Source organism: Rhinolophus sinicus, linkage group LG15 (genome assembly GCF_036562045.2).
Source record: "Rhinolophus sinicus isolate RSC01 linkage group LG15, ASM3656204v1, whole genome shotgun sequence".
NCBI lineage: Eukaryota > Metazoa > Chordata > Mammalia > Chiroptera > Rhinolophidae > Rhinolophus > Rhinolophus sinicus.
The window spans coordinates 23385722-23660546 of NC_133764.1; the positions used below are offsets into that span (position 1 = coordinate 23385722).

The 274825-nt window shown below is 48.6% G+C and overlaps 7 protein-coding genes and 1 long non-coding RNA gene across 23 annotated transcripts; 3 read left to right on the top strand and 5 right to left on the bottom strand.

Annotated features, from left to right (window-relative positions):
- Window positions 1–127804: 127804 nt before the first annotated feature.
- Window positions 127805–133993, bottom strand: MRM1 (mitochondrial rRNA methyltransferase 1). 3 transcript variants are annotated; one of them, XM_074320940.1, is made up of 6 exons: window positions 133103–133993; window positions 132845–132938; window positions 131028–131160; window positions 130809–130928; window positions 130453–130606; window positions 127805–129856 (listed from the first exon to the last, which is right to left on the bottom strand). In XM_074320940.1, the coding sequence occupies exons 1-6, from the start codon at window positions 133654–133656 to the stop codon at window positions 129661–129663; spliced, it is 1251 nt and encodes a 416-aa protein (XP_074177041.1). In that variant the 5' UTR covers window positions 133657–133993; the 3' UTR covers window positions 127805–129660. The 3 variants fall into 3 exon arrangements, with proteins under 3 accessions (XP_074177041.1, XP_019588067.2, XP_074177042.1); XM_074320941.1 differs by having other exon boundaries at window positions 129720–129856; window positions 130400–130606; XM_019732508.2 differs by having other exon boundaries at window positions 129715–130606.
- Window positions 133989–144914, top strand: LOC141569019 (uncharacterized). Of its 2 annotated transcripts, none has more exons than XR_012492417.1 (3): window positions 133989–134358; window positions 134506–134692; window positions 143763–144914. It is a non-coding gene; the product is annotated as an uncharacterized LOC141569019 (long non-coding RNA). The 2 variants fall into 2 exon arrangements; XR_012492416.1 differs by lacking the exon at window positions 143763–144914 and adding an exon at window positions 142534–142661.
- Window positions 134694–142740, bottom strand: DHRS11 (dehydrogenase/reductase 11). 3 transcript variants are annotated; one of them, XM_019732511.2, is made up of 7 exons: window positions 142594–142740; window positions 139747–139956; window positions 137282–137376; window positions 136486–136615; window positions 135746–135838; window positions 135464–135529; window positions 134694–135338 (listed from the first exon to the last, which is right to left on the bottom strand). In XM_019732511.2, the coding sequence occupies exons 1-7, from the start codon at window positions 142738–142740 to the stop codon at window positions 135297–135299; spliced, it is 783 nt and encodes a 260-aa protein (XP_019588070.2). In that variant the 3' UTR covers window positions 134694–135296. The 3 variants fall into 3 exon arrangements, with proteins under 3 accessions (XP_019588070.2, XP_019588069.2, XP_019588071.2); XM_019732510.2 differs by having other exon boundaries at window positions 137282–137421; XM_019732512.2 differs by lacking the exon at window positions 135746–135838 and having other exon boundaries at window positions 137282–137421.
- A 415-nt stretch (window positions 144915–145329) lies between the features above and the next one.
- GGNBP2 (gametogenetin binding protein 2) lies at window positions 145330–173609 on the bottom strand. Of its 3 annotated transcripts, none has more exons than XM_019732507.2 (14): window positions 173414–173609; window positions 172711–172900; window positions 166055–166135; window positions 164488–164741; window positions 162245–162343; window positions 157797–157910; window positions 152896–153099; window positions 151625–151799; window positions 150327–150521; window positions 148155–148302; window positions 147658–147783; window positions 147427–147575; window positions 146622–146870; window positions 145330–145571 (listed from the first exon to the last, which is right to left on the bottom strand). In XM_019732507.2, the coding sequence occupies exons 2-14, from the start codon at window positions 172801–172803 to the stop codon at window positions 145368–145370; spliced, it is 2091 nt and encodes a 696-aa protein (XP_019588066.1). In that variant the 5' UTR covers window positions 172804–172900; window positions 173414–173609; the 3' UTR covers window positions 145330–145367. The 3 variants fall into 3 exon arrangements, with proteins under 3 accessions (XP_019588066.1, XP_019588065.1, XP_074177036.1); XM_019732506.2 differs by having other exon boundaries at window positions 152890–153099; XM_074320935.1 differs by lacking the exon at window positions 173414–173609 and adding an exon at window positions 173201–173292.
- Window positions 173610–177952: 4343 nt separating this feature from the next.
- Window positions 177953–182374, bottom strand: PIGW (phosphatidylinositol glycan anchor biosynthesis class W). Of its 6 annotated transcripts, XM_074320937.1 has the most exons (3): window positions 181335–181451; window positions 180606–180694; window positions 177953–179932 (listed from the first exon to the last, which is right to left on the bottom strand). In XM_074320937.1, exons 2-3 carry the CDS (start codon window positions 180606–180608, stop codon window positions 178409–178411), a joined length of 1527 nt encoding a protein of 508 aa, XP_074177038.1. In that variant the 5' UTR covers window positions 180609–180694; window positions 181335–181451; the 3' UTR covers window positions 177953–178408. The 6 variants fall into 6 exon arrangements, with proteins under 6 accessions (XP_074177038.1, XP_074177040.1, XP_074177037.1 ...); XM_074320939.1 differs by lacking the exons at window positions 180606–180694; window positions 181335–181451 and adding an exon at window positions 182249–182374; XM_074320936.1 differs by lacking the exons at window positions 180606–180694; window positions 181335–181451 and adding an exon at window positions 181631–181754.
- MYO19 (myosin XIX) lies at window positions 181559–213336 on the top strand. 2 transcript variants are annotated; one of them, XM_074320932.1, is made up of 26 exons: window positions 181559–181698; window positions 182411–182548; window positions 183732–183883; window positions 186928–187066; window positions 187404–187552; window positions 189088–189201; window positions 194707–194839; window positions 195483–195552; window positions 196075–196177; window positions 196801–196897; window positions 197037–197113; window positions 198470–198560; window positions 199010–199181; window positions 200851–200924; window positions 201666–201787; window positions 201987–202100; window positions 202346–202522; window positions 202877–203029; window positions 204076–204183; window positions 205116–205186; window positions 206935–207035; window positions 208745–208911; window positions 209012–209141; window positions 210761–210846; window positions 211285–211587; window positions 212503–213336. In XM_074320932.1, exons 3-26 carry the CDS (start codon window positions 183872–183874, stop codon window positions 212629–212631), a joined length of 2892 nt encoding a protein of 963 aa, XP_074177033.1. In that variant the 5' UTR covers window positions 181559–181698; window positions 182411–182548; window positions 183732–183871; the 3' UTR covers window positions 212632–213336. The 2 variants fall into 2 exon arrangements, with proteins under 2 accessions (XP_074177033.1, XP_074177035.1); XM_074320934.1 differs by lacking the exons at window positions 209012–209141; window positions 210761–210846; window positions 211285–211587; window positions 212503–213336 and adding an exon at window positions 208124–208231 and having other exon boundaries at window positions 208745–208882.
- On the bottom strand, window positions 213206–236717 carry ZNHIT3 (zinc finger HIT-type containing 3). The gene is made up of 9 exons (XM_074320942.1): window positions 236648–236717; window positions 228201–228302; window positions 225361–225588; window positions 223726–223838; window positions 219397–219614; window positions 219267–219298; window positions 217175–217261; window positions 216071–216154; window positions 213206–213759 (listed from the first exon to the last, which is right to left on the bottom strand). Exons 5-9 carry the CDS (start codon window positions 219480–219482, stop codon window positions 213578–213580), a joined length of 471 nt encoding a protein of 156 aa, XP_074177043.1. The 5' UTR covers window positions 219483–219614; window positions 223726–223838; window positions 225361–225588; window positions 228201–228302; window positions 236648–236717; the 3' UTR covers window positions 213206–213577.
- A 14095-nt stretch (window positions 236718–250812) lies between these two features.
- Window positions 250813–260109, top strand: CA4 (carbonic anhydrase 4). 3 transcript variants are annotated; one of them, XM_019732613.2, is made up of 8 exons: window positions 250813–250858; window positions 256123–256173; window positions 257039–257194; window positions 257855–258000; window positions 258119–258217; window positions 258482–258545; window positions 258715–258881; window positions 259794–260109. In XM_019732613.2, exons 1-8 carry the CDS (start codon window positions 250828–250830, stop codon window positions 259986–259988), a joined length of 909 nt encoding a protein of 302 aa, XP_019588172.2. In that variant the 5' UTR covers window positions 250813–250827; the 3' UTR covers window positions 259989–260109. The 3 variants fall into 3 exon arrangements, with proteins under 3 accessions (XP_019588172.2, XP_074175734.1, XP_019588171.2); XM_074319633.1 differs by lacking the exon at window positions 250813–250858 and adding an exon at window positions 250937–251222; XM_019732612.2 differs by lacking the exon at window positions 250813–250858 and having other exon boundaries at window positions 256044–256173.
- The last annotated feature ends 14716 nt before the right edge of the window (window positions 260110–274825 follow it).

A 274825-nucleotide genomic window follows, 5' to 3' on the forward strand; every position in this document is an offset into this window, starting at 1 on the left:
ATTGGTAAAAAAAAAAAAAAAAAAAGCAACATCTGTGAAGTGCAATAAAGCAAAATGCAATAAAACAAAGTATGCTTGTATGTCCAAGTGCTTTGTGAAAGCAAAAGCACCCTACACAAGTCTGCAAATGTCACAAATGGATTCCCAGAGTCACCTGTGAAGAAGCAACGGTAAGACTAGAACTCAGAGCTTTGGACTCTCTGCCCAGGCTCTCCATTGCCCAACACTTTTCAAAAGAGAGAGAGCGCCAGCCAAAACCCATGGGCCGGGGGTTCGGGAAAAGAGACTTATTCACTCATCCATTCACCTACTTATTCATTCAACTATGAGCCAGACACTGTGCCAGGCATTGGGCAAGCAGCTGTAACCCAAATGTGGTCTATCCATACAATGGACTATTATTCAGCCATGAAAAGGAATGAAAGTCTGACACATGCTACAACATATGTGGACCTTGAGAACATTATGCTAAGTAAAATAAGCCAGACACAGAAGGACAACTATTGTAAGATTCCACTTCTATGAGGTACCTGAACAGACAAATCCAGAGACAGAGAGTAGAACAGGGGTTACCAAGAGTTGTGGGGAGGAGGGAATGGGGAGTTATTGTTCAATGACCACAGAGTTTATGTTGGGATGATGAAAAACAGAGGATATAGATAGTGGTATGGTTATACAACACTGCAAATGTCTTTCATGCCACGGAAGTGTACACTTACAAATGATTAAAACTATAAATCATATGTTACCACAGTAAACAATCAAAACAGAAGTCCCTACCCTCGTAGAGCTTAGATCCTAATGGAAGGAGACAGACAATAAATAAGAAGGAATAAGTAAATAAACAAGACAAAATAAGTAAAATGTATTCTATGAAAGATGGTGGCAAGTGCTATGGAAAGACATCACGCCAGAGAAAGGAAGAGGGAGGGTCAGGGGTGGGGCTACAGTAGGAAATAGGGGAGTCAGGGAAGTCCTTCCTGCAAAGATGCGAAGGAGGTGAGGCAGTATGTGGACATCTTGGGAAGAGGACAGGCCCAGAAGACAAAGGCCCTGAGGTGGGAACGGGTTGGTGGTCACAGGGTGCAGCAAGCGGACCACTGTGGAGTGAGAGGAAGGGAGAGGGGTGGGCGGGGAGCTGGGGCCTGACCAGATCAGACATGCACAGCTGGAGTTCTCATCACGCACTTAGCCCGCATCTGGGAGGACCAGCCATGCCCCAGCACCTACCAAGCACCCACTCCCAGACTCACCCCTCACATCCCCTTCCACCTCTCAATTCCACAGCCCACTCTTCAAACCTCCCTATCTCCCCCCTGTACCTTGACACCCCCTGAACCTCCCCTGGACTCACTGCAGCAACATGCAGACATTCTAGCTCCCACCTACACAGCCCTCAGCCCAGCCCCGGGTTCTTCCACAATCTTTCTCCTGACTTCTCAGCCACATGCACCAAAGCTCAGACACAGGAAAAGGCCCAGCTCCTTGACCAGATGTTTCTTAATTCTGTTTCAACAGGAAGAGGGAGACCTGCGTCCATCCCATCAAACGTACTTGACATTCTGGGAGGTGGGAGGGAAGTGTGTGTGTGTGTGTGTGTGTGTGTGTGTCTCCCTCGGAAGGTCCCATGCAAGGTTCACACTCCAGAAGAAATGCCTACCCTGGACCTCAGTGGGGCAGAAGAGAGAAGATTGGAGAATGTAAGCTGTTGGCAGCAGCGACCTGAGCATATACTGTAGAGGAGAAAACCACCAGTTTGCTTCCAACACACTCAGAAGCACCCTGTCCCAGCAGCCTTCTGGCCTCATCGTCCTCCACATGGGTCTCTGGCTGCTGCTCTTTTCCCCGACAATCCACTATCAATCCAGCAGCCAGAGGGACCTCATTAAGCCTAAATCAGATCATGTCCCTTCCCTAGTCAAACGCTGCTATGGCTCCCCACTTCCCTCAGAATCAACGTCCTTGCAGGGACCCACCAGGACCACCCTATCTGTCTCCCTTGCCCTCTCCTCTCTGACCTCACCTCCTACCACATTCTTCATCTCTCATTCCACTGGCCTCACTGGCCTCCTTCCCTTTCCTTGAATATACCAGACCCAATCCCGCCTCAAGGCTTTTGCACGAGCTGTTCCCTCTGCCCAGAAGTCTCCTCCCCCAGAATTCTGCATGGCTCACCTAGATCAGGTCCTTGCTTAGATATCACCTCCTCAGGGAGGCCCTCCTAGACTATCCTATTACAAATTGAACCCATTCCCACAACACCTTCTCTGCCTCCTTCGTTTTCTCAATAGTACTTATCACCACTTGATGCTGTTTACTGTCTCACTCCCTCCACCAGCATGGTAGCTCCGTAAAGGCAGGCGTTTTTGTCTTTGTTCACTTCTTATCTCCAGTGCTTAGAACAGTACCTTGTCCCTCGTCAATCCTCTGTCAAATGAATGAATAAATCTACCAGGAACTACAGTGAGGGGGACGCTCCCAGGGAGGGGGCAAGCAGAAGAGAAAAAAAAGAAATCTGACATTTGTTTTAGCCTCACTGTGAGCTGAGTACTTCACACTCAGAAGGCTAATGCTGAGAGAGGTGAAGGAATTTGCCCAGGGTCACACAGCTTGGAGACGGGAAAGTGAGGTATGTCTGCTTCAAAACCTGCTTAATTTATCCGGTGCTATCGCCAAAGTGTTGGCATCCTGAGCTCCTGAACATGGTGTCCTTCTTGTTCTGCCACAATGCTATTTCTGCAGTTCCCCCTTTCCCCTCCCCACAGAAGGCAACAATAGCCCTCCTCCCTTCCCCTGCACGCATGCGAACACACACACACACACACACACACACACACACACACACACACCTTACTTTCTCATTGATAAGTGCAGGAGCTTCATTAGAAGATCACGTAGATCCCTCCGGGCCTGCTCTGAGCACCAGACACTTGCCTTCTTCAGGCTGGAGGAACACCCCACCCCACCCGGCACCGGGCTCCCACGAGTGTCTGTCTCACTCTGAGCCTGCGCATCTGCTCACGTTTGCGTCCTCAAGGGCGGAGCTGGGCTCGCAGACCTCTCGGAAGAGATGGCCTGAAGGAGGAGAGATGGGAAGTGGGCTGGGCTGGGCTTGGGTTGCCACAGAGCACGAGGTCAATGAAGCCTCGTTAAACGAGTGAATGAAGTGAATACACCTGAAAACCACAGGCCTCAGCCAGGTTCCGCGTGGAGTCAGTGGGCTGGTCATTTGCCGCTTCTGAGTGGCCCTCCCTTCTTGGCCACACCCACTTTTCCAGCCCTTGGATGCCCCAGCCTAGGACAAAGCCCACAGCGGTTTTGATCCCCCAGTCTTTTTCCTTTAGGTTGTGGTTCAGTCTCCTCGACTGTCAAATGTGGCTGTTGTAAAGCACTCGCCTAATGCCTGGCTACGGTAAACTCTCACTAGAGGACGTTAGTGATGGAGAGGGTGATGGAATGAAGCTGGGGGAGGGATCCCCAAGTAGACCCACCCTCTGCCTCTCTTTCCAGACCTCGCAAGCTCAGCAGAAAGGACAGAAATGGAGGCTTTGACGTGGAAATCAAACGAGTCCAAACAGTAAGGCCATATGAAGAGGAAGGCTGGAGACGAGAACAGACGTTTGTTGAGTAACTATTATGTACTGAGTTATATCCTTTGACCCTCACTGTGCTCTGGGCCCCTGATGCCGTTGCCTGCGTCCTACTGAATACCCTGTGCACCTCTGTCACAGGTCACACCGTATTTCCCTTTGTCTTTCCTGCTGTGAACATCTGGGAGGAAGGGCTGGAATTATCCCTGTTTGTGTCCCAGTGCCTTGTATGCATGAAGATAGGGTGGTTTTGTCCCTGTGTCCTAGATCAGAACATAAAGACATAGGACAGTAAGTAACTTCCCCAGGTCCGGCAGCAGTGCTATAGCCAGGATTGGGGACGGGGGTCTACTAAGGAGGACAGAGCTGGGGGAGGGCAAGATTCCTAGTTGGACATTGGGGATGAAGAGTGTAGCCTTATCGCCCCTTCGTGATGCAACAGCAGCACAATCACTGCCACCATTATTGAGCACTTTCTGTTTACCACCATTAGTAAGCACACTAAGAGTTTTGTACACGTTAGTCTCATTTCATCCTCCCAGCCAGCCAGGGAGGTAGGTCCCATTACTAGCCCCCATTTTATAGGTGAGAACACTGAGGCTCATAAAGCAAGGTGACCTACCCTGTTTTGGAGACTTTAGGATAGGTATCGGCCACCCCGCCTCTCCTAGAATGCTCCACTTCCCACAGTCTCATATTTGAGACTCATCGATTGATTATTGATGGATGCATTTGTGGTCTGGCTCTGGGGCCTCTCAGTCAGGCCCTGAGCAAGGACAGAAATGAGGGTAGAGGCGGGGGTCCTCCAACCCCAGGAAAGGCCCTCAGGCTGTCCTCACCCCAGCATGCCTGCTTCTGGCATCCACCACTGCCAACTCAACCCACCTTCCCTCCGCCTCTGGATTTAAAGGCACAGTGACAATTAATCACCTGATGACATGGAGGGCAGGCTGCAGAGGAGTTAATTAATTAGGGAAATTTCTCCCAGCCCTTTGAAGGTGAAATGTATGGGGAGGGGACAGGGCCAGGGACAGTTATTATTCAAGCTGAACAGGCTGACTCTAAGAGAAGACTCCAAGAACAAGGGTGGAGACCTCACCAAAGTAGCATAAAGCATGCTCAAGACCGCCCTCCTCAGCCCAGCTCTAGGCCTCAAGCCACAGCGGGTGGGGTCCCCCTCCTTAGGCAATGGGCTGGGGCATCCCTAGAGGAAGAAGGGCCTCTGGGAACTAACTAGGATAAGAAGGGCAAAGCTGTTACCTGCACCCCCTCACCAGATAAAAGCAGCCAATGATACTGCATATGCCAAAGCCCCTAGGAATGATTTGGGTGTCATTCGCACAGCTTTGGTGTTCCAAACATACAGATAACTGGCAGGGGACTCTATCAGACCAGATCAGGCTCAGGGAGGGAAGTCAGGGAGGGTGGTGGTCTGGTCACAGGAGTGGAGGGAGGGGTGGGTCTTCAGACCCTTTCCCCTCCAACATTTGGCCTTAAAGGGTTGATACCTTGTGCTTGTGTGGACTCTGTGCTATCTGCCAGGCTGGGGGGCTGCCACCAGAGGCAGGGAGGAGCTGGCCCTAGAGAGCCCATTGTCACCCACAGATGGAACAGGCAGTTGACTTAGTCATGAGATTAAGAAGAGCAAGAAGACCCCTCCCCACAACCATACACCAAATGTCATCTCTATAGCATCAGGACTTGGAGGCTAAAGAGACATTGAGATGACAGACGCTTAAGACCTGGTCCCTACCTCGAAGGCACATGCAGACCATTGACAGATAAGGCAAAGTTCTGAGCCAACGTGTGGTAGCTGCAAAGCCCCACGGGAGCACAAAGGAGGCCATGATTTATAATGATCGGGGGATCAGGAAAGATTCAAGGAGGTGGTATCACCAGGGGTGAACACCTGAAAAGAAAGCTGAACTATCAAGAGGCCGAGGGTACAGCCTGAGCAAAGGAATGGACGTGGCAGCTTGCACAGTGCATTTGGGGAAGGGTGAGATGGTGAGCAGGGTGGCCACAGTCTAGAGTGGAGGGACAGGGGGCATAGGGAGGGTTGGAAATGAGGCCAGAGAATCAAGGTGGGCCTGGTGGCAGAGGGCCTTCCATGCTGGGACTGCACATGATTCAAACATGGTGGGAAATCATTGGGGGTTTTAAGGCAGGGCTTGCCAGGAATGGACCACTCTGGGCTTTAGAAAGAGCACTTTGGCAGCTGGGGGACAAAAGGTCATTGGAGAGGAGTGAGGCAAGATATGGGAAACCAGTGAAGAGGCAGGTTTCATGGTCCAGGAGAGAGATGATGATGGCTTCGGCCAGGAGATAGAGCAGAGGGGAAGGGAACTATGGTTGTGTCCACCTACTGTGTACTGGGCACTGTACTGGACTTTTCATTCCTCCTCTCCCTTCTTAGAATTTTTATTATGCCCAGGGTTTGGGGGCAACTCCGGGACTAATTAAGCTGGGATGAGCAGGTTTTGCACACCGAGCAGGAGTCTTTGCTCCATTCTCTCCTCTCCCCTTGACGTCTCCTTCCCACCCCGCAGGGGGGTTCAGGGGCCCGGGAACATTGCCCATGCCCAACTCAGGAACCCCCATGGAAAAAAGCAATGCCACACAGCCCACATTTCCCGCCCCCACTCCCCCATCTCTGCCCCCTCCAATCATTTGTATGACAGGAAGAGAACCTAATCCCGAATCTGAAAAACTATGTGATGGAGGATTTACAGTATTAGAAGGCAAACAGTGGCAGGTGTAATTAGGAGAAAAATTTGTCATGCTCTCGACTTGGAGAAGAGAAGGGAAGGTCTGGCATCCCAATCTCCCCGGTGTTTACCCAGCGTGCGCACACACGCAGGGGAGCGGGCGCTGGCCACGGGCAGATTAATATTTGATGCAAGGAAGAGAAATGCATGCTGTTCATGTTTATTTAGGATATTGTGAAATACAGTGAAATTTGCAATTTTATTGGATTGGAGGGGACGGTGTTTTGGAGAAGTCTTAAGCTGCATGGTAGGACACGCACATCTCTCTGGAGCATAGAGGCAACCAGCTTTGGTGGTGAGCCCTCCTTACCCCCCTTCCCAAATCCAAACTTCTAGTTCCATTCCTCTCCTGAAATGAGAGAGGATTGGCCTCATGGGTATAAGTGGAATAAGACAGAAATCTCAGCTGGGCCTCTTAATTTGGAGTTTAGTGGCATGAGGCTGGCACAAAGAGACGCTATCTCTGGGGAGTGCTTGTCAATTACAGGAGGTCTGGAAGCCATGGTTGGGCAGCTTTAGGCATTGGTGATATTGACTGGCTGTGGGGGGCGGGAGTTGCTGGCAGGGGTGTGGGGAAAGTGTAGAGTGAGATAAAGAGCTGTTCTCTTTGTATTCAAGAAACTAGTTGATAGAGCCTTAGAAGGCACGAATCTGACCTTCCTCCCCCAGTCAAGGGCTCAATTCTCCCATTTCCTTTCCCCAAGTGGTCATCTAACTATACTTCCACATTTCCAGTGTTGGGGAACACCTTCCATTGTTGGACACTGTCTGATGGAAAACTTTTTCTTAGAAACAGCTACATGGTTTCCAAGCTTCATGATTAGGTTTGGGGGTAGCAGGGAGGCAAGGATTAGGTCATATGGCATGCTCTCATTTGTGTCAAAATAAAGAATCTAGATGATGATCGATTAGATAGATGATGATAGATGATAGAGATAAATAGATAGATAGATGATAGATATAGATGATAGATGATAAATATAGATATAGGTATAAGTATAGGTAGAGGTATAGATACAGATATAGATACAGATATAGATATGTGATAGACAGACATGATACACAGTAAATTTCTTAAAGAAAACAAAAGTTGGTAATGGCAATTATTTCTATAAAGGGAAAATCGATGGATATGAAACTGGGGAGTCTGGGGAGGGAGGGAGACCAACTTTTCACTGTATACCTTTTAACCAATTTGAATTTTTCATCATGTGCCTGTAGTACTTTTCTCAATAAAAATACTATTTACTTTAAAAGATATTTTCTACTCAAAGAACAGGAATAAAGAGAAAACAGTACGGTGTGAAAAAGAAATAGGATGAGATTTAGGGGAGTAGATGAGACAAAGGACGACAAGGAAACTAAAAATGCAATAGCAGAATTCACACACATCACATCACATCACATCACATCACATCACATCACATCACATCACATCACAACACATTGATCATTATATTGAACCAAAGTCTGTCTCCTTGGAGCTTCCATCCACTTTCCCACTGTGCTAGTTCTACCAACTGGGTCACACAGAGAAAGAAGACCCTTTCCTCTGCCCCATGGCAGCCCTTCAGGTATTTGAAGACAGAATGAAATTCCACGAGAACCATGTCTGGCATTATAAATATCTGAGCTGGATCGACTGGATCCTGACCCCAGCAAGACTTCTCTCCTCCACCCAATATGGCCACTCCTTTTCTCAAGGATGTGCTCCCATAAGGCTCCCAAGATCACTGGTCTTGCCCGCAAGGCTAGTGCCCCATTAGGCTGGGAGCTCGGAGCAGGGCTGAGCCTCCTCCAGTTGGGGGCCGTCTCTGCAGTTTTCTCACACTCTCTGACCTGGACAGAATCCCAACCTACTTTAGCAACAAACTGTAGACATCTGGAGCTTGATGGCCTCAGAGACTATCCAATTCCCATACTTTAAAAATTGGTAAACGGAGGACCAGGACGAAACAGAGACTGGCCTGAGATCATGGAAGCAAGATCTGTCTTGTGTGAACAAAACTTCTCACCGTGTGAACACTCTGGAACTCCACCGGGATGGAACCTTGGGCAAGGCCAGTGGGAGAAGCAGAAGCAATGCCAGGCAGCCTAGTGTTGGAAGTGGCTCTGTTTCCAGTATAGATTGCAACAAAACCCAACGAACTGTGCGAGCCAGACAGCACATGAGGTTAATTCAGGCTTGCGGAGAAGAGGCCAGGCGGGCGTCAGCATGCAGCAGTAAGAGGAGGAATATGACTGTGCTGATGCTTGCCAGTGCCTATCTGTGTGTGTGCGGTGTGTGTGTGTGCACACATGAACCCGTGTGGGTGGTGTCTGTGTGAATGTCCACACAGGTGTGTGTCTATGTGAGTGGAGGGATTGTGTGTGTGTGTACATGTGAGTATCGGAGAACATGTGTGCCTACAACCCTCAAGGGGTGAATGTGTGTGTGCGTGTGTGGCTCTCTACGTCTGCGACAGCCCTCAGCGCACAGACTTGCTGCATTTGTTCACAAGGCTGCCTCCTCCCCTGAACAGTGACCTGAGATTTTGTCTTTTATTTTAAATTTCAATATTCCCAGGGCCAAGTACAGTCCATGGCATATAGTAGGTGCTCAATCAACGTTTGCTGGACTGAACTGGATTAAATTGAATTCAACTGAACTGAATTGGATTTTCCTGATGAGTCTCTATGCATACGAGCCTGCACCAGAGAGGAAATGAATGTGTGCCACGTGGATGAATGCTCGTGGATTGTCTGTGCGTGCGTGTCTGGGGCAATTCTCTACATTTGCATGTGAGTCTGTCCGCATGTTGTGAGCATGTGCTGTCACGAGTGAATTCAAACCACAAGGACAGAACATGCACACGTGTGTGTGCATACGAGTGTGTGTGTGTGCACTTGCGAGCTCCCAGAGCCTTCCCATGCGTGCAGAAAGCCCAGTGACTCCTCGGTTTCAGTGGAGCCAGGTTTCTCCCTGGTAAACCTGGAGCAGCTAAAATTAGTATGAAAATGGTAGTGTTCGGTTAAAAGGAAGGGGGGTGGGAAGAGATGAGGGTGCCCGTGAGTGCTATTTTATTTCTCAGTGAGAGGATAAAGTGATTTTTCCTACATAATTTTTGATGTAGAGGCTAAATTAGGCCAGAGAAGAGGGACAAAGCAACTTTCGCCCTCATTAGTATTCTGGCCGCGTTGGCCCAGCCACGGCAGTTATGTATTTTTGCAAGTATGCATATAATTTATTGTGGAGAACACAATTTACATGGTAGTCGATGCCTGTTTTATAGCCTCACAAATAGATGTATGAACTCAAGCATATAATGGCCCAACCAGCAGGCGCAAATACGTTCTAAATCTTCTAAATGTGCTTCACAAAAATGTAACTGAGGAATATAAAACAGATCAATTCTTGCATGTTATATATTGGTTTTTGATTTACAAATCTAATCTGGGACATTTCTTCAGAAATGAGGGGATTTTTCCCCCCTCCTCTTCTTCCACCAACTTCTTCGTGCACAGACCTTGCCTGCTGGTCAGGTGCCTGCAGGCACTGCCAGCTCCAAGACACGCATGTGTGCCCACGTGTGGTGCATGCTCTCACCCGGCTGCCTGTACGTGCACTTGGAGGTATGTGGGAAGACGCAGACTTTGGGTGGAAGGGACAGTGTGGTCTTTGCTCCATCAGTGTGACTTCCCCCATTTTAATCTGAAAATTTGGGGAAGAGAGCTGATAAGAAGACCCCAGGGGTGTGTGGCATCTCTCAGATCTGGTCCCTTGGGCTCCTGCCTACGTGGCCTACTTTCTCCAGGACCCAGACTGGCTTTATGAATGACTGGAACAGAAAAAGAAAGTGAGGGTGTTAGCAATGAAAATTAAATGAACACTCACTGAGTTCCATCTTTAGTTTGTATTTTATTGAAAATAGTTTAATCAAGTTATCTTTATGTACATGGCTTTTATTTTAAAAAGTTCATTCTATCAGTCGTGGAATGGACACATAAACTGTGGTTTATTCATAAAATAGAATACAACACAGCAAAGAAAATGAACAAACTACTGGCTGCAACAACATGGGTGAATCTCACACACACATAATGTTAAATGCAAGAAGCCAGACCCCAAGAAAACCTGCTGCATGGTTTGATTTATATAAAGTCCAAAGCATGAACTAAACCAAATTATAGTGTTTAGAGATGGCAAAACTATCAAGAAAAGCAAGGAAGCACGTTCCATAAATATCAGGATGGTGGTTATCTTTGGGGAAGAGGGATTTGCTGAGGGTACGAGGGGGGCATTTGGGCAGCTGTTCTAATTCTTGCCTGGCTGGTGGTTCCATGGGTGTTCCATTGGCAATAATTGCTGAGCTGAGTACTTCTCTTCATATTAATTTTTCTGTACATGTATTGCATTTTACAATAATAACATTTACAAAAACAGCATGTGAGGGCTTATAATGAAAAGCAAATACCCCTCTTCCCCATCCTGCTCCCTGAAGGCAAGTCCTGGTAACCAGTTCTGGTTGTTCTCTTCACATCTCTAGAAACGTTGTGGAGCTTCTTTGGAACCTCTATATCAATGACATTTTATAATCCTTTTTATTTCTGTAAGGCCAGTAGTAATGTCTCCATTTCAACTCCTGATTTTAATAATTTGAGTCTTCTTTTTTTTTCATGGTCATTCTAGCTAAAGTTTTGTCAATTTTGTTGATCTTTTCAGAGGACTGACTTTTGGTTTTGGTGATTTTTCTCTATTTTTTTATTCCCTATTTCATTAGTCTCCATTCTACTCTTTATTGTTTCCTTCCTTCTGTTGGCTTTGGGTTTCATTTGCTCTTCTTTTTCTAGTAAGGTGGAAGGTTAGGTTATTAATTTGAGCTCTTTCTCCTATTTTAATGTAGGTGTTTACAGCTATAAATTTCCCTCTGAACACTGCTTTTGCTGCATCTCATAAATTTTAACATATTGCATTTTTGTTTTCATTTGTCTCAGAGTAGTTTCTAATTTCCTTGTTAGTTCTTCTTTGACCCATTGGTTATTTAGGAGTGTGTTATTTAATTTCCACATATTTGAGAATTTTCCAAATTCCTTCTGTTCTTGATTTTTAATTTGATTCCACTGTTGTCAGAGAATATACTTTGCATGTTTTCAATCTTTTTAAACTAATTGAGACTTGTTTTACAGCCTAAGATATGGTCTTTCTTGGAGAATGTTCCATGAGCACTTGAGAATGTACATTCTGTGAAATATTCTGTTAGATGACTATTAAAAATAGTGTCTGTTATGCCTAGCTGGTTTACAGTGTTTTCCAAGTCTTCTATTTCCTTGTTGATCTTCTATCTACCGTGTTTCCCCGAAAAAAAGACCTAACTGGAAAATAAGCCCTGGCGTGATTTTTCAGGATGACATCACATGAACATAAGCCCTAATGTATCTTTTGGTGCAAAAATTAATATAAGACCCGGTCTTATTTTGGGGGGGAAACACAATAATTGTTCTATCCATTATATCAATGGGATTTTGTATCTCTTGTACATGGCACTTCTAATGAGCAAGTCACAGCCCCAGTTTCAGGGGCCTACAATCCAGGAAGAAGGGGGAGCTTCAATTCTACTGACCTGGGCCACCCCATCCCTGCTCTCCAGTACAGGATATTCTCTCACCCCCACACTGTTCTGTAGCTTAGGATTTTGGACAGCTGTGAATCCCCCCATCAGCCTCAAAATCCCCCACATTCCCAGTGTTATAAACTCTGGCAGAAGCAAAGAGAACTGGAAGAGGTCTTTGAGACCATGTAGAGGTCAATGCCCTCCTGGTACAGATGGGGAAATTGAGGCCCAGGGAGGGGAAGGATCTTGTTCTAGGTCTCTTGGAGCCAGGCCTACTGGTGTCCCATCACCTGCTCAGCCCACAGCAATATAACTGACCCACTGGTTGTCAAGAAAAAGGGACCTGCTGAAGTCATCCTGTGTGTCATTTGCATTTGTAGTGTGGGGTGGTGGAGAGCAGGGGCAGGATTAGAGAGGCTGAGAGGAGCTGTGATGAGTGGATATCCCAGTGCATTTAGAAGACCTATGCTTCCAACACAACCTCTCTACTCTGAGCTAGAGGACCTTGGGCAAGTCATTCTCTCGACTTCAGTTTCCTCTGAAAGCATCATGATCATTGCCATCATTTACCAAGTCCCCACCATGAACCTGGTACTGTACATATACAATTTCATTCAGTCCTCCCAACAGCCTTGAAAGAAGTAAGTACCTTTGGCATAGAAGGAAACTGAGGGCCCATAAAGCAAAATAACTCCCCCAAAGCCACAGGCATTCACCCATCACTTTCTTGTGGCTCCAAAGCTATAGCATAGAGCCTCCCTTGCCACATGGCCTCCATTTACCCTTGGAGCATGGGTCTACATAGTTCATGGCAGATTTGAAGTGAGACAAAGAATCAGATGATATTCACCACTGGAATTACTGTTCATTTTGTTAGATGTGTTCATGGCATGGTCAGTTATCAGTGAGAGAGACATACTGAAGTATTTCTGGATGCGATGGCCTGCTATCGGGGATTTGCTTTTAACTATCTCAGCAAAAAAAGAAGGGGTGGGGCAGATGAAACAAGATCAGCAAAGCTGATAATTATAACTGAGTGATGGGTACTTGGGATTCATAAACTGTTCTCTCTAGTTTTGAATGCTTGAAATTTTTTCATAATAAAACGTTAACAAAATCCCTCAGGGGTTCTGACTCCAGGTAGACCTGTCTAGGAGAGTTGATGGTTCTCAGATAAACTGGCCACTACTCAGGGATGAGTCCCACACCCTCAGTGTCCCCAGGGTCAGCAAGGGTCTGGTCTTCTGGTGGACGTGGCTGTGTTGTCTGGAAAGCAGGTGTGGCTGTGTGACCACATGCATTTTTCTTCCTGCCCAGGCCACCTGCCAGCAGGCATGTGAGGAGCTCCTACTCCTGAGACCCACTGTTCCCTGGTAAGATGGAAACAGTTATTTATCTCTCTTGACCCAGGAAAGCCTGCCTAAGGGCAGTGGAAGAAAGGAGGCCTTTGCTTTAAACAACAGAGAGGGTAGATGGGGTGGCCCTTCATTCCCCTTCCCAGACAAACACACCCCAGCTGGGGGTCTCCACCTGCCAGGAAGGGGAGGGGTTGGAAGGCTCAAGCTGGACTTCCAGGCCTGTATTCACAGCCTGCATCCCCATGGCAACAAGCCAGTTAGAGGGTCCTTAGCACAGCCCTCTGGTCTTCCCCCCCACCCCAGAGGGGCAGTGTTGGCTACTCTGCCCTTCTCCCCACTTTTAGCTCTCAGGCCTTCCAAGGTGACCCCCTACCCCAACCCCCACAGACCATCTTCATGGTGTACAGAGCCCAGGAGACAAAGGTCCCCCATCCCTGGCCACACACACACACACACACACCCACACACACACCCTTCTCTCTCTCTCATGTACACACTTCTCTCTCTCTCTCTCTCTCTCTCTCTCTCTCACACACACACACACACCCTGCCTGGCTGCTCCCCTCAACCTGCTCATATCTGAACAAAGCCTACTCTAGGTTCAGTGGGAAGAAGGAGGCAAACATTTGCTCCTATATTCATACGCACACTCACATACTCACACACAGTCACACAGACATTCTCTCAGTCATATACAGCCTGGCAGGTGTGTACAGCCAGATCTCCACCTCTCCCCCACCCCCAGCACACACAGAGTAGCTCCAGTCTGGGAAGGGTCTGGCTCTGCTGTCAGGTATAATCACACCAGTATGGCAAGCCCACCTCTACCACATGGCAATAGGTCAGTTGCTAATCCTCTTTTAGCCTCAATTTCCTCATCTCTACATTGGGAATAATTAGATCAACTACCTATGCCAGTTGTAAAGGTTAGATTTGATCATAAGAATATAATAGGTGCTCAATAAATGCTTCCTCCTTCTTCCCATTGAATCTGGGGCAGGCTCTGTCTCTGGAACATTGTGCTGGGTTCTGGTTGGTTAGGTTTTGGAGTTGGACAGCCTGGAGGGTGCCTCTGGGGTCTGCCACCAACCAGCTGCCTGATCTAAGCTGTCATGTGATCTCTCAGAACCTCAGTCTCCTCATTTCTGGGTATCTGTGAGGATTACATAGATTAACACAGCATTTAGTACAGTGTTTGGTATGGTGCTGCTGTTGTTGTAGCAACAACAACAGCAACAACAACAAAACCATGCTGCTTGATGATAGCAAAGACTGCCAGAATAGAGAACATACTGTGTTCCCAGCTTTCTACTGATGCATGAGCCCAGCTAGTCCCCACAAAGTCTATGAGAGAGATAAACTTATCATCCCCATTTCACAGATGGGAAAATTGAGATAGGGAAGCACTAAGAAACTCCGCCAGGACACAGAGATAGAAAGTGGTAGCACGGGGATTGGAACCCAGGCAGCTCGATTCTGCTCGAACTGCTGGTCCAGGAAGTGGTGTCACTGGAATTATTAGAGAGAGGTCATGGATCAGAAACCTGCTCTGCTTGAAGGCCAGATCTCCTCACCTAGCAAAAGAGAGATGTGAGATTCGGAGAGAGGAAGCTCCCTACTGAGGTCACCCCTGTCCCGTCCTGTGCCTGACACCACCACCTCAATCTCCTGTCCCCTAGAGTGGGTCTCCTGGGTTGGAGGCTGCAGAGAATTGGGGCATCTGCAGCTGGCTGGGTGGGGGGTAGGGACTGGGGAGCCTGAGTCAAGCTCTGGTTGAAAGAGATGCCTGAAGGGAGATCCAAGATGGCAGAGTAGATAAACACTGTGCCTGCTTCCTTCCATGAACAAATTAAAATTACAGCTAAATTATAGAAAAATTAACCTGGAGAACCATCTGAAGTCTGGCAGAACAGAAGTTTTATAACTAAGGATATGAAAAAGAAGCCACGTCGAGATTGGTAGGAGGGGCAGAGATGGGGAACTGGCTATCCCCAAACCTCCATGTGGCAGTTGAAAAACAGGAGGTATATCTCAGCCACAGAGGTTCCCCCCAGAGAAGGGATGGACCCCAGCCCCACACCAGCCTCCCCAGCCCAGAGTACTGGTGCTGGGAAGAGGAGCCCCCACAACACCTGGCAGTAAAAAACAATGGGGATTCCAACCATCCGGTGGGACGGAAGGTGTTGGGAAACCCAGGCATCCTCTTAAAGGGCTCACATACAGACTCTCTCACTCCCAGGCACTCACCATGGGCTCTAGCAGGGAGACAGTAACTCGGGGGGTGTAGGAGGCATGTGGGGGTTAGACTGAGTTGTGTTGCTTCAGGTTGAGAGCTGGAGGATAGTCGCCATTTCCCTGTGAGGAGGTCTTCCTCCTGTGCAGCTGGCAGGTGGGCACCATCTTTCCTGTGTTGAGCCCACCTCCACAGACCAAATCTGAATCTGATTAGTCTGGTGAGCTCCACATCACCATTCTGCTGACTCACTGGGACCCTGCCCCACCCAACTCCCCCAACACTGGAGTCACTTTCTCCAAGAGCAGCCAGCCCCACTCGTATCTCACTCTTTCTTGGAAAACTATCACAGTGAGAGACCCCAGCTGGGTGGCAACTGGCCTCGGTGTGCTCTGAGATTTTTGCTAAGTAGCTTCAGGCTCAGCACTGGCACCAAACCAGAATTTACATTAACTTGGTGACCACAACTTTTCCCACTCTAGTGACTCCCTGAGATCCTACCTCACCCAACTTGTGTACCGTGCAAGGCTTTATCAGTGGCTGAACCTTAAAGGATCTGGCAAGCGGCAGCAGGCCTTGGAGTATCATGGCTTTTTGCAGAGCTACCCCAGGCCTGGTACTGGTGGCTGACATCCTCGGTTCACAGCATGGTCTCCCCCACACACCTTCAGGGTTAGCACAGGCAGCCAACAACCACGGATCACTCTGTAGCTCTTACCAGGTAGTCCTCAGCCAGTCACAGGCAGTGGGTGACCTGGGCCTGCACCGGAGCCCCTTGCAAGAGGCCCCACAACAAAGATACTTGGAGGTTGGCTTTAGACCACAGGAGAACATCACCCAATTAGCCCCACAAGTGGCAAACACAAAGGATGGTCTCAATAGGAACCAGAGCCTACTGGGGTGAATACCACTCAGTGAGGTAACCCCCCACACACAGCAGCCTGTAAGCTGTGAATGTGGCCAAATCTCACAGACAATCAGCCTGAGGGTCAATCCCACCAACTGACATGCCAATAGCAACCAAGGCTCAACTATAACAGGAGGGCACACAAAACCCACACAAGGGACACAACTGGAGCATCCAGTGCAAGTGACCAGGGAGACTGTGCCGCTGGGCCCCACAGGGCACCTACTACATAAAGGCACTTGGCCAAGACTGGGCGACATAGCAGATCTACCTAATACATAGAAACAAACAGAGAGGCAGCCAAAATGAGGAAACAAAGAAATACATCGCAAATGAAAGAACAGGAGAAAACTCCAGAAAGAGAACTAAAAAAAATGGAGGCAAGTAAGAGACAGAGTTCAAAACAATGGTTACAAGGATGCTCAAGGAACTTAGTGAGAACTTCAATAGAGATAGCAAGCATAAAAAGGACTTCCTATGTCAGAAGTGAAGAATACTATAATTGAAATGAAGAATGCACTAGAAGGAATCACCAGCAGACTAGAAGCAGAGGATCAAATCAGTGATTTGGAAGACAAGGTAGCAGAGAACACTCAATCAGAACAGCAAAAAAGAAAAAAGAATAAAAAAAAATGAGGATAGTTTAAGAGATCTCTGGGATAACATCTAGCATAACAACATTCACATCATAGGGATAACAGAAGGAGAAGAGAGAAAGACAGGGATTGAGAACCTATTTGAAAAAAACAATGATTGAAAACTTTCCTAACCTGGCAAAGGAATATAAGTCCAGGAAGCACAGAGAGTCCCAAACAAGATGAACCCAAACATGCCCACAACAAGATACATTATAATTAGAATGGCAAAGGTTAAAGACAAAGAGAGAATCCTAAAAGCTGCAAGAGAAAGGCAACTAGTAACTTATAAGGGAGTTCCCATAAGACTGTCAGCTGATTTTTCAACAGAAATTTTGCAGGCCAGAAGGGATTGACACGAAATATTCAACATGATGAAAAGTGAGCACCTACAACCAAGATTACTCTACCCAGCAAAGCTATCATTTAAAATTGAAAGACAGATAAAGAGCTTTCCAGGCAAGAAAAAGCTAAAGGAGTTCATCACCGCCAAACCAATATTATAAGGAATATTAGAGGGACTTCTTTAAGATGAAAAACAAAGCAAAATTATGAAAAATAAATGTCAATAGCTACATATCTATCAACAATTACTTTCAATGTAAATAGATTAAATGCTCCACTCAAAAGACAGGAGCGCTGAATGGATAAGAAAACGAGACCCTTACATATACTGCCTACAAGAGACTCACTTCAGATTGAAAGACACACACAGATGGAAAGTAAAGGCACGGAAAAAAATATTTCACGAAAATGGAAATTAAAAAAAAAAAGTTGGAGTAGCAATACTTATACTAGACAAAATTGACTTTAAAACAAAGGCTATGTAACAAGAGACAAAGAAGGACCCAGTAATCCCACTTCAAGGTATTTATTTGAAGAAACCCAAAACGCTACTTCGAGGGGACGTATGCATCTGTACATTCATTGCAGCACTGTTTACAACGGCCAAGATGTGGAGGCAGCCTGGGTGTCTGTCAATGGAAGAATGGATAAAGAAGAGATGGTACATATATACAATGGAATATTGCTCAGCCATGGAACGGAATGGGTTCTTGCCAGCTGTGGCAGCATGGATGGACCTGGGCGGTATTGTGCTGAGTGGAGTGTCAGATAGCGAAAGACAGATGCAATGTGATTTCGCTTACATTGGAATCTAAAAAACAAAATACCAGGGGTACCAAAAAAATGTATACACATTTTAAGAGATGAAGCACTTTGGTCAACATTGCTCAAGCATTAGTTTGCTGTAATCAGAAGTGTCTGGACGCTGATGGTAACCACTTTGAACACCTCTTATAATTGCAGAAGTCAAATATGACTTGTATCCCTCTTTTGTTATTGGTATATATTAGTACAGATTTTTCATTTCTTAAAATGTTTATACATTTTTTGGCACCCTCTTTAAACAAACAAAACAGACACAAATTCATAAATACAGAGAATATATTGATTGTTGCCAGATGGGAGGGAGGTTGGGGTGAGTGAAAAAGAGGAAGGGATTAAAAAGTACAAATTGGTTGTTACACAGTAGTCATGGGGATGAAGGGTATAGCATAAGGAATCTAGTCAATAATATTGTAATAAGTATGTATGGTGTCAGATGGGTACTAGATTTGTTGGGGTGATAGATGGGAGGGGGTTGGGTGCAGGGTGAAAAAGGTGAAGGGATTAAGAGGTACAAACTGATAGTTACAAAATAGACATGAGGATGTAAAGTAAAGCACAGGGAATATAGTCAATAAAATGGTAATTACTATGTATAGTGCCAGGTGAGTATTAGACTATTCAGGGGCATCACTTCTTAAATTACATAAATGTCTAACCACTATGCTGTACACCTGAAATTCACATAAAATAATATTGCATGTCAACTGTAATTGAAAATTTAAAAAGGGGGGAAGGTGAAGGGGAATAACAGGTCCAAATTTCCAGGTATAAAGCAAGTAAGTCATGAGGATGTAATGCACAGCATGGGGAATATAGTCAGTAATGTGATAGCATAGTACGGTGTCAGATGGGTGCTGGACTTTCGGTGATCACTTCTTTAGGTATAGAAATGTTGAATAACTATGGTGCACCCCTGAAACTATTATATGTTAGCTATATTTTAATAAAAATCTAAAACAAAGAGATGCCGGAATCAGCTATAAGTCCCCCCAACCATCTTTCTTTCATCCTTTCCTCCTTCCTTCCTGTTCCCTACACAGTTTGACTGAGTTTCAGTTCCTTGTCAGCCATCTCTCCTGCTCACCCAGACCGCCCTACCCTGCCCCACCCACCAAGCTGGACAGCACATGGTGGGATTTCTCCGCTTCTGCAAACTCCTTCAGCCTGGCAGCCTCTGCAACCGCTTGGCTTCCCCACATGTAAAATGGGGGTCCTGTGCCCTCATTCACAGGGCTGTTATAAGAAGTACTTCCGAGAACTTGGAAAAGCCCATAGCCAAATGCCTGCATGCGATGAGCACTCAAGAAATGCGCTTATGTCTGCTATTCTTATTACCAGGTCTCAGCCGCACCCCAAGCCCCTGGCAGATCCCCGCACTCCTCTCCCACCCCTTTCCCTCAGGCTTGCCCCTGAGTCCCAGGCTCACTCATTTCTTCCCTCCTCCAGTGATACGGTGGGTTCTGAGAGCCTATTGGGGGCTGGGCCCTCTTCAATGTTCAATAGGGCCCTGCCATCAGAGGACCCCACACTTGGCAGAGAGAGAAGTGAGCATTGAAGCAAGCAAGGGAGACCACCCGCACACAGAGAAATGTGGAGACAACCAGCTCTGGGGGGTCCTCATCATGGGATGCACATAGAAGCTGGGATTCCCATGCCCAGGGTGGACCCTGGCAATTAACCTAGAATTTCTGGGGTGGAGCCCTGGCGTGCGTATAGCAGCCAAAGACTGAGATTCACTGCTGGAATAAAAGATGCCCCACAGGCAGGAGCAGAGATGTTCAGGGCTCCCAAGGAAGATCATGGAGGGACAAGCCTCTGGGGACACAATCTGCCCCAGGACAGCCACTCACCCACCCACATGCAAGAAAAGGGGAAAGGAAGGAATAATGGGAGGGGGGAAGAGGAGGTAGGGCACAGGGATGGGCAAAATGGGGAAGGGTGGGGCCTCAGCAGAGCCAAGCACCTTGCGTTAATTTCAGTGTCACCAAGTTAATTTCATTGACACCAAGGCAGCTCCTCCCAGTGTCCTTGTCCTCCACTTGCTTAAGGAAGTAGCTGCTGAAATGGCATCCTGATGGGGTTGGAGTGGACCAGTGTCTCATAGAACCTCTGGTCACAGTCTGGGTTATGGAGAGGAAGCAGAGCACAAAACCACCCCACCATAACCTACCATCACCTTGTTCAACTCCCCCATACAGATGGGGAAACTGAGGCCCAGAGAAGGGCATGCTGGGAGTCACCAGCATCTGGGTGGCAACACTGCTTTTGAGATTTCTCTGCACAGTTCCTGGGTTCAGGGGCAAGGATGGGCAATGCCTGCTCATTCTAAGATACTGCCAAAAAAATCATGCTGGAGGCAGGCGAACCAAGATATTGAGAAAGGGTTATATTCGTCTCCTAGGACTGCCATGTCAAATTACCACAAATGTGGTGATTTAAAACAACAGAAATGCATTCTCTCACAGTTCTAGGGTTCACAAGTCTGAAATCAAGGTGTTGGCAGAGTTCTTTCCCTCTGGAGGCTCTGAAGGAGCCTCTGTGCCTCTCTCCTGCCTCCTGATGGCTGCCGGCAGCCCTTGGCTTGTAGCTGCATCTCTCCAGTCTCTGCCTCTGTCTCTACATGGCCTTCTCTGTGACTCCTTATGTCTCAAACCTCTTTCTTCTTTCTCTTTTAATGACACAAGTCATTGGATTTAGGGCTGACTCTAAATCCAGGATCATCTCAAGATCCTTAAACTAATTACATCTACAAAGATTGTATTTCCAAGTAAGGTCACATTCACAGGTACTGAGGTTGAGGTTTTGGACACATCTTTTTGGGGGAACACAATGCAACCCATTACAGGGACTCTGTAAAAGAGGGGAGAGTAGTAGCATCCCCAGAGTGACCCTCTCAGCTCTGGTCTATCCTCCTCGCCCCGCCAGCCCAGAGTGTGTCCTCCTTTACTCATTTCTATAACTGAGTAACCTGAGATCAGTGTTGGCCGCCTGCCAGCAGGGACCGAGCCCAAGACCGGGTGTATATTGGAGAACCAAGTCCTGGAAGGAACAGGACATTGTTTGTGGCTTCTCATGTGCTGCGGACTATGCTTGGTGCTGGGGAGGAGCCAAAAGGGGAGCTCAGTTCCTGTTTTAGGGGCCCTCAGGGTTTCATGGGGGAGCCAGACTCCCGCACAGGGAGGCCTGGGAGTGCCTGGCTGAGGCAGACCCAACGCTGTGTTATGCAGTGCCGCAGAGAATGGCTGGGGCTGCCAGGGGACACGGAGAAGATAAGGGAAGGTCAGGAGGTGATGATAAGGTTTAGCCTTAGAGGATGTGAAGGACTTCAAAGGAGAGAAGTGGAGAGGAGCTTCCAACCTGAGCCCCAAGTGTATGATTGTGGGGGTTCGTGCAAGGAGGGTCCTCCTCTGAAGCTCCCCAGGCTGGGCCGCTGGAGACTCTCACCACCCCTGCTGTCCCTGGCTGTGTCCTCTGCTGACCCCCTCCACCAGTTGCTGAGCTCCTGAGAACAGATGCGAGGCATTTCATCAGAGCAGCCCCAGGACAGGGCTGGCACACAGTAGGTGCTCAACACATTTTTAGGCTAAGTGACTAAATGGACAAAGGACTACTTTAGAAGGGAGCCGCTAAGTGGAAGGCCCCTGAGAACCTTGAGGTGGGTAACCACCCACCCACCTCACCTTTAGCAAATGCCAATATATTACCATCAATGATTGACTCTTGGGGTTCTGTATGTACCAACACACACACACACACACACACACACACACACACACACACACACACACACCTCCATCCCTCAAGGATTTGAGACAACTTGCACAAAACACACAACAGAGTAAAATAAGATTTAAATAAGTGGAGATGAAATTGAGACCAAGGAAAAATGTGGGTAGAGATATCAGCATGGGCACCACCCAGGGGTACCTACTGTATGCGGGACACAGATTGGTGATTCCAGTTGCTCAAGGGAAAAGGAGGCCTGGTGAGAGAGGAGACTGGGCATTTTTGAATTACAGAGTTCTAGGTTTGGAAAAGCTCTTAAAAGTACCTGAATTTCATCTCCTACACAAAGCAGAATGCCCTCTCCTTCATTCATTCACTTATCCATTTGTTTCTTCAGCTATCCTTATTGAGCACCTATTGTGCGCCTGCTAAGAAGCACTAATAGGAGAGTCAGCCGGGACAGAATTGCAGGGATGTATTACTGCTCCATCAATCTCTGCACTTTATAAACTGCTCTCCAAAGGTTTCTCTCTGGTGACTCCTTGCCATGACCCTGTAGGGGATCGGACCCAGATGTAGAGGCTGGGACCCAGCCTGCCAGGACCTCTTAGTAAGAGAGTGGAGCCCAGGTCCAACCCAGCTTTTCTGAGAGGGGAAAGGAATTGATGCCAGCCATCCTAATAGGCCTTTTCATGTATTATATTTCATTTGCTGTATCATAATGCAGTGTGATATAGGGCTAGGTACTCAGCTTCTCTGTGCCTCCCGAACCTCATTTGTAAAGTGGAGAGCATTAAAAATTAGAAGACCTAATGTGCCTTCTAATTTTTAATGCTCTCTACTTTAAACGTTGGTTTTGACAAACGTACCATGGTTACATAAGACGTTAACATTAGGGGAAACTGGGTAAGGGGGTTATAGGAACTGTCTGTACTATCTTTGCAATTTTTCTGTAAATCTAAAATTATTCAAAAATAAAAGTTTATTATAAAAAACAGAAAGCTAAAAGACCACCACATGAGTTTACTGGGAGGAAGACTTACTGAGCAGGTTTTAAGTCTTGGTGATTATGACTTAATACCCACAAAATATTGTGGTGGAGGTTTAGTATTCCCACTTTATTAGTTGTATGCTTCCCACCTCAGACTGGCCTCAGGGAAGTTCAGTGACTGGCCTAAGTTCATACAGGCAATATTAGGCGACATCTGGATTCGAACGCAGGCTTGAAACGCTCCAAAGACCACACTCGTTCTACTAGAGTCTTCTCCCTCTAATATTTTAGAACATTTAGTAACAAGGAAATGACTGCGTCACCAGGAGCCGTTCTGCTAGTTAGGAACTGATCGTTACAATGATGAACGATCAAATGTGCTCCCGTGGGGCTCCTATCAGGTGATTCTCATCTCCGCCCTGTGCTCCAGCCAGCCCCGGGGTGAATTAAGCAGAGTCCACATTCTAGGCTGAGGCCAAATGTCCTTGGCTTCTCCCAAAGCATTGCCAGGAACTCATTGCTCAGGCCTCGATTCGAAGGCCAAATGGATGTCCACCTCCCCCCAATCCCGGTCCCATGAGCTGACCCATCTTATCTGAACATGGTCCCACTTTATCTTAGGTGAGGGGCTTAGAAAGGGCTTCAGGCTCTGGGTACAGCCCCTCAGAGCTCAGCCATTCTCTTCCCAGGGATCTGGGCAGCGTGGTGCCGTTCATGCAACCCGGGAGTAAGGTAATAGGTTTTGAGCAGCCTCCTCTCGCTGCCTGAAGGGGACGGAGAGAACAGGGCTCAGACCATGGGGGTGTTCCCAATTCAGAAGACACAGCGGTCAGTCCTGGCAACTCTGCGCAGTGGTGGCGTCACGGGCAGTCCTTTAATTTTCCTAGGCCTCAGTTTCCTCATCTGTAACACAGGGAGACTAATAACAATACTTCCTGTCTCTACCTACCTCTCAAGCAGAGTCTCAGATGAGATAGGATTCCTCAGCTCTGACCCCCCCACCCCCACCCCAGTCCCTTATACTTCTCTATGGCATAGCACATCCCACATGGGACTGTAACACCAATTTTCTTCTATCGCTTCTCCCCAGAAGTCTCTGATTTCCTCTGGGGCAGCAACTGTGATTTGTTCGCCTGTAGGTCCCCAGAGCCTAATAAATTAACACTAGAAAACACATATATAGCACTTCCTCTGGGCCAGTATTGACTCTGTGGGGTAGATACTATGATTATCCCTATTTTATGGAGGAGGAAGCTGAGACACAGAGAAGTATCCAGAACTGTACCTGGCACATAAAAATTATCTAATATCTGTTTTTGTTAAAGAGATGGAAGGGTGGCTATGTGAATTAATAAGTGGATGGATGGATGGGTGGATAAGTATTTGGGTAGATGGATGGGTGTATGAAAGGATGGATGGGTGCATATGGGTGGGCAAATGGATTGGTAAATGGGTGAGTGGGTAGGGTTGGGTGGGCCTGTGGAACAATGATGAGTGGGTGGATGGACGGATGGATGAGTGGATGGATGGATGGATGGATGGATGGATGGATGGATGGATGGTGGATGTATGGATGAGTCAGTGAATGGAAGAATGAGTGAGTGGATAGGAGGATGAGTGGACAAGTGCATGGGTAGCAGTTCAGAAAGTGCTGTTATCAAGCCCTAAGAGGGGGGCAACAACCTTGCAACTATTTAAAGGATGGAGGCATTTAGGAAAAGCAAAGGTAACCTCCTCACCATAACAGTGGGAAGATACTGGAAGCAGGAGTCTCCTCACCCCAGACCCTTGGGCAGGCCAATGTCACCAAGGTCTGAGAATTTCTCCCTCCCCACCCCTGACACCGCCCCTGGGCAGCCCCCCATGCCTGTGGTTGAAAGGTTGGCAGAGGCAGCGGGTGGGCGGGTGGCTTGTTCCCTCATTGTCTGCGGTAACCTTCCTCCAGGCTGCTTGTTCTGTGTAATGTTACACTTGTCTTCCCGCAACACTTGGATACCCGAGCCAATTTTGTCATGCAAATGAATTCAGCCCATTGTAAATCCCATGGAGGAGCCAGTCTCAGAGCCAGGGGGGCAGGGCTGTGCTGAGAGCACCTTGGGCTTCTCTGCTGCCCCCTTTACTGCCACCAAGGAAGGGGGTTACAGACCTTTGTTGTGGGCCGTTGGCCCTTCCCTCCAAGGATCCCTGACCATTAGAGCCAGAACAGTCTTTAGAGATGGATCAGCTCCGATTATAGGTTAATAATCTGAGGCCCAGAGAGGGCCAGTGACTTGACACAGACACACAGCTAGTTAGCCAGGACTCAGTCAAGTCTCCTGATTGTCAGCCAGAATTCTCCCAATAGGTTGAGGCTGCCCCTTGCCATCTTTCTTATTCAGAGCCCACTGGCCACCAGGATGGGCTGAACCCATGAAGCTACCTGGAGCCTCAAGGAGGATGAGTCCTGAAGGTGACCTCTGCCTGAGAAGGGCTAGGACAGAGGTACCAGGGTACACTGGCCCCAACCAGAATGCTGGCAAGGGCGCAGGATGGGACGAGAGGAAGGGAAAACTGGCATTTGTCTCAAGGTTGCAACACTCCCGGTGCTTTACACCACCCTCAGTTAATTCTTGCAGTAATTCTGTAAGATAGATGTTGTCTCCACTTTAAAGATTAGAAAACTGAGGCCAGAGAAATGACATGCCGGACCCGCAAGGCCACACAGCTTGAAGTGGAGAATTGATTCTCAGTCCACAAGATTCAGCTATTCCTGAGTCTATGTCCTTTCCACTCCACATTCTGCCACTCCTACCAAACTCTGCCATTAGCAATCAGCCCCTCACTGAGCTGGCGACAGCTGAAGAGGGTGGGGTTGATGAGGCTAGTGGTCACTGGCAGAGCCTGACTTTCCAGGACTTGAGGGTTTCAAGCTATTTGAAGGCTCCCAGTGATTCACTGCAGGAAGCCCCGTCTCCTTCCCCTGATGTTTAAGGCCCTTCCCAACCTGCTCCCACCCCATCCGCACACCCAGCTCCTGTCTCAACATCCATCCTGTGCTCCTTGTGTACGGGTCTTTGTACTGGCTATTCCCTCTGCTTAGAATGCCTGGCCCCACTGCATCCACCTTCTGATCTTCCATGTTTGATTCAATTGTCCCCTTGACCCTCTTTCCCCATCCTGGAGAGTGTTAGTTTCTCCCTCCCCTGTACTCCTGTAGTTCTCTCACTCATACCTATTATATTGCTTGTTTGTAGGCATGTATATTAAGTGTCAGTCTTCCCCACCAGTCCTAGAGCACCAGAGGGGTGTGTTACTACCCAACACTGTGGCTAGGGTATGGTGGGAGCCCGATAATATAAGGTGAAAGGAAAAAAAGAAGGGAGGGAGGAAGTGAAGGATGAAGGGACAGAAAGAGGGAGGGAGGGAAAGTGGGAGGGAGGAAGGAAGGAAGGAATAATAGAAGGAAGAAAAGAAGGGAGGGAGGAATTGGGAACCAGTTGGTCCTGGGGGAAGCTATGAGGCAGAGGCAGAATGGATAAATCCTGGACTTTGAATCAGAGAGTCCTGGATTCAAATCCCAGTCTGATTTACTAGCTGTGTAACCCTGAGCCTGTTACTTCATCTCTCTACGTCTCAGTTTTCTCTCCTGTAAACTGAGGATGGTAAGGCCTTCCTCTTAGGTGGTTGTGACTAGAAGATGAGTGTGAAACTCATGATATGTAGGAAGTACTTGACAGATACTGGGTCCCTTACCCTACCTCCTGCCCAGTTTTGGACTCTGGCCAAGTGCCCAGGAAGGATGAGTGGGGCCGTGCTGGTCTCGATCATATGACAGGAAAGGCTGTGTCTGGTGGCTCCCTACTGTCCACTGCAGACACTGTGGCAAGTGACCCACAGTCTGCCCCTGTGTATGCCTCCATGTCTGTCTGGGGCCCCTCTTCCGGCCCTGATTCATCTCTCCCCCTACACCCACCCACCCCAACCACTAAATCCCTGTGCTGATGGAGCCTCACCATTCTGGCTGAAGCCAAACCAAATGTAGATCAATTAACTGCTAAAAGCATCCACATTCCTGAGCCTGGTCCGGGTCTGCTGTGCAAGCTGCCGACTGGAACAGTCTCAGATGTGGGCTCAGGGCCCCTGGGGCCTATGGCATGGCCATGGGTCCCCTCTGTCCCTCATGGCTGCAAGCATAAGTGCTCTCTCCTGCCTGGCCAGACAGAAGGCAAGAGTCCCCAAGAACTGAGAAACCCAGTGCTTTGTCCAGCTCTGTTTAGGACCTGCTGTGTGTGCCCTGAGCCAGTGCCTTCCTTCTCTGGGCCTCAATTTCTCGTCAGCCAACTAAGCGGGATGGACTCAGGAAACACCAAGGCCTCACGTTTATGGGAGCAGGAGACAAGGATAAAGCTTTCACTTATAGCTTAGACACCTCTCCTCAGAGCCCCCACCCTGGGCCAGATGAAGAAGGAAGCACTGAGCTGTACAGAAGACTCTTAGAGTCCCCAGAGGAATAGTAATTATAAGGAGAGTAACAGGTTTACTGAGCACTTAGCATGTCCAGGCATTGTGCTAACAAACCTTAAATAAATGATCTCATCAGTCTTACAACCACCCTACGAAGTACACATGATTATCCCATTTCACAGATGGGAGAAGGGCCAGAGAAGAATCCTCACCCCAAGCTGCCCAGAGCCCAGGCCTGCTGGCCCCAGCCTCCGCCATTACTATATGGCTCAGTCCAGCCTGAATTTAGGGCTTGAGGACATTGTAAGTCCCTCTGCCCCAAAGTGCCCACTCCCCTTTGCCTGCTTTTGGGGGTGTGGGGGGCTGAGGGGGACTGAGGCAGGTAGGTAGAAGGAAGGTGGTTCCATGGTAGAGGGAAGGAGGGAGGAGGATGGTCATCGGGTTTACACACAAAAGGAGCTCGCTGCATTCCATGGGCGCCTGGCTCCTCACGGGCACTCCACAAGGATGTGCTAGAGAAGGGGAGGGTGGGAGGGAGAGACCTACAGGTCCTGGGTGTTAAGAGGACGTGAACGCTCCACATCTCCACGTGGACACTGGTCTGGGTAATGGGAGGCTCGGCTCCCTCAATGACTCCACATGTGAAGCATGAACAGAGGTGAAGACCCCAGAATCGGAAGAACCTACTGCTCTGCCCTCCCTCACCAGCGGCCTCAGGCACACCCCTCCTTTCTCGGGACCTCATCCGTGCAATGTGGCAATTGAACCAAAGACCTGCCTTCACCCCGCACCCACAAACCCCTGCAGCTCAGCAAGCCCTGCTCACAGCCCTGCTGACAAACTGGGGCCCTGATTCCAGAGCCCTCCTTGGCCACTCATCGGGGGCCCGGGGTCCACTGGGCTGCCCACAGTCGTGACGCCGCCTTTCGCTTTTGCTGGCATAATGTATGCCCCGAGCTGCCGCCCCAGTCACTCAATCCCAGCTGGTCTGCGGAGGCAGAGATAGCCCTTAATGAGAAGAGCCCTGGCTTTATCTGCTTTCTACTTCAGCCATTATCTCCCCCAGTCTATAGACACGCAGTTACCTCTGACAATAATGCTCAGAGGCAACAAATGCTGATGAGTTTTCTATGCAGTCCGCACAATAAGTCTATCAAAACAACCTCGGAAAATTATGAACCCCCGTGACAGACAAATACAACCAGCTTCGTTGTGAATTTAGAGCCCCCAACGCTACGATTCTTTTAATTCTTCAGGCCTCCCTTATCTCTGCTGTTCCTCTTCTGGTGGGGAGATAACAGTAATTCTTCTCTGTGCTGGGTTTTCTTTTTTTCTCTCTCCCTCCTCCCCTCCTTGCTTTTTTTTTTTCCACCCACTGAGTGAGATGTTTTCCGTGTCTTTCTGCTTGCTAAAGATAAAGGGTTAAAGACCAACTTATGTTGGGTGCTGGGGAAGGGGGAGGGGGCACGGGAGAGGGGAAAAAAAGTAATCAGCATTCAAGAGATTGCTATCGGAGAAACCGCGCAGAGAACAGTAATTTTGCTGGCTTCGGCGAGGGCTCTCTCCACTCCCCCCCACCCTTTTTTATGAATGCACATAATGCCTGGAGTGTTGGGGGCAGATAAAAGAATTAGCAGCAGCCAGGGGGACGGAGGCCTGGAGAACAGGGGAGAATTAGAATGTCTATCTTTGTCTCTTCCGGCTCATCCAGCCAGCCGAGGCTCCCGGCTCGTAAACAATTTAATCTTTTTGCTACAGTTAAAATACAAAGACAGCAAGCCTCCTTCTTCCAAATGGAAAAGGGAGGAGGAGGAGGACAGAAAGAGGAGGACTGGGGGAATCTGGCATGGGGGCTGGATGAGGGAGAGGCAGATAGGAAAGGGCTGACGCCACAAACTTTTCGGGTACCAGCTTAACCCCTTGGGCTTGAGACTTCAGAACTCCCCACCCCGCCCCCCACCCGTGCTGCCCTCACTGGGGACACAGCCTAGTACTGGTTTGGTCCAGCCCACCTCCAGGGTTGGGGGCTCAGCCATGGGTGGGGGAAGGGGGAGGCTTGCATCTACCAAGGGTCCCTGGGCTCTGTCTGCCTGGGCAGTGGCAGCTGTTGGCTCCCATACTTCTTCCCTTGGTCTTCCCACAGTCAAGGTCTTTCCTTATTCCTCCTCCACTTCCTGCGTCTCCTCCCCCTGGCTCCTTCTTCTGGTCTCTAGTGAGGGAACTCTCAGATCATGCAAAATGAGCATGCCTTCTCTTGCCCACAAGGCTGCAAGCTCCGAGGGTAGGGACTACTGCGCCACTGTGCTCCCTACACAGGGCAAAGATGGGGCTCTCTGCCTAGAATGGGGGTTCCAGTCCTCCACCTCCTACTTAAGACTAGTGATGGAGAGAGGCTGAGATGGGAGGTAAGGTCTCCTGCCCTTTCACACCGACGTGCACACGAGCATGCACACACAGTGGGAGAACAGAGTCTAGGAAAGAGCACAGCCTAGAAGGAAGAGAAGCCCTTCTGAAAGGACAGATCATTACACGGGACCTGAAAGTAAGGCAGAAAAAAGAAGCCTTGTGAGGGGCCCTCGAGATAGGTTACAGGAGGTGGGACCCCCTCACCCCTCCCAGGAGGCCAGTGTCCCATGTGACTGACCAGCTGGGTACCCTCCAGACAATCCAAACAGCTGGCACTCCAAGTTCTCACCATACCTCCATACTGTGGCCACTTTTAGCTATTCCAGGTGGATCCTTGTCACAAGGAACATGAAAAGCCCAGTTTTCACAGGGTCAAGTTGGAAGCTGGTTGCTCCTTCTCTGCCCTTGTCTCTCCTGTGGAGCACTTATCCCAGTGTACTGGCACTGAATTTCCTGCCTTTCTCATGTTTGAGAGCTCCTAAAGCGCCAGGGCCAGGTCTTTGTCGGCCCTGGGCGCCCGAGCCCAACACAGTGCCTGGCCAAACTGGGTGAATACTTGCTGAGAGGTTGGGTGGATGAAGAGATGAGTGAATGAAGTCAACTAAAACTGGGGGCAGAGGGTGAGGGGCGGGGGAGCCTCTTCAGGCACCAGACACACTTTTGAAGAGAGGCCATTCAGGAAAAGGATGGGGGTGTGATCCAGAAAGCTGGTCTTCCTTCTCCAGGCCCCACCAGCGGAGCCACTCAGTGAATGGCGGAAACCAAAGCAGTGAGGTGCATCCTTGCTGGAGCTCAGTTACATTAACAGTGAATCCCCCAACCCACTGGCTGAAGGCCTTTCCCAGGAAGGCATGGGGAAAAGCACTGAACCTGGGGTCAGGGATCTGAGTGCACCTCCCAGCTCTACCTTTTATTGGCTGTATAAACGTGAGTAGGTCAGCCTCTCTGATCCTTGGTCCTCGTCTGTAAAATGGAAATAATAATGAACTCTACTTCACAGGATTGGGTTAGCACCTAATATAGTAGGGACCCAACATGTGCAGGTCACATCTAAGTGGAAGCAGCAGTGCCTTGTGATAACAAGCATAGCAGACACAGTAAACCAAGGATGCTGAAAAGACAAACTCATCTCAAAGCTCCACAGAGCAGCTTTCATTTATTAGTATTACTTTTTTTTTTTTTCAGTTACTCATCCTACCTCTGCCCTTTAATCCTTGGGAGATTGAGGCTTGGCTGAGCCATGATGTGGGGGTTAAAGCAGCTTTCTCCAGCTCCTATGTCCCCTCCCAAGGCTGGGGAGGGGAGACTCCAGGAGGTAGAATAACCTGCTCCAGGGTCCACAGCTTTGCAGATAAACTCTAGGCTCCTTGTTTTGCCTTTTGGTCCCTTCATGTTTTTGACCCAAGCTAAGTTCTCCCTCTAGTCCCAGCACAAGCTCCACTTAAATATTTGTCCTTCCTCACCCTGAATCCACGGTTACCCTGAAAATGACCCCAGTGTAGCTGAGGAGACATGGGAGTAGAACATAGGGTATAAACGTCGGTTATTATTTGAACGACATTCAAATAATAATGTTGTATTTATAGCTGAAAACCAGATAAGTTATTTTTCAAATGTACATTAAATATATATAATTTTGGTTATGTCCTAAGCCAGAGCCTCCCAAATTGTCCACATGTCAGAATCACTTGAGTAGCTTTAAAAAAAAATTAGATTCTAAGCCCAAACATAGAGATTCTAAATCAATCTATGTGTGTGGCAGGGGTGAGGAGGGTGGATTTGGGGGGTGGGAAAGTGGATTTCTTAAAGAACCACAGTGATTCAGTTGAGGAACTGAATTCGGGATCTGCTGTCTTTAGCCACAAAGAAATAGATTTCATTTTATTCACTAATTCAGCAAACACTTTTTCTGAGTCCCTGCTCTCTATCTTCGTGTGTGTTGGGGTAGTGGGGAATAAAAAGAACCCAAAACCCCACAAGGCACGAGAAAGCGATGTCTAACCCACCAACAGAGATTTCCCCACTCCCCAGCCTCAATCCAAAACGTGAGCCAACATCGATTTCTCCCCTTCTGATATCTGTAGGGTTTAGTGCTCTTTCTCATCTTAGGAACAGCGCAGAAATATATACTAAGTAAGGATCTACTAAGTGTCAAGCGCTGCATTAGGGATTTAACTCTACATAGGATTGCATTTAATTTTCAAAAAACCGTGTGTGGTGGCTGTTATTTCTTGCATATGACTCATTAGGAAACAGGCACAAAGAGGCTGAGGAAGTCACGTAAGTTCAAAAAGCTAGCATGGGGCAGGGTCATCCTCCCTACCCCCACCCCCAAAATTGTGTGCAGGGTTGTGGAATTGTATTTTTTTGTTATGAATCACAGTGCCTAGCATTCAATCATTCAGTCATCAACTCAGAAAACTGATAAACCACCCACTGTGTGCCAGACACTTAACTGTGAGGGATAAGTAAGTCCCTGACCTCAAGGAGTGCAGAGTTTAGGATGGGAACTTGGGCAACTGCACAAATAATTCAGAGGCAAGGTATGAGTGCCTCCCAGGAGAGAGGCAGGAGCGAGTGATCAATGTTCAGTGGAGAGAGGTTCCTTCCAACTTCAGGGACTCAGAATGCCAGAAATCCAGAGGTCCTTGGCAAACATTGAGGTCTTATTTCATCAGAGAGGTGAAGCACTTCACCCAAGGTCACACAGCTGGTGTGCCATAAATACATGATGAATCGAATGAAATTATTCACTAACTCCAATTACATCTTAACCACTAATAACTTGGCTCCAGCTCCCCTAATGGGATTTCCTTCTTGGACATCAGCCTTCCCTTCCCCCTTCCTACTGACATCGGCCAATTAGAGAAGGGCAGGTGCTGTGATTGGGGTCACGGTGAAAGGAAGAGATGGAAAGGACCCCCAGCCAAGGCTGAGGAGGAGGTGATCAGTTTCAGGTGCTCACAGCCTCCTGTGAGGAAGAGTCTGAGAGCTCACCCACATGGAGAGAGAGGCAGATTTGGAAGTCCAGTTCCCTCAACCTGAATGCCCAGGGAAGACACCTGTTTTGCACACAGCACCCTTTACACTCCATATCAGAGCCAGCAGGCATGGGGAGAGATGTGGGGTTACATACAGAGAGACATTCAGGCACACCACCAGACCTGAAGACAGACATAGACAAGGAAAAATACCCTAAGAAATGCACATACACCTGAGAATAAGTCAGGTATTGCTATCCACAGAGCCACAAACGCTTCTGAGAGAGTCACAGGGACCCAGAAACATACAAACACAAAGAGATTCTGGGGCCGAGTCAGACATCCACTCATTTATTCCACAGAAATGGATTAAGCACCTACTATGTGCAGGCACAGGGAGATAAAAGACAGCCTTTGCTGTCACAGAGCTCATGGTCTGGTGAGAGAGAGCAAGCATGGAAATGGCAATTATAATACAGTGAGCAAAAAACACAAAGATGAAAAGAAGCCCCAAGAAGCACAAAAAAGAGCCAGAGAAAAAGGCACAAAGAAACTCAGAGGTGCTGAGAAAGAAGAAGGCAGAAGCAGAGACACCCAGGAGTGCTTGGAGAGAGAGCAAGAGAAGGGAACCCACAGATGTGCATGCATGTACACACATGCACACATATGCCAACCCCTCTGCTGTGCAGGAGTACAGAAGAAGGCCCCTTCCCAGGAGCCCCTCCTAGCAGACCCCAAGCTTTCTCCTGCGAGAATGTGGGAGTGGGGCTTGGGGATGGCCAAGCTTTCTCCTTGAGGGGCACAGCAGGCTCAGGTGGGGAAAAGCCAGGACCTAATAAAGGCAAACAACGTCTGCAGATGATGGAGATGACAGCTGCTGGGGCTGCTTCCCATCCCCCAAATGTGCAGGGAGCCAAGGCCAAGAACCCAGCTCTGGCAGATTCTTGGTGCTAACGATGCCTGGGTCGGCATCCCCCTGCCCCAAACCAAGAGCCCTTCAGGTGGCCCAGTATAGAGTAAGGGTCTCTCCTGACCTTAATAAAATCTCCAGTCACCTAATATGAAACCATGCAGTCCTGAGAGCTAACATTCTTTGGATCTGACTTAAATCCCTGCTACTGTATGTAGCTGAGGTCCAATTCCAGGGGTAGAGTGTTCTCCATAGGAGCTCAAGGCCACAGAGCAGCAGGTGTTGCCCAGGACGCCTGCTTCATTCTCATCACCTGCTCAGGAGCCTGGCCCACTGGGAGTCACCTAAAGTAGCACCCCCTCAGAGACCTTCTAGGCCCAGCTCCAGGAGACAGAGGAAAAGAGTCCAGGTGGGGAAACCTGCCCAAGATTTTGCAGAGGTGGATTTGGAAAAGGGTCCTGACTCCTCAAAGCACACCCTTTCCCCCCACAGCACCTGGCCACTGCTTACTAGTAGGAGCCAGGCCCCTGAGGGACGTGAACACAAGAGAACACGGCCCACACACAGGGGACTGGAAAGGGTTTGGGTACTGCCTTGGGGAAGAGAAGGGACGGCATGAGCCTGCCCAAGGCAGCAGACACAGCCCCATCCAAGCCCTACACGCCCCCCTGACAGGAAGGGTCAGACACCCAACGAGTCACCGGCCCCCTCCCACCACCTGAGCCCTTGATAACCTACTTTTCCTCAGACACCTTCCTTACACCATGTTTCCGTCCATTCATCAAAGATCTGCTGAGGGCCTCCTCCCTGGGATGTGGCAAACGGCAAAACCCTTAAGGAGCTGGTAGGTGGTCAAGAGAGGGGTGAGGGAGGCCGACAAGGGACAGATGACCCCACGAAAGGCTCCATCGGGACCCACAAGGCTCGACGCGAGGAAGACGCCTAGAGGCGCAGGGACTTATTGACACCTCCGCCCCTCCTCCCTGGCCTTGGGCATCCTCAGCCGGGTCCACCCAGCCCTTCCGACGCTCGGTTTTCCCGTGCCCCCAGCGGGGCCTGGCCCTCTCCGAGCCCGAGCCTGACCCCGGCTCCACGCCGCTCGACCTCGCGGGTCCTCTCTGCGCCTGGCGGGCCCCTGGGCTCGGCAGGAGCCTGCCGAGAACGCGGGCGCGCCGCCGCTCCCGGGGGCGCGCAAGTGGAGTTGGCGGAGGGGAGTGGGACATGGGCCTCCCGAAGCTGTGCACGGCGCACAGGGCCCGCCCCCGGGATGTTAAGTGCAGGGCCCAGACTTAAGTAGCAATTAAGGCTGCCTGGGAAGAAAGAGAAGGCCAAACGGCCTGTTTATTTCCCTCCCTCCACTATCCCCATCACACACACCGTCTAGTTGGAAGAAGAGAGGGAAAGAATAAGAAAGGGGAAGAAAAAAAAACAAAAAAAAACACCAAACTAAACCTCACTGCAATTAGGAGAGCCGGCTAGGGAAAAAAGATATGTATTAAATGGATGTTTCTGCACAAAAACCCCAGGCTGACAACATCTCTGGCCTTGTAAGGGGGAAATGACCGTGCCTCGGTGTTTACATAGCCGAAATCAGGGGGAATTATGCTGTCATACTGACAACTGTAGGAGGACAATTTTAAAATTACACCGTTCAACACCTTTAATGATTTGTAACAGAAGAGGTGTGGCTACTCCTATTAAATGTGTTGCCAAATCAATAAAAGGGATAATTGGAGTTGTTAGAGCAAATTATAGCAGCATCTCTTCTGTTGCTGTACAATGTTCCCTTGTAAACTGCTATTACAGGCAGCACCGTATTTCTCTCTTATTTGGCCGCTTTGTAATGAGTTGGCATTTTGCAGCATAATAGTTCCACTTTCTTTTATGGAGCTCTCACTTTAACTTTTTCTCCTTTGTGCAGCCTATAATTTCCTCGCCCTCCCTGCCTCCCCGCCTGTTTTCAGAGGTGGCCGCACTGCCTGTCAGCAGCCTCTGGGTGATAAACTATATTATTTCACATTATTTTCAGGCCTTTTCAATTGGCAGTCGGATGGGGTTGAGGGGTAGATGGGTCTGAGGGGATGGGGATGGGGAAGAGGGGGGGAGAGAGGAGACAGGGCCAGGAGGAAAACGAAAAATTCACAGAAATCGAAAGGAAAGGGAATGAGGGGCACAAGGCTGACCTCGTTCCCAGGGGCAGGAGCCTGGCCCTTTAAACACAGGACTTGCCAGAGGGTTCTGAGCTGACCAGAGACTCTGGCTGGTGGCTTAGCTATTGGAGTGTGCAGTGCCCTGCCAGACCCCAGCTTCACCCTCAGCACCTCTGCCTCTCCCTGCTCCTAAAAACAAACTGAAAAATAGCTCAGGACTAAGGAGCTATTGTTTCTGCTTACTCCCTCACCCACCACCTACACCTACGATAGAGAGAAGTACCCAGAGCTTAGGCCAGGCCACAGGAAGCGTGTGGGAGCTGCACCCCTGGAACCACCTTGGGACTGCCAGGTGGATGAGTCTTAGAGGATGGATGAGACATTCTCATTGCACACAAAGCCTGAAGCCACTGGGAATTCTGAAGCGCCATGGTCATGGCAGAGGCAGGGAGACAGAGATCGTCACAGGCTTGTCCCTAGGGATGGATCAGGAGTCCAGAAGCCTGGCCCCAGACCTGAATGTGCCTCCTCACCTCACCCACACGCAGACCTTGGCCTCTGACTGGAAAGGACAGCGTCCCCAGGCAGCTCGGGACCAACCTTGCTGTATGTACCGTTCAGTTCCTGAGACAGCGATAAAAATCCCAGACAAACCTCACTTAGTCAGTCCCAGCGTTGGGCTACAGGACAATCAATCTGAATTACTGAGAGGCCTCAATGAGAGACAATTGGAAAAGAAACGCCACTTTATTACTTCCACGGAGCTGCCATTCCTGGAACCCATCTGCTGCCAAGCAGTGCAGCAGCAAGACCTGCTCGGATGAGCAGATAAGAGTTGATGGTGAGCAAATAAGATCCATTTGCAATGAGCAGCATCAATTTGCTTGCCAACAATGAGCAAAGTCCTAATTCTCTTTGGTAGATTCCTGTGGCCTTTGGAGTGTCCTCTTATTTCCATCTTTCATGGTTCAAGCTAACTTTTTTCCCAAGAGGGCAAATGAAAGTTGACTTGCCTAGGTGCAACCGGAGGACGTTGTAGATTAGTGAGGTTTGGGTGAATATGGTTTAGTCTGTGACAGATTTCCAGGTACCAGTCACCAGCTTCCTAATTTTAGCAATAATCAGTCCCATAAAATCCTAGCAAAATGAAAACACGTGGACAGTCCCATAGCATCTGCTTTTAGCAAGGGCAGACATTTTTCTTTGTATAGGTCTATACTAACAATGCTTCAATTCAAGCAATAGTTAACTGTCAACCCAATCAATGTTAATGGTCTCTGGTATTCCAGGCACTGTACTGAGCGCTGGGGATCCAAGAGTGAACAAAACAGACACCATCGCTGCCCTCCAGGAGCTGACATTCTAGTGAAAGCTGATAATAACAACAATAATCATAACATAGTAATCATTGCACTAGAATTCTGCAAAACTGATGGAAAAGTACTTTGTCTCAGCAAAGGCAATGCAGTAACGGCAGTGGGAGGGCACTGAGTAGTCAGGAAGCCTGATTTTTAGCCCCAAGTCTCCACCTTTCCTTTCAGAGCCTCAGCTTCTTTGTAAATTAAGGGCATGTTTCTTCATTCAACACACATTTATTGAGGACTTACTATATGTTGGGTATTCCATTAAGCACTGGAGACACAATAACAAGCAAAACAAGTGTAAGCCTTGCTGCTATGAAGCTTACAGTCTGGTAGCATAGACAGACATCAATCAAATAGTCACTTCAGTATATAATTACAGAATGTGATAAATGCTGGGAAAGAGAAAGACCTGAGCTTATTTGTAACAGCCCAAAACTGGAAACAACCCAAATGCCCAAAAAAGGCCAGAGTGGCTGGAGTGCCAGGGGGAAAATGGTCTAAGATGAAGCCAGAGAGGTGGGCAAGCGTCCTGGGCAGGTGGGGACAGGTCAAGGATTGGCCCTTGATCCAAAGGGCAAGAGAAAGCCACAGATGGGTTTTAAGCAGGAGAGTAACAGGAAGTAACTTACTGTTAGGAATACCACTAGCTGCAGATATACTGAGCAGACAGGATTGGAGGGGCCCAGAGTAAAAACAAGAAGGTCAGTTAGGAAACTTTCCCAGTGGTCTGTGAAAGTGTTAACAGTGGCCTGCAACTGACAAATGAAAAGTTGCTCAACATCATTAGTCATTAGAGAAACACAAAGTACAACCACCATGAGATTCTACTACATATACCCAACAGAATAGCTAAAACTTTAAAAGACTGATGATACCATGTGTTGGTGGGAATGTGAAGCAACTGGAACTCTCATATATTGCTGGTGGGAATGTAAATTAGTACAACCACGTTGGAGATACTATCTGGTAATATTTATTAAAGTTATATATGAGCGTGCCCTATGACCCACAATAAGGCCCAGCAAAAGACATGAGCTTTAATCCTAATCGCTGAAAGGTAGAAACAACCCAAATGTCTAACAACCGCAGAATGGGCAAATAAATTGTGGTTTACCCACACAATGGAACATTATACAGCAATAAAAAAGAACCATTTACTGACACGCACATGGATGAATCTTACAACAGAAGTGAGGACAAACTGTATGTTTCTATTTATATGAAGTTCAAAAACAGGCAAATGAAATCTATATGAACAGTGGCCGCAATAAGTGTTATCCTTGGGAGGGAGGAGAAGGGAGCCCACTGTAAAACTGGGAATATTCCATACCTCGATTTGGGGGGTGGTTACACTAGTGTAAAAATACATAGAACTGTATGTTTAGGGTTTGCTCACTTTACTAAATATGTTATACCTCAAAAAGCTTAAAAAAATGAACAGTGGCTTGGACTAGGAAGGTTGCAGAGGTGACAGAGGAATGTAGACAGAATAGATATTTAAAAGGTGAAATAATGCCTGCCTAGTTTGCCTTACCAGTGTCCTGAGGATTGAATGAGATAATGTACTCGAAAGGTTATCACCCCAGTGGCTTTCTTGCTGTGAAATTTCCAACTAAAACAAAAAGAATTCCAGGCTCAGAGTTAATTTGTTCTGAATAGCCCCACAACGAACACCAATCTCCCCACACCTCAGGAGAAAAGCATAAGTATTTGCCTGAAATATGGGATATCAGTCTTTATAGAAGGTTTAGGTTCAACTAGGAGGCCCCGTGTCAGCCTCGGAACGGACTAGGCTGGGAGACACACGGCCTTCCTAATAGTAGAGAGGCCACTTGCTTTCCAGCTGCTGCACAACCCCTAGTGGCTGCCCTCAAGTCCCTTCTGATCCTAATTGCATTGAATCCCACCATTTTCATGGATAATGGGACTTGCATAGGTGACATGGGGTTGCAGCTAAGACTGGAAGAGGCTGCTGCCTCTTCCAGTGAAATAGGATGAGGAATCCTTAGAGAAAGCCATGGGGAGCTTCCTAAGTGCCCTCCCCACAACCGTGCAAGGTAGGCATTTCTAACAGATGAGGGCATCAGAGTTCAAGAGGGGGCAAGGGGTTGCCCAGCCCAAGCTGGTAAGAACAGAGTTGAAACTTGAACCCGACCTTCCAGCTCTGGTCCACTGCCCTGCCGACCCACTAGTGCTGTCCCTCCTTCCCCCACAGACACAGCCCTGATGGCATCACTATGGCAAAGCCACATTCACTGTCCTTGACAGGCACAGGCTCCAATGTAAAGGGTCACTGGCAAGTAACTTCATTCAGCAGACCCCCTCCCCACTTTTCTAAACCCTGGGGAGCCATTTCATGGCTCACTCATCTTGAAGGTCCCCCAGGGAGCAGTGCTGCTCGAAGGAGACGGTCCACTGGGGCAGTAAGGATGCGTACACGGGCAACTAGTCATATCTGCTCTGAAAGTTTTTCAGGCCAAGATCCTTCTGTCATAGTCAGTGGTGTGGGATTGTGGGTCTAAATCAAGTTCCTGTCTGTGAGCATGAGGAGTACAAAGAGATCCATCCTGAGGGGGAAAACCTGGGTTTCCTGCAAGGGGGGGCCATCAGTCCACCTGCACACACAGGCGGGGAGACCGTCCAGGTGCAAAGAACACTTATCAGTCTCCTCAACTTTTGGCTTAGGGTGTCATCCCCTCTCCTGCGTTCCGAAGCCTGAGGACCTCCCTGCCTTCAGTGGGTGATTTGAAATTCCAGGCTTCCTTTTGTATCCTCAGAGGACAGTGCAGCCTTGGGAATGTATTTCTCCAGCCCAGAGCAAGTGCCCAGATAATGGCATGGTAGTAAAGGTCTCAGTCCGAAGACTCAAAGGGTAAGATAACACTTTATTTTTCATTAATGCAACTTAATTTCCATTCCGAGTCCTCATTCCACTGAGAGTGGGAAAAAAATGTAGTCTCAGTCATTTCTGGATTTTCTCGAGTTCCTGCCCTTTCCCTAGGCTTACTTCTAACTTTCAGGGGGGTTTATGTAGTGCTGAGGCCGAGAGTAGGGATACCATATGATCCACTATGTTATCTGTTCAGCCAGGCACCCCCTAAGAGGACCCTCTCTCTTGCCCAACTACCGCGGTCAGTTCTCAGCTCTTCCAGGCCATGATGGAAGACACAGTAATGATTCTGCACCTCTCATCTGGGCGTGGGATTCTCTGTGAAGCCATCTAGATGCCAGCTGTCTAGACCCACCTGTCAGCCACGCCCTCTTGGCTCTCAGGGGTCTGCCTAGGCTCAGGCCTCATCCTCAGGTCCAGCAAAGCCTAAACTATCAACCTGGAAATGTAATTCATTCCCCCGAGGGCTTGTAACCCAATGTATTTCCCTTTTTGCCCTGGTTGCCAAGAAGCTACTGCCAACTGTGTAATTGTGGGTAGGTTTAGGTTACTTAGCTACTCTGAGTCTCAGTTTCTTTGTCCAAAAATGGGGGATAATTAGTCCAATAGAAAGTGAGCAAAGAACATGGATGGATAATTCATAGAATACAAATGGCCGAGAGGTGTACAAAATAGGTTTAACCTCACTCAAAAGACAGGGAAGATTAAGACAATAATGAGATACATTTGCCTCCTAATTGAAAAGTTTTTAATTATAAAGTGTGCACTTAAATGTATGTCTCCTATGTGGTCAGTGGGGATGTAAATCGATATAACCGTTCCAGAAAGCAATTTGGTAATATGGATCAAAAATCTTTAAAAATTTATACCCTTTGACCCAGTAATTCCACTTCAAGGAATCTATCCTAAGGAAATAATCAGAGATGTGGACAGAGATTTATGTACAAAGATGTTCACTGTAGCATTATTTATAATAGTGAAAAGTGGAAGCAAACTATATATCCAGCAATTAGAATAATGGTTAAATAAATTTTGACACATCAATTTGATCAATATTGAGCAAACATAAAAACTGTGTTTAAAATATTTAATAGCACAGGAAAATATGCCCTCTATAATGTCAAGTGGGAAAAAAGTACAAGACCGAATATACAATGCCATGATAAGAGTGGAGGTAGGAAGCACATACATTTGCATAGAAAAAAAAAAGAGTGGCAAAAGTATACCAATACACTGGGTGCCAAGTATTAGCTCAGGGTGGAGGGATTATGTGTGATATCTATTTTCTTTATTATTGTCTGTGTTTTCTAATGGTCTTCATTTAGCATGTATTACTTTTATACTCAGAAAATTAATATAAAAACCGTAAACCCTCAATCCAATCAAAAAAACAGATAAAACATATACATAGATGAGATGTGAAAAGGGCAAAGAAGAGTGAAAAAATAGAATATAAATATAAAGGTTCCCCAATCTCAGTAGTAATCAGGGAAATTAAAACAACCAAGAGATGCTTTTTCATACACTGGCTTAGCAAAACTGGGGGGAATGTATAATAGCCCTTAATGGCAAGGATATAAGGTAATGGGGGTCCTCTCATACGCTTTGGAGGACGGCATACAGCCTTTTTGGAGGACAGTTTGGCAACAGCTATAAAAATGTTAAATGCACATTCTGTTCCATTCAGCAATTCCACTTCTAGATATTGAGCACATGTGCATAAAAGGCCTTATTAGAATGTTCAGGGAAGCATTGCTCATTGCATTCAATACCCCAAATTGGAAACAACCCACATGTCCATCAAGGGGAGAATTATGGTGAATCCATTCTGTGGAATATTAGGTAGAAGTTAAAAGAATGAAATAGATCTATGTATACCGACATCTAATGAGAAATAAAAGAATAGCAAGCTACAGAATGATCACATTCATGGGGGGGGAAATTCTACCTCATAGCTCTGGAAAATTCTACTTCAGTTCTTTGAGGGGTTGGGGAAGGGAGGAGGTAGAATGTGATTGGGTTGGAGGGAGGCAACGGGGGGCTTCTCTCTTTGATTCCATAAGCTTCTCTCTCAGTATTAAGAGCTTTGGGTCAGCAGCTCAAGGTCTGGAAATGGACTGCGTGGGCTTAAATCCTGGCTCCCCCACTTATTGTGTGACTTTGGGCAAGTTGCTTCACCTCCTCAAAACCTAAGTTTCCTCATCTGTAAAATCGGGATAATCACAGTACTCACCTCACTAAGTTCTTGAGAAAACAACATGAAGTGATGTAGACAAAGCATTTAGAAGAGTGCCTGGCATACAGTCGGCCCTCGAATGTTAACTACCATTCTCAGCTACATTATGATCAGAGACATGGCACTTAAAATACTTTCATTAAACACTTGTGCAAAGATCGACCTTGTGAAAGGGTCAACAAATGTGTGTACACCTGAATGAGAATGAGGGTCCCAAACTGGGGAGGGAGCTGTGAAAATGCAGGAACCGGGCACACAGCAGGTGACCAGCTTCACCTCGGGAGCCAGCCTATCTTGATGCCAATCCAGAATCTTCCACTTGCTAGTTGTGCAAGTTCTCTGCCCCTTAATTTCTCTGCCCCTCAGTTTCCTCATCTACAGCCCAATGGGTAATAACAGTGCCTATCTTCTGAGGTTATGAGGATAAAATGAGTTTGCGTGGCATAACGTTCTTGGAATAGTGCCTGACCAAGAGTGAGCGTTAACTATCGTGGTCGCTGTTGACCGTTTTATCAGCAGCACAGTAATACTTGTAGTACCACAACTACTACTGTTACTAAATGTCTTATCTCCCCCAAGTGGCCTCCAGACTCCTCCATGGCAGCAGCGACATCTCATCTTGGGAGCCTCTCACCAGTGCCTGACAGATAGGAGGCACTTATGTATTTGCAAGATTGCTATCACTGCTTTCATTTGATGTATCATTTTTAAAACAGCAAGAGGCAGCCTGAGGGAATGGGTAGGGTGGCCTTGAATCCCAATCCTGGTTCTTACACCTGGGTGACCTCCGGAGGCTGTGTCATTGACTGAATCTCCCTGATCCGTAGGCTTCTCACAGTGAGATGGTTTGATAATATTCTATCCCTCAGGAGGTCACGGAGAAAAATAAAGGAGGCAATGCATGTAACACCCCGGCCCTCAGGAGGTACCCAATAATGTTGGCTCCTGAATATTACTACCTGTGCTGGCTTAGCAGAGATGACAAAGGCAAGTAGGTATACTAAACCTGGGTGGGTGTTTGGACCATAATTAGATATCACTGCAACCTGTTCAGTCTGTCACCATTCAGCCCAAGTGCATAAGAGGAAATAGCCACTTGGAATACAGAATGTGTAAACCTGTGAAGGGGTAGTGACTTCATAGAGGCTGGGATGTACAAAACATCCCAGGGTAGGAGTGGGTAGGAGTGGCTAGAATCTAAATAATAATAAATAACAATAACAACAACAATAGCAATCACGTCTGTGCCAGGCACTGAGCTAAGCACCTTACATGTATTAACTTCTTTTTTCTTTTTTTTTTAACTTCTTTATTCTTTACAACATCCCTCTACAACCATAAGGTTTCATTCTCAATATAATTACCCCCAATTTATAGATGGGAAAACTGAGTCTGAAAGCAGTGAGGAAACTCTCCTAAGGTGACAGAGCAGGAAGTGGTAAAACAAGGACCTGAACCAGGGCCTCTCTGTTTCTAGGACTCGAACTCTAAACTTTTCCCCTTGGAGGGAACACACACACACACACACACACACACACACACACACACACACTGGCCTCGGTGCTACCCATGGGCAGGATGCAGGGGTGGGTCTGCAGGACCTCAGAAGTATTCACCCTCGCTTTGTCTTCCCTAGTGGATGAAAACAGGGCATCACACAGCACATCTAGGCAGAGCTGAGGACCTGAACCCCAGCATCTGGGTTCCTGGTTCAACAGGAGAAGCCCTGGCTCTGCCTCAACACACAAAATTGTCCACAACAATAATAAAATTTTAAAAATAATGTCTACACTTCTGTGAATGAGTAAACATTTTTACAGTATAATATATATTTAAAAAACAAAAATAAAGGCTCCAGAGGGTTGGGGAGCCAGGCATCAGGTGTTCGGGGATCACAGACTAGTAAAAACAGAGAATACCCAGCTGTGCTGCCCTCTTGGGGCCAACAGATGGTGAGGCAGAGGCCGGAGGCCAGGGACAGAGAGCTCCCAGTTTAGTCAAGGTTGCAGCCTTCACCCTCCTAAGACCTGGTGCAAACACAGGCCCAGGGAGCACGTTGGTTTGGGAACCCTGGACACCTCTCACCCAGGCAGCGATGGGCTGTCTGGTCGTCTGACAGTTTTTCTTTCTTGCAGAGTAGACAAGGTCTCAGCTCTAGACATGAGGACAGCTAGTGTCATGACAGAGAAACTGTGGCCAGTGGGACCCATTCCTTGATCCCCTTATTTAATCGCCAGAAGCTGTGCTTCGTGAATGGATAAGGGGTCTATGTGAAAATTTGATGCATGAGAGCAGGAGGAACAACGCAGAACTGAGTGACAAAGCCATCCCGCATGTGTGCACAAGCCCACATGGCAGTGTGCAAGCACCCATCTGAGAGATGCAAAGGGAAGCCCGCCAGGCACTCCCCATGTAACCTTACAGGTTGTTTCCAGGCCCAGGATCCTGCCTTTTGGTTTCAGAGCGTGAGAAGGAGTCAAATGGCAAAACTGTGCCTGCATTCAAGTGTGCACGATGCAGTGAGGGAGAGCTCAGAAGTGTCACTAGGGGTGTGTGTCATTTGTCGATGGAGCCAGCCAGGAGAGGCCACTGCTCCTTTCCTACCTAATCAAACCTCCTGGCATTGACAGAGGTGAATTGGGGGTGGAGAGATCTGCCTCACCATTATCTCTGCTCTTGTGGCACCTTCTCCTCCCTCCCCTCCTCCCTCTCTCCCTCCCGCTCCCTCCCTCCCTCCATCCCAGCTTTGCTCCCGCCTATGAAAAATCAGCAAATAAAAAGTTACATTAACCCCACCCTGACCTCACCGACATAATACACTGCAGGCTGATGCGCTGCCTTTGGAGGCTCGCTGAGAACCTGTCACTCTCCAATGTCCCGAGCACAGCCTGGGGAGCATTTACCGGATAATTAATATATTAAATGCATGAAAAATAGTTACACAGACTTCCCCTCCCCACCCAGGGAAGGGGGTGGGATGCAAAAAAGACAGATTCAGGCTGTATACCATCAATATAAAAGCATCCCCCGAATAGCCGTCATAAAAACTGTTCATAATTTTATAGCTTCATTCCTGTTGGAGCACCATAAAGGCAAGTCATATTTTTTACACTCAGGATGCCCCATAAAAAAAAAAAAAAAAGAAAGAAAGAAAAAAAAGAGAGCAAGTGAGAAAACGAGAACTTGGCAGGAGGCTCTTTTACTCTCACCTGAGGGTGAGGGACAAGAGGGCATCTGTTTGTCCTCACTGACCCCCTTCTTCCACCCTTTCTTTGACCCAGCCGTGAATTCTGATGAGTCCATCAGAATAATTATTAATGGGATGACTTTATTACTTTTTATTTGCCCTTTCTTCCCTTTTGCTGATTCCATATTTGCCTTTTATATAGATGGAGGCAAGGGTGGAAGTGGCATATGTCTCTGTTCCAGGTCCTCCAACCCCTTCGCCTTTCTTCTGAGAGGCTAGGATATGAGCAATGAAATGATGTGGGTCTGGTTGGACTACCTGAATCTGTTAAGGTTCAGGTGCAGTAAGGAGCAGGGCCCATGAACGTGTCTTTTGTAGGAGGTGGCAAGGGCCCCAAACCAGATGGTGGAGAGAGAGGAAGGAGAAAGGGCTATGTGTAGTGCCCTGATTTCCTGGCCAAGTGTAGGCATGAGACGAGCCCCTGAGGGCTCCTGGAAGAAGTGGTGTGTTCTACTCAGAACTCTCATAAGGCACTCAGGCAGGCAGCTCTGGATTGGGGGAGGGGAGTTCTTGCAATCAGATACAGACCCAGGTATGACCCTGTCCAGGAGGTGATGGGGGCAGCCAGAGCTCAGAAGGAGGTTGTCCCTTTCCTCATCAGCCCTGCAGTGTCCCAAGAAGACATGAATAGTAAGAAACCCCTTCGCAGCAACACCCCTAAATACACACACACACACACACACACACACACACACACACGCCCTCAGAGAGACCTGTCACGCTCCCACTGACCCCAAAAGGAAGTCTTCACCCGCTTCCTAATCCTGGAGTGGTGTCTCCCCTCTTCGCAGGGTGAGGCACGGGCCCAGCAGCAACACAGGAGGGAGACGCTGACACTCACTCCTGATGCCTCTGTGAGGAGCTGCGGACGCATGGGGGAGACAGACACTCACGGAGAGACACGCAAGGGAGGCGCCCTATGCCTCCCACACACCCTGGCCACCTGTCCCTGAAACTCGGGGTCCTTGTGCACACAGACACATACAGAAGGCTTGGGTAGCTGGATGCTGTGCCCGTGCCAGGGCGGAGCTGTAGTGTGCCCCAGGTGTGTGCCGCTGGCCGTGGTGCTGAAAAAGGAGATTTCCAGGCGCTGAGCTTCCAGCCTGGCCTTTCCGGTCCAGCTTGGCACACCCAGCTTTCCCGGGTATCTGCCACTTTAGTGGGCTTGGGTTGCTTTCTTTCCAGCTAAGCTGAACGGTGTGTGCCTCCCTTTCTTTGGGGTTTCTACAGTTTGCCTGCCTGTACTCACCCTGCCATCCTTGTCAGGGTCAAAGCTGCCCCAGAGTGGGTACTATGTCCCCTCAATAAGACTGAGGCATCTGTCACTACAGAAAAGGCTTTTGCCAGATCATACTGGCACTCCCTCAGGTCTGTCTCCCCCCGCAGCCTGGGTGATCCTTGAGAACAGCCTCTGGTATCTCCAAGAGCCTTTTTTAGGCTATTACTCTCATCAGACTGAAATCTCTCCAAGACATACTTTGTCTCTCCCATTAGATTTTACTATGCCAGGGGCTATATATCTCTCACCAGATTTAGAGTTCCCCTCGAGCAAAACTTTGTCTCCACCATCAAATTGGGAGGCTCCCTAAGAATAGAAGCTGTGTCTCTTCTGTCAGGCTGTGATCTCTTCAAGAGTACAGACTCAGTTTCCCCAACCAGATTAGAAGCTCTTTACCCTAAACAGAAACTGGGTTTCTCCCACTGGACTGGAATACCTCCCACACCACGGGCTGGCACTCTCTCATAAGACTGGGGCTTCCCCACAAATGGCACTATGATTCTTCCATAAGGCTGCGAACCCCTCAGGGACAGGAGTTCCACCACCAAACCAGAAGCCTCTCTCAGATCAAAGGTTGGGTCTCTATCATAAGACTAGAAACCCCAAGAATAGGGACTATGACTTTTTCATAGAAGTCCGGGGGCCCCCTCAAGGGAGAGGAAGCTCCCACACATACTGTAGGCTCCCCCAGGGCAAGAGGTGTGTATCCTTTGTTCAGCCCTGCAGGAAGTGCTTATTTCCTGCTATGGTTGAGTGTGACTACAATCTGTGAATTGGACAAAGAGACTAACATTATCAGCCACCTCCATGTGCCAGCCATGGCCCTAGGCCCTGCGTACCCATTATCTCATGGCCCCACCACCATCCTGCATGGCAGATATCCTTATTCCCTTTCCACACATGAGATGAGACTGACACCCAGGAGTCCAGCACCGACTCCCTCACTCCCAATCCTGCCTCCTCCTGTCCTTCCCCTCCTCCACACTCCTGCCAAACCCTGCTGATCCATTCCCGTAAAACCAGCCAATGGACACACTCAGGGCCATAAACTCGGGGCTTGAAAGAAATCAGGCTTCAAGCAAAGAAGAAGCTGTATACCAAGGGACATTCTTCCCTCTCCTTGAGTATTCAGGGCTAGTGGAGTGGGGGCTGGGCCTGCAGGTAACCCGGGGACTCACATTCTCTCTAGAAGCGCCTATTAGCTCTGTGATTCTGCATGCACTGGGAAGGGGGGAGGTAAATGGAGAAAAGGAGGGTCACGGGGGCACTCTTTGCAAATCACCTTTTCTGATTTCACTTTTTTTCCCCTAAATGAAAACCTGTGCCCTCCTCCTTCTCTTCCTCCTCCTCATACCCAACAGTGTCTCAACATTTTGAAGTGAGAGCAGCTGTTAGCATCTCTGTATCATACATTGTTTTCTCTGTGTGTGTGTGAGCGTGCGTATGTTTAACAAAAATAGGTCTACCTCCTCTTCTAGACCAGAACTAAAAATAGAGGTGACGGGGGGAGGGAGGGATAAGCATTCTCCTCCCCAAAAGGAAAAGCATCAACTAATTTGAAAAATATTTAAGAAACTCTGGGTCGTCATCCACTCGCCTCTCCCTGCTCCATAATTACACTGCAGTGCCTGATATTTTCATGGGACATTAAACCAGGAGTCAGGTGATGGGTTCCTTCCGTCTACGCCTATCCGTTAGCCGCCAGGCCCCCGCGGACCTTGACATTATTAATAGTCCTATTCATTAAGTATTACTCTTGTAGAATGAGTAGCATAATATTGGCCTGGAGATAGGAACAGGCAGAAGGAATAAGTCAAATTAATTTTCCGGAGCAAACGCCCCGGTTCTGTAAATGACATTCTGTACTGTTAGCATTTTAAATGTGGCACAAATGGCAGGAGACACAATTTGAAAGCAAAATACTAGAAGACATGGCTCAGGGTGGAACGTGGCAGCAGGAAAATCTAAGAGCATCAGGGACCTGGGGGTGGGAGGGTCTGGCCTGCGTAGTGATGGGAAGAGGAGGATTTTTTTTAATGGGCATTTATTTAAAATGCAGTTGAGGGAGGAGGAAGGCAGGAGGGCTGGTAGTGAGGTCTCTGTGTGTAACAGGGTGTGAGTGTGTGGAGGAGTATCTTGTGGAATAGGAAGGAGGAATCAATCACAGTTTTCCTTCCCCTCTCCGTTCCCTCCAAGGGGATGGTCTAGAGGGGCAGCTGAGGGCTTTCTGCCACTTATGCCCCCAGTGGGATGCTTTTCACCCCTTCCAGCTGATCTGACCAGGCCTAGGGAAAGCTAACTCATGCATTCTGACTTAATGTGAGGTTTGATAGATAACAACATTCACTCATCCATTCAATCCTCCATCCATCTGTTCAATAATACATGCTAATTCTGGGAGAAACCCTGTATTCGGTTTTTAGAGAGTGGGGCACACATAGATTGGTTAGGCAAGGTACCATAGCCTCCAAAAACTTAGAGTCCAGTGGTTGAGCCAGGAGGAGCCCAGGTAACTGTGGTCCAGTGCCGTTTGTAATAAAGACAATGAGGGAGGGAAAGATAAAAGCTATAGTGTGCTCAAGAGAGAGCCCATTCCATTAAAGGACAATTGCTAGAAGTGATGGCACTTAATCTGGGCTTTGAAGGGCGAACAGAATTTGTATACAAAACTTGGAGAAGGGCAGTGCAGATGAAGGAGGCAGGATGGACCAAGACTGGAGGTATCTAGGCAACATGAATAAAGGACAGTGGATGTTGTCCAGGACAGAAGGCTTGGAAAGGTTCATCATTAGCCACTCAATCAGGAAGGGCACTCTTGGAAAGTCCTGTATGTCAGGCATCCACAAGTACAGGAGCTATCCTGAGACAATGGCGCCTTCCCTGCAGTCCACACTCCTACTTCATTTTCCCCAAGACACAAGGGCAGGTGCTTGCTGGGAGCAGGGAACCACACTGTGGATTGCAGCCCATGCCTTGGATGGTTTCTGTGCCTGTACCACTGAATCCAAGTCAGTGGCTAAGCAAACCAGCAGCCTTGTTGGAAATAAGGTTGGGCCTCAACAAAGTTAGGCTGCAGGCAAGTAAAAAAGATGCATGTCCACTCATGCACCCCCACTCTTCCCACCAGGAAGCCAGAAGCAGGGCTCTTTTCTATTCAATATTCACTTACCAGTGGGATTTTTTGAGTCCAGCATTCATCACCACCTACTTAGGTGCTCTCAAGTATTTCAAATATCCCAGGAGGACAAGCAGAGCCTACATCCTGGCAACCTGCCTGGAACTGGGTTTCTACATCACTATGTTCCTGTCTTCCTCGTTCCATTCTCATCCAAGTTTCAGAAGGCTTTTTTCTTTTTCTCTTTGGCAAAGGCAATAACTGAACTTATCCAGATCCTGACTAGGACCTGAGATCATTTGGAACTTGAGGAGACAAAATCTCTTAGGTACAGACTATAGAATCCATCCTTCGGGAATTTGAATAGCAGATATAAATACACAAATAACTTAATGCATTGCAATCTATCATGGGCCACATTTAAAACATTAAATCAACAACAGCCATCACTTGTCTAGTAATCACTATACTCCAGACACTGTTCTAAAGAACTTTTACATATATTAACTCATTTAATCCTTACATCAACCTTAGAAGGTCAGTACTGTAATTATCTCCATTTTGTAGATGAGAAAACGGAAGCACATAGGGGTTAACTTGCCCGAAGTTACACCAGTAATAAGTGGCAGGGTCAGGATTTAAATCCAAGCAGCTTGGCTCCAGAGTCCACACTCTTGATGCCAATAAGTCAGCCTAGGAGACTCATAGCCAGCGAGGTAGTCTGGCAGGTTCTTGGGATCAGAAAACCCACATGTGTTAGCATCTCAGACAGGGCTGAGTGACCAAACAAAGAATCCCTCTTCCCCAAGTCCAGAGGAGGAGATGCTACGTATTTTAGGTCTGCCTGGTCTGTGTTTGGCTTTTGCATGTCTGGGGCAGAGAGTTGCAGAGAGCCAGTGTGGGGACAGAGTCCCAGAGTGCAGTTTCCAGTCTCTTGGCCTCACGAGGAAATGTGCTGGCTCAGGTAGTAAATGGCCATCAACTGTGATTGCATGGCCATCAGCTGTGGCTAGTTGGCCGTCAGCTGTAACCAGTGAGCCATTGGCCACTAATATAACTGCTGTGGCTATGCTAGCAGAAAATGGGGGCTAGCAAGAAGATGGGGGCTGGCAAGAAGATGGTGGCTGAGATAGCAAGAGTGGATTTCAGTTTCCACGACAGATTGCAGTTAGCAAGTCGGTCGGTTGGCAGAAAAGCGGACAGCAGGTAGCACGTCGGGTGACTCCAGCCTCCAGTGAGACTAGAGTGGTATGACTCCCCTACCTATGGCCCCGTGGGTGTTCCTTTTTGGCCTTACCATATCCTGCGTTCGTATGTGGGGAGCGGGAGCTAAGACCCCACAGGCCGCCCCGCATAACAGCCAGGATGCTGACCCTTCATAGTCACTGGTTCTGGCACTGGCCCTGTTCATGCTACCATGAAAAAAGAAGGGGTGCAATGGGAAGAGTATTGGGTTGAAAGCTAAGAGCCTGGTCCATCCCTATGGATCTTGGAGAAGTCATGGCCTCTCCGAGCCTCAACTCCTCATCTGTGAAATGTGCTTACACGAGGTGCTTTCCAAAGTGGCTTCCAGCTCTGACACTCCACTGATGTGATTTTCAACTTTTGGGTGCACGTTGGAATCACCTGGGCAGCTTTTCTAAAAACACCAACATTTGGGCCACATTCCCAGGGCCAATTGAGTCAGAACCTCTTGAAATATAACCCCAAGACAGTGGTGTTCTCAAAGCCTCCCCGGGTGATTCTAATGTGCATTCATGATCTATAGAGCCCAGGTACATTGAAGAACTGAGGCTGTGCTCTCATTCTAGCCTAATCAGAGATATTAGAAACTGGTGACCAGTGCCACAGTTGGAGGGTTGTGGGCAAGTAGTTTACAGGTAAAGAGACCATCCCAGTGGACCCAAGAGTCCCAGAGTAGCCACGGGACTTACAGAGAAGCAGCCTCTCAAAAATGGATTAGAATCAAACCATGTTCCTGTAGACAAGTCTCCAAGCTGGGAACCACAGGAGGTCTCTCACACAGGACAGTGTGTTTGGCTCACACTTCTTACTCCTAGTATTCCAGACCCTTCATGGCTAGCATCTCGCCCCATTTTTGAAAGTGTCTTCTTCCATACACTCCTCTCAGAGAACTGGGGTTCCCACCTCCCTCCAGATCCCTTTAGGACACTACATCTTTTGGGGAGCAAGTTAGGAAAGAGGACCTCTTTCACCCAATGCCAAAGGATCCCCTTCTCCCCCACACAGAATTGAATAAATACATTTAGCACCGCCTCCGCCTTTTTTCCCCAATTTAGTATTGTTTAATATGCATTTAATCAGGCCATTCGGTATTACAGCGGCTATGTAGCGTGACTCCCCCCGCAGGCACCGGGGGAGGGCGTTATAGGCCATTAGGCTAAAGTAATATGTATGAGGAGTCACTTTTCCCCAGGGTGCAGTAACTATTTTTGCTCCCCAGTCGTCCCCATTAAATCATTAAACCTCATGACTATACTTTCTGAACTCTACCATGATCTTTAAAAAGCCAAGCATTAAAGGGCAGCTGTCACCCTCCACCGCCCAGGCCTCGGCCGCTTTTATGTATTCACAGCATTAAGTCCTTTGTCAGTCTATACATCATTGGGGGTGGGGGTGCGGGGCTGGGGAGTCGTTACAGCGCTTGAGGAGTCGACATCCGGGCCCCAGCTTTCCCCTGGGGAAGGTCCAAGGGGTCCGGTGATGGGTCCCTCCTCGAGAGAAAGCTGGCTGGCAAGAAAACAGAGCTGATTGGCGAGAACCCAAGAGCCTGGGAACTGTCCGTGGTGCTGAAGTCCTGTCCCACAGACATGCTCTCTAACTAGACTTGACTTTCTCAACTGACAAGAGTTGTTTCATAACCAAATATTTCCTGGGGCGGGGGGAAATCCTTAGTTTTTCCCTCTATAGCGAGTATGATACTGCCCAAGGAAAGTTGTACGGAAATATCTGTAGATTAGGATTTGGAAAGCTGCTAACCGGCACAAACTGGACAGGCCTGAGCATCAGTTTTCTTCAGAGGCAAACTGTGTTCATAATGCCAATAGCACAGGATTGTTAGACTTAAATGATATTATGTTCATTGAAGTTATTTGAAAACCATAAACACTGCACATGTAGTAATATATATTAATGGGTTCATGGTTAATATTAATTGATACTCAGTTTGTTTTTATTATTCAGTACATTTTTTCTAGGGTTACTCACTATTTATTATTGTTGTTGTTGATGGGGGTCACTCAAGAACCATTTCCCAGGAACTTCCTTCTCCCCTGGGAAATCTCCCCTGATAGGTATGCAAAAGACGACTACCATCAGTAGAAAAAGAGAGGTTGTAGGTCTTTATTTTGTTTACATCCTGTGAACTGAAGAGGAGAGGACCCTTGAGTCTCTTCTCCCAAAACCCTGTCCAACCCTATTTCCAACCCCCGTGCCAATGTTCACCCCTGAGATAGAGTTGCTTTTCTCACTCTGCATCCCCTTGCCAGCCTCACCATCAAAAGCTGGGCAGGGAAGGGTTAAGCATCTCAGCAACCCCCAACAGGGTCCTCCTCACGGGCTGGGGAACAATGGAGCCATCAGTCTATATTTGACCTTTGCTCCCGCAGCGTTTATGACTTATTCCTCTCCTCCGCAGCCTGCTGTGATTCAGCCTTCAATCTCCCACGCCTTGCCAGAGCAGAGCTAGCCCTCCCCCAATGTCCTCCCCAGCCTCTTAGGCCTCACTCCTTCCCCCCTTTCTCTTCCTGCCTCACCTCTACCAGATTCCTCCGGGTCTCATTCCCCATTCTCTTGTATCGTCCCCTTCCCTGTATTCCCTCTTCATGCTCTCCACCCCCACTTCCATTTCTCTCTCCCTTTCTTTCTTTTTGCCTTTTCTTTTCCTTCTTCCCTCTCTCCTCAGTTTTCTCCTCTCCTTACCATACTAATTTAGCAGTTGGCATGCCAGATTTGGGTGAGGACTCTTGAAAAACCTCAGCTTGCTCTCTTCTCTCCCTCTAGCACTCTCAAACCTACACACTCCTCTCCCATCCCCCACCCCCTGACACCATTGTATCCAAAAGTGATGAGATGGCAGAATGAATGTGTGTGAAATGGGGACGGTGCTGCACACATTCATGGGATGAATGTCTCAGTGGATGGGGGCAATATCTCCAGATCCAGGAGATAAGAGCACACTGGCCTGAGTATCAAAAAGAACCAGATTCCAGTCCCAGCTCATCCACCTACTAACTGAGTGACCTTGGGCAAGCCATTTATCCTCTTTGAGCTTCTTCCTGCCAGGCAAAATGGGAGTTAACAATGCCCGCCTTGTCTTGGCTTGCAAGGTTGTTGTAAGGATCAAGAAATATAAAGAGTATAAAACTGTGTTGTAAACTGTAGAGGGCTGTATAAATACAAGGATGGGGGGTTGTATTATTTTTTTTCCTGGAGTCTCATCTGGCTGCCTGCCCCCATCTCCACTGCTGCTGTAGGATGAAGGAAGCAATAATCCCACACACCTATACACCACCATCCAATTTAAAAAGCACTTTGACAGCCTTTTCACTTTTAAAACAGCCTTATGGATGAAAGACATATCATCAGCCCCATTTTATAGATATGGGCATTAAGGCTTAAGCAGGTTTGAAGTGACTTGTCCAATGTCATAACACTAGTAGGCAATAAAGCCAAGACTCAAGCCTAAGTTTTTAGCTTCCAAGTTTAGTGCTCTTCCCACCATCCCCTATGGCTTCTCACTTGCCCTCATGTCCCCCAGGCTGGAGGGCACCTGTCTCACCAGCCTGTGACCCACCTTGCACTGCCTGTTTATATGCCCACTTCCCCAGCAATGGTGAGTTCCTTGAAAGGAGAGGACAGGGCTGGTGGGCACTTAGTGAAATTGCCAAGTGAACGAACGAACGAATGAATGAATGAATGAATGAGTGTCCCCCCCCCACCCTATCACAGTGTTGTCCCTGGGTACAAGGGTATGTCCTAGAAGGTAAACTGCAACTTGGTCCTCTTCACAACTCCAGAGGGCTGCTGCATCGCCATAGAGCAGGCTCTGGTCTAGGGCATGAGAATCTCTCTGGGGGAGGGGTGCAGCCCACCACCCCCCCACACACATTGCTCAGCCCCTGCCCCCAGCTCTGTGACAGCAGCCTCTGTAATGAATGACTCTGCAGTGGGGCCCAGCAAAAGGACAGGAGGGCATGAGACAAATCATAGCTGCCAGGCGCTAATCTTCCCCTGGGAAAGTCACCTCCACCCCCCTCATCCATCACTGGGCACTGGGCTGCCACCATATCCCCCCACATACACACCCAAGACAACTGCCCAGGCCTCGTGGATGTGTGCAAGAGTGCACGAAAGGCGGGTTGCAGCGTACACATGGGAACATCTGCGCACAGGCAAAATAGGCCGTTAGGTCTCCACACAAGGTCCCTGCCTTGGATCTCTGCACCCCCGGAAAAAAGTAAAGTTGGATGATTCCAAATAAACCCACTGAGCCATACATTTGTTTAATTGCCTAAGAAATGTTTGTTGAGAATCTAGTTCAAGTAAAGCAATGTGGTGCCGAGGGTACAGCAATGAATAGAATAGGGTCTAGTCCTGAAGGCGTTCATGGCCCAGCTGGGGAGCAGAAACAGGCCAAGGGAGCTTGGGGAAGAAAGGGACACAGATGTGCGAAAGAAAGAAGATGGAGACTCAGGAAGAGATTTCTCCCAGCCCAGGGACAGCTTTGTGAAGGAGGACCTTGAAGGGTGGGTGGAGTTTGCAGGGACAGGAAGAAAGCAGTCCCGGAGTAGGGAATAGGGTGAGCCAGAGCAGAGTGTGGGAGGCAACGTGTGCATACAAGAGCGGGCAGTAAGTTGTGTATGAAGAGGGACGAGGAAAGATGAGACTGAGACCTGTCTACTGAATGCTACATGTTCCCCATGCCCACCCATTCCCAAAACACACATACAAAGAATCCCAGCATCGTGAAAGAGAGGAGCAGGTCCAACTCCTGCCATAGATCAATGTCGTGGAGATGTGTCCAGTCACATGTACATCTTGTCCCAGAGAAGAGGCTATGGAGGTACAGACCGATACCCATAAGCCATGTCACTGGAGAGCCACTCTGTGCACACAGCCACCCTCCTGGCCAGCATTCACTGAGCACGATTCTGTGAGATTCATAGGCATTACCTCCTACTAGAATGTAAGCCTATGGGGCACCAATGTCTTACTCACTGCTGTGTCACCAGGGCTCAGAATAGTGTTTGGTACATCGGAGGGATTCAACAAGCTTTCATTGAATGAATGATTGATTTCATGGCCTCACTTAATAAGGTTGTTATGCTATAAGATACCACTTCATTTTACAGAAGAGAAAACTCAGTCTTGGGAAGATTCAGTAACTTGTCCACTGGTCATGCAACTAGGAAGTGCAGGATCCTAGGTGCACACCCAGCTCTGTCACCAGTGCAAGCGCTCTGCCCGCCATGCTACGGAGCAGCAGACTTGAATCTGACTCTTCCATCTCTGCAGTTGTGCTTATGCTTCAAGGAAGCATAATTCGAACCTACCCTCTCAGAATCTGCATAATCATGAACTATTGGTAGCAAGGAACTAATACCTACATTTATACATTTCTATAGTTATACACACTCAGTTGGCCCACTTTAAGAAAGCCCAGTACAAATAAAAACATAATTTCCAAAGTAGATAAATCAAGAAGGGCTCATTTGCTTTACAGAAAAATTCTTTGCACTATAAAAAAGAGGAATCATTGACGGGTTTTTAAAGTAGAACTTTTCTGGGCACTGCAGTGCTTACCTGAAGGGGATGAGAGGGTAGCGTGAGGGTGCTGCCGTTGTGGGTCACCGGCTGTTTACCAGGCACTTTACTACCCTGTAGAAGAGACATTTTTATCCCCATTTTAGAGATAAGGAAAATGGAGGTCAGGTTCAACACATTCACTCATTTCTGCTCTATGCTGGGAACCAACGCAGGCCCCAGGTAATCCCCGGGTAAACCCCTCGTTGGCCCCCACAGTGCTTGCGTTCTAATGGGGAGAGATAGATAACAAACAAGAAAATGAGTAAGTGAACAAATTTCAGGAAAATGTCATGTCATGTTAAGTGTTATGAAGGAAGCACACAGGGTGACAAGGGAGAGCTGGGGTGTCTAATGCAGATATGGAGGCATTAGGGCACCCCCTGGGCTCCTCAGCTAGAAAGTGGCGGACTTCATCTCTGGCTCCTCAGCCCTAGTACAGGGAAGGAAGGCAGGAAGGCAGGGAGGCAGGAAGGGTGGAAGAGCGAGAAAGAGGAAAGGAGAAATGAAGGAAAGGAGGGAGTGAGGAAGGAGGGAGGGGGGAAGGTGGGAAGGAGGGAAGGATGAAAGGAATGGAGGGAGAGAGGATGGGAGGGAAGGAAGGAGGGAGGGAGGGAAGGGAGGGAAGGGAAGGAAGGAGGGAGGGAAGCATTCAACTGCTCTTTCTACCACACTGCCTTGGCAGAAATCCAGGGGGAAGAGAAGCGAAACGTATTAGAAGCCATTGTCCATTGCAGACCCATCTGAAGTTAGCTCTGAGGCCCTGGCACCAATTCTCGGAGAAAACAGGAAGGCGATTTGTACGACTTCAGTTCGGCCAGCTTGGTGGGAGCACTGCAGCAAGGAGGAGCGAGCGCGTGTGCGGACAGGGTGACGCGGGCTGAGGACGGTGAGGCTCAGTGAGGGAGTCGGAGCCAGAACAGCCAGACTCAACTTCTGGCTCAGCTACTTCAGGGCAGGTACCTGCAGAGGGGATATTCCACCTCTTTGCCCTCCAGTCTCCTGGCCTGTACCATGGGGACAACGCTGGTACCCCCCTCCTAGGGTTGTGGGGAGGGTGACCTGGATCAGGGTGCACCACTGCCTGACACAGAGAGGGAACCCAAAGGGGTTAGCATTCAGCATGACAGAGGAGTCAGAGTAACTGCAGATGCAGACGGAGAAAGAGGGCAGAACTAGAGAAAAAGTGAAGGGAAGAGACAGAGGGGACAGAGAAAGTACATGTGCACATAGTTACAGGGTTTCCCTTCAACTGCCCCAAAGCTTAATAGATTTCTAAATGGGCTTATTATCACTACCTATGAATTCTTTTATAGGACCTAATTATAAAACACCAAACTAGCTAATTAGGTTTCCCGAGCTTGCCTTGACATAGGTGCAAACAGCCTCTCTGGATGGTAGTCCTGGCAAAGCCTGCAGAGCAGGATCCACGGGTGGGCGGGGAACGGTCTGGAGCCCACAATTAGGCCTGTAATCCAAGGCCCCCTCCTGCCACTGCCAGGCTTCCAGAGATGCTCACTGCCTGACCTTTCTCATCTGGTCGGGGGGACAGAGGGCCTGCAGAACAGTGTCCAGCTTCGCTCAGGCCCCTCTGGCCTTGGTCCTGAGGATGAGCTAAGTGGGTGTCCCCAGAATCCAGAGTAGGAGGGGCCGCATGGAGGTGGAGTGGTCAAGAAATCAGGCCCTGGGCATCCCACCATTCCTCTCTGAACAGAACAGCCCAGGGCAGGGGCCACAGAGATGCTGCACTTGTCTTACACATCATTGGAGAAAGAGGGGCACCTGGGGGGTGTCAAATGGCAGTTGACTACATTCACCGCCGTTAGATTAGAAGACCCATGGGGGTGAGGGTCCGAGTTCTCAAGTGCTGGGACGGCACTACAGAAACCTGTCTCCACTGCTGTTCCAAAGTGGGTTCCTCAGACAAATAACGTCAGCATTACCTGGAAAATTGTTAGAAATGCAAATTCCCAGACACCACCCAGGGGTGGGGCGGAGCAAACCATGTTCTAATGAGCCTCCCCGGAGATTCTGAGGCAGCTCCAGTTTGAGAAAGCCCTGCTCTCCTGTATCCAGGAGGAGGCTATTAATCAATGCAGCTGCCAATGGCGGTGCTGCTGGCTGAGGGGGGTGTGTGGAGAGGCTTGTTTCTTAAATTAAACTAAATGATGGCCATTAAGGGAGCATCCCCTGCACATAATTAACCCCCCTTTTGTTAAAAGGGGCAGGTGAGAATTGGACAGTTAATGATCCTCACCGTCTGCCGCACCTCGTCCCTCTACCACCCTCATCTTCTGCAGGATCTTTCTCTTTGCTACCCCCCCACTCACATCTGATTCTGTGTGGTGGCCCCACCAGAGTCTGAGATGTGTGAGCTAGAGAGTGCTGCCTTCCCCAAGTGCCACACCACCATCCTCACCTCCAAGTCAGCCATCCCTCCTGCCAACTCTACCCTGCTCCCCCTGATTCCTCTGCAACCATCCAGGGTCTCCACGCTCTTCTTCCACTAGACCATTTCCACTTTGACTAGCTTGACATACTACACATACCATGTTTCCCCCAAAATAGGACCTCACCGGAAAATAAGCCCTAGCATGATTTTTCAGGATGCTCGTGATCTAAACTAAGCCCTATGTCCGCGAAGGTAAGACCAGGTCTTCTATTAATTTTTGCTCCAAAAGACGCATTAGGGCTTATTTTATATTACGAGCATCCTGAAAAATCATGCTAGGGCTTATTTTCTGGTTAGGTCCTATTTTGGGGGAAACACGGTATGAGTAGAATTTTGCTTACTGTTTAAACCACAGGTGCCATGACTTTAGGAGGTGTGGAAACCCAAAGCCCAGGCCTTTCCAGCTCTAACTAACTAAGGCAAACCAAAGTCCTGGGGCTCCAGACAGGCGGATTGGCCATCCTTTCCTAGCTGTGTGACCCCAGACAAGTCCACTCACCTCTCTGAGCCTCATTTTCACAGCTCTCAGATGTGGGTGATGCCACCTATCTCTTAAGGTCATGGTGAGGATGAACAGAAACTCTACATGGAAAGCACATAGGCAGTACCTGTTACACATTAGGGCTGGGGACACATCCCCCTCCCCACTGCCTCCTGTGGGTTCCAGATGGGCTCAAATGGGGCTCATTCTCATTGATCCAGAGACCTGTCTCTGGGTTGTACCAGCCCACCCACCTCATGCCATTAATAAATCCTGGAGTCCAGGTGCCAGGCCAAGTTCAATGCAGTTCAACAAACCTCTCGTGGGCACCTGTTGTGTGCCAGGCACTCTGACAATATAGATGCAGACAGAACAAGCAAGGACTCTGTTCTCTTAAGGCTGATGGGAAAGACACATCGCTAATGCCTCCTTAAGCAGGGGTAAAAGGTGAGGGAGGAGGCAGAGTGATGCCAGAAAATAGGGTAGCTTTGGAGACAGACCTGGGTTCAAATCTTGGCTTCATCCCTAAGTAACCAGCTAACCTTGCCAAATTACTTCTCTGCGTCCTCTTTTCCTCCTTTATAAGATGGGGGAAAAAATAACTTCAAAGGATGAGGCTTACAGAGGTTGTGGGGAAGAACCCGGCACATGTGGAAGCTCAGAAAGCGATGTTGTTATTATTATTAAGGCAGTGGGCTTCCTTGTCCTCCAGGCGCCCACCCCACCTCTGGAGGGTCAGGGTCTGAACCATTTGGGTGGCCCCAGGCTTTGGGGTTAACCAGATGATCCTTTAATACACAAAAGAAATCCCAAACAGCTTAACCTCAGCTGAGGCACAGAGGGCCCCGCCACCCAGCAAATGCTGGCCCCAAATCCTGTGCTCCATTATTGCGTCTGAAAATCCGTTAAAATTTCACACAATTTCCTGCACAGCAGTGCGCTTCATAATGCTGGGAGCCAAGCCGGCCCAGTAATTGGGACTGGAGTGGGGCAGAGTCCAAAGCAATTAATCCAGCCTCCTTCCTTGTTTGCGCCAGGATAAGCCTGACGGGGTGGAGAGTAATTGGAAAGGAGCGGCCTCCATCCCCAACTCCAAATTAATATTTTCCTGTCCTGATTTAATTCCGCCTGGGAACAGTGACACAGAGACACACCATGTCAAGCGCTAAGTAATCCGCCACGAGCCACCTGAGGAGGAGGAAAGGACTTTTCCTTTTCTTTGCAGTTGGTGGGGGGTAGACGAGGATGGCGGCTGACAAGACAGAACCTCAGAAGTTGGAGGGCCTTCCGATGACATCTGTAGTCTGACTTCCCTCTCAATGCAGGCGCACACCACAAAGGAGGGGGGAAATCAGGGACCTGAGTTCAGATTCCGACTTTACCACATAGATGTGTGACCCTGGGCAAGTGGTTTAACCCCACTGTGCCTCAGTTTCCTCTGTAAAATGAGGATCATATGTACCATGAAAGATTGTCAAGGATTCATTACAATAAATATAAGGCCCTTAGTCCCTAGTGGGTAACTGTAAATAGTAGCTATTTTTCCTGTCATTCTAGGTTTTTATGAACAGGAGCCAAGCACAATGCTAGACACTGAGAATACAAAGGGAAATAAAACATGGGCCCCAACCCTTCAGGAGCTTGCATTCTAGTCCCGTATATCCAGGTCTGGTACATAATAGGTGTTTAATATATGCCTGGTACACAATAGGTGTTTAATATATGCCTGGTACACAAAAGGTGTTTAATATATGCTAGCTCCCTGCATTCTACCAAGGGCATCCTTGGGCAGGTAATCATTCAACCTCTGCTTGATCACTTTTAATCATTCCATTGTTGATGCATTTGCCTATGTGTCCACCTCTTCTTAAGCTCCTAGCTGCCTCACTGTCACCCCATCCTACTAGATTTAGCTCCACTCTAGAGCCACCTGGAGAGAGGGGTCCAGGCACAGGAGTTGGGATTCAGGAACCTGCGGATTTCTGCTGAAGAGCTCCCTGTCCCGCCTGGGCCCTTCCCCAGGTGGCTCGACAGCCCTCTAGTGAGGAGGAGGGCTCCAGCTTGATCCTCTCTCATCCCTAGGGTGCTCACCCCAGGGATTCAGGCATGTTGGATAATGTGGGGAACTGGGGCAGGAGTAAGCTTAACTACCCCCGGGGTATCCATCCCTATCCCACATCCCACCCATTCCCAGATGTCCCTTTCACCTCCCAAATAAACCACTTCCGTTGAATCCTTGTCTGAGGATCTGCTTCTGGGTGACATCCAACTAAGACAACCAGGTGTTCTGTAAACGCTGAACCCCGAGCAGTCCAGCTGTGGGACTCCCCACTCTTAAAAAAATCAGCACCAAGGGACAGAGACAACAGAACATGCCACCTCACTGCTGGGCCGCTCTATCGCCCTAAGAGTTCTGAGGCATTGGGAGAGGTGCCTGGTGGAAGGGCAGAGGTTACCCAGTGGGGGGTAGGGCAGGCGCATTCATGAGCATGCTGAGACCTCCAGCCACCCAGGGCACTTAGAGATACTTGAAGGGTCTTAGGCAGTGGGAATCTTACAGGCACACAAAGGGACAAGCATCAGGGAAATGGGTTATTTATGTGCCCCTCCCCCCACCAGGTGGGAAGAAGTTCAGAGCAGGGAGGGAAGAAGATGCTGCAATGGGCTCCAAACTCCCCTGAACAAAACTGGTCAAGCCAAAGCAGGGACGTATCAGAAAAAGTGCATTTGACAAAACTGCAGGGAAACACTATGCAAATGTCAAACTGATGAGGAGAGGAGTGGGAGAGGGACAGGAATAAACCAAACATTAAATCAAATCAGTAGGAGAATAATAGCTAAACTCCTTCTTACTTGTAGCACTCGATTCTGCAGTCGATATGGTCAGGAATGAATGAATGGCCTGCTCAGAGCCACATCTAAATTCAAAGTGTGTCGCACCCCAAACTCCATGAGGGGAGCCAGCCAGCCAGGAGCAATCCTTCCCCACCCTGCATGTCCCACCCACAGGGACAAATGGACACGGGGCAGGGGCCAAACCTAGACCCCTCCAACGCAGGGGGGGTGTAGTGGAGGAGCCCTGTAGAGGGGCTGGGTGACAGGGGCAAGTCACGTCCCCTCTCTGAGCCTCAGGGAATAAACATGCTCCCATGCTTCAGGGGGTCATTGGGCATCAGGGGCACAGCGGCCTGGTGGTGGGCCATAGTGTGAAGAAGGGGAGGAAGCAAGTGAAATGGGCTCAGGTGGTCTGTGTCCTACCAGACTTTTATTTTGATGTATGGATGCAAAATGAGGGTCAGAATTTTTTTTTTCTTTTAAGAAACTGGGATTGGAAAAGAGGGAAAGAAGAGGAGAAAAGCCCAGTGGGTGGTATGATTAGTTTGGATTGTGGTGTGTGACGTCATCTGCTCCCTTATCTTCCCATGAACACTTAAGTGAAACCCTCTCTGCTCACCTAGACTTTGGGAATTAGATACATACGTGATGTGTGCCACAGAGTAGCACGGGGTACAGCAGAGGCCACAATGGGCCTGGCTGCATTCGGGACCCACATGTGGAGGATCTCCCACTCAGCTGCTCTCTGTTACTCCATTCCACAGCCATTTGTGGACTGCAGCCAATGCACTACGCACAGTGCTAAGGCTGGGAACAGCCATGTATGTCATGTGGTCCTGCCCTCAGTGAAAGACCAGAGGGGAGGACACAGCAGACATATCCATTCATAGCCCAGGAGGAACTGTGCAGGCAAGGCCAGGCCCTAGGGCCAGAGGGCAAATAAGTCTTACCTGAGCAGCTTCCGGAAGCCAGGATGCAGCCAGCGCTTACTTTTGCTCACTCAATCCTCAGAAACTCAACTCAGAGCGTAGGGGATTGGCTCCGGGTCACATAGCTGGGAAAAGGTGAAACTAGATGTGAACCCAGGTGTGTAACTTTAGAGGCCAGCATTGCTCACAAATCAGCAACCCTGGTTACCTGAAATGAAGACGCTAATGGTGAAGACGGGAAACTCTGTCTCTTTGCCCATGACAACCTCAGGGCTACACTGCTGTCCCCAAGTTCCCCTGACATGTGAAGGACCCCTGACCCCCAGCCATGGGCTTTATCCCAGCTGTCTCCAAAGTTCAAGACATGATTTAGGGCCAGAAGAGCCTCACCTACTCTGCTTTCACCCTGCCCACTGCTCTTGCCCCTGGGGCTTCCACCTCAGGGGCTTCAGTGGACATCTGTGGCTTTTCTCTGCCTAGAATCTACCTCTTTTGAAATTGTACCTCAAATTTCCTCTGGAGCCTGCATCTCTCCCACTGTGAGTCCGTGTGGTTCATCAGGGTCAGAGCCCACTCCCTAGCTCCAGAGATGGCTATGAGCCTGAAATCTTCCCTCCACCCCTGGCTATGATTGGTTCCTAGGTGGGCATGTGACCTAAGCTAGGCCAATGAAATTCAGTGCTGGGCATTTTACTGTTACCGTGTTTCTCCGAAGATAAGACCTAGCCGGACAATCAGCTCTAATGCGTCTTTTGGAGCAAAAATTGATATAAGACCCAGTCTTATTTTACTATAAGCCCCGGACTTATATAAGACCAGGTCTTATATTAATTTTTGCTCCAAAAGATGCATTAGAGCTGATTGTCCAACTAGGTCTTATTTTCGGGGAAATAGGGTACTAGTGGGAAGGAGATGCTCCCTTTGTCGAACCATTAGGATATGGGCCTAGTGTTAATGGCAGCCATCTCGTCCCCGTGAGGAGAGAGCATGCCTGAGAAAGAGGCAGCTTAGAGGAAGACAAGAAGAGCTGAGAGGAGAAGACAGAGCTTTGATGTTGTCTAAATCTCCATATCCACTTTAAGATTCCCGTGGCCTCGCCAATAGTCAATAAGTGCCTTTTTATCTGAGCCAGTTTGAGTTTCTATCGGCCTCCTTCCCCAAACTGAAAAGAGTTGGGACTGATACAGGCATCAACATCTTGTGGGAATTGTGCCCGTGTGTCAACAACTGCCCACTATAATCCCCTTGATGGAACTGAGTCCAAACCCATGTTTGACAGTGGAGGAAACTGAGTCCAAGATTTTTTTTAAAAAGTAATATCCAAAGCCACAAAGCCAGTTAGGGGCAGAACTAAGATTTGAACTCAAACCTTAAGATTCTTATTCCTGTGTCCTTTTTGGACCACTGTGTGATCTATTTTGTCTAGTTCTGAAAAGGTTTGTATCGTGTGTGTGTGTGTGTGTGTGTGTGTTTCGATGTCCTCAGAGAAATACTGAGGTCCCCAAGGGTCAGGCTTGCACCACTGACAAGCCTGACATCTCCCAGACCCACATTAATGTGGTGGGTCCCCTCAAGGAATCCTTGGACATCAAATATAAATGGGCTTCCTGGGAACGCCACCCTGGACGGCCGGAGCTGGGCAGTAATGTGGTTTTTGGAATGACATGCTGTGTCCAGGGAAAGAGCTCAAATTCTCTGAGACTCAGGCTAACGTGAAGTTGAACATAATCAGAACAATACTAGCAAAAGAGATAACTTTCATGAGTTTTGTCTTGTGAAAAAGTGAAACACTTGATAAAAAGAAAGCTACTGCATGTGTTCTACTTTAAGAAAATCCAATCCACAAAAATCTAAATTTACCCTCCGAATTTAGAGGATAAAGGACAGTATTATAAAAGGATTCTAATTGCTACACCGGTTCCATTGAGGAGCCAGGGCAGGTGTTTACAGGCCTCCCCAGCAGGGAGGCAGAAATAAGGGAAACAAAGCTACTTAGCGATAAAAGGGCTGAAGCCATGCCCACTGAGGGCACTTGAGAGGAAGGCCAGGTTCTGAGTGGGCAGACGAAGTCCGTGGACAACTGTCATGGAGACACGATTTTGTACAGTGGGCACACCTGTGTAAAGTAGCAGCTCCGTTCCTAATTGTGCTGGGCCAAACCCCCCGGTCCATCCAAACACCATCTTGGACTCCAAATCCTGGGGCTGCCTTGTCCCAAGACCAAGTCCAGGAGAATATGGTACAATGTGTTACAATATCCGTTGCATTCTCTCCCTACCCATCCCTCCCCCTGCTGCCCACCCTCCTATGAGAGGAGGGTCTTTTCCACTCCATTGACGTTGACAATGTGACTCCTTTTAGGGAACAGAATGGGAGCAGGAGTGACATATGCCACATCCCAGCAAAACCGTGAGGAGCATCATCACACGTTCCCCCCATCTTTCTTGTTCTTTTTCCTCTGCCCCCAGAATAACATGTTTTCTCTTGGGTTGCTTTGTCTCAGGCTGAATCCCAGAACGAAGACACATAGAACTGAACCACAAACAACCCACAGCAGATATGTACCATGAGCAAAAAAATGAACTCTCGTTGTTGTAAGCTGCTCCGACGTGGGGATTGTTTGTTACCACATCATACACTATCCAAAGTTAACTAATACAGAGGGCAACAGTCACAGCTTTACAGCCACTTCTGACAACCCAGTGGGATAAGTGGCTCAGATGTTGTCCCTTCAGATCAGCGGGTACAGGGGTTACACGGAACATGCGTGGGAGTCACATGGGATACTTAGTAAAATGCAGATTCTCAGCGCGCCCTCCTGAGGTCAGGAGCCAGGTTCACCTAAGGAGGGACCCTGGAGACAAGCTCTGAAGATGACATGTGGGTTCTCAACAGACCAGGCTTAGAGAAACCCTGATCTAATGCGCCCAATCTTTTTGACATCCAGAGAGGCACAGGGATATGCCCAAGGACACACAGCAAGGTGCTAACAGGAAACAGATCTCCAACGATTTTCCCCGAAGCATACCGTCCTTCCCCAGAGAAACATGGGGAAGGCAAAAGGGAAAAAAGAAACTCACTAGACTGAAAGTACAGCTCTGGAGAGAAAGGCCAGTAGAGGCCAGGAACTAAAGTTGAGTCAGGGTCCAGGTTCCACGCTGAGAAGGAGGCTGCCCTCTGGTTGGATGGCTAGGAGAAAGGAGTTAGATTACAGAGCAGGGAGGCTAGAGGAAAGAGAAAGAAAAATAAATAAATAAAAATAGAAGGGGGAGGCGGGTGGAAAAGTCTTCCAGCCTGGTGAGCCCAAATATCCCCAGCATCACTGCAGGAGCCGCCCCAGCCCTCTTCGATTTTGATGTACAGTTTGAAACAAATCAATAGCGGTATAATAATACTCAGCACGCTGTGTAATTTTTATATCATTAGTTTTCATTTTCCGCTCCCCATGCATCAAAAAACTTACAACGGGCTCGTAAAGTTTATTTAGTATTCCATGAATTCCTAATCAGTTTCATTTCATAATGATTCAGGAGCCGCCCGCTGCCTAGGCCCCCGTGTCAAAAAATCGATAAAACCAACACAGTTTTCCTGATGGCGGCTGCAAAAGGATCTATTGTAAGGGAATTATGATTTATGCCCTGGCCTGAACCGTGAGCAGCAGCCTCCACCCGCAGCTCAGGGCTGAGGTCTTCGCCAATAATGATTTATGCACCTTCTGCTGGCCCCACCCTAGCTCCCTCCCTGCCCAGCTGGCCCCTGACACTGGGGGGAGGAGCGGGGACCAGCTGGGAGGGAAGGAGGGAGGCAAGAGAGGGGGAGGCCCACTGGCTATCGGAGCACCCCTGCATGGGCCCAGCATCTGCCTCTAGGTCCACCTAGGAAGGCCTGAGGTATTTGGAGAGCCCCAAGGCTTTCTCTGTGGCCTCAAAGAGCTACAGAGAAAACAGGACTGGGACGGGTTGGCATGAGTGGAGTGGGGATAGCCTGGCTCTCCAGCTGGAAACCTCACTCCCATCCATGACCTCACAGATGAGCCCTCAGCCCCTACCTCGCACGATGCAGTCACCTCCACCCTCTTGCTGGCTGTACCCCAGGGAAGCTGAATAGGAAAGAGGTCCCAACGGTCATGGAAGCAAAAGGCCTCCGTTGGACCTCATGAGATGCAGACGCAGAAAGCTTCCAGGAATTCTGAAGCTGGAACAGAAGTTTCCAAGACTCCCAAGAGGGCACAAGAAGTGGACTTGAGTCTCTCAGGCCCCTTCCCGTCTCCATGAGGCAGCTTGGCTTGGTTTTTCAGGACCCTCCACCCCTACCTGAGCCTCCCATCCCCTTCTGCCACTGGTGGGTGATTAGCAGGATGGGCATTAGGGCCAACAATTGGTTTTATCAACAGCAACTAACCTAGCCCAGAAAGAGAGATCTCAGGGTGACTTCATAGAAAAGAGGATGCCATCATGCAATAGACAGCCACCGGAGTCGGGGCCACCAGTATGGACACCCCCATCCACCGCCTGTCAGCTGGATCTCTTGGCCTCCCCGTGGTGCATGGGGAAGGCTGGGGACCTCGTTTAGGTGGGCTGAGAAGGACAGAGATTCAGGGGCTGGGTCCCTACAGGGACTCTGTCCCAGGTTGGAGGTGGCACTGCAGCCTTAGACCCAAGTTAGGATAAGTGGGCTTCCTCCTCACCCCTTCACTTGGTTTTTCATTCATTCACTCACCAAACATCCAGGAGACCCCTCACAGCCACTCCATTCATACGTGACTCTGACAGGATAAGGGATTGGCCCACGCTCACACAGGTGGAGCATGGCAAAGCCAGAGTTCTAACCAAGGTTTTCTGGACCTGAGGACGTGGGTGCATTCCTGCCCCGCTGCACTGGGCAATCCCCCCACTTCTGGCCTGTGCCCCTCTCTCCAGACCCAGTGTGAGGCTGGCTGCTATCCCTCCATTTCCACTCCTAATCCTATGCACACAGCACCCTGGAAAGAGCCCAGACTTTGGGGGCCAGACCTGGATTCAAATCCTAGTTTTTACCACTTACCAGCTAAGTGACCTTAGGCAATTTAATAAACCTTTCTGAGTCTGGATTTCCTCACGTGTAAAATAGGAGCAATCATTTCTGCCCTACAGATTGTGGTGAGTCAAAGGGCAGGTATATAGAATGCCCACCCCCAGAGGGCCCTGATAAATGCTCCCTGCTGTTCCCCCCTTCCCCCTCCCACTGTCTCTCAGAGTCACTACCCCTAGAAAGTCACCTGCGGGATGCTGGGGGTGAAAAGAGGACCTGGATATGTCCCCCTCCTTCCAGGATAATCAGGAAACCAAAACCCAGCCAGGACTTGGGCAGTGGGCTCTGGGCTATGCTGCCACTCTGAACTGTGATGAGCCTGAAGGAGATGAGCCAAGTCCCTGCCAGGGCCTCAGTTTTCCCATCTGTGAGGCTTCCCCTTCTAAGTCTAAAGCCTGGCAGCCCACGGTCCTGGGAATCTAGGAACCAGCAGCTTCTCCCAGAAGGTGGGAGGGGCTGGGTGAGGAGTAAGAGACCCTGTATCTGGGGTGGAAGAAGAGGAGAGACTCTGGCCTGGAGAAGTCCTGCCTGGTCTCCTCCATCCCCAGAAGGGACCGAGAGGAAGCTGGGTCTTCTCCCCATGCAGCAGAGTCCAAATTCTTTCCCACAGAAACGAGACCCTGGGACCTTGCCACCCTCCAAAGATGCCAGTTTTACCTCTCCTGCCAGGTCCGAATCTGCAGCTTCAGAGCAGGCTGCCGCTGGGTCTCCCTGGTCTCTTTCCTTCTGTCCCTGCTTCTGTGTCCCCTGTCTCTGTTTCGCCAGGAAGTTTCCAATCCTTCTGCTTCTTCTCTACTCCTTCCCTCCACCACCCACTTCACCCACTGGGGAAAATAAACGTTTCATTCTCTAGGCCAGAGGGGTTCTAACAGCTTCCCACCCCAACCGGCAGTGCTAAAAGCCCTGAGACTTCCAGGGAACAACCTCTCTCCCCTGCTCCTCTCTCTGCTGCCAGGTACCCATTTTGTCCTCAGCTGTCGCATCACCCCTGGGCTCAGTGACAGTCCCACTAGGAAGGTAGCAACGTGGGGCAGGAGGCAGATGAGAGGCCAACCAAAGCCCAGAGATGGACTTCCACCCACTGGCATTGTTGCATGAACGCCAGCCTGGCTCCTGCAGCTGAGGGCACAGGAAGCATCGGGGATTTCTGCGTCCCCTTCTTCAGACCCCCATGAACACACAGGGGCTCCTCACCTGCAAGGGGCCAGCTCTGCATTGAGCTTCACTTCCTCCCCCTCCTTTCTCTGTCCCTGCACTCACCTCTCATCCTGCCAGAGGCCAGAGCCGCCAGGCCCATCAGGCCACATCAGCAGAGTCTTGGCCGCTACAACTCCCTGACGAGAGGGTCCAAACCAGGCTCTTTGAGCATCACTGATGTCACCTGTGAAGTGGGTTCATTGAGAGTTTCCGTGTCAAAGGAAAAGACCAGGGTTGAATTATGTACTGTGGGGGCTGTGACTGCTTCTTTGACAGTCCTCAGGCGTCATTGCACACAGCTCAGTCCCCAGGACTGTGGCCCAAGCAAGGACTCTTCCCAGGACAACCTTACAAAGCTCCCCAACTGGCAGAGTCACTGGAGATCAAAGGTTCACAGAGGGTCACAAAGAAAACATAGAAACAAAGACTAGGACTAAAAGGAATCTGTGTCCCACTGGGATGAGAGGTCACTGGGGCAGGGGTCCGGGGTCAGAGGAACCTGAGTTGGGAGGTAGACTTGGCATTGGGAGAGCATTGGACAAAGTATTTAACCTCTACAATTCTCTGTTGCTCATTTGTAGAAACAGTAATCTTAAACTCCCAGGAGCACCCTGTATATTCAGCAGGAAATGATAGGATGGAGGGAATGAGAGATGGGGCTTTGGAGGAAGAAAGTAGTGGATTCGAATTGCAGCCAGATGACTGTCTTCCTGTGTGACCTTCAACAAGTTACCTAAGATCTCAAAGCTGCATCACCCTCCCCTGCACAGCAGGAGTGATTGTCACCCTCTCTCAGGGGTGATGCAGGTTACAGTTGGTCGTGTGGTGTTTCGAACGCAGAGCTGGCACCCAACAATTCTTCTGGTAACTTTTGGGTCATGGGCACAGAGCCTGGCAAAAAGAGGGGTTCAACAAATGTTTTTTTAATTTATTATGGAGGAGTGAGAAAAAAGATTATTATGGGGCCCCGTGAGGGTGAACGGTGGGCTGTCTATTTATGCCCAGAGCATCTGCTACACATTTCTAGCTATTGAGGTCTCTGTCCCCACAGAAGAGCAGGGACTTCAAGAAGCTGAGGCTCAGAGAAGTTTGGTGGATTTTTTCCAAGATCTCACAGAAGGGGAAAGGCAGACCATTCAGCACTACCCAGGCAGGACCCCAGACACAGGAAATCACCGACTCCTCCTGCCTTCTCGGACAATTCCTAACAGTCATCGCCATGTACTGGGCGATTTCAATGTGCCAAGCACTTGCCTAAACGCTATAAAAGGGTTTATCTCATTTAATGCTCGTACCACCTCTGACACAGGTGTTCTTCTCTCCATTTTACAGATAAAGAAACTGAGGTTCAGGGAGTTAGGTGGCTTGTCCTAAGCATCACTCTGCTCACAAGTGCTGGAGGTTGGAATATAAGCTCTGATATCCGCAGCCTGTGAACTTGACCTACTAGATGCACCAGGAAATCAGAGATGGCCCATCCATCCAGATAACCTATGCTGGTGGGTCCCTGCATAGGTTAACCCGACAATTCCCCTGCCTCCTCAAAGGACCAACTCTCGCCCTTCCCAAGCTCAGACTGACTGCGTGTGAGGGGAGCCTGCACTCCTTGAAGCCCCTGACCTCCCAGGAAAGAAGTCCCCACAGGCCCCCTGCATCTGCCACCCTGGGTGTTCAGGATCTGCACCCCTCTACAAATCTAACCTAAAACCTTCAAGCTGCAGGGCAGTCCTGGGCACCTCTCGCTGACCCGTCCACCATTATTTCTACCTACCCACCCACCCCTAACCTGGTGACAGCTGCTGGAGGGAGCAAGCAATGAGGTCGGGGCTGGCCCGGTGGCTCAGGCGGTTAGAGCTCCATGCTCCTAACTCCGAAGGCTGCCGGTTCGATTCCCACATGGGCCAGTGGGCTCTCAAGCACAAGGTTGCCAGTTCAATTCCTCGAGTCCCTCAAGGGATGGTGGGCAGTGCCCCCTGCAACTAAGATTGAACATGGCACCTTGAGCTGAGCTGCCGCTGAGCTCCCGGATGGCTCAGTTGGTTGGAGCGCGTCCTCTCAACCACAAGGTTGCCGGTTCGACTCCCACAAGGGATGGTGGGCTGTGCCCCCTGCAACTAGCAACGGCAACTGGAGCTGGAGCTGAGCTGCGCCCTCCACAACTAAGATTGAAAGGACAACAACCTGACTGGGGAAAATGTCCTGGAAGTACACACTGTTCCCCAATAAAGTCCTGTACCCCTTCCCCAATAAAAAAAAATCTTTAAAAAAAAAAAAGAAAAAAGAAATGAGGTCAATGGCCCCACTGGGAACAGGTGAGGCCCACGGACTGGACCCCTCCCAGCCCTCAAGCACCAACAGGAAAGCCCAGGCTTTGCAGTCACTGGACCTGGGATCCAGCCCTGGTGCTGTACCACTTGCTGTGTGACACTGAGCAATAAAGTTCCTTAACCTTCCTGAGCCTCAGTTCTTTGTGAAATGGGATCAATCATCCTTGTCGTGAGGTGCAGATGCCTCAGTGGGCTGGAAGACTGAGCACAGTGCTCCTAGGGCACATGATGGGCTCACAACAATTGCTGCTTTCCTCTTCTTCCTCCCCCTGTTCTCCTTCCTCCCCACGGAAATGCGAAGCCATTTTCCACAGAAAAGAAACCAGTTGAGTGTGTTCCAATTACCCTGGAAAATACTTGGCTAGGTCTTGTAACAAGCGAGTTTGCCCTTTATTGGATGCCAGGCACTGTGCAGGGCAGGCTCCATGCAGCATCTTATTCCATCTCCTCCACACCCCCCAGGAGGCAGGCATTATTACCTACAGATGATGATCAAAGGCCAGAGAGGGGCAGAGGCTTGCCTAAGGTCACACAGCAAGTAAGAGCCAGGCCTGGGAATCAGTTCTGTCTGCAGGTTATTGGAGGCCCAGGGGGCTTCCCCAGCCCAGATTTCCCCCTTTCCCAACCTCCCAGGCTACCCCAGCGGCCTGCCAGGCACTCTGGGGGGAAGACACAGTATGTCACATGTACAAGGTAAAAGATCGTTGGCTCCTCCACGGCATAGATAAGAAACTGAGGCCTAACAAGGATAAGTGCCCAGCCAAAGACATGCAGATGGGAAGGATCTAGACTCAGCTAGAACCATCAGTCTACCTCAGTTAAAAGGAAGGAAACTATTCTGCTGCCCACTTCAGAAGCGACATCTTCACTCTCTGGCACATGAAGACCAATTCCTTGTCCTGCCAATCTGAGCCAACTGGCATTTAGGAGGGTAAGACTATTGGCCCCAAATCCCAAACCCTAACCCTGCCATGACTACTACTGTCCCCTTCCCCCCACCCTGGGGATGTCCCCTGGGGCAGACCCTCCTTCAGGTCAGGTCCTATAGAGGGGCCACACGTTCGATGGCTTTCACATCTGCACGACTGAAGGTCAGATGTCATTAGACCGAAGAGCCATCACAACAAAGTCCTGGTGCTACCCAAATATTGCCGAACCCAGGCCAGGAGGCCTGCAGCCAGCACAATTAATGCCTCCTCAAAGGGCTGGGCAGCAAGATGATCTGCATGTCCCCATTTCACAAGTGGAAAACTGAGGCTCAGAGAGGCTCCCTGAGAGGAAGTGGTCTACCCACAAGAAAGTTCCAAGGCTCTTTCCATGCCCCAGCCCTTCCTGAACCAGGCCCTGACACAGAGTGGCACTGACTCACTCTGAGAGGGACATACACCAGGGGTGCTGATACTTATGCATCCTGGCAAACACACGTGACAGTGCCTCCCTCACCCCCCGGCACATGGCATGTGCACACAGCCAGGCACACAGGCACACATACTCTCACAAGCACTCACAGGCCTAGGGCAGTGGTTCTCAACTCTGGATGCTCCCTGGTGTCACCCAGGGAACTTTTAAACACACCTGTGTCCCTCCCCACCCCCGAGGATGCTGATGAAACGAATGTGTGTTAGTTACCATTGCTGCATAACAAATTGCCCCTGAAACGTGCAGCACCGAAAGATACTTCTTACATGGATTCCGAGGGTCAGGAATCCAGGAGCAGTGAGCCGGGCAGTCCTGTCTCAGGATCTCCTAATGGTGCTATAGCTCAGCCGGCCGCCGCAGCTGCAGTCATCGGAAGGCTTGATTGGGGCTGGAGGATCCACTTCCAAGATGATTCACTCATATGGCTATTGGCAGGACGTCTCAGGTCCTCGCTGGCTGTCAGCAGAAGGCTTCAGTTCCTTGCCACATGGGCCTCTCCACAGGGCTGCTTAAGTGTCCTTGTGACATGGCAGTTGGCTCCTTCCTGAATGATCCAAAGAGTACAAAGAAACCCAGTGCCTTTTCTGCCCTCACCTTCTAAATCACACACTGTCATTTCTGCTTTTGTTTGTTTGTTAGAAGAAGCCACATTCTAGGGGAAGGGAATTTGATTCCATATTCAGAAGGGAGAAGTATCAATGAATTTGTGGATATTTTTAAAACCACCACAGTGTGTGACCTGGGGCCAGGGCACTGGGATTTGACACTCCCCATATGACTTCAAGCGCAGGTAGGGCTGAGACCCATTCAAACGGAAAGTCAGAGACTGGAGGGGCTTGATGAGGGAGACTCAGTTGGACATGACTTCAGGGTTCAGCCAGACCCCAAGTCCCTATTTCCCAAGGAAGCCCCCATCTGCAGCCTCAGGCCAGGCCCTGGGTTTCCAGCTTCCATCCCTCCCTGGGCCCTCCATCACCCCTTGCAGCCCACCTCCCCTGGAGGCCTTCTCAAAGACCCCCACCCACAGACTCCAGGCCTGGCCCCCAGCCCAGCGTCACCCCTGCACTAGCTGCTGCTAGGTCTGGGTTCAAATCTGTTCCGTATCTGGGTTTGTGGGAGCACACGTGTGCACACGTGTAGGTGCCTGTGCCCACAGGGCTTGTCTGCTCACAGACCAGGCCTCCCTGACAAGAGGACCCCAATCCATCTTCTCCCCCTTCTCTGTCTTCCTTCCCTTTTTTCCCTTTCTCTCCCCTTTTCCTCTTCTTTCTCTTTTCTTGTCTTGCTCTTGACTCTTCCCCTCCTCCCTGTCTCTCTTGGATCTCTCCATCCTGATCCTGTGGTCTCCGTGCCCTCTCCCTCTTGCCTGTCAGGAGTCCCTGTGGCTCCTCTGTGTATATTTTGATGGAGTTCAGAGCAGCCCAGAATGGATGGGGAGTGGCCCTGGACTTTTCTGCCAACCTCTAGGAAGTCCCCAGCCCCATGCTGGGCTGAGTCCCCCACGCTGGGGACTCAGATGGGACCACTTTCCTTCCTACATCATCAATTCCTAGGCATGAGGGGCCATGGCTAAGGGGTGGTGGGCAGGAGCCAGGAATGAGCCAATGCTGGAGCCACATCCATCTCCAAACTCCTCTGCGTCTCTTTCCCAGTTAAATGTCCCTCTGCTGTGGGCCTGACTTGCCGGCCTCCAGAATCCTCCTTCCTCTCTATATTCTCTCACTGTGTTTCTTTCCGTCGCTCTGTCTCCGTCTCCCTTCCTGTTTCTCTGGCTTTCTCTTTGGAGAGAAGCTCTGAAGGCTGTGAAAATGAGAGGGCTGCACCTCACGAGGGGCGTAGTTCTGCCCTAGTAATGAGGAGGAAAGAGAACTCTTCTAGGGAATTAATGAGACCACCAAGAACAAAAGAGGCGACCAGCAGAGGCCAGAGAGGCGGGGCCCAGCTAAGCCGTCCCCGCAGAACCACAATAATAGAGTGAGGAAAAATGGAGTAGAGATCCCTGTGGTAAAAACTATTAGAGGAGGCGAATTATAAAACTATTAACCAGAATGTAACTCCCAATTAAAAGATGATTTAACACTGGAACCTGATGGATGAATTTTGATTAAATGGAGAACTATTAGGAGCTCAGGGATAAGGCTGCTCCTGCCAGTTCTAAAAGTTAAAAGGCAGTTTGATATAAAAATTTATAAATTAAGGTTAATTACTTTAAATAACATGGCTGGAAGCAATGAAAGGATATTTGTCAGAATCTCCCAAGTTTGGGGCAAGATGGATACAGAGGTCCCCAGGGAACCCGGAGGTCAGGGCAGGGACAGTAGAGGCCAGCGAGAGGGCAGGTGATGTCAGCACTTCCGCCAAGCCCCAGGTGAGGATGCAAGAATTGCCCTCCACCTGATGCCACACCAAGAGACAACGACTCTGGAAGATGGGCAAGAAGGAGGCCTCAGGGCCCCAGACTAGCCTAGAGTGCCAGTCTGATGGGAAGGTCAGAGCCGCTGCCTGGTGAGCCCGCCCTCTGTTGGAGAGGACACAGCAGGAATTCCCGGTCTATAACTCACGATTTACTGAGCACTCAGCAAGGGTGGGGGACAACTCATGCGAGCTCAGTCCTGCCCCAGCTGAAGGGGTCACCGGCATTCCCTGACTGACCTGCCTGGTCCTGCTCTGTACCCTCCACTCCAGGAAGCCTGCTGGCAGGACAGGACCATACAAGGAAAGCCTGTAGGGTGCAGGCTGCTTTTCCTAAATGCCTTGGGGTGGAAGGCTATGGCCACCCCACAGAGCCACCCCCTGCCCACGGCTCTGGTCCTCCCTGGCTGAAGGTCATGCTTCCAGGCACTGCCCACACCCAGGGCAGTCTAAACACTCTACCGCCAGGCAATCCCCTGGATGCTCTGCCCTGTATAACACATCCCCTCCCCAGGTCCCACTCCTTCCCCAGGACGATGTCCCCAGCTCATCAAGGGGGCCAGCCCTGTGATTGACCTGTTCTTGGGAGGACAGGACCATGGCCGAGGACATCCATGGCAGAGGACAGTACTCAGCTCTCAGCTACAGCCAGACCTTAAGGGGCTTCGAAAGGCTGTGGCCCAGGAGACATTAATATAAGCCTGGCCCCGTGGTTATGAGTGTGGGCCCTGCAGCCAAACTTCGTGGGCTCAAGCTCCAGCTCCAATACCTACCAACCTATGTCTTCAGGATTTGCCTCTCTGGGCTTATTTCCTCATCTTTAAAATGGAGATAATAATCTCTCCTCGCAGGATTGCCATGCGGATGAGAGGTCAAGCTCTAACGCGTAGTAGGTACTCAATAAATGGCAGTGATTCTCATCTCATCTCCATCCACAAGTCTCATCTGCTAAGAAATGGAGTTATCTGGTAGACCTCGACCAAGGCTTCCTAGCATAGGTGCACAGGGAGCACTGCAGGCAGAAGGTAAAAATACCTTATTTAGTCTTCCCAACCCCCTTTGAAGTCAGTCATGTTATTACTCCCATTTCACAGATAAGGAAACTGAGGCACAGAGCGGTTCAGTCACAAGCCCCAGGTCTCACAGCTGGCAGTGGGCAGGCAGGGATTCACACCTTTCAGCTCCTGACCCCCACTTTGCACTGTCTCCTAGCATGCTGTGCTGAAGGCTTTTACAGTTGCTCTTGCTGTGCCTCTTACTATAAACCTCAAATAAACTATTTGGAAGTAGAATCAGTGGGAAAGGAAGGAGGAAGTGAGGGGATAGCGGAAGGAGTGGAGGGAGAGAGAGAGTAGGAAGAGGGGGGGAAGGAAGGGAGGGAGGGAGGGGACAAGAAAGAACAAAGGGAAAGGGAAAGGTTGGCAAGTTATTTTTAACCCCTGTGGGGTTAGAAGTCAGGAGAGTGTTTAAACTTGGGTGTGACTGGGAGCAAATGCCAGGGAGGTTCTGTTGCTGATCTGGGTACCGATGACAGGTGTTTTTACTTTGTAAAAATTCATCACTCTGTAATGATGTGTACTCTTTATGTAAAAAAAAATTATAATAAACAATTTAAAATTGAATATGATTATGGATTAATTTTATGTTATATAAACTATACCTCAATAAAACTTTTGAAAACATAAATACGGTCCACGAAGGACAGCCCTTCCTTGGGTTTGCACAGGATAATATAATCGAGGTACTGTAGGGCTGACAGAGCCCCAGACTAGCCTATATTTGGCCCCGGGATGAGTCCTTCCAGGGTCGGCTTCTCAGAAGAAGTGTGTCCTGGGAGGTGAGCTTCGGAAGAGATGCAGGGTCCCCATCTCACCACACGCCCTGGCCACAACACTTCCCCTTTCCAAGCCACTCTCATTTTCCCCAGGAACAAGGCAGGGAAGGGGAGGGAGAGGAGGGCCACCTGAGGGGCATGGCTGAGGCAAAGGCTCGGAGGTAAGAAAAGAGGCGCTCCAGTCCCAAGGAACAGTGAGCCCCCACCGGCTGGCACTGCCCTGAGCTCAGGCAAGGGGTTGGGATCCTTAAATCAGGGGAGAATGGAAGGGTGATTTTCTAAAAAAAGCTCCCCAAACTCACGGACAGAAAATTATCCTTGTAATCGAGACAAAGCTACCATGATAGCAATGATCCCTTTCACCGTGTTACGGTTATTCTGCTGTGGTCACTATCATGGTCATCAGGGAAGTACAGCTTTTCCCCAAGTGAGTTCCAAGGAACACTCCTCTCACAGATTCTCCTCAACGAACTTTTCCAAAGCAAAGAAGTTCATATTAACCCAGCTCTTCTCTTGGAACGACCCGATGCACACCAGCATAATAAAGGCTCTGAGAAGTCCTGAAGCAAAGAACCTGTTTAACTTTTTGAAAAACAGCCTTCCCTAAACAGAGTTGATCACAGAACCTTTTCTTCCCACGTAGCACGTAGTAACATCCCAGGAACGGAGGCTTTCTGGATCACACTTTGAGGAATGAGGAAAAACGGAAAGTATTAACTCCGGAATGAGACAGTTCAAGTTCAAGCTTGTTTCAGTGTGGCTTTGAGGGAATTTGCTTAACCCCTCTGTGCCTCCACTTCCTCAGCTGTTAACTGGAGGAAATAATGCCAATCTCAAAAGTCTGTGGTGAGGTTTAAATTAAATGTGGCACATAATAAGGACTTGACAAATGTTTGTCCTCCCATTTTACAGATGAACTAACTTGCCCAAGAACACATAAGCCATGAGCAGCAGCCAGCGGGGACTGGATCTAGGCTTCTGTTTGTGGGGGGTGGGGTGTCCTCTGCTGAGTGTTGGCATGTGCAACAAATGAGGTCCCTTTAGCTGAGGAGTCATGCTCTGAGGAGTAGAGGATTATTTCCCTACAGGATAGCACAGTACAAGCCCTGCACACACGAGACTGAGTCATGACCCCACCACTTATGAGGCCTGTGACCGCGGGAATGTCACTTAACTGCTCTGGTTTCCACATCCACAAGTGGAGGTAAAAATAGTACCCTCTACATAGGACTGTTCTGAGGTAGAAATGAGCTGCTACAGGTAAAGTGCCTAGAATAGAGGTGACATATGAAAAGTCCTCAGTAAATGTGAGTTATCGTATTTATTACCATTACTGCTCATTACTAGGCTCTAAGTCAGTCGACTGAAGGAAGGATGGGAGGACAAAGAATTCTTTCTCCCACGGGGCCCTGAAAAGCAGGGATGACGGCCCCTGTCTGCCAGGACTCTGGCTCTATCCTTCCACAGATTCTAGCCATACCTGAGTCCCTTCCTGTCCCTGCAGAGATCTCGCTGATGACACCCCCTCTGTGGGGCTGTCAATGCACCAGTTTCCAAGGAGCTTACAGTCGAATTGAGAAAACCTGAAACAGTTAGACAGCATGAGATTCTGAACATGAGATTCATAACAGACTGTTATGGGCTGAATGTTTGCGACCACTCAAAATTCCTACGTTGAGGCCCTAACCCCCAATGTGATCTTATTCAGAAGTGGGGCCTTTGAGAGGTGATTAGGTGTCATAAGACCATGAGGGTGGGCCCCAGGATGGAATTAGTGCCCTAGTGGGAAGAGAAAGACGAGGGTTCTCCCTCCCTCTCTCTGCTGTGTGAGGACACAGGGAGAAGGCAGCTATCTGCAAGCCAGGAATCAGGACCTCACTAGGAAACCAAACCAGACAGTGCCTTGACCTTGGACTTCCCAGAACTGTGACAAATAAATTTCTGTTGTTTAAGCCACCCAGTCTATGGTATTTTATTATGGCAGCTCGAGCTAAGACATATACTGTCTGGGAGGAGTGGTCAGGGAAGGTGTTCCCGATGAGGAGACCTTCCTGGAGGGCACTCTGAGTGTCACCGGTACAGATAAGAACGGGTACCAAGAACTGACCAATCTGGAACAGACAAAGGTGAGAGAGGCAAGGACAGAAAGTCAGGCTGGGATCCAATCCTACTGGGGCTTGAGAGCAGGCTGGGGGTCTTGGCTGTGGTCCCTGGGTCATGGGGAGCCATGAAAGGTTCTGGAGCATAGGAACGAAACAGTCAAATCTAAGTTATAGAATGCTAACTGGTGGCCAGTAGAGGAAGGTGGGGGAAGGAATGCCTGGGATGTGGAGCCGGCGAGAAAGGCTGCAGAGATCCAAGCAAGGGTACTGAAGGGTGGCCGAGGGCAGGAGCCGGGGGGCTGGAAGTGAAGGGCTGGATTCGAGTGCTGACAGTGACCAGACAGGGACAGAGAAGGGAAAGGGATGGGGGAAGCCTGGTTCTAGGTGCTAGCTGCCTCCCCAGCCTGGCGCTCATACTGTCCCCAGCAACCCTCCCACCCGTCAACCTCCATGGCTCTACTTCCTCTACCCTTTCCCAACCTTGACTGGGACCTGTGTACTCCTCCCAACCTCCATCTTTCCCTATGAGGACATCAGATACCAATCTGCGGTTTCTCTCATTGCAAAGCCCCCACTTGTACTTTCCTTTCCTTGGAAGCACCAGGGAGTTGTTGCTAATCCAGTGCTGCCCCTCCAGATCACACAGGGAAGCTGGGCTCAGTGAACAGTAAAGCAAGTCTATTCACAAGGGTTCAGGGGTAGAACGTAGGCTTTGCAGTCAGGCTGCCTATGTCTGGATCTTGACTCTGCCACCTACTATTTGTGTGACTTCAGACAAGTTAATGAACCTCCCAGTTCCTCAGTTTTCCTGTCTGTGAAATGGGCATGATGGTGATACTTACCTTACAGAGCTGTTGTAGGATGGAAGGTGTTAATAACATGTAAAGCATTTAGCACTATGCCTGGCATTCTGTAAGTACTCCATAAATTTTGACCTTTTTTTATATGTGTCCCCAGATACTTCAACATATAAGTAGAGGTCCCTGCTTTCATGGAGCTCACAGGATGTGTAAAGAAATAAATGCCTTTTGATTGAGAGCAAAAGATAAAAGAAATAGAAGATACCACCTACCATGAGGGCACCCCCAGTCTGAGGGGAGATACACAGGGTCTCTGTCTCCGCCTTTCAAAAGCTTAGAGTCTGAAGAGAGAGACACATTCCACCCCCATCCCGGAATTTCCAGCCGATTTGGGAAGGGGGAACCTTTGCACATCCAGGTCTTTTTTTGTGGGCTGCCCCTTCCTGTCTGACCACCTGGAGAACTCCTAGTCTTTATTCCAACATCACCTCCTCTGAGAAGCCTTCCTTGATTCTCACCAGACACCAGGAGGCTCCCATCCTTGATGTCCCCAGGGCATTTTGCTCCCTTCTCCATCAGAGCTCTTCATACTTTGCACTGAAGGAGATTCTGCGTGTGTGTGTGTGTGTGTGTGTGTGTGTGTTTGCACATACACACTGTTGAGTGTCCATCTCTAGCTCACCTGCCCCTGGCCCCTGGTGGAAACCAGGGCTGCCTCTGTAGTAAGAATCCTGGCCCACTGCTGGTGCGGAACAAGGCTGTGAGGGCTAAGTGATTGAACAGATTGATGGATTGGCTGATAAGGAGAGAGACAATCAGGAGATGCTGGTCTGTTAGGGAAAATGGACACTGGGTCAAGCCATGTCTCTTTGACACAGAAATAGGATGACAATAACTTCCCCTGGCCCTACGAGAAGGTCCAGGGCACCAAGAGCAATGGAGAATCCCGGGGGCACCCCTACTTGCCCTGTCCACACATGCCAGCCTGCCCTCCATTACCCACTGCAGGTAATCAGCTGCAGTGCCCTCTATCCCCAGGCCTGGCTGTCTTCCCCACCTGGGCAGCATGTCCTGCAAAAACCACCACACATGTAACATAAATTCATTACCAAGCCAAAAAGTAGGGGCAGGTAGCCAGAAAATCCCAAAGTGTGTCCCATAGCCTCGAGAAGCCATAAGGGTCTCTCTGCCCATTTTTTAGGTGGTCCACACAGCCCAAAACTGGTAGCAAAATATGTGTTCAAAATGCATAGGACGAGTAAAAGTCTGAGGGCCCAGAGGACAGAGAGTTGGCTGTGTTTCCTTCCTCCTAAAGGGGCTTCTCCCAAGAACTCCAAGGGCTGCCTACGGAAGGGCTGGTTTCATGTCCTAACAGGTGCATGATCTTGGAGGAGACATTTGGCTTCTATAAGCCTCAGTTTCCTCATCTAGAAAATGGGTATGATCACAACTAGGCAAAGGGCTACAGTGAGAATAAATACGAGCTTGCATTTGGAAGAGCTTTGTGGAGGATAAAGGGCTGCACAAACAAGAGGCTTAGACCATTTGAATTGTTTTAATATTATTGTTATTAGAGCAGAAGAGCAGAGACTCAACCCATTGACCCTGAGACCAGTGCTGTGGCCCCCCATGGGGTCCCTGGCATCTGCTCTGCACTGGATTTTATGAAACAAGTTCCAACCAAGGCATAGAATAGCTGGGGAGAGAAGAGGGATATATGTGTGCAAATGTGTGTACGTGTACATGTACATGAGTGTGTATGTATCTATCTGCCCTGGGATAGGGAGGTGAGGGGATGAGGGGAAGAAAGGGAGAATTGAGAAGAAAAGAAAAGCACAGGGAAGAGGAGGAATGAGGTATTCGGTTACATGATCTAAATTCTAATCAAACATCATTTAAAGCGTGTTTTATTTCAGCCTCGGGAGAGCCGGTCCCTCCTGGCTGCTCACCATGGCAACGGGCCGCTCATTTCAGAAGTGTCATGCCACATTATCGTCCTGCCGCCTCACACGCTCTCGCCGCCTGACAACTTCGCTCTGCCCCTTGCGACAACCATCCCCGTTCCGCCGGTTTATTTTTGGTGTCAGCCAGCCCCCCTTCCCTGCCCCCTCCCCATCATCAGTGGATTGAAAGACAACCCAGGCCCTCCAGCCAGTGAGCATTGCCGCCTACTTGGTGATAAGAGATAATGTGAGGAGATATTTGCTTACATGTGTATGAACAATTGGCTGCATTAAGACAATTCCACCTGGTGCATGGGGATATGGAGGAGGTGGCCCATGCTCAAGCTGACAACACCCCAGGAAAGAGGAGGGAGGGGGCACCCCTCACTTCTCAGGGTCCTTCCAAACTGGGGACCCTGTGAGATTCTCATCTGGCTGCTTTCCCCAGAATCACCCAGAGATGGTAGAGACCTTGCAGTGTGACCTTATACAAGTCACTCCCGTTTTCTGTGCCTCCCTTTCCTTATGTGTCAAAAGATGGGGTTGGACCAGCTGGAATCTGGGATTCCTGTCAAGAGTGGCAAGGGGTGAATCAATGATTCTAAGAACCAGAGTGGGGGCAGCAGAAGGCTGAGGACCCAGAAAGAGGACAGGTCCCTGGTCTTGCCACCAGTGTGAAGATAGATGAAGGGAGAAAAGGTTAGCCTGACACAACCCACCTCCTGCCATGCGACTGTCCCAGCTCAGAAATGGGGAGGGGCATGTAAGGGGTTCCTGAAGCTCCCCTCTCTGGTGGAGGGTGGAAAATTCCCAGACCTAGGATCAGATCCTGTCCTGGAAAGGGCTTTTCTGGGACACTTTTCCCTGCACTCCGCCTAGCCTTCTCCTTCACAGGACAGGAGACAACTCTGAAGCCACTCCCACCCTATCATGTTCACACACACACACACAGACACACACACGTTCCCACATGATTCTCTCCCAGATCAAGGGCCAGATGGAGGTGCAAAGGCAGATTCAGAGGAATTTGAAAGGAAAAAGTGTACTCTGAGAACCCAGGTAGGAAGGAAGAGAGGGCGCCTGCCTCTCAGAGTGGAGCGTGAAGATAATGGGCTTTCAGGCAAGGTGGCCCCACCTGACACCTCACTCACTGAAAGCCAAGAATAATAATACGAGCTGTGTCTGCTGAGGGTTCCCAGGAGCCAGACCCTGTGCTGAGATTAAAAGGGTTTGGAGCCCACCTCTGCATACTGTGCCCTCCCGCCCCACCCCACGGGCAACCTACCTGGGAGAGTCTCAGCTGAGGGAACCCTGTGCCTTGTTTACTCTTCTGTCAGATGGAGTTAATCATAGTTCCCACTACATATGGTGGCTGTCAGGATTAAAAGAAGACTTGGCACAGTCTGGGGCACATAATAGGTGTTCAATAATTGGCAGCTATTAGAAGTAACTGGGGTCTGAGGAACGAGGGCTTTCTGATATTGGGCCTCACTTCCCTACCACTGTAGCCAGCTGGGTCCTGTGGTTGGTTTGGCTCCCACCTGGGCCCTGTCCTAAGGAGGATGGACTCCCTGGGATGTCTAAACCTGCTTCCCACTCCCACGGAATGTCTCGACTTGGTTTCTTTGGCCCCTCTGGGTGTGCTTCAGACCATGACATGTGATCTCTCTCCCACCCCAGGCCCATCCGGGGTGCCTTCCTCTGGGACCCTCAGAATCCACAGCCTCTCAGGTTATATAGTCCACAAAGTGACGCTCTTCTATCTGCCCAGGTTTGAGAGTAACCCTCAGCCAGGAGCCCACAGAGCAACTGAGAACTCAGACCTCCACTTACCTCACCCGACAACCCTCTGCCCTGACCCAGGGTCCCACCCAGACTCCTTAGGAGAACTGGCCCAGGAAAAACCACACTTGGGAAGTAAATACCAGCCTCCTTTCCCAGAGAGCTCTGGGTGGACTCCCCTAAGCCTCAGCAGTCCCCTCCCCACCCCCAGGACACAGACAGTGAAGTAGAGAGACAGTGGGCTACAGAAAGAAGAAGCTCTCTCTTTTTTCAATTACAGTTGACATTCAATATTATTTTATGTTACTTTCAGGTGTACAGCATAGTGGTTAAACATTTACATAATTTACAAAGTGATCCCTCCAATAAGTCTAGTACATACCTGGCACCATATGTAGTTATTACAATATTACTGACTATTCCCCATACTGTACTTTACATCCCCGTGACTATTTTGTAACTGCCAATTATACTTCTTAATCCCTTCACTTTTTCCATCCAGTTCCCCACCCCACCTCCCATGTGGCAATCTGTCAACCATCAGTTTGTTCTCTGTATCTATGAGTCTGTTTCTGTTATGTTTATTTTGTTCTTTAGATTCCACATATAAGTGAGATCATATGGTATTTGTCTTTCTCTGTCTGACTTATTTCACTTAGCATAACACCCTCTAGGTCCATCTATGTTGTCGCAAATGGTAAGATTTCATTCTTTTTATGTCCAAGTAATATCCATTGTATATATGTACCACATCTTCTTTATCCATTCACCTATCAATGGACACTTAGGTTGCTTCCAAGGGAGAAAACTCTTTAAGGTTATTGGAACTCAGGTCCAACCCGCTAGCTCCACCACCTGTCAGGAACAGAGTCTTAGATAAGGGGCTTAGTCTCAGTGTTCTTATCTCTAAAGTGGGAATAACAACACATACTTCACAGGATTGCTGGCACATTAAAGATATACCTAACCCATAGGCGCCCAATAAAAGGCAACTATTATGAATAAAACAACCAAACCTGCCCCAGTGGAGCCAAGGAGCTGGTTCCTTACCACCCACTGGAGGCTTCTGTAGCAACTGCCAGGGTTGGAGGCCTCCCTGGCCAGGACCTCACTCCCTGGGCTTACTCTTCCCCTACTTCCTTCTCTCTCTCTCTCTCTCTCTCTCTCTCTCTCTCTCTCTCTCTCTCCCCCCCCACGGCTAGAAAGTGATGGGCTATAAGCAATCCTGCCATGTTATGACCCTACTAAAGCAATGGGCACATGTCCAACCCTGGCCCTCTTTCTATTTCCCCCTCTTTCTCTGCAAAATAACAAACTGAATTGAATCACTCATCTCAACATTCCACTCGCATGTGCTGGACTCAGAACCAGGAGAGCAGAAGGGTCAGCACTGTGGGGAATGGGGAGGGGTCTCAAGGAAGGAAGTTTTGGCCCAAAGGAGGAAAGGGTAGAGTGGTCACCATGAAGGGTTATCTAATCACACCCACATTTCTGTATTTTTTAAACATGAAGTGCACGTGTTGTTTTCATTATTTGTAAAACCACACACCAAAGCAGCGAGAGGTTTGCTGGCTCCACAAACCCCCTACCCCCACCCAGAACCCAGAGCTCTTGGAGGCAATGTTTAGGGGGCATAGTGGACTCAGCACTGGCTAGGAAGTCGCACAGACCTGCACCCCCAGCCTCCTCATCCTTTCCCAGCCGCATGGCCTCCAGCAGGTCACTTACCCTCCACATCTGCACGGTGGACATAAAGTGGGCCCTGCCTCAGGACCCCTGTGAGGAGTTAAGGAGATGGGGTATGTGAGCTCCTGGGCACATCAACTAGCACCCAGGAGGTACCTCCCATCCACCTCTTCCTACCAGAAGCAAACAGCCCCTGAAGGGCCTCCAGCTTTAGGCTTTTGCTTCTCAACATCCCTCCTGAAGCCCCTCTGGGAGGGGGTTAGGGCGAGGGAGCCCTCCTTGGTGGTGCCAGCTCACTTAGCTTCCGTGAAGAGGACGGCTCCAGGAAAGGAGGAACTGGGCGGTTAGGAGCTCTCCTTTCACTCAGCCTGAGTGGATTCGGGATTGGGCCGGGGTCTGGGGAGGTGTCAGAGAGAGCCCCCCACCCGCACCGCCTCTGCCTCCAGGGCCTTGGGGGAAGGGAAGGGGCGGGTGCCTCCCGCTCACCTTCTGACGGTGAAATGTGGCCATTTACCTTCACGCTCCAATGCCAGCACCTAAATCACTGTCTCCGCGCCCGTGCTCAAGGTTGCTCCCCAGCCGGTCGCCAACAAAGCCACCGTCGCCTGGGACTCCAGGGTGCCATGTGCCGAGCCCCGCACGTGGAGGACCCTGAGGACCCCAGGAAGGGACGGCCTCACAGCCCTTCCTCTTTCCTCCCTTCCCTTTCCCTACTCTCTCTGTCTCTCTGTCTCTCTCTCTGTCTCTCTGTCTCTCTGTCTCTCTGTCTCTCTGTCTCTCTGTCTCTCTGTCTCTCTGTCTCTCCTCTCCTCTCCTCTCCTCTCTCCTTCCTCAAGGACCTATCTCAGGGACCAGGAGGCTACAGAGACCCGGCCCAAACTCACCGAGAGCCTCAAATTTCATTTTCTATCCCAGAATGAGGTCATAAGACGACCAGTTTGAATGAAGAAGGCGTTGTTATGCCACTGAAACTAAACTTGGGGCCCTTTGCCCAACTATATGCCTGGTATTCACTGCACATGAATGCTTTTTATCCAGTAACTACCTTGCAAGTATCACACATCATGCCAGGAGAGTGTGCGTGTGATAAAAGTGCCAATCTGTAGAAGGTAAACATTGAGCCCGGCTCTATGACTCGGGTTTGACAAGGCTTCATGAGCCCTGACCCCTCCTTTCCCCTTCTTCTCCCTCCCTGATCTCTTGCCTCTTCCTCAGGGATCTCCACTTGTCATGGTCCAGAGGGGAGGAAAGAGAGAAAAGGGAAGGTGGATACAAGAGAGCCCCCAGGTCCTGATCACGCAGAGTACTGGGGGCCTCTTTGGAAATGGGGAGCAGGGTGAGGGCTGTGGGTGCTGAGAACCAGAACTGTCTGAGGCGCCCCCACCTGCCAGGTGTGGGAAGGGGTGCGGCAAGGGGGAAAGAAAAAAACATCAGCCTAGGAAGGGAGAGAAAGGCACTGACACCACACACACACACACACACACACACACACACACACACACACACACACAGCTTAGGACCCCTCCCCAGTCTGGCCCTGAGGCGCTGGACATGCCAGGGGTCTCAGTTCCACCCTCATCCTCTGAGCACACGATTTGCAGTGCCCATTCGCTCTGCCTCACATCTCATTCATTTGTACCTTATTTCTGCTCCCTCTCTGTGGATCAGTGGGATTGGTGTCTCCCCCTGTCGTGCGGGGCGGCCTGCGGGGTCTCAGCTCCCGCTCCCCACATAAGAACACAGGACATGGTGAGGCCAAAAAGGAACACCCACGGAGCTACAGGTCAGGGAGTCACACCACTATAGTCTCACTGGAGGCTGGAATCACACGATGTGCGACCTGCTGTCCGCTTTTCTGCCAACCGACCGACTCCACTCTCCAGCGCAGCAGTGGCAGTTATATCAGTGGCCAATTGGCTAACCGGCTACAGCTGACGGCCAACTAGCCACAGCCAACCACCATCTACTACCCGAGCCAGCACCTTTCCACGTGAGGCCAAGAGCCTGGAAACTGCTCTTTGGGACTCTGTCACCACACCCCCATCTGACTGAGGGTTCCTCCAGGACAGAAACTGTGTGTTCTCATCAGACTGGAGACCCCGCGCCCACCAGGGCAGAAACCATAATCCTCCCCCCAAGACAGGGGTTGTATAACCCGTTTACCTGGGAGCACCCCCTTGGCAGGGGATCTGTCTCCCCATCAGACGGGTCTCCCCATAATAGAAGCTTCTGTTTTCCCCATCAGATTGAGGACTCTCCCAGCTCAAGGGCTGGTCTGTGTGTCTCCCCTCCAGACCAGAAGCTACACGCCCCCCCCCCCCCGGGCCCCGGAGCCTGCTGACCACAGCTGATCTAGTGTTTAAAGCCCCAGGGTCCTACCCCCCTACCCCCACTTTCAGGAACTATGGTTCTAGGATCCCTCAGGTCTGGGTGCAAATCCAGCTTCATCATGCTTTAGCTCTGTGACCTTGAACAAATCACATGACCTGTAGGGAGCATAGTACTACCACTGAGGGTTTTGTGAAACTCTAAGGAGATAGCATTTGGTGAAAGGGGCTAGCATATAGCAGGTGTTCAATAAATGCTGTCTTACTCCCCACCCCGCCCCCCATCATTGATCTGCGATGTTCGAAGCCTGCTCTGCCAGCTCAGGCTGAGAAGACAGAGGGGAACCAGGGTTGCAAAGGAGCACCCACAAAATACACACACACACACACACACACTCCCGTCAAGCAACTGGGTAGTGGCCTCCTTCGTTAGGGGATGGGGCGGTGGCAAGGAGTTAAATGTATTAAGCAATTTACAATTAATATAGAAGTCATTCCAGAGATAGCTACTAGAAAGAGTACAACAGGGCAATTAACCCACTAATACACTAGGCTATTACATCGCTATGTCTCTTATTTTAGCCCGAGGTGATTTGAAACGCATTGGATTAGAGGATATTACAGGAGATAGCATGAAAAATAGCTTAATGTAATGAGCCATCCCGTGATGTCTGCTATTAAAGATGATTTGCAGTTGAAAACTACAACATACAGTAGTTCAGCTATTTGAGGACCGAGGGTGTGGGGGCTGGGGCGGTGTTGTTAACCCTTCCCTCCTCCTAGCTGCCCCCACCCCCACCAGGCCCTCTGCTACCTTCATGCCAAGATTATCAAGTGCATCTTATTAGGCGACAATGGCTTCATTGGGAGATTGGAGATTGAGGCCTGAGGTTGATAAAGAACCAATAATCTGCTAATAACCTTTAAAAAATAGATTCCCCCAGGGAGCTGTACTAATGGGCTGAGGCTGGGGATGGAGGTTGATTGGCAACTGGGCAGCTAATGTGGAAAAGGGTGTGGGATTAAGGTGGGGGGGGCTTCCCCGGGTAGGGGAAAGGTCAAAATGCCCCCCCCTTCTAGTTTCCCTGAGTGAGAAGGCAGGAGGGTGTATAGGTTATGGACCACTGCGTAGAGGATATGCCTAGGTATATGAGTGGGAATAATTACAATACCCAAAAATGATTATTTTCTATTTAGCTGATCTTTGTATGGTGCATCATAGCTTCTAAAGGGTATTTCACATGCATTCGTTCTCTAGACTTTACAGGCGTCCTGACAAGTAGGTAGTATAATACCTTCAGTGTAAAACAGGGATCTGACTCAGAGAAAGCAAGTAACTTACCCAAGGTTAACGCAGCCAGTTATGTATGAAACAGAAACCAAAGAGAAGTTTTCTGATTTCAAAATCGGTGCTTAAAGTTAGGCAACTCCAGCCTACAGTGGTGTTCTACCTAATAAATCTCTGCCTACCCCAAGGTCACAAAGGTCTTTTCTTCCAGAAGTTGTGTTGTCCTTATGTCTTACAGTTGGGTCTCTGATCCATTTTGAGTTAACTGCTGTGTATGGTGTGAGGTAAGGGTTGATGTTCATTGTTTTCAGATGGACAATGAGTGCACTTGCATATCCACGTGTGACTACACGTATATGGAGAAGAATCCACACACATGCGCTGGCTGCCATGCAGAGAAAGTGGCCTAAACTAGGGGCACACACACAGAGGCCATCTAAGGCAGATACACATAAGGACACACTGGAGGTCAAGGATATGCATACACGATGGGCACAAGGAGTGGATAAGGCCCCGTGGAGTGGGCATGTGAACACAGACTTGTTTCGGTGAGTGTACATGGGTGTCACATGAGCATGTGCTGGCATGTGTCTCTGTCTGCCACTGTACATGTGTTGGTACATGTCTGTCCATATGGGTATGTCCCTGGGCATGTGACAGACTATGTGTATGTTCAGAGCTGTGGGTGTCACTGGGCATATATTTGTGTTCTGCATTTGTAAGCATGTCATTGGTATGTGTATGTCACTGTGTATGTGTGTATGCACGCACACGCGTGTGTATGTGTGTGGCTGTCGGCATGTCTGGCACAGTGTGTTTGTGTCTGCATCTGTGTGTGCACATTACTGGGCACGTGTGTTGGTGTGTCTGTATGTGCGTGTCACTTTGCCCATGTGTTGCTGTCTGTCTGTGCCTCCCCTGGCGCTGCCACCTCCAGCAGCTGCAGGGCCAGCCAGGAACAGCCCCCGCGCCCCCCTCACTGCTGTCTTTTATCATCATTTGCCACGAAAGGGAGCCCAGGAGGATGGTGATAAATAAGGGCCACTTAAAATACAAGACGACCACTCTGACTTTGGGGAATATTTCTTCTCTGGAGCAGCTGGTGCCGCCTCTGTCCTTGTGGAAAGGGGTCCCAGGGGCCGCCAATCCCTGCCCAGCCTCCTCAGCCTCCCTCACCTCCCCTATCTCCCCCCTCCTCCCTCCCCTGCCCTACCAATTCTGGTCTTGGAGGCTTTAGGAGGCCTGTGGAGGGAAGTGGAGGGGGGCTCACTAGAGGCCACTGCAGGCAGGGCAAGGGTGGCCCTCAGTTTGCCTTTCCTGGGCGCTCTGTGGAAGATTAGGTAGCATGAGGAAGAGGCAATAGGCCAGCAAGAGGCTAAGAGGAGACTGGAAGGTACAGGGCCCCAGCCTCGTGGGTTCCCCTTCTAATTCCCTGTCCCTACTAAATTCAGGTGAGAGAATGGGTCTCCAGATAGCTGAAGTACATGGAGAGACACTCATGAACACACACAACCCAGTTACACAGTTTTGAGCACCTACTATGTGCCATGTCCTAAGAGAAAGACACAAAGACACACCTCCCATGGAAGAGACAATAATGTATACAAACTAGATTTGCTACACAAAGACACACACAGACATGCCAAAAGACTTGTGTATAAGACTTGTTCTGGGAACAAAAAGAGGAAGAAGAGAAAGGAACTGAAGGAGCTAAGAGAAGGGAAATAACATAAAAACAAGGATGCAAAGGATGCCAACTGCGTCAAGACAGAGATGGCCGTAGGAGGGAGGGGCTGGGGTGGAAGGCTCCCCATATAGGTGTGTTCACCGCACAAGGGGGAAAGCAAAAGCTAAAGTCCAGCCTTCACTCTACTGGCCAAGCCACGTCCTGGCGTGAGGCTGTGTCCACCAGGAGAAAGGATACTGTTTATTGTTCCCAGAAAGAGCTCTCCACCAGCCACACCCCGTACCCACGGGCCTGGGTCCTTCCAGAGGGGTCACCTTTTCCTAATTCTCACAGAGGTGACTTTTGAGCTAGCCAGGCCCTGAGGGAGGGTCTCTTCAACAATGTCTGTGAGATATTATTGCCTTAAAAGTAAAAAAAAAAAAAAAAAAAAAGGTAAAAGAAAGGAAGGAAAGAGAGGAAAGGAAGAAGAAACTGAGACAGACAAAAAAGAAGAGAAAGAGAAAGAGGGAGGGCAGGAAAGGGGAAGAGAAAGAAGAGGAAGAGGGGAAAGGAGGGGTCCAGGGTGGGGGGAATTAAACCACAGAGACTTTTTAAGTCAAAGAACTTGCCCTGTCACTCTTCCAGTTGAAATGCCAGGACGGATCTGCACCTGCAGCATCCCATCTGGGTTTGGGGATGAGGGGTAAATGGGGATTAAAAGGTAACACATTCTTTCTTTCTCTCTCTCTCTCTCTCATATACACACACATACACTCTCACACACACACACACACCCTGTCTCCCTCCCAGGCCATCCCTGTTGGCCAGGGACCTGTCATGTCTCATTTCCTTCTCCCAGAATTAGTGATGGGAGCTCGGGGAGGGGTGGGGGGAGCCTGGCTGAACTGACCTTTTCTCCTTCAATTTCCCTCCCAAGCACCTCAGCTATCAGCCACGGGTACACTGACCCTCATCTCCATGACCCGCCAACACACACACGGTCACGTCACCACCCATCAGGGGCTATCCCTGGGAGAGGGGAGGACAGGGCAGAGCTGGCCTTCTTTCTTATCTAGAGTTTTCTACCCTCAAGCTCCCCCAGATGGGGTCCCGAGGGCCCCCCACAGCCTGTCCCCTTGAGCAGTCCTCCTAAACATTCTCCACATCCCTGGAACACCTTTCTGGCCTGGCCACCCTCTGGAAGGGAAGGTGGGGGACAACTAACCTGACTACCTACTGGGGGCAGGGACTGCATCATGTGATGCTCACGAGAATCCTTTGAGGTGAATTTTAATTCAGAATCTCCAATTTACAGATGGGGAAAGCTCAAGATATAGGCAGACAGGAATGCCTCACAGCTTATAACTCAGACTGCATGAAAAGAAACCCCAGTCTCTCATCTTTAAATCCTGCTCCTTCTACTAGAGCATCAGACTCTTTTCTTGCCATCTCACTCTACCCCATCCTCTCAATTTGATCATTGAGGGCATCACCGTGTGCCAGGCACTGTGCTAAACATGTCACCACATTATCTCATTCAACCTCACACTCACCCATGAGGAGGAGTCTATTGTTAGCCCATTCCACAGATGAGGAAATTGAGGCTCAGAGAGGTTGAGTATCTCGCTCAAGGTTATACAGCAGCAAGGCAGAGCCAGAACTCAAACCAGGTCTCCTGCCTCCTATTTAACACACTTTGCCCAATATGATGAACACACAGATTCTGCCACTACCTCCTGCAACCAGCGGGACTCCCAGTCCAGGCACCTCCACTCCCCAGAGCCAGCAGAGAAAAATTAAAGAGTTAAGGGTGGGATGCTGGGGCCTCAGCAGACAAAGAGAAGGGAGGTATGGGGGTCGTGCCATGCATCCTCTGTCCTCCCAGGAGCACCGGCCCCATTGTCCCTACAAGTGCCCTCAGATTGTCAGAGCTAGGGCCTCATCTGGCCCTCAGAATATATGGCCACTGAATAATATGCCAGTTCAGGGAGGAGGGTTGGGAGGCTGGGGTGGAGGGGCAAATGAAGAAGACTCCACACAGCCCCCAGAAGAAAACTTAATAGTCTGGGGGCTCCCTTGGGTCCTTCTCATTAAAAAAAAAAAAAAATCTCTATTTAAATGCAAATTTGTGCTGGAGTTGGGATGAGTTGGCGGGAGACTGAAGCATCCAGACAGCGACACAGACCAGCCACTGGACCCAGCCCCCCAACCTCAACTTGTAATCTGGGGCCCTGTACTCAGACATTAGCTCCATCCTCAAATATTGCCCCCTCCTCACCTCTCAGGAAAGCCCTGCTCAACTTACCCCCTCACCACCTCTCTGACTCTCTTTCCATCTACCTATCTGTCTGTCTTTCACACACACACACACACACACACACACACACACACACACACACACACACTCCCTCCCTCTAAGCTCTAAATAGAAATGTGCCGCGGGGGTGAGGGCAACAAGCTGTGAACCTAGATTTTAGTTTTCCTCCTAAATCCAGGAAGGGAAGGAGTCTGACCCCACACACCCCTCTCCACACACCTTCTTCCAGTTTGAACTTCATTTCAAAGAGGAGCAGAACCTACAAAGCGTGCAACTAGTTTGGGCCCACCCCTCTGTTTCTCCTACCCCTCCCCGAACTAGAAACTTGAATATCAATCTCTCTGTCTGTCTGTCTGTCTGTCTGTCTCTCTCTCTCTCTCTCACACACACACACACACACACACACACACACACACACACCAGGTTTCAAACTAGACAATAGAAGACAAACTGGGCCCTCAAATCTAATTCCTATAGGAAAAGCAAACATGAAGTTGGGGGGTTGGCGAATGGGATCTACACCTGCCCAGAACCCACAGCCTGTCCTTGTCCACCTTCCACAGAAAGGGAGCTCCCTCTGCTCCTGCAGACTCAATGAACCCCTTCTCCTGAGCTCCCTCCCCACCCCCAGCCCACCCACACACCCCCACCTCTCCAAGTCCATTACCTCCAGGGATAATTATGTGGGTGATTCAGTGGCCCTGGAGAGCTCTTCAGTAGCATTAACTCAGGATGAAGGAGGGAGAGGAAGGGTTGCCCCTGGTTACCACCCAGCTCTCCCCTTGTCCCCTGTCCCCACCACTGAGGCTGTTAATTTAGGGAGAGTAGAGAAGGAGATGCTGTGTATATCTGTCTGGGACACCAATACACATACCTGTCCCCACACTTTATTTTATACTTCCATTTCTGGCTTTGTCAGGGGAAACTAGTCAAGTGCCTCACCCTAAGGGAGGCTCAGATGACCTTGAGGTTGAGAATCCCCAACATTCCCTACTGGCCCTGCCTCCTCCGCAGACACACTCCTCCTTCCTGCTCTCTCCTTCTCCACCCCTCGGCCTTGCTGATCCCGCATCATTGCTGCTCCAAGTTGACGTCCTTGCCAGTACACTGTATGGAGAGCCACAGGGAAAGGAGGTTCAGGAGTGGGGTGGGGCCACCCAGGAGACCCCTTAAAGCTTCCCAGCCAAACCCAAATTGCAGACTTGTCTGGTCATGGCCTTGGCAGCTGTTGAGGAGAGGAAAGAGCCAAGGCCAGTTCACCCACTGCCTGCGTTCCCATGCTGTGGCCTGAACTGGGCTCTCCTCTGGACACTCGGCATTGAGAGGCAAGGCCTCTAGGACTGAGAATGGTCAGAGGAAGTATGGGGACCTCCAGTGCCATGAGCCAGAGCAGGAACTGGAGGTCAGGAAGGGGATGGGAGCCCTCAGGCCTCCTTCTGAGAAACCCTGAGGGAGAGAAAAGCAAACAACCAGGAGGAGAGAAGGGACGATTCACAGAAAGTGAATCCTCTACTGAGGGAGAACTGGGCCCAGAGAGAGAAAGGAGTTGCCTTAGGTCACACAGAGCCACAGCTGGGAGGTAAAAGCTGGAACTTAGTCTCTTGACTCTGTAGCCAATCTGATAGAAAAAGTTTTATATGTAGTTTGCAGACCCACATATGCAAGCACTATTCACTATGTACAAGAATCTGCATGCATTTGTTCACACAACTGAGTTGATGTCTGAAAATGGAGGTTTGTCTGCCTGCATGTTTGTGGGTATGAGCAGGTCTGTGCACACGTGTGTGCAGAAGGGCAGGGCGCTAGCTGAGGGTTGAGGAGCGGAGGCCTTCCTGGCCCGCCAGGAGGGGTCTCTGTGTCCACAGCATCTCCTGGGCCTGTCCTGAGGAGCCAGCCTGTCCTGGGTCCGGGCAGACCCCACCCTCACATATGCCCCAACCTCTGCCCGCTGTTCAGCAGCTTGCTTCCAGAGGACCCTCCTGGAGGTGGTGCCACTCTTACAAGCACCTGATATGATGGCAGAAACAATTAACTGGGAGAGACGGCTAATACCCAAAGGAAAACATTTCTAGATATGATATTACAACCTTGTCTCAAAAATGGGACTTTACCATGAGGAAATACAGTTTATTAGAAGACACATTTTCTTTTAATTTAATTATATAAGCTTTGGTTTTCTTTTTTTTTTTAAAGTGATATGGAGGGGAGTGCGGGCTGAGATGTTGAAAGCAACCCTTTGCATTTCCCATGTCCTCCCTGACCACTCAGGCCCATGGGTGCAAATCAGAAGGGGATTGTGAAAGTCCTGATAATGAGTCAGACCCAAATCTACGTACCCATGAGCCCCCATAAAACACTGTCACAGAGGCGGCAGCTTCAGGAAACACCAGGCAGGAGAACCAGAAGGGAAGGCCACAGGCTAAGTCCCCTGCCACCTTAGGGGACAGCTAGGGCCCAGGCTTATTTCTGGTGACCCATCTCACCCACCAAATCAGGCCACAGCACACTCCTACTGTCCTCTGCCTGCCGCACATAACGCATAGATGCACGCACGGACACACACACACACACACACACACACACACATCACAGTCACCTCGCTCACACATACACACAGAAACTTGTACCATGGAATGGCCAGACGGGCCAGAGAGACCAACTCTCTAAATGGACCCAGGAGAAGAAGGAACCCACGTGAACATCAGCAGATTGCCTGGCTTTGGGCCAGTTGCTGACCTCTCGAGGCCTCAGTTTCCCCATCTCTCAGGGAGGTATATTAGATGGTTTCTAAGACCCTTCCCGACTTTCAGTCCCCTGCCTTAAATAACCACCCCCAGTACATGTCTCCTTCCTCCTGGGCTTTCCCGAGGGAGGGGTAGGAAGTAGGCCCTGGTGTCAGGCAGTCATGGGCTCCGATCCCCACCTACCACTTGCTGAGTAGATGGCCCAGGGCAAGCGACCACGTCTTTCCATACTGCTATTTCCTCATCTGTAAATGGGGAGAACAACTATGCCGTGAGCTATCACCCAAAGCTCTGCCTGTGGTAAACATGGAACTCATGGTCTCCACCATATTCATTAGTCTCCAGGGGAGACCGTGAAAGGTCCATGCATGCTCCCCAGGAAGGACCCAGCAAATGCTGGCAGGAAGCTGACAAACTAACAGCGACTTCCTCTTTGGCGACCCCATCCCCTTCTCAGCCTACTGCTCTCCTGTGGCTTCTTCCACCTTCAATCCCACGACCACGGACCTTTATCCAGTAGCGAACTCCAATTACCTCCTCTATCACCCCTCCCTTTCCCCAGGTCTAGGGGCCACAGGGGGCAGCCACAGAAATCTAGGTGCCCATGTCTCCAGGCCAAAATGCCTGGGGCAGCCCCAGGCAGGCGGGCTGCTATGGCAGCAGCAAAGCTCCCCACTTAGGTACTAATGTAGTAAGTCCCATCAAGACACAGTGAAACGGGGAGTAATTTTTGCAGAAAACAATGCGGGTGATGTATGCCTGAGACTGGCACACAATAAAACTGTAGTGGAACGCAGAAAAAATGCACCCAGTCAATACAATAAAATCAGCACAAATACACCTGTGTAAAGCAAATAAATCTCCCAATCCAAATATTTTACAGCATGTACACCACAAGGAAGAAGGTGAGAAGTCTGTGTCTATGCCGGTCAAGTTTTTCCCAGAAATCTCTAGGGAAAATAAACAAAATGACCGACCAGTGGGCCCCGCCTACCTCCTAAATAAATAAATAAATCGGAAGGACTTGGGGGCTGGTTTGCATTTCTAGCTTCAGACATCCTCAACTGGTGAGGCGACTGGGGGCTGGAGACCCCCAAATTACCATTCATCTGGCCTTGTTGTGGAAATTTTCAAGGGATTTGCAGTAATTATATGACAAAATGCTTGCAAATCTCACTCATTGCTGAACAGAAACAGGCGGGTCAGGGATTGAACACTTTCAGCTGGGTAATTTGTAAATGTCAATCAGGCAACAGGGGAAGGAGGGGGAGAGAGAGAGAGAGAGAGAGAGAGAGAGAGAGAGAGAGAGAGAGACCAGGAAAATACTGTAGCAACCTGAGTGTACCAGGCCTCTTCATCCTCCCAGAACCCAGAGGTAAAGGGGGGCGGGGGGGGGAGAAGGATGGAGGAGGGGAGAAGAGGAAGGGGGAGAAGAAGGAAAGGGACAGAGTCTAGAAACAGACACAGAAAAGAGGATGGGATGAGCGGGGAGGGGAGCTGTGGATGGAAAATGAAGAGAGTGAATCAGGAAAAACAGTTTAAATAAAACCAGGGGAGATTAAATTAACTGATACATACATTCCAAGAGGTGGGTTAAGGGAACAGCCATAAATACCAGCTTCCTATCTCCCCTGCTCAAGACAGCGGGGAGAGCAAAATAAAATTAAAAGATATAACAATAAAAATTACAAATGCACCACAAAGGCCCTGTACCTGAGGTCTGTAATGAAGGCACCAAGCAGGGTAAGCTTGGGGCACAGCCCTCACTCAAGCCAGGGGAGCGTCAAGGTGGGAGCCAGAAGACCATTTTATTTTCCATTTGGCTGATCATTCTGTGACTCCTGTTTTATCCAACAGATTTGCAGAGTGCCCACTGCATGCCCATGAAGGATTCGAGGGGTGATGGTTACCCCCAAGACAACTGATTTGGCATTTTATCATTTATCAAGTTTTTCCTGGTCATCACCACCCCTTGAGGGAGCTGAAGTTTATTCTACCCATTTTACAGGTGAGGAAACAGGTTTGGAGAGGCTGTGATTTGACTCAAGATGACTCACTAGTTAAGAGATAGAATGAGGATTCAAACCCAGGCCCCCTGACTCCACACCCTCAAGGACCTCATTCCTGCCAGTTTCATCTGAGAAACTGAATATACTTTCTGAGCACGTACACATCATGCCATGCCACATGAGTGGTGAACCTGACATGTTGTGAACAGAACAAGATAGCATCCTCTGAAGTAGGTATCCAACACTTCAGATTCCAAAGATCTTTGTTCACATCCAAAAGTTACTCAACCCCCCGCCCCCAAACTAACCACACGCATTCACAAGCATACTAGTGGTTCTACTTCTAAACATCGATAAATTGAGAAACTGCCTAATGACCCAAAGCTACAATAAATCCAGGCACACTTTTAAAGGCATTTTAATTTTACTCATCACCATATTCTTGAGGAAAAAATAAAAGTACAGATACAAATAAGACAGAGTCTCTGTTGGTGGCAGTGGTAGGCATACGTGGGAATTGGAAGAACTCCAGGGCTCCTTGCCCAAACAGAGACCACAGCCCAAGGGTCCAAAAGCCTCTGATTGAGATGGGGTTTTGAGCAACAGGATCAGGAGGTTATGGATTGGCAAGGTCAGCCCAGGGAGACTTCCTGTGAGAAGGGCTGGGAAGGAAAGCAGTGTGGCTGCACCAAGGCCTACAGGAGGCAAGAACTGGGAAGGAGGAGAGCAGGATGACCACCACAGTCTGCCCCACAGCCACCCAAGGCCGCAATTTACACTTTTGTCATGATCTCTAAATGGGCTTATGTTGACAACCACAGGGACACTCCAATAGGATTGAAAGAAGGTCTTTCTTCTACATCTTTAAACTGGAGTCTCACCTGGCCACTTGCCAGAGTGAACCATTTATTCATCAAAGGAACAGCAAAGACGCTGGAGCTCCTACTGTGCGCCAAGCGCTGCCCTGGGTACCGGAGCTACAGTGGGGGACAGAACAGGGGACAAGAAAGCCTGGCATCATGGAGCTTATCTGATGTTCATAATTTTTTCAGTCTTGAAATGATTCTGTGAACAATACAATTACATGCATTGCCTTTTGTGAGTTCAAGTGTTAACTTGTGGAATGTAAATCCAATGACACTTTTGCAACCCTGTTTGGCATTTCTTCATTTTTAAATGTATTGGAGCCTCAGAAACAGAAGAGGCCCACAGGCCCCTGGGAGACTCTGAGAAGGGCAGTGGGAAAACACTCGATTAAAGCCATCCATCTACCAAACAGTAGCAACTACCTTCCTGGATGCCAGGGGTTCTGAGGGTGACAGAGGCACTGGGGGGAGGGCACTGGCACCCACCATCCTCTCCACCCCCAGATGACCCACCTCTTCTGCCTTCCCACCTCCTCCCTCACCAAGATCACAGCTCTGGAATTAAGAGTCCCCGCTTCGCTTGGTTTATCCTCCAGACTCTTTGCTCTTCTGACTCACCTACCTCCTCCCCCAAAAAAGAAAACTTCTGGAGAAAACATCGGGAAATTTTGCAAATAATGCACTGAGTTTTAACTGCATAGATGTGGCCACTGTAAAATACAGAAGCCTTGAGTCTCTCTAGCTCAGCACTGCCACTTACTGTGCTACCTTGAGCAAATGGTATAATCATCTCAAGATGCCTCTGTTGCCGCATCTGTGAAATGGAGATAAACACTAGTAACTACTCTAGCAGAGCTGTTGTGAAAATTAAAGGATGTAAAGCCTGTGCTCTCTAAATGTTAACTATCATGATTCTACTCTCCGTCTGAGGCTCATAACAGGACATAACGTTTGGGGGCGGGAGGGAAATTGGGGGCAAAGGTAAAGAGTATGAAGTGGTTGTTGGGAGTCAGCAGAGAGCAGGAGAAAGAAGCCTGGGCTGGGAGTAAGAAGGCCTGGGTCTGCCTGTCCCTACTTCTGGAATGGCCTCTCTCTGAGCCTCAGTTTCCCCATCTGTACAATGAAGAGGTTGGACGTCTGGGCTGAAAGTGTCTCTGGTTCTAGGAATGAGTGTTGGAAAGAATGCAAGAGGGCCCAGGACAAGCCTTGGTCAGATGCCGTCCACACCAAAGATGGGATATCTCTGAACAGGAGCTCTGCTGGGAAATAGGTGGAGTCTCTCTGGCAGGTTCTCTTTGGAAATCCCAGGCCCCAGATGAGAAAACTAAGCAAGATCACCCCCAGAGACCCATCACCACCACCACCATCCATCAGTAAAAGGCCCAGTGCCTGAGCCTGACCGGGGATGGGGAGGGTGGCACCCTACCTACCCGCCTGCCATCTTGGAATCCGGTACCTGCTCCTGTCATTAGCTCCACCCTCAGCTGAATTTAATGAATCTGAGAAAAATTATGAAGTCCCATAAAGCCACAAGTATCATAAAAAGTATAATAAAATTGAGAAAAGCTATTAAGTTATAAATACAACCAATGCATGCAACATCACTCAGTCGGGGAGGAAGTCGCTGTAAAATAAAGTCATTCCACAAGTGACTAAATCTCTTAATTCACAAAGCACACGTTCCCCTTTATGGCTGCCAACCTCATTGTCCCCTCCAGGAGTTTGGGTAACAGGAACTTTCCTTGGCACAGAGTGGTGGGTGGGGAGATAAAGAGAGGAGACATAGATGGCAGGGTTAGAGAGAGTGGGAGGAGGAGGGAAACGGGGTGGGGGGTGGGGGCGGAGATGGACGGGAAGACCTAAGCGGAAGGAAGCAGGAAGCGCTGCTGAGTTCGCACTGTGCGGTGGGGCCTGTCTCTAGATCCCAAATCCCCGACTAAGATACTCTGCCAAGCAGTCAAGGTGAAAGGAAAGGAAAAGAAGGAAACAGCAGGAACAAAAAGGTGACAGTAGGCGGTGTTCTGGTTTGTGGGCTATGGGGCACGCTGGCTGCCAGCTCCTGGCGCCCAATCCCACGGGCACGTCTCCCCCGGGTACCCTTGCCCAAACACACCCCCACGCTATGAATATTCATAGCTGTAATTAGAGAGCGCAGCGGCGCCCATTATGGTTATTGTGCGTCCAATAAAAACAAACACGCTAATGAGCAGCTTTCATGTGGGGCGGGGGCGGGTGGCGTAGACCCGAGAGCGCTACCCAGGTGGCTCCAGAGAGGGAGAGGGAAGAGGCAGGGGGTGCTGGGGAGGAAAAGGAGCGATCCCCGAGGGGGTGGGGTGAGAGAGGAAGGAGAGGGAGAGCCAAGGAAACCACCGGGCCAGGAGCGAGAGCCAAGACTCCCTTGAGGGAAGTGCATGGATGGGGGCTGAACCGGTACCTAGGGGGCACCCCAAGAAACGTTGTCCCGGGAAGGAGGCATGCGGGTTGATTTCACACTGGCAGAGACTCTGAACGGGACACTCCTACATTCAGGGAGGGGAGTCCTGCCTCCTGAGACACTGGTGAAAGGGAGTACACAGGGCCTGCCTGAGGATGGGACATGGTAGGTGTGGGTAAACCAGGGACCAGCCCTGTTGAACCTCAGTGGCTCCAAAAGACCTTACATTTCCAAAGATTTCTGAGGATAGCGCAGGCCTAAGGCGCCCCAGGCCTGGTCCCACTCCTGGGCAGGGTGGGAAGCAGACAGGCTGTGGAGTGGAGAGGGGAGAAGGTGGCAGTGGGTTTCAGGGAGAGAAGGCATGCCAGATGAGAAACAGGTGACAAGGCAGGATATAGAAACAGGAGAGATTTAAAGTCCCCTGAGGGACCTACTGGGTGCTGGAAACTACTTCAGTGGAAAAGGGGGCCGGATAGAGGGCAGGGAGCTGTAATGTAGTAGCCGGGGAATCTGCACCATGCCGTGATGCTGCAGGCCTCCCTGAAGGTCAGCATTACACCTCGACTTTTCCAGCTGAGGCAGTGATAGCTTAAAGAAATGTCCACAATCACGTTCCAACAAGTAGGTTAAACCGGATGTGTGAGAGTTCACAGCCCCTGGGCCTGCAGGCCTGCTTGGTTTATCAGGGGATCTGTGAAAAGGGTAGATTCCCCCAGGCCGGGTAGATGGACAGAGCTGGGGCGCCAGAGGGAGTCTGAGGTCTGCTCTTCAGGAATAGGAATGAGGGTGAGGAGCACCCGTGCTTGTTCTCCTGTTAGCTCCGGTCCACAAGACCCGGAACCTGGCACACACAGTAAGTGCTGTGTTAATGTTTGTTCAAGGGATGAAAGAACGAAGGGACTGGATGGAGGGGACTTGATGTGGGAAGATAGGAGAGAGAAGGAAAGATCTAGAAGGGAGTTAGGGGATGAGACCTAGAGCAGTGGTTTTCAAACTTAGTAAGATCAGATTAAAATACACATGTCTTATGTTCATGCATACAGAATTTTAGGTACAGAATTTTCATAGCATTATTATGAGAGCCCCAAAGTGGAAACAACCCAAAAGTCCATCAAGTAGTGAACAGATAAACAAAATGTGGCATATCCATACAATGGAATACTATTCACCAGTAAAAAGGACTGAACTACTGAGATATGCCACAAGATAAATGAAGCTTGAAAACATTATGCATAATGAAAGAAGCCAGTCACAAAGGACCCCATATTACATGATTCCATTTATATGAAATGTCCTAAAACAAGCAAATCTACTAGAGACAGAAAGTAGATTATGGATTGCCCAGGGTTGGGGGATAGGGGAATTTGGCGGTGACAGCTAAGGGTTTCTTTTGGGGGTAATAAAAATGTACTAAAATTAATTGCAGTAATGGTTGCACAACTCTGTGAATATATTAAAAGCCACTGAATTGTGCACTTTAAATGGGTGAATTATATGGCATGTGAATTATATCTCAATAAAGCTGTTAAAACAAAACACACTAATAAGTAAAAGAAGCCAGACTCTAAAGATCATCCGGAATAGACACGTCTACAGAGACAGGAAAGTACATTAGCGGTTGCCTAGGGCTGGGGGGTGAGGAGGAGATTAACCGTAAACACCAGGGGTCTTCCTGGGGTGACACAAATGTCCTATAACTGGGTTGTGGTGACAATTGCACCACCCAATAAATTTACTTAAAAACCACCGAAGAGTATGCTTAAAACGGGTAAACTTTACGGTATGTGAATTTTACCTCAATAAACTTGTGTTTTTTAAAAACACAGATGGCTGGATCCTACCCCCGGAGTTTCTGATTCCGTAGATCTAGCATTGCTGGAGAATTATAATTTCTATCAAGTGCCCTGGTGATGCTGCTGCTGCTGCTGGTTGAGGGCCCACACTGGGAGAACCTCTGGTCTAAGGAGATGAAAGGCCAAGGCCAAAGCCAACAAAGGGGTGGGGCCTGTTTTTTCAAAATGAAAGAAGCACTTAGAGCACCAGCTCTCCATACCCACCCATGCACTACTCCAAGAAAGCCCAAGGCAGATAACCCGAAGGGGCTATAAGGGGCGGCAGGGAGCCAGCTGCTCTGCTGGCAGACATTCCTAAGCAGCAGAGAGCAGCAGAGTTAATTTCCAGGCAGCCTCTCCACCATCCACCGAAATTGGCAGGGTAAATAGGAACCGATGTTTATTTGCCACTTACCTCTGTCTTGTTCCGCTTAAATACTGAGGGGAAAACGGAGCCATTAGGGTCAGAAGAAAATTACAAACACGCAGCATCGCTGTAGGTGGGTGAAAATAATATTAGAGATTGGGTTTGGGGGGTGAGCAGCAAAAAAAAATAAATAGAGGAAGAAAGGAGGGAGGGTGGAAAGAGGAGGAAAAACTGCCTTGCACCAACAGAGCATGAAATAAAATAAAATTAAATAAAAATCTGTTTGGTGGGTGGGGAATCTTGGTCCCAGGAAATATGGGTGGAGTTTGGGGAGGGGAAAGTTGTGGAGTTGTTTGGAAAGCCAGACCAGGGAGCCTGTAAATCCTGATTTCTGTTTTCTGGCCTGACTAGCACAGTTTGGATTGATTCTCTTCTCTGAGTCACCAGGAAACGGGTCCAGGGAGGGGACAAAGCCAAAAGCAACCATCACCCCCACCTTGGGGTATCTCCCCCACCTCTGCAGCCCTGGAACTTCCTTCCTCCTCCTGCGCTTCACACTCAGAAGGAGCCCCCTTCCTCCCACCTGCCCCGTCCCTGGCAGCATTAATTGGAGGCAAGAGGAGTACCACATTTATTACCTCCCCTCCTGCTCCACACTAAATCTTGTGGCAATGCTTCTAAAAGTCAATAAAACGAGAAGGAAGATGCGATAAAATTAAGGTGGAAAGTGCGATGGGGAGAGGAAATGGGAATCTTCTTTTTAATTTAGCTTTAATTTTAATTTTTTGTCACCTCTCCAAACAGCCTGTGTGCTGCCGCAGCAGGGGGAACTGGGGGAGGGGCTGACCTGGCAGTTTAAGGACTGGAGGATGCCGCACACTGGACAGGGTCTTGGGGGGGGCACATCTTGGGGAGTCACAGCGGGAAGGAGGGAGGGGGTAGAGACGCTGCCTGTCAAAATCCTACTCACCCAGAAGGAGGCACTCTCTTCTTCGTGCTCCCAGAGCACATTGTCCAGACCTAAGGGCTGATTGCAGCTGACTTTGCATTCCCTGAGAGCAGGAACTGGGTCTCAGTCATTTCTTTATCCACAGCGCCTGACACGTAACAGGAGCAGTAGCAGTAATGATGATGAATGATGATAGATAATAGTTATTGAGCACCGACTATGTTCCAGGCATTGTTTGAAACACACTTTAAATTTACTGTTTCATTTCACTCCTCCCATCCACACTATGAGCTAGGTGCCATCATTATAGCAGCCCCATTTTATAGATGAGGACATTGAGGACAGAGAGGTGAAGCACCTTGCCCGTGATCGCAGAGCTTGTAGGTAGTGGGAATGCTACGCATGAAGCAGATAATGGGTCCTTCTCATATATTGAGTGGATGCATTAAGGAGTGAATGAAAATTACATAAGAATACTAACAAAGTGACAAGTGTGCAAGTGCCAGGGTTCCGATGGTGCCCCTACCACTCGGTCCCTAAATGCTGAGGGTGCGAAGCAATGCAAAGGCAGAAGTAGCTGGCGTCAGAGCTCCGTGGAGCTGAGGCCTCTTGTGTGTGTGGGAAACCCCTTGAGGTCAGGCCAACACTCCCTGTCGTGTGATTTCTTTCCCATTTTTAGGAAGGATAAAACACTCAATCCCTCATCGCCATCAAACCAGACAATATTCCCTTCACAGTGGTCTAACCAAGGCACACAGGGCATGTGGCTGCAGTTGTAACCTTCTTCCCAACAACAGGGCTCCTGAGGCAGTGGCATTATTGGCCCTCCCTCACCCTGTCACTGGCCAGGTGGCCAGAAGATCTTATAGCACGCTTCAGCTCGGCCTCTCAGAGGAAGCTGGAGTTCAGAACCGGAAGCTCTAAGGATACTAGACACGGCTGAGTGTACTTCTGCAATTTCCACATGAGAAAGCCAGTCCCAAAGAGAGGATGGACTTCCCTCAGGTCACACAGGTGGTCCCCTCTCTGTAACCTGGAGGTTTGCTCTCTTTCTGCTTGATGGGAGCCCCAGCGTCAAGTCTTCAACTCCCTAAATGGGCTTGTGTCTCAGCCCTTGGTGATTGCCCTCCAGGAGGGGCTGTTTCCTCTCCGTGCAGATGAGAAAACTGAGTGAGGCTCAGATGAGTTCAAAATGTCTCCAGGACCACGTACTAATACTGGCATTGGGCTCTACGTAGTTGTGCCCAAGGAAGGATCTGGCTGTTGTCTAATCGCCATTGAGTGAAAAACAAAACAAAAACTAAACATGTTTTCAGAAGATACTTTCCTCTATGAAGCTCAGGTTCTGAAGCAGCCCTGCCCGCTTACTTGCCACACTTCCTGATCCACAGGGGCCACTGAGCTACCCTGCCCCATCCCAATATGTCCCTTCTATAGTTCTGAAGACCCCCGGTCTCTTCAAGGAGGAGGCTGGGAAAGATGGACTTCTTTTCTGGTGCGCTTCCCCTTGTCCCAAATATTGTTCCCCTCGTTAAAAAATCAAAGACTATTTAATGGAGAAGTGTACGTGAAGTATTTGTAAGTTAAAAAAATAAAATAAAAAAAAAGTTACCAAATACCATGCAGAATATAATCCTAATTATGTTGTGTGTTAAATATAATTTATGGCTACATTTACAGACACATAGAAGACCAGAAAGAGTTCCACCAAAATATTTATAGTGGTTTTGGTTTCCTTCACTAATATTTCTGCATTTTCCAAATTTTCTACTGGGAACGTGTGTCCTTTATAATTATATGAAAGGAAATTATAAATGAATTTTAAAATTCTATCTTATTAGGTTCAATTTTTAAAAATACCAATACCCCTCTAGCTTGCTATCTCTGTGGTCTCATAAGCAGTAGCCAAGAGCAGTTCACAAGTGTGTGTGTGTGCGTGTGTGTGTGTGTTGGGGGGGTCCCAACTCCCCACCCTCTGCCAGTGACTGCTGTTCATCATAACCAGGACAATTAACCATCCCCTTATTATTCACACGTCATGATTACTAATCACCCTTATTAATATCCATGCTTTGCAAAACCAGGAGGCAGCTTGGCTCATATGCTTGAAACTCCACAGGAATCCAATCCTGACCCCAGGCACGTCCCTTCCTGCTCTGTGCCTTTACCTCCTCCAGGATTGGGAAGATCTGTCCTTTCCTCGTCCCTCCACAGTGAATGACACCCTCTGCTTCCATCCCTTGCCAGCTCACAAGAGGGCCCCCAGAGGGCCATCTTCCCAACCGAATTCACCACCTGAACCACCAGCTGACCTTCCACTGGAACTGAAATAAGGCGTTCTTCCTGTAGTTGATCCCTTTTCTCAAATTACCCACTTTGTTCATAAAATGTATGCTTTACCCTAAACAGACATATTATGGCTAAAGACGGAACTTTATGGTCATGCCATTTAACCATGTTCAGTCTCTAAATCTTGCTACCTGTTTTGGGAAATGTATTAGCTTTCTGTGTTAAGCCAGCTGTTGATAACATTGGCCACGTGGCTAATGTGAAGTTCCCCGGCCAATGTTTGAAGCAGATTTATACTCTGGGTCACATCAGCCCTTGGTTTTTGATGAGGTGGTAGCTCTAGTAATGCTGAGATGAGCTGTGTTGTGTCTTGGTGAAGTGGGCCAGGCTGCGCCATGCAAGAACACACAGAATTTACACTGCACCGATATGCCAGTTTCCAAACCTCGCTGTAATCTCTTCTGAGTGGAGGTGAACTCAGATCTGCCCCAGGAGGTGATTGCCATCCATCTCTGCGTCAATCATGACGCCATGTACTGACCACCACCCGCCCCCGGCAGAGTCCTGGCAGCCACTCCTAAACCTACTTGTGAAATGTACTGGGGATGAGGAAAACAATGAAATTTGAATAAAATACAGCAGTTGCATTTATTACAGTCAGTAAGAAATTAGATAGCCTCATATACCCAACAATGAGGGAGTGACCAAACAAAGTGACAATCCATTAACATGATGGGACACCATGTGGCCATGAAAATGACAAAACTGGGTTCTGCTACCCTGAAAATGTCTGTGTGAGTGGCTGTTAGGTGAGAGCAGGGAACCCAGAGGAAGGGGAGTGGGGCATGCTGTCCTGAGGACAGAGCCCTGCACCAGCGCAGGGAAGAAATCGTCAGGATTTCTTTGAACCAGCGCAGTGTTCAAATATGGGCTTGGTAGGTAATGCTATTCACGCACCTCGGTCGTTCCATCTGTAAAAGGAAATCCCAGTGTCATGGGAGGGCTGTCAGGACACAGTGCTTAGGACCCTTCAGGTACTCAGTAGCAAAAATGCCCTTGAAGGCAGTAAAATCCAGAAAGAATTCTTTGGAAGGTGAATGTTTAGAAATTAAAGTTCTTTAGGTCCTTTTTGGAGTAAGTGCATTTAAGAAAAAGGACAGGACTTGGTTTGGGAGGAGGAGCTCTGGAACTGGAGGATTGGTGGCCCACTGAGGACCAGCTAGGCTCTGGCAGAATGAAGGGACAGTGAAATGTGGGCTCTCTACCCATTGTTGACCCCCAAAGAGGACCAAAGCCACACTCAGTAACTGGGCACAAGAAATCCCAAGCTCAGCCTAAAATGAGAAGGAATGAAAACGATCCCCACCGTGGGCGGCTCACAGGAAGCACAGAGGAGACCAAAAAGTCACCTGGGAGTTTTCTTGTCAACACAGAGGAGAGAGAGGCAGATAGAACCAGAGCAGGGAGGGAAAAGGGCCCAAATTTTCTCCTCCCTGAACCCGTGTTCTTGCCTCCTAGCTTGCTGTCGGTTAGGGACAGGCCCTGCCAGCCTGGTCCAGGAACAAGAAAATAAAATAAGCAGCTCTGCCACCTCCTTCTCCTCCTCCTCCCCTTCCTCTTGCCCCCGCTCCTCCCCCCTCTTTTTCTCGGATCTCTGCTGCCCAAACCCCATCTCCTTCCTTTGGTATCCACGGAGAAGGAAGAGGGTTGTAAGCCGGGTTTAATGTAAGTCATTTGGTTTGAGTATTTCTGGCAGAGAACAGGATCCTCCCCCACGTTTATCTGCCCTGGGGACCCAAGGATGAACCACGGCCCTGGATCCCTGCAGCACAGCCATCCCTCCTTAGTACGTAAGGACAGTGTGGGGACCACCTGCCCCCACCAATCTTCCCCCTACACCACCTTCTTTCTCTGAGGAGTGGGAATGGGGTTAAGGACACAATGTGAAGCTGACGGGGAGGAGGATGAAGAAAGGAAAGGGACGTTCTTTGGGGAACATGTTCCTTCACTGTCAATTTTTAAGCCTGTCATTCTGGAGGGAAGGACGAGGGAGGTGGGCCACCCTGAGGGAGCAGATCAAGTCCAGGGATTTGAAAGCACATTTTCATAAGTATGCAGATAATTCAGCCTCCTACTCTCTTCCCAGTGCACTCCACTTTTGTTTGAATAATCCAGGAATTTGGGACAACTTCCTCTCAGTTTTCTCTCTCTCACGCTTTGCGCTAGGAAAGCAGCCTATTTGCAGTTTCATGGATGTGTGCCCAGCCTTCCCACCTCCAGGCCTGTGCCCACACCATTCCTTCCACCAGGTACACCTTTCCCTTTCTCCATCTGTCAGTCAGTCAGAGCCACCTGAGAAACCTAGTTTACTATCGCCCCCTCTTTTATGAGGACTTCCTAGAATCCCCCAGCTAGAAAAGCTCTTTTTCTTCTCTGCTATACTGGACAGGAAATAGACTCTGGGATTTTCTGCTCACACCCTATCCCCCAACTGAATGGCATCTTGCTCATTCCCACGATGCCGTTCACCTAATTAATCAATCCATGAGCTAAGCAATTGAGGCAGGAGGAAGGGAGGCCACAACATTGCCCAAATCCCAGTTAACTGACCCTCTTCTGAAGCTTGGATGCGTAGCCTGAGGTACGTCACACAGGTTATCCCATGAAAGTTGCACATTCACTCTACAGAGTAAGTCCTATCACCACCCCATCTTGCCTGGGACACCCACAGCTACTAGAGGACGGGAACCCAGGCTGGTTGACCCCAACACCCATGCTCTTCCTGCTATCACATTGCCTCCTACAGCTCTCGTCCTGGGGGAGAGCGAGCTGCCCCCAACCCTAAGTCTCCCAGACGGCAGGCCCCTCTCCCAGTTCTTTGCTTTTTCAGCCTCTGTCCAAGCTGAACCCTGGCTGGCTCTACCACTCAGCCAGTTGGTTGGGCAGGTGGGGTGAATGGGAGTTGGGGAGCCCCAGGCACTAATGAGCAGTAATGGAGGTGACCGGGCACCTTCTCATCAGCACAGGAGCCAACGTGATACCCATAGCCTAGGGAGGTGCAGACATCAGAACCCTCTGGGATTGAGTCTCCCTGTATAATTTGTCCCTATGTTGTTCTGTAGCTTGGCAGCAAGAATTAGGCCTGAAGGGAGAAGTTGGTGGGGGTGGGGGAGGTTCACCAGGAACAGGATGCTCACAGAGGGGAGAGAGGGCCCCCTGACCTCAGCAGACAGCTCTGCCCAGCTCCCAGCCCAGAGCTGGGATGTGGAGAAGAGTTCATTCTAACTCAGTTTCTGAGATGTATTTCTTGACTTCCCCAGGCCTTTGGAAATGCTGCACTTCTCAGCCTGGTCCTCAGGTCCACACCTCTGTCTCAGTTTGTCCCAAGGCCCCAGGAATGCACATCCTGACAGGAACGCACATCCTGACAGGAACTGCCAGGCACCACACACCCGTCAGACAGCTTACCTGAGCTCAGGCCACCTGCAGGATAGATGGAGCACAAATGCAGGGGCCGTTGAGACACACACCCACAACTTAAACTGGCCCTTCCCCATGCATTATATTAACTGGTTTAAACCTCACAACAGAGTGCTGTGAGGTGAGCAGGACAGAGGTGATGAACCCATTTCTTAGATGAGGAACTGAAGGTTCAAGGAGGATGAGCAATTTTCTCAAGGTCACACTCTCCAGAACTAGTGATCATAATAATCCTGACAAACCCCACAGTGGTTCACATTGATTCAATGCCAGGCCCGGTGCTAAGTACTTCCCATGCATCTAACATTCACAACAGTCCCATGAGGAGACAGCTGTTATCCCATTTTACAGATGAGGAAACTGGGACTTAGAGATATTAGGCGATTTGGGGAAGTCATTTGGAGTCAAGCCCCAAGCAGCCTAACTCTTTGGACCTTCCCCCAGGGTGGGGACCTTATTTGTCTGGGTCCCCTGAATTCCCAACACCTAACGGTGCCTGGCCGACATAAAGTACTCACTAAACATTTGCAGAATGTTTCTTGACTGAATACGTCTGCCCCACTGTCCTTGCCCGTGACTTACTCCTCCCAGACCATTCCTGCCCTTCTCTCTTCTAGCTCCTTGCATGTCTCCAGCCAACTATTTGACACCTCTCCCCTGGGAGTTCAGGGTACCAGACCCCCAGATGCCCGAAGGATGCTGGCAAGTCAATTCATCATCTCACTCCCTACACCTACCAGCATTCAGGGATTTGTGGCTTGTACCAAAGGTTCCCCCTTGCCTCAGTTTCCCTACCTGTATCAGATATAAGGGAAGTAGGCAAGCAGACTACTGGAAAAGAGGCCCTGAGCAGGTCTGGCCCTCTACTTCCTTCTACCCTAAGGGCATGCTGGGGTTCCTCTTTCTCTCTAGGTTCCATAGAGCCCCAGACATGCAGAAAGGGGCCTGCAGGGGGTGAGACACAGGACAAGTGTGTGGTGTGGTCAAGTCCAGCTCCAATGTGTGCTTTTCTAAACAGGGAAAATGCTGAAATATAAGGGCAGGGCTCTCTCAGGAATGGTCTCCCATAGGGTGAGGTTTTGAAGGCCCCTTTGGAATACTGCCAACTCTAGCTTCCTCCACCCCCAGGCATTAATCAGTTAACAACACAGAAGTTACTGGGCCCGCAGGCCGGGAAGAGACAGAAGATGCCATTTCTGCAAACTGACAAAGAGATGCCTCATGTCAACGTACCTGAGTGCCTTTGCATGCATGATCTCACTTAAGCTCCCGAACAACTCTCAGGATTATCCCCATTTCACAGAGAATGAAGCAGAGGTCTGAGGGACTTGCCCTCAGTTGCATGACTAGGACACAGCTAAACAGGGACAAGAATCCAAGGCTTTCAGGTCCTGTGCCTGCATTTTGCCCTTAGAGTAAAGCTGTTCCCTCACAGACAGCTCTCAAAACTTCCTTTAATAAGAGCTGGAGGCATTACCCATACCTCCCTCTCCCCAGCCTCTTACCTGCCCAGGGGCCCAAGGTCAGGTAAGTGGGCAAGCCCCACCCCCAGGGGGGCCCTGGGTTTACAACCCTGGGCTTTAATGGTCAACGAGAAGATATTCCCTCACCTGCCTCAGGGTCACCCACACACTGGGGTGACCCTGAGCCAGGTGATGGAATATCTGCCCTCCCCTCCTCACCTCTCCCCCAACATAGCACCTCTGGTCTCATGTCCCTCCATCTGCCACTGTTTAGCCCCCACTGCTTGAAGCCCATGACCAGGAGTCATGAGTGGGAGGAACAGTGCTCCTGACCCGCAGCCTGACTTCTGACATCTCCAGTGCCCCCTCTCCTAGCCCTAGCCCCAGGTGTCACGTCCAGTGAGGCGGGCTTCCCCTCCAAGTCACTCCCACCCAACCCTGGCCACTACAGGCAGATGCTCAAAAGATTGAGCAATATCAGAGCGCCACCTAGTGTACCTGGCGAGCACAGCAGCCCGTGCCTGGTCCTGCCGTGGGCAGTCACTTTGTGTGGGGCAGGCCCTCTCACTGGGGTACGGGGAGAAGATGAGCTGGCATCTCTAGCCTGGGACTCATATTTACCAAGGCCTCAAATCCAGACTGCTGACAGGATGTCCAGGTGACACTCTTCCTCCAGTCACAGACAGACCCCATCCAGTGACGATAGTCCCCCGCAGTGTGAAAGCTTTGACCTATCACAGGACGGTGCTGCCTGCAAAACCCTGACTTAACGATTATTTGGAAGGCTTAAAACGACATTGCCTCAAATAGCCTCATCACATTGGATTATTTTGTGTTCACTGGTAAAAAGTAAATTTCCCAAGTTAGCCACAATTTTGGCAAGCCCTCCTTGGCAAGTCAATTTTTAGCAAGAGCCTCAAATAATGAAATGTGGCTAAGGCACCGTTAGACATCCCCACCCCGTGTGCACAGCCTGTACTCATTTCATGGTTTTCTCCCTCCCTGTCTGTCTGTTCCTCTCTCCATCCCTGACCTGGCAGGCAGCCTGATAAAGTAAAACGAGCCCTGAACCTGGGCAGAGAGGCCAGGCAAATCAGGCTTTAAATCCTTGCTCTGTGTCAGCTGTGCGACCTTGAAAAATTTGCCTAAGCTTTCTGAGCCTTACTTTTCTCATCTGTAAAATGTGGTTGTAATGAGTATCATGTGAGATAATACGTGAGACACTCAGCAAAGAGTCTGCCACTTATCAGAGGCTCCACAACTGCCAGCCTCCTCCACCTCCCGCTCAAGGTCACTATGGTACCATCTGCTTCCACAGCACCTCCAGCTGGGTCTCCAACGTTTTCTTGGTCTCAGAGCACTGGTCTCACTGCAGCTTGCATGTCCATTTTCTATGGCTGTGTCCATCTCTTCCTCTCACCCTGAAGACCCTGCTCCTCTCTGCAAGCCCAGCCCAGTGCTGAGCCAGTGATGAGGATATATCATCCAGCAGCTGAACTAAATGTCCCCGGCCAAATGGCCATGCCCTGTTAGGAGAGCCCATTCCCCGGACCAGAGGCGGGACGACCCCAGGTGTGTAGCCCTGTCAAAACAAACATTTTTTCTCTCCGTGGCTCAGTCTCCTCCTCCGTAAAGTGGTATTGAAGCTCCTGACTTGCACAGCTGTTATAGGGATTGAAGATAGGACATTTTTAGGATACTTGTAAAGGGTGTAACACACAGCAGGCCCTCAATAAATAGAATTTATTATTACGATAGCTCAAGAAGCCCAATGGGTGTTCAAAGCCGTGTCAAAGGAAGACAGGAAAAGCACTACGTATTATCGAAATCATGCAACTTCAACAGACATTGGGGGTAGGGAGGGTGGGAGACGGTTAAAATTGGCAAAAATTAAAACCCAGTCAGGGTCTCAGTCAACAACTTATTTAAGAGGAAGGCATCCAGGGGTCAGGGGTACTTGGGAGTGGGGAAACTCTCTTTCCTCCGGGGTGGGAATGCAGAACAGGCCAAGCAGGGTGGGGGGTCGGGGGGAGCACAGCCTCTTTATTAACGCAATTATTTTTTTTGCCAAAAGGTAATCATCCTAAGTGAGGTCAAGGCACTGGCATGGAAGGCCTGCAGGCCGCCCGCCCGCGTTGCCATGGCGACGGCACCTGCTCACATCCAGCAGCAGCAAGGGCTGGAGGCTCCTGAGAAAGGAGATCCCCAGATCTCTCTTTTTCCCCCAGAGAAGGGCTGAACAAGACCTGAGGGTGTTTGCATTCCCACTCCCATCTCCAAGTGACCAACCAAGAGTCCCTGGGGTAACAAGCTCACAGGTCAATTGTAGGGGAGAGGGGTCTCTGCATCCATCATCTCATTTTATCCCATAATAACCCTGTAAAGAAGGGACCAAGCATCTGCTGACCATTTTACAGGAAGCTGTGGCTCAGAGGGGCTAGAAATCTGTCCACAGACACACAGCACTTGAGGATTTGGGGACTGGAGTGTGAAGCCTCAGGCACCATGTGCAGTTACCTCAGAGCCAGGGCTGTGACAATGACAGGGAGGGACTAGACCAGGGTCTGGATGCATCAGAAAAACTGGTGTGGAGGAAAATTTGCTAACGTAGAAGACAGAGAGGCTGGGGTTTGAGTTCCAACTGCCCCCTCCCAGGCCTCATCACCCTCACTCAGCAAATTTGTTCCAAACCTCAATTTATCCAATGCATTCTGCACCAGTGACTGGCCAGTCTCTGCAAGACTAAGCAATGGCCTAGATATGTTTCTCCATCTGTACAATGGGCCAAGTAAGCCCGACTCTGGGGACCCAGGATGCCAATGGTGACTGGTCAACTTGCTAGTGTATGAACGGAAGAAGCTACCTCTGTAATTTTCACCTAAATCTCAAAGGGTATTAGCTCTGCAGAGAAGGGAACAAATCACCCCCTGCCCCCAAATCCTCCAACCTCAAAGTCCAGAAGACAGCACAATAGAGGCAGGCCCAAGGAGGGGTGCAGCCAATGCTGGGGGGATCCGTTTTGCTTGTGCCCACAGCATCTATCACCCTCTGGGTGGGGGAGTGTGACACAGCCACAAGGAACAATGATGCAATAGGGGGGAATTCAGCTGGGGGTGGAGGCAGGATGACATGCGACTGGGAGCATCAGGGGAGGTTTTGGAGGTGGTGAGACCTAAGGTGGGTCTCCCGGAAGGTGGACCTGGGGATGGGAGCCGGAGAGAAGGCATTTCAGACTGTGGAAACTGCCTCACTAAAAGCCGTTAGACTGTCAGGTGCTGAGGGAGTTTGGAGGGGTGAGAAGTAAAGGGACTTCAAGAGGCCCAAGAGGAAGTAGGAACCAGACTCGGGCAAACTGTAGATAGCTTCCACCGTGAGGCTAAGAAGTGTGCGCTTTATCCTGAAGGCAACAGAGAGCCATTGAAGGTTTCAGAGCAAGGGCAGGATGGGATCTGATTTGCATTTTAGGCAATATTGTTGGTAGAGAGAATGGAGGTAAGAAAGCTATTGGAGCCACGTCCTCCGGGCACACTGTTACTCATTAAGAATAACAACACCTGGAGGCCTGGCTGGAGACCTCACAAGCCCATTTTTACCACTGCACATCAGGCCTGGAGCTGTGTGGTTCCCGGTTTGAGGCAGGTGACAGGGAGGGTGAAGCTCTGGGCTCTGGTTCTCATGCCAACCCCCTTCCAGTCAGGGCCCTAGCATTGATTAGAAAGGTATGCAAGTGCCCGGAAAGAGAAGGGGGCTGACTGGAAGGGAGGGGAAGAGGGAACCCCATGTACTGGGCGCCTGCTCAGCTCCCAGCCCTTTACTGAGAGGTCCTGGTGACCTCGAGGACAAGTGCCCTGAAGTAATTATCCCTGTTCCACAAGAAGGAAACCAAGATTTGACATGGTTGGGAACAGCCCCAGATCCCAGGGCTGGGACACAGCCCAGGTGTGTCTGACCCCAAAGCTCTTCAGGCCCAAGCAGGAAGAAAAACTGAGGCCTCAAAGAAGCAATGCCCCCTTCTACCAAGAGGAGGACCATTCCGGCTCAGACACCATCGGAGGCATTAGGAGGCCCCCTCCCCCTCCTGCAGCCCCTCCCAGCAGTCCTCTCCACCAGCCACATCAGGGTCGCAGCCTCCTATGACACACACACTCACACATGCTCGTGCTGTAAGAGTTCTGGTGTATCTAAGACATTTGCAAAAAAAGCAGTTCATCTAACTTCCCATTTTAGATTCACCCACCTCACCGGAGGCTGCTAATCAGTCGCCATATCTTGTGCCAAATGACATTAAGCAAAGGCAGGAGATAGTAGGGGGGCTGCTTGGGGTGGGGTCCATGTCCCACTGCCATAGGGGACTCCACGTGGGGGACCCGGCAGTCAGGAGAACTTCTGAGGAAAGGTGGGCAGTGAAGGGGAGAGTTCTTGAAGGGTCACTCCCTCCTCTTGGCTAGTCACAGAGACCCTTCCCATAAGGGTGGGCCCCTCAAGGGAGACAAAGGCAGCAGGTGTGAGGAAAGCTCCAGGGACAGGAGACAGAGAGAGGAAGGAGATGACTCTGGCTCTAGTTTCACAGTCGGGCCTGGCAACAATGCCCAGGGTGCTGGCCACACTCCAGCAAGGTAATAGCACCAGCTCAGGCCTAAACTTTAATCAAGTTGCTAAGGCTTGGCCACAGTCAGCAGCAAGGAAGATTAGCAGAGACCTGAGAGGGAAAGAGGAGGGGGCATCTGGCCAGGGAGGGGTGTGCACGGGATCTGCCTTGGATCAGAGCAGCGGCTTTCCGAGTCCCTTCCCACAAGGCCTGGAGATGGGAGTCGGACTAAGCTACATCCACAGCCAGGGAATAAATCTGACCCACTGAGACTCAGCTAGACCCTAAAACTCAGCCTCCAAGCTTCTCTCCCCCAATCCCAACAAGCCGCAAGTGAGACACCAAGAAGAACTTACCAACCAGGGTGACCCCAGGATGCCTGAGTAGGGGCAGCTCAGGGTGTTCACGCCATCCTTAGTTGGGGTGAGGGTCTCAGTATAGGAACTGTGGTACCCCCTTCCTCCCCTTCACACCAGGCTGTACAAAGGGATGGACAGAATGGGTCATATCCTCACCCCCCCCCCCCAAAGTGCTCTGCAGGAGGGTGGAAAGAAGGAGGGGACAAATGGTATCAGCTGCCCAGCATAACTTATTAGCATCCAGGCAAGATTAATCAAGCCCAGAAACCTCGAGCAGACCCCTAATTAGTTGCCACTGATAACTATATTTGTCATGCTCTCCAATTATTCCACTGTAAATTTCAGAGTTTAATTGCACCTTGTTCTTCATTGAAGTGTCACTGTTTGCACACGCTCTCCTAATTCTTTAGCAAATTTGACAAAATTCAGCATTAAATATAGATTATCTTTAGATTTCCATAATTAACACAACCAAACTGTCTCAGGCCTAAATATTTCTCCCAGCGCCATAAATCTGGCCTGTCCCCAGAACCCAGAGAGCCGCTCCCAGCTCCCCGGCAGAAGCCGTGGAGAGAACACACATGCACATCCATGAGCTTACATGACATGCCTGTTCAGGGCTAGGACATGGGTAGCAGGCAAGGCTTCATTGAGGCCGCACATCGAAAGACCATCCCACCCCCAAATTTGTGATCAAGGTTGCTCCCTAGGGCCTCTCAGCAGGATCCCAGGGCTTAGAAGGCCAGTCCAAAGAACCACAGCCGACCTCTAGTCTTGGCAGGTGGGCTAGAGAGGCCTGGCCTACAGCCACTTCACCCCACGAAAGCCAATGGGTCCCTATTTGTGACATTTTCCCCATTAAGGCTGACCTTGATGTTTGACATTATGCTAGGAACATGGCCCAAGCAGACCGAAATGCCCTCCCTGCCACACCCCCTCCCCGGCACCCTCATCACCCAATCTTCTCTCCTAACCCACTCTCTCAACTCATAGGTGAATACATGTCCATTCAACTCTAAACACAGCCACCTGGGTCTTAGTTCAGACGGGAGATGGGGAAGGAGTTCACCCAACATCAAGTTGTGAAACTTTTCCACCAGTCCCCAAACCCCAAATCTAACACCCCAACAAAGTCAGCAAGGTGGCCACTTTCAAGGTGAAAAAGGGGCAGCAGAGGTGGATGGAAGAGGGCAGAGAATCCTGTGCCCCTCCAGAGCTCCACCAAGCCCTTGGCCCTTGGGAAGAGAACTGTATCTTGGGTTTATCCCCAATCAAGCCCCTTCCAGAGTTTAACTGCAAGCCAAGCCCCCCACCCCACACTGCATTCATGTGCGCACACATGTGCACACACACTTAGATACACACACATATGCAGAGAGAAATAGACACAGATGCACAGAGACACACCACTAACACACATGGACATACAGAGACACACAATCAGACACTGACACACAAAGACACACACACACACACACACACACACACACACACACACACACAGCAACACACACTCCTCTGCCCAAGTCCTGTAGGAGATGGGGACAGGGAAATGCTCACTCCCCAGAAATCAGTGGCATATCCAGACTCTTGCCACACTGAAGGGCCAGAGTGGGCTGGGGGCTCCAGCAGATAGCTGCCCCATCCTCTCGCCCCCCCACACTGCCTACCAGCCTAGTGCCCCTATATTGCCCTGGCAAAGATACAGTGGTGGTTGAGGGGCTGCAGGTGGGAACAGGCAGTAATATCAAGGAGACTCAAAGCATACTCACAGCAAATCTGGAGGAAAATCAATGGCCTTTAGTGAGATTTTATTTTCTCCACAATTAGCAGGGCTGGGGGTGATATAGGAGGGTCTCTGGGTGCAGTGTGTGAGGAGTTGATCCAGGACACAAGTTGCAGGGCTGGGAGGAACTGGGCAACCAAAAGTGAGGAAGCTCCAGGGCCAGCAGGGACAGGCAGGGACAGAGGACCAACAGACAGGATATCACGACGCCATTCAGCCCCACCCACAAGACCCAGAGGGGGTCCCTGGGCCAGCTTGGGTGTCTGCCATGGCTGAGCTGGGTCCTGGATCCAGGAGTCTGAATTCCCGCTCCTCAGAAGGAATGAGGTCCACCCAGGTCAGAGAGGCTGGCCGGGGCCAAGTGGTCACCAGCAGGTGGGGGGCTATGCAGCTGACTCGGGGTTATTGGCTGAGAGGGTGGTGAGAGGCAGTTATCAGGGGGTTAACTCTGATCAGTGCAGCTTACTGAGCACCTGCCAGGCTCTAGGCACCTGCTATTGTCATTCTACAGAAAATCCTGCAAGAGAGGAGATGCCTCCTTTCTCAGATGAGGAAAATGAGGATCAGGGAAGTCAAAGGAACGGCCCAAAGCCACCCAGCTGGTGCCTGCCTGAGGCAGCACCTGAACCAAGGTCTGCCAGGCTCTAATTCTGAGTTTCCTTCATTCTGCTCGCAAGCAGCGCCTCACAGGCCATGAAGAAGCCACACCTTCGTCTATCTCCATCTCTCCCAGCCCAGGGCTCCAGGATCCTGGGGCCACCGGTGTCAGAGCTTGGGTTCAGGCTCCAGGACAACAGGAACCCAGGGAATCTCCTCCATGGCTCCACCCCAAATCTCAAGACTTCCCCAAGCACAGAGGAGGGGACACTTGTCAGCTGCAATCCTGCCCACCCACCCCACTGGCTGAAGCTTTGAGCTCTCTCCCTCCCTACTGAATATAGAAGGGACCAGATGCCATAAACCCAACCTTAATATCCTCTGCCTGAAGCACCTATGCAACGTCCTACCTGCATGGTCATCTGAGTGCTGGCACTCCTCCAGTGACAGGGAGCTCACTACCTCTACAGTACTCCATTCACCCTCTGGAATCCTGTTAGAATGAGCTGCTACCTGGCATCCTGAGCCTCCCACTAGTCCCAATCCTGACCTCTGGGTCACTGCTCTGCCCCATGAAAGCCCCTCTGTAATTCTAATACCACGGCCACTGCCCATACCACCCCACAACCACCACCACCTAAGGGGCTTCCACTCACCTGCCTAAACACTTCCTCATTCCCTCAACTGTTGCAAACTGCCCTACCCAATTTCTTGCCACCCACCCAAAGCTGTCAGCAGAATTGTTGATAGCAGAGAGGAGGGTTAAAAGCAACCATTTTGGATGGACTTGGCAATGATTTCTCAAAAGCACAGGTGACAAAAGAAAAAACAGATGAATGAAACTACGTCAACATTTAAAATTTCTGTGCATCAGAGGACACAATCAACAGAGTGAAAAGGCAACTTACAGCATAGGAGAAAATATTTGCAAATCATTATCTGATACGGGGATACTATCCAGCATATATAAAGAACTACAACTCAACAACAACAAAAAACAAATAACCTGATAAAAATTGGGCAAAGGACTTGAAAAACATTTCTCCAAGGATGATATTCAATGGCCAACAAGCATATGAAAAGATGCTCAACATCACTAATCACTAGGGAAACGCATATCAAAACCACAATGAGATAAAACCTCACTATCATAAAAACAGAAAACAGCAATTCTATTCTTAATTTACCATACAACTCAGCAATCCCTCTCCTGGGTATCTATCCCAAAAACCTAAAAACATGTATCCATAAAGCTATCTGTACCCCTATGTTCATTGTAGCTTTATTCACGGGGGCCGAGACCTGGAAACAACCAAAGTGTCCTTCGATAGATGATTGGATAATGAAGATGTGGTACATATATACCATGGAATATTACTTGGCCATAAGAAAAGATGAAATATTGACATTTGCGACAACATGGATGGATCCTGAGATTATCATGCTAAGCAAAACAAGTCAGGCAGAAGTCAACAACCATATGACTTCACTGCTATGTGGGATATGAAACTGAAAGCAACAAACAAACAAGACAAACAAACAAACAAAAACTCTAGATACAGACAACGGTTTAGTGGTTACCAGAGGGTAAGGGCAGAGGGGAAATGGTACCGTGTTTCCCTGAAAATAAGACCCAGTTAAGATCGTCAGCCAGATGGACGCATTTAGTACGTTATGACGATGTTCCAGAGGAAGATGACATGACTGTATTTGAATAAATGTAGATTGTTGTGCATGAAAAAATAAGACATCCCCTGAAAATATGCCCTAATGCATCTTTTGGAGCAAAAATTAATATAAGACCCGGTCTTATTTTGGGGGAAATACGATATAAAACCTGGTCTTATTTTTGGGGAAACACGATAGAAGAGGGTCAAGGGGGTCATATATATGGTGATGGAAGGAGAACTGACTCTGGGTGGTGAACATACAAAGCAATATATAGACGATGTATTATAGAAATGTACACTTGACACCTATATAATTTTACTAACCAAAGTCACCCCAATACATTTAATAAAGATTAAAACAACAGAAAACAACAAATATTGGAGAGAATGTAGAGAAATTAGAACCCCTGTACACGACTGGTGGGATTGTACAATGGTGCAGCCACTATGGCAACCAGTATGGCAAGTCCTCAAAACTTTAAAAATAGAACTACCTTACAATCCAGCAATTGCACTTCTAGGTATATATCCAAACGAACTGAAAACAGGATCTGAGGTATTCGCACACCCATGTTCATTGCAACAGTAGCCAAGAGATGGAAGTCACCCAAGTGTCCATCAATTGATGAATGGATAAACAAAATGTGGTATGTACATACAATGGAATATTACTCAGCCTTAAAAAGGAAGGAAATACTGTCACATGCTACAACATGGATGAACCTTGAAGACATTATGCTAAATGAAATAAGCCAGTCGTAAAAAGACAAACACTATATATGATTCCACTTATATGAGTATCTAAAGTTGTCACAGTCATAGAAATAGAAAATAGAATGGTGGTTGTCAGGGGCTAGGGGAGAGGAATGGGGCCTTGTTTAACGGGTATAGAGTTTCAGTTTTGTAAGATGAAAAAGGTCTGCAGATCTGTTACACAACAATGTGAATATACTTAACTACTGAACTGTATACTTAAAGATGGTTATGATGATAACCAAAAAAAAAAAAAAGGAAAAAACAATGATTTTGGAGTTAGAATTGGATTTGAGTCCCAGCTCTACACTTTCGGAGCTGCCTGACTTGGAGCAAGTTGCCAAATGCTCCAAGCCTCAGTCTCCCCAGCTCTACAACAGGGCAATGACAGAATCTAACTCACAGGGTTGCTGTGAGCATTAAATCATTGATTCCTGCTGACTAGTCCACTGCTGTATCCCCAGCCGGCATATAGTAGGTGCCCAATAAATCCTTGTTAAATGACAGCATGCGCTAAGCCTTGGCCTTCTGTCCTCAGAGACCGTCGGCCCCCCCACCCCCACCACTCCCATCCCTAGCAAGATCTGCAGCTTTAAGGACTCCCAGTCTGAGGTCCTGGCAGGGGAGGAGGGTGCCCCAGTTCCCCAGTAGCCGCAACTGCCGTTCCATCCAGTCTGGGCACCAATTCTATCTGTCAATATTGGCCCCCAGCAGCCACACTTGGATGCCCACCCTGATCTATAACCAGCAGCTGCCACTGATCAGCCCCTGGGGTATCAGGAGCCCCTGGGGTACCAGGAGCAAGGAGAGGGCCAGACAGGGTGAGGTGACACAGCCCCTGAAAGGGAGCAGCAGCAGGGAGCCCCCAGGGACCCGGCCACAGCAGGCAGACAGGAGATAATCAGAAAAAAAGAGGGAGAGTGGAGAGGGAGGGGAGGCCCCAGACCTCCAACTAGGAAGGGCAAAGAGGCAGCAGACACAGGGAGGCCCCTGAGAAAAAGAGAAGAGGCAGGCAAGGAAGCATTCTTGAAGGCCTACCGCGTACCAAGGGCACCTTCTCTCAAGCCCAGCACAACCCTGTGAGAGAGGTTTGGGGCACCATTTTACAGGGAAGAAACTAAGCTCAGAAGTTAAAATACTTGACCAAGGCCTGAGCCTTTAGAGGTGGGAGCAGAGGCAGAATTGAAACCCACGTCTGGTGCCTCTGGGAATCGAGGCCCTTTGCTGCATCCCACAGTGGCCCTGAGCTGTCACTTCCGGCTTCCCCATCTGGGCATTCCACCCACAGCTGAGTGGGGAGCTGGCAGAGGTGTCTCCACCCCCGTCCACTGGGATGTCCCACTGACAGCGAGTCACAATGATGTAGGAGAGGAATGAGGAGACAGAGGGGCTGGTACTGCATGGGGAGGGGCGCCGTGTGCAGGTCTGGCTTTACCCCTCAGCAGCCAGCCTCCCAGCTGATGCTTGGAACGGAGGTTCCCTTCTTCCAACCCCAGCTGCCCACCCTCCCTCTTCTCTCCCTCCCTCCCAAACCCTTCTGATTGCCGCAGCGCGGCCTTGGGCAAGTTACTCTGAGCCTCAGTTTCTTATCTCTTAGCCAGAGGTAGTAACAGTGCCTACCCCAAAACATAAACATTAAAAAGGACTAGGTAGGTAGACCTGTCAGCACATAGTAAGTATTACAAAATAAATATCAATGCTATCATCATCTCCCTGCTCCAAGCACACAGCTTCCGGACCCCATACCCACCACGTAAGTATGTATGTTGGTCCCAGGGCTCTGATTCAAACAAGAGCCAGCCCCTCGCAGTGCCTGGCCCATGGCTAGTAGCTCCGTCTATAGCAGAGGCATCTGTGTGAGGCCTGCATGCAGATGGGCCTCAGCAGGGTGAGAGCCGAGGGGTTCTAACCCAGCATCCCCTCAGCGCTCCGTTAACTCCTTTGTTGCACAGAATCAAGAGCAGCTGTGGCTGGGGGATCATTTGTGTCCTGCCTCCTCGGAAAGTGGAAGGTCAGTGCCAGCTGGAAATGTGCCGAGAGATTTGCCCCTTCAACTCACTACAGAGGAGGGGAAGGCAATGAGTCTCCAGGCTCAGGACCCATTTGTTGAGTTGATCATTCATCATTTTTTAAACACCCAGGATGTGTCTGGCCCTGTGCTGGAACCTGGGAATATAAAATGAGTCAAGCTAATTCCTGCCCTGATAGTCTAGAGGAAGGGAATGGGGCTTCGGTGTCTGCAGAGGCCTGTGGGGGTCCAGGGAAAGTTGTAGGGGGCAGGGGGCCAGTACGGCTACTTGCTAGAAGGGACCAAGCCCGCTGTCTGACCTGACCACCTCCCTCATCTGCTGATTTCTGCCTTCGTTTCTTTTTAAACTGTTCAGCCCATTGACATTTTTTTTTTTTAAGCTTGCAGATAAACCATGGAAGGTGCCACTTTTCATGGAGTCTCCCTTCTGATACCCACAAACTTCAGCAAAAAGGCCGGGAGGGAGCCTGAGGACGGGACTGCAGAGATGGAGGGAGAAAGCAAAGGGGCCAAGTTCAGCCAGCTGGCAGTGGGCTGGGGCGGGAGGGGCCGGCTAGGCCCAGCCCCTCCTCCCTGACCCACCACAGCTGGTGAAGGGTGTCCTCGGAAATAGAATATTGTGACAGAGAGGGCACTGCAGGGCGAAGGACAAGGCATTTCCATAAGAATCCTTCTTGGAGTGTAGTGGAGGAGAACCTTGTTTAGAAGCAGCCTTCGAAAAGCCCAAAGTATAAATCTCCTGGTCCCAATTCAAGGACCAGCCCCACTTGGTCTCCCAGTCTGGGGAAGAAACGAGGACAATTAAGTGCCACAGAGCTAGCTCATGCCCTTTCCTGCTTCTCTGAACACGCAAATGGTCCTTGGGGCTCTGGCCCTGCTCCCCCAGCCCAGTTGGCTAAACAAGGTTCTGCGGTTTAAAAAAAGAATTGTGAGAGCAGTTGTTGTGTTTGTAAAATAACAACAATGGCTGCCATGATTTAGAGTTTACAGTTTACCAGGCACTGTGCTCCCCTTAGGTGTGGTATCACAGTTTACAGCGGTGGCAGCTGAGTATCCTAGAGGTAAGCGACTTGCCTTAGGTCACCCAGCTAGGAAGCAGTTCATCCAGGACTGGAACCCCAAACTGGGCTGTTCACACTGATTTGAAGGAATGAAAGAAGTGGCCAGATTGGGAAGCAGTGGGGGTGGGGGGACTGGAACGTCTGGATGAGGTGGATGGGGAAGGGGTGCTATGCCACCTGTCCAGGCCTCCAGGACCCTGGGTGTAGGGGACAGTGACATCCTCCTGGCCAGTGGCCACTTCTCCCCTCTCTATGTGGGTTCTGAGCACAAACCCAGGAGTGAGGAGCATTGAGCTCTGGGCTGGGAAGGAGGCAGTTAGAACTTTCTGGAGCACCTCCCCCAGCTGGATGAGCTGGAGACCACCAGGGAGGTGTTAATGAAACAGGGAAGCTGTGAACAGACCCAGGAGTGATTCTAATCTGACACCTCCACCCAGCCCCCACCAGTAATGAGCTGGGACCTGCCCTTCTCTCCAGAGAGGGGGGTGAGGGGAGAAGGGGACGTCCTCGGGCATCTTTGTAGCTTCAGATGCCTCCTCCTTTCATCATCATTTTCACTGCAATAAAAAACTCGTATTTATTGAGCACCTACTGTGTCCCAGGCACTGTACTAAGTCCTTTTCATACATCATTAATCCTCACAACAACCTGTGTAGTAGGTCCCGTTCTTATCTCCATTTTACAGATGAAGAAACTGAGGTTCAATCAGGTTACATGACTGGCCTGATGGCCAAACGGTTACATTTGGACCTAGTACTGTCCGACTCAGAAGTCTGCAGTCTGTTTTTGTTGTTGTTTTTAAGTGTTTTTCCAGGATCCATCAGCTCCAAGTAAGTAGTTGTTTCCATCCAGTTGTGGAGGGCGCAGCTCACACTGGTCCATGTGGGGATCGAACTGGTGATCTTGGTGTTAAGAGCCCTGCGCTCTAACTGAGCTAACAGGCCGCCCCAGAAGTCTGCATTAATGCTTTTGCCACTGTGCCTCTGACCTACTGAGGTCTTCAGCAGGAAGGTGGGGGTGTGGGTGGGGGTGATGGTGGACCTGTTCCCACCTGGGGACAGGTCTGGGAGCCCAACCACGGTTGGAATAGGGGTGGGCCCACACCTCCACGAAGGGAGGTTTGTGTGGCCCCAGGGCTGGAGCTGGTATGATGACTAAAGGAAAGCACACCCAGCCCACCATGTGTCCTAAAAGTTCCAGAGTTGGGAAGAAGGCCGAGCAGGACCCCGGCCCTACCACTAGCCTTGCAGTGTCCTGTGTTCCGAGTTTCCTTTCCACGTGTGTGAAATGAAAGTCAGGCCACGGGGCTCCAAAGAGGGACCTACAGCTCTGCCCATTGCCTAGGAAGGGGCAGGAGAGGGGTGTTGGCTGGGGAGGACGGAAGTAATGGGGGTGGGTATGCAGGAAGACCCCTGCCTCCTGGCGGGGAGGGAGGGGTGAGCAGCTCCTTGAGTGCAGCCCCATGTTTGTAAACATCATTAATCAGGGATTAGCAGACGGGCAAGCTAATTGCACCTGTGGGTGCCAGAGACCTCGAGGTTGATTACATTTACAAACTGTGGGGCTCCCTGGCGACCTGGCCCTGCAGGAGTGGGAGGGGGTGTCTAGTTTAGGCCCCCAGCCTGGGGGAGGAAGCTGGCAATTTTAGCCTCCTGACAAAAAAAAATCCAGCTCTGGAGAGGAACAGGAAGGCTGATCACAATCCAGCTGCTCTGGAAACAGTCAGCCCCCAAACTTTCTGAGCCCCTTCCCATCTTGGCCAGGGAGCCCTGACAAAGGAGGATCCTGCAAATGTTATTTCAAAACCCTCCCCACCAGAACACTCCCCAGTGGTTCTCTGCGGTAAATCATTGCATGTTACAGCTGAAGGGGGCCCTAGAGCCTGTGGGAAAATTGAGGGCGGGTTGGTAGGAGAGCAGAGCCCGGTGCCCTGACCTGGAGGTCTGATGCCCACTGCTGTGAGAACAGCTGCCATCCTCCTCCTGGCATCGCTGAGGGCTTCACATGCATGGTCTCATTCCATCTGCACCATGATCCTTCGGAGTGGATACTATTATGTCCCCATTTCATAGAGGGAAACCATGACTTGGAAAAGTTAAGGGACAGGTCCACATTTACACCCCGGGCAAGGCAGCGCTGGAACTCAAAGCAAACTGCTAACAGCCAGAGTCATGTTCTTCCCCATTTGTTCCCCGCTCGGGCTTCATCCTGGCACTGCCCTACAGGGGCTGGGCACCTGCCCTCCTGTCACAGCCACACCCCGCCGCGTATTTACCCACACTTGCTGACTGAGCAGTGTCCGTGTGGCAGGCACCCCAGGCCACTCCAAGGAGACTCAGACCTCATCCTCGGCCTTCGGGCCGCAGGTGCTGTCCTGGGAGTGGCTGGTTTGCACGACTTAAGTACATACCTGTGTGTGCAAGGCAGGTAATTAGTGTCCGTTCCCTGTGGTTCAAGTGAACCTGTCTTCCCAGAGGCCAGCCAGCCTGGTCCCCAGGGCGTGAAGCAGGGAGGAGCCCCCTGTGCCTGGCTGAGCCCAGGGGAGCGGCCCCTCTAGATGGCCCAGACCACGGGGACCCAGAAAGCTGATGAACGGCATGGCCAAAGCAGGTCAGACAGGGCTCCAGACACCACGGATGAGGGGGCGGGCAGGAGAGGGTCCTGGACCGCGAGTGCCCCCAACCCCAGCTTCTCCTTTCCATGCTGGGTTTGGTCCTAGAGAGCAGAGCTCAATCCTGTGCCCCCACATGGAGGGAACACCAGGATACCAGCGTTCATTGTCATCATGTCTGTTAGTCTGGGTTCTCCAGACAAACAGAAACCATTAAGAGCTAGATACACACGTATACATACACACTTACCTACTTATTTATTTATTAAAGAGGAGTGGCTCACGCGATTATGGAGCTGACAAGTCCTGAATTCTGCAGGCTGAGTGTGCCAGCTGGACACCCAGGAGAGCGGATGATTTGGTTTCCATCTCAAGACTCAGGAACAGCCCGATTCAGTTCCAAAGGCAAATGGTCAGGCTTTTTGTTCTACTCAGGCCTTCAACTGACTGACCGAGGCCCATCTACATTAGGGAGGGCAATCTGCTTTCCTCAGTCTACCGATTTAAATGTTAAGGTCATCCTGAAACACCCTCACACAAACCCAGAATGCCTGACCAAATATTGGGGTACCCTATGGCCCAGTCAAGTTGACACAAACCATCACATCCAGATTTGTACTTTTGTGTGTTAGTCCTGGGTGCACAGTGCTTTAGTTTACAGAACCCTTTTCACTGATACACTTATTTTATTTTTACTAATTCCTTGTTGGGGAGCGGGGAGCTGGAGCAGGTATTGATGGCACTATCCCCATTTTACAGACAGGAGACTGAGAAGCCATCTAGGTAGGAGGTCATGGAGCCAGGGCTGGAACCAGCATCTTCTAAAGAATCTTAGGGACAGATGACAGGTTGCTTGCTGTGTGCTTTCAGACATGTGCTCAAAAGCAAGGGTGTCAATGATTTGGAAGGTTTCTTGGACAAGAGTGGGTGGCTTCCAGGGCCAGTGATTCTTGAACCTGGCTGCACACTGGTATCAACTGGGGAGCTCGGAGAAATGCTTGTACCTGGCTCCTTCCCCAGAGATTTTGATTTTATCGGTCTCCTCTGGGCATCTGGAATATTAAAAGCTACCCCCCTCTCTGACCCCATGACTCTAAGGGGCAGCCAAGGTTCAAAACCACACTAGGCTCCCTGCCAAGAGCGAGGCAGGGGTGGGGGAAGCAGCATGGTATGTGCAAGGTTGACACATGCCAGTGGACGTCAGAGCCCGAGTGCCAGTAGGGGACAGCTAGCTCAAGGGGACCGACGTGGCGGTGATCTGTGGAGTTTATGAAAGGCTTTCTTCCTTTCTTGAGAGGAAAAACTTTGACTTTAAAGCAATCTTAGGCCCCTTTTAAACAAATTGAAATGTCTTTCAAAATTGGCATCACCTTGAGAATTCCAAGATAAATCCACCCCACAGAGATGAGGGCAGTAGTATTTACTGAGCACCTACTATGTGTGAAGCACTGAGTTCCTATTGTCCTCTGTATACTCCCAGCAACCCAGAAAGGTAGGATGGTCCCCCTACACCTAGGAGGGGACTGAGGCTCGGGCGGGAAAAGAACTTGCCCAAGGTCACACAGCAGTCAGGATTTGAACTTAGGGTTGCTCTCCTCCAGATCCATGCTAGGGGTGGTTCTGTCCCATAGGGGACACTTGGCAATGTCTGGAGAGATTTTTGGTTGTCACAACTAGGCGGGGAGGAGGTGCTACTGGCATCTTGTGGGTAGCGGCCAGGGACGCCGCTAAACATCCTACAAGGCACAGAGGAGCATTATCCAGCCCAAAACATCAACAGCCCTCAGAGTGACACACCCAGTGACCTCAGCCTGGGCTGCACATTAGACCCATGGAGGGGCGGGGGGACTTTAAAAATCCTGATGCCCAGGCTGCACCCTGACCAATTACAGCTCACTTTCTGGGGTGGGTCCCAGGATAAGTTGTTTCCTAAAGCTGACCAGGTGGTTCCAATGTGTAGCCAAGACTGCTCTAAACTACTTACACTGGTGGCTTCTGCTCCATCTGAGGGATCCTGGGGGAGGTGTACAAAATCGTTCTTCATGGCATATTCAGTAGCAACCCTCCCAGAATCAAAGGCCAGGGCTCTGCTCACTGGTTCCTTCCGGAGAGGTGGACTGATGACTCACCAGAATGGTGGTGGTGGTGGTGCGGGAGGTGGACTGGAGGGTTAGTGGGATGGGGAGGTGTCTGCCAGTCTTCCCTTTGCCTCTTGGGGCCCACAGCAAGGAATCTCCCCAGGTGGCTACCAGAGCTTCCCGAAGAGACCAAAGAGCGAGGCTGCCACCTAGTGGAGGAATCGGACAGAACGGCCCACTGGTTGAGTGCCTGGTGGATACCAAGAGATGTCTGATTTGGTTATCACTACAGCCCAGTGAGGGAGGTGCACACAAGGGCCCCAGGCACATAAAGATGAAGTCACGTGCTCTAGGAGGCCCCGCCTGGATCAGGGTTTGAGCTGGGATTAGCACCTGTCGGCCCCAGAGAGAGGCCACAGGCCTCCCTCTCCATTCTCACACTGGTTCAAGAGGAACAGGATTCCTGGACTGGACTGTCCGATTCCCTTCTGGTGTCTAGACTTCCCCTTGATGTCCAGGCAGGACCTGGGAGTAAACAGACCCTCTGAGCTAGCACAGCCTAGAAATTAATGGGCTGCCATCTCCAACTGCAAATCCAAACTCAAAAGGGAAACTGAACTTCCTCTGGGCTCCACCGCAAAGGTCCAAAGGTGCCCGTCTCCCCCAGAGGGTGATTAATAAACAGGGCCTGGGTGCACACTCAGGCAAGAGACTCCAGGACCCCGGAACATGTGGATGTAGGTGCAACCCACCTCCTGCCCTCCCGCACACAGTCTTGAACAGTCCACGTCAGCCCCCATCTTGCCTCTCTTTCTCTGACCCTGAGGACAGTCCTGGGTGCTGCACCACTGTGGGCTCTTCAGACGTGGCTGAGGGTCCTCGGGGGCCTTGGAGAAGTTGTCCTTTCTTCTCTTCAGAGAAACCCTTCCTCTGGCTACAAATGGAGTGAAGAAGAATTCCTGCAGACAGACAGAAGGACATGGGGAAGAGAGAGAACTGAGAAGAGGAAGGGCCAGGTGCCACGGGCTCCTCATTTCACCCTCTAAAGAATGTTTTCCTTATTTGGCACAAAAAGCAACTGAGACACAGAAAGATAGAAAAACTTGTTTAGGATGAAATAGCTACACACCTGTGATCAGAAGAAGGGGAGAGTAGACTCACCTGCAGCCACAGAGACATTCAAGGACTCCAGTCCAGGAGGCAGCTGCCAGCCGGGCAGGATGGTAAGGAGTAGCTGGCAGGAGGCCTGCACCTCCTGGGATAGGCCAGAGCCCTCATTCCCTGCAGGGCATGAGGGCAGAGGATTAGGGATGCCCCAGCTGAACACAGGTGCTCAGGAAATGCACGTCTGAGCACAGAAAAGTGGGGACAGCTACCTACCTAGCACTAGGAGAGTAGGCCGGTCCCAGAGGAACTCCAAGCAACTAACAATGGGGATCCCAGATGACCTGGAAATCTCAGGCCTGGGGCAGCCCACCGTCCCAGCCACCAGCCAGCCCTGCCGGGCTTTGGCCTAAAAGGGAGAAAAAGAAATCATGTTCTAGCTCACCAAACTTTCCTGAGAGCTCTGGCCGAGGAGGAGCCCGACCTTGCCATATATTCATTCCCTTGCTGAGCCATTCAATTCAGTCAATAGTTATTCAGCGCCTGGAACGGGCAGGCTCTGGGTGTAGGGCAGTGAACAAAACAGGCCAAAATCCCAGCATCACGGAAGGGCGGTCAGGGAGGGCCTCACTGGAGTGACTTTTGAGAACAGACGTCAAGGAGATGAGGGAGCACTGTGGAGACATCTGGGGAAAGAATATTCTAGGCAGGGATCAGCAAGTGCAAAGGCTGAGAGGTGGCTGCTTACCTGGCATGTGTGAGGAACAGCAGAATAGCAAGGTGGCCAGTGGGAAGGGAGCCATTGAGACAGGAGAAGAAACAAGGGGCCACATAAGGTAGAGCCTCAAAGGCCACTGAAAGGACTCTGGCTTATTCTCTGAGAGAAATGCAACGGCTTTGAAAGGTTCTGAGCAGGAAAGTAACATGGTCTGACTTAATGTTGCAACAGGATCACTCTGCCTGCTGTGTTGAGAGCCACTAGCAGGAGCAAGGAGATCCGTTAGGAAGTTTCCACAATAATACAGGCAAGAGGTGATGGTGGTTTGCATCAGAGTGGTAGCAGTGGAGACGTTAAGAAACGGTGAGCATATGGAAATAACTTCATGGTAAAACCAAAAGGATGCGTTGACTGGTGAAAAACGGGGGGTGAGAGCAGAAAGAAACGAGGATGACGCCAAGGTTTTGGCCTAAACAGCTGAAGGGACGGAGATGCTGTCGACTGAGCTGGGTGAGTCTGCAGAAGGAACATGTGTTGGGCTTTGGAAATGTTCAGTCGGAAATGCCCCTTAGACAGCGAAAGACAGCTGTTAAGTAGGCAACTAAATATGTGAATCTCGGGTTTAGCAGCAAGATCCGGGCTAGAATATACACTTGGGAGGCATTCAAATATAGATGGCATTTAAAGCCATGAGACTGGATGACACAAAAAAAGAAATGAATATACAGAAAAGAGATCCAAGGACTGAGACGCGGGAGACCTGAGGGATGGTCAGGGGAACCGTCAAACGCGGGGCTATACTGACCCCTTGTGTCCAGCACTGGAAGCAGAGCTGAAGACAGAAGCATGCACCAGGAGAGGGGTTTCTTTACTTAGGTTTGCCCCCCAAAATTAGGTTTTTGGTGATGATGAGTTTTTTGTTTTTGTGGGAGTTTGTTTTTTGTTTTGTGTATGTGAGAGAGAAGATGGGAAAGGCATAGACTAGTCACTGTTCAAAGAGTCTTTTAAGCTGTGCCCCTACTGGAGGAACCCAGGATTCCTGTCCACCAGCTCCGCCAAGCTAAACATTTACTGAAGACCGACTTAGTGGGCAATGAGGCCCAGTGGTAGACTTGCAGGAGGGGCAGAGAGGTATGCCTGGGGAAGGAGTGCAGTAAAGGGAATGACACCAGAAGTCCATAACTTCAGATTCTGCTCCACTTGTGGTTTTAAAAACTTTGGGATCCTTCCTTTACCAAAGGGATTTAGAAGGATGTAGGAATTGCTGCCAACATGCCCCCTTTCTTCCCCTCCCCCCAGTGAACGTCTAGCTGTGTGCCTTTGGAAAGGCTGAACTTAGCTTATTTCTGTTCCTTTACGACTCCCACCCCCTCACCTGTAAAAAGCCATCCAGGTCATCAGTGGAGAACACATCCATCACCTCCATAGCCCCCGCGCTGGCCTTGCTGACGACCGGCGTGAGTGGGCAGCTGTAAAGTTACCCCAAGCCACGTATGAAGCTGGAGAATCTCAAGAACGGTGCCCTCTCCTCCCCCGGCCCCCAAGGGTTAGGGATGAGAATTCTGGCGATAGGGAGGCCTGCCTGAGGGATCACCAAAGGGTCAAGGTGCTCAGGGTTTAGGGACGTCCGTGCCTGTTTCTCCGGCTGGTGATGACTTGATCCACTCCGAGGAAGTAAGCGGAGCGCAGCACGGCCCCAAGATTCCGGGGATCCTGGAGCCCTTCGAGAACGAGCCATAACTGTTGGGGGTCGTCTTCTGGCCTGGCGTCCCCAGCCTCGGTCCAGGGCCGGGGCCGCAGCGGGCTCACCTCCATGCAGACGCCCTGGTGGACCTGGTGGCGGCACAGGGCGTCCAGCTTCTGCCGTCTGAGCCGCAGCACTGGGATGTCGCGCGCCTCAGCCGCGCGGAGAAGCTCGGCCCGCTCCCCTTGCAGCCCAGACCTGCCGGCCTGGAGCAGGAGCCGGGCCACGCGGCGGCGGGCGGCCCGCAGAGCCAGGAGACACGGGGACAGACCAAACAGAAGTTCCAATCCCGCCGCGGACCGCGGGGTCGGTGCCAGGTCATCTAGTAGCAAGCGGCTTAGCTCCTCCCCACCGGGCCGCCGCGCCGCTTGGGAGAAATGACGCACGAAGAGGTGACCGAAGCGAAGCCAGGTCGCGCCCCCGAGGGCCGAGAGTAGCGACATGGCCGATGGCCCTTGCTGTGTCCTCAGAAGCGGTCACTCCTCACGGGGCACCCACCGACCCCCAAAACGGGTTAAGGGTACCCCACGGCTGCCTCCACCCCGTTTCCTCAGAATGAGGAAACAGCCCTGACTCCCCATTCGAAGAGTGCCTAGAAGCAGGTAGCCGAACCACCACCGCCCCCTCCCCGACTCCCACGTGGGCTACTCCACTTCCGGGTACGGGCGGCCCCGCCCCATGCCCGGCGACGCACCGCGCATGCCCGGCCGCCAGGCCGTCCCTACAGCGCCGCCTGCCGGGCTGGCTGAGCAGCGACCACCGCATCACGGCCGGCGGGAGGCGGTGATCAGGGCAGAGCTGACCCTGCTACAGGCTTCATTCTGTGCCCTTCGAGGTTCCAGGAGGCTGGAGCGTCGCATTCACCCAGGCACCAGCAAAGGACACTTTAAGGGGATGTGTTCAACCAGGTCAGTGGTGGTGCTTCCCTCCCCACTTCCAGTCCACCACCGGATGCTCGTGATTTTCCTCAGAAGCTTCTCCTGCTTCCAGCCCCTCCTCCGCACCTCCACTGTCTTGTCAAACCCACAGCACCAGTTAGCAGAACCCGGCAATAACTTCCTATCGCGTGGTGGCTGATTCTCTAGATGACAACTTTCTGCCTGTCCTGCGCCTGCTGACAAGCCACTGATGCCCTTGGCCCACAGGTAATGGTTCGCAGACCCCCAGGGATGCAGGCAGGAGCCATCTTTTCAGCCCCATCTCACTCATGCACTAAGTTCTGTGCTGTTCCTACAACACTGCATCCTCTTTCGGGCCTCTGAGCCTTGCACAACCTGTTGTCTTCTCTTCAGGCTGGCAAACTCCTACCCATTTTCAAGACCCAACCCAAATCCACATCTGCTACCTAAGGTAATCCACACTGCGAGAGTGAGGCCCTAAATCTACCCACTTTCCCACTCACCTGGAAGAAATTCTGAGACACAACCATCCCTGACCACAGAGAAGGAAGAAGAATAGAAAGGCACTCCTGAAGCCAAGGTAGGTTATTGCGATTTTTTTTTTTTAATAATTATTATAGTGAAATTCACTTGGGAGGCACGCCCTGATATTCTGCTGCCACTGTCAGAGTAGAGTGATGACCCAACTGGGGGCTGAGAAGCCACAATTGGGCTTGGAGAACTGGGACGGGGAAGAGAAGGGGCAGTGGGGCAGGTTGAGGAGGAAGCGTGGAGCCCTCAATCACCATTCAGATAGGTGAGGGGCTCTCTGCCACCTCATCCCTGAGCAACAGGTGGTGGGATGTAAGAAGATAGGGAGAAGCCCCCCTTTTGGCCACGGTCCCTTTCCCAGGTCAAAGGCAAAAGACCAAGGACAGAAAACAAAGGCCAAGGAGCCGAAGAAGGGGACCAAGAACAAGTCAACAGGTAAAACAATTAGGGACACTACCTTCTCTCCCCAGCCCACTTTCCACATTTGTGGTAGAAACAATTTGACAAGATAAAAAAACCTCAAATTTTATAAGCTTTGGTGAGGATGGGGAGAGGAACTGGAATCCAGGAGTCCAGAAATTAACACCTGCAGTCCAGAAGCAGGAACCAAGCCTTGAGGGTCGGGGAGGAAAGGGGGAGCTCCCCACAGGAAACTAGGTCACCTGCTCCGTGGGCCTCATCTGGATGTCTCCAATCTGCAGAAGGCACAAGGCTTGAAGCAGCCAGGACACTCTCCCCGATGCCCTTAAGGCCTCCCTGCTCTCCTCCTCTGGGGATAGTTGGGCTTCTCCAGCATGTGAACAGCCAAGGCCAGACTTACCTGGACATGTGGGGGTGCGCTGAGCACATAGATGACAGCCTCGGCCACATCTTCGGGTTTGAGACACTGAGAGCAGCAGGGGAAAGGGGGGTTGAGATGAAAGCAGAATGGCTCTAAGTTCCCTCCCACCACTGGGGTCCTCTCCAGCATCCACATTCCCATCCCAACCCTCCAGGAGGGGTGACGGGCTGGCTAGAAAGGTGGGGTCTGAAGGCCAGGGTTCCCTTCCCTCTGCCTTCATTTAGTGTGAGTGGCTCCATCAGGCCCGCAGGGAGGCCCCACCTTTATGTGTTCATAGGTGGCAGCTGCCTTCTCAGGGTCCTTGTCATGGAGTTTGAAGGCGAATTGTGTCTCCACCAGTCCTGGAGAGATGCACTGGGCCAACAGAGAGGGCCTGCTCAGGAGCTGAGCTTCGGCCCACCCCCACCCCAATCAGAGGCCAGGCCTTGGGGAGATTGGAGGGAAAGGATGGAAGCCATAGGGCCCCAGCTTCACAGTGATGGCTGCTCCATGTCCATTAGCTGCCTCCTCCCTCCAAAGCTGTCACTGGCAATTATCACAATGGTCTCTACCATCTACAGAGCCCTTACTATAAGCCAGGTAAATGTTTTACAAAATGGTGTCTCAAAAAAAACTCATAACCTGATAGATATTATCATCTCTATTTAACCAATGAGAAGACCGAGGCTTAGAGAAGTTCAGTGAGTTGCCCAAGGTCATTTGGCCTTCAAGGGAAGAGCCCAGAGTCCTGGTTTCCAGCCATTATGCACCTGGTTTACCACAATCCTTTGCTTTCCCTCAGTCTCACCCCACCATGTTCCATTCAGGCCAGTCCCCTCCCACCTCAAAGTCAGTGAAACAAGTACTGAGCAGGGCCACACAAGTAGTGGCAGAGCCAGGAGCTCTGTGCTCAGTACACTCCCAGGGGTTCTACGGTAAGCCACACACCCCGGACAGACACCCCTGGGCAGTGTGTATGGGGGGTGGGGAGGGTCCCCAGCAGGGCCAGGCCACACCCTCACCGTAGCTCGGATGTGGGTCTGGGCCTCCCGAAGCTCTTGCCTCAGTCCCTCTGTCAGTGCAGTGACGGCATACTTGGTAGCACTATAGAAATGGATCACAGACTGGGGTAACACTCGGTGGCCAGACATGCTGAGTAGAGGGAGGGAAGGAGAAAGAAGTGAGTGATGCTCCAGGGGGACCAGCAATGCCCTCTGCTGGGCCAGCCAACCATATCACCTAGATGCCACAGGGAAGCCTGCTACAGACGACCTTGAGAGGCCATCCTTGCAGCCCATGAATCTAGCTTGTTATTTCAGCAGCTCCCTACTCGTTTAGCAGTCTTCCCTCTGTGGACCACAGAGTCCATTCTCCTGGTCATGCAGGCTGTCAAAGTTCCCTCAATTTCATCTGCCTATTCACGGATATGGTTCTACTGGGAGATCTCTGGGGGCAGAGGCCATGTCTCCCTGCTCAGACTGGGAGCTACCCAATGATACTGTGTCGCCTTTCTTTGTACGATGAGGTGGGGTTCATTCCAGGGCCTGAGGAATAGAAAACCTCAGTGCCAGGAGAGCCCCCAGGCTTTAGCTGCAAAAAGAAGGGGCTGAGCCACCCATTCCAGCCAACTAGGGGTGGCACTTGACATACACTATTCTTTCCCTCACCATAATCATATTATTTGGGTGTTAACTGAGTATTAAATCCCTATTTTACCACCAAGGAAACAGGTCCAAAGAGGTGCCATGAGCTGCAGCAGATCACCCAGCTTGGAGTGGTGAGTGGTGAGCTGCTCTAGCCCTCGGCCACCTGCCTCACCTGTTGATGTTAATGATGTGCCCGTCGTCCACCTTCCGCTCCTTCATGGACTGGTAGGCTTCCCGTGTGCAGATGCTGAGAGCCAACACATTCACCTGCAGGCCAGGGAGGGCAATGGGGTGTCTCCAGCATGGGTCCATCTGAGGTGAGGGAGCCAAGACAACCCGGGGGATGGGGGGGAGAGCATTCCCGAGCACTGTCCAGGTCCTAGCAGAGGCCAACAATGGGCCCAGGGCACCTTGCCTTAGGTGCTCCTCCCCCTAAAGCCACCAGCACCAGCTGACGGCAGAGGCAGCTCCTCTCCCTGCAAACAGAAATGGAAATCCCCTAAACTGACCCATGATTCAGGAACCTTCCCTGTCTTGGCTGTTTGCCCTGTAAACAGCAGAACCTCTGCCTTAGGGAACCATCTCCTTTTCTTCCCCAAATACCCTGCTCTTCTCTGGGACAGTGTCTCTGGCCCTGCTTGCTCCTAAACAGCCTAAAATCCTTCCTAAAATGGATTTAAAAATGTCTCTCCTCCAGCACAGACCCTAGGCTCTCCTTGCCTTACCCAGCTCCTCTCTGCTCCTTTCCTGTCCGCTCCCTGTGGAGAAGAGAAGGCCTGAGCCTCCCTCCTTTAACTTCTGTTCCATCGACAAGATGAGGCACAGAGACCCTTTAGAGGGTCGGGTAACTTGTTACAGAATGGCTGGGGACCTCCCAAAGGCACGGGGTCTTCCTGCCTTCCTTGGCTCCTGCCCACTCCTACTTGTTGTGGCAGAGGTGACCCCAAATTCCCCCCTTTCAAGGTCTGAAGAAGTATCTCTGCTCTAAAGCTCCTGGCCAGCCCCTCCCCTTAGCCTCACCCAGGACAAGCAGAGATAAGGCTTTCAGCAGGTCCTCCTGTCTCGCCTCTCCAGAAGAGACGGGACAAGCTGGGAGATTAGATGTTGCTCTTTATCAGGTGTCAGAGCCAGGCATCGGGACAGAACACCCTCAGTGTGAAGCTGCCTCAGCAGTCACGGCACAAGGACACAGGAGGCATTCAGCCGTTTCTGGTCCTCTAAGCACTATGGGTTTGTGAGGCAGAGAACTCAGGTCCTGAGAACAGACAGAGTAGGAGAACAGGTCCCTTGGCATCAGGGGAGGAAATCTAGGTCTGGAGGGTTAGGGGTGGGAGTGGAGAAGATGCCTCATACGATGATACTAATAGAATTACATAATGTTCAAGCTGAAAGGGGCCTTAGGGATTCAATATAAGTCCCTCATTTTACAGATGGGCAAGTTGAGGTCCTGGTTTAGAGACCCACCTACTGCTGGTAAAGACCACAGCTCAGAACTCCCAGCAGGCTCTGAGGGCAGGGATAGTGCTTCATTTTCACTGTTCATTGTTTCAATGTTCCCTGTTCATTTCGAGGCCCAAGCACCTGGTAGGTGCTAAAGCTACTGTGAGCAGATATGAAAAGAATTGTAGGGGAAAAGACACATCCCATTTACATACTGTTTTCAGCTTCTCAGAATACTTTCATACCCTAATATTGCCCCATAATACCGTCCAGAAGTTGAAAATCCACAGGCTGTGTTTGATCCACACATAGTCATAAAACATTTTAAATTCACTTCCAACATGTATGGGAAGGTTTCATTCATTCAAAAAAATAATCTATTGAGTGTTTACAGGCTGAGGCTATTAATAGAATAAAACAGATAAAAACCCTTGCCATTGTGGAGCTGAGGTTTTGATGAATGTAGGGGGGGTGGTTACGGGGAGGGGAAGGGTGTCACATAAAACCCACGATCCCCACTCCTCTCAAAGAAACCAAAAATTCTGGCCACACTGCCCTACAGCAGCAACACTAGACTTCAGCAGTGGCTGCCCCCAGACACGGCAGTGCTCTCCACTTACCGCTGATCCCACCCGACCTGCCTCACTCATTTATGTACCTACCTGGCCCCAGGGACATTGGAGTTTCTGACCCCAGATATTGATGGTATTGGTGTGTTCATCCCAATTAGATGTGACAAGACTGAAGCTCAGAGAGGGTCACTACTTCCCTGAAGCCACATAGTTACTGGCAGGGCTGGGTGAGACCATCGCCTCCTGTCTCTTTGTTCCTTTTCTTCCCATAAGACCATGTTTCCAAGCACTTGACACAGTGCTAACATCAGGGGACATTCAATAAACAGCAGTTGTTTCCCCCCACCCATCTCTCTTCCAATAGAGGGAAATAAGTCTGGACTTTCAGACTGCACCCGGTTCTTAAACAGGGGCTCAAAGGAAAAAAGAATGAAAAGGTATAGCCATCCATCCACTCACTATCCCACTGGTAGGGAAAGAAACACGGGGACAGTGAAGGTGCTCCATGGTGGGACCCCAAAGCTCCCTCTTGCGAGATGTCCTATCCCAAGCAGCGCTCTGGTGCACAAACCCCTGGCTCCCTGCTCTCCTCCCAGCCTCCCATTCCAGGCCCGCAGCCCCTTACATTGAACATCTCGTTCCAACCGCTGGTGCTGCCTGAGAGCAGGGTGTCAGGCCGGGCCAACCCAGCGTTATTGATGCAGATGTCCACACCGCTGTGCTGGCAGCGGATAGCCGAGAACATGGACAGGATGTCCTCTTCATTTGACAGGTCGCATCTGTAGGGGATCAAAGTCCCGGGGTAGCCTGCACTCTTACATTCAGCAGCCAGCTCCTATGAAACCCAACAGGGGTCTAACTGGAATGAGCCGCTCACTCCCACACGCCCCAGCCAGAGACAACCTCCCTCCTTTGGCGGCCACCTTTCAGTCACGAAGATGCTGGGACTGCCCATCCCCAAAGCTCGTCCTCTTTGGTCAAAGTCCAGGGGATGAGAGCACTCCCTGAGCGAGGGCAGGGAAGTGGAGGAACCTTGCGGAGGAACTCGAGTTTTCAGTACTAAGAAAGGGCTGGAGCTCTGAGGGGGCCAAAGCAAGATCCTGGGAATGGTGTGATATTTCTTTTCTGCCTCTCTCAATAGGAACACCTCCTGTGCTCATAGGTAAGATGCACCTCTCACCCCACCCCATGCTTCTCCCACCAGTGCCAAGAGTCACTGAGCTGATTATGCTAGGGCCTCAAGCTCCTCTCCATCAGCTCCATCGCCTCATCCAATCCGTCCCAGAAGGGCTTATATCTGAACTATCACCCTCCTGCCACAAATTGCAGCCAGGGGCTTAGAGTTCTCACACATACTTTTCAGTTGAGCCCGACTGCCAGTCTCTCCTTGCTCTGCCTAGAAGAAGGGTCAGGAAGTCAGGACAGATTCTCTCTCTCTGTCCCTTAGTGCTCCACCTTCCACCCCAAAATTTCTCTGAAAACTATGAGGCAAGTCAGATGGCAGGAGGCACTGGCACCCCGTACATTACCGGGGCCATCACCATACTGAAGAGCTCTGAGAGAAAAAGCCCTGAGAAAGCAGAGCCACTGAGAGATGGCTGTGAAGAAAGCTGACATTCAGAATCAGAAAGAAACGCACTTTGTGGCCTTGGAGGCCAGTGACTGGGCACCTGAACCTGTGAAGGTGACCACGCATATGTGCATGTCTGGGAAGGAGAGCGCTGGGGAGTGTGGGGTGCCCTAGAGGAAAGCGAGCTTGGCCAGCCACCCTGGCCTGGAGCCCTGCCTCTCCCCAGACAAACTGGGAATGAAGGGCTGGATCAGGTGACGTAGGAAATGCTTTTCTGCTTTAACTTTCCGAGAGTTCAAAAGGTATAGTATGGTCTGGGACTCAGAAGCAACCCCCTTCATCCAGTTTTACCTACTCAAGACCACCTCAGGAAATGGGGATTCTCTCTGTAGGAAGCCAGAATTCAAACTGTTTTAATACCAGTCAATAAAAGCAGACTATGGTCAAAGAAATCTGGAATTCTCCCCACCCCCGGCAGGCAACTTTTCCCTTCCTCCTCCAGACTCAAAGCCCCACCTCAGGAAAGCCAGAATGGAGGGGCTGAGGATATGTTTCTCCCTGTCACTGCCTTCTCATTGCCCTACCTGTCCTCATCTGTCCTCAAAACTGACCTGAAATCAGTCCCCTCACAGCGGAGGCATTCTCCCCTCATTATAGGAGTCAGCATGGGGTGAAGTGATCAGCTTGGGGATTCCCCTGGGAGTTAGGGACCCCTTTTCCTGGCTAGTTTGGGGTGGCAGAGTAGGAAGAGAAGACATGAGTGGCTTCAGAATGAGGGAATCCAGTGGGTAAGCCCTGGCCCGATCCCTCTGGGCCCCAAGGCTCCTGAGCAACTCCGGATAGGAGAAAGGGAGGGGCAGTGTGGCGCAATGGTGTAGCCAGGTGACCTTGGGACTAGTTAGGAGGCTATAAAGTATACCTTTGGTCAGCAGGGGAGGGACAGCCCTCCTTCCTGCACACCTTCTCCCTCTGCCCCCACCCAAGGCCTCCATACTCTGCCTGAGTAGTGGTTGATACAATGCCCTGCAGCTAAGCACGAGCCCAACCCGAGAGTGAGCTTGCCAGGCAAATCCAATGACCTATGATGGAAGTTTCTCTTTTTCCTCCATGCTCCATCATGGCCAACTTGTCTTTGAGCCCTTGTTGCTCACAGCTCAGCTCCCAACCCCACGTTAAAGAGAAAAACCAGGAGTTTCAGTTCCACATTGTTTTGTCCCCTCAGGGTTCACATGTTTAATGACCTATGTCACCTACTCGGTCCCACCTAAAGACAGTGAAACTGGAGAAAGGTCTACCTGTGAATATCCCACTGGCAGTCCCTTATGCCCACAGCTTTGGAGTGGGGGCGAATGAGGGATTAGCCTCTTCAGAATAGCTCCACTTACACCCTAACCCACCCTCAGACCTGGGTGAAGAATGATAATCATTAAAACCTCTAGCGCCTGCTCACTTGGCTGCCCAGCCACTTTGCTTGGCTTTGTGGGCTAGGTCTGGGGATGAGAAGAAGCAACCCAGTAGCCAACTTTAGGCTCTGAGGCCAGAAAACGTTCCTTCCTTCTCCCTGGCTACCTAGCTAGTCCCTGACCTCAACCTGGGCAGGAACGTAGGAGAGGGAGAAAGATGCCTTAAAGTCAGAGACTTGGTACACTGGAGCAGGGGCTGTCAGGGGAAAAGGCTCCTTAAAAGACGGGACTTTAAAAAGCGAAGGTAAAGACCTGCCCTCAGGGATCAAAAAGGCCATCGCTACTAGGCCCCTGAGCCCGTTGCAAATGGCCCTGGGGTGGCAGGTAAGTGAGGGCAGCCTCACAGCCTGACTCCAGCCACTACCCCTCCCCCACCCAGACCCAACCCCAGCGGAAACGACGCCCCCCAAAGCGACCTGCTCCGAAGGTATGGCCTTACCTCTATGCTGCTCACGGTGCGGGCACAACCCACCACCTTCAGTCCCTGCTGGACCAGGGCTCGGACCACGGCGGCGCCGATGCCCCCCGAGGCTCCCGTCACCAGTGCTAGCCGGTCTCGCCACCGCTCCATGCCAGCCCTGGCCATGGTCCCGAGTCGCCCGCCCACCTCGTTCGGCGAGCTGGGCACTTGGACAGCGGAGCTCCGCCCCAGGTCGCAGGGGATTAGCCGCTTTCTTGTCGCCGCGGCGGCAGCCCCCGCCCGGCTCCCGTCCGAGCCACGCCTCCACCCTCCTAGCCTCCGGAATCGGCCACTTCCCGCGGGAGGAAGGCTGCAGCCTGGCGGCCCCGCCCCTTCCGGCCCCGCCCCCGGGGAGGGGACCTGTTCCTTCTGCGGTGCCGGCAGGAGCCTAAGAGTCTTGGGGGCTTGTGGTCCTGCTTTCCTGGTGAGCTCTTTCCCTTGAAGCAGGGAAACCAAGATTCAGCCGGAGCTTGCTCCAGACCCGAGGAGGCACATACCCTTGCCTCTTGCTCAGTAGCACATCCCTGTTCCTGACCCTTAAGGCCAGAAGACAAATTAAGGTTAAGGTGACTCCAACGCCCTACTAAATCAGCCAGTGGCTGATCGGAGGGATTCGGCTCAAAGACTGACTGCCTCAGCCTTCAACATTGGGAGACCTTGGGAGGGACTCTCAACCCTACTAACCAAGGAGAAGTGATGGTTAAAAATGAAAACATCCCCAACACGTGTCCTGGGGGATGGATTCCATCCCAATGGCCTTTCTCCAAATGTCCTGGACCCTCCCACTCTCGTTGGAGCAAATATATCACCATGTACACCAAAGAGGAAAGCAACAGCTAACATTTATTGAGCATTTACTGTGATGGCATTTTTAAGCACTTTAAATGTATTAATATGCACAACAACCCTATGAGATAATACCTATTAATACCCTCACTTTGTAGATGACTATACTAAAAGGAATGAAGCATGGTTTGGACCACAAGCAGTCTAGTCTCAGACCAGGGGATGTGTTCCTAATCTGCCTTCACTCCATTCTCCCTTTTGTCTCTTAGTTGGGTTGTTGGTTTTGCTCACCTTGCTCTCTGACCACTTAGGATATATTTCATCAAAGCACTGAAACCTGCCTAATTTCTGCATTAATATAGCCATCCTTCCAAAGAAAAACTATCTCTGCATAACTACTGGAATCCCTTCACTGCAAGCAATGGAATAAGCTGTGAATGTGGCTAGCTTATTCATTCAACAAGCACTCATGTTTGGCCCCAAGGGCGAAGATTAAAAAATAAAACTAGCCCTTGCTTTTATGGATCTCAAGAGAAAACTTGACTGCAGCAAGTGGCGGAGAAGGGATTGAGCCCAGATCAAAGGACTCTAGGAGGCCCTTACTCATTTTTTAATGGATTCCAGGATGAAAGCAAACAAGGGTCAGAGAGGAATCATGACTCATTTTACCTCTGCCACAATAAAACACTTAGATTTGAAAAGACAACTTTTCTGATCAGGAGGGGGATCAAAGAAATGCCACCAACTACAAAAATTAAATCTCACTAAGCTTCTGCTGTTGCCCACTTGATATCTGATTAGAAATCTGATGAAGGGATAGAGAAAGCCCATAAAACTCACTCCGTCTCCACTGCACAGAGGTATTGAATGCCCCTCGGTCTGCCTGCTGCCCACCAAGTGTTACCAACATGCAGTCACAAAGCTCTAAGCACATGTGTTTATTGAACTATTGATTCAACCTTGTAAATGGCAGCCAAAGGCTACTCATGGGGGACTCTCTCCTTCAGTAATTCAGAGAGCTTGTGAAAGAAGTAAACTAATGCCATAGTGACTTTGTTGAAAACCAGATAAGGAACATGCACTTGCACAGTCCGCAATGTGGTTAGCTCTCAGTGCAGCTTTCCGATTCCAATTCTACCCACTGAGTAATTACTTGTCAGGCAACCCTTGCTTGAAATTCTGCCAAGTTTTGTTTTCATTCTTCTAGTTCAATATCAACCTCTGAATTTAATGTGCTTTGTGTTATGTATCAGGGAACTTTCAATAATAGCAACTAAAAGTCTCATGAAAAAGATGCTAGCCAGTATTTAAAGGTATCACAGCAATTTTATTCTATCAAAACAAAAGACTGAAAACTGCTTTTCTTGATTGTCAATTCTGATCAAGGTAAGAATTTTGTCTTCAACAATCTGTATCTCTATCCTCATTTGCTCTTCATTCTAACATCAACACTAGCCAAGTATCAAGTCCACAAGTGGCAAATATTAAAATACTGCCACACATTAAGTAGAAACATGTACACCGAATTTTTCTATGCGTATTAATAAATATTCTTTATTTTAAATTTTGCACATTGCTCTTTAACATTACATCCAAACATTTTGCAAGTGGATGTCTACTTTGTAAAACCATATATTCAGCTCATTGTCATTTCTGTACAGAAGTATAAGTACAACATTACTTTTTGCCACTAAGTTGCTTTAGTAAGTCTCACAGGAAGAGAAACATTTAATGAAAAGAGATGGCTTAAATCATATGGCAGGCCTGCGCAGCCACGCAACTAAAGACACAAGCCTGAAGAAAGAACAAACTAATGAGGTTACCTCCACCGTCTCCCAAAACAAGAATGAATCACATTGATTTAAGATAAAATTTTGCTGTAAGTCACTAAATTAAGAGTTTTTTGAAAGAGAAGGCGCAGTAGTCATCTTGAGTGTTTCATTGAAAGACAGAGCTATTTTATTTATTTAATTTGCTCCAGCCGTTGTCAACCAACCACTACAAATGGGCCTCTTGTGATCATTTAAGCGGCAGTATTTATTAAATTTCTCCTTCAGATGCTGTCGGTATTGTTCTCTATTGCTGTAGAAAGACTGGTTATTAGCCATAAATGACTGTATTTCATCTTGTGAGATAAAGATTTCCTCATCTGAAGTACATTCAGACTCATCCTGCAAATTAAAGCAATAGTTAAGACTATGACTTAAATTAAGAATGGAAAATGCTACGCTGACGGAGGACAGCTAAAAATTAAAGTAATCTAGCTTTTTGTTTCAATTCAGTCACATAAAGCCTTTAATTGGAATGTTTGCAGAATAAGCATTTCATCTGTCTTAGAAAGTACCAAGAATAAAATCTAACTCAACTTAGTTTGAAACTCTAAATCTGTAATTTGTCCTAGAAGACTGTGAACCTCGCTAAGTACCAACATACCTTTTGCCTCAAAAAATGACTAATTAGAGATGGTTACTAGTTACCAAATTTTAAATAACCGGCCTTATCTCTAGCTAGTCCTATGTTGAAACTTTTATCTCTACAAATTAAAATGTAACATTTTCTTAACTTATGAAATAAGTTACACAGCAGCATCATTAAACTTTATAACCATATAAAAAAAACTAGTATTCTAAAGGATTTGGTTCCATTAGGTTCCTAATTACTTTAGAAAAGACACCATCCTTCTTCTTTTCACCTCTTCCAAGATCCACACAAACTGCACTGGGTCACTCAGAATCAGGTAAAACCTCAAATATCAAGAATTGGAACCAATCATAAAAGGTTTTCCAAGTTCAGTTATGCTTTTATCCTATATAACACCTACAGGAAGTAACCTAGAAAGTGGGCTCCAGTTCAGATTCTATATTCTTTCCTGGTCTGGAAGGATGGCTACTATAAATTGCTACTGTAAAAGGCAGTTTGCTTACAATAACCCTCCTCTCCAAGGAGGCAGACTCCTGGACATAATGCTAATTCTATCCCCCTCCCCCAACTAGTTTCTATCTTCAGACAGAGGAGGACAGGGAAATGTGCTCCAGAGCAGTTGCAAAAACCACTAGTGGAAGAACAGAATTGAAGTCACCAAAAAAATAAGGAAATACTGCCCTTAATTTCTTAAAAGCTTTCCCGCACTCCCAATTTTAAAACCTCAAAATTACTGTCCCCTCCCATATCTACCCCATGAGCGATCAGTTATTCACAATAAGACATCATGGTTTACTTACAAGGAGTTCAACTAAGCTCTTGGCACCTTTTCCAGAATCAGGACCAAATGATGTTTCTGTAGGTTCTGCAAACTGTGGTACATTTTTCCTATGCTCAAACCAAGGCAGTGGCTGCCCACCCTTCTCAGAGCTGCAGCAGCTTTCAGGATGTGCATCTTTGGTCTTGTCGCGGTGAAACACTGTGTGCACGGTATTTCCTGAGGTCTCTCGATTACCTGGATCTGTAATACAGCTTCCAAGCTTTTGGATCTGAAACCACAGCAAAGGATTTCCCAGATAAGAAGGCAGGAAATAATAGCAAGTATTCTTTAAAGAAAAAAATATGCCCTGACAGTTGTCTTAAATTTTTTAAAAGAATACTAAATAAAAGCAGCAGCTGAAATTCACTAGACACTTACTACATACCAGACACTATGCTAACCCATCAATATAATCTCATTTCATCTTCACAGAAGCTAATCTGATAGGGCCCTTTATCTCCATTTTACATATGGGAAAACAAAGATCAAGCAAACTGCTCAAGACTACATAGTTAATACATTTAAAAATATTATGAAAAGAACGAATTAGATTCATGACTCTCATGAATTGTTAAGACAAATGACCACACCAGACAGACACAGACAGACAGACAGACACACACACACACACAATGAGCAACCAATGGAACTGCGTAAGTTACTCATTCTAAAAAAAAACAGAAAAAAATCCTAGCCACTGAGATGCACACTTAACCACACCAAGGAAAATAGGTTGTTCTCCCCTCAACAGCAAAGGCTTAAGAATTGCAAGCTATGACACTTACATGTTCATCACATTTCAACATCTTGCTTTTCTTTTTCTTCTTTTTATTTTTTCCTTTGGTGGTGTTCTCTTCGGAATTTGCCCAACATTCAACACAACTATCACCATCATCCTCTTTGTCTTCACAGTGATGAACACAGGAGTCATCGCCTGCAGAAATCAATCGTCTCTGATTTATGTGCTTACATCAGCCATGTAGCAGAAATAATTGGGAAGCTTAAGCTGAACCTACCATGTTCGTCATGATTACAAATGCCTTCAGTGCAGGCAACATCTGAACCCTCTCGAGAACCTGTTTCACTCCCTTCCATGCTAGATGAATATCCACAGTCACTACCATTACAGTGTGGAGATAAGCCTGAGAATAAAGTGAGTGACAATTAACATACCAATAAATATATTAAGACAAAGAGAGAACCAACTGAGGACCACAAGAAAACTTCAAAATTGATGGCTTACTGAAAGTAGAAAGTAAATTAAATAATGAAAATATGATTAGGGATTTACAGTTTTTTGTTTCTTATCAAATACTAACAATTCAAACACCAATAACTCAAACACCATAAAGAAAAAGGAAATATTAAGTGTCTGACTAAATTATATGATATTCTTGGGGCTATAAAGCAATTCCTAAATTCTAAGTTACACCATCTCTCAAAGCTCATACATTTAAAGAAAGAAAAAATTAACTGAAGAGTTACTTGTTAAAAAGAAACTGTTTTTACTTACCTTTCTTTATTTTAGGGGACCCCAAAAGATTGCTGCTGCTAGGACAGGTACAGGATGTATTTTCATTGGTAACAATTACTTCTACACAACTATTACCATCTTCAGTGCTGCCACAGGCTTTGCAGCTGTTTTCTATGAAGTCTGTTTCCTGTAGGATCAAATATTAAGAGATGGTTTTAAAAGTTTTACCTCCATAATGGCTATACTTTAATTTCCTTAACATTAACCAATTAGATAGGAATTATGAGGTTAACAATAAAAAAAACCTATTCTCATGAAAAATTATTAATTCACTTCAAGACCACGAACCAACTAGAGCAAGTTAAGAGTTAATGGTATCAGGTAAGTCTAGGATAGCAGTTCTCAAAGTGTGGTCCGCTGGCCCTAGGGGTTCCCTAGGTCAATTGTTTTCATCATAGTACTACGATGTGATTTGCCTTTTTCACTTTGACACTTACACTGATGGTACAAAAGCAAGTGGTGGAAAAAGTTCCTGGTGCTTTAGCACAAATCAAGGCAGTGGCAACCAAAGTTACTAATAGTCACTATAGTCTTCATTTGTGAGGCACTCTCAGAAAATAGATGATTAACAGCTAGATAGAGAGAATTTCACTTAGGTCTTTGAAGCATAAAAACATTAATTTTATTAAGTATCAACTCATGAGCAGATGTCTTTTTAATACTCTATCTGACAAATGGGACGTATGCTTAAAGCACTTTTGCTGCACACCAAAGTACAATGGTTGTCTCAAGGAAGAGTAATTGTGCAACTGTTTGAGTTGCAGACTGAACTAGCTGTTTTTTTCCTAGAACATTAATTTCACTTTAAGGGAAGAATGAGAGGCAAACTATGGCTAGCCACACTTGGATATTTAAAAGACACTTGCTGAAAAATGAAGTCAAGGAAAACAATGGACAGTATTTGTTGTCAATGATATTCAAACATTCAAATTAAAATGAGAATTTTGAAAACTTGCATATATAAGTACAATGAGCTTGAAGCTTCCCAATACTTAAAGACCCTTCTAATGAGATCAGTAGTGGATTTTACGTGATTATCTAATATTATAATATAATGAAATGTCAGTATCTTGGAAGACACTTAGTGAACCAGTATCTTTCAAATAATCAAATTGTGTTACAAAATCATGCATGACTAGAACATCTATTTAAAGTGCAAGACAGACCAATGGATTTTAATTTAACAGTATGAAAAGGTCATTGACAAAGTGTCAGGTTCCACATTGCAACTAATCTTTAAGAACTACCATTTGTTGGGACGACTGGTTGGCTCAGTTGGTTAGAGCACAGTGCTCATAATACCAACGTCGCTGGTTCAATTTCCACACAGGCCAGTGAGCTGCACCCTCCACAACTAGACTGAAAACAATGACTTGACTTGGAGCTGTGATGGGTCCTGGAAAAACACACTGTTCCCCAATAAAAAAGAACTACATTTGTTGAATTGTACTGCCAAAGAAAAATATCCACAACTATCTGAAAAGGTTTATATTAAAATATTCCTCTCTTTTTCTACCATAAATATCTCTGTGAGACTTTCTTCATGTTTCAACCAAGTTAACATTAAGAAACAGACTGAATACAGAAGCAGATATAAGAATCCACCCGATTCCTTTTAAGCCAAATATTAAAAAGACTTGCTGAAGTATGAAATAATGCCACCCTTCTCACCTTTTCTTCTGAAAATAGTTATTTTTCAAAAAATGTTATTCATGTTAACATATAATGGGGTTATTATTTTTAAAAGAATTAATCATTTTAAATTTCTCCATTTTAATTTCTAACACAGTAAGTGTTGATAAGTATAATCCACATAAACAAGAGCTCATTGGGCACCTTACTTTTTAAGAGTACAAAGAGGTCCTGAGACCAAACGGTTGAAAACTGCTCTAGGCCACGCATGGAGTTCACTTTCCATATTTGGACTTTGAACTAACAACATACTAAGGTCAGGGAAAAGATAAGTATCCAACGTTGTCTTTATAAAACAAACACATGACATAAAAAAGTTTGGCTTATACAGATTATAGTAGGAAAAAAGCCAATATACAAGCTGCAGGAGCTCGTATTCTGGAAAAAGCACGGTAAAAATGCCAAAATTTAGCAAAAAGCAATACTATATATTCATGAGTCAATTTTAAAGACTATTACCTTCTCTTGGCTTACTTCCTTCTCATCTGCTGTCTGTAAGGGAGTAGGAATATCACATACACATTTATTTTTTCGTCTGTTCTTCCGTTTTTGGCGTTTCTTTTCTTGCTTGAGTTCTCTTACTCGTTCCTCCTCTGAAAATTCTTCACAAAGTTGTTCCAATCGGCTAATACCTTGCACTTTTTCCACAGTCATCTATTACAAAAACAAAGTTGAGAGTGAATATTGGTCAAAACTTTACTTGCTATGAAAATTCTCATTTGTTAATTTCAAATAATACCACACCCACAGAAACTGGTATTTCATGCTGTAATTTTGCCAGGCAGTCCCCACAAAGGATCTCAAATTTTAATACCTTAATCGATGACAGTCTTCAAATCTACTCAGGAAGTAAATATACAACTAATCCCTGCGGGAAACGTAGACTTATACACACTCCTATTCCAAACCAGCAATATTCTAATTTCTAATTTCAGAATTTTAACACAGCCAAGTAAACATTCATTTATTTCTTCACACAATGAGAAGACTTTAACCTCATTAGGTGATCTAGTTTCTGAAGACACAAATATACACAGAGAAAAGGAATAAAAAATCTGTTCAGAAAGAACTAGTACAAATCTATTCAGATTCCTCAGAACAGTGCTTAAAGTTCATGATGGGCTTCTGCAAAAAGGGTTTGTAGCTTTCATACCATTTTCAAAAGGGAATGATGAACCAGTTAAAGGGTTACAATCACGCCCTGGGATACAACAAAACATTCCCTAGCTAACCAAAATTTTATGTTCTACAGGGTATAACTGAAAAAACTGTTACCAAATCACAAGCACTAAACCCAATTAGCAGCATTATAAAGAGCCTTCAGTGTGCTTCTAAGAAGCAGTTCTTACATCATGGCATTTCCATAGCACTGACTTTACATCGCTGGACATCAGTGGGCAAACTGGGACTCATTGCAGGTTTCTAATTTTGCCACTTATTTTGAAGCTCCTTTTAACTTTTCATTAGTTGTTTCATAGCAGCATCTTGTTAAATAATCAACTTCAGTTTTCTACTCTAAGAAAGTCTAAAAAAAATCAAGGCTAGCCAAGTAACCCGACTAAAAAACCAAAAAGAAAAATCCACCAACTTCTTCTAAATCCCAGTTCCCCAGGCAACCCACCCCTACCCCCCAGAAACCACGACATTGTACCCACAGGCTGCAGCCCTCTGAGGCAAGGGCAGGCTGGTGGCTTACCTTAAGACTCAGTTCAATAGCCTAAGAAAGCGTGGGCACCAAAGCAGCCGACTGTTCTTACCTCAAAACTCTTGCGTAAAGCGTCAACACCAAGATAGAAGAGCATCTGCCATGTCTGCTCTTCTGCTCGTAGCTTCTGCCAGATTCGATGCAGTCTCTCATAAAGATGGATTCCCAGACAGGTCAGAACTTCTTCTTGAGCTATATCTATTGTCTTAGCATGCCTTTCTCTTCGCCTGTAAAAAGAATAAATCACACATAATTTCTAATAACCTTAAGCAAAACAGTAAAAGATGGATAACATTATCTGCAAGTTCAGGTTTTAAACACAATCTTCATACCTAATAACAACCTAGTAAGACGGTTATACATCCGAACTCAATTAATGTATAGATAAATACATAAGCACACATGTATAACCAATGAGAAATACACATGCAGGATGAACTCAGCCCTAATACTGGTAAAAATAAGGTAATTCAGGAACTGGCCCTAAAGAGATGGTTTTGTGGGCATAGAGAAGTCACATATAAGTGTCCAGTTCATAGAGGCATGACAGTTCCTTTCATTTTCCAATTATAGCAAACGCCTATTTGTTTTTTTGTTTCCTTTTTTTTGAGGGGGAATAAAGGCAATGCCAAAGTGATTCAATCAGGAGCAAAAGCCCTCTGGGCCAGTCTTTAGTAGAAGTGTTCATACATAGAACTTCAGTGATCAGTGATCTAAAAGAAGTCTTTGTATTCTAAATGCCTCGCAGAATGCAGGCACTCAAATGAAAGTTGGTCCACAAAACAGAGGGAAATGGGTTCAGTTTATTCTATAACAACTTTTTCTGATTTTATTTTCACAACAAAACCAGAGATAAAATTTTAGATTCCTATGTAATTTCATAATAATATACACAGTTCATGAATTACATTCAATAAAGTATTCTTAACCCCCTGCTGCTAAGGCATCACTCCTATGCAAAAACCATCATTATGAACAAAATTTAAACATGGAAATGCATGGATGGAGGGGGGAAAAAAATCCCTTCTAATCATTTTCAAATGAAAATGATAATCTATAATAATGAAAGCCAAAAAAAGCCTGCCTACTTCAAGCAACAAGGAGCAGAGAGGTCTGAACCAAACACCACAGAACACTTTCTCCCTATTTTTACTTAAGTCAACTAAGAAATGTGTATTTTAAAGAAAACAAAATCTTTACAGGCATACTTTAATTTATACATAAATCATAGGTACTGAGGCAGAAGGTGATGGAAATAAACTTTCAGTAATAAAATGAAGCAAAGCGCTAGATAGCCCGTTCTAGCAAATTACATACTCATACCCTCCTGCGAACTCTGGCTCAGCACGACCCAACAGATGCGCAATGAAGTCTGTTTCACAGCAAACGTGTATGTGTCGTTCATGTGGACAGCACCGCAAGCCTTCATAAAGTGCAGCACAGTATCCCTTCTCTTTGCTGCAATCAAGTTCACCAATAAGGATATTGTATGCTCGGAGGACTTTATTTTTGCAATCAGTGCAAAACCTGTTGAAAAGATCAAAATTAAGAACCGGCTGTGTAATTATTTCATGAGGCATATCACAGTGTGCTAGATGACACTCCCCTCCCCCTACAGCATTAAAACAAAGCCTCCATACACTATGAAAAACATACACAAAGAAAAACATACACATGTAAGGTAAACACAAACTTAGGGATTACATGAGTATAGCTAGATCTCCATTTGCAAATGATTTTTAAACTAGAGAAGCACAGGGGCCTAAAAGAATGAGGCAGATACGTACTTGTTAGTTCATAAAATACATGCCAAGAAAATATTAGTTGCCAAGGACTAGCATATCTCCAATTCAAAAGCTATTTGTACAGGTGAGAAATAAAACAACAGAGGCTACAAACCAATGATTTGTAGGATCACTTTCCTTCAGCCTCTGAAAATAGTTGGCATCGTCAGCCAGTAAACTTTGATTCAAATTTTTACATTTTATGTTACCACTAGTTAAGCACAGGGTGGGGGGTAGGGGCGCAACAAAGGGAGTGGGAAAGTGGTACATGTATTCTTAGTTTACTGGTAGCTTCCAAAATGTCACATTCTTTCTTCCAAAAGAATGCATGTTTCTCAATACACAGTCATAACATAGACAACATATACATCTAGATGTGGTTTAAACTTAAGTGGCAAAAGTGTAGTAGAGCATGAAAATTGTAGAGGATGACAAAATTTTAAGAAACCAAACATTCTTCAACCAGAAAGAAAAAAACAATAGAAGCCTGGTTTCTTTATTTTCTAATTCCTGGAACTAGGAAAAACTTTGTCTGGTGAAAAAGCCAGGCTTATAATATTAATAACTACTTCTCTCAGACGATCAGCTATGTTAGAACAAGGAAATTTTGATCTCTTTGATTCAAATTCATCTCCCTAGGTGAGCGCATCTATGCCCATGTTTTCAGCCAACATGTCTCTTGACGCCACAGCCTTTGCCTAAGGGCCAGACCCATACTGAAAAATGGGGGCCATCATAGGTCCATGAGGCAGCAAGTTAAACTCACTGTCCAAAACGAAGGGCAACACTGTTCCTTCCCTATGTTCCCCTCCACCCATGTTTAAGAACACTACCATTCACACAGTTACCCAGGCTGGAAACCTCAGTTAATTCGAACTCCTTAGGTCCCTTATTTAGGGCAGAGCCGACTGGTATTAATTCTTTCTTACATCTCTCGTAGGTTCTTTCTTTTCAATTCTCTCTGTTCTGTTTTAAATTGCTTAGTTTTTTTAAAAGCTTCTTAATTGGCTTCCTTGTTTCCACTCTTCCTAGCTTTAATGCATCTCTCATACCAAAATAAATTGTTTTAAACAAATCTGATTATCTCACTCTCAGCTTTAAAACCTTCCTCACTGTCTACACATAAAGTTGAAACTCCTTAAGGCCTTCAGTGACTTACTCTCTTACCTACCTACTACCGCCAGCCTTATTTCCCAAGACATATTAGTTTGATAAACTCATCTTTCTGCCCCAATAGCAGGTAACTGTGTTTCTTGAAATTAATATGTTAAAATAGAGATTCTAAGTCCATTTGGTAAACAGAGGCGATAATGTTAACAATTGAAATAATTGTTTCACTAATGCTTCAAAAGTACATGCAGAAATATACAAAAATTAACTCAAAATGGGTTAAAGACCTAAACATTAAGACACGAAACTGTAAAACTCCTGGAAGAAAACGTAGAGGAAAAATTTCTTTGAAAGAGGTGATAATTTCTTAGATATGACCTCAAAAGCACAGGGAACAGAAGCAAAAATAGACAAACCAGATATTAAACTTAAAAACTTCTGTGTAGCAAAGGAAACAACACAGTGAAAGACAACCAAAGGAATATTTGCAAACCATATAATGGATAAAGGATTAATATCCAGAATACATAAAGAACTCCTACAACTCAGTAACAACAACAAAAATCCAATTGAAAAATGGGCAAAGAACGTGAGTGAGTAGACGTCTCTCCAAAGTCTAACAAAAAGCTAACAAGCATATGAACAAAGATACTCAATACCACTCATCATCAGGCAACTGCAAATCAAAACCATGCAATGTCACCTCATACCCATTAGTATGGACACTGTCAAAAAAATTAGCATATAAAAAGTGTTGGCAAGGATGCAGAGAAATAAAAACCCTTGTGCACTGTTGGTATTATAAAACGGTGCTGCCAGTATGGCAAACAGTATGGCATTTCCTCAAAAAATTAAAAATAGAACTAATATATGGATCGAGCAATCCCACTTCTGGTTGTATACCCAAAAGAACTGAAGACAGGCTCTCAAAGAGGTATTTGCACACTCATGTTCATTGCAGCATTTTTCACAATAGTCAAGATGTGGAAGCAACTTAAATGTCCATTGACAAGTGAATGTGGTACATACATATAATGGAATATTAATCAGTCTTAAGAAACAAGGAAATTCTGTCACATACTACATGGATAAACTTTAGGGACATTACATTAAGGGAAATACACCAATCACAAAAAGGTAAATACTGCACAATTCCACCTATGTGAGCTATCTACAGTAACGGAACTCATAAAAATAGAAAATAGAATGGTAGTTGCCAGAGAATGGGGGCCAAGGGTAAAAGGGGAGTTGTTATTCAATAGGTGGAGTTTTAGTCAGGCAAGATGAAAAAATTCCAGCAATCTGTTTCATAACAATTTACATATAGTTAACACTACTGTAATGTACATTTAAAAACTGTTGAGGATAAATTTATATTATGTGGAGGGTTTTTTTTAACAATTTTTTAAAAAAGTCTTTCCCTTGGGGGGAGAAATGGACATGGACACAGAAATAACAACTACTTCCACATTTTCAAGTTATAAATAGTTAAGTTTATATTTTCTGGTAAATAAATGGTTAAATGTCATACAGTACCAATAATAAAACTCAAAATATTTTCCCCATATTTTACTGCTTTAAATCCTCAGACTAGTTTAACTGTAGATAATCATAAGTAACGTAAATATAAGTAAACAGCAATGTTTAAATATATGAAAGCTGTTAAGAATGAAAGTGATTTTTCCTGTTTTCAAAAGTAACCTTGTACATAAATTTAAAAAACATTTTTTAAGGCAGAGGTTTCACAGTTTCCCAAGACCTCATTACTAACACAGTCATGAAATACCATAATACTTAACTGGCTAGTGTTGGCAAGTTTTTATTATAAAGTGCTCAGAAAACTCCACTAACTAAAGTGAGAAGTGCCAAAAAGGTACATTTAGACATTTAGAAATCATTTTCAATGGACTATACCTCAAAAACTCAAACTGTACCTAAAACAAGAATAACAAGGAGTTATAAATCTGGCATGTAAACATTCACTAATGTGTTTATACTATGTGCCGATACTGTTCTAAGTAAGCCATACTATGTATCATCAATCCCCACAACAAATTAATCCTATAGTAAGTCCTATAAAATCAGTACTATCATTTTGTCTTAAAAAAACGTTGAGGCACAGAAAAGTAACATATACAAAGTTATAATCAGTAGAATCTAGATTTAATGCAATCTCTCTTACTCTTAATTGTACTTCTCCCCACCCTTAAGATATTTATAAAGTAGATTCCACCTTCTTATAAATAATATAAAATATTGCCCCCAAAACACAGAAAATATCTACAACCATTACGGAAAACTCCAAAACATCAGCTCTGGGAACTAGTAATTTATCACTCAAAAATGCTCTTTTGGATGGACCAATTCTGTGGACTGTAAGGATCAATTCATACTGAAAGAAGAAGGAATCCATAATGGACCTATACCTTTATATATGTATCACATCTATATAATCCCCCTCTAAAACTCCAAATAATTGATATAATCTCGAGTATCATCAACCAAAAAAGCAAATTAACGAAGTTTGTAACTGAAAAAAGAAAAACACCTAATAAACTTAGTATGCAGATTAAGTCGTTAATTCATTGCAATATAAATACCAATCTTAATGCCAGTTTTTATCATTCACATGTTTTCTAGAAGTGTCCCCAAAGTAATTGTATATATTTGTCCCAAGGTCAAACACATAACCACAAACCCAACATGTGACAAATTTATATTGAAACAATACAACTCCCCCCAAGAACGCCATCTCTAGATGGTTCCCTTACCAGTTTCCTTTCCTACTGCACTCTCCCTCCCTACGAATTTCCAAATGTTAATGACAATTAGAAAATTCCTTTGTAAAGTAGTATTCTAAAAAGAAAAATCTGAAGTTACTTTTATAGCACATGAAGCACACCAATTCCAACACTATTTTTAGGTCTTGACAAATAATTACAGAAGAAATAATTCAAAATATAACTAAATGAAAGCTACTAATTTAACTTTAATTTTGAAAATGACATCATAAAATGCTTCTATCACAAAAACAAGGAGTACTAGAGTTTCCAAAGTGATTAAGTACACTTTACTTGATTCCATCATTCTGTGTTTCTGGAAAGGCTGCCCTGGAACCAACAGGTAAAGATTACAAAAAGAGGAGATGCTGGCTCAACACAAGAAGGCGAATACTGAGTCGTCCCACAAGGGAACTGCCTGCCCTAACAATAAGCTCCACCCAGTGCCAGGTATTAATGGAAAGGCCGGAGTACTATTATACAAAGGTCAGTCTGGATGACAGATGGCTATAGCACCTTTCAACTACACCATGATGAGCTTTACACTTACCTGTGTTTTCGCAGATAGGTTTCTAGTGTTTCTAAAAGACAACTAGAGTCAATTAAAACTACTTCATCCCTGCATTCTTGGGACATTAGTTCCCACACGTCCATCCAACAACCTCTGCAGAAGGAAACAAATATTAGTGAGAAGGAGAAATACAGAAGGGTAAAAACATTGAAAAAAGCAAAGGAAAAGGATTGCTTGATTTTACCTTGCTGTTCCCTGGAAAGGTCCATAATGGAAAATGATCCTACACTTGCTGTCCTTCCTGTGGTCTTCACTACTTCTCTTATCTGTACTTAACTTCTCTGAACTGACACTGCTACTGCTCCCTTCACTGTAGTACAGTATAGCACAAAGCTTAGTGACACTGAGATAATCTGAAGAAATAATTTCTATAGTCTCTATTAAGATCATGAACTCTTTAATACATTAAGATATTAGTAGGATAAGTTTGCAAATTTATATATAATTACACATGCGTTTTAACCATATTAAAATGTTATTTAAACATGTGCTCATATCTTTATATAAAAACTTCTGCTCAACTATTAAGTTTACCTGATATAATTTAACAACATTTAGATTTATCAAGATAGCAATTAGTTAATGTACTAAGCATTTTATGAGCAAATCTACGTAGAATGTTTTCAAGTCAAAAGGGCTGAGTAAAATTATATTTCCACCTATAAACATGGATCAATATTCTACAAATTGAAAATTATTAACATGTTTTGATCTCCTCAATGTGATTTTATAGCTAGTCCATGACAACAAAACTCTTATCTACCTTCCCATTTACAAGTAGTTGGGAAAGCCACAGATTAACCTAATTATAAGTAAATTTTTATATTTACTAAAATAAAAACAGCAACTAAGATGAACATTTTACACAGCGTAAGTTACTAAGTAATAAGTACTATACAAATAATTTTTTAAAAACTTCCCAGTCTTTCCCTCCCCTCCCCCCCACCGAGTTCAATGTGGTGCTGGTCATGCCTTTTCCTCTGTTGCAGATGTGCATTCCAAGAGCAATGTGTCTACATTCCATTCAGTGATAGTCTTCTTGATCTTTCATGATTCTGAGCAACTGGCTCCTGCCTGTTCTCCTGTAGGTCACAGTACAATCCTAGAGACTCATTACCTTAGTTGCTAGAGGTGGAGAAACCTCTGAATCTTGACTTACTCTATATAGCTAAATAGGTGTTTCTCACCCCCCTGCCCACCGTATAAGGTCATGTGTACAATTCAGCTCCCTACTCCCCCACAGAAGTGCTCACACCATGGTTAAGTGCTCCTTATTTTTGAAACAAAACCTCAACTCCTGCTCTGCCTTCCATGTTACATCCTTCCATTCTCAGCTCCCATGTTTCCTCTTGTTCTAAATATGCTTCACACCTGAAACTAATTTAAAAAAATATGCTTGAGTGATCCATAACCTCCTAAAGCTGAATAACTCTCAATCTCCTAAAGCTGAACTCTCAAATTCAAGTTCTCATAGTTAAGGAAAAGTTCATGAAATCAGATCTGGGGAATGATCATTCTATCATCAGGATATGAAAGTGTTATTCTAAAAACAGCTTTTATAAAAAATTCTACAGCTCAAATCAAAATTTTATCCATAATCTCTCTAGACCGAATGTCTTTATATCACATTCAAGATGAAGCTTTCTGAAAAAGAAGTCTTACCACTTGTTTTACTTTCTCATACTTTGCACTCACAGCTTAATCCATTACAGCCTTACACTGCATTCACTTTTCTACCCACACTGATCTGGATTCAGCTTGCACTCAACCACGCCAGCTAAAGATCACCAATGATCTCAGTGTTGTTAAAGCCAATGGACACTTTTAGGTCCTTGATGACTCAGCAGCACTCAACACAGATAAACAGACCCTCCTGAAACACTCTTTTCCTTGGCTTCCTTCTAACTCTCTGGCTGCTCTTTCTCAGGTTTTTTTTACCGCCTTCTTTTCTACCATTACAATGAATTCCTCATCATTCTTCTCTCCTACTCTACTCTTTCTCTTGGTGATCTTCTCATTCTCTCAGGTAATCGTCAATCATCAGCTACAGGCCTATAACTCTGGCCTAGACCTTTCTTTTCGATCTCAAACTTATTCCCAGACAAAACCCTGGCTTTATTTGCATGGATATGAGAATACTCTCAGGAAGGCTGAACTGGATTAATGTAATTGATTAGGCTGAAACCTAATCAATTATATTATACTTTCCCTGGAGAAAGTTTAAACAGAAAAATGAGGGAACAGTGAAAATATATAAAATGGAGAATCACAGTAGCATACAATGGCAGTGACCATCCGAAGTGGAGGAAAGGAGTCTTGGCTAAGCAGACTGTATTTCCTGGCCTGCTCTTCACATGGCATGTGGAGATTACTGAAACTACCTTCGGAGACATTCCTTAAGATTAACTAACTCCATTCATACTGTTCCACAACTCAGCAAACCACCTGCTAAAACACCTGCCATCCCATGTGGTGGAGCTGCAGTTGAAGGGGAAAGTGTGAAGTCTGTGGAGGTTTGTTTTTTGTTTTTAAGTTGAAAGATAGGGAAACATAGCTGCATGTCAATTTAACAAAAGTAGGTAACTGATGACCCAAAGTCATTGAGAGCATGAAGTAAGAGAGAATCCAGAGCAAAAGTGGAAAGACTGGTCTTTGAAGGAAAGTGGCAAGGAGCACAGGTGTATAAGATGTTGGGAGTATCTGTTGCTTTTTAGTTCCTCAAAGAAGAATATGCACAACAAAAAAACCAGAAGGCAGGCTTATTATTATATCACACTACCATGGCTTTCGCCAATAGGTTGTTCGGGAAAGGCTGTTGTCTAATGAGAAAATCAGCCTGAAATCTGTATTCAAAGTCAGGAATTCTCTAGATTTGCACATCAGGTATGTGAAAAATTATCCTTAGATAAGCACTTTAGGTTGTGCAGAGCTTTATTGGTTCAGAGTACTCTCACATTCAGATATGTAATGTGTGGGTCTCGTTTGGCTCCTGATTTTAACAAATAATGTAAAAAGACACTTTTTGAGACAGTTGGGGAAATCTGAATAGGAACTGGGTATTAAGATTATTATAGTTAATTTTGTTAGGTGTTAAAATGGCACTGTCATTATGAAAGAAAATGTCTACATACTTAGAGATATGTGTGGAAACATGTAGGAGTAAAACAACATGCCTGAATCTTGCTATAAAATATTACAGCAAAGAAAAAGGTGGATAAACTAAAGAAATATGGCAAATCTTGATAACTACTACTGAATCTGCATGAAGGCATTTGGGTGAAGGGGGATCCTTGCATAGTCTTTCTATTTTTCTATGTGTTTGCCAGTTTTCATAATAAAGTTAAAAAATATTTTTGTTCCTGACTATAGAAAACATAAGAACAACCTTGTTAATAGATTATTAACATACAACCACTTGATCATCAGGACTTTATCAGGGAGGAACATGTCTATACAACAATGGTGTCAACACTATTAATGAGATATTCAAAACTAACTTTTAAAATTAATTCAGAAATATAGTTTTACATCATCCCTTTCACTCCAAAACAAAAGTTACTTCTTAGAAACCCCTTTCAAGTTCATGGCTTCTCCTTACCACCCACAACCCCAAGCAATTTTGTAGAGGGCAACTGTGACATAGTGCTGGGAGATGGGGGCCAAAGCAGCCTTGGGCATTGTAGAAACGGAACCAAGAAAACTGCACATTAGTTACATAAACACTGCGATAACTGGTTCAAGCCTTTTTCTAATCTTTGATAAATTATTAGGGAGACCTAGAGAAAGAAAGACAAGAAAAATAATTTATATATTACCGTGTTTCCCCAAAACTAAGACCTAGCCAGACCACGAGCTCTAATGCGTCTTTTGGAGCAAAAATTAATATAAGACCCAGTCTTATTTTACTATAAGACCAAGTCGAATAGAACATGATATGATGTATGAGATAATATAATATATCACGCATAATAAATATAGTAAATGTAATGTAATGTAATATAATACAATATAATACCAGGTCTTATATTAATTTTTGCTCTGAAAGACGCATTAGAGCTGATGGGCCGGCTAGGTCTTATTTTCGGGGAAACATGGTATGACTGTTATATACACCAAAGAATGATATAACTAGTTTGAAAAACTTAATATTGGCTATATAAATTTCCATGAAGATCTCCACCTCTTTCCTCTGAAACATATTTTATATAAGGGGGGAAAAAAAAAAACTTTAAAAAAAAATTAAACCTATATTGTGAGCCTGTATGTATCAGAAAGGCCTATAGAGATAGGATCATATTTATTTTGACCTTTGTTATAATGTAATCAATTAATGAAATAAAAGCAGCAGTGGTTTTTTTTTTACTAAATATTATCAACATTTACAATCTTAACAATGACAAAGCATCCTGATATTCAATTCTACTTACCCCAAAGGTTTTGGTTTATGCGTATCTAAGGAGTGCAACTGACATCTCTTGTTCTTTTTACTTTTTGGAATAGCATCTATCATGTCATTTAGTTTGGACCTAATTAAAAATAAACCATTAAAGGTTTGATTAATATTCATTTTTCTTTAAAATTTTCAAAATATCTGTTTACTGTCTTTTACTGAGAAGCATATTTAAAGTATTACAGACACATCACTTACTTTGAAAATTTCTCCTCAAATTCTAACCCAAAAGAGTCTACACTTGGTACACTTGTCTTTCCATTTCATTCTGAGTCTGTTAAAACATTGAGAAAGACCTGCTCTATTCAAAGTACCCTTTCCCCTATACTGCATGTCTCATTCATCCCTGTTCCTGCACTTTATCTAGCAGTGTGCCTGGCACCCAAATATTTTATGACTGATTGCTACCAGACTCTCAGCCACCTTCTCTTGTCCAAACATTACCTAAATACACACTATCCTTGATGAAGTGCCATCAACAGAAATTTTATGCAAATATAGAAATAAATACAGCTCATATCCACACCCTATATCCAACTAATCAGCAAAGCCTATAAACTCTTAACTTTTAAATATATCCAGAACGAAATCACTTCTCATCACCTCCACCATTACCACCCTTGTCCAAATTGCCTCTCTAGCTGAGACAACTGCAACAGCAGGCTTCCCAAATGGTCGCCTTGCTTCCACCCTTTGCCTTTACATTCTAAGGCTTCACTTAGCAGCTGAGGTGATCTTTTGACTAGAAAATCATTGTTATTTCTCTGTTCAAAACCCCTCCAAAGCTTTTCTCAGGCAGAGTAAAAATCTGAAGTCTCTACCACTCTAAATAGGAAAGCCCACGGTTTGGTATTTGGACCTAGACTCACTCTGTGGTGATCATATCTCACCTCATGGGTTTAAACTGTGTGTGTGGGTGTTTGTGTGTGCATGTACTATATATTTTTATATAAAATACATATATGTGTATAAATACTATATATATGCTAATGACACAAATTTACATCTCTAGGCCAGACCTCTCTGAACTCTATTTGGATGTCCAGTTGGAATCTAAAACTTAATACATCCACAGGTGAGCTCTGCAAAATTGCTCCTCCCAGTCTTACCCATCTCAATAAATGGAAACTATTTGTCCTATTCTTTAGACCCCAAATCTGAGAATCGTCCTTGATACCCTACTCTACCTCCAATCAATCCAACAATCCTGTTGGCTCATTCTTCAAAATATATCCAGGATCTAACTATTTCTCCCCTGTGGCCTCCATACTGTTATCTCTTGCATGGATTACTAAACAGCCTCTTGATTCTCTGCCCTTCCACTATCCATTTAGTCTCAACACAGAGGTCTAAATAAGCCAAACTTCACGTCAGACCATGTCACTTCTCTGCTCAAAACCCTCCCAAATCTTCCCATTTCATAATGTAAAAAAAGAACCAAAAAAAAAACACAGACCTCGGGATGGCACTGAAAATAAGACCTAGCCGGACAATCAGCTCTAATGCGTCTTTTGGAGCAAAAATTAATATAAGACCCGGTCTTATTTCACTATAAGACAGGGTATAAGTATAATGTAATATAACATAATACAATATAACATAATATAATACCAGGTCTAATACCAGGTCTTATATTAATTTTTGCTCCAAAAGACGCATTAGGGATGATTGTCTGGCTAGGTCTTATTTTCGGGGAAACAGGGTATACAATTGGGCCTTTTATTACTCCTCTGACCTCATTTATCATTACTGTTCCTTTCATTCATCTGGCTCGAGCCACAATGACTTCCTTGCTGTACTTCAAACATGCCAGGAAAACTCCAACCTTTGAACCTTATACTTGCTGCTCTCTGTGCTTTTCTCCAGATAATCTACTTAATTCACTCACTTACTTCATTCAAGTCTATAATCACTGTCATTTTATCAGAGGCCTTCCCTGACCATCCTCCATATTAATTCTACCCACTCGTTCTCTATCTTCCTTACTAGTTTTTCTTTGTAAATTATCATACCTAACAAATTATATACGTATTTGCTTACTGTCTGCCCCTCTCCACATAAAAACAGATATTTTATAGCTACTGGCACAGAGAAGTTACTCAATAAAATTGTTGAATTTGGGCTCAAGCTTTGCCCCAACCAAATTTAGGGAAAAAAGCTACCACTGAACCAAGTTTAAAAATTTAACAACGTCATTTTATCCTAATTGATTATACTTACCCATGTACATAAAATAATGTATAAAGCTTCTTTGCATCAGTCATGCAGCTTCGAGTTACAGATAGGACGCCCTTCGGCCCAACTGTCAGGGGTTCAAGGGCAGGATTTCCAGACTCTACAAGTTGGGAAAAGAGGCGCTCCACACTGCGACGACAACCAACACATGGTACAAGCTGAGACAGTGCACTCAAGACTTCACGTGATGTCACCACCATGGCAATACTTAGATCTTGCTGCTTAAGCATACTATGTCGCTGAGAGAAAGAGGGAAAGAAAAATGAAGAAGAGTCCTTGAGAAATACATCAAATTACTCTTTCACTACTACATCTGGTTGCTATCGTTGTGCATTAAGTGCAATCTAGGCAGGGTTTGCCATCTCTCTCTGCAACTGAGTCAGAAAGGCAAGATGGTCGACCTCGTCCATGCTGCCCTGACTTTGCTCCACAAACCCCCTGGTCTAGAATCTAGGGTATAGAAAACTCTGCTTAGGATGTCAGGGGTAAGCAGTATGTGGCCCAGCATAGAAAAAAGAATCCCTGCATCCAGAAATTTAGCACTTGTTCAGTGAGTATTAAGCTTAGTACTCTCGCTTAAAATTAAAAATAAAAGGAAAGAAAGAAAAGAAAAAAGAATAGACACAACGCAGCTTTACCACGTCTTCTTCTCAACTTTCAACAACACACTATGTTTAGCTACAGGAGTCAAGTTAGGATGGTGATCATGTAGAGCAGCAATTCTCCACGTGTAGTATGGACAGGTGTGATATGGATCAGTGGGAGAGAACAAGGCCAATGTCACCTACATAGGAGCCTGCAGTGAGTAACTAATAGGCTGGTGCATATGAATGTTCTTATCTGTTGGTTATGACAAGGTAGAAAAATGACTTGAGAACCACAGCAGTAGGGAAATGGGCAAAAAAACTCTAGTAACTAACTTCTACCTGGATGGAGTTATAGTTACACTACAAGTTAACACTTCCAGTTTTACTAAAAAGATGGGAAAGTAAAATAACTCCTAAGAAGGATTTTTCTCACATTTACCATTAACCGTTCATTCAAAACTTCTCCAAAAGTAGAAACAGAATATTGAAGTAAAGTAACAATTTATCTTCCATTATCTTGATTATAGACAGTGTACTTATAAAGTACCATATTGCTTAAGAATTAAATAAAAATCAGAAAGTTCACAATACAGGATTACTTTTTATTTTTACTTGAATAAAACAATTACCACAGGAAAAAACCAACGAGTTCTCAATGAAAAGTTGTATACCTTACCTTTTTAAAACAAGAAAGATGACCTGGTAAAAATTAAAGCCTTACAGACACGTAAAATGGTAACACACCACCACCAAATCTCTTTCACATGACAGGTACATAAATATATTCACTGTAGCAATAGTAAAAGAAAGCAATTTCAGTGCAGTCTTAAGACCTAGAGAGCCCTAGGTAAAACAAAATTAATTCTTAATGGCTAAAATTTTAAATGACTGTTTAAAACACACAGACAGACAGACACACACACACACACACACACATTTAAAATATTGAATTTTAAAACTATTACCTGAATGAACTGCTTTAGTTGTGTGCCATTATTTTGATGCCCATCGAGATTCAACACATTGTCAGGAAATTCCATGACCATCTTAATATGCAAAAGAATAAAAATCAATTATTTTATCTTCTTCAAATACATGATACAGGCTATTTTATAAACTCCTAGGACAGAAATATACCCCCCAAACCAGATCTCCACCACCTGTCATCCTGACCCCTGCCAAAAAAAGTTTTAAAAGAATCCAAGTTATATAGGTTTCTAAAGCCAGAAACAGTGTAGTCATTAGGAGCAAGAACACTGAAGTCAGGCAGAGACGAGTTCAAATCCCAGCTCTGCCACTTACAATCTATGTCATAACTCTGGGTGAGTTACTTAACCTGTCTGATTTTCAGCTTCCTCATTTGTAAAATGAGATTATGTACTAATTTTTATTATCGTTCACAGAGTGGATTGTGAGAATTAAAGTATATTTAAAAGTGTTTCTTGCATGGGGCAATAATAGCATTTAATAAGTGAAATAACATATTTTATGTTAAATACCCTGACATATTTAGTTATTCTCCTTAACTATGGAATATAGTAAATCTTATAATGTAAATGACCACAAATACACACATATCATGTACATATAAAAAGTACTCAGAACGGTATCTGGCACATAGTAAATGTTTGCTCTAATTATGAACATAAAAGATACACTGAGATATTCAATTATCGAAATTCACTACAAGAGTAAGAATATGAAAAAGTTTAAGGATGTTTCAGGATGTCGGATAATGGGGAATTAGTAATCAGCACATTTCACTGTTCTGTGACACAACTGATATTAAAAACTACCATAGTTATGTACCACTAGGAAAAAGCCATTGTAACTAGAATGTTACCAAATGCAAGAACCAACACAATTTCAGACACATTAAGAATATGAAAATAAAGTCTGCCTTCAAAACAATGAAATGAAGTAACACATTTATATCTTAACATTGTCAAAGGTAGCAAACATACTGTACTAGAACAAACTTCTATTTCCAGATGAACATGACAAGGGCCACAAACTCCTACACACCCAAAGAGTGAAGTCAGGATAAAGATACCCAATTGAGGCAAAAACAAACACTAAAAAAACCTCACCCAGTTGAATGTGATCTTAAAAAGATTCCTCCTTCACCAACCAGAACCACAAAGACCTGCTTCTTTAATGAAGGTGACCATTCTTTTCCCTCCACATTAGAAATGAGAGCCTTAAAAGATGCTTGTTCTAACAATAAACTAAGGACTGAACAACTAAGGCAAGTGTAAGCAATTAAGACATTTTCTTGATTTGATAAGACGAAAACACTGGCTATGTGAGGCAGAGAAACGAGGCAGATGCTAAGGATGGACAGTGATGCACACACAGACCCAACAATCCAGAGGACTCAGTGTATTTCACAGAACCAAAACTGCATGTACAGTATGATTCAAATGTTTGTATGTGTATATTTTCTTTCAGAAAAGGAAAATACATATTAGAAGTTGTTATCTCTGGGCAGCGAAAAGATAGATGACTTTTTTCTTTATGTGTTCCTTTCTTTCCCAAATTTATTACAATGCATACATACTACTCATTATCAGGGGGAAAAGTTAGTGTCCTTTGCTTCCAATTCTATATACATTATACCATGTTCAGAGACATGCTTTCATCTCAGTAATTTTTACTGTTCTGGAAGTTTCTTCTTCCATACTTATAGGCTATATGTCCAAATCTCACAGTTTCAAGAATAAATTGTCCAATTTTCAGATTTGTCAATTTCTCTCTAGTTTTCCCTCTCCTAGTCTTCTTATTAATATCTCCAAAGAGTGGTGGTAGTAACAACAAAGATATTTAATGTAGCTTCATGTCTACGAGGCATTGTTCTAAGCAGTTTCATATATTAACTCTACCAATAGTACGAAGTAAAACTAGCTACTAGCCCACTTTAATAATTTAGCTCTAAATAAACTGGTGAGAATGACTGAAATAAGTGGGCAAAATATCTAATGATCCATATTGCCCATAAAATGTAGCATATTTAACAGAATCTACTGAAAATTTTTTAAAAACATTTAATAATCTTGGTATTATAAATACTGGCTAATGAAAACTGATGAATAAAAATAGTTAATAGTACAATTAACTCACATTATGTTTTCTGGAATCACCACGTGGTTTAAAACACACACAAAAAATTTAACTGTCAAGTCATAAAAAAGGTGTAAGATAAACTTTCAAAGCCATGTAACTCAGTAGAACATTGCAAGTCACTCCAAATCTACCATTTAAGCAACTAACACCTATATTTGTATTTTCACTTGCTATACACCACTTCACCACATTAGCAATTGCCACCATTAAAAAAAAAATTAAGACAATTACCCATACTATTTTAAGATCAAAGCTGTTAAGGTCTCTCTTATCTGGTTCACAAGTGAAATCCTAAATTCTGACTCTGTATAAGTGAATTACTATTTGAACAACTATGTTTTATTGTTTTAATAATTACAGCAGATTACTGTATTGAGACCTGCTAGCTGACCTTTAAAATATATATATAATTTAGTGAATAATACATTGCAGATCACTTCAGTTTCACCTAACTAGTATAAACGTCAAGATCAGATCCATTACTGTGTCTTTCCTGGACTTCACTGGCTTGGATAATACTAAATTTTCTCTCGTACTTTTCTCTCTGTGAAACATTCTGGTTAGAAACTGCATTCACACTAAATTCCTCTGTCCTTGCCTTTTCTGGCCAACCACTATAAGCTTAACAATGAGAGATGACAATAAGGAAAAGGGGAAAAAGAAGACAAAGAGGGTACTAGCGCTATTTTTTCTCCATTCTTTAAAACCACTTCCTTGACTTAATCTTCAGATTCTAGGTTACCAAAGGAAAACAGTCATGTAAAGTATTTCAGGTGTGGTTTCACAGAGGAATCATTAGTGTTTGGCTTCATGAGGAGGTTGCCTATCCCTACCTAGCCAAAAATAGAACGAGTCATTGTCCTGCAATTATTGCTTCATAAAGTTTATTGAATCCATTACCCACTTTCACTCTTAAGTATCTGTCCTGGTTTCTCCTGACCACAATCTGTTTTTTAGAGCCTTCTCATAAGCTGTAACCAACAATATTAAGTTTGCATTTATTAAAACAAATTACAAAATAACAAATACAATAACTTTTTGTTCTTTACTTCTTCATTCTCACAGCTATTTGTAACATCTATTACCTTTGGTAAAATTATTTGAGAGTTCAAAGGAAACATTAAAAACTAAACTTTTAACAAATGCTAAACACCTAATCCCGAAGTGGACATGCTACCATTTATTACCTTTTTCAAAGTCTCAGTTAAAAACCATTATCAGAGTTTCTAGTCCATTTACATTGGTTTGAATTAAAAGGGTAAACTGTGTTCCAGAAATACTGTAGCAATTTGACAGTATGTATCAAGAACTTTATAAAAGGTTCTTATCCTTCGATCCAGTAATTCTATTTCCAAAGCCTAAGGGGAAAACAAATTGTAACGCAAAGATTTATGCATTATTTATATTCTTATAGCATTGTATTTAGAGCAAAAACTAGAACCTCCTCTATATGCAACAAAGAATGATTAAATTATGGAATGTTGCACAACAAAGTATTACATGACCATTAAAGCTGTTTAAAAATGACAAGAGAAAATGTTCTCAATATTACATTTAGTGAAAATAAGCAAGATATGAAATGTAGAGAATACATTTCAATTCTGCATCTAAGTGTGTGTCTGTAGGTGGAATTATACCAAATGCTGCTAGTATATCCTTGGTTATCTCTGTGAAGCAAGAGTAAGAATAATTCTTTGTTTTGTGGTTATCTTTCAAGATTATTCTATAAGGATTATATAGTTTCACTCTATTCCTTTTTTTAAAAAGAACTGTTCACTTATAAATTGTAATTCTTCAAAGATGTCTCTAAAATAAAATCTGTTTTCTGTCCATCTGCTATTTTACAATTCTAATAACACCCAAAAGCATTATGGCCACACAGCATGCCACTTTCCTAAACCTTCTACCACCTTACTTATTTGGCATGTTCTTAAATACACCTATATCGATCGGCATTATACTCAAGTATTCAAACCCATGAAACTACCACATGAGTTTCTTAAATGTGGATACAACATACCACATAAAAGAAGAGTCTACATACAAGCTTCTTAATTTCATTTTACAAATACAATTTAAAATCTCCAGTTTAAGGCTAGAGGTTTCAGCTTCTATTACTAAAATAATAAACATTTGTAATTGATTGTAAACTTTTTAACTAGACTTAACATCTAGGTGCTACCAAGATTCTAAGACTACTGGAAATAAAGATAACACAATGTTTCCTTCACGCATTACCTATGGGCCCTAGAATAAATACCAAACCAAATAGTAACTTCCACGATACACTACTATTAATGGACCACTGAAGAACACAAACCTCTGCTCTTCCATCCCTCTTCCCCAACAGGTATTTGCTCTGCATTCTTCAAGTAGTATTTGGTAGAATGGCTCTGAAAGAAACTTGTTTCCCTAAGTCTAATGCACTCTTGACAAGAATTTTCACTAAGCAGCATTCAATGACTATGCAAAAGTTCCAAGTAAAGCAATAAATGGCCTCACTCATTCCCTAGTGATGAAACCCGTGCAAAGAAAAACTGCACCTTTTCCTAAATAAAATGCTCTTTTGAGAGAGATTAATTAAGTAAACCTAAATTTTATTTGCCTTGGTCACAAGTCCACAATGCAATTAAAGCAAAACTCAACCACCAGGTTCAGTCCAATCCCAACTTCTCTGGATAAATAAATACAATAATAACTCACAGTGCAAAATTACATCTTTTTCTATGGAAAATTCTGGAAATTACTATCATTGTACAGAGAATAGAACACACCAAAAGTTGGCTATTTTAAAGTGCTATATAACAGATGTAAAGCTGTTATTTGGGTACAAGGAGAGAAATCAGTGTCTATTAAAATTTTATAGATACTCAAATTTATGTTGATTTCCCCTATGCTTTGATACTATCCACTCAATAGTTATCTTATGTCCAAACCCAAAGGATTTTTTTTTTAACTTCAAAGGCATTCTGGGACAATAACAAAGTATGTGCTCCAGAAAAGTGTTGGAAACGGAAATATAGATAAATGAACTCATATTAGGAGTTTTCAAATTGAGAAATCCATCATTTAATCTGATCAGTGTTAGGTTTTTTTAACTACTTGAAATAAAGTCCATTATACTTTTTAAAAAGTGCAAAAGTCATAACCAAGGGATCCAAGTATTTTCTAATGCATCAAAATAATTCTATTTCCCTTAGGTCAGGCCAAATCATTCTACCTTTTTCCATGAAAAACAAAAAATGCTCTTGGGTAATTATAAATGCTGTCACTTAAAAAGTTCTAGCAAATTAAGTCCTTCAATAGCTCTTCTAATCCTTTTAAAAGTACTGCAGCTCAATCAACTCTTAATTGAGACTGGCAAACAGAAAGGCATAGAGTGGCATCTCTACAATGACTTGCACTTTATATAAAATTTGAAAAAACTTCAGTAGATATTTGGGGGGGAAAATCAGGAACAAAACAGATCAACTGTCCATGAAAAGCAAAAAGTCAAAGGTGATAAGATGAAGAGACTTAGTTACACTTTATCAAAATATACAAATATATAATCTAGACTTTTAGCATCATCAAAATGCAGTATTTCAAAAGATAGTCATAAAAGGTTCATTTCTTAAGAAATAGTTGCAAGAAACTGCACTCATTTCCTGTTCAGAATTCAATTCAAATTTCTGCCATTTCCTTTCAAAGGAAATACTACAGCAACACAGGGCAGAGGGTCTGTGATGCTTTACTACCAAATCTAAAAAGGAAAACTACCCAGAACTGGGTTTTGACACCCAAGATGAGCAATCAGCTTTTTCTAATGCTCTTACACGTTCAATAATTTTGCTTCCTTAAAAAAAAGGGAGTGGGGGTGGGGAGAGCTACCTGTAAACTGAAGAATGCCAAGAAAGCCCTTTTTGAAGAGTCATGGCCTAGCAGTACCATCATTTCGAAGAGTTCTAATGTACTACACAATACGAGACTATTTACAACGAAATCAAATCATTTTAGTGGAATTTTTACTGTGCAAGAGCGTGTCACTCTGCCCTCAGTATTTATTATGTAGTGAGAGCTGTAGTATTAAGACAGACAATATACAGGTAGCAGTGTAGCTGCGACATTTCAGATCATTAAGGCTCCTCGAGGGTAGGTGGTTTCTGTAAGGGGTAGGCCTTAAACGCCCGAGATCCTTCAACCCCTCTCCTAGGGTTTTCGCGTGCTTTGGCAAAAGCAGGGCCTCCTAAAGCGAAAGGGTAAAGGAAGAGGGTTCGAAAAGGAAGGCAAGCCCGGACAGAGGGTCTCCAAGTGGGTACGGAGCGCTGGGCTAGGGGCCCGCCGAGGTTACCGAACAAGCCCCTGCAAAGGCGAGTTTGTGGGGCCTGCCGGAGAAAAGGCCTCGCCTAGGAGTTGCAACACACTCTTTCTCCAGTGCGCAGCGCTCGGCCTGGGGGAGGGGGAGGAGGGAAACAGCTGCCAGGGGAGCGGCGAGCCCAGCCCGGCCCGGCCCGCTCACCGTGAGGGTGTCGTCTATGTAGAGGGGAATCTGCCTCCTCTCGAAGGGGAACTCCTCTTCCCCGTCCCTGCACACTGCCACCAGTCGCGCCATCGTCCCCGACGCTGCCGTTGCCACCGTCACCACCTCCTCCCAGCTGCCGCCGCTGCTGCTGCTCCTGCTGCTGCTGCCGCCTCCTCCCAGCTCCTGCCTGCAACAACCAAACGTCGCGAGCTTAAGCACCAGCCGCCGAGCAGCACATTCGCCACGGGGGGGAGGGAGAGGAGCTGAGGGGACCGGAGAGTCGGGCTGCGTTTCCCATCACCCGATTCCACACGCGCTCAGCCAATCAGCGCGGAACGGTGCGGGGACCCGCCCCCTCGCGCCGCTCGTCCACCCCAGCCCCCACCCCTGCCAGCCTCCTGTCAGGGTCCAAAGGAGAGGCGGAAGGGACTCGCCAGCCCTGGGGCTTCCCCAGCCTGTGACCGGAGTCCCAGCTCCCGGACCTCACCCCAGGCCTCAACTTAACAGCCCACTGCCCGCTTCCCGCCGCCGGGGAGCCCTCAGCCCATAGCTGACCCCTTTCTCCCCCTTTATGGCCGCGCCCCGCCCAGTCAGTCCCCCCGGGCAGCAGTTGCCCAGCGCGACCCCGCCCCTGGGAGGGGTCGACCCCGCCTCCGCTCTGCGGAGTCTGAGGGGGAAGAGACTCAGACTCTTTTCTCACCCTTCTAGGAGGTGGTCTCTCGGCTCTGACCTTCACCGTTTTCGTGGTCGCCTCCCTGACCCCCACCTCTGCTCCCCGTTACCGGCTGACAAAGCCCGCGTCAGGGCCGGCCTGGGCGGGAGCGCAGCTCCTAATGCCGTTTCCTCTCCGGCTTAGTCAGCCGCTCGCGCCACCGGGAGTGGGGGAGGGAGGGCGGGGGACGTGGGGAGGGTGGGGCAGGGAGGAGCTGAGAGCGCGGGGCGGGGCCTCGCTTCCTCTCGCGAGACTGCAGACGGCGCCTCCAGAGTTGCTTTCGAAACCCTAGCGGCGGGGTGGGTTGCCCCCCCCACCAGGCAGTCTCGAACCGGTGACCCGCTCCCTCTCGGGAATCTAACTACTCAAATCCGAAGAGGGCTGCTGGGAGGAATGAGTAGGCCTAAACGTACGTTTCCCGCCGCGCGGGCCTTTAAATCGCTCTCCGAGGGCCGAGGGGCGATGGGAGCCGAGTGGAGCTGACTCAGGGCCCACCCGAGGGTCGAGACCCAGTGAGAATCTGGGTGAGGAGGAGCTGGAACTTTCGGAAGGAAAGGGGAGACGAGCATCTGCGGAATTTGTAAGAGATAAACAGGGGCCTTGGTTTCCAGGTACTTGACGCCGCTTTCCCTGACACCATTATTAACCAGGAGCCAGCCTCATTACCGCTTCCCAAACTGAGACTGCGTTGAGATCCCGCCCAGGAGGTCGACGATACTGAGTTGCTGAAAGTTTTTTGTTGTGGTTGTTACACTTAGAGGCAAATAGAAGACTATGTGGAGAGTGGCTTGCGTATGCGTCCCGGTCAGAGAAACTCCTTGGGCTGGGTTAATATTAACTTTGGGACTCAGACAGGACACCGAGTCCCTTGTGCAAAGTCCTGGTACTGGCCAAAGGCCCTTCCCTCTCACCTTCTGAGAAGCGGAGCTGCTGTAAAGACAGTTCATCTACACTCTGCGTGCCACCATGTACTCAGTTCCTACCTTGAAGGCTTTGAAGGCCTGTTTGTAAAGCCAAAATAGTTGTTGGGAAGCATTTTTGCCTAGGGAAAGTCTTGACGATTTTAAGGATAGATCCATTTGCTGCTCTTAGCAACTAATCCTGATGACAGATCTGTATTTCCTGATAGAATAGGCTAGAGCTGTGATACTGACCTTTAAAAAGTATTTTGGTCATCACATGAAGTCTTAGAGATTCCCATCAACAAAACTCTATAGTGCATCCTTAGCCATGTTGACTTATGACATTATGTGGTCACTATTAGGGTAGGTGACATAATAAACTGGAAGAACCATAGTTCAGTCCCAAAGGTGTAATTATCCATTAAGTGTGTCTTTTGGCCATGTTAGGAGAGAACAGTGTGATTCTTAGCTTAAATCCAGTAGACATCTAGGATGTGCGTGTAACTTCTGACAGGTTAGACTGCATAGCCAAAATTTGGACATTTTTAGAGAATTTTGTGTTTTATGTAAAAACACTCCTAAGGAAAAAAGAATATTGTGGCTTTTAAGATCCTGAGGTGCTCCTATAAAGACTATATCAATTAATGTACATACTTTATATCAAACTTTCCTTGGATTATGTTTAGTAAAGGACATTGAAAATGACAAGCTCAATATATAAGTGCTAATTTTGATAACTTATTACTGAGTACACACTAGGTACTAGCAAAGAAAAGCATTCATCCTGGAGATTTAAATCTAAGAAGTCAGATATAAAACATAGTAAAATGATAAAACCCAATATAAAAACATAATAAAATGAGGAAAGCATACAATCTCTCTCCATTTGAGATTACTTTACCTGATTTTGATTTGTCTTTTAGGTTCACTGAGGCACACTGTTTGGTATCTTTGGACAATGTTTCACATACTATAGGTAATCATTATACTTATAAAGGCTAAAAATGTGGATAATTTGCTAGATAAGTTGCTCTTTGGTACTACAAATATAAAATCAAAAGATCATATTGAGGGAAAATGCTTAGAAAATTATTTCATTGCAAAACAATTTCTAGAAGTTTTAACTATATCTTCTTAGTTGCAAAGAAGGCACTTGTTTATTTTCACTATTAGTCTATCTTCAGCTATTATTAATAGTGCAGCAAATGACGAAGTATCTGCCTTTAGAGAACTTAACCTCTAATTGACAAAATGATTACTACATAAAAAAAGCCGGTTGTTGCCTATTTTAAATTTTCAGTATTGGCATTGTAAAGGGCAAGGTCGAAGGATTTCAAAGGCCAGGAGAGAGAAAGCAATCAACCACGGAGGACACTTTGCTGGTACCTAACAAAGAACAGTTGGAGGTGTGATAAATTATCAGCAAAATGCCATTCTTCTTAGGTCCCCAATGTATGACAGCCAACTCCAAAAATGAAGCATAAATGATATGTGAGTATTCTCTAAGCCATTTAAAAAAATGAAGAGTACTGATTTATTCCTTATTTATCTTCATAAACTATACATAAACTCCTAGGGAGTAAAATGTTTTTGTATGCTTTATACAACATTGGACATTGATATTCAATAAAAATAAAACTGGTCGTCATCTTCTAAACTTCATTTTAAGTGTTTTTCCAGGACCCATCAGCTCCAAGTCAAGTAGTTGTTTCAATCTAGTTGTGGAGGGCGCAGCTCACAGTGGCCCATATGGGGATCGAACCGGCAACCTTGTTCTGAGCATCACGCGCTAACCAACTGAGCTAACCGCCGCCCCCAGGTTGTCATCTTCTAAACACAAAAGCTATTGACACATATGTGGTAGGTATCCCCAGTTTATAATTGTGTAAAATTAAAGTCATGGAAATGACTCACTTTCTGAAGGTCCTAGATTGGGTAAGTCTTAGATCAGATTATACTGTTTCCCCAAAAATAAGATCTAACTGGAAAATAAGCCCTCACATGATTTTTCAGGATGACATCCCCTAAACATTAAGTCCTAATGCGTCTTTTGGAGCAAAAATTAATAAAAGACCCGGTCTTATTTTTGGGGAAACACGGTATTCCTTTTTCCTTTTCTCTTCTATCCTCAAATATTGATAGTTGAAAAGGTGAGTTAATCAGAATTTTCACTATATTAACCACCTTGTTTTATGTGGTAATAAAATCAACAGCTGTTACTGTATTTAAATTACCACAGTTGTCCAAGTCAGTAAATTGGGCAGACAGTGGGAAGTTCTGTTTTATCTGTTGTTACCATAGACTCAAAGGGTCCACTTGCCTGTGCGCATCCAAGCCAAAAAAGACTGGAGCAGGCGTTTGCAGCAAAGAAAGTAAAGGTTTAAGAAGTTGGCGCCAAACCCAGAGACACAAGTGAGCTCATGCTTTCAACAACCTGGCTTCCTGATGGCCCCTAGCAGTTAGGTTACACTCATGTAAAGGAAAAATCATGAATCATGGTTACAATGGGAGTTGGGGTCACGGGCTCTACTGATTGGTCGGGGCTAAGGCAGGGAGCAATTGATCATGGGCTTCAGGTCCTGGTGTCAGCCATAGCATTGTTCGGTCCAGTTCCCAGGGGTGTAGTCTGTGGGGCCGTTCTGCTTTCATGAATCTGGAGCTGAAACATAACTAAGGCCAAGGTGTTATCTTTGTTTGACTAAAATTTTATTCTAGTTTGAGGTTTGGTTATTGTATCTTGGTCATGGATGATAGACTTGAAGCTTTACTCTGGAGTTTGACTCTGACCCAGACCTAATGTCCTAAGGGCTTAATGGTTAAAAGGAGCAGACATACAGTATATGTACAGATAGAAGCATCTGGGGGAAAGAATGCAAGTGAGTTATAGTTCTATCTTGCTAAACAAAGTTAGGTTGGGTGAAAGCAGAATGCATGCTAAAGAAAGTTCATGTGCGGTTACACTGTCAAAAATAGACATTTTTGGGGGGCTGGATGGCTCAGTTGGTTAGAGTGCGAGCTCTCAACAAGGTTGCCAGTTCAATTCCCGCATGGGATGGTGGGCTGCACCCCCTGCAACTGAAGACTGAAAAACGGTGACTGGACTTGGGAGTTGAACTGCGCCCTCCACAATTAGATTGAAGGACAACTACTTGGAGCTGACGGGCCCTGGAGAAACGCACTGTCCCCCAATATTCCCCAATAAAATTGAAGAAAAAAAAATTTTTCCCCGCTAACATTTTTTTAAAGGGAAAAAAATGTTCACAAGTTAAAATGTAATCCCCTTAAGGCAGGGACTTCGTCTTATTTTCTGTTGTTTCTCTGGCACCTGTGCCTGGTACATTGGAGCTCAATAAATCTTTGTTGAATGGTCTCTTTCTCTCTTCTGTCAAGTAGAATTAAGTCAGAATGGTCTTTTTTACTAATTCTTGTTTTTATGAATACTATTTCATTAGCTTTCTCTTATATGACTGTCATAATTGGAGGTGGAAAAACATTTTTTGTCCTTTTAAGTTATGATTCAGTGTCTAACTGTTGAGACATAAACTCACTGATATTTATGACCTCGAAAAGGATGAAGGAGCAGTTAAAAGGAGGATACTCAGCAGATCAGTTAGACCACATGCCATAAATTTAAACACTTGCTTTCTCATATTTAGGTTTTTATAAAAATTAAAATTGAGCAGTGAAGAAGTGTTGACAATTCCACAATTCACAGAGATGTTTTCATGTAAATATTAAAATACATACAATAAAAAATACAGAATGGTATAAGATGGAAAGTAAAAACCTTCCTTCCCATGCTCCAATCTTCCAGTGTCCCAACTATAAACACAAGTATCTTTAAAATACTGAAATTTAATAAATAGAATTTCTAGCAAGTCAGGGACTTTGTTTCTTCTCCACTGGTTTTACATAGTGTTGAGATACATTAAAACATTAAGCATCACTACACTTATAGAGGATTGAAACTTAATTTTATAATAAAATATAGTTAACACTGGATTGCCAAAAGCCCATTTTCTTCACATTTAATATTCCTCATTAATATTGCTCAAACACAGATACATCCTACCCCTATTGATCACCAAAATTTTACAGTCTTGTCTTGCAAGTGTAGCATATATATAATTAAACAGTTGGTAAACATATAGAGATTGAGCACAAATAAGGCCCACAAGGTACTGGTGTGCAATGTATCTACCAACAGGTTGATCAGGCCAGTTGTTACATTTGACAGCAAGAAAAAAATCAACTGATTTCTGTTCATAGCTGTGATTAGACAAAGACTGGGTTCCTTTCTTTCAGCTTCAGAAACTACAGATTCTGAATGCTTTTTACTTGTAGCTGGCGACTGGATCAGTTTCCAAGAACATGGTACTACAGCCCCTTGAATTAGAAACTTGGCAAAACTCAAAATTATATCACCCAGTAATAAATTGCTAAGAAGGATCAGGCTAGAAGCAACTATCCAAATACAAAAGGCTAAATTGGCCATTCTTCGAGATACTACTTCTACATTTACCTGAACCACATAAAGAGATATAAAGAGGCTAACAGCTGTCAGAAGAATACAATATGCTACTTTTATCCAGTCTTTGATATGTGATCTTTTTTTAAGCACATATGATCCTGTCTGCACACCAGCCATGTGTATTGCCACATAACCCAAGGTAGAGAATATTCCTTCTCGGTTGGCATTTAATAAACCAATCCTTGTGCCACTGCCATCGGTGCCATACAAAATCAACCTTTTCAGTGGGGTAAAGTCAAGGGCTAGCTGGTATAAGACAGTAATGCTCACGGCCACAATCCAGGATTTATTTAGGGGGAAAAAAATCAAAAGCAGTGATGTTATCAATTTCACAACTACTAAGGTAAAAAAAAAGTTCCAGTGAACTCCATACTCAGTTAAATGTTCTTGATAGCCTATGGATTTTATAATGACTAATCGTCCTATTCCTAGGAAGACTAATGGCCAAACAGAGAATAATGACTTTGTAAGATAGTAAAATCTGGACCCTTCCATACATTTTCTCCTAATCTCTGGACAAACCATTGCAGCCCCAAAAACAAAGCCTCCTACTCCAAAATCCATTGCTCCTGTCCCATAGAGCTCGGTTTTGGCATATCTTCTGGGGAAAAGTGGGAAGTCCACAGCCAAAATGGCAACAGCAGTAAATGCGCTGTTAATTACACGGAAACAGGAGATGGCTGGAATGTGTTCTGATTCTACACTGGTTTTTAAGAATTTTTCAAGGATTTTTTGGACAGGCATTCTGGCAAAGCAAGTTCTCCTGCAGTATATTTGATAGAATAGCCCTGCCCCAAAGATAATTACAGCGAGGTGCTCAAGTAAGACAAATGAAGACAAAATGGTCAAAGTGGTCACCAGGGGAACTATTAGGAAAACAAAGTCAATAAAGAATCGAGATCTCCAGGTATGTGAAGAAAAACACAAGTGCTGTGAGAGAACAATCAGCAGCCCTCTGCACAGGATACAGAGCGCAGGTAAGCACAAGCCCTGGGTAATTTCCAGCACGCTGGTTCCATTGTGGTTACTGACAAAAGCTTCCTTCATCTGCTTTTGCGACATTTTTTCTTCTTCCTGTGATAACAAGTGCAAAGGAATAGATTTGTGGAAAGCAACATTCTTGTGGAATTAGTATATATATATATATATATACACACACATATATTAGTGTATATATATATATATACACACACACACATATATATATATATATATCTGACTTGATGTTACTCTTATTCTTAGGTTTCAGAGCAGAACCTAGGACTTGTGATCCCCATTCCAAGGATTGTGGAAAGATGCCTAATACTAATACATAAGAATGTAACACTAATCGTATGAAATTATTGGTTAAAAAGCTTTAGCTGTTTTCAGTATAAGGCAGACTCACAAAGAAAGTGCATTTGGGATATAAACCCTGAGAACGGAATCACAGTCAAACAGAAATTCCTATTAGAGAACACAGTATATGTTAAGATTATGTAATGAAAATTGAATACACATAACTTAATGACTTAAGTCAAATCTAAGAGGGGGGAGAGGGACAAGAACAGAAAAGTTATTTAAGTACATGTCGGATGAAGTACACATTGGAGCTGGAGGCCTCGATTTCTGTTCAGCCTCTCTGCATCTACTGCCTCTAGTACAAAATTTGGGTCTTCCAGTAATTTCCTGTACCCCAGGCTTCCCCTTACATTTACAGACAGCCAAATTTCATTGTTAGGTGTAGGTAGGCAGAAAGTATACCAACCATGGATGGGAGCGGGGTGGAGCGTATAGCACATACTGCTAGTGTTGTTTTAAAAGGATATAAAACGCCTCTCTGTCACATATCAATGTCTGAAAAGTGGCACACAGGAAAAACACATTTGTTGGCCAAACGAAAAACATATTGAACAGATGAATGCATACATGATGGCCTGTCTGGGCCCAGCAACAATACCTCACGATAACAAACCGATCAGAATCGGCTGGCCTTTAAATGAGTCCTTTCCCACGGCCGCGCCGGGTCCTTATACCTGCAGCGCTCCAGCCAGTCCCGGCGCCCGCTGGCAGAGGGCCGTACACGTTGGCTGGGCCGCCGGGTTCCCACCGCGGCCGCGGCACAGCGCGGGAGCAGCAGCTTCCGCCTCCCTAGTCGTGCTTCCGGCCGACACGGGGCGGCCTGCGCTTCCGGGCCGGCCGACTCTCCGCGCCCCTGGCCCAGGGTGGTGCTGGTTTCCCACGTCCCGCCGGCTCCCCACGCCTTCTCTATCATGGCTAGCCCGTCCCAAGTCCTCTCCCGTACTGGCCGCAGAACGGCCCGTCAGAGGAGCCCGGAGCAGAAAAGGCACGCGCCACGCGCCGCACCACGGCTCAGACCCCAGGGCGCGGCCTGTCATTGTGGTGGGGTCCGAGGGCCCGGCGCAACACTCAGCCACGGCGTCCCGAGAAAGACCCCATAGCCCAGAGAGGTTTCCGGAGGCCCAGGAAACCCTACCTGCCGTGCTTCTCCCGCCAGAACACCGGAGGACTCCCTTTCACCCCCATCTGATCCCAGGCTCACGAAACATTTTGTCCCATGTCAAGCCCCCAACTCCGGGTCCCGGCGTCCGCGGCGGGCCACGTGCGCCCCGCGCCGCCTGTGCGCGCCCCGCCCCCGGGGAGGAGCCGACCGGCTCCCGGCCACTTAGCCAGAGCTGCAGCGGCCGGGTGTGAGCCCGCAGCCTGGGTTTTCTCTCCTTGGCTCGCTCGCGCCCCTCCTCTTCCCTCCCTGGGCTCTTCCCGCCGCCTCACCCAGTCTGTCCTCTTCTCCAGTCGGGCCGGGCGGGTCTGCACGCTGGGCATCTCAGGCCGTGAGACCGGTGAGTGCCACCCCCAGCCCCGGTCTGAAGCCCTTTGCGGCTCAGAAGGGGCAGGAGGGGCCGGTTTGCCCCCGGAGCGCTGAGGAAGAAAGGGGCATCTTCCCCTTCCCTTTCCAAAGCGCCTTTTCCCTGCCCTTTCCCTTTCCGTTTTGACCCTCTCGTATTCCAGGAGGAGATAGCCCAGCTCCTGGTCCTTGCTCAGAACAAGGACCTTTCCTAGCCATCCTCCACCTCTCCACCTTGCTGGAGGCTCGTGGTGGGGGTCCCGGCTGGCAGATCCCAGCTGGCAGGATGGGTCCCCGCTCCTGCTCCTCTCCTAGCCCTACCTAGGGACCGGGAAGGGGGCTGCTGGCCCCGGAGACGTCAGGGCAGCCGTGCCCTTGGCTGGGGTCACGTCCACCTTCCCGGGAAGGACACACTCTCCCTGTGCCAGGTGCTTCAGGAGCGGCATCCCAGCCCTTGGCCCGGCTGGCGCCTCGTGAGGACCGGGAGTCCCCGTTTCCCTCTGGGAACCTCGGGGCGGGGCCTGCTGGGCTCTCAGGACCCTTACCCGGCTCTTCTCTTCTGCCCTCCCACTGTCCACTGAGCCGAGAAAGAACCTGAGGCTGGGGAGGAGGAGGAGCTGGTGATCAGGTTGCTGCTTGTCTTGACTTGGTGTTTCATCTGTTCATTACCGTCTCCCTCCTGCCCACACTGGTCACACCCTTTCCAGAACTTCTTGGCTGGTAACCGCGAAGCCGACTGGAAGCAAGAGGTGGGAGGACTGGAGAAAACCGCTCTAATCTGACTTGACTCTGGCTGGGAGCTGACGTTGCATGTAATAACCAACATTTACAGAGCGCTCTCACAGGTACTAGCCCATTTGATCCTGAACTCTGCATTGTGAGGTCTGGATATTAGTATTCCGTTTTGCAAAAAAGAAAATAAAGTGAGCTCTGGTGATCTGCATCTGAGGGGATATGGGCTTTGGATCCTAACCCCATTTATCATGCTCCTGCTCTGGTCCTCTCTAAGATGAGCTTCCAGTTGAGGGAGTTTTGTTCTCCTTAAGTCTCCAGAGCCCTCTGCATGACTGTCCCTTGGACAGGATACAGTCAGTGTCCAGGGTGAATGTGTTCAACACTGTCCTATGCCCTTCTCTGCCTGAAATATCCATTGTCCGGTATCCCTAGAGGTGCCTCTCCCTGAGTTCTTTCAAAGGCTAGATGTATTCAGAGCCTCAAGAAAGTCTCCACCAGGATTAATCCATTACAGACACCTCATTCTCATCCCTCTTTGCTGGGACAGCGTGAGGCCTGGGAAATTCTGAGTCTGAGGGTCACTTAACAGTTTTTCAGAGATTGGCCTAGGTCCAGCCTCATAGCACCCCCTCTCTTCAGACAGATTCCCCTCCTCTGAAATCCTCACCTTCTTAAATTTGACAGTGGAGAGTTTTACCTGATTAGTGCTCCCCGAATATTGTTTGTTGTACTAATAATATTCTCCTCTGAGTGAATATTCAGATTTGTAGTTTGTGGGGTGCTTTCAATCCGTGACCTGATTGACCTTCACAGCCACTCCTTGTGAGTTAGATTATCTCCATTTTCCAGATGAGGAATGAAAGTGGGCCAGGAAGGTGATGTGACTTCCCAGTGAATGACTGAGCTGTGATGTCCCTCCCGCACGACAGCTTTCCTGGAACCTCGAGTTGACTCCAGCCTCCCTCCCCACCAACCACTGGCTATACTAAAATAGGACATTTCTGTCTAGTGGAGAGGAGAGAGCACGAGGCTTCTGTCTTCCAGTGTCTTCATCCTTCCTGTCACAGTGACCCAGAAGATTTGTAGCCCCACCAAAAACCCCACTATAAAACTAGCCCTGGAGGAGCCCAGGGAGCCTCCAGAACCTCTCGTAAAAGTTTCCCCTGTTCCCCAACTGGCAGGGGACAGGAAAGACTCTCCCTCTCTGCCCAGGCTTACTCTGCTTCTCATTTTGGTTCCTCCTGCTTGACGCCCTCACCTGTTTTGGCCCTTGTCTTCTCTGCCATGCCACAGGCTCTGGAGTGACTTGTCTCAGATTCCTCCAGAACTGAGCCCTTTGCTGGACCGATGCCCCAGCCTGTGCCCCCAAGACCAGGTGGATAGCACTCCTCGTGCCTGTGACCCAGAACCCTGGCTGACCACCCTGAAGCAGGATGCTCCAGCAGGTAAAACCTCACCCTTAGGTAACCCAGGTCCTAAAGCACCTGCGGCACCTTCCCTTCTTTCGCTTCTGAATGAAGTTTCACTGCCACGACCTGGAACAAGGGGAAAGACCCCTTAAAGATCTTTCTTCTTTCTCTCTTCAGATAGTTATTCCAGTGCCTTTCACTTGTTGTCAGGACGTTCTTCCTGATACCTGATTTGATTCTCTCCTGTTGTGGTTTTTTTAGCTCTTTTCCCTGGGATGGGTAAGGGAATCCTGAGGACACTTTGGTGACCTCACAAGCCTGAACCACTGAGGAAGTCCTGAGAACTGTTCCTACCATCCTGAATTTTTAAGGCACAGTGGAAACCTGGGGCTTCCAAAAGGAGGTGTTCCTTGAAGCTGAGCCCTAAAAAATAAATAGGAATTAGCCAAATGAAGAAGGAAAATAAGCAGTCCAGAAAAAGAGGTCAGCTTCTGCAAAAACATGGGAGAAGATGACCTATGTAGAATAATAGAAGGATTCCGATGAATGGATGATAGGGTACTTGGGGGGTGGCTATTGGGACATGAAACCTGCCCTTACTCCAGATTATTTTTGCCTCTCTGTAAAGGCTACTGGGGCCCCAGACCTGCAGGATTCCAAATCACCCCTCACTGTGCAGCCTTATCTCATACCCATGTCATCCTTCACACGCAGCCCTTGGTCCAGAGAGAATGCCAATAGATAATTGCTGAGTTTTTATTTACTAAGTGTTGCCAGGCACTGGGCTGAGGCAGATGTTTAAGATAATACCTAGTCTCAAGGAGCTCATGGTCTAGTGGAGTCCTAGGCAGGTAAGTGCCTGAGATTCAGCAGGATGACTGAGTGTGAGGCCAGCCAACCTCAAGGGAACCATGGTGACACTGCAGCTTGACCTTCTTCCAGCCTTTTGGCTCATGAAACAGGCTTGAGGGCTAGAGAGAAGCAGGGAGGATAAATGTCTGCTTTGACTTTTTATTGTTCGTTTTTTACTTGTTGTTTCTTATTTAAAAAGCAGTAACGTTCATAACCATAGCATCTACTCTATGTGGAGCTCTTGCTATGTAGTAGGCATTTTACACATATAATTCTGTTTAGTCCTCGAGAGAGATGCAGTATTATACATACAATGCTATTATGTCCCCATTTTGGATATGAGGTTCAGAGATGTTAAGTGACTTATTCAAGGTCACATTTATTACAAGCAATGTAGAAAACATAGATAAGCAAAAAGAACACTAAAATTACCCATAATTGTACTATGCAGAGATAACCAACATTTTAGAGAATATCCTAGATTTTTCTTATCTAAATACGTATTTTTAAAGGTATACTTTTTGTAACCTGTTTTATTCCATTGTAAGGATGCACTATAAGCTATCTATTGTTTGGAAATTTGGATTTTCAATTTTTTGTAAGTATAAATGGCTCTGTATACACTGAACATTCTTATGGCCTTTACATAGGACCATTTTCTAGAAGCAGAATTGCAGGCTTAAGGAACAAACATAGGTAGTTTTAAGGCCCTTGATATATATTGCCTAATTAAAACAGCTGCTTTGGGGCGGCTGGTTAGCTCAGTTGGTTAGAGCACGGTGCTCTTAACAACAAGATTGCCGGTTCAATCCCCACATGGGCGACTGCAAGCTGTGCCCTCCACAACTTGATTGAAACAGCTACTTGACTTGGAGCTGATAGGTCCTGAAAAACACACTTAAATAATTAAAATAAATAAATACATAAACAGATGTTTTTAAAAGAATAATAACTAACTTTTGGGGGCATATGCTGGGGGCCTTTTTAAAATGCTTTATGTGCTTATTAGTATCTTATGAGGTGCTACCACCATTTCCATTTTACAGATGAGGAAAATTGAGACCAAATGATTTAGAAGCTTACATAAGATTATACAACTAGTAAGTGGTGGAATCAGGATTCAAACCCAGGCAAACTAGCTTTCAAGTCCAGGCTCTTGACCATAATACTCAGCTGCCTCTCTGGTTGGATCAGAGTTGTTCATCAATTATGGCCGGGTTTGTAAGTGATTCCCCGACACCCCAAAGCAGAGGGATTTGTGTGGCTCCAGCTATGCTCTGACCTCAGCACTTATTCTAGAGGCCGAGAGCCTGCCTTTTGCATTATGGTGGGCTCAAGTTCAGAAAAAAGGCAACATCTTTGGAAAGAAACTTGTTACTGGGCCTCTCAGATGACACTTGCTCTATGGCTTGAGTTGTTTTAACTTGTAGGGTTCACTAGTCTCATTGGAAACCCACATGTTATATCACAGATCCCTTCCTCCAAAAGCAGATTTCAGCCAGGTTACTGTCTTCTACTCCCCACCCCAACTTCCCTACAGCCCCCAGGGAGACAACAGGAGAAATGTGGGGAGGAAACGTGGAAAGCGTTGGCATCCAGCACGGGCAAGGGAGAAGTTTCCCCTTGGTGCCATTCTTGACCTCATCTGACTTCTGAGCCAGGCTTCCTCTCAAGTAGACCCAGGGCAGAGGAAACTAACTGTAATTAGCCAGCCTAAATTTAGCCCCAAGAAGCAGGTGATGAAGGCATGGGACTACTTTTTCATCTCGAGTTGAATAGTTTCTTTCAAAAAAGGCCCAACTATGGTTCTTTTCCTTTGTGATAACTCTTATAGCAGCCCCCCACTCTGGGGCCCACTGCCCCTGCCAGGCCCAGTAAGACTAGCAGCTGGCCAGCCTGGAAGCTGAAACTCATAGCATAGAAGGGGATAGCATTTATTGATTTATTGAGTACATATTGTGTGCCGGTCATGGACTGTGCTTTGTATATGTCTTCCCAAAAGCCCTGTGAACTGGTTTTCTTTTCCTTTATTCACAAATAAACCGTGGCTCAGAGAGGTTAAGTACCTTACCCAGGCTCACAGGTCTAGTAAGTGGCAGAACTGAAATTTGAACCCACCCAGACTATGATACTGGAGGCCTGTTCTCTTTCTACTGTACAGGCCTCCACCCCTACACAGCTGCCAGCTGACTGAGTCCCAGCTTTCTGGCTCTGTTATTCCCTCCCAGGTGAATGGCCACAGTTCAAACCCTGATGCCCATGGCAGGAAACCCCTCAGAGAAGACCTGCAGGAGTTCCTAGGCCAGGAGGCCCCACTGCACTTGCTGGATGACCTCACCAAGGTGAATCCTGTGACGCTGGAGACAGGTATGGGCCTCTCTCTCTTCAAGAGTGCCGTCTCCAAGAGGGTGGAGTGCTGTGTGGGTATTCAGCACAGCTTCCCCTGGCCAGACCAAGGCAGGACTCCTGACCTGGAGCCAGGTGAGCTGCTCCAGCCCTGCCTGGCAGCTGCACCGGGGCTCCCCAGCACAGATTTTGCTCCAGATTTGGTGCTCATCTTAATTAGATCTTGTACCTATTCATCGGGGAGCTGCTGGGACGTAATGGCTCTTGGCTAATTGCAGGGGGAGCAATGTTAGGCGGATGTCTATGTGTGCTGTGTCTACATTTGTGCCAGAATTTGCTAAAGGCACCTCTGCCTCAGTCCTGAGGTGTTTGCAGGCCCGGTACATGGCAGACACATTCTACACCAACGCTGGCTGCACCCTGGTGGCTCTGAACCCCTTCAAGCCTGTCCCTCAGCTCTACTCGCCAGAGCTGATGAGAGAGTACCATGCTGCTCCTCAGCCCCAGGTAAGACTCAGCCACTTCCTGGGCCCCAGGGCTCTCCTGCCTTCCCCTAGGCCTCCTTGCAGCTTCCCTGTCTTTATCCATCTATTCGCCAGCCGTGCAGTCATTTAAAAGCTGGTGCCACAGTCGTGCCCACCAGGAGCTCAAGGAATTTTGAACAGATGACAGGGATGCAAAATGGGAGATAAATAAATCAGTAATTGTTTAACTGACTTTGGAACCTAAAATAGGGACAGAGGACAAAGTATTTTTTTTCCTTATTTGTGAATTTATTAATAGGAAAGGATTTAAAAGGTGTATTTGTGTATTTAAAAAAAACATTTTGTTGGAAAAGAATAAAATTACATGTAATAAGGATCGCCCAAGAAAATGGAGCTCATGTTCCTCTCTACTGAGAGAAATAAATTGGGGGGAGGGGGCGGTGTGGGCAGGAAATAGACCGGTTGGTATTAAAGTACATGGTGTGTTCAGGGAGAGGCAAAATCAGACTTGCTGGTGGGAAGACGCCGTTGGGAGAAAGGCAGTACGAGGCCGATGAGGCCGGAAGAGAGAGCTGAGGCTGGTGGTGAAGGCTCAGGAGCACCACGGCAGGCAGAGAGCGTCTACAAAGCTTCTTCACCAGGCGTGGAGCTGGGACTGAACAGAGCCCACTGTGGGGATACTCTGGAAGTGGGGGTGTTGTGTTCTGGAAGATGAGACGGGACAGGGAGAGCAGCTGGAGGCCTTGTAACAGTCTAGGTGAGAGGTAACTGGAAGCAAGAGCAGGTGGAAAGAGGGACAGCTCTGACAGCATCCAGAACTTCTCCCTTCAGGAAGCTGTGGGTAGGTGAGTGATCACTGCTGGGTGGGCAGTGCCAGGCTGGCTCAGCACTGTGCAGATGGCCTGGTGCTCCAGAAACTCACGCATGTTTTAATGTCCACGTGGAGACCATGTGAATGTTGTCCTGAGAGCCCGTATCCCACTGACTGTCTGCCTCCCCAAAGGCAGGAACCATGTCACGGTCCTCTCTGTTTCCCTAGTGCCCAGCTTCATGCCCAGCATATTGAGCACAACTAATATTTGGTGATGGAAAGAACAGTAGTGTTGGGATTGAAATCACATGGTTGCACTTTCTTGCTGAGTGGCCTTGGCAAGGTTATTTAACCCCTCTGAACCTCAGATGTCTTGTCTATAAAATAGGATTAGCTATCCAACTAATGCAGATACTTTTTAGGCAGTAACTTGAAAGAAAGTTCTTTGCAAACTGCAAAGTACAATAACATAAAATAATAAAGAGCAGAATAAGACTATTCAGCTAAGATAAGATGGGAGGATAAAGTGTTCAAGGCCAGCACTGCTTCCAGACTGAGAGATCAGTGGGTAAAGGCACTGTGGGGGTCCCACAGTTGGCCCTAATCTTGTTACATCCAGGAAATTTTTCTAGAGGAAGCCTCCCGGCACTGCTATTGGCTGCCTTCCCCTCCCAGCCAGCATTGGACCAACCACTCCTTGAAGACAGGCATTCCCTCAGGTGACCTTTCACCCCTTGATGTTTCAGAAACTGAAGCCCCACATCTTCGGGGTGGGTGAACAGACCTACAGGAATGTCCAGAGCCTGGTCGAGCCAGTCAACCAGTCTATCGTTGTGAGTGGAGAGAGCGGTGCTGGAAAGGTAGGAGGGCCCCTTTCCCATCCTGTCAACTTCGTGACTGGCTGGCTGGGCAGAGAGGCAGGGCTGTCTTTCATCATGGAGTCATTTACTACCTGGTCATTCCCGGGCTGGCTCCAGTAGGGAGTTGGTGTGCAGTGGTGGGCAAGCTGGAAAGGAAGTCAAGAGACAGATTCCAGTCCAGGCTCTTCCACCAGCCCTCATGTAACTCTGGGTGAGATACTTTGCTCCCCAAACCTTCATTTTCTCATCAGAGGTCTCTCCCAGCACTGATTCCATTGGAAACAAAAGTCAGCTATTGGGGATTCCAGCCTAGTGGTTAAGAACAATCAGAAAGATACTCAGCTTCAGCAAACCTCAGCTCTTTAACCTGTAAAACAGCAAGGAGGGGAGAACCAACTCATTGGACTTCTATGAGAGTTCAATGAACCAGTGCACACGGGCTTGGCACACAGCAATACTACTCTAAAGGGAGCTGGGTTACTTGTGGGAAAGGGTTTATTAGAGTAACCCACCTGTCCCCTCTGTGTTGCCCATGCTGGCAAGGGTCGTGCTTTGGGCCAGAAGCTCCTGGTGTGGTCATGTGGCTCCCTGGGTGGCAGAACCACAGCAGGTGAGACCAAGTGTTGCACAAGGATGGATGAGATTTTGCAAAGCTGGTCAGAGGAGGCTACTGGCCCAGGTCTCACCACGTTTTTTCCAAGCCTCACCCAGCCACCCTGCCCTTTCCACAAAATTTTTACCTTCGCAAGGGAGTCTGTAGACCATTACCCCCCTCTGCCTACACTCACCTATGAGAGAATTGCTGAGCACTGAGTACCTGCCTGGTTCTAGGCCCTGGGCTAGTCACTGAGGAATGGCAGGGGGAGGAACAGAGATGAAAAATGCTACATCCAGCTTTCAGGGGACTCTGACTACACTGGGAAAGACAGACAAGGAACCAGATGAAGACAGTAAGCTGCAGAGATGAGGGCTTGGACGGGGTGAAGAGGGGAGCTTCGAGAGCTAGATCAAGGTGCAATGGCAGATGCCCAGCTCCTGGACGAAGCCCATTGTCTCCCACAGTTGCTCTGGGGAGCGGAGGCTAGACCTGCTCAAGACCCATGCAACCAGAACTCAGTAACCCATTATGAAGCAACCACTGTGGTTGTGAGCTGGGCCTGGTAGTATGTCTTTAAAATATGTTTTTAACAAATAACAGCATTGTTACATATATGAAAAATCGAGCAATACTACAAGGCTTACAAAGAAAAACAGCAATCCTGCCCCGTATCTCTCAACCCTGTTCCCTCTCTGGCTACTTTCACATCTTTTAGCAGTTTATTTGAATGTTTGCATTCTATTTCTAAATGACATGCTTATATTGTTAGTTTTTTATTTTTCAGTTTTGAACCTATGTGTGGGTCTCTTTAACTTGGAAACTCATGCTTTTGTTTGGGGAAATGGTTTTTTTTAATTATATCTAATAATTTAATAATTTACTCCGTTCTGTTTTCTCTTTCTGGAGCTCCTAGTAGGAAGTTTGATTAATTGTCTAATATTCTTAATTTTCTCAGCTATTCTGCCATCTCTTAGCAATTTGTTCTATCTTCTGGGAGATATTCTCTACCTTTCAATTCTTTTTTTTTTTTTTCTTTTTTTTTGCCATTTTAAAAATACCTTTCAATTCTTTTGAATTTTTACTAACAATTTTAATTCTAAGAATTCTTTCTTATTCTCTATTATTTGTGCCCCCACTTCCCAGCATATTGTTCTTATTTCATAGATTCAATATATTCTCTTATCTTTGAGGATATTTCATGATTTTTACTTGTCTTCTGCTCCTCCTTGCATTACTCTGTTTCCTTCTCGTTCCTTTTCCTCCACTTGTGGTTATACTTGTCATGAATGTAAAAAAAATTGCATGCAAAAGAAGTTTATCAAATAGTTAATGATCCTTGAATTTCTGTTCATACTTAATAAGGCATTAAGCAACTATTTATGGACCGGAGGCCTCACTATAGGTAGCTTTCTAAATGTGTGGGACCATGAATGTTTATAATTTTTCTCTTGAGTTTGTCAGTGTCTCCATAAAAGACTTTTCCAATCTCTTTATCAGAGAGATAGAAAACTACAAAGAGTTAAATGAAAATGATAAAAATTTAAAACATGATAAACATTTCCTTCATGCTTATCAGTCTAGACATGCAGAAGAATATATCAGTGAACTTGACTGTAGGTCAGTAGAAATAATCCAAATTGAAAAACAAAGAAGTACATCCAAGAGCTGCATATGGTATCAAATGGTTTACCGTACGTGTAATTGCTGTCCTAGGAGAAAGAGACAATGCGAGTCAGAAGTACTATCTTACAAAATTAACAAATGACGGCAAGCACAGATCCTAGAATTTCAGGAAACACTAAACAGGATGAAAGGAAGAAAACACACGTAGACACATTATAGTCAAATTGCTGCAAACCAAACAGAAGGAAAAAAACCTTAAAGAAAGCCAGGAAAATACACATTACCTAAAGAGAAACAAAGATAACAATGACAATCGGCATCTTGTCAAAAACTGCAAGCCCAAAGATAATAGTGACATCTTTAAAATGCTGAAAGAAAATATCTATCTATTACCAGCAAAACTAACTTTCAAAAATGAAAGTGAAATAAAGACTTTTTCAGACACATAAAAGTTGATGGAATTTGTTACCAGCAGATCTCTACTATAAGAAATATTAAAGGAAGTTCTTTAGGCCAAAGGAATATGAAACCAGGTGAATATTTGGATTGATACAAAGGAATAAAAGAGCAGTGGAGATACAAAATCTTATTTTTTGTCTATTTAAAAGATAGTTCACTCTAAGACCAAAATAGTAAGTTTATTGTGGAGATACAATGGAATCATAAAAGTAATAAATTCAACAATAAGCAATGAAAGAAAAAAGTAACAAAGATCACATAGAACAAATCAAAAATAAGGTGGTAGATTAAACCCAACCATAGTAATTATTAGATTAAATGTAAATGGACTAAACACTCCAATTAAAAGGCAAAGAATGTCAGATTGGATTTTTTTAAATTATATGATATTTTTAAGAAACCCAATATAATCATAAAGACATAGATTCAAAGTAAAAGAATGGGAAAAGATATTCCATTCCAACACTAATCAAAGGAAAACTGAAGTAGTTATATTAATATAGAACAAAGTAGGTTTTAGAACAAGGAATGCTACTAAGGATAAGACAAGACATTTCATATTGATAAATTGGTGAATTCATCAAGAAGAGAAAATAATACTAAATGCGTATATACCTAATAATGGTTTCAAAATACATGAAGTAAAAACTGATAAAATTGAAAGGAGAAATAAATGATATCAAAATTACAGTTTGAGATTTGAGCATTCTTTTCATGGAGTATTTACCAGTATAGAGCATATTCCGAGCCACAAAACAAATCTCAATTTGAAAAGAATAAAATCATACAATCTATATTCTCTACCCCGAGCAGAATGGAACTAGAAATAAATAACAAAGGTACCTGGAAAATCCCAAATTCAATTCAACAATATCCTTCTAAATGTCCTATGGGGTCAAAGATGAAATCACAAGGGATAATTAGAAAATCATTTGAACTGAATGAAAATGGAAGCACAACATATCAAAATTTGTGCTTTAAAGAAAAGCAATGCCCAGAGGGAAATTTGAAGCATTAAATGTTTATATTAGAAAAGAATAAATAACTCAAATCAATGATCTGAGCTTCTACCTTAAGAAACTAGGGGCGGGAGAGAAGAATAAAGTAAACCCAAAATAAGCAGACGGAGGAAATAAAGTGAAAAATCAATAAAATAGAAGACAAAAAAAATAATAAAGAAAATAAATGAAATCAAAGACTATGTTTTGAAAAGATTGATAAAATCAATAACCCTCTAGTCAAATTTAAAGAAAAATATACAAATTACCAATGTTAGAAATAAAATAGACATCATAGTACCAGTCCGTAAAGATCCGAAAGATTGATAAAAAATTATTATGAACAACTTTATTCCAACAAATTCTACAATTTAGATGAAATGGAGAGATATTTTGAAATGCACAAACTACTGAAGCTCACACAAGAAAGAATATATAACTTGAATAGTCTGTATTTATGAAAAAAATTGAAGTCATAGCTTAAAAACTTTCCACAAAGAAAGCTCCAGGCCCAGTGGCTTCACTTGTGAATTCTTCCAAGTATTTAAGGAAGTAATGTTAATAATTCTACACAATTCTTTGAGAAAATAGCAGAGAGAAACCATCTGCCACCTCATAGACCTAAAGAATTTACAATGTTTTAACGAAGATTGTGCCAGAAGCAAAGAAGGAAGACCCTGCCCCAGCCCCAAACCTGAAGCCAGAGCAAAGGCTTTGGAGGCAAAGAAAGCAGTGCTGAAAGGTGTCCACAGCCACAACATAAAAGCAGATCCGCACGTTGCCCACCTTCCGAAGGCCCAAGACACTGCAGCTCTGAAAGCCGCCCACATGCCCTCAGAGGGCGCCCCCAGGAGAAACGTGCTTGACCACTTTGCCATCATCACATTCCCCCTAACTACGGAGTCGGCCATGAAGAAGGTAGAAGACAACAATACACGTGTGTTCACTGTGGATGTCAAGGCCAACAAGCACCAGAGCAAACAGGCTGTGAAGAAGCTCCATGACATTGACGCGGCCAAGGTCAGCACCCTGGTCAGGCCTGATAGACAGAAGAAGGCGTATGTTCCACTGGCTCCTGACTATGATGCTTTGGCTGTTGCCAACAAAAGGGGATCATCTAGTCCAGCTGGCTAATTCTAAATATGAAAATTTTTCACTGTAAAAAAAGAAAAGAACTTACAAAAAAGTTGTAGTGATTTATAGAGAGTTTAGCAAGGTGACAGATACAGTTAATATATTTTAAAAATCAACTGTATTTCTATGTCCTAGCAACAAATAATTGGAAATTAAAATGAAAATGTATCTCATTTCAGCTGTTTAAAAAAAATACAGTAAAAATTTTAGATTCCCTGGGTATAAATCAGAGACCTATAATTTACTAGGTATAAGATCTTCAATAAAACTTAAAATTTTCCTATGGCTCAGTTTCATCATTTTGAAAACAGGTATAATTGCCCCTGCACCTATAGGATTGGTAAGAAAATATACAGTCTCCTTAGCTCAGAGTAATCCACATTAGCTGTGAGCCCTCAGACACTGAGTAGCCTGCTCAGGTCACGTCTACTGTCCCTTCTCTGCCCCAGCCCCCCTTGTTTCTTAAATATATCCTCTGGAGCTAGGAGAAGCAGAGGTGAGCACCCCCATTTCACAGAGGGAGGAAATGCCTCACCCAAGGACACAGTTGAATTCAGCACTCATCCATTTGGTCAGCACCACGGAGAAGCATGGCGGAGAAGAGGGACTTGCTAGCGGGCACTGTTCCCTCAGGCAGGCTCAGAAGTGGGAGGGAATTTGGACACAGCTCCCACAGGGCTGTTTCTGCCACAGACATGGACGTCCCGCTGCCTGATGAAGTTCTACGCTGTGGTGGCTGCCTCGCCCACATCCTGGGAGAGCCACAAGATTGCAGAGAGGATCGAGCAACGAATCTTGAACTCCAACCCTGTCATGGAAGCTTTCGGTGAGCTCGATGTCCTCTGCACAGTACCTCAGTCCCTTTCCTCTGGGATTTGTCACCTTTTAAGGGAAGGAGCAGTGAGACTCTGTCTTTGGGGGCTGGCGGATGAGAGTATTCTTCACTGCCTTGGACCCGCAACCTCCTCCCAGGTACCCTTAGCCTCTTTGCAGTAGCGGGACCATCACTCGGTCATCCCCTCCCTCTAGCCTGGGCAGATTTCACAGTGGTGCTGGAAGGGACCTAATCCAAATCCTGGCCTTCTGTACACTTTCCTGATGGCTCGGAGAAGAAAGGGACTTGGCTAGGGATGTACAACAATTAGTGTCCATGTTGAGACTCCAGATGTTGTGCCTTACTGCCTAACTCGGCAGTGACAGCTTGTTTTTGACCCTTCCCATTCATAGAAGGCAGTCCCTGACTGCCCAGGCTTGCTCATTTCAGTGTATTGCCAGGAAGTTCTAACTCGCCTGAATCACACTTTCGGAAGCCTGAGTGCCCTTTCCCTAGTCCTGTCCCCTGGGACATGGAAACTAACAAAGGGGCCTTTAGGTGACTTGAGGATAGACGGCCCCAGCAGACCTGCAGCCACCTTGCCCTCTGAGGACTGTGAACATAGGGGAGTGGTATAAACAGGTGTGATCTGTAGGGAACGCGTGCACCCTGAGGAATAACAACAGCAGTCGCTTTGGAAAGTTCATCCAGCTCCAGCTGAACAGGTAATCGCTGCTGCCTGCCACCCTGCTGATGGGAGGACAGGGAGTTTGCACATGGCTGAGGCGGTCTCCAGCCTGGGTGCCCCCTGTGGGCAGAGCCCTGTCCTGGCATGCCTGTAGTGGGATTCACCAGGACCAGTGACCCCTGAGGGTGACCTCTAGAGAACCATGGCTACTCCAGCCTTAGGGACTCTGCGGCAGTGTGCATTCCTCCTGGCTTCTACCCTTGCTTAGGGACTTCTAGTTAAACAGCCACCTCTCTGGGCCACACCCCTAACCTTGAAGCCAGGGCTTCTGCTTCTGCCTTGGGATGGGACAAAATGAGGTACAGAGGCCTCAGCCCTGCCCACCTGAGCTGGTTGCAGGGGAAAGACCAGACCACCCAAGGACCTAGACCTCATGACCCCCACTGGCTGAGTGAAAGAGCTTGTGGGGGGTGGGGAGGTGCAAGGTTGCAGTCTGGCACACAGTAAGTGCCTAATAAATGCCTATGGAGTGAATGGGCTCTGGCCTGCTTGTACCCAGGACCCAGCAGATGACTGGAGCTGCAGTCCAGACCTACCTCCTAGAGAAAACTCGAGTGGCCTACCAGGCCTCCAGTGAGAGGAACTTCCACATCTTCTACCAGGTCTGTGCCAGGTGGGGCCCACAGCTGCTCAGATGCTGGGCGGAGATGGGCAGTACCTCCAAACTCTCCTGCCCCAACCCATGCCTCATGCCTGCGTCTTCACCTGGCCTTCAGTGATGCTCCCACTTATTCCTGCAAACTTGGAGCCACACTGCCTCACCCTGGACCTTGGCTCCTGGGATGGTTTTGGCCTGGGCATGTGTTTTACGTCTTCTATCAGCCCAGAAGTTACTGAGGGCTCTCCTTCGGATGCCAACTGTCTCCTCCAACAGAATGAAGACTTCCCCAGAGCTGTGCTCCTTCCATCAGACTGGGGGGTCCCCCATGCATGGATAGTATGTCTCCCTGCTCTCAGATTGGGCCTGGGGGTACCCCAGACAGCAGTTGTGCTTTCCTCACCAGACCACCGGCCTCCTCAGTGGGGAGCTTTACATCAGGCTGGAGACACCCAGAGCTGTGCACCGCTGCTTTTGAGCTGCTTTTGACCTCGTGCCTGCCTGGTTACAGGAACCTGTCAGCCTGTGATGCCACTGCCATTTCTCACGCCTCATCCCAATGCCAGGCTTATGCAGGCCTGGGCTTCCCTTGCACCCCCAGTTCAGCCACCTGTCCCCCCCTCACAGATCTGCAAAGGAGCCAACGCAGATGAGAGGCTCCAGTGGCACCTCCCGGAGGGAGCCGCCTTCTCCTGGCTGCCCAACCCAGAGAGGACCTTGGAAGGTAGGGGGACCTTACCCAGCACCCTGGGCTACCCCAGCAGCACCCCCCACCCTCTGCCCAGGGCCTGCCTCCCTCACCCCTCACTGCCCCTGCTGACCTATGGTCCTAACACTGGGCAGTGACTTGCATTCCTTTTCAGAGGATTGTTTCGAGGTGACCAGAGAGGCCATGCTTCATTTGGGCATCAATGCCCCCACCCAGAACAACATCTTTAAGGTCAGGAGAAAAGCTGTGCACTTGTCTTAGGCAGAGGTGACAGGCAGCCCTTTTCGTAGGGCCCTTCTCTGAACTTGTAGGTCTTTTTCTGAGAACCTAAGACTGTGGGCCCCACTGTGCAGACTCCAAAGGGTCGGCCACCCCTCTCTGCTGCTGAGCCAGACCCGGGACGTCAGGGTGCCAGAGCAGGGAGCACAGAGTGCTGGCGTACAGAGCATAGAGCAGTGACTGACAGAGCTCAGAGGGCAAGGTGCCTCGTCAGCTAGTGCTGCACTCATCAGAACAGAGGAATAATGCTGCCACAAGTTGCAGCATTATCAAGCAAAATCAAGTTTACACCTCTTAGCTTACTTGGTTTTTCTCAATAGTCCTGTTTGGAGATTATTTCCATTTTACACTTGAGAAAACTAGAGGTAAAGTGACCTGCCCAAGGTCAGACCGCCTAAGTGATACAGATAGAGTTTGTACCATACAGCAATTCCGACCTCCCACCTTCTTTCCCCTCCTCTCAGGACACAGCTGACCCAGGTCATCTGGGCCCCTCACAGCCCCAGTAGTGGCCTCCCTTCTCCCATCTGTCTTTGCTGACGGGGCTGACTACTCCCTGCCCCGTCACCTCCCCACCCGTAAATAGGGATAGGCTGGCAGCAGAGACAGGGAAGCCCCTGCAGGAAGATGGCAGTGCAGTGGAAAGTGACCTCCACCTCCAGCTGGAAGCTGCTCAGGCAGGGAGGGGATCATGGCCAGTATGGGCACCAGCAGGCAAGCGCTTGGCCAGACGGACGGCACAAGTGGGCAGCACTAGGCGTCTGGACAGGAGTGCGGCTTGGCGGTGACACAACCCTCTTCTCCAGCCACTCTGCCCATTGGGCACAGCAGGCTTCTTTCTACAGCCCCTGGGGGCCCCCACTGTACAGAGACCAAGGTCACAGAACCACCCCCAGGCTGGGCCATCAGAAGCCCAAGAATGCTGAGAAAGGGCCAAAGGGAACCCCAAGCCAAGCCCCACCAGTCACAGAAGTAAGCCTGCTCCACAAGTAACAGGAGCGGGGTCTCCCTGGGAGGCATCAGAAGTCAGACTGACTGGGTTCTCATTTAACCTCTCCTTTCTCATCTCTGTTGTGGGCGTCAGCACGGTACATGCCTCACTGATTTTGAAAAGAGCAAACAAAATGATGCATGTAACGTGTATAGAACCGTGTCTGGCCGAGTCTCATACTAAGTGGGCAGTAATTGGGAGCTGCTCTTATTTATCCCGATATGATTATATTCAGCGAGAGAGAGGCCCATCCCAGGCCAGGCTCCGGCCCGTGAGGGTGCCCACTTTGTGTGTCCTCCTTTCTCCCGCCCCCTTAGGTCCTAGCTGGACTGCTGCACCTCGGCAACATCCGGTTTGCTGACTCTGGGGACGAAGCCCAGCCCTGCCAACTGATGGACAATGCCAAGTGTGAGGGCGGGGGTGGGGTGGCTGCACCTGAGGTCACATACCCAGGGCGCAGGGCAGGCCCTGCCCAGAAAATAGCCAACATTGGTGGGATTGGATGGGATGCCAGAGGGTGAGATTTGGAATTGATGCCCTTGATTAACACATCAGCTGTAGGGCCCTGCCCTGGATAAGTTACTCCTCACCCCATCTCTGGTGAGCAGGCAGCATTGTCCCCATTTTACAGATGAACAAACAAGTCAGAGGATTTATAATTTGCCCCACACGTGGCAGTAAGGACTGGGACACAGAAGTCCTGGGTTCCAGTCCTGCCTCTGCCTTTGGCAAGTCACTTCGCCCACCAGAACCGAGGTTTCCTCTGTCCATTTGGGTGGGTCATGGTTCCGCTGCAATGACTTGCCAGCGCCTTGTGAAGTGGGCTATTTGGATGGAAGGTGATTTGTCCCTCCCAGGTTCTTTCAGGACATCGGCCTCGCTTCTGTGGCTCCCAGAAGACCCACTGCTGGAGACACTGCAGATCAGAACCATCAGGGCAGGCAGGCAGCAGCAGGTGTTCCGGAAGCCCTGCTCCCAAGCTGAGTGCGACACGCGCAGAGACTGTCTGGCCAAACTGGTCTACGCACGGTGAGCAAACTGGGCCCTGCCCTCCTCCCAGGTCATCCTCCCAAATTCTGTGTCCCAGCCCACACTGCCCAGCCCACACTGCCACGAGTGGGACAAATTCTAAATCCTCTGACTTGTTTGTTGAACCAGACACCATCTTGCAATAATAGGCCCAGGCTGAGGGCTGCCAAATAAAGCAGACGGGTTTCTCTCCTTGCTCCCTTTTGAGGACAGCAGGGATTGGCTCCTGGGGTTTTCCCGAGCAAGGCCCTTGGCCTTAATTCCGGAGTACTCTGCTTAGGGAAGTTGCCACAGCCTGGCCTAGATTCAGCTCATTATTAAAGTACAGGAGCCTGCCTTGACCTTGGCAGTAAGTGAGGAAAGCCTGCCTAGTTCTCCGCAAGGCAGGCCCCAAAGGCAGTCTGGGGCCCTCACAGTTCCAGGTTCAGACCCATGGCTCTTTGTAGTCACCTGGGGAATGTGACAGATGGCAGAGCCAAAAGCTCAATCCAGAGTCTCGAGCAACACAGCGTGCTGCAGCAAGTGGGAACCCAGAACAGGGTGAAGGTGGGGGTCCTGGCCTTTTCCTGGCAGGTTATATGGGCATCTCCATCCCCTGGGTTCTGAGAACCTTGAGGGTGCCCTGTAAGGGAGTCAAGGGGCCCAGAATCCTTTGAAATTATGGGACAGAACATGTGTGTATGTGTGTGTGCATGTGCTTATGGGAACTTGGGCATCTGGGGAGAGGGTCCCCTGAACTTCCCCCCGAGTCAGGAGCCTGAGGAGCACTGATGGGGGAATAAGATCCTCCGAGTTGAAAATGGCCCAGGGCAGCTGGGCTCAGACTGAACTCAGTTCAGCAGGAGAGTCACTTCCCACTGCCTCAAAGCTAATTTCAGCTCAGAATTTCCGGCCAAATATTTTTAAAGCCTTTGTATCGAGTGATTTCAAAGTGAGCAGATAAAGTGCAACGATCACAGAGTGAGCCTCTAATCATAGAACATTGCATACACAGTGAACATCAGGTCGTTACATCACCAGGTCATTCATCTTTAGTACCTCAAATGGGTATTGGAAGCCCCAGTTGTGAAAACAGAAATCATTTACTGAACTGAGAAAACTTGCGAAGCAATTACTTTAAGAAAAATTGTTAGGAAGTTGGAACCCCTTAATAGTGTCTCCATGTTGTACAGTTACTACCTCATCTTGAGGTGGGGATGGTTCCAGAGTGCAGGAAGCCATTGTTGGCCCCAGGTGACTCGGGACCCATTTGTGTGGGACTGAGTGGGGGGCGGGGCAGGGGGGCTGCGGGCCTCGAATGCTGGGCTCTGCAGGTTGAGTTTTGCAGTGGAGTCTAGTGAACTCAGTTCTTTACAAATCCCATCCAGGCCCGCCCAGCCCCTTCTAGTCAAGACATCAGCTGGCTGTCGGGGCCTATGACAGGCAGACCACTCCCTGTCTAGCCCCAGAGTCTAGCTGGCCCTGTGCTCAGTCCTGCTGGGCGGGACAGCTTTATGTGTACCTGAGAACATGCACGACCACAGCCTGCGTTTGTCGTAGGTGGGAAACCAGAGGCCTTGACTGGGCAGGCCCTCCAGGGTGGGGAGCCCTGGCTGGAGGAGCCATGTTGCCACCCCTCGGCTCAGCCTGATCCCCTCTCACTAGAGCCCACTCTTCCCCCACCCAACAGGCTCTTTGACTGGCTGGTATCGGTGATCAACAGCAGCATCTGCGCAGACCCCAACTCCTGGACCACTTTCATAGGTAGCAGGGGCTCTCCCTGCCGGCGGCACGCCTTCAGAAAAAGAACGGGGAGCCCTGGGTCCACTGGGTGACTCGGGGCAGCTCTTTTCCCTTCTCTGCTCCCCCATCTCCTCACTTGCCTGTCACCGTTCGGGCGAGGACATCTCTGTGCCCCCCAGTGCCCACATCTGACCCACCCGTAGCTCGGCTGGCAGACTGAGATGACGTCCCTTCTCTCCCCAGAGACCCAGCTCCAGTCTCAGGAGAGCAGTGGGGATGGGTCAAAGGGCTAGATGAGGAGGGACGTGAGGGACGTGACAACATCGTTGGCACCTGGGTGGGACAGGCGGGTAGGGGAGGACGTGAAGCTCACAGACACCAGTGAAGTTTGCCCACTGAATTCTAGACACCAACTGGCTGGGGAGACCCAGGTCTTCCCAACTGGGACACAAAAATGTTCCCTGGGACCTGGTTCCCTCACAGGAGGGGCCGACAGGGGCCAGGGATTCAGAGTCATAGGGACCTGGTGCCCGGGGCTGCCCCTTGCACCTTCCTCGGCCTTTCTTCCTGCTCTGAGTTCTGAGGGGGTGTGAGGTAGAGATGGGCTCCCTGGGGTGAAGTGGGGTGCTCTGCCTGCTGTGGGCATCATGCTCACTCAGCCACATCCCAAGGCTGCCAAGGATGAGGCTTCTTCGCCCTGGGCCGCCCCGACCCCTTCCTGCTCCCTGCAGTGGCCCCATGGCTTCTCCCTCATCCTTGCAGGCCTGCTGGATGTGTATGGATTTGAGTCCTTTCCCGACAACAGCCTGGAACAGTTGTGCATCAACTACGCCAACGAGAAGCTGCAGCAGCACTTCGTGGCTCATTACCTCAGGGCGCAGCAGGTGAGGGTGTGGCGGGTGGGCCAGCTCCCCTGCGTCCTCTGTTCCTCCCTAGCCCCTCAGGACCTGACCAGGAGCTGTTAGTCCCTCCTCTGATGCTGTTCTGGAATCTGCTGTGGTGCAGGCAGGCCATGGGATGGCCCTTCTGGGCCTCAGACCATAGCTGCCTTCTCCTGCCCCCCTACCCCACTTTGCCCCCTAGGAGGAATACGCTGTTGAGGGCCTGGAGTGGTCATTTGTCAACTACCAGGACAACCAGACCTGTCTAGATCTCATCGAGGGGAGCCCCATCAGCATCTGCTCCCTTATAAATGAGGTGGGGAGGGTCCACCAGTGTGCTGAACACCAGAGTTGGGCTTTGTGCTTTTCTGGGGCCTTGAAGACTATCCTTTGCCTCTGTTACTCCATCTGCCAAATGGGTTTGCTAATCCCTATACTCCTTCCCTCTCAGGGTCACTGTCATGCCTGTGTGACAACTCTGCTGCCATGGGGGCCATGGGGTGGGGACCATGGTGAGCCACTCTCACTTTTGTGGGCGATTGCCCATCCCATCCCACACAGGAATGCCGCCTTAACCGGCCCAGCAGCGCAGCCCAGCTCCAGACACGCATTGAGAGTGCTCTGGCAGGCAGCCCCTGCCTGGGCCACAACAAGCTCAGCCGGGAACCCAGCTTCATTGTGGTGCATTACGCGGGGCCTGTGCAGTACCACACCGCAGGCCTGGTGGAGAAGAACAAGGTGAGGCAGGGCCGTGGCTCCTGGGGGCTCGCGGTACAGGAGACGCTGAGCCATTGCCGCCCGTACATGGGAGGTTCCTACTGTGCGTCCTCCCTCCTGAACATCCTCCCAGAATCCAGGGTCACCTCATGGGTCTCTGCTCATCAGGCATGACCTGCTCAGAAATGACCCATGTCACACTGGGTCTCCTGGTTTCTAAGTGTCCAGTGGACCCGCTTGTCTCTCAGACTTGGGCCCCACCCTCCCCTAAAAGCCCTCCATCTGGGGCCTGGATGAGGAGGCGGGCAAGCCTGTGGACAGCCCTGGGTAGCACTCCACCTGCCCTCACCTGCTGCCCCTTTCTTTTCCCATTAGGACCCTGTCCCCCCTGAGCTGACCAGGCTCCTGCAGCAATCCCAGGATCCTCTGCTCAAGGTGCTGTTTCCTGCTGACCCTGAAGAGACGTCCCAGGAGGAGCCCTCTGGCCAGAGCAGGGTCCCTGTGTTGACTGTGGTGTCCAAGTTCAAGGTGGGTTTGGTGGTGCTGACATGATGTGAGGTGCTTGGTTTATTCATCAATCTCAAATGCTTACCTGCCACCTCCCAGGATTGGTGCTGTTCACTGGGGAGCATTGATGGCGTTAAGTAGACGTGATCTGGGTCCACATGGAGTTGATAGTCCTGTGAGAGAGGCAGAGATAGGAAACAGACTGTCAGTGTAATTGCCACAACGGGAAGCCTAGAGGCCTTTGGGTGGCACAGTGGGGTCTGCCACCTACTGCTGATAACGGGATTGGGGAAGAGCAATAGATACATGAACTCTGACCTGGCCCAGTCCCAGTTCTCCAGCTTCCTGCTTCAGCTCTGTCCTCGGCTAGAGCAGATTTGTCATGTCCTCCAGTACCTTGAGCTGTCTACTGTCTCAGCCCGTGTATATTCTGCTCCTCCCCACGGCCCCTTCAGCTCCACCCTCACTCCCTCTTCTTAGTTTAGTCCTTCAAAGCCTTCAAACCTCTGTGCTATCATCACCTCCTTGAGGAGGCATCCAGGGGAGCCCACGTTGGATTAGCACTTTCCTGCCCAGCCTCAGACACACCACGTGTGATGCCCGTCCCATGTCTGTGTGGCTTGTTAGACCTTCAACTATGAGACAGCAGCTGCCTGCACATGTCACAGCTTCCTGCACATAGGACGGGCTTAATGAACTGTTACTTAGCTGTTACCTGAATGAATGGCACGGGATTCTGAGATTGTGCTCTTCTAGGAAGACTGTTCTGGTGAGGAGGGTAGGTGAGGGGCGGGGAGGCTGAGACCAGACGCAGGGAGACTTAAGCAGGTGGAGGGTCACTGGTCAGGAAAGGCCCCGGGAGGCAGAGGTGAGGAGCCGTGGGAGGGCACGAGGAGTGTGCTTTGGGCACCCCCAGTGAGCGCCTCTGGTAGTGCTCCCAGGCAAGCGAGGACGCTGGTCTCGGGACTGAGAGGGCTGCGCGAGGTGTTTGACAGTCTCTAACCAGGGCCCCGCGGGCGCCCCCAGGCAGCTCCACTGCCTGCCTGACCCCGTACTCACCCCTGCAGGCCTCCCTGGAGCAGCTTCTGCAGGTCCTGCAAGGCACGACGCCCCACTACATTCGCTGCATCAAGCCCAACGGCCAGGGCCGGGCACAGACCTTCCTCCGGGAAGAGGTAATTCACACAGAGCCAATGCTGCTTTGCAGAGAGCCCCACCTGGCCACGGCCCTGATGGGGTGAAGGGCAGGATGGCTGCTCCAAATGGAGGGAGTCTCGTAGCTGGGCCTGACATTGTCTCCCCAGCTCTGGCAGGACAGTCATGGACGGTTGGGTGGTCTGTGCACTGCACAGAGACCTAGCCAAGGAGGCAAGGAGGGGCTCCAATGCATCTTGCTGCCTGCTCACCAAGCCATGTGCCCTGATGAGAGTCTGAAGCTGCCCACAGGAATGGGTGTCTTTTGTGATTAGCTGCAAGTCTGTGGCACCTTACAGTCCATGCACCGTGCGGCTGTTTCTGACTAAAGGTGTATAGATATTTTTAATTTGCACAAAAGCACTCTGGCCAGCAGCTGGTCTTAGCTCAGGGTACCAGGTTCTGAGGGCTGTGATGAGCTGTGAGTGCTGAACGATACTGGAGAGTGTCCCATAGTCAGCTGGTAGATGTGGTCTCAGGGTTTATAGCCAGGACTACTCTGCTCTGTGGTAAAGACCTTGGTTCAGGTCCCAGAAGAATCTTCCCAATATAACCTCCTCTGCCTCTCAGCTGTGACTCACTTGATTGCCTGCAAAAAATAAAAAGAGAAATTTGGTTGGGCTGCATTATGAAGCAGAGAGCCTCTGCACTGCTGGGAGTGGCGAGACAAAGCCAGGACCCTGCCTCAGCTGCACCTGAAGCATCGGTCAGGGGACCTGGGGCCACCGGGACTCTTTCTAGCAAGGAGCTATTTCTCGCAGTCCCTTGATTTCTCACTGCCCCGGAGCATATACCTCCATCTGCTGAGCCTCAGGAGAGCCTACAGGTCCATGCTGAAAGGGCCACAGGAGTGGCATTTCTGGCCTGCTGGCCCCATGCTGCCTGTTCCCACCCTGTTTCCCCGCCCTGGCAGGTCCTGAGCCAGCTAGAGGCCTGTGGCCTCGTGGAGACCATCCACATCAGTGCTGCCGGCTTCCCCATCCGGTGAGTGGGCCCGTCACCGCAGGGGGCAGAGCCAGGGTGGAGCTCGGGACTCAGGCCCAACAAGAGCAGGATTTAGAGAAGAGAAAGAGGCAGGTCTGCAGCTGTCCACCTGGAACTCAAGAGGATGTTTTCCATTTATCCGTTGACTTTCTGTGCACTATTTTGTACTAGGCACTGTTTCTGGTATATATCAGTGAATAAGGACACTGGGTCTCTGCCCTCTTGGGGCATACATTCCAGTGGAAACAAGAAGTATAATCAGTGCTAGGGAAGAAACAAAATATGCTCTTACATAGACTACCAGTGAAGGGGATCCTTGGGCTGGTCAGGGAGGAGCCCTCTGAGCAGCTTGGGCCTGTGGGAAGGAAGCGGCCAGCTTGGGAAGATTTGAGAGTGAGGGCAGGAGAGCATTCCAGACCAAGGGAACAGCAACCAGATTTCCCAGGTTAGGAACTGTGAGGTGCTAAAGTGACTGGAGCACAGAACTGGGAGGAAGGGAAAGAGGAGCGGGCCAGGCAAGGACTTCGCAGCCTGTCCTGAGTGCCGGGAGAGCCACTGGATGTTATAGGCCGGGAGTGCTGTGCTCTCATTCATATTCCATAGCTGCCTTGTAAAGTGGGACGTGGGGTCAGGAGAAAAGGGAGATGCGTGAGAAGGCTGTTGCAGGTGTACAGGCAAGATGGTGTCCCAGACGAGGGTGACAGCATTGAAAAATGGAGAGAAGTGGGTAAAATTAGAGTATGGCTTGTGACAGAAATAGGACTGTGGATACAGGGCAGGGGAGCAGTCAACTTCCAGACTGCAGAAGCAACTTCCAGGCTTCTGTTGGAGGCAAATGGATGAATCGGGGAACAGTTCCTTGAGATGGGATGGTCAGGGAAGGCCCAGGTTGGAGGGTGGGAGGGTCGGGTTTGAAAACAGCTTTGAGACAGGCTTGGTGCTCAGCAGATCTGAGAACTGGAGGGTCTAACACCATGAACAAGGAGAAAATCCCAGCAGGGAGAAAAGGGGTTGGGCCATCCTGAGGAATGCTCACATTTTGAGGTTGGGGGGGGGGGGGTGATGAGAAACCAGCAACGATAACTTGGAAGAAGCCAGGATCATGGTGTCCCGGAGGCTGAGAGAGAACTCTGCAAGGGAAAGGGGTCAGCTGGGCACCTGCTACCCAGATGCCGGTCAGAGCCCTGACCTCAGGGTTTGAGGGCATGGTGTTTGCTGATGGCTATGATGAGAGCCACACTGGTGCAGTGTTGGGGACAGAAGCCAGACTCAGAGGAGAAAATATGGATATCAAATGTCACCAGCTGTTTAGAGAAGTGTTGCCGTGAAGGGGAGCAAAGAAATCAGGAGGAAGTAGAGGAGGCTGCGGGGTCAGAGAGGACAGGCAGAGACGCGGCCGAGCATGAGTGCGAGGTAGGAGTGACCCAGTTGTCCAGGCGGGAGGCCTGCACGCCCCTCTGGGAGGAGGCAGCGTGCAAATCCCCTACTAAAAGGGCAAGACGTTTTGTTTTGGTAGACCAAGGCTGAGGAAGAGCAGACCCGGTTTAAAATGGTCTCCTGGGCTTCCTGTTGAATGACCCTAGGAATCTCTCCAGAACTACCGCCGCGTCCACTCAGTGGGCAGTCAGGACAGCACCTCGCTGGGTTGTTGAGATTAAATACAGAAACCCCTGTTGCACCCCAACCATTGTGCCTGGCTCACGAATGAAGTCACTTCGTTCTCTTCTTCCACCTACTTTGGCTTCCAGCGTCTCTCACCAGAGCTTTGTGGAACGATATGAATTACTGAGAAGGCTCCGTCCTCGCATATCCCCGGCCCCTCACAGCCCATCAGATGAAGGGCGCTCAGGTGAGTGGGGACCACTTGTTAGTCATTTGTTCAGCCACAATCTACTGAGCACCTACCCTGGGTTATCTCAGGGCTAGGGGCTGGGGGTTCAGATATAAATAAAACACAGCCCATGGTTCTTGGTGGATGGGGAAACAGACTCAAAAAAGACTGGGGAAAGTGGAAAGGCAGAGGCAGATAGTAGGAACAGGATGCTGTGGGTGGTGTTGGAGATATAAATCAGGGAAGGCTTCCTGGAGGAGGTGGTGTCTGAGGACAGATGGGATTAGCCAGGTGAAGTGCATTCCACATGACAGAAGTAATCTGAAGAGGCCTGCAGGCAGGAGACAGCACTGTGTGAGAGAACTCTAGGCCATTCACTGTTACCGGCTCATAAGGGCAGAGAACGGAGGGAGGTGAGGCTGGGGTGACAAGTGGGGCCCAGTCACAGAAGCTTTTTACTCTGGGAGATCATAGGAACTTCCAGGGAAGAAGGGAGTGATGTCAGCCTCATGCTTTCTGGAGACCACTGGGGACCATGTGGTAGGCCAGGGCTGTTAAGTTGGCTGGTGTAGATAGAAGCTAGAAGATATGGGCATAAGAAACATTGGGAAGAAATTGGTTAGATCAGGCAAGCATCTGATTAGATGTAGAGGTAGAGGAAAGGAGGAAATTAATTTAAATAATTATTTAAATAAATAATGTGCTTGGCCAGTGGGGAAAAGAGGTCGGGGAAGCTGAACTCTGCCAGGGCACTTGGCAAGCTTTGATCTCAAAGGAAAGGTCTGGCCTACAGCCCTGATTTGGGGGTTGTGGGCATGTGTCTATTACCGAGGGTGTGGCAGTGAGAGACAAGCCCCCAGTACAGATAGAGGGAAAAGAAGCCAAGGATGGGGTGCCAAGCCCCCTCCCCCCCCAGCCCAGCGGCAGCTGCTCCCCGCCCCATCCACGTATCCTTACCCTGGGGGCCCACCAGACCCAGGTGGGACAATTCTACTGTTTTTCTCCTCTCTTGGGCACTTCTGTCACTTTCCTTTCATCCTCTCTCCCCAATTCTTTCTCCTGCTCTCTCCATGGTCTGCTCTTCTGCTCTGTGTCTCTTTCCCAAGTCCCCGGGCCCCTGGTTGATTCTGCTGCTGTTTCTCGTCTGCGGAGTCTTCTTTGGCAGCCTGTCTCCAGAGAGGCCCTGGGCAGCTAACGGTGCTCAGAGCCCTCAGGTAAATGCTCCTTCTACAGGAATCAGCCCTGTGAGATGCAGGAGGGCCGGCAGGGGGACCCACGGGGCCCCCATGGACCTGGCATTTGTATTCCCTCTTCCCATCCGTGTTGGAGAGTAAGGGGTCAGGTGGAGGGGGTGACCCGGCTGCCCTGTTTGGGGCCTTGGAAACAAATGCTGGCTGAGCAGCATGGGATTCCAGGTTGGAGTCCGGGCACGAGGTTCCCTTTGCCACCCTCACCCTGCCCAAGGGACCCACAGAATGGAGGCTGCAGGCCAGTCCAGGGCACAGCCACAGTGACACTGCCAAGACTCCTCAGAATAGTCAGGCGCCTGACGGACAATAGGGGGGCTGCCTCTGTTCTCCTCCCGCAAAAAAAGCAAGGTCAGAATGGTTGGAAGCAAGAATAGGAAAGAAGCCTGTGGAATGTTGGGGAGCCCAGAACTCATTTCTTAAGGCCACAGAAGTGTGTAGATGGCAAAGCACTGATGGGACCCGTCTCCCATCCCCTAGAATGGTCTCCACATGCCGAGGCGCCCACACTGCAACCTCTACTCCAGGACATCTTCCACTCTCTGCCAGCTCTAACTCGGGCAGCAGCCACACCTGGTGGCCCAGCTGAGGCCACGCCAGCCTCGGTGTACTGCGGCAGGACCAAGGTGTTCATGACAGACTCCACGGTAAGCTGGGCTGGGACGAGGGCAGAGATGACAGAAGCCAGCTGTGCTCAGGGCAGGGGGAGGACAGGCTGAGGACCTCAGTGGACACCCCTTCTCCCAGTTGGAGCTCCTGGAACATGGGCGCGCCCAGGTGCTGGACCAGTGTGCCCGCTGCATCCAGGGTGGCTGGAGGCGACACCGGCAGCGCAAACAGGAGAGACAGAGGCAGGCTGCTGTGCTCATCCAGGCAGGTAGGAGCGGGTCTCTGAGCTACACAGCCCTCATTCCAGGCTGACTGTCAACGACTGCAGACCCCACTAACACCTGTTTCTTCTGAAACGCTGCTCCTGGAGTCCCGGTATACCAAAGCTGACAGTGTCCCAGCCTCAAGGCGTTGGTGGCATGTCCCTATGGTGGGTTGGGATTCAAACCCCCTGTGCACCTCACCCCGAGTTCTCTCCAGTCCAGTGGAAACCAGGTCACACCACTAACAAGGGCGCTCTGTAGGTAGTGGAGGGTCAACATTTGCCTTTAATTCCCCTTTCCCAGACCTTGAGAGCTGCTTATACCACCTTTCCTTCCCTTTGTAACAACTCAAATCATTACCTGCTGGGCTCGAGGGCTTGTAAGGAGTTTAAGGTAAAAACCGACAAGATTTGATTCATCAAATGAAGAGATATATGAACCATGTCCACAGCAGTCTCATTTTTAAAAATACAAATACTAGAAATATCTAACAGTGGTGGAGTTATGGCTGTATTGGACTATCCTTACGACGTAGCTATGAAGGCTTTTTGAAGAGTATCTTAACACTCTCCAAAAGAGTATTTTAAACTACACATCGAGGGTGATGCCACCTGCATAAGGTGTGCTTGTTTGTAAGCATGAAAAAAAGTGTGTAAGGAAATACTGTACAACTACTTGAGTTGGTGAGATAATAGGTGAGTTTTATGTATCTTTACACTTTTGGGTTTTCTAGAATCCAATTGTCATGCAGGGTGTCATGCGGGGTCTCAGCTCCCACTCCCCGCATAAGAACACAGGACATGGTGAGGCCAAAAAGGAACACCCACGGAGCCATAGACAGGGGAGTCATACCACTATAGTCTCACTGGCGGCTGGGCGAGACACAGGAAGCAGGAGCCACACGATGCGCAACCCGCCGTCCGCTTCTCTGCCAACCACCCCCTTGCTAACTGCAGTCTGCGCTTCTAGCGCAGCCGCGGCAGTTCTATCCGTGGCTAATGGCTAACCGGTTACAGCCGATGGCCAACTAGTCACAGCTGATGACCATCTACTACCCGAGCCAGCACCTTTCCACATGAGGCCGAGAGCCTGGAAACTGCTCTCTGGGGCTCTGTCCCCACACAAATATATTCGTATTTAATGGAACAGCCCTTTTTCTGAGTATGATTGTACTAAAAAGAATCAGAAAATGCTGAAATTTCCAACTGTCACATGATCAGTCCACCATCGAGTAGTTATTACCTTTAGCAGCAAGGGGGTGTATTCATTCATGGATTCCTAAGCAAGGATTTCCCCAAAACTAGAAGTAATTTAAAAAGATGCAGACAATTCAGGCCCCTCTCATTCCCTGGGTGTTGTCCCAGACTGAGCCTGAGGTGGGAGGTGACCCTGCTCCCAGCTGTCCTTCAATGTCTAGGTACCTCCAAGTCTGTGGGCAGTCAGGGGGGTTTTCAGAGCCAGTTCTGCTTTGTGTGTTGACTTTAGTACGGAGGGGCACAAGGTCGCCATTCACGGAAAAAGGACTATTTCAAACTTTTACAGCAGCTCTGGTGTTGTTGCGGCGCCAGGTCACCAAGAGCTCTAACGACATTTTACTCTCTACTGTTTGGGGCAAACCCCTTAGCCATTCGATCCTGGTTAACTCGGAAACACATCCAGAGGCTGCACACAGCTGCCACCGTCATCAAGCGCGCGTGGCACAAGTGGAGAGTGAGTATCTGACTTAAGTTAGGGTTGGCAGTGGAGGTTTTGGTACCAGATGGACCAGGTTGGGATGTTGGCCCTGCCTTTGCAAAATGGGTGGCCTCGTGTTCCTCATGTAGGGAAAGGGCATGACACCACACTGCAGTGACCTAAGCAACTCTGGGAACACAGTAAAAACCGTGCAACTGTACGTTAAAGGAGTGAACTTGACACTGTGTCAATTAGGTCTCAGGAAGGCTACTACCTCTGTAACGTAGCACACGGACGGCCTAAGCCCAGCTGCCTTGGGTGGAAAGTGCCACCGCACAGCCAGTCTAGCTAAGGCATCCGGCTGTTCACGGCCAGGTGCCCTGTGGTTCACCTTAAGCTGACTTACTGAGAGTTTTGGTTTCCATTGAGAAAGCTAATAAATCGAAAGCTATAAAGTGGTGTTCTCTTTTTAAGATCAGAATGGCCTTTCTTGCTTCTAACGAACTGGATGGTGTGGAAGAAAAACACTTGTCTCAAGCTCCCCGTTCCCTAAGTGCCTTCCCGCTGCCGCAGGCACAGACCCAGCTGCTGGGGGCAATAATCCGCCTCTGGCCCCTGGGACTGGTCCTGGCCAACGCGGCCGTGGGGGTACGTGGCTTTCAGAGGAAACTGGTGGTCTGGGCCTGCCTCCAACTCCCCAGCAGCAGCCCCAGTAGTTACCCCGTCCAGACAGCACAAGAACAAGCTGGAGTCACGTCCATCCGGGCGCTGCCTCAGGTAAGCCGTGTGATGGGATGGATGGCGGTCCTGCCCACAACAGCGCTGGGTCCCCCACACCCCACTGTGGAAGGCAGGAGGCAAAGCCAAGTCTACAGCAGGAGGACAAGAGCAGTTCTAACCCTCCCTGCTGGGGAAACCAGAAGCCTGAGCTTCCCACCTGGCTGCAGGCTTGGATTAGTGCCATCATTACAAATAAGAATTTTCCAGAGCCCTTTCTCACTTTTTAAAAACTGCTTCTAAATGTTCTAGCATCTCCTTTTAATTAGTCCTACTTTCAAAAAATTTGGGTTGTGATGACCGCTTATCCCCTCCAATGGCACTGGATTTAACACCATGTTTTCCTCAAATTGTGTCACTTGGTTTATCTCCATTTCCAGCTGTGGAAATGACAAGCAGGGGAGTCAATAGTCTCAGTGCTGTTTTAATGTTATGGGCGCCAGGGAAAAAGTCAGCCAGCATATAAAACAGGCTAATACTCAAGGATTGAGTGACTGACAAGGTAGAAGGAAATATTGAATTTCCATACCAGAGGAGTTACTATAGGCCATGATCTGGGTAAAATCTGCCATGACCACACGCAGGCTAGCCCGAGTATAAACAGAAATGTAAATGTTTGATCTGCCAGCTTTAAGCAGTCACAAGACTGACAGGCGATACTCCTAAGTGGGGTATTTCCTCGTCTGTCTCACACAGAATGGATGTAAACTTTTATATTTTAATACTACTTTGGACTTTGCCAATGTTTTAGAATAAGGAGAAAAAAATGTTGATTAATTCAATCCTGCTACTGCCGTGATGCTGCCAGTCCTCACCTGGCCCCACCTCCCTGTATTCCTAGCACTCGCTCTGGGAGGTACCTTTAGGCCCTGGCTCTCCTGGGAACTCAGCTTAACTGCCTCTCTCTCTCCCTAGGGCTCGATAAAATTTCACTGCAGAAAGTCTCCACTGCGCTATGCTGACATCTGCCCTGAACCTTCGTCCTACAGTGTTACTGGCTTTAATCAGATTCTGCTGGAAAGACACAGACTGGGCCACGTGTGATCTCTTCTCACCTTCCATCCTTACCCTGGCTGGATGACCCATGGCGCCTTTGTTTCCACAAGGCCTTTTCCTGCCAGCTACCTTGCCAATGATATTTAATCAACACACAGCTGCCAAACTATTCCCACAGCGGCTCCAAGACTCCAGGTCTGCGTGAGAGAGCAATGGCTCCCGCCTGCCTGAAAACCAGGGCTGTAGCCGCGAATCCACCAGTGGGCCCGGGGCTCCAATCTCATCTCAAGCACTCACAGGTGTCAGGGTTAGTTGTTACCAAACCAGGGTTAAGAAACATCAGGGCCACCAAGAAGTTCACATTTTAACTACCTTCGCTGATCCAACTCTAATCAAACAGGATTGAGGCCTGTCCACCACTACAGTGGGGCGACCCCCACCATTTCCCCACAAAGGGAACGGGAAGTCAGCTTGAAATCAGCTAAGATTTTGGCTGGGGGAAATTTTGCATTTAGTTCCTTAAAAAGGAACAAAACTTTACTATTTAATATGTTGATTTATTTAATTTCAAACAATTAGATATCGAACCAAGGATGATGAACAGTGCAATGTACCACAGAACCACCGTATCTTGGTTTTATTTAATAACTAGTAACACTGCACAAGTTTTAACTCCAGTGGGTGTGAAACTTGATAACTTATATCATTTATGGTATCTACCTTCACTACCAAAAATAAATAACTTAAAAACAACCATTTGAATGTCAAGTTTCTCTCCATAAAGCATTTGCCACCTCGAGTACCCCCGTCTGCCTAACACCGAGCCCCACGGCGATGGAGGTGAAGCCTCGCGTGGCCTACCCTCCAGCAGCTGGTCTGCATCCTGAAAAATCACCGCCCTTGCTTAGGGCCCCAACCAGCTGGTCTCCTGGAGAACGACAGGCACGTTCTGAGAGTCAAACACATGCCTGATCAAGCAGCAACATAATCCATCTTAAAACTCCTCATTCTGAGATGGTTCCACAATCTTTAAGCAGCAGTCAGCAAACTCCACAAACAGGGGCTCCTGCATGCAGGCTCTCATGAGCTTGGCCTTGTTGTCCCCCTGATCCAGGCTGACCATCAGCTGTCGGAGATGCGGGTTAAGCAGTAAGCTTCTTAGAGCTGCAGACTCCCCTTAAACATTAACCAAAAAAGAAAGACAATCTGAGTTCAAATGCAGAGAGATGGAGATGGTTGAAAGCTAAATGTTTCAAATACAATCAATATGAAGGATGCTGCATCCACTTAACCTTTAAACCCACAAATTAACCCCAATGCTTCACATAAGCAGGGTGAGATCCGCATATCAAATGATTTCCAAGTTAAATGCTATCACACTCCTGTTCTTGGTGTCTTTGTAAATATTTTAACTTTATGCCATTTCAGCTAAGAACAAGTATTTTACTAGCACACATACAGAGAACAGCATTAGCCTGTTGCCACGTTTTCTTTCTTTACAGACGTGAAGGTTCTCAGTAGGGAGGACAGTTATACCAAATACTCTAAATGATGCTCCAGCACAAAGCAGGACAGGTGGCAGTCACCTGACACTCACATCTATATGATACTTTCCAGTTTACAGAACTGTTCACACCTGTCCCAACTCAGCTCTAACCTCAATCTAATCATTGCTGTGGGACTGGGCGCAAAGCACCACCTGTCATGCTGACTGTGAAATGGGAATGAAAATAATGCCCACCTTTAGGAACTACCCTGGCCCATTAATTATATAGGTAACAGAACTGCTATTGGGCCTGACTGAGCAGTCCTACAAAAATGCTAGGTATTATTAACATCTGAATCCCTCTAAAACTATATCCAGGGATTACCCAGTCTGCATTAATGCCTGGACCATGAACTGAGCACTAGGAACATGGGAATAAATACAGGTCCCTCCCCTACAAATTGGTGAGGGAGACAAATTACCATAAAATCTGGTGAGTGGTATATTACAAGGCACCATGGGAGGCTGAAAAAGGGTCTAATTCTTACAGAGTCAAAAGGTGAGAAGTTTAAAGGAGGAACAGAAACTCAAACCAAGCCTCGAAGGAGAATTTTGCCAACCCACAAAGCTAGTATGATTCCAGGCCAAGAGAACGGCCCCGTAGGCAGGCTGAGGTGTTCTTTATGAAACCATGTGGCCAGAGGAAGGGCTCTGCATGCCATATTCAAGTATTGAATAACTTTAAAAATCACATTCTCCCCCATACACTGTTGGTGGGAATGCAGACTGGTGCCGCCGCTATGGAAGGCAATGTGGAAGTTCCTCAAAAAATTACGAACAGGGCCGGCCCGGTGGCTCAGGTGGTTAGAACTCCATGCTCCTAACTCCAAACGCTGAAGGTTCGATTCCCACATGGGCCAGTGGGCTCTCAACCACAAGGTTGCCAGTTCAATTCCTCCAGTCCTGCAAGGGATGGTGGGCTCCGCCCCCTGCAACTAAGATTGAACACGGCACCTTGAGCTGAGCTGCCTCCCGGATGGCTCAGTTGGTTGGAATGTGTCCGCTCAACCACAAGGTTGCCGGTTCGACTCCCACAAGGGATGGTGAGCTGTGCCCCCTGCAACTAACAATGGCAACTGGACCTGGAGCTGAAGCTGAGCTGCGCCCTCCACAACTAAGACTGAAAGGATAACAACTTGAAGCTGAACGGCACCCTCCACAACTAAGATTGAAAGGACAACAACTTGACTTGGAAAAAAAAGTCCTGGAAGTACACACTGTTCCCCAACAAAGTCCCATTCCCCTTCCCCAATAAAATCTTAAAAAAAACCAAAAAAAATTTATGAATAGAATTACCATATGACCCAGCAATCCCTCTCCTGGGTATCTACCCAAAAAATCTGAAAACATTTATCCATAAAGACACGTGTGCTCCAATGTTCATTGCAGCTTTATTTACGGTGGCTAAGACATGGAAATAGCCAAAATGTCCTTCAATAGATGAATGGATAAAGAAGTTGTGGTATATATACACGATGGAATACTATTCGGCGGTAAGAAAAGATGAAATAGGACCATTTGTGACAACATGGATCTTGCGAGTATAATGCTAAGCAAAGTAAGTCAGACAGAAAAAGCAGAGAACCATATGATTTCACTGATATGTGGTATATTAACCAAAACCAACAAAAGAACAAGAGAAACAAATGAGAAACAAAAACTCATAGACACAGACAATAGTTTAGTGGTTACCAGAGGGTAAGGGGGGTGGGGAGATGAGGGTAAGGGGGATCAAATATATGGTGATGGAAGGAGAACTGACTCTGGGTGTTGAACACGCAATGTGATATATAGATGATGTAATACAGAATTGTATACCTGAAATCTATGTAACTTTACTAACAACTGTCACCCCAATAAACTTACAAAAAAATCATATTCTATACAAAAGATTGAATGTATCTCAATGGCTGACAAAGAATAAGCACAGCACGGACTTACCTAAATTCTTCAAATTCTGCAAAGAAACTCTGTCCTCTTCCTCATCACTATTGAGAAAATCAGCTATCGAGTCGTCGTCATCATCTGAGGAGTATATAACGCAATCAACTGCTTATGACTATAAAGCGAGCCCAGGTGCCAGATTTTAACTACTCCAATAGCTAAAATGTGCACACAGGTGACAGCAACAGGTATGCAAGTAGGTATAGATAAAATAAACAAAAATAACCTCTTTCTTCTCTGGAATTTGTGACTATACCAACATTCCTCTTTCAGGAAAGGGAAGTGAAAGAACAACACAGATTACTTTAACACATGCAATCTAGTGTTCACACACTTACTCTGTATGTTGCCCTGTGGTTTTTGGGCTTGGAGCCTGATTTTGCCAATTCTTATTGCCCCACCTCCCTCACCATGGCTCCAGCTCTTTGATCGGCCAATACACTAGGTGTGCTCTATAAAAACCTGCTAACATGAACTCCCTACGCTTTCAGTACAAGCAGAAATTGCTGGCATTGTCTGAACTCAACAAAGAAGTTTCTCAAAGAGCAGAAAGGGGCTATCCCCTTACTAGGAGTAAGACCTGTTTGGTGGCACCAGGAGGAGCTGCTTTCAGAGCCTGGCAAAGTGCATGACCCCCAGGAGGTATGAAAGGCTGGCTGGGTGGCTGGGGTGACAGCCCACTACTAACGTGAGCTGGCAGGAGCCCCCAGCAGCAGCAAGGTGACCCAGGCCAAAGGCAACCTCCCACCGAGGCCCAGCTCAGGGGAACGGACAGCTCTGGCCAGGACCAGGGAGAGACCCAGAGCCATGACTGGAGAAGGCTCCTGCCAGCAGGGTGCGCCCCTCACCCCCTAAACCACCCTCTGCCTCCCGCCCCTACTTTTCTTGTCCTGAATGATGCCTTCAGGCTGCTCTATACTATCACCCCTGAGGACATGTGGTCCCACATCTGGTGCTCAGGCCTAAGGAAGCTGCTGCTCCCTCATGAAGCCTTGGTTCTTGACTCCCTGCCCCAGCCCAAGTCCCCTCTCCTCTTTCCTTTCAACTTATTCTATTTGAAACCCATTTCTAGGTTGGTTTGTTTGAAGTCAACCAACCCACCTTTGCTTTCCATCGGCTTTTTAGTTTTTGCAGTAACAGCTGATCCTATTTTCTTCTCCACAGGATGGGTTTTGGGATTGCACTGCTCTGAAAGAAACACAAAGTTCAGGAGCACATCACCTCCATTTTAGTGACAAGGCTGCACCTCCCCTCTGAGCCCGCATCTAGGTGGGAGCATGTGCAGGAGTAAGGGGTGTGGGTGGGGGTGGAACTGGATGTAGAGGAAGTGAGAGATCAAATCAAGGGACAGTATAACAAAAAAAAAAGCAATGCTGAACCTGGCAAAAGGCCTCACGGGCCCCTAGGACCTGTCCCCATCCTTCCTGGTCTGCCTAATCTCACAGGGCTTTCATTAAGGATTCAGTGGCGCAATGACTTCAATTAGCATCAAACTATCTTCTCAGCAGTTTGATACCAAATGTGCATGTACCACATGCTCCCTGGGAATACACAGATGAAAGTCATCAGGCCCACTTCAAAGGGGTTTAGTCTTATGGATGACAGCGAGAGAGATGGATGTGAAGGGTTTGCTGACCTAAGTCACCTGAGAGGGCCTGGAGACACGCCCAAAAAGAGTCCTGGAGGGGGAAGCATTGCCTAGCAGAACGAGCATCCCTGGCACAGGGAAAGGTCTATGGCTGGACAGGACCCTTGAAACCAGGTTGGGTGCAAGGAGGCGGTGATGAGCAACTGCCAGCTGATTGGCAGGGAAGGGCTGGCAGGCGTCTGGGGCCCAAGTGGAGAAAGCAGGAACAAAACAATGCCATACACAGCAAGTTCACCTTTCTTCCCAAGACAGGTATCTCTCAGCAAGGGTACTACTATGTTCAGGGTGGAAAGGTCTTTAATGGTGTAAGACAGCCTCACACCACAGAATATTAGAATGCCAATAACCAAAAGTACCACAACTCCTCCTCAGCTACTATAAACAAACACATTGTGAAAACCTATCTCCCTAGGGAGAGCAATATCCCGGTTAAGAACCACTGACTTCCTTTGCCAGGGAGACCGGAGTTTTCAACAAGGGAGTGAATTGCTCAAATTTACATTTCAGACAATTCACCGAGGCAGAAGCAGCAGCCATACAGCCAAGAGCTCACTGGCGCTTACTCTAGGGGTTCTTAGAGGGCCCTCATTGGGCTGCAGGATAAGAGGGAAGTGTTTCGTTCCCAGCTCCTCAACCCGATGTCCAGTTCTAGCTCTTTCCTATCTTTAGTTGAAAGGTTTCTTTTTGAAATGCTCCAGAGATGTTAGAAAAAAAGCGCGTGGGGTTGGAGGTGTTGTGAACCAGAGACTGGAGGGGATGGAAGGAGAGGCAAACAACCAGCAAGGCACTTTAAGAGTCAACCAATTAAGAGGTTGTGGGAAAGGGCGCTGAGGGTTGAGAAGAGGCACCAGACTGGAAAGTTATTAATAAAATGTACACTTGAGGGGCAGCTGGATGGCTCAGTTGGTTATAGAGCGTGAGCTCTGAACAAGGTTGTGGGTTCAATTCCCGCATGGGATGCTGGGCTGCGCCCCCTGCAACTAAGACTGAAAATGGGGACTGGACTCGGAGCTGAGCTGCGCCCCCCCACAACTAGATTGAAGGACAACGACTTGGAGCTGATGGGCCCTGGAGAAACACTGTTCCCTAATAAAAAAATAAATAAAATAAAAAGTACGCTTGACAACATTAACAGCCAAGCGCATTGCTCCTTATTGTAAACAGATCTACCTCATTGTTTCTAACAGGACATTTTTCTTTAAAATGGTTTTGTTAACCTTCTGCCAAACGGTGAGGGGCTGCGTCGGAACACTAAGATGAAGAAACAGCTAGGGTAGACTTTTCTGGGAATATCGGTCGACTATTTTTAAAGAAGACAAAAGGGACGGTACGTAGAAGGCAGAGCAGAAGAAAGGTTTTTGACTGTTCAAAACCCGAAGAAGCATTCACAGGCAGAGGTCCCCCCAGGGGATCTGACAGGCTCGGGCGCAAGGCCGGAGGGAGCGCGGCCTGAGGGATCCACGTCCCCGAGACCGCGGCGGGACACGTGGGCTGCGCCGCACGAGGAGAGGGCCCAGGGCTGAGGCTGGGACGCGGGGACCTTACCTTTGTGGTTCCGGAAACAGGTCACGGAGCAGCTGTAACAACAGAACCCACAGGCTGCGTCAGTCCCGAAAGCCGCGAGGACCCTCCCGCAACCCCCGCTCCCCCCCCCCCCATGATCCCCGGCACTCACTAGGGCACGCGGCAGGTGGGGCAGCGGTAATTGGGCTTTTCCAAGCATATCACGCAGACCACGGTGCTACAATTGAGCGACGCCATGATCTCTCACGGGCCTCGCCTCCACTCCCCGCACATGCGCCTTTTCTTCCGCTTCTTTAACCAGGACCAATCAGCGCGCAGCACTAACTGGCAGTCAAAAGCAATAGACTGATCCTGCTCATTGTTCCAGGCCTGATGAGGAGAAAGTCGATACACTCGATGTGCATCCCGTAGCTGCATCAAATTAGGTCACTAGAACTTGTCGTGGAGCCCTATCCCTGTCCCTATCCCTACGCGGCCATGTGACTTCAAGCAAGTCATCGTTGCTCTTCAGTTCTGTTGCCCCGCATGTAAATGTCATTTACCTTCTGGCTTGGACTTTTTGAATCTTGGACCCACATTGGGTTCTTCCCACACATCTCGTTTGTTTACCTCTAGCAAATGAGAAGTCCAAATACTAGCCGAACTAGAATGGGTTAGATCACGTGAAACACACGTGCCCTTCCCAGCTTAGGCCATTTTTCTCACAGAAGAGAAAGATGAGGCTTGGCCACTGACAAACGTTCATTTAGCTCCAACTGCCCAGATACTGGGCTGGGGACACCTGGAGATTAGCAGAGGCTGTCTCTGCCTGCCTGGAAGCTTCAGGCTTAGAGTGAAGGCAGAGGGAGAGGTGAGAGGGAAGAGACTCAGTCTTAAGGTAGTGTCGTGCTAGCCTGCACTTGCACGAGTCCGAGAGGGAGCTGCCTTCTTACATTTTGCACCCTAGGTTCTTCCCTTGCCTCACCCTAATCCCAGCCCTGAGTGGGACAGATTACCCATGGAAGAGACTTCTGGTCCAAAGGTGGGGATCCTGGCCTAATGAATCCAGGTAGGGGAACTGTGATGGGCCTTGAATGCCAACTCAGGCTTTAGGAATAGCCAAAGTAACGTTTTATTGGGAGCTCTGCTCTTCCTTGAATCCCTGAGCATGGGCCAGTCTAATCAGGGCTCCCACCCTACATGAGCAGTGCCCTCTTTGGACTATGTCACCCTCACCCTAAATGCCTCTCCCTTTGTGTTGGCTCATCAACCCTCAGGATCCCACCACTGTAAGGGGCCCCCAGACTGTCATCTGTGGGATGAATCTGCTACAACCAAGGCCGCCATTTGAGTCTTAGCTCAAACCTCTCCCTGGCTGTGTGACTTGGAGAGATTGGTTACCCGCTCTGAGCTCCCTCATTTATTAGAGTGGACATTTAGGCCTACTTTCCTGAGCTGTTGTGAGGCAGAGCGGAGACGATGTATAAAGTGCTACAAAAAGTTATTTACATGATATCTCAACATTTCTGTAACTCTCCTGGAGCTCTGGTCCCAATGCCATGAGCGCAGGTCCTAGGCTCCAAGTCCCTCAAAGCCAGGGTACGGGAGCTCAGGATTCTCTGAAAAGGTTCTGCTGTCAGCCTGTGAGCTGTGCTGGGTGGGGTTGGGCATCAGGCAACTAGCCATCCCTCCTCTAGCTTTACCAGACTGTCCAGAGGACACTCTCTAGTCCTCTGTGCTGAAGCAGCACTGGCTCCTTTGGCTGCCTACCTGCCCTGGCATGCAGCTGCCCCTGCCTCCAACCTCCAACCAGGACCCAGGCCAAAATCCAAGATGCATCCACACTGACCCAATAATCTACAGCGTTCCTTGTTTTGCTCAATGGTTGTGACAATGCTGGTTTGAACCAGAAGAATCCCAGAAGGTCCATACTTATCTGGATAGGCCAGAGGTCAGTGACTTGTCAGGCCATTCTTGAATCCCATGCCCTGTCTGGCACCAGTAGAAATTTGCCCACTATGGACATCACCAGTGCCTACTCCAGACTTTTCTTGTGACTTGTGTTTGGAGGCTGAAGCCACGGAGAGTCTCCACAATTTTCTGGGCTCAACCACACCCCACCCACATCCAAACCACGCTGACTCCCCTAGCTTCAGGTCCAGAGATGGTGACTCCAGAAAAAAGAAAAAATTCTTGGAATTCCACCCATACATATTCCATGCAGTAAACATAGCCCTCCCTCTACTCTGGGAGACCGCCAGCTTCCATGGATAGCCACACCCCTGCTGCTCCAATTTCCAGGAAGGGAGGTGGCTCAGCTGTGATGGCAATGAGGTTGGGGAACTCTAAGAAGCTAGGGAAGCCCAGTCCAACTCCTCTGGACAGTGGCTAGTTCCGAGGAGGAAGACAGGTATGACTCCAGGCCCAGCAAGGGGAGGTCCACACTGATGCAGCCGCTCATGGCGGCCCCCTAGCTCTCCCTGGTCCCCCACCGTGCCCGTCCTAGCAGCTGTCTAAGGTTGCCTCATGTCTCCTTAGCGTCAGCCTGAGGCACAGAGCCAGACCTGGAGAGAGGCAAGATAATGATAGAGGTGGAATGGTTATCAGAGCTCTGACACCTGGCAGGCGCTGTCCAGCGCATTCCAGGTGAGCGGAGCCTGGGGCCAACTCCAAAGCCTGGAGATGCACGGAGACGCCTGGGCCAGTGCCCAGCACCGCCAGAGGGCGCTTCAGGTTGAGCTTGGCCTTGGTGTAGCCACGCTCGTACAGACCTTGCTTGGGAGACAAGGCTGTCTCCCCGTGCAGGCATGAGTAAGTCCAGGTGCTGGCCCTCACTGTGAACATGGCCAAGCAGTGGGAAAGAGTGCTGTGTGGAAGCAGGCGACCATAGGCTCCATGAAAGCAAGGCCCACGCCCGCAAGGGCTCCAAATGCAGCTGGCTGCCTAGGGGCAGTTCCCTAGTGCCCATTGCCCCACTCTTCCTGGCAGCCCCGAGGAGTGGAGATCCAGCTGGAAGCTGGCCACCCACATTAGCCTGATGAAAGTTCAACCACACTTTGGGAGCTTTTGGGTTACTAACTAGGGCATGCGCCACTGCCCTGCACCTTCCCCTGATGCAATGACGGGGCAGACAATCAATCTAACCAACCCACATAGGTTACATGTTGACCTATCAGAGGCTGGGGGTTGAGGACATTGGGCTTTCTGTACTGCCTTGCCAAATCTCACCTTTATATCTGCCACTCTAACACCTCCATCCGTCCCTAGGCCATGGGGGACCCAGGTCTACGATGTGTCTACGATGGGGTTTAGGGGACCTATTGCTATGTTCTCATCTGCTCTCTTCCATTTCTCCTCTGGTGGTTCAGATGTTCAGGTGCGTGAGGTTGCTGGTGGGAGTCAAATAAAGGAGGCCTGAGGTTCTGGTGGAGTGGACTCAAGTAATTGGTTTCCAACTCTCCACATGCTATTTTATAGTCGTGAAATGACATTTTCTCCAGCTCTAGACAATCACAGTTTGACCTACAGTTAGACTTCAAGGAGAACTTCCAAACAAGAGGGATAGAGAATAATTGCATTATCCACCGTCCCACAACTATCGGGAGAGTAGACAGTAAAGGTCACCATTGTTTCATGAATAGATTCACCTTACCACCCACAACCCCACACTTTTCTTTTCTCATACCTTCTCCCACTTGCAAATCCACATAGGGCAGAGATCAAAGGAATCAGGAACCAGATTCTCCAAGAGGCCTCTAAGGGTCCCATGTGGAGTAGGAGTGGAGCCAAGGCTTTGGACAAACCTCTTAACTCATCTCCAGCTCCCACATGGCAGAGATGCATAGGAACTCTGCTCAGGGACCCCAAGTTTCCTTCCCCATCTTTTAAAACTAAAGACAAAATAAAGACCTTTGAGACAAACAGAAGCCATAAGAATTCTTCACCAGCAGATCTTCCCAAGAAAGTTATTCAGGCAAAAGGAAAATGATTCCAGATGGAAATCAAAATCACAATATGATACCACTGCACATGTTACGGGAGTCTCGGGTCTTTTTGCCAACACAGTGAAGAATCAAAGGTCAGCAAGCTGATTAACATGCAAGCACAGTTTATTAGTGATACGTTCTCAGGGAAGAGAACAGGCCTAGCCAAGGTGAGAGAGAGAGGCACAGGCTCCCAGTATTAGTGATAACATTCTCGGGGAAAAGAATGGGCCTAGCCAAGGTTGGGGAGAGGGGGGAAGAGAAAGAGAAAGAGAGAGAGAAAGAGAGAGAGAGAGAAGCCTAGGTCACCGGTATTAGTGATACATTCTCAGGGAAGAGAACAGGCCTAGCTGAGGCATGAGAGCAGGGCAGAGGGGCAGAGGGAGGAGAGAGAGAGAGAAAGGAGGAGAGAGTGAGGGCAAGAGTGCTGGAAGGCCAAAGAGCTCAAGGGCCAGAGAAAGAGAGCCCTTGTCCCCGAGGATTTATAGTTTGCTGGGTGGGGTGAGGGAGTTACTTACTGATTTGTCGGGAAAAGTGATGCATGCTCTTCCATGGAAGGGCGTAACCTCCTAAGATGGGTGGAGGTCTATTGACTCAGATCCTTATCTTGCTCCAGACCACCTCTTGTCCCCTGTTGTTGTAAAAACAGATACGTGACTGGAGGCAGTTAATCAAAGCTAGTTATGGGCTTTTTCTGTAGGCACTATGGGACCCCCTCCCACCCCCCTCCTCCTACATTTTCTAACTTCTACCTAACACACATATACTAGAATGGCTAAAATTAAAAACACTGGCAATACCAAGTGCTGGGAGGGAGGCTGCTATGGACTGGATGTTTGTGCCCCCCGCCCCCAAATTCATCTGTTGAAATCCTAATTCCCAATGTGACTGTATTAAGAGGAGGAGCCTTTGGGAAGTGATTCGGTCAGAGGGTGGAGCCCTTATTAAAGAGACCCCCGCGGGCACTCTCCTACCCTCCTTCCCTGTGAGGATACAGTGAGAAGGCAGCCAGTGGTGCACTGGGGGCAGACTCTGACCAGACACTGAACCTGCCAGCTCCTTGATCTTGGACTTCCCACCCTCCAGGGCTGTGAGACATAAATGTTTGTTGTGTAAGCCACCCATTCGATGATGTTTTTGTTATAGCAGCCCAAGTGGACTAAGAAAGAAACTGATACCCGGAGTGAGGCGCTGCTGTAACAAATGGCTAAAAATGTGAAAGAGGCTTTGGAACTGGGTAATGGGGAGAGGCCAGAAGAATTTTGAGATACATGCTACAAAAAGTCTTTGTTGCTGTAAATGGACCTTACAAAGTGATTCTGGGGAGAGCTCAGGAGAGGAGAGCTATGGAGAAAGCCTCAATTGTCTTAGAGAATACATGGGTAATCCTGAACAGAAGGTTGGTAGAAATACGGATGGTAAAGGCCATTCTGATGAGGTCTCAAATGGAAATGAGGAACACATTACTGGAAACTGGAGAAAAGGTGTGGACAAAAAAGGGGGTATGTACAAGCTCAGTGACTGAAAGTAACCTCAAAGGGTGATCTGATCATAAAATTCCTAACTGGGCAGGTCATGGTGGGCAGTGACACCCCTATAAAAAGGTTTCTCTTTGCCTTTAGCAAGCCCTGTCCACTGTTTTTGTGCATCTAGGTTAACATACCTTTGTAATGCCAGAAGTAATTCTCTTCTTTCAGACTCCACAGAGGGGTAACCACCCTCAAGGGAGCACATAATCTTGTTAACTATCCTTACCTTGCTTTCTCCCACCTCCACGTCATCTTTCTTATGTTCCCTCCTTAATTCTAAATGTACAAAAGGAACTGCAAAACTGTCTTTCTCCTGAGCATTGAGATCTTGCTTCCCGGCAAGAGCATGCATCACTTTTCCCACCAAATCAGTAAGTAACTCCCTCACCCCACCCAGCAAACTATAAATCCTCAGGGACAAGGGCTCTCTCTCTCTCTCTCTCTCTCTCTCTCTGGCCCTTGAGCTCTCTGGCCTTCTAGCACTCTTGCCCTCACTCTCTCCTCCTTTCTCTCTCTCTCCTTCTCCCTCTGCATCCTCTGCCCCGCTCTCATGCCTCAGCTAGGCCTGTTCTCTTCCCTGAGAATGTATCACTAATACTGGGGACCTGTGCCTCTCTCTCTCACCTTGTCAGTTTAGCTCAGATAAACTCTTATAACAATTCAGGTTTGGATGTTCTCATGTCCACAAAGGCGATCCTTGTTGTACAGTGGCAAAGATCTTGGCTGACTTGTGTTTGTGTTCCAGTGTTTTGTGGAAGGTAGATCTTGCAAGTGATGAAACTGGACGTTCAGCTGAAGAGATTGCTAAGCAACGTGTTGAAGGTGTGGCTTGGCTCCTCGTGACTGCTTATACTGAAATGCAAGAACAGAGAAATGACTTAAAGACAGAATTGTTAAAAGGGAAGCAGAAACTAAAACTGCTAAGCAAAAAGGAAGCAGGACGTAAAGGACTCTCAGCCTAACCACTTTGCAAAAACTGAGAACACTAGTGGTGTGGCCAAGGGACCACTTGATCAGCTTAGTGTGGGTCAGCCGTCTCAGCAGAAGCCAGGCAGTGTTCTTCTAGACGATAGAAGAGTGACCCTGACAGCTATTCAGAGATCCTTAGGGCTGCCACTCCCACTGCAGCCCCGAGTACAAGGGCCCTCAGGACACAACAGTTTCAAAGGGCATGGCTGCCTCTCCGGTTCAGTGGGCCAGAATGCCCCCATTCTTGCCTCAGGAGTGCCCCCACCTCACACACACACACAGATACACACACACACACACACACACACACACACACAGCCACAGACCCAGCACAGTCACGGGGCCCAAGCAGAGAGCCAATTTCATGTGAACCATGGGGACGATGTTACCACCCGAGCGGGCCTGGAAGGCAGAGAATCCACCCAGAAGAGCCATGAAGGAGATAACACTGCAGACAGTGGGTCTAGAAGGCAGGGTTTAAGCCAAAGAGGATTCTTCTCAAGCCTTAAGTTTTAACATCGTCTACCCTAGTAGGCTTTGGAGTTAGGACCTGTGACCCCTTCTTTCCCTTTGGGAAGACAGCAGCTCTGCCTCCTTTGACCTGTCTTCTGCCAGTCTCAGTTTGATCTTATGCTTTCCCTTATAGTGGCCTGGATTTTGATCGTTGATATTCTTCCACATCCATCTCCACACCCCTTACTCCTGCACATGCTCCCACCTAGATGCGGGCTCAGAGGGGAGGTGCAGCCTTGTCACTAAAATGGAGGTGATGTGCTCCTGAACTTTGTGTTTCTTTCAGAGCAGTACAATCCCGAAACCCATCCTGTGGAGAAAAAAATAGGATCAGCTGTCACTGCAAAAACTAAAAAGCCGATGGACAGCAAAGGTGGGTTGGTTGACTTCAAACAAACCAACCTAGAAATGGGTTTCAAATAGAATAAGTTGAAAGGAAAGAGGAGAGGGGACTTGGGCTGGGGCAGGGAGTCAAGAACCAAGGCTTCATGAGGGAGCAGCAGCTTCCTTAGGCCTGAGCACCAGGCGTGGGACCACATGTCCTCAGGGGTGATAGTATAGAGCAGCCTGAAGGCATCTTTCAGGACAAGAAAAGTAGGGGCGGGAGGCAGAGGGTGGTTTAGGGGGTGAGGGGCGCACCCTGCTGACAGGAGCCTTCTCCAGGCATGGCTCTGGGTGTCTCCCTGGGCTTGGCCAGAGCTGTCCGTTCCCCTGAGCTGGGCCTCGGTGGGAGGTTGCCTTTGGCCTGGGTCACCTTGCTGCTGCTGGGGGCTCCTCCCAGCTCACGTTAGTTGTGGGCTGTCACCCCAACCACCCAGCCAGGCTCTCTTTAATATCTGCTGGGTGTCATGCACCTTGCCAGTGTCAAATGAATTCAAAGTCTGGAGGCTTTGCTAGAAATAAATGATGAAGGGTCTTGGAGTTGGCAAACTGGAAACACAGTTAAGCAAAAACCCAGAAGTGTTCCCAAAAAGAAAAAAAAGTTGAGTTCTTATAGTAAAAGTCACATCCTTGAGAATAATCCGTCCTGCATTCTTAGCCCTCAGGTTGGTCCAGGATGGTCATTAGTCAGATATTAGGTGCTCTGGATGATAGATGCCAGGTGGTTTGAAGGATGGGCATGTCCCGAGTCCTTTGGGGGTAATCAGAGTTATCCACAGGTAAATAAATGCCCAGGCATTGACATAGGACTGGAAAGTTCAAAAGTTTAGTTCCCAGGCTAGTTAAGAAAAGGAATGTTTTCCTCATGCCTCAGCCTTCATAATGTCAATAATTTAGCAGCTTTGTTAAAAGTGCTTCCATTGTGTATTTTCTATCCTCACTCTTTCCTCACCGGGCTCTGAAAGCAGCCCCTCTCAGTGCCACGAAAGAGTTCTTGAACATTCATAGCAAGGGCCTGGCCCTTTCTGCCCTTCAGAAACCTCCATGTGAGTTCCGGCAGTGCTGGCAATTCCTGCCCACGCTGAAAGCACAGGGGATTCACGTGAGCAGGTGTGTACAGCACCTCGGCTACTGGCCCCCCACACGGCTGGAGACCTGGAGGATTGAGTGGGTCTCCGCACTCCGCTCAGTCATGTCACCAACTGACATTGGTGGTCAGTGGATTTGATTTTTCAGGGAGGAGCTAGATAGTAATAGTGTTCAACCCTTGTGGAGCTCATTTCATCTTCATGACAGTGCTGAGGTAGCTCGTATAAAGGTGAGCATTATTTTCATTCCGGATCGAAACAGGATGAAAGCACCTGTAGTGATTCCTCACAGACTGAGGCTGGAGCTGAGCGGCAGTGTTTCAGTTTGAGAAATACAGTGAGGAGTACGGACATTGCTGTAAACTATTAAGCACTGCACAAATATTACTATTATTTGACTGCTACCAGTCCTGCCTTTTTATGGCATTCGTACATTTCAGGTATACTGTCCTCAGCCCAGAGAACTTTTATTTCTATAAAGAAAGAAAATTCAGCCAAGTCTCCCTCCTTTACCCTCCTTGTTGGACAGTCTGATATTCTCCACTCTGCCATGCTTGGTGGCGAGGGCAGCCGTGTGCAGGCCCTGGGTGTGCTTCCGAGTTGACCAGGAACCGGCTGTTAATCATTTCAGCTTCAAACAGAAAAAGGAGAAAAATAAAGGTGTTATTACTAGTGCTATTAGCAACCTGCCCCTGCAGTGGTGCCAGCATTACTGTAAAGGTTTGAATACACTATTATTCTTCCTCATCAAGGTTAAGTTCTAAAACCAGCACCAAAAAACAACCTTCAAACAACCTATGGCCTGGAGAAACACCTACGCTTTTCAGATCAGGGCCCAGCAGATGGGCCTTCCATCTCAGTCCAGGACACTGGCTCAGGCAACTGAAGGAAGTCTGGTTTGCCTGCACCTTTTGAGATTATTTCTGTCTCTGTCTCTCCCTCCTCCCCCAGTCATTTCTCCTTTATTTCACTTTACTTTCAGAGCCCTCAGTTGACTGTGTCCATCCCTTCTCACAGCTCCAGCTGGGAGCAGAGAAGCACCACAGACGAACACAGCCCCACACTTCCCTGAGCCCCTGCCTACCTATGTGGCTTAGGGCGATTCTCAGTCCCTCTCTGGGCCTGCAGCCCATCGCTATAGTGTACGCGAGGCAAGAAAGCGTGGCTTCCGTGCCGGCACCCAGCCAATGTCAGTTCCCACTCTCGCTAATTCAGATTGGCGCGGGCGGCTGGGTCATGTGACACGCGCCTTGCAGCGCCACCAGCCTTGCCTAGCGCAGGAACCTGAGCTCTCGCCCTGCTTTCCAGCCCAGGCATCCTCAATGAGGAAAGAAAGAAGTAACTGGTCCCCACATATAATTATGGAGCTGCTTTTACTGGGTTCCCGGCACTGAGTGGGTGCTGGGGCCGTGGGGAGAAGTCCATCTGGTGCCTTTCCTTGGGGTGGAGGTGGGGAAACCGAGCAGGGCACAGACCAGTGCAGTGACCTGCCCAGTGACCTCCACACCAAGGAAGTGGGGCCCACAATGAGCGTCCCCGCTCCCCCGAGCTGGGCAGACCCAACCCAGGAGGTTCTGAGTCCTGGAGTCTTGGGACGAGGACTGGTCAGAGATAAGTCCCGACAGGCGGGTTGTGACCGGCCTTGAGCAGCCAGACTCAGGAGATGGGGCGTTACCTATGGCCTCATCCCGGCCCCAGAAGGGATCCCAAACTGTGAAGTATTCTTCCTCCTACGTGCGCTCGTGCGCTTGCCCTCCCAGAGCCACAAATTGCGCAGTCTCTAAATGCCTCCCCTTCTTTGTCGGGTCAACCTCCGGGCCGCACTAGGACAAGGGTACCTGGACCCCACAGGCTCAAGGCCCACCCCGGAACCCACACCCCCTTGAGAAGTTCTGGCTGTGAGGTGAGGACAGTTATCCCTATATGGCACCTGCCGCCAACCCCATGGCGCTGTCCAGCCCGTGGTGCTGAAGCGTCCTGGGCCCTGGCGCCAGAGAACACAGCGCAGTCCCACTCTGCGGCTGCCATTCCCAACCTGGGAATAGTCCAGACTGGCCTAATAATTCTCAAGGGTGCTTGTCTGCCTCAGCAGGTTTAAACTGGAATTGCCTCGGATATCTGAGCTTCCCTGGGGAGGCCCAAGGTGGGCCAATGTTTGTCCAGGGTCCATGTGGCCCAGAACAGTGAACAGCACACGGGAATTTCTGTGCTTCATTCTGAGACCAGTCGTCATTCACACACTATGGGCATCTCCACTGCCCCCTTCTGACCTGTCCTATGAGTTGTGTGGGGAACTGGGGAGGGTCCACTTACTTTCCAGGAATGCTACTTCTCACCTGCATCCAAACCCAGCAGGCCCTGCTTCCTGAACAGGGGTTGGTGAGACAATCCCTGGAATTCCTCCCATACACATTCCGCACAGTGAAGATGCCTCTCCCTCCACTCTGGATGGCCCCCAACTTCCAGGGATGGCTACAACTGCTCCCCGCTACCCAATGTCCAGGCAGGCAGGGGAAATCAGTTCTCCCCCAGTGAAGGGCTCTGCAACTTGGAATCTAGAATAGTGCCCTTGAAGGAGTAAATGACACGGTTGTTCAGCAAGTTGAGCAGAATTGTGATGGGCAGCACGAAGACGCTGGGTGTAGCTCCTGGGGCAGAAACTTGTCCAGTGAAGAGGGGCTGGTAGGGCACCAGAAAGAGGAGCCGGGGGGTTGCACTGGTGCCCAGGACCAAGCCCTCCCTGGATCCACCATGCTTTGCCTCGTCCCAGAGTCTCACAGGTGACTATCCTGGCAGCACAGGACCCAGTCATGCCTCCTTAACATCAGCCAAGCCTCAGTTCGGGGTGGGGGGGGAGAGAGATGAGGTACCAGTCGAGGCAAAGGAGCGCATAGTGAATCACGCGGCTGGACTCTGGCAGCCTGCCCCTTCTCCTTATCCAGGGTGGCTGCTGGTGCACCAAGGATGAGTGTCTGAAGATGGGCAATGCTGCTCGACCCCTTGAAGGGACACAGCATTTGTGGGACTGGAATGGGCAGTTCTCCACGAGATGAGAAGGTTAAACCCACCCCACCCCCATACATGAGCCCCATACTGTAGCCGCCATGGCAATAGATTAATGACTAGTGTCATGCCGTGTTTTCCTGACCTAACTGGAAAATAAGCCCTAGCATGATTTTTCAGGATGACACGTCCTGAACATAAGCCCTAACGCGTCTTTTGGAGCAAAAATTAATATAAGACCCAGTCTTATTTCAGGGGACACACGGTAGTGATCCCAAGAGGCAGACAAATTGGATATTAGTAAACAGACAGACAGGAAGACAGAAGGGCAGAGAAAGCTTAGGACAGTCACTAAAGCCCCTAAGAAAGTTCAAAGACCAACTTCCGGCGTTCAGCTCACTCCAACAACCTCCTTCCTGTTCCCTGTGCTCTGCTCCATCCATAAAGGAGCTGGTGCTAATGGAGGTCCCTTCTGTCAGATCCAAAGAGTTCTGTTTACTATTATTAGCAATTAACAATTACTATTGTCACTATTATTAGTAATTAACAAACACCTCCTCCAGGTTCTCAACAACATAATCCTAGGGGGACAGGAGGAGAAATCTTGTGGCCTAAGGGTCAACATGATACCCCCTGGCTGGCCCCCCAGCAACAGCTAGGACACGAACAGCATCCAAAGAAGAAAGGAAGCTGCTGGGCAGATGCTGGGGAAACGTGGGGTGGGGGGGCCTAAAGGAAATGCAGCAGGCCCCTCAGGCAGTGAGCCAGAAGTGCTTTAGCTTCTCATTGCAGTCATTGAGCAGCAGCTGTGCCAAGCTGTTGTTGGGAAAGAATGTGAATCCAAACACGTCCAGCAGACCTGGCAGAATGAGGGCATCTGAGGGGCCACTGCGGGGGCCACCAGGAGAGATTTTCCCTAAAGCCCAGCTTGGCAAGACTCCTGCTACATTGAATGATTAGCCATCCACATGAACTGGAAGAATTCCACAGCCTGGATTAACTGGGGTGAGGTTGGGAACATCACACTGAGCCGTGTACAAAGCAATAACAACCCCCACCCCATACACACACCCAGGGTGATCTCTGTCCCCACTTCTGCCCCCTGGGAGCCTAGAACAGGGAGAATTGGAGGCTACGGCTGAGAAAACTCTCTTACAAGGTGAAAGAAAGGAGAGTTACAAAATAGATTTTTTTTTAAATATAACAAACTTAGATGATTAACTTCATATTAGTAGTTCTAGGAAGAGAAAAGGATGGGGAGGAAATTATTAGAACTATTTTTTTAACCCCCATAATGAAAGAGTTTGAATTGACAGGTTGAAGGAACTCAGACCACATACCCACACAATGGATGAGAAATTCCACAGAAGGCACAGCACTGGCAATTTTAATAACACTTACAGATTAAAAGAAGATCCTAAAACTTTCTGCAAAAAAAAAAAAGTAGTTACACACTAGGGACTAGGAATTGCTACAGCACACTGGAAGAATACAAAAGAAGACAACTCCAAACTTTGGAGGGAAAATGATCTCCAACAGAATTACATATCCATGGGAAAAAATCAATTATGAGGGTAGAAAAAAGATATCATGAGATGTTTGAGGCCTCAGAAATTCACCTTCCAGGAAACTGCCAACAAGCGTGCTCCACAACAGACACAAGGAAATGAGCTAAGACTGAGGAAGTTGTGGGTCACAGAAAAAGGGGATCTGTCATAAGAGAGAGTTGGGGGAATCCCGAAATGAGGGGGCAGAGATGCTCTTGGGTGAGTTACATGGCAGCAGCACTAGGCAGCTGCCAGTCCAAACAGGAGCAGGAGGTCGGAGAGCCCCAGGATGTCTGTAGGGGAAAAGGGGCCAGAGGAGATTGCGGGCATGACCAAAGGGTGTTTTCCAGCTCTGGTGGTCAGGTCGGGAAAGAATTAACAGTAGGTACCCAGAAACAGAAGAGAGATCTACACTCTACGGTCAATTGATTTTCAACAATTGTGCCCCTCAAAAGAACTTCAACCATAACTTTACACTATGTAGAAACATTAATTCAAAATGGATCATGGACCTAAATGTAAAGAGGTAAAACTATAAAATTCTAGAAGAAAAACATGGGATAACAAAGGGTTTGGGAAAGAGTCTTACATATGACATCAAATGTATGAACTATTAACTACAGGGAAAACAAAGTATTTCACAAAATAGGTTCTGCTGTGAACAACATTTACATGGTCATAATAATGGAAACATTGCATATTAACTTAATTAGGAATCGTAATAAAATAATATGGAGAGCGTAGGGGAAATAAAGGCTAAATCCTCATTAAAGTAGGAAATGAACGACGTCTAAAGTTAAAAACTTGATACGTAATAATAGTAGCATATGACTGAAAGATATGGACATAAATACTCCCAAAACTGCAGCACAATTTGAAAGTAGCTGCCTCTGGAAGGAGGGGGTGGGACACGTGGGACAAGGACGCTGTTTTTGTCCTAAGTCTTACAGCATTCTTTCTCTTTTCAGTCACCTACCTGTATTATGTAGACACAAATAAATTACACCGTACATTTCAAACCACACCAGCGGGCCACTGAGATGAGCTGTGTGGGCTTCGGGCCATGTTCAGCACAGGACAGGTGTGGTGCGCAATCCTGGGAGGTAATCCCAGTGGGCACTGCCCAGCTGCTCTGCATTCTGGGGAAGCCAGGCTTGGTGCAGAAGCTGATGCCCTCTCCTCTTACCCGTGCGTGGCACCCCCCACCTCACTGTCCCCACCACCTCTAGCACTGCCCTCAGTCACGGCACTTCTCCCCACGCTGTCCTCATCTGTGTCCTTGACTGTCGCTTTCAGGGGACCTAGAGCCCCCAGAGAGCCTGAAGGTACCCTGTTCATCACCCCCACCCCGCTCTCCCACCTCCAGTGCCTGGCCCAGGGCCAGCACACTGCAAGCTCAACTCTCTTCTGCATGTGTGTTGGCAGCCTGGGTTCATGGACAAAGGGCTTATAAAAATCAAAGTGGTAGGTCATGAGTGAGGCCCTAGTTTCTGGTCCCCTCTGACCAGTTTGCCACTCGCCACATGGCTTGCGTAACCTGTACCTTGTCCCAGCTGTGGTACCACCCCCCAGAGGCCCCATCCTAGGTGGCCTCTGTTGTCCCCCTGCCAGTCTTGAGCACTGCCCCTGCCCCTGTGGGAACAGATATGTCTGGGATGCCAATGAGGGGCAGGCGGGCTACCCCAGTAAACACTTTACCACAAGTCACCCATTTAACTCCTGGAGTGCCCTGAGCACAGGCCTGGCAACAAATGCTTTCCATGCAGTGGCTTCTACACCTGCTCAGGGGCCAATTTTTAAAAAGGGCACTAAAGACTTGGTGCTTGGGGTGGGTATGCCAGGCACAGGAGCCCAGTATCACATCATCAGGAGCTTCTGTGGATTCTCCAAGTGTGGGCCCCCCAGGAGGCTGCTGACGTTCCCAGTGTCCATGGAGGAAGAAGAAGAGAAGCAGACCCCGACATCCAGAACTGATTTGAGGTTCACAGACCTCAGTGTTGCTACAAACTGGTCTGACACTGACTGCCCGTCATTTTCTTCTCCTGATGGACATTAACAATCACAGAATACCGACCACAGATAAAGTTGTTGAGGCCATGATAAAATGAGACAAAATAGGCACTTCATAGTTATGTCCAAGCACAGACAAAAACAGGGTCACGGTGCTGCTACCCCATAAAATACCAAACACATCCCCTCTTTGACTAAAATGAGTGACTGCTATTTTTTTAGTAGCTCTATCAAGATATAATTCATTTACCATACAATTCATCCATTTGAAGTGTACAATTCAATGGCTTTGATTATATTCACAGAGTTGTGCAACCACCACCAGGGCAAATTTATAACATTTCCATTACCCCCAAAAGAAACTCTGCCCCCCCTTAGTTACCTGCAAGTGCTACCGTCTTCCTACCCTAGACAACCATTACTCTACTTTCTGTCTCTATAGATTTGCCTCTTCTGGACATTTCATATAAATTGACTCATAAATATGTGGTCCTTTGTGATTGTCTTCTTTCACTTAGCATAATGTTTTCAAGCTTCATATGTGTTACAGCATGGATCAGTAATTCACTCCTGTGATGGCTAATTTTATATGTCAACTTGACTGGGAGATATATACTGGGGGTGCCAAAAAAATGTATACCAGTGGACACTTTGATCAACGTTGCTCAAGCAGTAGTTCGCCGTAATCAGAAATGTCTGGAGGCTGATGGTAACCACTTTGAGCACCTCTTGTAATTGCAGAGGTCAAACATGATTGGTATTCATCTTTTGTTATTGGTATATATTGAGTATTACAATTTTAATAGTTTTTCTTTTCTTAAAATGTATACATTTTTGGCATCATATATATATCTTATTGGTCCTATGGCAGTATGTACCAAGAAGCTTAACCATCATATTTTTATTTATTTTTTTATTGGGGAAGGGGAGTAGGACTTTATTGGGGAACAGTGTGTACTTCCAGGCCTCTTTTCCAAGTCAAGTTGTTGTTCTTTCAATCTTAGTTGTGGAGGGTGCCGTTCAGCTTCAAGTTGTTGTCCTTTCAGTCTTAGTTGTGGAGGGCGCAGCTCAACTCCAGGTCCAGGTGCTGTTTTCTAGTTGCAGGAGGCACAGCCCACCATCCCTTGCAGGACTCGAGGAATTGAACTGGCAACCTTGTGATTGAGAGCCCACTGGCCCATGTGGGAATCGAACCGGCAGCCTTCGGAGTTAGGAGCATGGAGCTCTAATTGCCTGAGCCACCTGGCCGGCCCAACCTTCATATTTTTGACTCCAGTAATTCTACTTCTAAGAATGAACTAACTCCACTACTACTGAAATAATCAAATTCTCAAAGAATTTATTTAGCATCACCCTCATAGCATTATTATGAAAACTAAAAAATTAAAAACAATCCAAACAGCTAATATCAGAGTTAACCGCTAAATTATAGTACATCCTACATTTGGTGTGTAGTTGTGTATATAAAGAAAAAATTCTGAAGGAAAATACAGCAAAAGCATCAGGGTGCTGAGATTACAGGTGGTTTTTAACTTTTTTATTTTAAATTATCTACAAGTGCGACATGACCTCAGGGAGGTTGTGTGTGACTGTGAGGATGGCATCGTTTGCCATCACAGCTCCAGGCGCCACTTACCCCATTTAGAGGGCAGGCAGCAAAGCCCAGGAGCCCACCGGGGAGGGGGATGGGAGCTGGGACAGTCCTAACCCTGCTGGGGACAGCAGAAGCCTGCACTTCACCACTTGACGTTTGGATTATTTATATCAGTACAGCTAGGCATTTTCCAGAGCCCCTTTACTTCCTTAAACCTGCTACCTAAGTGTGCTGGCATCTCCTCTGCATTTTTAATTAATTTCACTTCCAGAGAACTGAGTATTATTTTTGTTGACCGCTTGTTTTCTCAAATGGCATGGCATTACGTAACGCGTTTTTGTTGTTGCTGAGATTTGTTTTCGTTTTTTCCGAATCTTATTAGTCTAATTTGTCTTCCTTGCTAGCTGAAGAACTGGCGACCAGGTGAGGAAAGGTTCCAAGACCACCGTGTTGGTATATTATGGGCAACCTGATAGAACAGGAATGTGCTTGGAGGCAGAACCCAGAGTTCTCTGGTATAGAGAGGTGTTCAGGAACCTAGACCCTCTACCCCCGCTTTCAGCACAGCAGGGCCGCTTGCAAATAATTTGTTTGAAAACGATTGCTTCAAAACGGAGACGGAAAGAGCGGTAAAGAAACGAATGAGTTTTAACGACGGAGTCAATAGAGAAGGCGGGAGGACGCCAGGTTGGAAAGTGACTTAAAACCTATGGCAGTGAGGACACCCTCCCGCCCGCGGGCCCCGCCCGGCCACCGGCTGTCACTGAGCACCCTGAGGCGGGACAGCGCCTTTCGGCTTCTAGTACCTGGTGCAGACGACCTTCCGCTCCCGCCCCAGTCCTCTTCAAGCGCTTCCCGTAGCCGGGGTTTCCCTTCTCCCCACATTTCCTAAGCCAGAGCCAATCAGCGCCCAGCAACGCCTAGCAGGTAAACCAATCGATTGGTCCTGCTTTGCACCGGAGACCAAGAAGTAGATCGTCGTGCACTCGATTGGTGGTAGGTCCTGGGTGGGATAGAGGGACTCGTACGTACTTTGTTGGAGGATGGTCCTCTGTGGTTTCCTCTTGGGTCGCTAGGAAGTTGAGATTCCTTGGCGTGGAAGGAGGTTGTCCTCGAACAGTTCAGGTCCTATCACTGGTCCACCCCATACCTCGCGGTGTGGCTTGGGGCAAGCCATTGTGAGTGAAAAGGGGGCTAAGTAATAAACCTATGTATGTGTACAGTCTATGCACAAGGGCCTAGCCAGCGAACCGATGTGGGTGTCAACCCAGCCTCCCACAGGAAGAGGCACTTTCTCTTATCAAACTTGGGGAGGGAGTGTGAGTCTTCCTACATACCCATTAGCAGTCCCATTTCCCCTCGACACCACCAGCCCTAGGCAATCACCAATCGACTTTCTGTATCAGTGGATTTGGCAATTTTGAATATTTTATACATATAAATGGAATTATATGTGGTCTTTTGTGACTGCTTTTTAGCCAAATCTTTTCAAGTTTTATCCATGTTGTAGCATGTATCAGAATTTCCCAACTTCTTATAACTAATATTCCATTATATGGACATACCACGTTATTTTAGTCATCCTTCACTTAATGGACTTTTGGATTGTTTCCGTTTTCTGGCTGTTATGAATAATTCTGCTGTGAACATTCACATACAAGTTTTCACCTGAACATGTTTGTTTTTTGTTTTTGTTTTTAATTTTATTGGGGAATGTTGGGGAACTGTATGATTCTCCAGGGCCCATCAGCTCCAAGTCATTGTCCTTCAACCTAGTTGTGGAGGGCGCAGCTCACTGGCCCATGTGGGAATCGAACCAGCAACACTGTTGTTCAGAGCTCACACTCTAACCAACTGAGCCATCTGGCTGCCCCCTGAACATGTGTTTATCTCTTTGGGTATATACCTAGGAATGGAATTGCTGTGTCACACAGTAACTCAGTGATTAACATTTTGAGGGGTATTTGTGCCAGTGGTATTTGTGCTTCCCCATAGATCGTGCTGACGGTCGGTGTGCTACACATATCTGGTCCTCCCGGGTTCAGGTTCTGCAGGTGGAAGTCCTTCACCTGCAGCTGGCCCCAGCATGGGGAGTACCAGGAGCAATCTGAATTCAACACCGCCCCACAGGAATAACCAATAGATTGATCATGCTCTTCTCAAGACCTCAGAAGTAGAGTGTGTTTGCACTTGATCAACACCTGGCAGAGGACTGGGAGACCAGAGCTAAGATTGGAAGCTATGTTTTCTGGCTGTCTCCTGGGTCTCTAGAAGATAGAGTTTTCTGGGGATGGAACATGATTTCCCTTATCTGTTCACATCTTTGAAGAACTCCGACATTAGCCTTCCCTTACCTCGCGATGTGACATGGGACAATTACAGCCCCATCTCTGGGCCTGTAGCCCTACCTGTAAAATAAATTCAGAATGCCCCAAGGTTCTTCCATCATGTAAATTTCATAACACTGCCTATACATCCTGCACTGGATAAATCTAGATTGGCTGGGTCCTGGGACAGTCATTTCACAGAGACCTTCCTGGGTTATCCTGAGCCACTGTCCCATAGGAACCCACCTTTCCTCAGTTCAGGTCACCCACGCTGAGTAAAGCAAGACAAGGCTCATTCACTGACAAATATTTGTGGAGCTCCTACTGTGTAGTATCACTGAGGGAAAAGCCAACCCGGTTCCTGACCTAAGGAAGCTCAGAGCCTCAGGGTTGGGAGAGACTGACTAGGGCTGAGATGAGAGACCCACCGAGAGCAGGTAGCCTAGGCCAAGGGCGCAGAGCTGGGAAGACACTGCCTGATTGGAGGTGTTGGGACACGGACATTTCAGGCCCAAGGGGATGTATAAGTTTGACTGGGAAGGGAGTTCCAGGTAGATAGAATCAAAAATTCAAGGAGACTGAAATAGCCAAGAGGTGGAACCAACAGGGACTGCTTTACAGTGGAGGTGCCATAGATGGGCTGGACAGGTGAGGGTGTGATGGGCCTTGAATATGAGCTCAGGACATGAGGCGTTGTGTATAGATGGAGTCATGATTAATGGAAGCCCTGGGCCTCATCCTGGCCCTGGGGTGGGGAGGGGGGACTTGTCCAGGGTTCCCACACCACCTCCCAAGGACCAAATTTGCCGCCTACCTCAGGTGCTCCCCCTCTTCTTTTGTCCGCTCAGCCCCTCATAACCCCCCCCCCTTACACTCTGACAGAGACGCCCCACGACCAACCCCCACAGGCGCCGGGGTTGGTGCGGTTGCAGGAAGGCCCTGGCTGGGAGGTGGCTCCGCTCCTGTGAGGCGGGTAATCTGAACCCTATAGGGCCATTTACGCGGTTTCTAAAACACACTCCATAACTTTCCTCGCTGTCACCAGGTCAGCGCAGCCGACTGCTCTGCTCCCTCCCCTGAAATCGCCCTTCCACACCTCAGTCTCCCCTCAAAGGTGCCCCTATCTCTCCTTTTAACCTGGGGCGGGAGGTGGAGGCTGCAGCCTGGGCTTGCGGGTGCCCGAGTATTTGTCGCAACGAGCACTGGAGTGGGCGTCTATACAGGAATTCGCAGAGAACCGGAAGGTTGCTCAAGGGGCGTGACCAGCATTCCGTCTTCAGTCCCTGACTCCACTGCGCTGGAACGCCAGCGTCCCCAGACTAGCTCAGCTACAGCTCCCTCCCTTCCCCGCCCCCATCCCGGACCGATTCCCTGAACACCGCCCCCAAGACCCACACATCCTCTGGGGTTTGAGGCCCGCCCCGGGAGGTCGGCCCGCCCCGCCTGCCTCTCCGCCTTGCTCCCCAAGTTAAAGCTCGAGATGGGGGAGTGGGGCTGTCGTCGCCCCTTCTGGACATCCCAGGCACCTCAGGTGCTGTTCATCTCGTGGTGCTGAAGCTAACCCTCGACCTCCGTCCTCGAAGAATAAATAGTTGCGTCCCCCCAAACCCCTTACAGCCTCCACTCAGGATCTGAGCCGAGCTCCAGGACGTGTTCACACTGGTCCAATAATTCGTATAGGTCATGGTCGGCCTCAATATCTCAGGCCATTGCTGATTTGAACTGGAAGCACTCAGGAGGTCTACGCTTACTGAGCAGGCTCAGAGAATGTCTGTGACCTGAACAGACCCAGGGACAGGAAAAGTGAGCAAAATTCAGATCCCATGCTCTGTCGGGGCACTTGTAAGAACTCATACATTATGGACATACTTCCTGCCCACTCCAGACCTGTCCTATGAATTGTACAGGGAGACTGGGAAGGTTTCCCTCAGATTCTCCTTGTGACACCCAAGCTGTACAGACAGTGCTACGTGCGAAGCAGGAGAGAAAAATCCCTAGAATTCTTCCCATGCACCTTTCACACAGTGAATATGCCCTCCTTCAGCTCTGGGTGACCCCCAGCTCATGTGGATGTCCCTATCCCATGCCTCCCAAGTCTTGGCAAGGAGGAATGTGCCAGCTATTCCCAATGCAGAGTAGTGCAACGCTGGGTCCAGATTTTTGCCCCTGAGGGAGTAGATGAAGAGGTCGCCCAATGAACTGAGTGTGATCATAATGATGGTGACGCCTGGAAGCATGAAGAAGCCAGATAGAGCTCCTTGCAGCAGAGACTAGTTCAGAAAAGACGGACATTGAACAGCGGGAAGGCCGCACTCATGCACTCCACCGAGCCTGGGAGGGCCTGCTGCACGTAGACTCCTGCTCTGCCCTTGCACAGTCTTCCAGGGCCTCATCCCAGGGCTGCCTCCTGCTTCTTCTTCTTCTTCTTTTTTTTTTTTTTAAAGATTTTATTGAGGAAGGGGAACAGGACTTTATTGGGGAACAGTGTGTATTTTTCCAGGATTTTTTCCCAAGTTGTTGTCCTTTCAATCTTAGTTGTGGAGGGTGCCCTTCAGCTTCAAGTTGTTGTCCTTTCAGTCTTAGTTGTGGAGGGCGCAGCTCAGCTCCAGGTCCAGTTGCCTTTGCTAGTTGTAGGGGGTGCAGCCCACCATCCCTTGCGGGAAATCGAACTGGCAACCCTGTGGTTGAGAGCCCACTGGCCCATATGGGAATCGAACCGGCAGCCTTCGGAGTTAGGAGCACAGAGCTCCAACCGCCTGAGCCACAGGGCCGGCCCGTCTCCTGCTTCTTATCATCAGCCCAGGGCACAGCGTGAGACCCAGAGGGAGACCAGATAGTAGAGGCAGAAGTCTGCAGAGCAGGACCAGCAGGTGTCACCCAGCACGTTCCAGGCCAGCCAAGCTTGCAGCAAGCATCCAGTAGCCAGTGCCCAGCACTGCCAGACAAGACTTCAGGCCAAGGCTGACCCAGGTGGCAACAGTGCTTGGGCTGGACTAGGTGCACTGTACACAGGGCATCAGCAGCCCAAGGACAGGGAGGAGGGACACAGGAGTGCCTCGTCATGGCTTTCAAACAAGTGAGCATGGATCATTTCCTGTGAGATAGCAGAATCTGTACCAGCCCAGGACTCCACGAGGGGCTGCTGGTCCATGGGTTGTTCTCCGGGATACCATCGCCCAGCTGGTTCTGGGGCAGCCCTAGGAGGGTAGACAGCCAGCCAGAAGACTGCACATCACCTACCCACCTCCACCCTGTATCTGCTACAAAATGAAGATGCAGAGACCCTTGCATTTCAAGACGGTGCCAGCAGAACATTAAACCAAGTGCGGCCCCTTGAGACTATACAAGTCCCACATCCCGAAGCCATCCCTGCCGCTACCCATCCACATAGGTCTCATTAAACTTTAACTACACATCAGGGTTAACTTTGGGTTTACTTACTATGGCAGAGTCACTGGCCCCCACCTTCTTGATTGTCAGAATAAGGGAGGAGGAAGGGCAGAGTGAGCTAATCATCCCACAGGACTGTTATCAGGGATGGGAAGTGAGCTATCTATGCAGCCTTGTGAAATCTCAGCTTCTATGGGCAGCTTTGACACCTGCCTCCCTCCCCAGGGTATGGGGGAGCCAGGGCCACACCTGAAGGAACTAACTAGGGCAAGGTCTTTAGAGAACTTGCTGACACATTCTCTCTCAGTTTCCCCTCTGATATCTAAGACAGAGTAGTTCAGATGTTAAATGAGTTAGCATGTGGCAGTGGTATTGGAAAGTCTCCGGAAGGGGGCTAAAGTTTTGGGTATCGGGTATGGGGTGGACCTAAAGATTGTTTTTCAACTCTCTGAATGTTATTTTATTGTCATTGAGTGCTCTCCCCACAACTAAAAAAGAAACACTGGGGAAGGACAGACAGGGAAAAGAACATCCAAACTGTAAAAGGCCAAGCTGAAAAGCAGGGACAGCAGAGGGCACCATTGTGCAAACACAACCATGGGAAGAGGTGCTCAAAGTGGTTACTATCCGAGTCCAGACACTTCTGATTATGGCGAACTACTGCTTGAGCAACGTTGACCGAAGTGTCCACTTGTATACATTATTTTTTGGCAACCCCGGTATATATGTGTGTGTACAGACACACACACACACACACACACGGTGCCAAAAATGTATGCACATTTTAAGAAAGGAAAAAAAAAACTGTATTAAAATTACTCAGATGGGGGCCGGCCCGGTGGCTCAGACGGTTGGAGCTCCGTGCTCCTAATGCCGAAGGCTACCAGTTTGATTCCCACATGGGTCAGTGGGCTCTCAACCACAACATTGCCCGTTGGACTCCTTGACTCCCACAAGAGATGGTGGGTTCCCCCCCCCCCCCCCCCCCCCCGCAACTAAGATTGAACAGGGCACCTTGAGCTGAGCTGCCGCTGAGCTCCCGAATGGCTCAGTTGGTTGGGGAGCATCCCCGCAAGGGATGGTGGGCAGCGCCCCTGCAACTAGCAACAGCAACTGAACCTGGAGCTGAGCTGCGCCCTCCACAATTAAGACTGAAAGGACAACAACTTGACTTAGAAAAAATCCTGGAAGTACACACTGTTCCCCAATAAAGTCCTGTTCCCCTTCCCCAATAAAATCTTAAAAATAAATTATGCTGATGGTAACCACTTTGAGCACCTCTTGTAATTTCAGAAGTCAAACATGACTTGTGTTCATCTTTTGTTATCGGTATATAGTATTACAATTTTTTTTAAAAGATTTTACTGGGGAAGGGGAACAGGACTTTATTGGAGAACAGTGTGTACTTCCAGGACTTTTTTCCAAGTCAAGTTGTTGTCCTTTCAGTCTTAGTTGTGGAGGGTGCCGTTCAGCTTCCAGTTGTTGTCTTTTCAGTCTTAGTTGTGGAGGGCGCAGCTCAGCTCAAGGTCCAGTTGCCGTTGCTAGTTGCAGGGGGCACAGCCCACCATCCCTTGTGGGAGTCGAAACCGGCAACCTTATGGTTGAGAGGATGTGCTCCAACCAACTGAGCCATTCGGGAGCTCAGCGGCAGCTCAGCTCAAGGTGCCGTGTTCAATCTTAGTTGCAGGGGGTAGAGCCCACCATCCCTTGCGGGACTCGAGGAATTGAACTGGCAACCTTGTGGTTGAGAGCCCGCGCTCCAACCGATAACTGAGCCATCCGGGAGGCAGCTCAGCTCAAGGTGCCGTGTTCAATCTTAGTTGCAGGGGGTGGAGCCCACCATCCCTTGAGGGACTTGAGGAATTGAACCGGCAACCTTATGGTTGAGAGCCCACTGGCCCATGTGGGAATCGAACCGGCAGCCTTCGGAGTTAGGAGCATGGAGCTCTAATTGCCTGAGCCACCGGGCCGGCCCTAGTATTACAATTTTGATATAGTTTTTTCCTTTCTTAAAACGTGTATACTTTTTTTGTGTGTGTGTGTATATATATATATATATATATATATATATATATATATATATATATTCAGTAGACTAGAATAGAAAGTGAAATTGGACCACTTTCTTACGCCGAATACAAAATTAAACTCAAAGTGTACTAAAGACTTAAATTATAAAACTCTTAAAAGAAAACATGCCAATAAACTCTTTGACATCACCCTTAGCAATAGCTTTTTGGATATATCTCCTTGGGCAAGGGAAACAAAAGAAAAAATAAACAAATGGGACTATATCGATCTAAAAACTTTTGCACAGCAAAGGAAAACATCAACAAAACAAAAAGATATCCTACTGAATGAGAGAAGATATTCACAAATAATAAATCTGCTAAGGGGTTAATATGTAAAATATAAAAAGAACTCACAGAACACCAAAAAAAAAAAAAAAAGGGCAGAGGACCTGAACAGACATTTCTCCCAAGAAGACATACAGATGGCCAATGGACTTATGAAAAGATGCTCAATGTCACTAACCATCAGGGAAATGCAAATTAAAACTACAGTGAGGTATCACCTCCTGTCAGAACGGCTGTCATAAATCAATAAATAACAAGTGCTGGCGAGGATGTGGGGAAAAGTGGACCTTCCGTGCACTGCTGGTGGGATTGTAAATTAGTGTAGCCACCATAGAAACAATATTGAGATTCCTCAAAACATTAAACATAGAGCTGCCATAGGACCAAGTAATTCACCTTTTGGGTTTTTATCTGAAGAAAACAAAAACACTAATTTGAAAAGACATACGAGGTCAGACAATTAAGTTCGTGAACTCATCCTAGAAAAAGTACCTTCAAAGTACTCCCCTTGGGAAGCTATGTATCAATGCCAGCTCCTAGTCCACCCTTCAAAGCAATTTTGGAACTCTTTCTGGAATGGCCATCAGAGCTGTCGTCGTATTACCTTTGATGTCCTGAATGTCATCAAAATGTCTTCCTTTCCATATTTTCTTTATCTTTGGGTAAAGAAAGAAGTCATTGGGGGTGAGTTCAGGTGAATAGGGAGGGTGTTCCAGTTATGTATTTACTGACTAAAAACTCCCTCACAGACATTGCCGTGTGAACTTGTGTATTGTTGTGATGCGAGAGCCATGAATTGTTGGCGAAAAGTTCAGGTCGTCTAACTTTTTCATGCAGGCTTTTCAGCATTTCCAAATAGTAAAGTTGGTTAACTGTCTGTCCATTTGGTACAAATTCATAATGAATAATCCCTCTGATATCAAAAATGGTTAGCAGCATCGTTGCAACAAGCTCGCAAATGTGAGTGTCAGACCTCATATACACCCCTATGTTCATTGCTAGTATAGCCAAGATATGGAAGCAACCCATATGTTCATTAATAGAGGAATGGACAAAGAAGATGTGATATATGCCTATATAGATATCTATAATGGAATATTATTTAACAATAAAAAAGAATGAAATCTTGCCATTTGCAACAACATGGATGGACCTAGAGAGTAATGTGCTAAGTGAAATAAGTCAGACTGAGAAAGACAAATACCGTATAATCTCACTTATATGTGGAATCTAAAAAAACCAAAACAACTGAGTAAACAAAACAAAACAGAAACAGACCCATCGATACAGAGAACAAGCTGATGGTTGCCAAGGGGAGGGGGTAGGGAATGGAAATTAAAAAAAAAAAAAAGCCCGATTCATGAATTGCTTAATAAAACCAATTAAATCTTCAAATTTACTCAGTTTAATTTTTTTTTTAGGGAGAGCACAGCTCACCGTGGTCCATGCAGGGATCGAACTGGCAACGTTGGTGTGATTGGCACCATGCTCTAATCAACTGAGCTAACCAGCCACCCCTAATTTTGTATTTTAACACTGGGTATACATTGTGGAACCACAAAATGACAGCTGTGAAGGCTGTGAGTTAACACGGACTTGTGTTTACACTGAAACGTGAAGGTTAAAAAGCAGGACTCTAAGTTGTTCACTGTCGGTAGTGTTTTGCATGTAGATAAAGACTGAAAGGGAAGATGGAAAAATTCAACTGATGGATTAAGTTGGGGTGGGTGATAATTTTCTGTAAAAATTGTTTTTCTTAAAAATATGTCAAATTATAAAATGGATGCCTCTGGGAGATAAGGTTATTCATGACATTTTTGCTCTGCTTCTTCCCAAATATTCTATATTGTGTAGTTATTATCCAGCTAATAAGAGAAAAAGAAGTGTACACACACACACACACACACACACACACACACACACACACCTGAAAGAGGCTGTTCTCTTCCTGTTGCCACAGCACTAACGAAGCAGAAAATGTTCCCTTTACCCCTGAGGCTGCCTGTGTGACTTTTCCCTTTTTCTCCCCACCTGGTTCCATCCTCATCACCCTCTTCAGAGGTCCTTCCACCACAAAACCAGAATTTAAATGAATACACTTGCAAAAGTGATCCCAGCGTCCTGCTGGTGTGAGCCTGGGCTCCTGTGGCTGAGACACTGAAGGGGGAGGAGAGAGCGGTGGGGGAGTTTTCCTGAACTCTGCAGGGCAGGAACAGAACATATGTCATTTCCATTGCTGAATTATTCCACGCTTCTTACTGCTGGTATTATTTCAAAATGCTCAGAGGCAGATGTTTCCTCCAACGCCTCTAGTAAAGAAGCCCCTATCCTGTCCCCATAACAGCCTCCAACTCTCTCTCTGTCCCCCTCTTTCTGCTTCCCCAGGATTCTCTCTACAGATCAGAGAAATAGGGTAGGTGTGAAGGTGATGGAAGAGGGCCTGCAGCCTCTACCAATGCTGGCAGGAAAGGAGTTTTCTTGTCTCTGCTAGAATATGGCAGAGATCCAAGTGGGGGAGAGGTGGAGCTGAGGCTATCGATTAAACCTTGCTCTGCATATCGGTTTCATCTCAACATCCAGGGACATGAAAGCTGGAGTTCTCTGCAAACCTACTCATCTACTAATCAGAGAAGACTCTGCAGAAAGCACAGGGAGATGGAGGCTGGGGGTCCCAATGGGTGGAAGGTATTGTGTTGGGGGGGTCGATGAGATGGAATGGAAATAACAAGGAGGGGGCAGGAGACCAAGGCTCAAATCCCAGCTCTGACCTCTCCTTGCTGGGCACTTTGGGGGAGTCCCTGCCATCTCTGAGCCTCAGCTTCCTCTTCTGTAACTCAAAGAAGCAGGTGAGGATCCCTGTCCCTTTCTAAGGCTGAGTGACTCTCTCTGAGGATGTTTCCTGGCCTATAAAATCAGAATCTTGATATCTGCCCCTCATGAAAGGAAAGATCAGTCCAACCTTCTAATCCCAACAAACAAATCCTATCCAACTGATGCCAAATACCTCTCCAGTTTCATCTCTTGGCACTCTTACCTCTCATTGATTCTCCTTTCAACCTTCTATGCCTTTTCTCATTCTGTTTCCTCTGTCTGGATTTCCCTTTCTTTTGTGGATTCACATCTACTTGTCTTCTAATACTCAGCTTATCTCCTCTAGGAAGACATCTTCGATTACCCACCCACTGGCTCGGTTGTGTGCCATTCCTCTGGGTTCCTGTGATATCATGGGCATATGCCATTGTTGCCCTAAACAGCAAGTAATTACAGATGAAGTTTATTGAGCACTTACTAGGCAAGTGTCTGACCCTCTACCAGGCTCTTTACCCAGCATCATCTAGTTGAATCCTAACCATACCCATGGGAAGGAGATGCTGTCTTTATGCCCATTTTCTTTTTTCTTTTTTTCTTTTTTTTATTTTATTGGGGAAGGGGAACAGGACTTTATTGGGGAACAATGGTCAAATTGTCCTTTCAATCTTAGTTGTGGAGGGTTCTGTTCAGCTTCAAGTTGTTGTTCTTTCAGTCTTAGTTGTGGAGGGCGCAGCTCAGCTCCAGGTCCAGTTGCCGTTGCTAGTTGCAGGGGGCGCAGCCCACCATCCCTTGCAGGACTCGAGGAATTGAACTGGCAACCTTGTGGTTGAGAGGACGCGCTCCAACCAACTGAGCCATCCGGGAGCTCAGCTGCAGCTCAGCTCAAGGTGCCGTGTTCAATCTTAGTTGCAGGGGGCGGAGCCCACCATCCCTTGCGGGACTCGAGGAATTGAACTGGCAACCTTGTGGTTGAGAGCCCACGCTCCAACCAACAACTGAGCCATCTGGGAGGCAGCTCAGCTCAAGGTGCCGTGTTCAATCTTAGTTGCAGGGGGCAGAGCCCACCATCCCTTGCAGGACTCGAGGAATTGAACTGGCAACCTTGTGGTTGAGAGCCCACTGGCCCATGTGGGAATCGAACCGGCAGCCTTCGGAGTTAGGAGCACGGAGCTCTAACCGCCTGAGCCACCAGGCCGGCCCTGCCCATTTTCTTAATCAGGACACAGCTGGAGGAAGGTGAAGGGTGAGTGTTAGGGTTGGAACATGAACACAGGGCTGTGTTATTCCAAAGCCTATTTGAAGCTTCTGCCATATCCTCTGTCTGCCCACCTCACCTCCTGAAGACAGACATAGTAGATTTCTGTTTAAGGATATGTACTAGACCTTCTCCTGACCTACAAACACCAGGGGTGCAGTTACTTGCTCCTTTGTGCCTCCACCCCACTCTGCCAATCAGAGTTCCAGGAAAGCGTGAATCCAAATCTCACATTCTCTGGGCCATGCAGTTGGGGCTTCCTTACTTGACCCTCAGCTTTCCTCACTCCTCCCTAGATCTTAGGCGCCTAGCCCAGTGTCCCCTGCCACATCTACACCTGCCTAGGGTCAGGTTTAATCCAGGTAGAGGGTACCTCCCCTCCAAGGTCATAGTCACATATGCTAATACGCCCAGCCTGGGCCATCCCTCCTCAGGCTTTAGCTCACTGAATTCTCACAGTAACCTAGGAGGAAGATAGGGGTATAGTTTTCATTTTACAGATGAGGGAAACTGAGGCTCGACTGATCTCACAGAGTAAGTGAGTGGATCCAGAAATGACCCCATGGTTGTCTGACCTCCAAGTCTTTCAGTTTCCCCATTGCCTCCCTCCAGTTCCGGGCAGAGCCTCACAAGTGAAAATCCTGAAGGTGAGAACTGTGATTCATCTCTGCACCTGCGATGGGTCAGTATGACACCCAGGCACCGTGAGGCCGGTTGTGAACGTTTGGGCTGGGCAGGTGCTGGCTCACAGCAAGCCCAATAACTGTTTATTGGTAGAAGCCAACAGGGCAAGGATTACCATCCCCACCTTAGAGAGGAGGAAGTTGCCATCAGAGAGGAGTAGAAAAGTTGCCCAAGGTCATCACTGAGTCAGAAGAGCAGGACTTGAATGCAGGCTACCCAGGGACCCTGTGCAGAGCGAGGGGGAGGAGGCTGTGACAAGGCGGGGGGTTACAGGGCCTGGGCTGGCAGTTTTATGGGTCCTGTAAGTCACAGAGATGTGTCAGGGCCATCCCTATTCTAATGATCCCTGCTCTAATGAGGGCCATGTGCCCTCCCTTGGGGCGGGGCCTGGTATGGCCTAGACAGTGACAGGTGACTAGTTCCTGGCAGGCCAGCATAGGAGTCCGGGCTGGGAATGTGAAGACCAGGGCCCCCTGCCCTGTGGAACCTTAGAATCAGAGATGGCAGGCACATTTCGAATGTACAGCCTCTGTGGGGCCTGTGATTAAGACACTGTGAAGAAGCGCCATCCTTAACCTCCTCCCCTGCTCCAAGCCTCAGAGGGGACCCCCCCACACACTGGGGTCTTGTTCTCCTTCCCCATCTTGTTGGCCCCAAAACATACTAAGGGGTGTGCTGACCAGACAGGAGCAGGATCACCTAGGGGTCAGCTCCCCTTTCCACACTCCTCTCCCCTGGGGGGCCCCAATGCAAAGGACTTTGAAGTGGGTCCAAAAGTCACCAATCAGTAGCCCCTTAATCCCACCAAAGGTTCCCAAGTGTCCCTCCTGCCTGTCAGGGGGCTGGCCTGGGGTCTCGGGGACCCTCTGAAGCCGATGTCATTCCCAGGCATAGTTTTCCTCCACTCTTCCCCACCCTACCTTTCCCCCGTCCTGAAAGGTATCTTCTACAGCTCTGTGAACATAAATCCACTCTCCAGAAAAGGCCCTGGGGTGTGGACTCCCTCCTCTGACTGTCGTCATCCCAGGCTGGTGCTGACAGTCTAAAGCAGTGTGGACAATAAGACCCTAGGCTGCCGAGGACAGCCTCTCCCCTCCTGCCTCGCTGTAGAATCAAAGCTGCTCCTTGAGGCTGTGTGATCCCGAGCCAGGAGGTGGGGGGTGGGGGGAGTCTGTCAGGACTCTAACCCAAAGGAAGCCCCTTTGCCCCGGGTAGTTCTGGGGGAGGCAGTCTCTCTTTGGAGTTCTCTAGCCTAGGTTCAAAGGCTGCTGGGGGCTGAGAGGTTGGCAGCGGATGGGGAAGCGAGTAGACCAGAAAACCAGGGCTTCCTGTTGATGGAGGGGGCCCGAGCCCACCGCCTGGTGCGCAGTCCCTCTTCCCCACCCAAGTCTGAGCTTCGCAAACTCCCACAAAAGCTCCCACGCCATGTGGGACACCCGGTACCTAGAGCCAAGAAGGAGTCTAGAGGCATGGCAGCAGGAGGGCCATAGCCAGGAGAGGGAAGAGCTAGCTGCCTCTCCATGGCGCCCCACCCCCAGCCCCATTCCCCCAAATGTCAGCGCCTCCTTCAAAGGCACTTTCTTTTCCCTAAACTCATCTGAAGATCCTGGCAAACGAGAGAACTGGGGGTGCAATCAGAGCCTGGTTTCTTATCTTCCCATCTCATCTCAGGGGTGGAGTTTGGGGCCTCAATAAAACCCGGCCTCTCCTTTCTGACCCCATAAGTTTTTTTCACTGAGCCCCTTTGCAATTCTTTGCAGTTTCTCAATTCTGCCCCCCTCGGCCCCCTCTGCTCTGGCCATCACATAAACACCCAGTCATTTAGGGGGCATCTTCACTGTGTTGGAAAAAGAGCCTTTGGTCCGCTTGGCAATTCAGTTTGGAGGACACATTACAAGAGATGACACGGAGAATCCGCAGCCACCGGCTGAGAGAGAGAAGCCCTGTTTCTGGGGACACCGGATTCAACAAATACCATCGCACGTCCCTCAGCTTCAACTTCGCCTCTAAGACTACCTGCACCGCCCCACCCCTCACCCAAACCCATCTCAGGGCCCCCGCGGTCCGCTCCCTAGACGAGAGGGCTGCGCAGCCGCCCGCACCACAGTGAGAGAAGTCGGGAATCCCGGACACTCGCCCTTGCGTGGATCAAGCACCTTGCGATGTTGCTCGGGTTCCCAAATCAGGGACCAGGTGTGGGATGCGGAGAGGCGCGACTGGGGGTGGCGGAGAGGGCACTTCTCTGAGGGGAGAGGACGCAGAGATGGGGATGCTAGCGCACTGAGCAAGGTGGGGGTGGAGTGGAGGATTTCAGATCAGGGACAGGACGCGGGGAGGGGAGGCTCCGCTAAGGGGAGGAGCCGCTACCCGCGTCCCGCTGTCGGGGCTCCCTCCCGTCGCGGCTCCACTATAAAATCCCGGCCCGCCTGGTCGCGGCACCCCCGGCGGCCTCCTCGGTGCGCGACCCCCGGCTTGGACGTGTCTTCGTTCCTGCGCAGGATGCGGCTGCTGCTGGCGCTCCTGGCCCTCGCCGCCGCCCGGCCCCTGGCCCGCGCAGGTGAACGCCTGGGCTTCGGCCCGGTGCCCCTTGGGTAGCCGGCTCTGCGACCCCACCCTGCGCCCCCACCCTGCGCCCCCACCCCGCACCCCTCGCCCAGGCTGCGGCCGCTCGCCGCCAGTGCGCGCGGGCTGCGCGTCCGTCCGGGATGGCGTGTGCGTCCGGAGCCGCGAGGCTGCGGGCGGACAGGGCGAGAGGGGGCTCGTGTGCGCACACGAACGGCCACTGCGGTGCGGGGGGAGCGTGTGCACGCGTGTGCGCGGCGGCCCTGAGCGAGACGAGCGTGCGACTCGGCGAGAAGGATGCTTCTCGGGCCCGCCCCGACACACGCCTCCGCTTCTCGCCCTTTCTGGCGTTTCAGGAGGTGCTGGTTCTCCTCAGTGGGTCGGGGGGTCGCTGTCGGTCCCGCCGGGGCTCGGTGCTGGGTGGTGGCCCCCCGCCCAGAGCAAAGGCAACGCATTGGGTGTGGCGGGGCCCTGGCATCCCCACCCTGGGTTCCTTATTCCCGACGCTGCCAGCTCCTTTCACCTCCCCAGCTCCCAGCGCTGTATTGGGAGCCTGGCTGGGGGCACCCGGAGACCCGAGGTCCTGGCCAAGCCGGTCTTTCTGGCCAGGGTGATTTTTGTTTAAAGATTAATGGTGAGGCCAAGCTCTTAATTATTCGCCTAGGTGGGAGGTAGCAGGAGAGGCGTGTTAATATTTGATAAGGATCTGAAGGCGCTTCCAGCGACTGGGCACAGGAAGCCGGGAGTCACCTTCTCTGTGACCCTACAGGGCACCGTCTCCTTCGCAGGGAGCCCCTCGGAGGATCCTTGGGGTCCATCTGCCCAAATCTCTTCTCCAAACCTAGATGCTCCTCCCGTGGAGTCATGAAGGCTGAGGGTCCCGGAACAGCAGAGGAGAGAATGGATACAGGTTGCAGGAGAGACTGAGCTGGCGGGTCGGGGTGCGTGGGGTCCGGGAGGATGAGGGGAATTTTACAGCAACTGCCTCTCTCTAGAAGAGGAAAGAGAAAAGGCAGAGGAGGGGTTCGGAACAGGCCTCCCCAAGATGTGTCTCCTTGGCATGTGAATTGTGTTGGGCTGAAGGCAATGGAGAAACTTCTACCTCTCCCTCGAAGCATTAAAATTGGAGGCCTGGCTCATAATAAGAGTTATTACCAGAAATAAGTTTTTATGAGGGATCTGTAGGGTGGGGCAAACACTAATTACTGAACACCTGCTCTTTTATTGTTTTGTGAATGAACTTCCTCCCCTCTGAAGCCCCAAGGTGTCATAACTCGTCCTTAGTTCAAAATGCCATATACACCTCATTTCCCCTTTCTGTTTCTGAACCTCCCCTGTATGTGGGGTTCTGGCACATACATATGTAATTAAATTTGGTCATTTTCTCCTGTTAATCTGTCTCATGTCTACTTGATTATTAGACCAGGCGAAAGAACCTGGAAGGATAGAGGAAAGTTTCTTCCTCCCCCACAATAGGATGTGACATTTTTTAGTCCTAGAGTTGGACGTTTGAAACCCAGCTGCTAAGCAGCTGGGCTTAGTAGGAAGAGAAATGCTTTGAAATTAATTTGGTCACTTTGTAGCCGTGTGGCCTTCGGTAAATCACTTAATCTCAGTTTTCTCATTTATGAAACCGGGATGGTAATTCTAATGTCAGGTGTTGTCTTAAGGATTCAGATAAAATAGTGGGTGTAAGTGCTTAGAGCAGGGGTGTCAAAACTTTTTTCAACGTTTTTTACCAAGGGCCATATGCGATAAAATACACAAACAGCTGGGCCACTCACTCAGGCGAAGTACAGATTGCCTCACCTGGTTTACTTAAGTAAACTAAATATATTTTTTAATTTGCTGCGGGCCAATTAACAATGGATTGGGGACCGCAGTTGTCCCGAGGGCTGTAGTTTTGACACCCCTGGTTTAGAGGGAGCCTGTGTGGCACATGGCCGGCATTCTATGCGTGATGGCTACCATCACTTTCTACCACTGGCCTGGGGCCAGCCAGCCAGGAATTTATCTCAGCTGCCCCCTCACACAAGCTGTGCTCCCCTTAGGGCCTGAGGCTTTCTGACTGGGAACTGCCAAGGGACCGGCTGCCTTCCTCCACCCACTTCATCCCCTAGGAAACTGGAGGCTGGAGAGGAACCTGGCTGTACATTAAAATCCCCAGAGCATCTGGTGCCGTGCAGAAAGGAAGGAAGAGGATATTGGGCCCCTTCAGAGTCTCAGACCCCTGGCCAGGAATTGCTGAGACTTTGCCCGGGACCTACGTGGGTTTTGCTGAGCTGGTTTTCAGGATTCCTCCCTCCCCCTAGAGTGGGAGGGTGGGGTGAGCAAGGTCCATCAAAGATAGCTTTTCCAGTAAGTTCTAAAGAAGAGGGGATGGGTGATGGGTAAGTTAAGGGTGACAGGCAGTGACTGGGTGATTGGTGATGGTTGTTAGGTCCCTCACTCCATCTCTGGTTAGGGCAGGTGGATTAGGTGGAGCCTGGAGCTTGGAGCCAACACCTGACATTAGAAGCTCCTCTCCTTCCCAGGCCCTCTTGGAGGTGGCCTAAGGCAGCAGAGCGGGCTGGTAATCATCTGTAAGGGCAGCCCTCTCGTGAACAAATACAGGAACCAGCGCGGGTCTGTGCCCCTACCACTGCTTGCCTGAAAACCAGCCCCCGACCCTCAGCCAATGGACATGGACTTGACCCCTGGCCTTGGCCTCATCAACAGTATGTTTTCCTGGCTCCTGCCTCCTGCAAAGAGTAGTTACAAGAGCATTCAGCCAAGCAGGTCAAAAGTTTCTATGATTAAGACAGTGGATCAGAGGTTACCATTACAAACCCAGGAGCTGTAGCCAGAGGCAGGAAAAAGCAAATTCCTAAGTAAAGCTCAGCCTGGACTAGATGGGCCCTGGGGAGGCTCAGAGGGGGTTCCATCCTTCAGAGCTGGCTCCCCAGGACTCTGGCTTCAGTAAGGCTTCTGTTGGAGTGGCTTTCCCTTGGACCTCCAGTCCAGAGGAGGGGCCAGCTTGACCTTGGAGGCCTCATCTGCCTTCAGGACCTCTGAGAGGTGACGACATAAGAGAATTATCACCAGGAGCCTTCCGAGTACAGATGACCTCCCATCCATTGTCTCTTCAGACACTCGCTCCTTCTGTCTGAGGAAGAATGTAGAGCTCAGAATAAGTCAGTGAACTTTCCTGCAGAGAGTAAGCAAGAGGCAGAGCTAGGGCTGGAAACCAGGTGAACGGGCTCCAGCTTCCCAGCTCCTTCCACCTGCAGGAAAGGGCCTAGATGTGACGTGGCCATTGCCTCGTAACCCATATGGCGGTTCTCAGATGCAGCAACTCACAGAGGCAGGAAAGCCCTGTCCAGGGCAGGGGGTGGACTGTCGTGGGGAAGACACTCAGGGACTGTCCATCTCTGAAAGAGGCTGTGCCAGCAGGGTAGGTGAAGCATTGGATGCAGAGCTGGGGAACTCAAAACCCAAGGTGGCTCTGAGGTCTGAGGGAGAGGATGCCCGTTTTCTGTGGGCGCTCACTCTCCTGGCCTCAAACCCTTCCTCTCACCCCCTACCAAGAACCTAACCTCATGGCCCCCTCCCCACCTTGTCCCCATTCCAGGGACCCCAGAGGAGGTGGAGTTGGAGGCAGCTCAGGCAAGAAGGTGGGGATGGAGGGCGGGGGCATACTCAGAGTCTGCAGCTCAGGCTGAGTGGGAAGCTGTGCTTTTCTTAGGAATTTCCTCATCCCTGAATTCTTTCCAACTTGGCTTTGGCCATCTGTGCACTGATGGGAGGCCAGAGGGAGGGAGGCAAGGGGAAGGGAAGGGCTCATCAGAGACTTTACTAAGTTCCGGGCTACCTGGAACACTCCTACCATCTCTCATTTAATCTTCCTCACAGCCCGATGAGGTGGGTGGTATTAGTTCCATTTTACAGATGATAAAATTGAGGCTTAGAGAGATTAAGTGACTTGCTCCTAAACCAACAGCTCCTACATGGCTCAGCCAGAATTCTAGCTCTGGATCAAATGCTTTGTCCACACTGCTGGCACAGTCTCTCTCTCTCTCTCTCTCTCAATCAGATTTTAATTAGAGCAGGTTTAGGTTTACAGAAAAACTGAGCAGAAAGCACAGAGAGCTCCCACGTGCCCCCTCTGCCCCTGCACAGTGTCCCCTAGTGTTATTATTAGTCAACAACTGCATTAGTGTGGGACGTTTGTGGTGCAGCCTCTTTCCAGAGATGCTGGTTCTACTGCCCTGAGGCAGAGCTAGGATTAGAACCTGCGTCTGTCTGACCCAAACACCAGGACTGTGGGATGGTGGGGCAGGGGGAAAGGTCTGGATGTCTTCCTTGCTGTGGGGCTGTGAACGCTTAGCCAAGTGTTATTAGATCTTAATAACGCAAGAAGGTGTGTTCGGGGGAGGGGCCGGCCTAATCTCCATCACCCCACTGGTCAACTCTGGGAAGGCAGCCAGGCTAAACCTGTCTCTATTGTCAGGAGGGGAGGCCAGGCCCTTATACGTCTCCTCCCCTCTCACCAGAGCCTTCCTTCCAGGTTTGGGGGAAGGGATGCAAAGAGAGAGGGGGAGGCTGATGAGCAACAAATGGAGAGTGTCGAGTCAGCTGGCCTCAGAGGGGTCTCCTCAAGGGTTGGTGGCTGTTTTGCCCAGCCTTGCCCAGCCTTGCCCTTGCCGTGGCAGGACGCCCAGTAGATCAGCCACGGGTCAGGGACACCTGAGACCTGGCTGCTTCAACTACCTCCTTCCCCCATCTGTACATTTTCTTCTTAAGTCTCCTTCCCCTGGGCCCTCTGTCCCAGACGCCAGGAACATAGAGACGTATGTGCACACGACACACGGACACGTGTACGCACAGCCTTCACATCCCTCCTCTCTCTGCTCCAGAGTCACACTGGTGCTACAAGACTCAAGCCAACGCCTCCAACCCCTGCTTGGGTAAGTACAGAGAGTCTTGGAGACAGGCCTTTCTGTGTGATGGGCACCGTCCAAGTGGAAATGGAGACCCAATGAGGGTGGGAAGGATGAGGGGTAATGATGCCCCCAGTCACATATCAGCTCTTAACATACACGCACACACACATACACTCCTGGTGCTTAGGGGAAAAGGAATATAGAGTGACTTGAGCCTTCCCTGGTACCTCCCATCACTATCACCAAGAAGCTGAGTCTTTTATGAAATCAATCATCAGCAGCAGCAAATGGAGACCTACATGATGCTTTTTCTCCTAGGAGAATGGACAGTTGCTTCTATTCCATTGCAGGGGAACCTGAGAGGTCCTCCTTTGCCTTTTCTCATCGAATGCTGACCCATTTCCCCCCGCAGTCTGCTTGCTTCCTGCCTCTGCTGTTTGGTGGCTGGACGGTGCTTCCCCACCCCCACCCCAGCTCTGCCCAACAGGGAGTTGGAGTCACCAGGGTGTGGGGAGCCAGGTTCCTCCAGGGGCTACTTCCCCACCTCCCAGCCTTAGACAGTGCTTAGTGTCAGAGTCAGGTGTCCTTTCAGAAGCAGCCCTTCCAGGGGACTCCACTCCACCCCTTCCAAGAGCCCTCCAATTTACCTTATTTGAACTTCATCACTTGCTGCCAGACCTGCTAGCTTTGCATATGAGTGTGCTGTGCGTGTGTGAGTGTGTGTGAGTGTGAGTGTACCTGAGGAGGGAGGCCCCTGCAATACAGCCTACGAGCCACCCCAAGACCTTGCTACCTGTGAGCTGAGTGTGTGGGCCTGGCCTCTGGGGAGCAGTGGAGGCTACACCCTCATGCAAGCACCCCTGATGCGGCCCCCTCCCTCCCTGCTCAGGGCCAGACCAGTGGGGTGGTGACTGCAAGAAGGACCGCCAGTCCCCCATCAACATTGTCACCACCAAGGCACAGGTGGATCCACACCTGGGGCCCTTCTCCTTCTCTGGCTATGACAAGAAGCAAAAGTGGACTGTCCAAAACAATGGGCACACAGGTGCGTCCCAGGCAGGATGGAGGAGCTGGGCAGACATGGGCACTGGGGCCAGGAACCCCTGAGTTCCGTGAGGATTGAGAGGGCACACAGGCCAAGGTCCACCTTTGCTGAGGAGAAGCTGGACAGCCTAGCTGGGGGAGGGTAGAGGGAACAGGAGGGGCTTCCGAAAGCAGGGAACACTCTCCAGCAGCATTTCCCATACTTCCACCAGACCAGACTTGGGGGTGGGGGGTGGGGACATGTTCTAGGATGAAGGAACAACATGTGCAAAGCCGTGCAGGCGTGAAACAGCTTGGGGTGTTCAGGGAACTTCACGTGGCTTCGTGTGGATGGAGGACAGAGAGTGAAGCTGGGAGGGGCTGAGCCAGTCCAGGGTCAGCAGAGCTGGGCCCAGGGGCAGGTCACCCAGAGCCAAGGAGGTTGGCTGAGGACGCCAGGGCCCGGTAGAAAGGGCTGGAGCAAGAGAAGGACTGACCGAGTTTCATGGTTGCGGTGGGAGAGGCAGACAGGGAGGCCTGGGGCTGAACCACCCATCTCGTCCCCTCCCTCCAGGCCCAGAGCGCAAGAAGGGTAGGAGGAAAGGTCTTGCGTGGGTGGAGCTGGCCAGCGTGGGCAGGGGGAGGTGGATGTGAGGACCCGGACCCCTCCTGTGCCCTCCAGTGCTGATGCTGCTGGGGGACGAGGCCACTGTCGCTGGAGGAGGCTTGGCCGCCCAGTACCGGGCCACGCAGCTGCACCTGCACTGGTCCAAGGAGCTGGATGCAGGCTCGGAGCACAGCCTGGATGGGGAGCACTTTGCCATGGAGGTGAGTGGCCCCCCACTGGGTCGGTGCTGAGGCTGGGCTCTGGATGTACCTGCCTTAGGCAAGAAGAGTGGTCCAGCCCCTCACAAGTCCTCTCTCCATCCTTCTCAACCACCACCAGATGCACATCGTACATGAGAAAGAGAAGGGGACATCAAGGAACAAGAAAGAGGACCAGGACCCCCAAGATGAGATCGCAGTGTTGGCCTTCCTGGTGGAGGTGGGACCCCCATCCCCCAGGGTCCGAGGGGCTGCTTCTTAAGATCCAGAGACCTGGGATTCTAGCAAGACCGGGGGAGCCTGGGGAGGCCCTGACTTCTCCTCTGTTTCTCCATGATTTGTACACCCCCAGGCGGGGAGCCCAGAGTATCTCAGGGCCTCAGTCCCAGGAGCTGCCTGCCCTCCTTACCCCAGACCAAGAGAACAAACTCAGGGTCACAACCGGCCCCCACACCCCTCTCAAGCCTCTTCCCTCCTGTTCCAGGCTGGATCCAAGAACGAAGGCTTCCAGCCCCTGGTGGAGGCGCTGTCTGATATCCCCAGACCCAGTGAGTCAGAATGACCGGGGAAGGAGGCTGAGGTGGTGAGGGGACGGATGGAGACTTCTTCCTGCAAAAGGGGGGCCTGGGTTCTCAGAGTGAGGTGTGTGAGGGGGCTCTCAGAGCCTCTGAGATTCCCCTCTTCTCTACCTTTATCCACCCCCCACCCCCGCACCAGAGATGACCACCACGATAAAAGACAGCATCAGCCTATTTGACCTGCTCCCTGAGAAGGAGAAGCTGGGGTACTACTTCCGCTACCCGGGCTCGCTCACCACGCCGGGCTGTGAGGAGAAGGTTGTATGGACCGTGTTCGAGGAGCCCATTCAACTGCACAGGAACCAGGTACACAGGGTGCAGCCTCCCACTGCCCAGCTCCCCACAAACTGTTCCTCTGGATCCCCCCAGAGGCCCCCGGGCTGGGGTGGGGGTGGGGCACCCCGGGAAGCTGCGGGCCTGTTGGTTGAAGCCACAGACACACCCTGTGGGAGACAGATAAGAAAGGTCCCAGCTATCACATTGCTAGGTTGAGGGCTGGAGGGGAGGCTGTGGCAGGGGCATCAGAAAAGGCTTCCAGGCTGCACCCTGAAAAGTAGGTGGGAGTCATCCAGCTGAGGTGGGGGTGGGAGGTCTGTGTCCTGGGGAAAGGTGCCAGCGTGGGAGGGCAGGGCTGGCCATGAGCAACTGAGTGGTCAGTGTCGCCACAGGAGGAAAACAGTTCATTCATGCAACAAATGGTACTTGAGTCTGCACAACAGACTCAAGGGGATAGAGCAGTGAGCCAAAAGGGCCCCAGTCCCCGCCCCCCGCAGCATTTGTTCCAGGACAGTGGTTCTCAGAGGGTCCCTAGACCAGTGGCGTCAGCATCATCTGGAAACTTGCTAGACATTCTAATTCTTGGGTCTCACCCCAGACGTACTGAATCAGAAACTTTGTGGGTGGGACCCGGCAGTCTAGGACCCAACAAGTCCCCCCTCCCCCCAAGACATTAATGCATGCTCAAGCTTGAGGTGCGCTGTCCTACCTAAGTGTGGTAACAGTAGTTGTAATCATAGGCTAGGGGAAGCTAATGGGAATTGAGCCCCCACCAGTACCTAGTACTTTACACCTCTTATTCTTTCCATCTGGGAGGAAACCTGAGCAGTAGGGATTCCTAGCACCTTCATTACCAAGGGCAAGGTGGCTGGCTGGGGGTCACACAGCAGGGAGTGCAGCTCTCCCTGCCCGCCCTGCCTGCTGAGCTGTGTCCCTCCACAGATTCTTGCGTTCTCTGAGAAGCTGTACTATGACAACGAACAGAAACAGAAAATGACAGACAACATCAGACCCCTGCAGCCGAGGGGGAAGCGCCAGGTGCTCAAGTCCCAGGCCCCAGGCCGGCTGCTGCCCTCTCCGCTGCCTGCTCTGCTGTTCCCCACGCTCACCTGCCTGATGGCTGCCGTCCTCCGATGATGGCTCACTTCTGGACACTTGACTTCTGACTTCAGCCCTTCGAGGGCTTGGGCCTGCCTTCCGCAGGCTTCCCAGGTTGCACTTTGATGAGAATTAAAATATGGATATATTTTTAGAGAAACCTTTCTCAGGCCTCTTTTTCGTTCCCACCACTACCCCTGCCCTGTTCCCCTCCGCCTATTCCTGTTCCAGGGTATAGCCTTAAGTCCTGCAGGAAACACAAGGCACTTGCCCCCACATTTGGGAATTCCCTGTCTACGCCCCACTTGGAGAGAGGCGGAAGGCACCTCGGAGCTTCAACACAGAAAGGAGGAAGGCTGGTGGAGGCCACACAGACAGACGATGGCAGAGCCAACTGAGGCCCCAGCTGGTGCTTTGTCCTCTGCACTAGGGGCTGGATAGTGCAGGTTACGTGTGGGTACAGCCTAGACCAGGTGGGTGACGGACCATATATTTACAGAAATAGTTCTTGAGTGTCTATGTTCTAGACACTGGGGATATGGCAGGGAATGAGACAGACAGAAGTACCTGCCCTCTTAGAGTTCACAGTCTAGTGGGGAGACACTGGAAGTAAAAGAGACACATTGTACAATATATCAGAAGGCAGATACATTGTACATTCTGCTATCCAGAAAGCTCAGTCAGGAAGAGACGGTGGGCAGGGACGGCCTCAGCTGGAAGAGGCATAGAGATTTGGAGGAGGCCAGGGATGAGGCCATCTGGAGCCAACAAGTATTCAGGTGTGGATGGGAGGGCAGGCACCTGTCCTGTGGGAGGAACAGCAGGGAGGCCAGCTGGTGGGGGGAGAGAGAGGGAGGGGGCTGCCTCTTGTAGGATCTAGGAAAGATGCTGGTTTTCACCTTAAGAGACTAGGAGCCACCAGAGGGTCTTATACTTGTGCTGCGGGGGCTGCAGGGTGACAAGTAGGGGGAGCAGTTAGGAAGGAGGCTGCTGCGCAGGTCCAGGAGCTGATGGGTCAGAAATGGGATGTGAGACAAGGAGATGCAGGTGAACCCAAGGGTCTCTGGCTCTTGCATTTGCGAGTTGTCAGTGAAGATCCCAACCACCACTGCTCCCCTCACCCCTCAAACATGTTTCTAGTGATTTTTCCCGCTGGGGCCCAAGGAGGGAGTGAGACTAGGAGGGGGTGGGTGGGAAGTAGGGGGTTGGAAAACCAAGGGAGAAGGAACTAAGGGCCTCATGGGTGGGTCCCAAGTCAGGCCAGGGCCCTGGAGCCAGGGACTGAGGAGCCCCAGGCTCTCAGATTTCATTATGTAGGGCAGGGCTGGATTCTGGAGGAGCATGAATGAGCCTTGAGAAGCAGGGCCCTGCTGGGTGAAGAGGAGTCTCCAAGGCCCAGGGCCAGGGTGGTGTGGGCACAACCTCTCTAACAGGCTGCCCTGTCTGGAGGTGCTGAGCTTCCCCCCACAGAGACGTGTGAGCTGGGCCGCACTCAGTGTCATGCGGGGCGGCCAGCGGGGTCTCAGCTCCTACTCCCCACATAAGAACGCAGGATATGGTGAGGTCAAAAAGGAACACCCACGGAGCCATAGGTAGGGGAGTCACACCACTATAGTCTCTCTGGCAGCTGGGTTGGAGACACAGGAAGCAGGAGCCACACTGTCCACAACGCCGTCCTAACTGCAATCCGCGGTTGCCAGCCCCCATCTTCTCTTAGCGTAGCCACGGCAGTTATATTAGTGGCTAGTGGCTCACTGGTTACAGCTGACGTCCAACTAGCCACAGCTGATGGCCATCCAATCACAGTTGATGGCCATTTACTACCTGAGCCAGCACCTTTCCCCATGAAGCCGAGAGCCTGGAAACTGCACTCCTCGCTCTGTCTCCACACACAGGAATTCCATCACCCAGTGTGAGCAGCCTTGGCTTGCTGTGGTCTGGGGAGGGGAGCTGGTTGCAGGAGGTGACCTCTAAGCCTTCTCCCCCGCTGGTATCCTCAGCGCCAGTGACCAGCCCCAGCTAAGCCTGGGAAGAGGGAGAAGGGCTGTTCCCCCTCCATACTAGCTTCCCCCTCCCTTGTGCTTTTCGTGACCAAGAATAAGCACCCCCTCTGTTCACTGGTGACCACACAGCTGTGGGTGGTGGGGCGGGGATGAGATTGGTAGTGCTGTCCCCATGGCAACAGCAGGCAGCATGTGTCAGCAGGGGGTGTGCGGACACTGAACCTGTTCTCTTCAGGTTCCCACACAGCCTGCAGGGAATCTAAGATCTAAGTGGCACTCCCCCCTCCCATCTCAGGCTCAGGGTTCTCAGAAGGCCGAACTGCCCCTCCCTCTCCCCATCTGCACCCCCAACCCCCATCCGTCTTTGCCCTCAAGGCAACATTCAGTGAATAACATGGCAACAGAACCAGGAAGTCTCAAGCTCTTTGCGACTAGGGGAGCCTTGGGCTCTCCAATCTCAGACAGAAGGCACACGACCCTGCCCCCACCCCCCTGAACCCACAATCATAACCTGGCCAATGGGGGCTAGAATGGGCACAGCTTGTCCGGGGTGCAGGGTTTAGGCCTCCCCCCTGCATTCTGCCAGCCCTTCCTGCACCTGGAGGCCGGAGCAGGTGCTGTCAGCACATGGCTCATAGCAAGGTGACTCCTGGCCAGTCACCCAGGAGTGGGCAGCCAACCTCTGGGATTGGCCCCCCACACCCTGGAGGCTGAGACTGATAGGCAAGCCCTCGTGTGTGTGTGCACGTGTGTGTGCGTGTGTGTTTTCTTAAAGCCTCCTCTTCTGAATAAGTGCAGTCCCTCTGTGCCACCCCACCACCCTCCTCTCTGGAGAAGGTGGCCTAAGTTACTTGTGCCCAGCCCGGCTTGGCTCCTGACATAGCTCTTTCAGAGATGACAAGGGGCTACTATAATAAGTGGCCCCCTTATTCAGAAAGAGCCCAGCCCACCCCTGAACCCCCATGCCCCTTGGGTCACTGCATTGGATGTACACCCTGTATACACACACATTCCCCTGCAGCTGGCCAGGCCAGGCTCAGTGGCCACCACCTGACTTCTCTGAGGTCCCCAGCACAGACTGTCATGCATGCGTGTTGAATACCCATTCTGGCTGGGCATGGGTCTCACACAATCCTATGAGGGTGGTATTATTTCTCCCTATGCATGGATGAGGACGCTGAGGTACAGAGAGGGATTCGGGGACCTGTCAGAACCTGGGGTCACTTCTCGGCACCTCCTCAGCTCCCATAGTCAGCTTTCTCCTTTGGTGGTCACCCGAGGGAGACAGACCTCTGGCTCACGGGGAGGGTGGGGTGTGCAGCACTGTCCCACCCTCTCTGCCTGCTTTATGCCCCCCGACGGGCCAGCTCTTGGGACCCCTGTTTAGATTTGGCATCTGGGTGGGAACCAGGGGCTAAAAATACTCCCCGTGTGTTTAGATGATTCTTGAAAAACAAACTTCCCCGTCTTGGCTCTCGGTTTGCACACTTGCTGGCCCTGCTTCCTGTGGCTCTGATCTGACAGTGTGGGAACAGGGAAGGGAGGGGTCGGGGGGAGCATAAGGGCCTATGGGGGCCCATGCTGCTGGTGTGCGTGTACATGCACACAGGTACCTGTAAAGGCTGCTGTGTCACAAAACTCCAGGGGCTGCCTCTACAGAGACCACACAGTGCCTGGTGCTCCCGCGTGGCATGACCCTGAGGCTCTGTGCTTATGTGTGGGTTATGGGTGGGCAGAAGCAGGGAAGCTGGTAGCCTTGCAGGCATGGCTTCCCTGCTCTGGGCCTTAGTTTATTCACCTGACAAATGGGCGAAGCGTAGCCCTTCCATCTAACTGGGCCTAGCTGCCCCCAGGCTCCTGCTGGTGACCTTGGGAGAAAGGCCAGGCCTGTGTCCGCGGGTGGGGCACTGCTCCTGCACCTTGCATTACACACTTAGAGAGCAGGCTCTGTTTGTTTATCCCAGTCGGAACAAAGGCATTATCTCCTCTGGAGACCAAGGACTTGTCCCAGGGCCCAGGCACCTGGGGAGGGGCTTCCTTTGGAGGAGAGCTACAGGACAGACGAAGTCACAAGCCAGTTCCTTCCTCCGAACCCTGGCCCCAGCTGAGACTGGACACATGGAAGTGTTGGCTGCTGCAAGGCCTGGGACAGGGAGCGGGACAGGGGACAAGGAAGGGATCTGGGTACATTTTGGAACGAAATTTAGTCTTTCAACAACACACGCTGTTATTTCCTCTGTGCCAGGACTGAGGATTCAGGAAGAAAAAACCCAGTCTGTGCCCTTCCTCCAAGACTCCAGGCCAAAAGGCAGAGATACAGGGCACAGTAGTACCAACTCTATGAAACTACAGGCTGTGAGGGACGCACAGACACACTTGGGGCATGGGCCCCAGAGTCACCCCGGCCTGGGTTTGAGTCCCTTTCCACTGATGACTAGTTAGTGAGGTGCCTTTGGTAATTTAATTCACCTAAGCCTCAGTTTCCTCATCTGTAAAATGGGGACAGTGATGACATTTAACTCACAGGGTTGCTGTAAAGCTAATACCTGGCCAAGGGGATGTATTCAATAATTCATAGTTATCATTATGATTCTTTTTCTGAGAGCATGGAAGGATGGGTAGGACCTACAGATGGGGAGAAACTGGCCACCCTAGGGATGAGGGCTGGGAATAGTGGGTGGAGGTTGGAATTCTGAGGAGTGATACACTGGGTCACCTCTGTGGTAAGTAGTAGATGCGTGGTGGGGTCACAGTTCTATGCAAAGAAGAAACTGCAAGACCCTTGTGGGACCCACCTCTCTTCTCAGACACTCTCTCCAACACTCCATACCATCATACACTGAGGCCGGCCTCCCAGCCTGACCTTTGCCCAGAGTTGCCTAAGGTCACCCAGAATAACAGGGGGCGCCAAGGGGCCCGTTGAGGCCCAGGCTGCTCTGCAGCCCTCAGGTCCCTGCCTTGTTGGGTGGGGCTCAGGGTGGGAGTCAGGCTGAGCCTACCCAGCACCCCTTCTGCATTCCTGCTGAGGGATTGTTTGGGCTGGGGACCAGTTCCCCATTTCACTTTCCTCCAGCCCTTCACCTTCCCCGGGAGCTGCAGGGTTAGTGGTGCGCCCTCCGATGTGTCCCTCCCTCCATCACTGGCCCTGTCGCTGGCTGTCTGCCAGGAGACCTGTCCTGTCTGGGTTTGCTAGTGGTCAGTACCCACCTAGGGTTACTGGGTAAATTTGAATTTCAGATAAACAACACATTTAAAAAAAAAAAAAAAAACATTTATTTAACTGTTTTTCCAGGACCCAAAAGCTCCAAGTCAGTTGTTTCAATCTAGTTGTGGAGGGTGCAGCTCACAGTGGCCCACGTGGGGATCGAACTGGCAACCTTGGTGTTAAGAACACCACGCTCTAACCAACTGAGCTAACCGGCTGCCCCAACAACACATTTTTTTAAAGTATATCCCCCAAATTGCATGGAGCATACTTCTACTAAAACATTATTTGTTGTTTATCTGAAATTGAAATGGAACTGGGTGGCCTGTATTTCTACTTACTAGGTCTGGTGACCCTACCCCCACCCCACCTACCTCAGGGAAACAGACCAAGAGAGAAGGGTAGACAAAAGAAGGGCCAGGAGACTGAGACCGCCACCACCTCTTCCTCCGCTTGACCATCTCCCTCTCCCTCCAGCTGGGTACACCTTCCAGGAACTGATAGTAAAACGGGGCGATCAGTTTTCGCTCCTAGAAAGGGTAATTCCTGTGGGGAGGGCAGCTGGGCACTCCTGAGAGGTTGTTGGAACAGCCCCTTTTGCTTGTGGATTTCATCCCCAGTTTTCCAACAACTTGGGAGAGGCCATTGCCAAGGAAATGTCTTATTCCTCTGCTCCCTTGGAGCAGACTGACTGACTCCCGCCTCACTGAGCTGGAGGTGCCAGCGCTCCTTTCCTGCAGCGCAGCGGGATCCCACCCATCATCCCAGACACTTCTTGCGGAAGGGAACCCTCAGACAGCGCCTGGTTGTCGCCCCCAGGTGGAGTGAGAAAGCGCCTGATGCAGGGCTTTATTGACGAACTGAGGAGACTCAAGAGGTGCAGGAGCCCCTCAGGGGGTTGTTCCGGCCCACGTCACGGCCTCGAGTGCAGGAAGAGCGGAAACCAGACACCAGTGGGTACTTGAGTCCTCGCTGTCCAAATTAGACGCACTTCCTCCAATTCCTTTCCCCTCATAATCTCCCTGGATCTGTTTTACTTCCTTCAGTTACCATTCTTTGCACCCCTACTCTGTTATGCCCCGCACTTTAAAGTAAGATGCTTTACACCCATTATTCTCACACAATCCTGGCAGTGTCATTTCGAACCCAAGATCCCAGGGGAACAGCCTCTTCAGGACCGAGGGAATTTTTATCTGATTTGTTTACTGCTCGTGGTGGACACTGTGATGCCGAGGTCACAGCCCCTTCAAGGAACGGCTTGTCCCAGCTCTGAGTGCTGCCAGTGGGCAGGCGTCTTCAGCCCTTGGCCTCTTCAGGGAGAGGAAGCCTCTTCATTCAAGGTCACACTCCTTTACCAGGAGGCCACGGCCAACGATGGATCCAGGTGGGGGTATAAAGGGCTGGCTAATTGAGGGTGAGTCCGACAGGACTTTCCAGCTTCCGAGCTCTCGGTGGGACCAGTCGAGGTTACCAGTGGACCTGCATGGCAGTGCCTCCCCCTTCCCAGTCCTGCTTCCTCCCACTCTCTTCCACCGGTGTTGGTCCGAGAGGTGCTCCTTCATCAACATCCTGCACACTAAACTCCATCACCTTCCCCCGGGGAAGCCAAACGGCAGGACGGAGGCACATCAGTGCCCAGAGAGCACACAGTAGGCTCTCAATCAGTACTGAATTAGAAGGACCCTGGGGCAGGCGTTGCTAGTCCTGACACTACACAGATAACACTATAATAATAGTTATTCAGGTAAAACTGTTTGACATGCTTAACACGTTGCGTACGGATCACGAGAATCTTTGTTTTTCTTCTGAGCCATGCGTTAAGGGCGGATAACGAGAATTCTCGTTTTTACTGTTGACTCTTTTTACTGTGCATATTTTATTGAATTATTTGTGTTTCGTTAATATCTAACGGGCAAATGTCGTTAATGAATAAAGTCTGCATCATATGTACACTTTTTAGAATTCATATTTTTTTTCTAAAAAAATAGTGATTTTGAATCGGATACATTTTTTCACCCATGAGTCATTTCACGTGTTACATTCACAACAGTGGATGTACGAATAAACAGAGTTTTCCAGAACTGTAGTGATTTGTTTATAACATTTGGAACCTTAGTATCCCTTAAGCGATTTTGAATTATGTTATTTTTGGAAAAACACCGAATTATTTTATTTAACTCTTCGGTGATACCTCATGAAATACATATTGTCCTACTGCACAAAGGAAGCTGCTTTCTGCAGTATCACACCAGGAGGGATTACTAACATCATAGGTGAGTAAATCCTAAAAAATTCCATAGAAAAATAATAAATGACATAGAAGCATTTACGCTTTAAAGAGAAGAGTGCATTTTAAAGTAGTTTCTTTTAAAAACCTGCCGGAACAGAGGGGTATGAGGGATTTAAACCCCGCCGTACGCAACGTGTTAATATCTCAGTTCCTAGAACAAGTTTCTGAGAAGGGCATTCCGATTTTCTCCATGTTCAATGGGGAAATGAAATACACGGGACTCAAGGCTAGCAAGTAGCATAGCAATAGAATTTGGACCCAGACAGTTTGATACTCAAGTGCATCCTCTGATCACCATGGCCTGTCATTTTTCTGAGGGAAACTGAGACTTAGAGAGTTAAAGGAATTTGTTCCTTGCCAGCCAGGGAGCTGCCGCCAGAGCTACAAACCCTGCAGTCCTTGCTGCTTCTCTTGAACTGAAAGTGCCTCTAGGGAGTCCTCTCGTACAGGGGAATGTGACTGTAGAAATCACTAAGCCTGCCCTACCCTGGGGACACATGCTCTTCCCTGGCCTGGAATGCTCTGCCCTGTCCCTAGACCTCTTCTCACGAGGTTTACAGACCATATAAAAGCCAGCTTAAATGTGACTCCTTTGTGAAGCCTTCCCTAATCTCTGCTCTCCTCCTACCCACCCCCGACCCCCTAACCCCTAACCCCAGACCCGCTAAGGGAAGACTGCAGGATCCTATCTTATCAAGATTATGGCAGTGCCAGGTCAGGGCTGGCCACCCAGAGGGGAGCCGGCAGCAAAGGTTTGCAGGATGAATGAATAAAAGAAAAAATGATAGCAAAGCACGGAATTAGCAGGCACCATTCCAGGGCCAAATTTAAATATTTACCTTGCCCATGGGGCAATGCTGAGTGACAAGCATGGTTTTCCGAGCTCTATGTATGCTGCCTTTCCTTCAGTAACAGGACACAATCAACCTGGCTTTGTTACAGTTTGAACAGCTGTTTCCATACATGGGAGCTGGGCATACAACTTGCTTGCTCATCGGCTACTGTTTTTCCACAGCATCATGTGCCCTCCTCAGGGAACGTGCTTCCTGATCACTGGGCCTAGCCTGGCCACAACCTCCACGAGGCGACAGCTCAAACTGGGGCTTCACTCCAGTGTAAGCCGTGGGTTCATCATGTCCAGCCATGGGGTTAAGTCACATAAAGGAACAAGGTAGGGCTGTCTTGCCTGGGTCTACTGCCTAAGGAGCCTCCGGGAGACACCTCTCTTAAGGGAAAAGAGTTGGGTGTGACACGCTGGGTCCCAGTGTAACTTCCATTCATTCCTGTCTGTGCTGAGACCTAAACTGGCAGCCCACTGTCTTTTCTCCAAAAATGAGCTCTCAGGGCAGTCAGATGACTCAGTTGGTTAGAGCACGAGCTCTGAACAACAAGGTTGCCGGTTTGATTCCCACATGGGCCAGTGAGCTGTGGCCTCCTCAACTAGATTGAAGACAATGAGCTGCCGCTGAGCTTCTGGAGGGGCGGCCAGATGGCTCGGTTGGTTAGAGCGTGAGCTCCTAACAAGGTTGCCGGTTCAATTCCTGCATGGGATGGTGGGCTGCGCCCGCTGCAACTAAAGATTAAAAATGGCAACTGCACTTGGAGCTGAGCTGCGCCCTCCACAACTAGACTGAAGGACAACAACTTGGAGCTGATGGGCCCTGGAGAAACACACTGTTCCTCAATATTGCCCAATAAAATTTAAAAACAAAAACAAAAATGAGCTCTCAGTGGGGCCAGCTGAAGTTACCAGTGGACCTGGGTGGTTATTTCCCCAGAAATTTCTCCCATAGTTCTCCCCAACCTCGTCCCACTCCCTAAACTTGAACCATCAGCGAATTCCACACAGAAGCATCTTGCGAATCAGTTTCTGTGCTGGCTGTGATTGTGTGACCACAACAGCCTCGGGCTCACCAAAAGGCCACTTGCTGTGATGACACAGATTTCATTGGATCTTACTCTTACGGTCCCTGCTGTCCCTCTACTTGTTGACGGCAGCCTTCAGTGGGTATCTAAACTGCCTTAAATAGTCTTTTCACCTGCCAGGTGGTGTCTGCTGGGCAGGACTACTCAATTTCCTGGGTATCCCTCATGCAGCACCACCACTGCCTCCCCCAGGCATCCCCTCAGACTGGGCGCCAGGGTCGGAGTTGCTCCCACTTTCTCATACTCCACTCGAGTGTTACCAAAGGGAGCTGCTTGCTCCCTACAAGCAGTATCAGTGTTTTGGTGAAATTGCTGTTTTCATGTGCCACTTGCATTTCCCTTCTGACCCCACTGTGAATCCCACAGGCTAACAGCTGCCACACCAAAACTCCAAGTCCCCCTCTTCCATGACTCTGGGTTAGCTAAGGCCTCCGGCTCCAAACTGAATTTTGAAGTGTCTGATAACATCTTGATCAGGGAATTTAACAGGGATGGGAAAAACAAGGGCTGAATAAGCTGTTCTCGGGAAGGTGGCCCGCCAGTCCCGGCAGCCATGAGATTCCCGTGCTCCCTACTTTCTTTCCCTTTCTCCCTCAGTTTTGGATTGAGGACTAGCATTCCCATTATCAAAGAGGAGAGATGAGAAAACGAAAGTTGAGTTCATACATCCTGGAGAAAAGACAATGAGCTGCCTCTCTGGGTCTCAGCACAGCCAGGAATGAATGGAAGGCAGCCGAGGAGCCTGCCTGCTGCGTGATGGGTCTGCTGTGGTGGCCGGATGGACATGTGGAATTTGCTTTAGAGACCAGCCTTATGGGTGCAAACACCTGGGTATAAACGGTCAGGCTCAATTGTTATCCCTCCCTTCCCAGGAAAGGCCAGGAAGGAAAAGGCTCCAGTGTAAGGGAGGAGGCATTGTCCTCAGTGGGTTATGCATCGTCAGGTACCCCGGTCTGGCAGCGGGCCCGTGGGGAACACGGGAATCTCATGGCTGCTGGGACTGGTGGGCCGCCTTCCCGAGAACAGCTTATTCAGCCCTTGTCTTTCCCATCCTGCCTCTGGAGCTATCACATCCCTGTTAAATCCCTGATAAAGATATTATCAGACACTTCAAAGTCCAGTTTGGAGCTAGAGGCCTTTCTTTCTCTCTCCCCTTCTACAGCCCCTTCTGTCTTCCTCTGTCCACCTCCCAAGGTCCCTGGGCCACCAGAAGTGAAGAGAGCAAATTTAGGATGTCGGTCTCCATCAAGGGCCACTGCAGAGCTATTTGCTTCTAAGTATTTCATCTTCCAGGAAGAGGGCAAGGACACTCACTTCCTCTCCTTATGTAGCAATAATACTTTGCACTTGCATACGTGTTATTAGGAAAGTTGTAAAAGGGTTTTTTCACAGTCTCTTTATCAGGGTTATCATGACTCCTGTTCCTTGTCAAAAACTGATCACTAAGGCTCAGAATGACAGACCTTCTTGCCAGGAGTTGCTAAATTGTGGATTACAGACTCCAGTTCAGGTGAATCGGGGTGGTATAGAAGCAGTCGGATTTACCCGGGTTTGAATCCATCTTGGAAACATTTTATCTGTGTGTTGGGTAAGAGACTTAATCTTACTGAGTCTCAGTTTCTTTATCTATAAAAATGAATGATAACGCATTCCTCATTGCTGTGGTGAGCATTACATGACGACTGAAACACACCTAGTATGGGGTCCATTCAATGTCTAAGTGCTCGCTCCAGCACTTTTTCTGGTTCCAAGCACAGGAGTATACTTTATGCCCCATAATAGTACCGTGGATGAAAAATTAACCTGAGTGAATGTAACTTCATGGGGTGATCTGATCAGAATCTCCTAACTGGGCAGGTCATGGTTGGTAATCACACCCCAGGCCTGTAACTTCTTTAGTAAAAGGTTTTATTTTTGCCTTAAGCAAGCCCTGTCCATTGTTTTTGTGTATCTCGGGAACACACATTTGAAGTACCTCTTTTTCAGACCTGAAGCATAGTCACCCTCAAGAGAGCACCTAATCTTAACTCTCCTGTAATCCAATCCTCGCCTTGCTCTCTCCCACCTTCATGTTACCTTCCTTACATTCATTCCCTTAATTCCAAATGCATAAAAGAAAGTGAAAAACTGTCATTCTCTGAAGCATTCTCTGTTGCTTCTGGCATATCCTGTTTGGCTCAAATAAACTCTAATCAACTGTTATAAAAATTTTCTGCACGTTTGGGCATTCTTACATTGACAGTACTAGTAATAAACATTTGATGTATGAGTGATAAACTCTGCCATTTAGTTTCCTCTCTCTCTCAAAGTGAGAGGATGTTTATTTACAGTTCCAAGCCTCCGGGAGCTCTGCAAACAAGGAGTGGCAGCCGTGACTTTCTCCAGCTGGCACAATCAAAGGCCACGGGCTCTGGGGCTGGCTTCCTGGAGATGCCCAGCCACAGATGCTGCAGGTACTCCCACCTGAGGTCTCTGCAGGGGAGGGAGGTTGGCCTGCACACTAGTTGGATGGCTTTTCCTCTGCCCACATGTGCTGAGAGTAGCAAAACCACTTCAGAAAGTTTCACCCTGCTGCCACCGTGATTTCCAGCAGACCCAATGAGAATCTCTCCTGCTGCCGGAACAATTCTCTGGGAGCTGCTTGGTGCGACAGCAGCGCTGCATGATCCACTTTTTGAATGCTTAGATGTCAAAGGTGCCGGAGTGAACATTTGATACAGAGCCTCACAGGTTGTTCAAGCAGCGCCCCACCCCCTACCCTTACTTCAACCTGGGCAATTCCAACCTCATCTGCTTTGGGTATCGGTCCTTCAGATAAAATACAGTTGGAAGAAAGGATCCGGACCCACTGTTGTTTCGAAATAAAAGCTGACCCAATGTAACCCCTTCATTGACAAAGGGAACTGAGATGCAGAAGAGACAAGTGACTTGTGCTCAAGGTCATACAATTCTACAAGGAGTAGAGCACACACTGCAGACTAGATTTCTCATCCGCTGCTTTCTGTGGGGTCATGACTGCCCGGAACTTAGGGCTATAGCAGCTTCTGACGAACACAGGCATCTCCTGATCCATTTTGGGAGACTCCCTGTTTATCCCCAGTATGGAAGTCCCCTTCTTCCTACCCGATCTCAGCCCAGTGAGTACTGGGGTGTAGCCATCAGCAGCAGAGGATCATGCTGTGGAGAACTGAGAAAGCACCCCCCACCCTCCGTGGCTCCCAAGGGCCTTGCACACCTCCAACAACCCACTCGCCTTTCCTCTGTTCTCTAGGTCACACTCAGCTGTGACAGGGCTCCTCTCTCCAGCATGCTTTCTCCCTTTTCAAAGCCCTTCTAGTTTTTCTCCCACCTCCTGCCTGATTGATTCCTTTTTTCTCCACTTACTTTGACCTTCTTGGAGCACTTTAAGCCTAGTATCCATCTGTGTTCCTCTTGGGCTTGTGGTAAGATCCAAAGTTCATTACCATGAGAAATTTCAACAAAAGTGGATTGTGTGTATTAAAAAGAGCAACTTAATTACAGCAAACAAAAATGTGTTTATACTAAAATGGTCTCAAATAGATAAGTGTGCACTTACGTAAACCATACGACAGTGCTTTTCAACCATACTGAAATACTTGGCAATGTGAAACACTTTTATTATAACTGGTCTGACCTACAAAGGCCTCAAGACGTGGTTTCTGCCTGCTTGTTATCTTCTACTGTGCTCCCCCTGCACCTTCGACTCAAGCTCCAACAGGCCCACCCAGCCTCTGCAACGCCTCACGTCTGCTCCCTCGTCCGTCTACATTGCTAGGCTGTTCTGCACGCTTCTGACCAGGAAACCCTGGTCTGGCTTCACGGTGCAGCTCACTTCCCTTTCCAATTTGGTTTTCCCTAAGTACTTTGTCAACAGCCTATTGCCTCAGGTCATCAGTTAGCATTTCATCAGAGACAATTACATCTAGGGAGCTTTGGTTAATTACTATCACTCCTCCTCAGGTCTGTGTATGTATCTTTTCCTAAGTAGACTGGAAGTAAAGATTCATTGCCTGAAGCAGTGGTTTCCATAAGTGCAAAGTGGCTGCCAAAGTAGCTCTCATAAGAAATCTATTAAAATGCAGACTCTTGGACTGCATGGGAAGAGAGTTTCATAAATCGGGGTGTAGATAGGCACAGGTGTAATATGATGATGGGTGGGACCCCAGAATCAGCACATTTAACAAGCTCCTAACCTATTTTGATGCTGATGAATTGCTAGGTTGGAAACTGCTGTCCCCAGAGAACCTAGCACAAAGCTTTGTACCTGTAACACGCTCACAAGTTTTATCTGTGTGCCCCTGGACTGGTAATGAACTTGATCATAACACTATTGTTATATTATACGTGTGTTGTTTTCCTAAGTGTGGAAGGAATACTATTATTTGAATACCTAACAGGTATCAGGCTCTGTGGCTATTTACATGTATTAACTATTCCTTAGAACCTTTTTTTTTTTCTTTCAAACTTTTAATTATTTAAGTGTGTTTTTCCAGGACCCATCAGCTCCAAGTCAAGTAGTTGTTTCAATCTCGTTGCGGCGCAGCTCACACTGGCCCAATTCCTTATAACCTTTGGAAGTAAAGTGGTTATTTGCATTGGGCATGAGAAACCTGAGAGTCTAAGACACTGGTTTTAGGTCACCACTGTTGTAACAGCAGAGCTAGAATCTGACCTCTGACTTGGTGGACTCAAAGTCCATGACCTTCCTACTCACCAGAGGGCACACGGCGTACACTGGTGGCTTGTGTCTGGCTTGCAGAGGGACCTCCCAACTTATAGGGCCATTCAGAAACAAGAAACAAAATGCTTACCCTTCTCCATAAGCTGGTCCTTTTCAAGGCTGCCTTTTTGAGCCAGAGACAGACGGGCACTGTAGGAACTGTGCTTCATTTCCAATGACTTTTTGGATCCTTTTTCTGTTTGTTCGTTTCCTTAAATAAGCTACCATTGCTGCTGATCCAATACGTTTCATGCTATACATTTTTAATGTGTATTCCTGTTTATGGAGAATGTGAGCAGAGGGCTATTAAATTCTTTTAGCATCAGTATAGCAAAGGAATAAAAAAACCTTTTTGCAAAACAGGGGTAGGAATCTCATATGGGTGGAATTTCACATTTACTGAGGACTCACCAAGAAACTGTGTGTCATGCGGGGTCTCTGGTCCCACTCCCCGCATAAGAACGCAGAATATGGTGGGGGTCAAAAAGGAACACCCACGGAGCCATGGATGGGGGGGTTCATACCACTATATTCTCGCTGGCGGCTGGGTTGGCGATACAAGAAGCAGGAGCCACACGATGAGCAATCTGCCGTCTGCTTCTCTACCAACCAACCCCCTTGCCAGCGCAGCCACGGCAGTTATATTAGGGGCTAACGGCAAACCGGTAACACCTGATGGCCAACCAGCTACAGCTGATGGCCATCTGATTA

Excerpts from the sequence above, each read along its gene's own strand:
- CA4 (XM_019732612.2), top strand. The coding sequence starts at position 256,059 with ATGTGCACACGACACACGGACACGTGTACGCACAGCCTTCACATCCCT. Across the intron at positions 258,001-258,118 it reads GGGAGCACTTTGCCATGGAG|ATGCACATCGTACATGAGAA; the intron begins GTGAGTGGCCCC and ends AACCACCACCAG. Across the intron at positions 258,218-258,481 it reads TGTTGGCCTTCCTGGTGGAG|GCTGGATCCAAGAACGAAGG; the intron begins GTGGGACCCCCA and ends CTCCTGTTCCAG.
- GGNBP2 (XM_019732506.2), bottom strand. The coding sequence starts at position 172,803 with ATGGCGCGACTGGTGGCAGTGTGCAGGGACGGGGAAGAGGAGTTCCCC. Across the intron at positions 157,911-162,244 it reads CATAAACCAAAACCTTTGGG|AGGTTGTTGGATGGACGTGT; the intron begins GTAAGTAGAATT and ends TTCCTTCTGCAG. Across the intron at positions 148,303-150,326 it reads AGGAAGTAAGCCAAGAGAAG|GAAACAGACTTCATAGAAAA; the intron begins GTAATAGTCTTT and ends TTGATCCTACAG.
- ZNHIT3 (XM_074320942.1), bottom strand. The coding sequence starts at position 219,482 with ATGGCGTCGCTCAATTGTAGCACCGTGGTCTGCGTGATATGCTTGGAA. Across the intron at positions 219,299-219,396 it reads CCCACCTGCCGCGTGCCCTA|CTGCTCCGTGACCTGTTTCC; the intron begins GTGAGTGCCGGG and ends CTGTTGTTACAG. Across the intron at positions 216,155-217,174 it reads AAAGCCGATGGAAAGCAAAG|ATGATGACGACGACTCGATA; the intron begins GTGGGTTGGTTG and ends TATACTCCTCAG.
- MRM1 (XM_074320940.1), bottom strand. The coding sequence starts at position 133,656 with ATGTCGCTACTCTCGGCCCTCGGGGGCGCGACCTGGCTTCGCTTCGGT. Across the intron at positions 130,929-131,027 it reads GCCTACTCTCCTAGTGCTAG|GGAATGAGGGCTCTGGCCTA; the intron begins GTAGGTAGCTGT and ends CATGCCCTGCAG. Across the intron at positions 130,607-130,808 it reads GAATGTCTCTGTGGCTGCAG|GAATTCTTCTTCACTCCATT; the intron begins GTGAGTCTACTC and ends GTCTGTCTGCAG.
- DHRS11 (XM_019732510.2), bottom strand. The coding sequence starts at position 142,740 with ATGGCCAGGGCTGGCATGGAGCGGTGGCGAGACCGGCTAGCACTGGTG. Across the intron at positions 137,422-139,746 it reads GTTGGAACGAGATGTTCAAT|ATGGACCCATGCTGGAGACA; the intron begins GTAAGGGGCTGC and ends CCCTCACCTCAG. Across the intron at positions 135,339-135,463 it reads GCGCACCCCCACATGTCCAG|ATTGGAGACATCCAGATGAG; the intron begins GTAAGTCTGGCC and ends TGCCTTCTGCAG.
- MYO19 (XM_074320932.1), top strand. Across the intron at positions 198,561-199,009 it reads ACTGATGGACAATGCCAAGT|GTTCTTTCAGGACATCGGCC; the intron begins GTGAGGGCGGGG and ends TGTCCCTCCCAG. Across the intron at positions 207,036-208,744 it reads ATCAGATGAAGGGCGCTCAG|AATGGTCTCCACATGCCGAG; the intron begins GTGAGTGGGGAC and ends CCCATCCCCTAG.
- PIGW (XM_019732499.2), bottom strand. The coding sequence starts at position 181,236 with ATGACAGGCCGCGCCCTGGGGTCTGAGCCGTGGTGCGGCGCGTGGCGC. Across the intron at positions 179,933-180,873 it reads GACTGGCTGGAGCGCTGCAG|GAAGAAGAAAAAATGTCGCA; the intron begins GTATAAGGACCC and ends TTGTTATCACAG.